Source organism: Sus scrofa, chromosome 13, assembly GCF_054392235.1.
Source record: "Sus scrofa isolate SSC_HxYL_T2T_F1_AM1 chromosome 13, Sscrofa_HxYL_maternal_Yorkshire_Landrace_v2.0, whole genome shotgun sequence".
NCBI lineage: Eukaryota > Metazoa > Chordata > Mammalia > Artiodactyla > Suidae > Sus > Sus scrofa.
The window spans coordinates 28474249-28705376 of NC_139395.1; the positions used below are offsets into that span (position 1 = coordinate 28474249).

The 231128-nt window shown below is 39.8% G+C and overlaps 1 protein-coding gene across 19 annotated transcripts; it reads right to left on the minus strand.

The window, feature by feature from the left end:
* Positions 1–47572: 47572 nt before the first annotated feature.
* On the minus strand, positions 47573–226300 carry NEK10 (NIMA related kinase 10). Of its 19 annotated transcripts, none has more exons than XM_021071456.2 (37): positions 226095–226300; positions 207438–207561; positions 207124–207184; positions 190742–190872; positions 188608–188706; positions 177990–178074; positions 166178–166219; positions 158733–158811; positions 156818–156885; positions 156474–156553; positions 154429–154515; positions 151697–151921; positions 148281–148420; positions 147094–147155; positions 142259–142336; positions 140154–140218; positions 137487–137589; positions 137264–137392; positions 136629–136766; positions 134084–134129; positions 131055–131176; positions 130411–130513; positions 122218–122293; positions 114818–114947; positions 113647–113717; positions 105989–106202; positions 104119–104302; positions 103933–104019; positions 102192–102246; positions 91432–91469; positions 91192–91332; positions 77079–77179; positions 70408–70518; positions 56963–57071; positions 53555–53607; positions 53419–53474; positions 47573–49331 (listed from the first exon to the last, which is right to left on the minus strand). In XM_021071456.2, exons 2-37 carry the CDS (start codon positions 207509–207511, stop codon positions 49283–49285), a joined length of 3492 nt encoding a protein of 1163 aa, XP_020927115.1. In that variant the 5' UTR covers positions 207512–207561; positions 226095–226300; the 3' UTR covers positions 47573–49282. The 19 variants fall into 19 exon arrangements, with proteins under 19 accessions (XP_020927115.1, XP_020927116.1, XP_020927117.1 ...); XM_021071457.2 differs by having other exon boundaries at positions 225913–226198; XM_021071458.2 differs by lacking the exon at positions 166178–166219.
* Between the last annotated feature and the right edge of the window lie 4828 nt (positions 226301–231128).

Here is a 231128-nt window from a genome sequence, read left to right on the forward strand (position 1 = left end):
CATCAGCCAGTACGGTCAGATGGCTGAGGGGGCCACAGCAGAGGGGACAGTGCCCAGCAGTGGGTGGGTGCAATGGACATCTCCTCTCTAGGATCTCATTCTGGGAAACTGGCTTTGCCACCACAGACCAGTGGGTGATGAGGCAAGCCTAGGTCATGGATCTTCACTATGGTAGGTGGAAATCTTTCAGCTCCAAAGCTGTTTGAGTGATAGGATTGCCTAATTTTCTTGATGAAGCCCTAAAACATGCCCCTTCTCCTGTGCCTCACTTATCAAGTACGAGAGCAGTTATGTTTACATTAAACCAGAAAAACTGGTGTCTGGAGCCCTGAAAATACCTAAACCTATAAATATTATACAATAAAGGAAAATGTTCTCCTCAAGTTGAAATATTGTTTTGTTCCTACTGTATAGCACAGAGAACTATATCCAGTCTCTTATGATGGAATATGATGGAAGATAATATGAGAAAAAGAATGTGTGTATATATACATACATATACTGGCTCACTTTGCTGTATGGTAGAAATGGACACACAATCAAGTACACTTTAATAAAATTTTTTAAATTATTGTTTTTTTTAAACTTGAACATAATTATACAAATATTACACAAATATTTTGCTTTAATGTGATTAAATGCATGTAAATATGATCCCACTTATCTTGTAATTAGAGCTTCTTAAAAGCACAGGAACGTAGTAATGAACTGTCACTAAATTAAATAAATTAAAAAATTAATTAATTTTCACCATTCAATCCACAATTCAAGTATCAAATTTGCCATACTTGATAATGTTTCGCTGCCATCCCATAATCAACCTAGTATCCCCAGTGGGTTCTCTATTATTATTACTAATTCAAAGACAGTTTTTCAAAAAGCAATGATACTAAAAAAAGATGAGGAAAAGAACAGTATAATAATCTGAAAATATCACATTAAAAATACAGAAGATATGGTCTAGGTCAACAGTTTGTGAACACCATTTTGTTTCAAGACTGCATATAAAAAAGAAAAATAAATGAATGTGTTGAATGTTACATTCAATGACGGATTCCACTGAGCGAAGCCAGAGATCGAACTTGCATCCTCATGGATACTAGTACGGCCGGTTTCTGCTGAGCCACAGCAGTAACTCCAGAACCACTCTTACCATTCCATTTTTAATGCAAAATTACCTAAAGTCGAGGTCTTGTTAAACTGCACACTTAGTACATGACATCTAAATATCTAATTGTTGGAGTTCCTGTCGTGGCACAGTGGTTAACGAATCCGACTAGGAACCATGAGGTTGCGGGTTCGATCCCTGGCCTCGCTCAGTGGGTTAACGATCCCCGGCGTTGCCCTGAGCTGTGGTGTAGGTTGCAGACGCGGCTCGGATCCCACGTTGCTGTGGCTCAGGCGTAGGCCGGTGGCTACAGCTCCGATTGGACCCCTAGCCTGGGAACCTCCATATGCCACAGAAGCGGCCCAAAGAAATAGCAAAAAGAAAAAAAAAAAAAAAAAAAAACTGTCAGTAAAGAAATAATTTAAAATTAAGGAATAAATTTTACAACTACTGACCTTTGCCTGGTCCTCTGCAATCCTCTCTTAAGAAATTGCATTTACTTCTGCTCTTGGCTCTCAGCAGTATGTTGCTAAACAGCAGCCAGATATACCATTTTAAAACATCGTGTCACCCCTTTTCTCTAAACTCGCAACCTTTGCCTATACCATGAACCAGAGCCTCCTCACTTCCTGATGTCTCTCCCTGCTTCTCCACTCAGCACCCACAGAGGCCTCTCTGCCCATTCCTGAGCCTGGCAGATGTGCTCCCATCCCAGGATCTTTCGATTTGCTGCTCCCTCTGCCAATAATGTTGAGCGTCCATATATTTCCACGACTCTCCCCTTTAATGTGTTTAGGTTTCCACTCAAATATCACATAATCACAGGGGCTCTTTCATTCCATTTTGACATTTCTATGTAAAAAACCTGTCTTTCCACATCTACCAATTACTTTCTACAACTTTGTCCTTTTATATTTTGTCCATAGCACTTAAATATGTTTTTATTTATCTATTATTTGTCTTCCCCCACTATGAGGTAGGGATCTTCAACTGTGTTATGTATTATTATAGCATTTATTGAATAGTCCCCAGAAGAGAATGAATACTCAATAAATTGTGCTGAATAAATGAAATAAGAGACTGATTTTTCAAAGTGTTGTAAAGATATTCTCCATGTTAAAACAAAGGGTAGGAATCAAAAGTGCAGCATGATTTTTCAAAGAAATTGTCAAATTGATTCTAAAATTGATAAGGAAATACAATAGACCTCGAAGAGCAAAATCAAACTGGACAAAAAAAAAAAAAAAAAAAACTAGATGACTTACACAATCTGATTGCAAGACTAAGATAATCAAGACAGTGTGGATTTGGCCTAAGAAGAGACATAAAGATCTAGGGCACAGAATAGTGTTCAGAAATAGAACCACATATATAGTCAAATGATTTTCAACAAAGATGCCTAGTAAAATTAATGTAGCTAGATTAGACACTTTAAGAAATGATGCTGGAAAAGCTTGATACACACATAGTACCCTCTTTACTATTCTACGCATAAAATTAAATCAAAATGGATCACAGATGTAAAAATAAGAGCTATAACCATAGAGAATTTTTTTAAAGAGTATATTTTTGCAACTGTGGGATGGGCAACAATTTCTTTAACATGATGTAATAGACACTAACAACAACAAAAACTAAATAAATTGGACTTTAACAAAATTAAAAATCTCTGTCCATCAAAAATACTATTAATAAAATAAACAATTAAGTCATACACTACGAAAAATACTTTCAGTGCATATGTTTGACAACAGATTCATATCTAGGACATATAAAGAACCCCTACATATCAACAAAAAGCAGAAGAATAATCCAATAAAATAATGGGAAAAAGATTTGGATTCTTCACTCACCCACAAATATATATACAAATGGCCAATGAGGTTCTTAACATCCATGGTTATCAGGAAAATGCAAACAAAATCATGAAGAAATATCCTTTTATACCCACTGCAAAGGTTAAAATCAAAAAAGACTTGCAGTATCAAATGCTGGCAAGAACGTGGAACAAATGTAACTCTCATACATTGCTCCTGAAGGTTGCAAACAATATAATGTTGGAGAGCTGTTTAATAGTTTCTTTTCTTTTTTTTTCTTTTCTTTTCTTTGGCCACACCTGTGGCATGCAGAAGTTCCTGGGATTGAACTTGTGCCACAGCAGTAACAACACCAGATCCTTAACCCCACTGCACCACCAGGTTGTTTCTTTTAAAGTTAAACCTACAATACCTTATGACCCTGAAATTCTATTCCTAGTATGTATCTAAGAGAAACTAAAAATATACCCACAAGAAATTATAGAAGAAAATTCATAGCAAACCGGCTTATTATAAAATCCCAAATCTGGAAAAAATGTAAGTGTTCATCAATAAGAGAATAAACAAATTGTGACATGGCCATACAATGTAATAATACCAAACAATATAAACAAATTACTGATAGTCACAACAACATAAATGAATTTCACAGACATTATGTCATGTGAAAGAAGCCAGGTGCTGAAGAGTATATGTCATTGGATTTACATGACATCAAACCTTAAGCAAATGTATTCTATAGTGTCAGAAATCTTAACAGTCTGTCCTTGGGCAGGGAATTATATGGGAATGGGTGGGGAATTTTCTGAAGCTATGTAAACATTCTGAATCTTGTTTGGGGTAGAATTTATTAATATGTCAAAGTTATTAAACTAAAATTTAAGATTTCTACATTTTACTGTATATAAATTATATTTCAATAAAAGGGAGGGGTTGTAGCATGGATGTAAGAATCATGTATATATCTGTGTGGGAGCCTATAAAGCATCACTTTATTTTCTTAAAACATAGCAAGTATAGAACATGTCCTAAACAAGTCAATTTTTTCTGATACTTCTTTCACTGCATCATTACTTGTTGCATTTTCATAGCCTTGGGGGAAATTCAGCCAACAACTAACCAGACAATAAAAGCAAAATGTTCACAAAATATTGTCCTTTTAAAATATTATTTTCTACATGGCTTAATTTAATCTCTTAGGAAAGAATTGCAGACACAAGCCTTTAGTGGCATGCTCATCAATTGTAAATAACATATAGCATAATAAAAATAAAGCAACTCAGATAAATAAATAGTATAATATTTTCAAAAATCTGCACTACGAAAATGAGAATCAGGTGCTTACGTAATTGTTCAATTCCTAAGTGGTCAACTTTAAAGATATTTGACAACTTAAGAAAAATATCAAAACCTGTGAATAAAGTTTGCTAAGAACATATATAACTTGTATTTTAAAAACTACAATAGAAATTCCAAAATAGAGAAATTATGAAATTATTACGAAGTGTTCGTGAATTTAGAAAATGATCTTTGCTGATAAGTACTCTACCAGCTCCCTTGGCCCCCAAATAGATGGAATTTAAGATGATAATTATTTGTGCCACATTGCAATAGTGCGACAATGTCAGACTATCATAGAACTATTTCTTACTTAATTCAACAAAAGCTTAGACTAAGTTTCTACAGCTCACGATATGAACAGTTCATTCATCGAGATCAGATGTAATTTTTTGAAAGATGATATTGGTAGGCACATAGAGAGGGAGGAAGATAATTCTGGATAACAGTGTGAAATGGATTCAATCATTTGGAAGGCCCTCAAAATAGCGCTGATGCTTCTCTGAGGTGAAGAAGAATTTTCATCTGTGGACAGCAGCCCAGAGTCACCATTTCTGCAGCAGAAAGAGGAGTTCAAAGCAAAATGATACATAATTATAGAAAATAAAGTTCCCATTTTACACAATTGAATTTTACTCAATTTCATTAGAAATTAAAAAAAAACAAACAAAACAAGCAAACAAACACTGGGCTGGTTGAAGCTTGCTCCAGGGAAAAACAAGAAGGGAAACAAAGCATCTGATTTTTTTTTTTAGCAAACAATGAAAAATTTTTAATAAACAACAGTGACAAAAGCCACATCTGTACCTGGAGAGGAAGTATCATTTCACAAGTTTCTTTTCAAAGAATTAAAAAAGGTCTCAAGCCAACCAGGCAAGGTGGAGAGAAGACTGTGTTACCGCTGAATGGTTCATGGAGAAAGCATCATATTTGGAATTGTCACCACTGTCTGCATTTCCTCTCAAAACACTTCAGATGAGTTTCCTTTATTTGAATTTCTAAGCAGTAATTGTCAATACTTCCGTAATGGCAGCTTTGCATTCCATCCGAGCTGCCTTTTATTTCCTTCAATTGCTTTCCAGCTCCTTCATCAGAGATGGTTTCTTCAAGGGCAGCCTTCTTGTAGAAGGGCTGGGTGCCCAGCAGGATTACAAAACATCTAAGTTTGTCAAAAGACAAATACCATATAATATCACTTATATCTGGAGTCTAATATATGGCGCAAACGAACCTTTCCACAGAAAAGAAAATCATGGACTTGGAGCATAGATTTGTGGCTGCCAAGGGGGAGGGGGAGGGAGTGGGATGTACTGGGAGCTTGGGGTTGATAGATTGCCTTTGGAATGGATTAGCAATGAGACCCTGCCGTGTAGCACTGGGAACTATGTCTAGTCACTTATGACGGAGCATGATAATGTGAGAAAAAAGAATGCATACATGTATATGTAACTGGGTCACCATGCTGTACAGTAGAAAAAAAAATTGTAATGGGGAAATAGTAATTTAAAAAAAAATCTAAATTTAAGAAGCCAGAGTTGAAAGAAAAAAGGAGTATTCAGAAAGGTAAGATGGAAACCAGGACAGAGGATTATAGAAACCATACATCAAAAAGAAAAAAAAAGTCAAGAAGGGGATATGAACAGTTAAGGATGAATTAGCCTTCAGTATGATAATGCAGTCAGTAGGTATTTTGGAGATTCAAGGTTTAAAAGGTTTTAGTCCACACTACCCAGAACTGACCTTAACTTGGCATTCATAAGTTCCTGCCATCTAGCACAAGCCTGCTCTTGCTCTCTCCAACTTTTCAAAATACGTATAAAAAATAATACATTGTAAGTCAGGAGCCTCTATTTTTTTTTTTTTCTTTTGGTTTTTAGGCCACAACTGTGGCAGTGGAAGTTCCCAGGCTAGGGGTCAAACTGGAGCTACAGCTGCTGGCCTACACCACAGCTCATGGCAACACCAGATCCTTAACTCACTGAACAAAACCAGGAATCAAACCTGCATCCTCATGGATCCTAGTTGGGTTTGTTAACCACAGAGGCACAAAGGGATCTCCAAGGAACCCCTACTTTCTGTCCTAGATCTGTCACCAACTAGCTCAGGGACCTTGACCAAGTCTCTTAACATCATTGGAAAAGAAGAGGTAAACCCCGGCACATCTTGTACAGGGAGATTGTGCTTCTCTCAGAATTACTCTTCAGTCTCCCTGGAACATTTGATTCTGCTTCATTTGGACACACATAAATATGCTTTATTCACCCACATTAATATTCATCTAAAGTTGGATCCACAAAATTCCAATAATCTTAGTGAAACTGAAGTTTTCCTTTGATTATACAGATGTTTCCCAGCTGGATAATTTTTTTAACAATCGATCCTGTATTTGTTGGTGAAGATCTTTAGAAATGTCTGGAATCGGAGTTCCCGTCGTGGCGCAGTGGTTAACGAATCCGACTAGGAACCATGAGGTTGCGGGTTCGGTCCCTGCCCTTGCTCAGTGGGTTAACGATCCGGTGTTGCCGTGAGCTGTGGTGTAGGTTGCAGACGCGGCTCGGATCCTGCGTTGCTGTGGCTCTGGCGTAGGCCGGTGGCTACAGCTCCGATTCAACCCCTAGCTTGGGAACCTCCATATGCCGTGGGAGCGGCCCAAGAAATAGCAACAACAGCAACAACAAAAGACAAAAAGACAAAAGACAAAAAAAAAAAAAAAAAAAGTCTGGAATCAATTTTCCTGACTGGGATATAAGATAATGCCCCCACATAATTATGCTGTGTTTAACATATTGTGTACAGCACTAAAACACCAATTACAATTTTGATTATTATACCACCCTCTGTATTACAATTGCTTTTTTATTATTACACATTTAAGTAAAAATTGTACATCATTTTTCTCTGCCTTACTTTTCCATGTTTGGTTCTTCTCTCTCTTTATTATCTCTTATTCTGAAGGATAAAAATTAGCAAGCTTAATATTCTTCAACATCAAAGTCTTATTTCAATTTCATAGGTGGTAAACCACATTACAGAGGTATGAACTTAGTTAAGATTTCTCTGTACTTATGAAATATTATTAATTTTATTTCTTTACTAGCCTGTTATGAAAATTGCCATTATTAAGAACAAGCTAACATTAAATAACATACATTCTATGAGACAGGAGACTTTAATGTTTCTTATCAATTGTTCGCTTACCCACTAATTTGCAAATTTTCAGTAATTCACAATGAATCTCCTTATCAGTGCTGGAAATTTATAAAGTTCTACTGACTCCACTAGCTTCTCTTTGCTTTGACATTATTTATCATTGAGCTATCTAATTGTATTATTGATGATAACTGCTCTGGGAGAACATTCCACTATGTTTGAAATGAAACGATCATAATACCATAACACTGCTTAAGAAAAAAAGGAAAGTAAAATTTTATACCTATATTGTTCTGCCAGCAAGGATACAGAAGTAAATTTTTGAAAATAATAAGTTCTACTCACTGAAGATAATGCCGATTAACCACATGCTGTCTTTGATGAGCTATAATGATATTTCCTTCTCAGTTCTTTAATAAAGCTGCATTTTTTCTTTTTAGAAAACACTTATTAATATGGAAATGAAAAATAATCAGTATACCTAAAATATAAAATAATCCAAGAGAAGAGGGTGTTTTGTGGCTCCTGAAAATAGCAATATAAACATTGCTTTGAAGCAAAAGTATTTCTATAGGGTTTCTGTATGAGGAGAGACTCTATGAGGCATCAAAACTCAACATTAGGAGATGCTCAAGGAATATTTTAAACTGCATAGAATAACAAACACAGATTTAGTACTATGTTTAGTTAATCAGTTAGTACTAGATTAACAAGTTGCATGAACAAATTATTCTTCTAACATAGGCATTGCTCATTCGATGATATCTCCTCTTTTATTTTTTTTATTTTTATTTTTTGGCTGCACCCACAGCATACAAAAGTTCCCAGACCAGGGGCTCAACCCACGCTGCAGCAGTGACCCAAGCCACAGCAGTGACAATGTCAATCCTTAACCCACTGAGCCACCAGGGAACTCCAATGCTATCTTATAATTCATGTTACTTTAAAATTTTCACAGTATATTTACACATATTAACTAATTTTAGTGCCTTCTGAAGTAGGTAGTATTTTCCCCTTAATTTATAGATGAATACAAAACCTCTAGTACCTCAAAAATCCCTCCAATACTATAGATCTTGCCCTCATGGCCTAGGAGTTAAAATGTCCCTGAAATACATACTGAAAAATTGATGAAGGAAATGGTATGGAATCTCATATTTGTTTCAAAATGATCTTGGGATAGCAATGACCAACGATTGGTCCAGAGTAGTAAGATGCTGGAGCTGGCGCCTGGATCCACAAAGCATTCTCCTTACTTTTGTAAACGTATGAAATTTTCCACAAGAAAGAGGTTTAAAAAAAAATTGAGAAGAATAAATAAACAAACAAATAAATAAATAAGGTCCTTCTCAAGGTGTTTTGCTAAAGATAAGAGGATATCTGCCATTAGATTTTAGACTAACTCTACCCACTCCCCCTTCAGCAACACAAATCTCATAGAAATCACCTCTTTTATATCCAACTGGAAATTGACTAAGCAGCTTTGCAGTACAGAACGTAATGAAAGGCCCCAAATGCTTAAAATATAGAAATAGCTAAGTGTCTTCCATCTGAGTTTGTGGGAACACTCTACTCTGAATGCAACATGACTTCCGGAGGATGATGCGTTTCTCATCATTGCCTAGATATTACAAAGTCTGGTAGTGAAATAACGAGCAAGGTGCACTCTGCCTCCCCCTGTATAACCTTTAACTGAGCTCTGCAGGAGTTATAATTCCAGGTTACAGGCTCCTAAACCATAAGCCTGGGCTTCAGATAATCATCATGGATTGTTCCGTGAAATTGCTGCAGGGCTCAGCATGGAAGGCAATAAAGGTAAAAGAATTTTCCCCCAAATAAAATTATATTGAAGTTTTAATTTCTGCATTCCATGTCAAGACAATCCCACCAAACAGCAGTGGTTTCCTTCTAAAAAAGAAAAAAACAGATCAGTTCACTATTCAAGATATCCGTCTTGGCTCTCCTTTGAGACCAAATTCTTACAGAATTTTCCCAGTGAAGACAGAGCAGGTCCTTAGACTCTGGGAAAGGGATTTAATCACCAGGCACCCTGATCAAGACTGAGCATTATAATTCTATGGCCTTGGGCCCCACCTCCAGGAGGGAACAAAAGAATGTTCACAGGTTAAAGGGCCTCTCACTACATCCCTGCTTTGGGGACATGAGTGAAGGGTGGGTGTGGGTCATGATACAACTAGGGCACAGAAGAAGGAAGTTAAGGGATAGCAACAAGGGTGTCACAGGCACTGTCGTTTGCACATGTGGAAATGTGTAGCTCTGGCATCTTTTTTCAAGCTATGTTCAAACATAATATTACATACCAAAATTATTTAAAGGTTACTGGCAAAAAAAAAAAAAAAAAAAAAATTCATGTCCTCAAATGCAGAGCATTAAGCCCCAAGCACAGGACCATTCTGAGCGCAGGGCTCTGTGCACTAGTCATAGCACGTGAAGCTACCTTGTGTGGTAATGACACACCTGTATCAATGTTTCTTACTTATGCTCGCAATCACAAAAGAAGCTAAGTTCTGAATTTTATTTTCTAATTAAACCCAATTCTTCATCTACCTTTTTAATTAGCAAAATGGATTAAAGATGATAAAAATGCTTGGCTGTCCAAGTGTTGGTTAAAACTACTGTGTGAGCAAAAAACTCTAGCACATCAGCCTTTCGTTAGCACAGATATTCTAAACTCTTTAGAAGTTATTTAAACTGCAGATATTTAAACTGATTTAAGGTAATTTCAGTTGTATTATCAGCTGAACTCTTTTTTTAGTCAAAAAAGCAATGTAAGTTAGGATTTCCTGTTGTGGCTCAGCAGAAACGAGCCCGACTTGTATCCATAAGGATGCAGGTTCAATCCCTGGCCTTGCTCAGTGGGTTAACAATCCTGCATTGCTTGGCTAGGGTTGAATCCCAGTTCACCCTTAATTAACTGTGATCATAGGCAAGATTTAGCTTCTGGCTCAGATAGCCCATCTATAAAATGGGATGAACCTAGAATCTACCCCATCAAGCTGGTTTGGTGATTAAATGAAGCCATGCCTATAAAGTGCTGGCACATTGTAAAAGTTTAATCAATTAAAAAGAAAAATCCACAATTTTATTTCTCTTCCACTCTCTCCCTCATTCAACCAACATCGAGTTCTGTGGCTTCTACCTCCTAAATATTTCTTGAATCCACATCCTTCCATTCTAATCCCACAACCATTCATCTACTTCATTGTCACTTTCTTGGACCACTGAAATACTGTCCTACATGACATACATGTCTTTTGCCTGCCTCTGATCCATACAGCAAACTGTTACCAGAAAAATATTCCAAAATTGACAACACCATTTCCTTGCTCAGAAGACCTCAATAGCTCCCCATGACCCAAGAGGACAAAATGAAAACTCCTGATGTGCCATGTAAGCCCCTCCTGAACTGGCCCTAACCTGCCTCCACAGCCTCGCCTCTTGTCTCCTCTCCAGCTATGCACCAGATGCTCCTACCTATTCTTTCCCAAGCAGCCCATGGCTCTTCTGTGCCCCCATTTCTGGGTGATTTTATTCCCTTTGCTTGAATTTGGCTTGTGCTGATTGTATCCATCCTTTCCCAAACTATATCCCTTATCTGCTTACCACTCTTTCATGTTGCCACTAGGAAGACTTCCTGGACCACCCCCAGATAGACTTATTGTCCCTCTTTTATATCCTCTCATTGCACTGTCTATATTAAAGTACTTAAAACTACTATAAGTTTTGTATTGCAATGATCTCTCTCACCACTGGTACCTGGAAACATCTAAAGAGAAGGGAGATGTGTCTCCCCAGCATGTAAGACGGAATCTGAGTCCTGATGGGTACTCAGTGAATGGATAAATGAATGAACAAATGAATGAATGAATGCCTAGCATCTAAGAATGAACCCTAAAATATTTGGTTCCAGACTTTTGGAGTCCCAGGAGCAGAAGTCCCAATTTACCTCATTGCTTGGAAATGCTTCCCCGCTGAGAAATTTCAGAGAAATTCTTAAGAGCAATTGAATACTTTAATGATTCTCTAATCAAATGAGCAAAAAATCACGTTCTAGAAAAAAAATCGTGAATGTTGCATTCACTCTACCCACTTCATTCCCATTCTTCTCTGAGAGACTAGATGGAAACAGAGGAATACAATGTCCAACTGTATTCATTTCATGCTTTACGAGGAAAAGAGTGGAAGGTAGAGTGAAAAATGTAAAGATCCACTTGTCCTTAGAACTAGCTGGAAGCATTAACTTGGTTAGTCATGATTGCCTCTGAAACAATGTGCCAGACAGCTTATGCAACCTGGCACAGATAGAAAAAGTTAGGCAATTGGAATATTTTGTGCATAAAAGGAACTGTCGTTCCTCTTTGAAAAGTAAATAGACAATACCCTCTTAACAGGATACAGGAAGGTAAAAATAGGAATGTTGGTATGGGGCAGAGCAGCAAAATCTGTTTATTTTTCTGCCCCAACTCTTCAGGGTTACCAGGTTATTCTCTCAATTTAAAAGCCTGCGAGGAGAGAAAAGTTCCAATCTCAAAATGTACTGTACACCACATGAACAAACAGGAAAAAGGAAAAGTGCTACACATTAGAAATACCAACTGTGTGAGTTCCACTTGACAAGGGTATAGAAAGTAAAAATGTAATATAATAAGGCAGAAGAAGAAAAAAGAGATCTGTTTCAGGAAACAACAGCTAGCTCACAATTAAGAATGAATGTGGTGAATCTCTTTATCATTGGTTGTCTCATATTTCAAAAAGCTCTATAGCATTACTAGTGATTGGCTCTGAGCCTGATTTGCTGAGTCATACATGATTAGTAAGAACACTTTTTTCTGACTCTTGATCAGCAATGGTTTCAGAGAAAGATATTGATCAAATGAGAGAAACGTAAAAACTGATAAATAGAAACGTCAATTAAATGGAGTTGGGAGACCAGAAGGGGGAGCTCTCACACCCTGAGACAATAGCAAGCCCAGCAGAAAGAAGAAAGACTGCTCTTCTTCCCTGTCAAGGACTCAGCCCATGAAAAGCCACAGACCTTGTTTACTAGATCGCTCTCGACTTTTTATTCCCACCACCCATGTTATAAAAGGATTCTTCTTCTCTTGCTGTGTGGGGGGACTTTCATGTAGCTCAAAATGGTGACAGACCCTGAATTGCAATCCTCTGCTGATCCAGAGTAAACCTATCTTTGCTGGAGAAATATCTGCCAGTCTCTTTGCTTCAGATCAACAGAATATACTGCTTCGGTGATAAAGAAACAATAGAAGAATCTTTAATCAATATGTTTTGAAATTTTCTGGGATATAAAGTTTTGTTTATTTCTATTTCTTATCCTTTAATTTCTAATTAACTTTTAGCTCTTGAAGGCTCCAGAAATATTTTCAGATAATTCTGCCTTAAATAGGATCTATAGATGATAGACAGATAGATCTGTGTGTGTGTGTGTGTGTGTGTGTGTGTGTGTGTGTGTGTGTGTGTGTGTGTGTGTTTATATACATATTACTGGTAAGCTATATTTTCACTTAATAACATATTCCAGATATGTTTCTAGGTCAATACACACATTACCATACTACCACTAACCATTATTTACCTAACCAATCTAACCATCAACCCTCCCCATCCATTTCACTGTACAACAGCCACAGTAGCAGAAAATGAACTAAATAAAATATCAAATACAAGTGGAACCAAAGAAAACATAAAATTAAGTAAAAAATGTCCAAAAATAATATAAAAATCCCTGAAGAATACCAATAAAGTTTAGAAATCAGTGGGGGGAAAATTCATTTAAAGTAATTGCTTTATTTTGATTACATTATCACCACAACCAATTTCCTTTCAACCAAATTTTTTCCCAATTGCCTGAAGCTAAACTGATTTAGGGAAGCTCTAGGATTTGTAGTGGAAGGACACAAGCTAAATGGTCCTTTTCAGGTTTCTCTAATCCTACTGCTTTATAGTCTCTGTTAAAGAGGCCTATAATGGGAACCAATTAACTGTAAATACAGTGAGGAGTCTGAGCAATTAAACAAATGGATTACATTTACCTAGTGATTACACTCTAGCCATCAAATGATTATCAGGCACTGCCTACTTTGAGTCAAAAATACAAATTAAATTCAGATCCAAGAGCCTTGAAATTTCTCATTGTACATCAACTGTCATTTGCTTATTTCTAATGATGTATAAAAAATAGTTGGCATATAGGTTGATAACACATTTTGTATTTGTATTCAAGCCAAACAACACCAGCTCTTAAAATTCAAGCACATAAGTAATTATAGTGATTTCACAAAGAAGAATAACACAATATTTCAATTACAGTATATCATTAAACAACTCTCTTTCTCTAAATATAAAGTCATATAAAAATGTGTATTCTGGCCTCTTAACAAAACACTAATTTTCTAAAAAGAAGTCAAACAACTTCCAAGTAAACAATGGAGAGTCTTTATACATGAAAGCAGAGAGAGACGATTATTATCTGTTCGTGATTTACTATCTTGTCTATTTTTAAATGTCCATCAGCTTTATATTGCCATCTTATTTCCAAAGTCAGTGCCAACAGTGGCAGCCCAGAGGAGGCAGGAAGTTTCTCTGGATGAGATTGTGAAAAACACAAAAGCAAAAGTCAACACTATGAATAAAATCTACAAACAACTTTTAGGGATTTCTTTGATGACTTCTATCAACATAGAAGAATGCTTCCAGAAGAAGATCTGTTTAGAGAACAGAGGTAGATCTGACAAACAGTTCTGTCTGGCTCACAGAGAGGCAGTGAGGCCACATTGTATGTCTATCATGCACCTCTTCAGAGCTTTTTACTGTATCATTGGAAGCAGATGCTATTGGCATCCTGCCCACATCCCTTACCCTTACTTCTTTAGAGCGCACTGGCCTGAATGCCAGCATTTGCAGTTTTATCCAAGGATATTCTTTAACTTCCTGGACCATCTCTGCCTACAGAGAGACAGGTCTGAGATGTCACTGAATTCATGTACCCCAGGAATAGCCTTTAACCAGTAAGGGGTATGGACTTATGTACAATCACCCTACTCTCCTTTTTTAAGTGGGTCACTGAGTTATGCATTTAAGGTGGCTGTAGCCAGTCTGGGCTCCAGTGGCCCACAAGTGGCATCTTGCTCTGAGACATTCTTTATTGTTTACCTTCCCTACTCTTGTTTGCTATGATCCCTTCCAGAATAAACCACTTGTGCTTGAGTCTTGTGTATGTGTGTGTGTGATTTCTGTTTGTTTTTTGTTTGTTTGTTTTTTCTCTTTATGGCTGCGCTTGCAACATAGGGAAGTTCCCAGGGTAGGAGTCAAATTGGAGTTGTAGCTGCTGACCTATGACACAGTTGCAGCAACTTGGGATTCATGCCACATCTGTGACCTACACCACAGCTCAAAGTAACACCAGATCCTTAACCCACTGAGTGAGGCCAGGGATCGAACCCATGTCCTCATGGATCCTAGTCCTATTTGTTACCACTGAGCCATGACGGGAACTCCACACTTGAGTCTTTATCTCAGAGTGTGTTTTGGGGGACAACTCAAACAACGGGCAACTGAAAGGAAGCCAGCAATTTCAGACAAGTAGAGGAATTGAATGAGAGGCTTCTGTCAGTGTGGGAAGAGGAAAGCTGCAACTGGGTCTTGGGGAGAGCGGAATCTAGGGCAGCCCATGGCCAGATTCCTCCTCCTCTTCTCTCTGAGCGCTGGCATCATTCTTTCACACTGACCTCCTCCATGGCTATAAATAGAGCCACCAAATGGCCCTGGGCCTTACAACCTCCTGGCTTTATCTTTTTACTCAGTTCCTACTAAACACATTCTCAGGAAAGAGTTCTAATTAGATCAGCCTGAATGAAGGATACACCCCTATCATTTCTGCCAACAGGGGCAGGAATGCTAGAACAGGCCAGCCTGGGGACAATTGCCAAGTCTGGGCAGAGAAAATACAGCCCAGGAAGCAGGGCTCCAAAGCCTGGGATTCGCTTGGAGTGAGGAGGTGAAGAGATGTTTTCCTAAAGAACAAGGCTGGGAGTTCCCATCATGGCTCAGTGGTTAATGAACCATGAGGTTATGGGTTCAATCCCTAGCCTCACTCAGTGGGTTGGGGATCCGGCATTTCCATGAGCTGTGGTGTAGGTCACAGACGCAGCTTGGATCTGACGTTGACTACAGCTCAGGCCAATGGCTACAGCTCCGATTCCACCCCTGGCCTGGGAACCTCCATATACTGGATGCGTGGCCCTAAAAAGACAAAAGAGAGAAAAAAAGAAGAAGAAGAAAGGCTGTTGCTCCCAGTATAACAGCAGCTAATCTTATTGAATCCTGCTACACTACAGATATTATTGCTATCTACAGCTGTCTATCTATCTTTCTATTATCTATCTTTTTAATCCTCATAACAACCCTATGAGGTAGAAACTATCATTATCACCACCAGCATCCCCATTTCAAATAAGGTAATTGGAGCTCATAAAAAATAAGTTGCTCCAGTTCAAACAGGAAGGTGTAGAGCCAGGATGAAAGGCAGGCTGTCCTGTTCTAGAGTCTGTACTATGTCCTACTGGCCCCTAAGGGGGAGGGCCAGCTGTGCAGGCGAACTCACAGACATCTCACTACTTCTCTCACTGCTTCTGTTTGGGGCACTGTTTACTAAGTTTATGGGTGAAGCAGGCTTTGTCTTAAAACTTGGAAATGAATTCAGAGGAAAGAAGATGAGGGGAGCTGTGCAGACTGAGAGGCCGATGACTTATGGGGAATAAACGAGGCCCTCTTGAAACCCTTGAGCACTAATATGAGATGAGGTAATAGACATAAGATCTTCAAAATTTCACCACCAAACACGTGGATCCTGGAAGCATCCCTTTCTATGAAACTGAAGATTTTGAAATGGTTGAGTGTTGCCAATGTGTATAAAAGTTACATACTGGTCACATTTTCAAATCATTCTTTTGACATTTTATTATAGACCATAATATTGTCACAGTTTTATTTTAAGTTTGATTTTTATGTGTATTTTTTTTTTGAAAGCTTGAATTTCAAAGTATAGGACTTATAACTATTATCCTACTGTTTTAGAGGAAGCAATATCTGGCACTTCAGAAAAGGATTTCTTTTCATTTGCCTTTTTTTTTTTTTTTTTTTTTTGCTTTTTTTAGGACAGAACCTGTGGCATATGGAGGTTCCAAGGCTAGGAGTTGAATGGCACCAGAGCCACCAGTCTACACCACAGCCATAGCAACATCAGATCTGAGCTGCATCTTCAACCTACACCACAGCTCACAGCAACGCCAGATCCTTAACCCACTGAGCGAAGCCAGGGATCGAACCTGCAATCTCATGGTTCCTAGTCAGATTCATTTCCGCTGCACCACAACAGGAACACCGAAAAAGATTTTCTTTTATTCATTGTGCTATTGCCACAACTAGGATGGTTACACACAATCCAAAATGCCAAGATTAAAAGTTAATCATTAAAATTAAGTTGAAAATTAATAACAGTATGGAGTATTAATATTAATTAAAGTTATTAAATACATTGGTGTAAAGGGATCTATGGTTGGTAAGGTCATTGGGTAACATTAAGAGAAAGGTAAGTTGAATATAGTACTACAAAGTAAGTAAAACATTTCTTTAATTCCTTTATATCCAATATGGTCATTCGGCCTCCATAGCCCCAGTTGTTTAAATCCTCTGACTTTCCTCACTCTTTCTTTGTTTACCCTCATCATTGTTATCTTTTCTCTTCTTCATTTCTGACCATTTTATAGTCAGCCAGACGTATTTCAAAGCAAGTACTGTGATAACATCTGAATGGGAGAAATAAATGTCACTTTGTATAATCCTTACATAGTATATAGAACATGGCATAATCATTATACAGAGAAATGCAGTGCTGCTCTACCCACTCCCCACCCCACCCACGGCCCTTTCCCTCATGTCCTGCAGCACTGGCAGACCCCTGTATTATCCACGGCTTTTTCTAGCATCCTGAAGATTTTCTGTAATGCACCTGACAGGGGCTCTCATGAGCATCATATGGCTTACCAATCCTTGATTTTTCTACTTTTTTTTTTTTTTTTTGGCTTTTTAGGGCCATACCTGCAGCATATGGAGGTTCCCAGGCCAGGGATCGAATCGAAGCTATTTCTGCTAGCCTACACCTCAGCCGCAGAAATGAAGGATCCGAGGCGAGCCATGTCTGTGACACATACCACAGCTCACAACAACCCCCAATCCTTAACCCACTGAGCAGAGATCAAATCTACATCCTCATGGATAGTGGTCAGGTTTGTAATCCGCTGAGCCACAACGGGAACTCCCTTGATCCTTCTACTCTTGACTGGTGTGTGTGTGTGTGTGTGCGTATGTGTGTCCCAGATTCAACTGAATTCTCCTCATGGAAAAGGATCAAGTCATCTTTTCCTGACAAGTAAGTGCTGGCAGATCCACATAAGGGACCAATAAAGTGATGAGAACCAACATCTCTCTTCCCTTCCCTTTCCCCATTTCCATTCTGTAGAATTTCTGAAAAGCAGTCCTTCCATTAAGTGACTGTCAGGCTGAGAGATACCCAGGGCTCTATAAAGCCAAGGGGAAAATTCCAGATCTCCCTTTATCCCAACATAAATCCCAACCCCACCAAATTATAGCTCCTGCTCTCCCCTAAATAGGCTGAACCTATTCAGAATTGAGCTGAAGATTTTCTTTTTTTTTTTAAGGGCCACACCCATGGCATATGGAGGTTCCCAGGCTAGGGGTCGAATGGGAGCTATAGCCACTGGCCTTCGCCACAGCCACAGCAACACAGGATCTGGGCCGTGTCTGAAAACTACAACACAGCTCATGGCAATGCCAGATCTTTAACCCACTGATCGAGTCCAGGGATCGAACCTGCATCCCCATGGATGCTAGTCAGATTCATTTCCACTGAGCCATGATGGGAACTCCCTGAGGAAGATTTTGTTTTTACAATTCAAAAGAACACTCTGGAGATGTACCAATGCTGTAGGCACAGAGAAATAAAACACTCTATGGAGCAAATAAATGCATTGTCCACACTCTGGCAGTGGTGTGGTCCTGTTTTACAAATGCCCTGTCCTCGAGTTGCTGGACCAAACCCTGTCACTTATCAATTTAATACCTCCTTGCTCCTAAGGCACCTTTCAATACACAATGTAATTCCTTTAAGTATTTCTCCTTTAAAGTGAATACAATGTGAACAGTTTTTCTACAGATGGTGCTAGGGGTACATTGCAGAAAGAAGCTTCCTGCAATTTCTCGCCTGGGCCAAGGGTAGGCAGTATAGGTGTGAGACCAGCTCATGGAGCCTATCCCAGCCACAGGCCCAGAATGCTGTCCCTGAGCAACCCCACAGCTCCTTCTCCCCAGAAACCAGAGCCTCTGCACAGCCTGCACCTCTGAAGGCCTCCAGCTTATGCAGAAGCCAGCTTCACCTCCACTTCTCTCTCCATGGCCCTCAGATTCTAGGTGCTTTTCTTCCTTTCTTACTCCTCAGCTTGGGGCTGGCAGCTAGAAAAATCCTAGTTCCTACTAGCAACCAAAGCAGCCACTCCAGGAGTAAATATGGAGAGAGTGAGGGAGAGAGAGCTATAATTAAATGCAGAATAAAAAACCCTTCCTTATTGTGACTTTTAAGAAATGAATTTGATTTTTAGGCATAATCTATATATTCAAATAAGCACTATCCTTTCAAATTTGAGACTAACCGCAAATGATTGTCTAGTGAGTGCTTACCATATGTGAGCCAGGCACTGCTCCAAGCGGTTGACAGGCATCACCACTTTTAATCTCACAACAATCCTAGAACGTAGGCACCATTAAGACACCCAGATTGGGGAGTTCCCGTTGTGGGTCAGCAGAAATGAACCAGACTAATATCCACGAGGATGCAGGTTCCATCCCTGGCCTCGCTCAGCAGGTTAAGCATCTGGCATTGCCATGAGCTGTGGTGTGGGTCGCAGAAGTGGTTCAGATCCTGCATGGCTGTGGTGTAGGCCAGCAGCTGTAGCTCCAATTCAACCCACAGCCTGGGAACCTCCATTAAAAAAAAAAAAGACCCTCCCAGTTGCAAATGAAGAAACTGAGGCTCAGAGAATTTCAGTCATTTCTAACCCTTAACAGCAGTACTAGGACTTAAATCTGGTATTATTCCAGAGCCTGTTCTTTTAATAATGACCCTACCAACCTGCCTGACAATATTAACATTCTTTTTTCCAGTTATGCTCTTATTTTTGAAAATTTCTCTTTAGCAATTTACCTCAGAGTCGATTTATGTTTCAGAAGAATAGTTGTCTCAATAATTTATAATCATTTCACATCTCATTTTTTTAAAAAAATTAAAATTGATCTGCTATTAATTCACTATTCCAGTAACCATTAAAGATATAAAGATAAATAAATGAAAAAAAAATAGTCCTGGTACCAAGTATATACTTACTGTTTCAAACTAAAAATTTTCATTCCAGATTTCATTGAGGCAAAAGTCATGGGGAAAAAGGCAATGGGTCAGGGAGTTCCTTCTGTGGCTCAGGTCCCTGCAGAAGTGCAGGTTCAATTCCCAGCTCGACACAGTGGGTTAAAGATCCAGCATTGCCACAGCTGCAGGATAGTTCACAGCTATAGCTCAATTCCAATCCCTGGGCCAGGAACTTCCACTTTAATTCAACACAGTTTTGTAAGTCCTAGCCACAGCAGTCAGAGAAGAAGAAGAAGTAAAAGGAATCCAAATTGGGAAAGAAAAAGTAAAACTGTCACTGGTGATGACATGGTACTATACATTAAAAATCCTAAAGATGCTACCAGAAAATTTCTAGAGTTCATCAATGAATTTGGTGGTCTCAGGATATAAAATTATATATAAAGAGGAAGAGGACTGGAGAAAACCATAATTCAAAAATATACATGCACCCCATTGTTCACTGCAGCACTATTTGCAGTAGTCAAGACCTGGAAGCAATCCGAGTGCCCATCAACAGATGATGAGCAAAGAGGTGAAGGGTTAGAAAGAGTTAACCAGAGAACTAGTGGGGAAAGGAGTATTCCAGGCAGAGGGAATAGCATGTGCAAAAGCCCTGTGGTCAGAGGGAATACGGAGGAAATAGCTGAGAGGTAAGGACTAAGTTAAGGTGGAACAGGATGACATGGCAGAGGCAGAGAACACAGGGCTGGATGTTTGTAGCCCTTCTGAGGGCTTGGTCTGGAAACTATGAGCAGCTGGAAGAGATCCAAGTGTTTCAAATCAATTAAGAGTCTCAGAGCTCTGAGATGCCTCAACTTGAGAAGTACAGTCAGTAGTTGGATCTGTTTCACTGTGTCTCTATCTACACAGCTTTACCTACATTCATCCAATGAAAACTTCACCACATTTTCTTTTAATTATCTAGGGTTATAATATGAATGGGATTACACTCAGCAATAAAAATCTCAAGGAATTCCAAATTTTTTATTTTTATTAGCTCATACTTGTTTTCCATACTTGTCCACATATATTCGTTATGTGTATGTTATGCATACTTGTTACATGTCCATTCATACTTGTTATACATATACTTATACTTGTTATATATACTTGTTATACATACTTATTATACATACTTATTATATGTCCATACATACTTGTCCAGAAATTCCAAATACGTGTTCTTTGATGTTATACATACTTGTTATATGGTCTGTATTATGGTCTTTTATATGTTATATGTTCTGTTGTACTTGTTATATGTTCTATTATACATACTTGTTATACATACTTCTTATATGTCCATACATACTTGTCCATAAATTCCAAATATGTGTTCTGTGATGAATTAGCCTAAAGTGTTTTTTAGAGCTGCAAGTTCTAAAACCTACTCTGAAAAGAACATTGAAGATAGTGTGCAGTTTTGGATACTGGAATTGAAGTAAGACATAGAGATTTTAAAAAGATGGAGCCGAGGACTGTATTTGGAGATTATTTTCCTTGAGAAGTATAATAAAGACCCACCAGATAATGGATCCAACCAGATAAAGAAAAGAAGATTTTATTGACCTTCTGTTCCAGCACAATCAGTCCGGTGCCTACAAACCAGTTTTCTAACAGCTGAGATACAGAATAAAGAATGGTCTCAGGCGCTTCCTGCAAGAGTTGATAAAGAACTTTCTTCTATTAAATAAGTCAGTATCTAAGGAAGCAAAGGCAAAAGGAAAGAGCAAAATAACATGGGAACCTCAAATTCAGCAAGCTCTGGGGACACTGGACGGCAGGGACAGGCATTCCAGGTCCACATTAAATGGCTCAGAGAAGCACAAAAAGATTACACAAAGATTATACAATGTGGAGATAAGTACACTGGAAATGGCTAAAGGCACAACCAAAGAAAAGGCCTGAAGGTGTAAGACTGAGAGCGGAGACTGTACAAGATATTGGTTTTACTTTTGTCCAGTTCACAAACTCAGAAAAAACCCCAAAATACGGATATAAAAAACATTCAAATGGAATGGGACACGTCCTATGTATTAGGAGATGTCTTTAATTTGGAACAATTAGAATTTGAGAGAGACTAAAGCTGACAATGTCAGGACCCTGGGCAGGTAACCCCCTCCCGACACTTCCAGTGCACACTCTTGACACCACACAGTGGACAAGGCCACATCATTCTCTGCATGTGGGTTTCCTCCCAGCCATCACAGGTAGGCCAGGAGTGCCCGGAGGTCATGCCCAGAGAGGCCCTGAGTTGTTTGTAATTGGGGAAAAAAAAAACCTCCTACTTTAATTTGACGTATAGGACAACTCTGAAACATCCCAGACACGACATTCCAGATTATCTATGAATCTGATTTTTTTGTTGTTGTTGTTCTTTTTATGACCCCACCTGCAGCCTATGGAAGCTCCCAGGCTAAGGGTCGAATCAGAGCTGCAACTGCCAGTCTACACCACAGCCATAGCAATGCCTGATGCAAGCCTCCTTTGTGACCTACACTGCAGCTTGCAGCAACATGGGATCCTTAACACACTGAGCAAGCAGGGATCGAACCTGCCTCCTCATGGACACTGTGTTGGGTTCTTAAGCCACTGAGCAACAATGGGAACTCTTATAACTCTGATTATTAATGTTTCCCGTACTGGCTGCTCTCTCTTCTCTGTCTTATTTCCCCACTCCCCTACCAGGTTTCCCAGGACCACTTCCCAAATAAACTCACTTGACTCCATGTCTTCTGGAAAATCCCAAAGTAAGAAAGTAATGGAATATAATTTAGAACTGGGATCTTTTAACTCCAGTGTCACCCAAAGACATCAAAAACTAGGAAGAAAAATGGCTTGTTAGCCTAAGTTCATAGTAAATCCTGTCACACAAGGGATATTTCTACAAACTAGGGTGGGTGTATATGTAGTACATGGAAGGACTGGCCAACGAGGCCCTGCTGTATAGCACAGAGAACATTACCCAATAATCTGTAATAATCTATATGGGAAAAGAATCTGGAAAAGAATGTATATATAAAAGAATATATATATGTATAACTGAATCATTTTGCTGCACATAAGAAATTATCACAATGTTATAAATCAACTATACTTCAATAAAACTTTTAAAAATGAAAAAAAAACCAGGATAGAAAGGAGGTGGGAGAAGGTAGAAATAAAATTATTAAAGCAATTTAGGTCTAACAGTTGTGGCTCGGTGGTAAGGAACCTGACTAGTATCCATGAGGTTGCAGGTTCAATCCCTGGCCTCTCTCAGTGGGTTAAGGCTCTGGTGTCACCATGAGCTGTGGTGTAGGGTCACAGATGAGGCTCAGATCTGGCTGTTGCTGTGGCTATGGTGTAGGCTGGCAGCTGCAGCTCTGATTAGATCTCAAGCCTAGGACCTTCCAAATGCCTCAGATGCGGCCTTAAGAAAGAAAGAAAGAAAGAAAGAAAGAAAGAAAGAAAGAAAGAAATTACTAAAGCAGTTTAAGAAAACAAAGAGCTTTATAGAAAGATGGTTAAGCTCTACTGTACCTGCTATTAAAACTATTGTGATATTCCTAAATTAAATAATAACTATATTAAGAGTTTCTACTTTTCTAACTCTTCAGTTAATGTAAAAATCTTAAGAAAATGTGAACCTGGGGAGTTTCTGTCATGGCACAGTAGAAATGAACCCTACTAGTATACATGAGGATGCAGGTTTGATCCCTGGCCTCGATCAGTGGGTCAGGGATGCTGCATTGCCGTGAGCTGCGGTGTAGGTGGCAGACGCTGCTCGAATCCCACGTTGCTGTGGCTGTGGTGTAAGCCAGCGGCTTCAGCTCCAGTTCAGTCCCTAGCCTGGGAACCTCCATATGCTGCAGGTGCAGCCCTAAAAAGACAAGGAAAAGAAAAAAGAAAATGTGAATCTGTATTTGGGCTAATGATATAAAATAGATGCCAGGTTTTAAAATTTTTCTGCATATTCTATATATTTACTGCTCCTCCCAACACAAAGTTAACATACTAGAAATTCTAAACTTAATTAATGAACTCAATAATAAACATGGTTATACCAAGTATGACTGATTGAAATTTGTGTTTACAGTTTATTCAATTTATAAATCTTAATTAACAATTAAATCTGTTCAGGAATATAGGGTTACTTAACACTTCTGCAATTAAATTTTCATTATTTTTGAAAAAGGGTACAAAGTGAAACAAAAGAAAATTATTCTTCCAGAAGCAAGTAATGGGCAGGTCAGCTTTCTTGCTAAGAGAGTAATTGTACAGATAAATTTGTAGTTTTTGAGGCACAAGAAGAGCCTGGCCACCAATCTCCGCATCCTCTCAAGATGCAAAAACAAAGATTTAAGAAATTTCTAGTAAAATAATTGAAAATTCACCCTTCCAAGCGCTATTCCAAATATTCTTGTATGAAAGGACTTTGTAAAATAGCACTTTTATTTGCAGACAATTTCCACTCAACCTGGAGAAGTTTCCTTCTGAATCCTACCCACTGGATCCTGTTCCACAACAGACTAGATTTAAAAAGAAGTTGGAAGTATTTTGATTGCTCGACCTGCTGAATTTGATTTCAGAATATTTCCCTGAAATCTGACTACTGACTACCATATCTGTCTGCTAATTTTAACAGATTCAGACAAATGATATGTAATCAGCAAAAGAAGATTCTCACTTCATAATTCATGAACTGCAAAGGAACCTTCGAAGCATATGAAAGAAACTTAAAGTGTCTCAGTTCATCAAAATAAAAACACTCAAAAGTCTACAAATAACAAATGTTGATGAGGATGTGGAGAAAAGGGAACATTGGTTGTTGAGATTGTAAACTGTTACAGCCACTATGGAAAAGAGTATAAAAGTTCCTCAAAAAACTAAAACTAGAATCACCATATAATTCACCAATTCTATTCCTGGGTATATATCTCAAGAAAATGAAAACACTAACTCAAAAAGGCACTTGTAATGCAATATTTATTGCAGTATTATTTACAACAGATAAGATATGGAAAAAAAAACTGAATGTCCATAAACAGATGAATGAAGAAAGAATACGTGGTACCTATACATACAATGGAATATTACTCAGCCATAAAAAAAACAGTGAAGCTTTGCAACAACATGGATGGACCTAGGAGCAATTATGCTTAATGAACTAAGTCAGAGAGAGAAAGACAAGTACTGTATGTTATCACTTCTATGTGGAACCTAAAAATTAAAAGAAAAGAATTAATGTAACAAAACAGAAACAGATTCAGAGATATAGAGAACAAAGTAATGGTTGCCAGTAGGAAGAGGGAAAGGGGAGAGGCATGAGCTATTTGTACATTTTGGAGATTAAATGCTTTGGTGGTTGCAGTATTTGCAAATAATTTCTTCCATTCTTAGGTTATCTTTTCATTTTGTTTATGGTTTCCTTTCCTGTATAAAAGCTTTTAAGTTTAATCAGGTCCCATTTGTTTATTTTTATTTTTAGTTCCATTATTTTAGGAAATGGGTTCAAAAAGGTTTTGCTGTCAAAGAATGTCCTGCCTCTTTTCCTCTGGCAGTTTTAGATTATCCAGTCTTATATTTAATCATTTTGAGTTTATTTTTGTGTGTGGTGTTAGAGAATGTTCTAATTTCATTATTTTACATGTAGCTGTCCAGTTTTCTCAGTACCACTTATTGAAGAGACTGTCTTTTCTCCATTGTATATTCTTGCTTCCGTTGTCATAGATCAATTGACTATAGGTGCATGGGTTTATCTCTGGGCTTTCTATCCTATTCCATTTATGTATATTTCTGTTTTTCTGCCAGCACCAAACTGTTGTGATGACTATAGCTTTGTAGTAGACTCTGAAGGCAGGAAGCCTGATTCCTCTGGCTCTCTTTTTCTTTCTCAAGATTGCTTTGGCTGTTTGAGTTCTTTTATGTTTCCATATAAATTTTAATTTTTTTGGTTTTAGTTTGATTAAAAATGCCATTGGTAATTTGATAGGGATTGCACTGAATCTGTAATTACCTTGGGTAAAATAGTCATTTTAACAATAATGATTATTCTAATCCAAGAACATGGTAGCGTATATCTTTCCATTTATTTGTGTCATCTTTGATTTGTTTCTTCAGTGTTCTAGAGTTTTTAGAGTGCAAATATTTTGCCTCCTTAGGTAGGTTTATTCCTAGGTATTTTTTTTTTTTTGATACAATGGTAAATGGGATTGTTTCCTTAATTTCTCTTTTCTGATTTTTATGCTAGTATATGGAAATGCAAGAGATTTGTGTGTATTAATTTTATATCTTGAGACTTTACCAAATTCATTGATGAACTCTAGTAATTTTCTGGCAATATCTTTAAGATTTTTAATGTATAGTATTTTGTCATCTGAAAACAGTGACAATTTTACTTCTTTTCCAATTTTGATTCCTTTTACTTCTTTTTCTTCTCTGACTGCTGTGGCTAGGACTTCCAAAACTATGTTGAATAAAACTGGTGAGAGTGGGCATCCTTGTCTTATTCCTGATTTTAGAGAAAATGCTTTCAGCTTTTCACTGTTGCATATGATATTAGCTGTGGGTTTATCATATATGGCCTTTACTATGTTGAGGTGGCTTTCCTTTATGCCTGCCTTCTGAAGAGTTTTTATCATAAGTGAGTGTTGAAATTTGTCAAAGGCTTTTTATGCATCTGTTGAGATTATCATATGCTTCAATTTGTTAATGTTGTGTATCATACAGATTGATTTGTAGATATTGAAAAATCTTTGCATTCCTTAGATAAATCACACTTGATCATGGTGTATGATCTTTTCAATGTATTGCTGGATTCAGTTTGCTAGTATTTTGTTGAGAAACTTTGCATCTATGTTTATCAATGATATTCTCCTATAATTTTTCTTTTTTGTGGTATCATAATCTGTTTTTGGTATCCCGGTGATGGTGGCCTCATAAAATGAGTTTAGGAGTATTCCTTACTCTGTGATTTTTTAGAAGAGTTTCAGAAAGATAGATGTTAACTCTTCATGTTTGTTAGAAATTGCCTGTGAAGCAATCTGATCCTGATTTTTTTTGTTTGTTGGAATACGACTATTGCTCTCATCTTTTCCTTGGAGCAAGTGCTATTCAAATCTCAGAATTGCAGAATGACCCTATAATAGTGTGAGGATCTTATGCAAATTTTTAGAAGCTGGATTTGACTGACTTTGCTTCAATATTTCTTCCTTTGGCAATATAAGGAAATCTGTTTTTTAGTAACATGAAGGCAATATGAGAAAAATTCTAGAAATTCTGTGGCCCCCCTTCCAACAACAGATGCTATGAGGGTATGAAATACAAGCAACTTGATGTTCTGTTGGTCTGTGTCAGACCAAACTCCAACACTATCTGGTTCATAGAAAGAAAACCACACAACAGGTTCAAAGCAATATGGGTCAAGAGACATATAAAGGCTGTAAATAGAGCCATTATATTCATATTTACCAGGTTATTTTACAGGTATACGAGATAATATGCATATAAAGGCTTTGAGTTCTCTATCAAAAGAGCAAAACTAATCCAATTTCTCCTGTGAGGACACACATTTCTCAGCAGGAGTTGAGCCAAGCAACAACAATTAAAATTCTCTAATCCTCTAGAAACGATTAAAATGCCAAGGATTCTGGCAATACAAGACAGGTTTAATTTGATTTCTCAAACTTTTGTGGTACTCAGGAAAGTGAAATCTTTCATTTCAACACCTTTATGTTACACTGTTTGATAAGGTGACAGTGGCAATTACTTGTATCTTTTCCCACTTGTGGACCTGATTTCCACCTTTATCTTCAATTCCTCTTTCATTAAAGAACTATTTTCAGATCTTGGCTATCCTATTATGCCCTCAAAACCTATTCATTCACTTATTCATTCTTCTTTCTATTTTTTTCAATAAACTTATTAAATAATTTCAGAGGAACAAAATCAAGGAAGTTGGTTTCTGTTACCTCAAGGAGGGCAAGGCTATAATCCAATATCTTATATGATCTGAGAGAGGCAAGCCCGGTCTACTAAGGGAGCCCAGACTTGGAACATATTGGCTGTGGACCTCAAAGATGCCACCTAGAGGGGTGGCATTAGAATTGGGTAGCAGAAGGGCATGCTACACAGATAGCAACATGTTGAAAGCCACAGAGCAATTCAGCCTCAGCATGCTCTATTCAGGAAGCAGTCATCTGTCCCACGAAACCAGAGCAAAAGGCAAGGGGGAGATGAGGAAGGAAGGGCTTTAGTGCCCTGAGGAATCTAAACTCTTCCCTCCTCCCCGCCCCACTTTTTAGTGGAAGTTCCCAGGCTAGGAGTTGAAATGGAGCTGCAGCTGCTGGCCTACACCACAGTCACAGCAACATGGGATCTGAGTTGCATCTGTGACCTACACCACAGCTCACAGCAACACCGGAGCCTTAACCCACTGAGCAAGGCCAGAGATCAAACCAGCATCCTCATGGATACTAGTCGGGTTCATTACTGCTGAGCCATGACGGGAACTCCAAAACTCTGTCTCAAAAGTCACAGGGAGGAGTTCCCGTTGTGGTTCAGTGGGTTAACAACCTGACATAGTGTCTGTGAGGATGTGGGCTCATACCCAGGCCTCACTCAGTGTGTCAAGGATATAACGTTGCCACAAGCTGTGGTATAGGTCACAGATGAGGCTCAGATCCCACATTGCTGTGGCTGTGACATAGGCCTGCAGCTGCAGCTCTGATTCAAGCTCTAACCCAGGAACTTCCATATGCCGCAGGGTGGCTGTATAAAGAGAAAAAAAAAAAAAAAAGTCATAAGGAGCTACTTGAAAGATTTTAACTAGGCATGGAGATAATCAGATTTCTAAATGAGTATATCTAAAATCTCATGCCTTGAATTTCCTCACCCAATTCTCTGTCAGTGATGTCACAGTCTAACAAACTCAGACTCTTTCTCAGCTGTTCTTACACTTCATTAACTGGCCAACAAGTCTTTTTAATTCTGGGTCCCAAATAACTGCTGAATCTAATCTTTCTGCCATATTCCCTTCTCCTACTGCCATAGGTAAAACCAGCATCATGAATTTACGGACAATTGCAAGTGCCTTTAGTGGCAAACACTACGAGCTAGCTCTCCAAAAGCCACTGGCCAACCCCACCTCCCTTTCTCATCTCTGGTTCCTGAGGCTGGGAACTCACTTAGACAGTCTCCCTTGCAGCTGGATGATCACATGACTTGGCTTTGGCCAATGAGATGTAAGAAGTCTAACATGGAGCGTGGGAAAGATTTTCTCTTGTGATAAAAGGAGTATTTTTATACATTTATATACAAATAAAACCCTTCTTAATTCAAAGGACATACAAAAACAAGCTGAAGTTGGATCTGTCCCATAGATTGTGGTTTGCCACTGTTTTAAGGCTTTAGAGTTGCTTGTCACTGCAGCATAATGGGGCCTCTCCTGACAATTATAATAGTATATTGCATGGATGGCACTCTAGCCTTTATCACCTGTAATATAAATATAAGTTCCATAAAGACAGTGACTATGTCTGGCATGCTTTTCTTATTTACCACGGGATGTGGCAGCTCAGAAAATAATTGCTAAGTGAAGAGCTAAAAGACTTTCTCATAAGACTGGGAGGTCAGGGGACAAAGACCATGGCTTTTATCCTATATCCACTCCCACATGCCTGGCATATGATGGCATCTGATGAACATTTGAGCCTTTAATAAATGTTCCACTGACTCAAGTATGCCCTTGTTGTTATTACCGGTGGTAACAACCACATGCCATTTGAGAAACATCTGGCAATATACACAGCTTATTTGGTTGTAGGATAATGTAGCTGAATGAGTTTTGTTCTGACCTTTTTCTTTTTTATTTGGGAGCAGGGGACAAAAGGGGGCATGTAGGTTTTACATTAAAATATGTATTTGAAAAGGTCAAGGAATGAAAACTGGTGGGTTCAGAGGCAAGTTCCTTTTCAGCAGACGCCCTCCTTCAGAGTTGCTTTGCAAAGGAATGGCGGAGTTTGCATCCTACTGGGCAGGTGGCAGCATTTAGAGCCAGTGTAGTGCTTTACCTGGTGTGCCCCTGGATCAGGGTCTGTTCCCTGCATGGCCTCCAAGGCTGCAGATAAATTCAGAGGCAAGACCTGGGCATGTTCCATACAAGTCATTTTAAGATACAGTCTTTTAAGTGGAATTATATTTATTATAAAACCATGCATACCCATATATTACATTCTACTCTGGTGCCTGAAGTCAAACTCTAGCCAGCACACTTACTACATAAACAATTACAAACCAACCTCAATCTTAAAACATCTAATTTACCTACACCAAGAAAAAGCAAAGAATTTTAGTTCTTCCAAAACATTTTTTTTCTGGTCATATTTTTAATACATTTTGTCTCATGCAACTTAAACATCACTTGGCAATTCTATGCTTCTTTTCTAGAATAAGAAAAGAGAAAAATAAAAATACGACAAGGCTGCCCTCTTGTGGTGATATGCTTTTATGCCCACATGCATACGTACACTGCAGCCTATTTTTACAGGCTATATGAATTGCAGCTTTATTTAAACCTTCCCCTAAACATGATAATCTTAAACATTTGATTTCAAGTGCTATAAGATTTTAATTTAATCATAATACTTATTAAAATTGATTCTATAATGTCTGTATCTGTATCAATACTGATTTATAGCAGAAATTGGTACATTGTAAATCAACTACACCTTAATAAAAAATTGTGACAATATTTCAGCAATGTTTTCTTTAAAATATTTAAAAAATAATGATGTCATATTTCCATGGATTATCTTCTTAGCCATAAAATTATAACTCATTGAAAGTAATGGCAGCCCATCCATGTCCTGTCCACACAATTGCTATACTGGAAAGAAACTGGGCCAGAATAAGATTCTCTTCTGAAGAGTTCACGTCGTGGCTCAGCAGTAACGAATCTGACTAGTATCCACGAGGATTTAGGTTTGATCCCTGACCTCACTCAGTGAGTTAAAGATCCAGTGCTGCTGTGGCTGTGGTGTAGGCCGACAGAAGCAGCTCCTATTCGACCCCTCAGGTGCAGCCTTAAAAAAAAACAAAACAAAACAAAGATTCTGTTCTGAGATTTATCACTGTTTGAAACTAGATAAATACTGCCTCATTTAAAGCATAGAAATCTAACTAAAAATAGAGTTACCATTTGATCCAGCAATCCCACTCCTGGGTATCTATCCAGAGAAAACTATGACTTGAAAATACACATGTACTCCAATGTTCACTGCAGCACTATATACAATAGCCAAGACATGGAAACAACCTAAACGTCCATTGACAGAGGAGTGGGTACAGAAGATATGGTAGATATACACAATGGTATATTACTCAGCCATTAAAAGGAAAGAAATAATGGCATTTGCAGCAACATGGATGGACCTAGAAATTATCATGCTAAGTGAAGTTCGTCAGACAGTGAGATACCAACGTCGTGTGCTATCACTTACATGTGGAATCTAAAAAAAGGATACAATGAACTTTTCAGAACAGAAACTGACTCACAGACTTTGAAAAACTTATGGTTTCCAAAGGAGACAGGTTGGAGGGTGGGGGGAAGAGCTGGGGATTTGGGATGTAAATGCTATAAAATTGGGTTGTGATGATCGTTGTACAACTATAAATGTAATAAAATTCATTGGGTTAAAAACAAACAAACAAAGCTTAAAACTCTTGAAAATTGAAAATAATCTTTTTTTTTTTTTTTGGTCTTTTTGCCATTTCTAGGGCCACTCCCACGGCATATGGAGGTTCCCAGGCTAGGGATCCAGTCGGAGCTGCAGCCGCCAGCCTACACCAGAGCCACGGCAACGCAGGCTCTGAGCCGCATCTGCAACCTACACCACAGCTCACGGCAACAATGGATCCTTAACCCACTGAGCAAGGCCAGGGATCGAACCTGCAACCTCATGGTTCCTAGTCAGATTCGTTAACCACTGTGCCACAAGAAGAACTCCGAACATAATTTTTAAATTAATTACCCCAAGTATAAGTTAATAAGTAGTAATAGAAATTAAAATAGGAATGGCAATGAGGGGCAAGACAGAAAAAAAAAAAAACCTTGCTTATTCATGTATAACAAAATAACTTTTTCTAGAGAGATTTTACAATTTGAATGCAAATAAAAAAACATGTGGAGTTCCCGTCGTGGCGCAGTGGTTAACGAATCCGACTAGGAACCATGAGGTCGCGGGTTCGGTCCCTGCCCTTGCTCAGTGGGTTAACGATCCGGCGTTGCCGTGAGCTGTGGTGTAGGTTGCAGACGCGGCTCGGATCCTGCGTTGCTGTGGCTCTGGCGTAGGCCGGTGGCTACAGCTCCAATTGGACCCCTAGCCTAGGAACCTCCATATGCCACAGGAGCAGCCCAAGAAATAGCAACAACAACAACAACAACAACAAAAACATGTTTTATTAAAATTTGAGAGTAAACATCAAAGTGGGATATCTTGTTAAGTTTAATGTGTGGACTTAATAATGTAACTAGCTTGCCCATGTGGGGTTAAAGGGTGGCTTGACTATATGCATGTATCTCAAAATCTTGCTGAGAGTTCTCTTCGTGGCTCAGAGGTTAATGAACTTGACTAGGATCCGTGAAGATGCAGGTTCAATCCCTAGCTTTGCTCGGTGGGTTGGCGATCCAGCTTTGCCAGGAGCTGTGGTATAGGTGGCAGACACGGCTCGGATCCCCCACTGCTGCGGTGTAGGCCGGCAACTACAGCTCCAATTCCACCCTAGCCTAGGAGCCTCCATATGCCACAGGTATGGCCCTAAAAGGTACAAAAAAAAAAAAAAAACCTTCCTAAAATGAAGGAAAACAATTTCCTTTGAAAAGTTACTCTGAGGGACAATGAGCATATGCTTGGTTGACAACAGAGGAGGGGATATTCACATGAAGTTTTGGAAGACGGAAAGTAGATGAAGAGCAGGATTCCCAACCCATGTGTCTCAGAACAGGAAGACCTCCCAGCGAGCCCATTTAGAGCCCAGGGCATTTCCCAAAGAAGTAAAGGAAAAAGCTAAAAACATGGAATGAAGAACAAGTGCGCAAGGCCCTTTCCATACCCACACATGGCACTACCAGTAAACTGAGTTCCCTTTGCCAGAGAAAAACAAGAGATTTATTTTCCAAAGAAACTCAACCAGAAAGACACCAAGCAGAGTGAGGCTGAACTCAGGGGAATTCAGGAAAAAATCCATCAACTGAATGTTGCTCCCTGAGACCCCTTCACCCACACTGCTCTCAGATGAACAGCAGACAGACAGACACGGGCCTCAGGGAAGATAATGGGAGTGCATTACCTGGAAAAAGTTGAAGAAATGACGTTGGGGTTCTCCAAAGGAAGATTTCCACTGTGTTCTAGCAAGTCCACCAGATGAGCAGCTTCACTGGAACCCAAAGAGCTTCCAACAGCTTTTTAGTGTCTTTCTCGTAAGTATTAAGGGCTAGCTTAATCAACAGACATTTGAGGAAGACATCCAACAGAAAATAGAGAACAAATGAAACAGGAAAAAAAAAAAAGTGGACCCAGAAACAATGCAGGGTGTGGAAAAGAAAAGTCTATGTTAACTTGGGAGAGAATAAAAGCAAGATTTCATGAAAATGGGATGAAGAACAAGATGAAATTTTAGAGAATTAAAATATGGTAATCAAAATTAAATAGTCAATCACTAGAAAATAAAGTTGCAAAAAGTAACTCTAACATACAAAGAGCTGAAAACTAAGAGAAGAATTATTTTAAAATGAGATTATTTAGAATATATAACATCTAAGAATAATAGGAATTCTAGAAAGGGAAACAGAAAGCAGAGGGAAGAAAAGGAGTGAAGAAACAATTGAGGAAAATTTCCCAGGACTAAAGTTTTAAGTCTCCAGATTGAAGAACACACTTAGTTCCAGCCACATTGAATGAGAATAGACCCACCCAAAGCAGTGGATAAAGGGAGCAGCCTGAAAGTTTCTGGAGAAAGAAACAACACGTGTATCAAACAATGAAAATAGGATGCACTGACTTTCTTAAGAGCAAAACTAGATGCTGAAAGACTGAAGTAAAGCCTTAAAAATTTGGAAAGATAATGATGTTCACCTGAGTATATGTTCACCTATAACGATGTTCACCTAGAAAAACTACCAACCAAAATGAGGGTTTCAGAAAATATTCTGTGACATGCATGTATCTAAAAACTTCAAACAGTGTTGGAAAAACTGGACAGCCTCAAGGCAAAGAATGAAACAAAATTCTAACACCATACCCCAAAATTAACTCAAAATGCATTAGACTCCGAATGTAAGACCTGAAACCGTAAAACTCCTAGAGGAAAACAAGCTCTTTGACACACGTCTTGGGAATGATTTTTTGAATTGACACCAAAAGGAAAGCAACAAAAGCAAAGTGGGACGTCTTCAAACTAAAAAGTTTCTGCATTGGAAAGAAAACCATGAGCAAAGTAAAAAGGCAGCCTACTGAATGGGAGAAAATATTTGTAAATCATATATCTGATAAGGGGTAATGTCAAAATATACCAAGAACTCAAAGAACTCAATTACAAAAAGCAATTCAATTTTTAAAATGGGAAGAAAATCTGAATAGACCCTTTTGCTGGTCACATTTTCACACATTTTGTCTCATGCAGCTTAAAGATCACTTGGCAATTCTGTGTTTCTTTTCTGGAATAAATAAACCTAGAGCAAGGAAAGAGAAAAATCAAATATGGCAATGCTGCCCCCTTGTGCTTATATGCTTTCATATCGTGTGTGTTTGCATGCATGTGCGCACACACACGCACACACCACAGCCAATTTTTTATAGGCTCTGTGAATTGCAGCTTTATTTAAACCTTCATAGATAAGTCCATGAGAGTAACTCAGGCATTAATGAGTGAAGAAGAGCAGGAAAAGCTAATATTTCATTCTAAACTTAAAAATTAACTTTAAATTATGATTGAGAATTAGACATCTGTGGGGAAAAATCTTAATTTTTTCTTTTGTTAAATTTTATGTAAATTAGGACTACCTGCTACAATTTCAAATGTTGTGATAAAAACTAAATACTAAAAGAATCTGAAAAAGAATGGGTGTATTTGTATAACTGAATCACTTTCTTATATAGCAGAAATTATCACAACCTTGTAAATCGACTGTACTTCAATAAAACTTTAAAAAATGAAAAAAAAAAACCCTGCATGTTAATGTATATAAATGGTTTGATTTTTTACAGCTGTTGATATGTGCATTTGTCATCCATATGTCACAAACTATATTAAATTAGTTCAAAACTGTGTGTTTTATGGTAGTCATAAAAGTCTTGGCTCAGGGGAGTTCCCGTCGTGGCGCAGTGGTTAACGAATCTGACTAGGAACCATGAGGTCGAGGGTTCGGTCCCTGCCCTTGCTCAGTGGGTTAACGATCCGGCGTTGCCGTGAGCTGTGGTGTAGGTTGTAGACGCGGCTCGGATCCCATGTTGCTGTAGCTCTGGTGTAGGCCGGTGGCTACAGCTCCTGTTCCATATGAAAAACCTAGAAACCATTGATTTGGGAATGAAATGCTTATGCATCCTAAGAGCACTTTATTCTCTCATCTGGGCAAAACATAACTCAATCATTAAGAACTACACTAGTTACTGTCCAATACAATAGCCACTAGACATAGAAGGAAGTTGAGTAATTAAAATTTGATAAAATTCATATCCTTAGTCACACTAGCCACAGTTCACATGCCCAGTAGTCACATGTAGCTGGTGGCTGCCATTCTGAACAGTACAGATATGGAACATGGCCCTCAGTGCTGATGTGGTGATAAATAAGTCTGGATATTTAACATGCAGCGTGGTGACTACAGGAAATAACAGCGCATTACAAGATGACGGCGGAGGAGGACGTGGAGCTCACTTTCGCCAACAAATACAGCCAAAATACAGCTACATGTGGAACGATTCTCACAAAACATCTACTGCACACTGTCAGATCTCAGGCTTCCAAAGGGTCATGAAAATCTCCACATAGCTAGGTAGGACAAAAGAAGAGAGAGAGAGAAAGGAATCAGGATGGGACCAGAGCCCCTGAGAGGGAGCTGTGAAAAAAGAAAGGCTTCTGCACGCTAGGAAACCCTCCCTGGCAGAGAGACCAGCCGGTACAGACAGGGAGCTTCAGAGTCTTAGGGAAGACTGCAGCACCCAGTGTGTCTGCTGCAGCTGTGATCTTTGCCAAGCTGCAGCAATGCCAGATCCTAACCTACTGCCCTGGGCCAGGAATCCAGCCTGTGCCTCAGCAGCGACCCAAGCAGCTAAAGAGACAATGCCAGATCCTTAACCCACTGTGACACATCAAGAACTCCCTCCATAGCACTTTAAATATAAACTAGTGGAAAAGCACGTTAAAAATTAATTAGCAAAGTCATGCTCAATCATCTTTACTTCTTGTTCCATGTGCAAATAATTTTAGCCTTTAAGTGACTTGTTTCTTGATTCTTGAATGATTCACATATGCATGCTTATATACTCACTATGAAAACTGCAACTAATTTTCTGGGTTATAGAAACAATTTTTCTGCACATACCAAAGATGGTTAAAATGTCTACTACGGCAATTCTTCATGGCTCAAGAGACAAAACCAGTGCTTGCACAGAATTAATTCACAACATTTAGGTCTTTGTAGTATGACAGCAAATTAAATCTGCCTTGTATGGGCTTTTTTTTTTTTTTTTTTTTGCTTTTTAGGGCCGCACCTGTGGCATATGGAGTTTCCCAGGCTAGAAATCCAATCAGAGCTACAGCTGCCGGCCTACACCACAGCCACAGCAACATCAGATCCAAGCCACGTCTGTGACCTATACCACAGCTCACAACAATGCTGATCCTTAACCCACCGAGCAAGGTCATAGATCGAACTCACAACCTCATGGTTCCTAGTTGTATTTGTTTCTGCTGCGCCACGACAGGAACTCCATGTGGGCATTTTATATAAAGAGTAAAATGAGACCTAGATATAAGACCAGATGCTATAAAACTCTTAGAGGAAAACACAGGCCAAACACTATCTGATATAAATGATAACAACATCTTCTCAGATCCACCTCTTAGAGTATTGACAATAAAAACAAAAATAAACAAATGGGACCTAATCAAACTTCAAAGTTTCTGCACAGCAAAGGAAACCCTAAACAAAACAAAAAGACAACCCACAGAATGGGGGAAAATCTTCGCAAGTGATTCAACTGACAAGGGATTAATCTCCAAAATTTATAAACAACTTCTGCAGCTAAATACCAAAAAAAAAAAAAAAACAAAAAATGGGCAGAAGATCTAAACAGATAGTTCTCCAAAGAAGACATACAGATGGCCAAAAAACACATGAAAAGATGTTCAACATCACTCATTATTAGAGAAATGCAAATCAAAACCACTATGAGGTACCACCTTACACTAGTCAGAATGGCCATCATCAAAAACTCTACAAACAATAAGTGCTGGAGAGGGTGTGGAGAAAAAGGAACCCTAGTACATTGTTTGTGGGATCATAAATTGGTGCAACTACTGTAGAAAACAGTATGGAGATGCCTCAGAAAGCTAAAAATAGAACTACCATTTGATCCAGCAATCCCACTCCTGGGCATCTATACAGAGAAAACCACGACTCGCAAAGACACATGTACTCAGATGTTCATTGCAGCACTCTTTTCAACAGCCAAGACATGGAAACAACCTAAATATCCATCGACAGAGGAGTGGATCAAGAAGAAGTGGTACATATACACAATGGAATATTACTCAGCCATTAAAAGGAACAAAATACCATCTTTTTTAGCAACATGGATGGACCTAGAAATTATCATGCTAAGTGAAGCCAGCCATACAATGAGACACCAACATCAAATGCTTTCACTGACATGTGGAATCTGAAAAAAGGACAGACAGAACTTCTTTGCAGAACAGATGCTGACTCACAGACATTGAAAAACTTATGGTCTCCAGAGGAGACAGTTGGGGGGGTGGGGGGATGTGCTTGGGTTATGGGATGGAAATCCTGTGAAATTGGATTGTTATGATCATTATAAAAAAAATAAAAAGATTAGTACTCTAAAAATAAATAAAGAATAAAATGAATATAAAATTATACACACTGAATCTTGAGAATGGGTGAAGAATCTTTGACATTTCCCTCCATCATTGCTTATCAAGTGTTTGTTTGGGCTGCACCTGCAGCATGTAGAAGTTTCTGGGCCAGGTACAAAAACAAAATGCACTCAAAATTCAAAAGATTTTTCTTTAAAGTGATTTTTTTCCTCATCTTATTGTGGCATCTGCAACATATGGAAGTTCCTAAGTTAGGGGTCAAATTGGAGCTGCATCTGCAACCTATCCCCCAGCTTGTGGCAACACTGGATCCTTACCCCACTGAGCAAGGTCAGGAACCAAACCCACATCTTCAAGGAGACTATGTTGGGTTCTTAACCCAGTGAAACACAGTGGGAACTCCCTTTTTTTCCCCCATTTTGGAAGTGTAAAATGATGGATTATTTCCACAACCTGATTATAAACGGTTTACTTGCAGACAACTGAAGTACCTTGAAATGTTCCTTTTCTAATTTAAGTACAACCACATGAAAAACTGCTTGCATTTATCTATTTAGGTTCCACATAGATTTCTTGTTAAATGTGCATGACCTAATGAGATGGCCTGAGGCCATGGATGAAAGATGTGGAATTTTTGGACGCTTCAACTTCTTTGGAATGCTTCATTGCGACCCTATCCTAAGGACTACCTACTGGGGACATTAGGAGGTCATCTGCTCCTATTCTAGGTGGTCAGTTTACCAGTGATAGTGCCGGGGTAACAGTCCAATGACTGACCTGCATACTGCAGGAGGTGGGATTAGCTGCCCCCAGGAGACCCGGTATCAGAAAGCATTGAAGGTATTACTGAGTGAAGAAGGGCAGGAAAAGCTAATATTTCATTCTAAACTTAAAAGTTAACTTTAAATGATGACTGAGAATTAGACATCTGTGGGGGGAAAAAAACCTAATTTTTTCATTGCCAACCCTCACCACCCAGTGATCAGCCTGCTGGGCAACGCTGGACACTGGGGAACCACTGGTCTTCTACTTGTCCTCTGATGCCTCAAAGCAATTTTTGAGGCTCATCCTGTCTCCCTGAAAGGTTCATCTTTCATCTCGGCAGGCTGGGATCTCACTTCTGAGGCCTTGCATCGAGTCAGTTCCCTCACTGAGGATGCTGGGATCCTACAAATGGTTCATGTTTTCCTTCTAGATGTGAGGTATCCCTGAATCTGCTCCATTTCCTTCAAAATTCATGAGGTAGGAGTTCCCTTCGTGGCTCAGTGGTTAACGAACCCGACTAGGAACCATGAGGTTGCGGGTTCCATCCCTGGCCTTGCTCAGTGGGTTAAGAATCCGTTGTTGCCGTGAGCTGTGGTGTAGGTTGCAGACGCGGCTCGGATCCTGCGTTGCTGGCTCTGGTGTAGGCCAGTGGCTATAGCTCTGATTCGACCCCTAGCCTGGGAACCTCCACATGCCGCAGGAGCGGCCCAAGAAATGGCAAAAAGACAAAAAAAAAAAAAAAAAAAAAAAAAAATTCATGAGGAAACACAGAGGACATGGAGGGCAAGCAAAGCTAAACGGTAATGCCATTCATAAGCCTGATTCTTCTTTTTCAAAACCCTGGCTCAATTGGTGCTTAAAATGTAGAACTACATAATGGGATAAGAGATTATATAAGAGATCATCTCAGACTGGCTTAAAGGTATTTGTTCCTCTTGGTTGGTTATTTCTAGTCTAGAACTTTCTCTACCTTTTTTTTTTTTTTTTTTTTTTTTTTGGAAACAGTACATCACATGCTTGCAAAACTTCAGCTGATTTTTCATTTGTGAGTTCACCAGATGAATTTCAAGCATCTATTCAGACTCACTGATTAGCTGTCAAAGTAATGGTGATTTTCTGTAAAGACACAACTTCCATCCCATTTAGAAAAAACAAAAGAAAGGCTACTTCCAAATTCTAACATTTAAACATATTTGGAGTTCCCGTTGTGGCTCAGTGGGTTATGAACCTGACTGGTATCCATGAGGATGTGGGTTCAATCCTGGGCCTCACTCAGTAAGCTAAGAAGCCAGTGTTGCTGTGTGCTGTGGGGTAGGTCGCAGACGTGGCTTGGATCCGGTGTTGTTACGGCTGTGGTGTAGGTTGGCAACTGTAGCTCTGATTTGGCCCCTAGCCTGGGAACTTTCATATGCAGTGGGTGTGGTCCTAAAAAGAAAAAAAAAAAAAAAAAAAAAAGTCACGCATTTGCTATAACACACTTTTGCTACCTCTACTGGGAACAGGGCAAAGTTTCATACTTCAAAATGAAAAAAAGGAAGCTTGTCACAATTAGAGGAATAATATTCAGTTTTCAGTTGAGAGTAGAGTTCACTTACTTTTAGTGTAAAGCAATAAACCAAATTTTAAAATTTTACAGTATTAGTTAATATATATATTATATATATTATACATATATATAGTATAAAAATTCCAGCATACCTCACATAATAAAATGCTGCTATGATTTTAGGACATGTGATCTTCATTTTTAAAAACTACTATTGTCCATAGTCCCAGAGTGCATGTAAACTTGCAATATCTATCAAAGTATTATAATATTTCCTGTCCCTCTTGCAAACTTCAAAACATCACAACAGGACTGTAATCAGTTATATTTACATTAGGCAATTTAACTGTAAGGACACACATAAGGATTTATCACAAAGTTGTTTCCCTGAGATATTTGTGTCTTCCTACCAATATGAAAAAAGCATTCAAGGGTGAGCACACTGTTAGCAGCACATTTAACTGAAAAAATAACCTATCCAAAACTATGTAAATTTCCATCAAAGGATACAATCCAAAGATATCATAAAGGTATATGTAAAACACACTTCTCCCATTTAGTTGTTGAACATGAAGCCTTTCATCCAAAGAGCCCACACAAACACACAGAAGCTTCCCTTGCTCAGAGGCCCTTCGCAGCTGCATCTCTAGGGCTGTGAGAGGTTGGGTCAGTCCGGTACCTGGGCATTGCCTCTCCAGTTGATTTCTGTGCTCAAGACTACACGCCATAAACAAAGTAAAAAGCAAACAATAAAAGTACCTTAGGGAGTTCCCTTGTGGCTCAGCTGGTTAAGGACCTGGCATTGTCACTGTTGCTTGGGTCACAGCTATGGTGCAGATTCAACCCCTGATCAGGAGACTTCCACATCTGACAGCCAAAAAAAAAAAAAAAAAGTAGTTAAAAAAGTCTTTTCTGCCTTTAGACAGAAGCTGACGCCATTTCTAGAGGAATCTAGAATATTTCGTGTGCATGGCTTCTCACCATCCAAACAAAAAAGAGAAGTAGCAATAAGTATACTTCTCAGTTTAGCAGATCAAAAAGAAGGATGTGGATTCTATGCATATAAATACTGATAGAATTGACTAAGCAATATAGTTGCCTTTATATATCTTAAATATGAGTGGTGATTAATTGATGACACTGCTGGAATTGCACATAATAAAGTCCTATGTTTGCTTCTGAATATCAAAATTCATAGTATTTAGGCATTCCCTTGTGGTATACTAGGTTAAGGATCTGGCATTCTCACTGCTGTGGCACAGGTTCAATCCCTGGCTCAGGAACTTCCATATGCCGTGGGTGTGGCCACAAAAAATTCAAAATATTTAATAAGTCATAGATGGTACCTCTGGGGAGATCTTTACTCCGATTCAGTCCCATCATTTGGGTAAACTTCGTCACGGTGTTTCTTAATCAAGTTCTGCTTTAGAATGCCAAAACAGATGTGCACACACCACCTAGATCCACACAGATGTCCACACTAAACAGGAGCGTGTCCCCAGGAGGCTCCTGAAATGTGTCCATGAGTCTAATGTCCACATCACTACTCCCTGAAGAGCTCTAGTTAAATATTACATGTCCAGAAGACAGGGTTAACAAACGGTAAGCACCATTCCTGCTGCAGTCAGTTCCCTGGGAATGAAATATTCTGCATTAAAAAGGAAATTATGATTTTAAGTACACCTATTCAGGTAGAGCTGGAGGATCAAAAGATAATTAAATGAAGTATTTGTGTGACAAAAATGAACTGCCATGGCTCAGCAGTAATGCACCTGGCTAGTATCCATGAGAACACATGTTGGCTCCCTGGCCTCATTCAATGGGTTAAGGATCCAGTGTTGCCGTGAACTGTGGTGTAGGTTGCAGATGCAGCTCAAATCCAGCACTGCTGTGGCTGTGGTGCAGGCCAGCAGCTGCAGGTCTGATTCAACCCCTACCTAGGACCTTTCATATGTCGCAGGTGTGGCCCTAGAAAGACAAAAAGAAAAGAAAAAATTGATCTGAGAAGACGGATTCACATTCTTTTCCACACAAATACTCAGTGACTGGGAATCAGATCAACGCATGGGAATTTCATTGCACAACAAAAAATTTAAAAATATATGAAAGAAAGAGACAAAATTTAAATACAATCAAGATTATGAGGCTTATGAAATTCAAGTAACAACTTCTTTGCTTGCACCAGAAGTCAGTTCAGATAGTATGAACAAAAATGGTCAGCCCTACACAATTATAGGAAGGGGTTAGCATACTTAAAAAACAGGGCAACCATAAACCAAAACCAAACATTGCATTCACAAAAAATGAAAAAAAAAAAAAAACTCAAACAGATAATAACCGGAGACAATCCAACCAAAAAAAAGAAAGGAAGAATGGAGAACCATAGAATCAACTGGAACACGAGGTTCAAAATGGCAATAAATAATCATCTATCGGGAGTTCCCGTCGTGGCGCAGTGGTTAACGAATCCTACTAGGAACCATGAGGTTGCGGGCTCGGTCCTTGCCCTTGCTCAGTGGGTTAACGATCCAGCGTTGCCGTGAGCTGTGGTGTAGGTTGCAGACGCGGCTCGGATCCCGCGTTGCTGTGGCTCTGGTGTAGGCCGGTGGCTATAGCTCCGATTGGACCCCTAGCCTGGGAACCTCCATATGCCACAGGAGCGGCCCAAGAAATAGCAAAAAAAGACAAAAAAAAGAAAGAAATGTGTTAAAAAAAATCATCTATCAATTATCACTTTAAATGTCAATGGACTGAATGCTCCAATCAAAAGACACAGAGTAGCTGAGTGGATAAAAAGGCAAAAATTGTCAATATGCTGCCTACAAGAAACTCACCTTTGGACAAATGATACATATAGATTGAAAGTGAAGGAGTGGGAAAGAATATTTCATGCCAATAGACATGACAGGAAAGCAGGAGTTGCAATACTCATATCAGACAAAATAGACTTTAAAACAAAAGACATAAAGAAAGACAAAGAAGGACACTATTTAATGATTAAGGGATCCATCCAAGGAGAGGATATTACTATCATCAACATAAATGCCCCAAATACAGGAGCACCCAGATACATAAAACAAATATTAACAGACATAAAGGGAGAAATCGATGGGAATACAATCACAGTAGGAGACTTTAATACCCCACTCACACCAATAAAGAACAGAGATCTCGAAGGAAACAATAGAAAAGTTAGACTTAATTGATATCTTCAGGACACTACATCCAAAAAAATCAGAATACACATTCTTCTCAAATGCTCATGGAACATTCTTAAGAATCGACCACATATTGGGACACAAAGCTCAACAAATGTAGGAGCATAGAAAATTATCTCAAGTATCTTCTCTGACCACAATGCCATGAAATTAGAAATCAACCATGGGAAAAGAAATGAGAAAACACCTACTACATGGAGACTAAACAACATGCTACTAAAAAACCAATGGGTCAATGAGGAAATCAAGAAGGAAATTAAAAAATACCTTGAGACAAACGATAATGAAGACACAACCTCTCAAAATCTATGGGATGCTGCGAAAGCAGTGCTCAGAGGGAAATTTATAGCAATCCAGGCCTTTCTCAAAAAAGAAGAAAGATCCCAAATTGACAACTTAACCCTCCACCTAAACAAATTAGAAAAAGAAGAACAAAAAAGACCTAAAGTCAGCAGAAGGAAGGAAATTATAAAGATCAAAGAAGAAATCAATAAAATAGAGATTCAAAAAAACAATAGAGAAAATTAATAAAACCAAGAGCTGGTTCTTTGAAAAGGTAAACAAAATTGACAAACCCCTGGCCAGACTCACTAAAAATAGGAGAGAAAGAACTCAAACAACCAAAATTATAAATGAAAAAGGAGAAATCACAATGGATACTGCAGAAATACAAAAAAAAAAAACCCACAAGATAATACTATGAACAACTATATGCCAACAAATTTGACAATCTGGAAGAAATGGACAATTTTCTAGAATCTTACAGCCTGCCAAAACTGAATCAAGAAGAAACAGACCAACTGAACAGACTGATCACTAGAAATGAAATTGAAGATGTCATAAAAACACTCCCTACAAATAAAAGTCCAGGACCAGATGGCTTCACAGGCAAATTCTATCAAACATTTAAAGAGGAACTGGTGCCCACCCTCCTTAAACTCTTTCAAAAGGTTGAAGAAGGAATGCTCCCAAAGACATTCTATGATGCCAACATCACCCTCATTCCAAAACCAAAGATATCACCAAAAAAGAAAACTATTGGCCAATATCCTTGATGAATATAGATGCAAAAAGTCTCAACAAAATCTTAGCCAACCGAATCCAACAACATATCAAAAAAATCATACACCATGACCAGGTTGGGTTCATCCCAGGTTCACAAGGATGGTTCAACATACACAAATCAATCAATGTCACACACCACATTAACAAAAAAAAAGTCAAAAATCATATGATCATCTCAATAGATGCAGAAAAAAGCATTTGACAAAGTCCAACATCCATTCATGATCAAGACCTTTGCCAAAGTGGGTATAGAGGGAACATTCCTGAACATAATCAAAGCCATTTATGAGAAACCCACAGCAAATATAATACTCAATGGGGAAAAACTGAAAGCCTTCTCACTCAAATCTGGAACAAGACAGGGATGCCCACTCTCACCACTGCTCTTCAACATAGTTTTGGAAGTCCTAGCCACAGCAATTAGACAAACAAAAGAAATAAAAGGCATCCATATAGGAAGAGAAGAGATAAAACTGTCACTGTATGCAGATGACATGATACTATACACAGAAAACCCTAAGGATTCAACCCCAAAACTACTTGAACTGATTAATTAATTCAGCAAAGTAGCAGGATATAAGATTAGCATTCAGAAGTCAGTTGCATTTCTGCATACCAGCAATGAAATATTAGAAAAGGAATACAAAAATACAATCCCTTTTAAAATTGCACCTCACAAAATCAAATACCTCAGAATACACCTGACCAAAGAGGTAAAGGACTTATATGCTGACAACTATAAAACTTTAATCAAAGAAATCAAAGAAGATGTAAAGAAATGGAAAGATATTCCATGTTCCTGGATTGGGAAAATCAGTATTATAAAAATGGCCATACTACCCAAAACAATCTACAGATTCAATGCAATTCCTATCAAATTACCCATGACTTTTTTCACAGAACTAGAACAAAAAATCCAAACATTTATATGGAACAACAAAAGACCCAGAATTGCCAAAGCAATCCTGAGAAACAAAAACCAAGCAGGAGGCTTCAAAAAATATTACAAAGCCACAGTCATCAAAACAGTGTGGTACTGGTATCAAAACAGACAGACAGACCAATGGAACAGAATAGAGAATCCGGAAAGAAACCCTGACACCTATGGTCAATTAATCTTTGACAAGGGAGGCAAGAACATAAAATGGGAAAAAGAAGTCTATTCAGCAAGCATTGCTGGGAAACCTGGACAGCTGCATGCAAATCAATGAAACTAGAACACACCCTCACACCATGCACAAAAATAAAGTCAAAACGGCTGAAAGACTTCAATATAAGACAGGATACCATCAAATTCCTAGAAGAAAACATAGGCAAAACACTCTCCGACATCAACACCATGAATGTTTTCTCAGGTCAGTCTCCCAAAGCCATAGAAATTAGAGCAAAAATAAACCCATGGGACCTCATCAAACTGAAAAGCTTTTGCACAGCAAAGGAAACCCAAAAGAAAACAAAAAGACAACTTTCAGAATGGGAGAAAATAGTTTCAAACGATGCAATGGACAAGGGCTTAATCTCTAGAATATATAAGCAACTTATACAACCCAACAGCAAAAAAGCTAATCAACCAATGGAAAAATGGGCAAAAGACCTGAATAGACATTTCTCCAAGGAAGATATACAGATGGCCAGAAAATACATGAAAAAATGCTCAACATCGCTGATTATAAGAGAAATGCAAATCAAAACTACCATGAGATACCACCTCACACCAGTCAGAATGGCCATCATTAATAAGTCCACAAATAACAAGTGCTGGAGGGGCTGTGGAAAAAAGGGAACCCTCCTGCACTGTTGGTGGGAATGGAAACCAGTATAGCCACTATGGAGAACAGTTTGGAGATACCTTAGAAATCTATACATAGAACTTCCATATGACCCCGCAATCCCACTCTTGGGCATATATCTGGACAAAACTCTACTTGAAAGAGACACATGCACCCGCATGTTCATTGCAGCCCTATTCACAATAGCCAGGACATGGAAACAACCCAAATGTCCATCGACAGATGATTGGATTCGGAAGAGGTGGTATATATACACAATGGAATACTACTCAGCCATAAAAAAGAATGACATAATGCCATTTACAGCAACATGGATGGAACTAGAGAATCTCATCCTGAGTGAAATGAGCCAGAAAGACAAAGACAAATACCATATGATATCACTTATAACTGGAATCTAATATCCAGCACAAGAAAAGAAAATCATGGACTTGGAAAATAGACTTGTGGCTGCCTGATGGGAGAGGGAGGGAGTAGGAGGGATCGGGAGCTGGGGGTTATCAGACACAACTTGGAATAGATTTACAAGGTGATCCTGCTGAGTAGCATTGAGAACTGTGTCTAGATACTCATATTGCAACATAACAAAGGGTGGGGGAAAAATGTATACATGTAAGGTTAACTTGATCCCCTTGCTGTACAGTGGGGAAAAAAAAAAAAAAAAAAAAGGTCAGCCTTGTTTATTGTGAAGAGAGGTGGCTCCTTGTTCAAAAGCTAGAAAGTGGGGACTCTTGAAAGGTTAACTTCATTGCTGGGAGGGCTCTCCACACACCTGTGCTTCCCTTCCCTGGGCCTAACCTTCTCTTAAAGGCTTGGTCTTGTCCTGGGAGAATGCTGATTCAGTGACCGTGGTAGTTTAAGAAAATACTATTTTAGCAAAAGAACACATCTATCAGCTGAGAGTTGCGTGGGCCTAAATTTGCTCTTGAAAGAAACCATCCAGTTGCTCATTTTTGCTAATTCTTACTCTCTTCTTGCATAATAAGTGCCATTTGTAAGGTCTAAAAGAGTCAGGTAGAAACATTTCGCTCCCTTTCTGGTAAGTCAACTGTATGCATTTCAAAATGCCTTCAAATAAATAATCTCTTCTTACCAAGATGTGACCTCTGAATACCATTCTTTTCTACACCATTTGAGAAAGAACTTTACGGTTCAAACATTCACCCTGTGGCTTGGTTTATTTCTTCATAGTGGCTTCCACCACAATGAAAAGTTGTGCCCCCAAGGCATGTGCCTTCTGTACAATTAAAACACATGTTCATTCCACAGTGAAAAGAGATTTAGGGAAAAAAAATATCATGCAGGCTCAAATTAAGCTGAAATAGAAATAAAAAGTTTCCCAGTTTAAACAAACATGATCATAACCTTTGGATTTCACTTGTAAATTTCACATTTGGATATATTTGGTCGAAAGCTAAAACTGAAATTTTTCATTACTGTATTTGCATCTATTATTTTAAATTACAGTATATTTATAATTATTAATTTGGCCTAAAGACAATGATTCGTTGGCAATTTTCAAAGGCATTAGTTAAAGGGAATCTGGATTTAATTTAAGTATTAAACATATTGAAATAATAGGATGGGTTCACATTAAGAGATTTTTCCATATTATAGAAAAGGTGATTGTTTCAACTACTATAAGTATGTTGAACTAAATTCAATTTGATCATACTCAAAGTATTTCAATGTAAATAAAGATAGAAGTAAATAAAAAGCATAATCTCAGCTTTCAGATTATTAATTCTGAAATAGAATGAAAATGCTCTCTAAGTAGCTGGAAGCACAGATCTGATATGGCAATAATTTCTTGACATGACACCAGTTAAAAGAAGCCAGTTGAAGAGATTTCAGCCCAGTAAGAATCTAGAGAATTTTCATCATAAATCATCCCTGTACAGGAATGGGGCACTGTTTTGGCATTCCACATTCTCCTTTCTAGAGACGTCTCAATGAATAAAGAAGAAATTTATATTTTATTATATAACTTATTTTCATTTCAAATTCTCAAACAATAAAAATTTAAAAGCAATGAAGGTAATTTAGGTCGGAGGGACTAGAATATGGAATATTGCATCTTTTTCATAGATTCTATGACTCTTCAAAGTGCTCTATAAACACTATTAATTTGATTAGCAGCAAAGCATGTCTAATCAAAACCTCCCTCCTCCCCCTATACATATATACATATACACATACATGGGTACATTCTATTGGTCTAACTTAAATAGGACAATTTGACAGTTATTCCCAGAGGCTGTGCAAGGTTAAAAATACTGTCTACACTGTGTCACAGTTCAAAACCACTAGCACCCAAAGTGGTTAAGAGAAAACCAATCCTTTCATTAAGACAAAAAAAAAACTATAAAAAATTCAATTACATATTCTGAATTTCTTTAAGATTAAAACAACTGAGGGACACAGTCAATCACCCAATATATTACTGTTCTGAGTCTTATAATTTTCTTTATCTAAAACTATTGTTTATACATGGAAGGCTAGATGCCTTTAAACACAGTTTCAGCGATCCTAAGTATAAAATATTCCCTTGAAAAATATGTTTTGTTCTGTTTCGAACTTGGAGGAAAGTTCTGGGAGGAGTCGGTTTTCTCCTCACAGATGAATTTTGCAGCATTTTCTCCCAGGAGCACACCAAGATCCCTGTCATCCCTTATATAAAGCATCTCGAGGTTGGGGCTTTATAGCACCAGACCCCCAGAAGCAGGTCCTGCAGAAACTGTGGCACATTGGTCTTTTCTCTTCGACATGCTTTCAGCAGCCCCCCATCCATGGGCATCTTGCAGGGGCGGCTGAAGTCCAGACCTTGAACTTCACTGGGAAAATCAAGTCCATTCAAAATCCAGCTCTTTCATCTTTTGGTTGGGTGATTCTTGGTCCCCCATGGATAGGAGTGATACCTAGAAGATGCAGAAGTGGAAAGAGTCCTCTGTAGTCTCAAATATTTTAGTTCACCCGTCCCATTCAATTTCAAAAGCAGTAGCTTGGGTATATAAGCAAAATCACAAGGAATAAAAAGGTGATTCTAAACATAATGGAATGGTGAGATTTTTAGAAAGCTGCCTTGTGCTAAAGTTCAGTGCTAACATTTTCTCAAATTATAAACAAAGGAACTAATAACCCTATATGGTGGAAAAATTAATAGCCATCCAAAGTAGCTTATATATTAAATGCCTCTTTTACATGTTCATGAGTTAACTGGAAGAGAAAGCAATGCGAGTGGATTCAATATAGATTTCATATTTCATTGCTACAAAATAAAGTATTAATGTGTACCCCTAAGTCTATAAGGATGACATGCTTGTCATCTATTCACTCACAAAACTCAACAATTTTACTCTCACAAACAACAGTGATAAAATTAAGTCATGCTAGGCTGTATCCTTTTGGTAAGGAAGCTAAATTTAATTAAGCTTGTAAAATTTAATTAATCATACAGCCCTGCAAATGACCACAAATAGAGCCCACTTGGGGCTGGCCCAGTGTGTTTTGACCTTGTTTCATTTTTTTCCACACTCTCGACTCAGTTCTACTCCCCGTCCCAAATCCCTCATTTGGGTTAGGGCTCCTTGTTGCTATTTCTGTTGCCACTTTCTTTAACTAATGCGGCATTTTGTGCCTGAGATACTCTTCCTACCAACTGTCCAAGCAGTGTCATCATTGTTTAAACAGTTCTAGGTATCTTCCCCAAAGATAGCTAATGTCTAGATAATGGCCTTATCCTGATACTTATTAGTTTGAGAGCAGCTTTCTCTATCCCTAACTAAACTCTATGATCTGAGCTGAAAATGTTTCATGTCTGGGCTGAAAGCTTTAGTTTCTGTCTGGATGCTTTGTAGATGTGTGTCTAAGTTTGAACTGGCAGTCAGAAATTATAAACTTGAATAAAATAGGATTTATGTAATTCTCTCTGCATGGCGATTAATCAAGATCATTTAATAATATTTTGCAATGATGGCAATTAAGATGATGTTGATGATAAGAATAAGAGCAGATCTGGTAGACACTGGTGGAGGAGCTAAAACAATGTTTACTATTTCTAACCATACTGCTAGGGCAGATTTTCTCAACTTGTGTTCCAAGTAAAAAGATGAATCACCAGAATAAATAAGGTCAACAGACTTCTTTCCTACAGTACATCTCAAAGTCTTCAATATAGCAATGTACACCAACATGGAAAAATGCACATTCAGAGTCTCCCAAACATATTTGGTCATGGAAGTTTATTTTTCAGGAAACATCTATTAACACCTTTGATAATATTGATTATTTATAAAACCTATTTGGGAAAATATGCTCTACTGATTCCATGTACTGAATCTAAATACCCCTACATGTGCTGTAATTTTTAGCACCTTCCATCCTTTGTGGAAAAATCATGACTCTCACAGCTGATCTGATTTATATTTGGAATTATGTGTATTTCCTGCTTGGGAAATATTAGGTAGTTCTGTGTGGAGTCTGACTTATTTCTTGCAAATTAATTGGGAACATGGGTAAACAAGAAATGGCGTTAAGCACAACCAAGAGTTATTTTTACTAGTAAACTGTGAAAACTCTCTCTCCCAATGATATATAGTCTATCATTTCCATTCAAAATTTAAAAAGGAGGCGCACGTTATACAGATTTTTAAATGGACAATTCATTTTAATTGGGAGTATTTTAAGAAAATCTGATGTCATTTCCATTACATACTGCTTTAATTTGATCATTTAAATCATATCTTCATATTCTAGTCACAATTCTGGATATAATGATAAATAATTTCCCCCTTTATTAGTCATCTTATTGTCTATTTAAGAAAATCTGTGATGTCTTTTAATATAGAAATACTGAAATATAGGTCTTTGAAAGTAGATGTAACATTTGATTTTTTAAAAAATTTAATAATAGTAAAATTGAAAAGAACAACCATAAATTTCAAAATAACACTAAAACTATTATTTCCAAAAAAGGAAAAATAAGAGCTCTTGTAAAAGCTTCCCTAAGTTCCTTACACATGTTTTTTTAATGATATTTAGCTGGTTTTCTGCAAATATATGAAGATATTCATTGTTCATGATCCTGCATCTCTGAGAAAATGCAGATTGAAAAAATGGTAAGCATGACTTTTTTCCCATTATGAGCCAAGGGCAATTGAAAAATAAGATGCTGAGAGTCAATAACAGAGACATTCATACTGTCCACGGGAGGTTGGTTGTACTCCATTCAAGAGAAGAAAAATCCCCCCAAGAGATGGTGGGAGAAGAGTGATTATTGGGGTGATAATTTCTATTAACAATATACCTTAATTTCCTTGGAGTTATAAATCACAGTAGTATTTTAGAAATACATTATCAAGCCAAAAGAGCAAGTAGTTGAATAATCTTATGTGTGATTCATAAGAATAACACATTGAAACACAAGGGGAAAAAAAGGCTAGAGACTGAACTAACCTCCAAAAAGCAGCTAATTTCCATAATGACCTTAACAGAATGTTCTTGAGCCCTCTTTCTCTTGCCAGGGCTAACAATTATCTTTGAGGAAGACTTCTAGAAAAATTTAAATAGTGGTCACCAGGTAGTTTCATCAGCTAGACAGGAAGGCTGTTGCTTCAGGCAGAGAAGTCCACTTTGGGAGAACAAACTCTAGGGGACCGTGCCTCCTAAAGCAAATGTAGCCATATAGGATGTGTAAGTGATTGCTTGTGGACAATCTGATGATTCTATCATGAGTGGGCTCCTTGAAAGAGCCAAGAGGTAACTCATGGACAGCAGACACTCTCAGCACTCACATCCCCTCATTCAAACCACCTGAAGCATGCTGCCCTGATTCCCAGTCGTCAGCACCTGCATTCCTTTTCCTGAGGGTTTCTCTGACCTCTAGAATCTTCTTTGTCCACCCTTCCAGAAGGCCAGAAATGCCAGGGAATTAACATCCCCTGATGAAAAAAAAAGGCCCCAAACAATGACCAATGGAAATTGGAGACAAATATCCCAGCCTCTCAGCCCCTGAATGGGAGAACCGAGGTACCTGTTTTCCACTGGCTCTCAGATCCCACAGTGGGATCAGCACCAGCCACCACAGTGGTAACTTGCTTGAAAAGGAAAACCTTTATTGCATTATTTCTTCAACCCCCTACCAGAATTTCCTGGGATTGCCTCTCAAATAAACTGTCTTTGTGCCTCAAACTATGTCCACCAGTAAAATCGCAGGAATCCAGAATGGAATGAAATCGACAAAATAAAGCATATTTTTAGAGCACCAGGGATGATTACTTTAGAAGATAACTGGCAGGAGTTCCTGCTGTGGCTTGGTGGTAACGAACCCAACCAGTATTCCTGAGGAGGAGGGTTTGATCCCTGGCCTTGCTCAGTGGGTTAAGGATCTGGCATTGCTGTGGCTGTGGTGTAGGTCGAAGATGAGGCTTGGATTTGGTGTTGATGTGGCTGTGGTGTAGGCCAGTGGCTACTGCTCCAATTTGACCCCTTGCCTGGGAACCTCCATATGCCACAGCTGCAGCCCTAAAAAGCAAAAAAATAAATTAAAAATCAAAAAAAAAAAAAAAGAAGATAACACACAGCCCCATAAACTGAAGTTTCTTATGTAGGGCAAGCAAATGGCAACACCTAAGAAGAAGTCCTTTCCCCACAAACATATCTTAAATTCACCGGAGGTGATTCTTTATTTAGCTGCATCTTCCCTGTTGCTTTATGAATAGTGGGTAGATTTGAGTCATGGGAATCTGAGTTTACAGCTCTTCCAAAATGGGACAAATGATTAATTTAAAAACATGTAAAAATACTTTTCCACTTCATTATGTTCATTTATTTGAGTAAATAACTACTAAGCGATAACCTTTCTTTTACAACCAAGAATACAGCAGCTGCATGCATACAAAACATGGGCGGCAAAACCAAAGGTGAGGAGAAAACCTCTAGAATCAAGGCTAGAGAAATCAGATCTAAGGTCCACATAAATTGAATTTTCACATTTCTAGATCTCACCTGTTAGAAGTAAAATTGTAATAACCACTTTCCTCTAGGACTTCTTCAATCACAGTCTAAAGGTGAAAAATATTAGGTTAGTATTGAATTAAAAGCAACAAAATAAAACCATTCGGAACCACTGAAGACACCTTACCTGCATCTGTTCATATGTTATCCCCTCCTCCAAATCAAAGCTGGAGGGTAGACCTGAAACAGATAAAGGATGGAAAGTCTGGTTCACATTTTCTTAGAGGTTTTTGGCAATTAGGAGTCACGTGTAGTGAAAACATGCCAGTCTCTTAGTGAGGGAGATGAGTACTTGCAAACACATTCCAACTTGTCTTGGCTTTAAACACTCAGACAACTCTGTTTCTCTTCCTTTAATAGCTGGTTGCTTTGGGGGCAGCCATCAAAAAATAATACATAAGATTTAAGGGCATTGTTCTTAGTATAGACTGGCCAATTAAGTCAGGGGTGTGTGTGTATGTCTGTTAAGGACGGGTGAAAAGTGATTCTAAACACAAACTGACAGGCAAAGGAAAGGTTAAGAAACTTTCCCTAATCCACAAGGCAAGCAGGACAGAAAGAAAATCAATTCTTAGAGGGAGGCAGAAATAGCCAGTGAAAGACAACATAGATCTGACCCTTTCCTATGGCTGCCAGGAGGGAAATAAAATGCATTTAAAGTCAGAAGACAAGGAGCTCCCACTGTGGCTCAGCAGAAATGAAGCTAACTAATAACCCTGAGGATATGGGTTCGATCTCTGGCCTCGCTCTGGGCGTTAAGGATCCAGCGTTGCCATGAGCTGTGGTGTAGGTCACAGAAGCGGCTTGGATCCCACGTGGATGTGGCTGTAGCTGTAGCTGTGGTGCAGGCCAGCAGCTACAGCTCTGATTTGACCCCTAGCCTAGGAACTACCATATGCCACCAGTGCGGCCCTGAAAATACCAAAAAAAAAAAAAAAAAAAAAAAGAAGCAGATGACCAGACTTGTTTCACTGTTTGGTCTACCCCAGCACCACCCAAAGCAATGCTGACCAGGTTCCACTCAAGTCCGTCAAGGCTGAGGAGTTCCCTGCCATGTAGGAGAGAGAAAAGTATAGGCTGAAGCTTGAGGATGTCAGTCCTGATGGTTTGTTTTTAATCTCAGCTTAAAGGTATTGCCCTAAGTGCTCCCTGGCTCTGCTGTCTTTGCTTTTGCCCAGCCTGCTCAGACAAGGAACATGCCTAGTCTGCTCTGGGGTGGGGTATCCATCTACCTGAAGAACCTGTCACCCCCACCTCAGGCCTCTGAGAACTTCTCCCAGAGCACTTCACTCAGCAGAGCTGCTGTAGGAAGAAGTCTGGCCTGTGGGATGCTTGTAAAGGCAAATGACATACTTCGCTTAGTATGATCATCTTCTGACCCATCCATGCAATGAAATGGCATCATTTCATTCTTTTTTATGGCTGAGTAATATTACCCCATCATACTAAGTGAAGAAAATGAGAAAGACAAATATATGATATCACTTAACATATGAATCTAAAAATTATACAAATGAACTGATTTACAAAACAGAAGCAGACTCACAGACATAGAAAACAAATTTATGGTTACCAAAGGGGAGGGATAAATTAGGAGTTTGGGGTTAACATATCAACATTACTATATATAAAACAGATAAACAATAAGGATTTACTGTATAGCACAGGGAACTAACTCAATATCTTATAAGGTATAACGGAAAAGAATCTGAAAAAGAGTATGTGTGTGTGTGTGTATACGTATCTGAATCACTGTGCTGCACACCTGAAACTAACATAATATTGAAAATCAACCACAGTTCAACTAAAAATAGATAAAAACAAATGACTTTAGATAGCAGTTTATCTTGATTTTACAGATTTCTCAGGGACTATTTTAAGTGAAACTCTGCTTCCCCAGGTTAGCCTTATCCCAGGAGTCCAAGACTTAGGCAAGGTTTGCTAATTAATACATGAATTGATTTGCCTAAATTAGGTGACAACAGGAGCACAACAGAGCCGAGTACTTTTTTTGGCTGAGGAGACGGCAAGTCTTCATTTAGCCATAAATGCTTCACGTCTATCCGCCCCACTGAGGGTTATACATATAATTTACAGGGACTCAAAAAATTATTTAGGAATTCTGTAATCTCAGAGTAGCCCGGAGATCTATGCTGACAGTAAAATGGCATAAGAAGAGTTGCATTATGCTGAGTCCCTACTATTGGCTATGTATTATTACTATTATTATTATTATTATTATTATTATTATTATTTGTCTTTTTGCCTTTTCTTGGGCCGCTCCTGCGGCATGTGGAGGTTCCCAGGCTAGGGGTCCAATCGGAGCTGTAGCTGCCGGCTTACACTAGAGCCACAGCAATGCAGGATCCGAGCCGCTTCTGCAACCTACACCACAGCTCATGGCAACGCCGGGTCCTTAACCCACTGAGCAAGGCCAGGGATGGAACCCGCAACCTCATGGTTCCTAGTTGGATTCGTTAACCACTGCACCACGATGGGAACTCCTATGCATTATTTTTCTATGGCCGCTCCTTCGGCATATGGAAGTTCCTGGACCAGGGGCTGAATCCTAGCTGGAGACTGCACTGGGTTGGGGATCCAACCTGCACCTCCACAGTGGCCTGAGCTGCTGTGGTTAGGTTCTTAATCCATTGTGCCACAGCAGGAACTCCTAAACCTTTTTCATATATTACACATATTTTCATATATTACACTGATCCTTGCTGTAATCCTAAAATGCAGGTACCATTTTTATTCCCATTTCACAGGCAAGAAAACTAGAGTTCAGTGAGTCCAAATAAGTTACTCAAGGTCAGCTACTAAGTAGCTGAGCAGAGATTTGAATCTAGGCATCCAGGTTTACGGAATATGCACCTTTAATTCCTATGTTACATTGCCTCCCTATGTAAAATGTTTGCAAAGAAAGAAACAAACTAAAATATGTCTGATGTGGATTCTTCAGGTAAGTTTCAAATTTTCTATTTTATTCAAACTCCTCATTTCTGCCTTTCATCTTCCTGGGTTCTTCTGGGCTTTGGATTTCCCATCATCAGATAAGAAGAAATAAAAGGAAGTGCAATTTACCCACACAGATTCTGTTTGCTTATGGTATTAATAAATGCCCAAGGAAGCTGTTACAAGTGGGTAAAATAAATCTCAGGGAATTCCTAGATTCCTACTCTATGTTCCTTCCAACTATCACCAGAGATAATCAAAATAAGCTCTACTTTCATTTTTTCTTGTTTTTTTTAGAGCCACACCCATGGCATATAGAGGTTCCCAGGCTAGGGGTCCAATCAGAGCTATAGCCGCCAGCCTACACCACAGCCACAGCAACGCCGGATCCTTAACCCAGTGAGCAAGGCCAGTGATTGAACCCTCATCCTCATGGATCCTAGTCGGATTAATTTCTGCGAAGCCACGACGGGTACTCCTCTATTTTCATTTTATATTGAAGATAACCTTCCCAGGATAGCCGCTGATCCAAACAATCTCTTTCTTTGTGAGCCAGATTGCCTGTGTTGAAGACCGTTACCTGTTGGGTCACTGGGGGACAGGCTGTGGTCCCCTGATGCACGATGTAATAAATGGTAATCTGCTGTGAAAAAGTTGGGCTCGATTGGTTCTGGAGATCCCTGAGATAACTGAAACAGAGAAAGCAAAACTGTGTCTTATTTTACATTCAGAGTCAAATGACACGCGACGTCTGTGTGTATCTCTGCACAGAAAAGTTAATGCTCCTCAGTCATCAAGGCCTCAAATCCAGGTAAAGACTCATCCTCTCCCTTTCAGAAGAACTAAATTGGAGTCAGGCAAATTACAGTGAAATCACGTAGACAATTCCCTGGTCATATGAGAAAAATACTCTATAACTTTATAGCTTTATGAGAGCAAAATGTAAAATGGATAGAAAAATAATGGCAGGGGCTGGAGTATCCAAATGTTATTTTTATCAGGTATAGGGGGAATAAACTCCCATTATTCAATAGAATGTTATTTTTTAGCCCATACCATCATCCTTTTTCATGTATCTGCTTTGAACAAAGCCTTCTTGTTTGACCAAGACAAACACATTTCTTGATAACATTTTTCTAAATTACTATGAATTAATTTTTATCACTAAACATTAATTCCCAACCTGGTAAAGGAAAGGGAAATTCACTAAATATCAGAATTTTTTTTTTTAATTTTGGTGTTGAAAGCCTTTTTTTTTTTTTCCTTCCTGCTGTACAGCATGGGGATCAAGTTACTCTTACATGTATACATTTTTTTCCCCACCCTTTGTTCTGGTGCAATATGAGTATCTAGACATAGTTCTCAATGCTACTCAGCAGGATCTCCTTGTAAATCTATTCTAAGTTGTATCTGATAACCCCCAGCTCCCGATCCATCCCACTCCCTCCCTCTCCCTAAATACCAGAATTTATTCAAGTTCTGACTGTTCAGGCCCTTCTATAAAGTTGAATTTTTTTAAATGGGATTTTCAAAATCCTTATATCTTTCATTCCAACCAGCACTTGGGCTGCCCAAGTTTTTGTGCCTGTGAAATACAATATAGTTTTATTTTTATTTTTACTTTTCATTTATTTTTTTTAATCATTTATTTATATATATTTTTTTTCTACTGTACAGCATGGTGACCCAGTTACACATACATGTATACATTCTTTTTTCTCACATTACGTGTTTCATCATAAGTGACTAGTCAGTGTTCCCAGTGCTACACAGCAGGATCCCATTGCTAATCCATCCCGAAGACTACATTCTGCATCTATTTACCCCAAGCTCCCAGTCCCTCCCACTCCCTCCCCTTCCCCCTTGGTAACCACAAGTCTATTCTCAAAGTCTGTGATTTTCTTTTCTTTGGAAAGGTTCCTTTGTGCCATATATTAGATTCCAGATATAAGTGATATCATATGGTATTTGTCTTTCTTTTCTGACTTACTTCACTCAGGATGAGAGTCTCTAGTTCCATCCATGTTGCTGCAAAAGGCATTATTTTGTTCTTTTTATGGCCAAGTAGTATTCCATTGTGTATATATACCACATTTTCCTAATCCAATCATCTATCAGTGGACATTTGGGTTGATTCCATGTCTTGGCTATTGTGAATAGTGCTGCAATGAACATGCAGGTGCATGTGTCTTTTTTAAGTAGAGTTTTGTCTGGATATATGCCCAAGAGTGGGATTACTGGGTCATATGGTAGGTCTATATATAGTTTTCTAAGATACCTCCATACTGTTCATTTATTTTTTTTATGGCCGCATCCACAGCACACAGAAGTTCCCAGGCCAGGAACCAAATCCAAGCTGCAACTGCAACTCGAACCTCAACTGTAGCAATGCCAGATCCTTTAACCTTCTGCACCGAGCTGGGCATCAAACCCATGCCTCCACAGTGACCTGAGCCACCGTAGTCAAATTCTTAACCCACGGTGCCGCAGCGGGAACTCCAACAATATACTTTTAAAATGTCAATTCATATTAATAAATCAGAAACAAAAGGCACAATTTAGACTATGCAACAGCAGTTGCCTTGGATTCACATATTCGGTTCAAGAATTAAAATATATCACCATTCAATTACTTGAAGGAACTGTCAGTTCACAAATATGTCCACACTTTGAGCCAACAATCCCACCCTTGGGTATCCACATACCAGAGAAAAGAATACTTCTGTTCACCACAAGGCATATACAAGTATGTTCATAGCACCTTTATTCACAATAATCAAAAACTGGAAAAACCCAAATGTCCGCAGACAGGGGCCAGATAGATATACTGTGGTGTGTTTATCCAACAGGATTCTGCCAAACATGACACAGAACACACTCTGGATATGCACAGCAAGATAGGGAAATGCTGAACAAAAGAAGCCAGACACAACAGGACACACATTGCACAACTTCATTTATACATATTTTCACAACCAGGAAAAAACTAACCAATGGTGACAGAGATCAGGACAAGGATTACTACATTGTAGCAAGAGTAGGGTTTGACCAGAAAAAGGCAGGCAAGAGCCTTCATCTGGACGGGAAATGTTCTATGTATCCATGTAGGTGGAGGTCCCATGGGTGAATACATATGAAAAAGCTCATGGACCTGTATATGCACTTCACTGTATGCAGTATGCATTGTATACCTTAATACAAACACTTTGGTATTAGAAATCAATAATTATTCCATCATTGTGCTTTGGATACTATAAATACAAATCATTTCTGAGTTTTCCAGTCTCCGTGTTGCCAACAAATGCTAGTAGAAAAACACATGAATCCATCCGTTTTTTATTCTTGAAAATTTATTTTCCTTACTTTAGTGACAGGTGATAAAATTAATAATCCATCTGTAAAATGACAAGACAGTAAGATTGTAAACAAAGTATAATACAGATAGATTTAATGGTCACTCATTTAATAACTTTCTCATCAGTGCTGTTATTAGGGAACAGAGGCAGCCTTAAACACTCTGAATTTCTCATATCTAAGCTAGTAGATTGTTCCAGTTAGCTTCTTAATATATCTTGTAATTCAGAAAATGATTCCCTGGTGTTACCTTCTAAATGACTTCAGATGGATTGTTCTTCATATGGTTGAGCATGGAGTATTCGGCTGCCTAAAATGCTCATGCCAAATATTTCTTAGAAAGCTAAAGTCAACTTAATTATAAGGTTAATGTCCTAAAATCCTAATGATTTCACAGACGGGAAGATATTTAAAGTTTCAAAGTAAAATATGTGAATTGTGACCTGGAGAGATCAGGAGAGTCATTTTAAGATGATAAGGACAAGTCAGACAAGTCCTATTCATTGATTCAAACCTTGAAGAGGAGTGTTTGCGTTTCCAGTGCCTGTGTCATACTAGCAGTCCCCCTTAGCCTAAGAACTGTGAACCCTCAGAGGAATGGGGCCATGGAAGAAGCCAAGGACTAAAATTCCTTAGTTTTGTGTTGGAGCCCGAGATACATTTGTTTTTATTCTAGGAAATTTCCAGAACTTCTTTTTGCAGCTCAGTTTTTTGACATGTATATTCTTTTGGCAAATCTTTTTTGCCCCATACTATCCATTGTGACCGAGCAGGTTTTGTAAATCAGAGACCTTTTGATCTTCATACACTGATGATCTATCCAGATTATTAGCACCATGCTGGGCACCATGGAGGACAGAGAAATGATCTGGCCTCTGTGAGACTTGCAACTCGGCTGGGAAAACAGGCTAAGTGTACTCTGAAACAATGGGCAATGCATGGAATAATGAAGTGTGAAATGAGATGGTAAGATCTGAACTTAGACAAAGAAAGATGCTTCATGAAAAGCAGCTTGATTTTCAGAAGCTCTGTAGAAGAAATAATGGAGCTGAACCTCAAACGCTGGTTTGGGGTTGGATGCAAGGGGGCCAAGTGGACATTCTGGGTGAGAGGAACTTGAGGGCAAAGGCTAGGCATTGCATATTAATTGCAAAGTACTACAGTGCTATGATATCAGTCCATGTTATGGAGGTATGAGAACATAGGTTGAAGAGAGGAGGTAAGTGCTATTCATTAATTCAGGCGGTATTTTTTAAAATCAACTATTGTGTTCTATGCGCAGATCCAACAATGAAAACAACTAACAGTGGCCAAATACTGTATGCTTGGAGCTTAACGCCTAATTAGAGAGAACTATGTCTGTGAAATATCCACCTATATACATATAAAATTGCAACTTGGCCAAATGCATCGAAGGCCAAGCCTATGGTTCTAGGAGGTCACAGACAGATTTAAGTAAGGAAAGGCTTTCCTGGAAAAAAAAAAAATGATGCCTATGCTGAGAGCTGAAACCATGAGAACTAGTGAGTAAAGGAAGGAAAGTGAAGACCATCAAAATCAGAGGAAAGAGCATGTGCAGACTTAGGAGAAGTTGCATGGTAGATGGGCCCTGTTGCCAGTGTGGAGACAGCAAAGGGCAGGGTGGTATAAGGGAAGGGTTGAGAGAGGGGCAGGGGTTGCAGCAGACAGGGCTACAAACACCACGATGAGGAACTTGGGATTTTGTCCTAAGAGCCCCTGGAACGATGTTCTGTTTGTGTGTTTGTGACACATGATTGGATTTCTGTTTTGAAAAGATCACCCTGGATGCAATATACTTAATAGTTTGAGTGGGGCTGGGACCTCATGTGAGTGCAGGCAGTGGCTGGACCCGGAGTTGGATGGTGAGGCGGGAAACTGGAAGAAAGTTTCAGGAACTCTAACAAGTCTGGCAAAATGGACTGGAGAATAAGGAGATCAGCAAAGAGGCGTGACATTAATGCAAGAGAGGGGTGCTGAGAGCTTGGACCAGCTGGTCACCAAAAGGAAAGAATGGCTTTGGAAACCAAATATTCTTACTTAACAGCAGCAGCACCCATGGCTATTGATGGAGCGAGTACTTAAGACATTCTACACTCGATCTTAGCCAAAAGGCCAAGAAGCAATTTTACTACATTCCAGATACATCTGATGTTCTATCTGGTTCATACAACTACCCTCTAAGGTAGGCATCTTCCCCATTTTACAGAAGAAGAAACTGAGAAGTAAAGTAATTTGCTCAAGGAGCATGGCTAGAACCAGGGCTGGAACCCAGGGCTACAACATCAAAGGCCAAACAAAACCACCTCCACTATGAAGACTCCCCAGGAGTTAATGACTTAGGAGAGGCAAGAGATAAAGTATAACAGCTGAAAGTGACTGGACTGCAAGGTTTGAACACTGAGCAGAAGGAAAACTCATGCTTCCAGTGATATTTGGTGGAGACAAAGGAAGGAAAAAGTGAGTCCCATTCTGGACATACCACATGGCAAGGTAAATGTTGGACATACGAGTGGTACAACAGAGCCTTTCAAAGCAGTGGCCTCTCAGGCTGGCTGAGACTGTGAGGTGGTCCACCAGTCCCAGTCCAGCACTATGGGGCCCACTCTTGGCTCATGAACATTCAGCTGAGAGGCATGACCTCCCATATTTGGCACAGATGTTCTGTTTGGAGGAATGGGTAAGACCCTTCTTCTGAACTGACATGGAAGTGCTCCCCTGGGGGCACCAATCAAAACGGCGGAGTAGCAGGACATGGAGTTCACCTCTCCCACAAATACATCGAAAATACCTTTATATGTGGAACTGCTTTCACAGAATACCTATTGAATGCTGGCAGAAGATCTCAGATAGCCAATATTGCAAGAAAGATCTCCACATAACCAGGTAGGATGAAAAAAGGAATTACTTTAAAAAAAAAAAAAAGGAGCCTCTGAAACTCCCTTTCTGTCTGAGTTGATCTTCTCCCCAGTGAAGGGATTTCCATGGTAGGGGAACTTTTGCTCTTTTACAGCTCCCTCCCAGGGATGCGGGGTGCACAACAGGTGACAGGTGACACCACAGAGTGGACTCCTCAGTGGACAGCTCCTGGGGAGGACTACACAGTGGTTCCTCTCCCAGCAGGAGTGCTATAGTCCCATTGATCTCACATTGCAGTTCAGCAAAGGCTCTTGGGGCTTCTATTCCAACAACTGGGAAGCAGACCCTGCCTATGACAGGGCTCTAACAACCACAGAGCAAAGAGGCCACAATCAACATCCAGTGCCAGCTCTGGTCACCACAACACCAGTTATACCTTCTATCATGGGGATAATGGCCAACACACACTGAAGAAAGAAGCAGCAGGCATCTATACTAAAAACAGTCTTTGTACCAAAAAAATTAGACTCATGCAGGCTATACACAAACACTCCTACATAAAAACAGCTTTCTAAGACCATAGTAGATAGCTGATCCTCCTACACTCATTGAATCAGAGGAATGTAAGTAAAATGAAGAATCAGAGGAAACCTTCCCAATTAAAATATCAAGAGAATTATTGAAAGAATGAACACTCAAACAGAAATCTCCAGTCTAATAGACTCTGAGTCCAAAAAGGAGGTAATAAAAATACTGAGGGAATTAAGAAACACTATCAAAACAAATGCAGATTACTGTGAAAAGAAACTAGAAAGAGGAACCAAGAAAAATTAGAAAACATTTACTGAGATAAAAGCTGAGCTAAGGGCAATAAATGGCAAATTGAGTAATGCAGAAAGAGGAATACATAATCTGAAAGATAGAATAATGGAAATCATCCAATCAGAACATCAGACTGAAAGACAAATGAAAAAAAATGAAAGCAATATAGGAGAACTATGAGATAATATAAAGTATGCCAATCCATGCAAAATAGGGATCCCAGAAGGAGAAGAAAGAGAAAAGGGGATTGAAAAGGTATTTGAAGAAATTATGGCTGAAAACCTCCCAAACCTAAAGAAGAAAACAGATATATAGGTACAGGAAGCACAGAAGGTCTCAAAGAAGATGAACCCAAACAGACCTGTACCAAGACATATTATAATTAAAATGGCAAAAGTTAAAGAGAGGAATCTAAAGCCAGCAAGAGAAACAAGTAGCTAATTACAAGGGGACCCCCTATAAGGTTATCAACTGGCTTCTCTACAGAAACACTGCAGAGCAGAAGGGAGTGGCAAGATATATTAAAAGTCCTAAAAGGGAAAAACCTCAATCTAGGATACTCTATCTAGCAAGCTTATCATTTAGAATAGACAGAAAGATAGAAAATTTCTCAGGCAAGTAAAAACTGAAAGAATACAGCAATACTAAAACTATCCTAAAAGATATATTCAAAGGTTTTCTGTAAATAGAAAAGAAGCAAGAATCTATAGGAAAGATAAAATGAAAAATGGAAAGTAAATTACTTAAACAAGCCAGTATATAGATTTTTTTAAATATCAAAATATTTTTGTGAAAGCACTGATAACTACAATGAACTGCAAAGGACAAAGATGAAGATGTGAAAGAGGACACCAAAATCATAAACTGTGAGGGACTGTTTCAGTCTATATGACTACCAGTAAGTAGATGTAGGAATGGGTTAGCATACCTGAAAACTGGGCAACCACAAATCAAAACGTACAAAAAAGATTCACAAAAACCAAAAGGAGAGAAAACAAGCATACTATAAAAGAAAACCATCAAGCCACAAAAGGAAAAATGAAAAGACCAAAGAAGAAATGCAAAACCAACTGGAAAGCAAGGTTTATTTATTTATTTGATAACAAGGTTTAAAATGGCAATAAATACATATCCATCAATAATTGCCTTAAATATCAATGGACTAAATGCTCCAATCAAAAGACAGAATGGCAGACTGGATAAAAAAACAAGAACCCATAATATGCTACTTACAAGAGACCCACTTTAGGGCAGAGTATACATGTAGATTGAAAGGGGATGGAAAAAGATATTTCATGGAAACAGAAATGACAAGAAAGCAAAGATCACAATGCTCATATCAGACAAAATAGATTTTAGAACAAAGGCCATAAAGAAAGATAAAGAAGGATGCTATATAATGTTAAAGGATCAACACACAAAGAGGATATTACAGTCATTAACTTAAACGTGCCCAATATAGGAACACCCAAATACATAAAACAAATACTAACAGACATAAAGGGAGAAACTGACAGGAATACAATAATAATAGGAGACTTTAACACCCTACTCACATCAACAGATGATCTTCCAGACAGAAAATCAATAAGGCAACAGAAATCCTAAGTGAATCAATACAACAGTTAGACTTAATTGAAATTTTCGGAATATTACATCTAAAAAAACCAGACTACACATTCTTTTCAACTGTACATGGAATATTTTCTGGCACTGATGACTACTAGGACACAAAACAAGCCTCAACAAATTAAAGATAGAAATTATTTCAAGTATATTTTCTGACCACAGTGGTATCAACCACAGAGAGAAATGAAGGGAAAAAAAGGCTCTCATGGGTATTAACCAACATGCTGCTAAAAAAACAAAACAAAACAAAACAAAACAATTGGGTCAACAATAAAATCCAGAAAGAATTTTAAAAATAACCTTGAGACAAATGACAATGGAAATACAACCATACAAATGACATGGAAGACAGCAAAAGCAATTCTCAGAGGGAAGTTCATACCTATACAGGATTTCCTCAGAAAATAGAAGAAATCTCAAACAAACAACATAATCTACCACTTAAAATAATTAAGAGAAAGAAGAACAAACCATGGAAGGAAGGAAATAATAACTATCAGGAAATAAATAAAATATTTAAAAAACAGAAAAAATATCAGTAAAACAAAGAGCTGGTTCTTCTAAAGGGTAAACGAAACCAACACACCTCTGGTCAGGCTCACCAGGAGAAAAAAGAGGCCTCAAATAAACAAAATAAGAAACGAAAGAGAAAAAATAACAACTGATACCATAGAAATACAAAAAACCATGAGTGACTACTCTGAACAATTATATGCCAACACACTGGACAACCTAGAAGAAATGGACATATTTCCAGAAACACACAGCCAACCAAAACTGAATCAAGAGGAAATAGATAAACAGACTCATCACTAGAAATGAAATAGAATCTTTAATTAAAAAAAAAAAAAACCTCCCTGCAAATAAAGTCCAGGAGCAGACTACTTCACTGGGGAAATCTGTCAAACACACAAAGAAGAACTGAGCCTTCTCAAATTCTTACAAAAGACTGGATATGCCCACAAAGTCATTCTATGGCAATACCATCATCCTGATACCAAAACCAGACAAAGACACTACCAAAAAAGAAAATCACAGGCCAATATCTTTGATGAATACAGATACAAAAATTCTCAACAAAATATTAGAAAACCAAATCAAACAACACATTTAAAAGATCATATGGAGTTCCCATCATGGCTCAGCAGAAACAAATACGACTAGCATCCATGAGGACACAGGTTCGATCCCTGGCTTTGCTCAGTGGGTTAAGGATCTGGTGTTGCCATGAGCTGTGGTGTAGGCTGCAGATGTGGCTTGGATCTGGTGTTGCTGTGGCTATGGTGCAGGCCAGTGGCTACAGCTCTGATTTGACCCCTAGCCTGGGAACCTCCATATGCTGTGGGTCCAGCCCTAAAAAGACACACACACAAAAAGATCATATACCACAACCAAGTTGGATTCATCTCAATGTCACGAGGATGGTTCAACATATGCAAATTGATCAATATAAAAGACAATATAAGAGACAAACACCACATGGTCATCTCAACAGATGCAAAAAAAGCATTTGACAAAATCCAACATCCATTCATGATAAAAACTCTCACCAAAGTGTGTATAGAAGGAACATATCTCAACATAATAAAAGCTATTTATGATAAACACACAGCCAACATAATACTCAACATTGAAAAGCTCAAAGCCTTCCTGATAAAAACTGGATAAGAAAATTATGCTTACTGCCACCACTTTTATTCAACATAGCACTGGAAGTCTGTGCCACAGTGATCAGACAAGAAAAAGAAATAAAAGGTACACAAATTGGAAGGAGGTAAATTTTTCATTATATGCAGATATCATGATATACAGAAAAACCTAAAGACTCCACATCAAAACCACTAGAACTAATAAATGATTTCAGCAAGGTTGCAGGATACAAGATTAACATACAGAAATTGGTTGCATTTATTTACCCTAACAATGAAATAGCAGAAAGGGAAAGTACAACAAAAATCTATTAAAATCACATCCCAAAGACCCCCCAAAAAACCCTAGAAACAAACTGACCAATGAGATAAAAGATTTCTACCCTGAGAACTATAAAACATTAATAAAGGAAACTGAAGATGATTCAAAGAAATGGAAAGATATCCCATGTTCTTGGACTGGATGAATTAAAAATGGCCATATTACCCAAAGCAATCTACAGATTTAATGCAATCCCTATCAAATTACCCATGAAATTTTTCACAGAACTAGAACAAATAATCCTACAAATTTATACGGAACCATAAAAGACCCAGAACTGCCAAAGCAATCCTGGTGGGGGGGAGGGCATAACCTTTCCAGATTTCAGATAATACTATAAAGTTACAGTAGTCAAAACACCGTGGTATTGACACAAAAACAGATACAGGATTCATGGAATAGAACAGAAAGCCCAGAAATAAACCCACACAACTATGGTCAATGAATCTTCGACAAAGGAGGCAAGAATATACAGTGAAGAAAAGACAGTCTCTTGAGCAAGTGACGATGGGAAAGCTGGACAGCTGCATGTAAATTAATGATGTTAGAACACAACCTTACACCATATACAAAAATAAACTCCAAATGGCTTAAAGACTTAAATATAAGACATGACATCATAAAATTCCTAGAAGAAAACAGGCAAAACATTCTCTGACTAAATTATAGCAATGTTTCTCAGGTCAGGTTCCCAAAGCAATAGAAATATAAACAAAAATAAATAACTGGGACCTAATCAAACTTACAAGCTTTTGCACAGCAAAGGAAACCATAAACAAAATGAAAAGACCACCTATGGAATGGGAGAATATAGTTGCAAATGATGCAATGAACAAAGGCTTAATTTCCAAAGTATACAAACAGCTTATAAAACTCAATAACCCAAAAAACAAAGCAAAAAAAAACTCAAAAAAACCTATAATCCAAAAAATGGGCAGAAGATCTAAATAGACATTTCTTAAAAGAAGACATACAGATGGCCAACAGGCACCTGAAAAGATGTTCAACATCACTAATTATTAGAGAAATAAAAAACAGAACTAAACAAAGTACTACCTCATGCTGGTCAGAATGGCCATCATTAAAAAGTCTACAAATAAAGGCTGGAGCAGGTGTGAAGAAAAGGTAGCCCTCTTACACTGTTTGTGGGAATATAAGTTGGTACAGCTGCTATGGAAAACAGTATGTAGGTTCTTCAAAAAATTAAAAACGGAGCTTCCATATGATCCAAAAATCCCATTCCTGGGCATATATCTGGAGAAAACTCTAATTTGAAAAGATACATGCACCCCCATGTTCACAGCAGTGCTATTTACAATAGCCATGACATGGAGACAACTTAAATGTACATTGACAGATGAATGGATATACAATGGAATACTACTCAGCCATTAAAAAGAATGAAATAATGCCATTTGCAGCAACCTGGATGGACCTAGAGATTATCATACTACAAGAAGTAAGTCTGAAAGAGAAAGACAAATACTATATGATATCACTTAAATATCTATTTAAGTCTAACTTAATTTTAAAATATTTAAATTTAAATTACGACACAACTGAAACTATCTACAAAACAGAAATAGACTTGCAAAGAGAACAGACTATGGTTTCAAGGGGGAGGGGGCTGGGAGAGAACACCTCTTATCCTCAGCTAACCCTACCCAGGACTGTACTGAGTAAATCACTTCTCTGCCATCAGTGTCTCTGCAGTTAAGAGATATTATATCAAATTATTAGGACCAGGTGGCTTCCACGCTCTCTTAGTCTCTAAACAATGATGAAGACCTTCGCTGACATATTCCCAGCACCCACAAGACTAGTACCTGTTCATAAAACTCGACTCGGGAATACATATCCTGTTTCTGAGCACCCACCTCCACACCCTAGGTTAGCTATGAAGCTACCCCAATGGCCCTTGGAGGAGCAGGTGCAGCTGTGAGTGCTTCCAGGTCACTGTCTGCCTGATCCTGATCCTGTGAGTCAGCTACTCTGTGAACTGGTCTATTGATTGAGAGCTGCCTGCCTCCTTTATTAGTTTCACAAGACCCCAGTTCAATGGGCCCTTCTGGTTCCCTCCATCCTCCAGACTGAACACAGTAAAGGAAAAAGGAACCTTAGTGAAAAAGTTCATTGGCAGTACGCTAGTGCCAAAGTTTAGGTCTATTATGAAACTTTTAACAAATATATACAATTAGACTGGGATCAAGCATTTTTACACAAGGGGGCCCAAGTTGCCTGGGCCTCAGGTCTTTCTGGTACAGGAAGATGGGAGCTTGTGACCACCTCAAAGGCCTGTATCAAAAAGGCCACTGGCCAGGTCAAAGAGATTCCCTGTTATGGTAACCAGAGATAAGTAATTTTCTTTCTATCTGGTTGATTTAACTTGTTCATGATTGTTTCCTTATGTAAAAATAAAAACATTTACCGGCACCCAAGGGCTAGGAGACTGTAGAATGTCGAAGACAGTAAGAACCTTGGAAATGATTCATTCCACCCTCACAGGTGATAAGAATCATGGCCTCAGGTGGTTACATGACTTGTTCAGAGTTGCAAAGTCCAATTTAGGGGCTTGTTGAAGAACATTCTAATAAAGATTAGAATAGAATTCTCTAAAAAAGGCATATATATTTATTTAAACTAAATAAATGTATGTGTTTATTTAAATTAAAGATATTTAAAATTTCATCTTAGAATTACATGCCATAATACCAAAAGAACTTTCTAGCAATCTTCTGAGAATGACGGCTTTGGAAATAAAGATAAGAACATTAGAGGCAAAAACATATCTTTGATTTGGTATTTTAAGCAGTGCTATGGTCTCAATGTTTGTGTCCCCCAAACTTGCTTTTTTTTTTAGGGCCACACCTGTGGCATATGGAAGTTCCCAGGCTAGGAGTCAATAGGAGTTGCAGCTGCTGGCTTATACCACAGCCACAGCAACATGGGCCGAGCCACATCTGAGACCTACACCTCAGCGCACACAGCTGGATTCTTAGCCTACTGAGCGAGGCCAGGAATCCAACCCACAGCCTCATGGATACTAGTTGAAATTTTAACCCTCTGAACCACAACGAGAATTCCTCTCCCCAAATTTATATACTGAAACTTAACCCCCAAGGTGGGAGGATAACGCCTTTATATATGTTTTTATAAAAAGTACCCTTATAAAAGAGGCCTGGAGTATCCCTCACTCCTGTTCTGCCATGTAAGGATAGAGTAAGTTGGCAGATCAAATGGACTAAGACAAACATTGATAATATCCTTTAATGGAGGATAGAGCATAAACACAGGATACAAGCACAGGAGGCATAACATTTTCTTATGATGTGTTTTTGTTAGAGAAGAATTCCTAAATGTAGAATACCGTACCTTTTTAATTTCAGATTTCAAATTGCAAGGGTTACTCTGCTGGCTGAAGAGGGATTTCTTGAATCTCTCTACAACCCTTCTTTTCAAATTGTGGTGCAAAGCTGGAGGAAGCTGCATAAAATGAGAAAAATCATTAGAAGCAAATTATTAACAATGCAGAGATGACTCTCAGGAAGCATTGCTGAGTGTCACTAACAATATTCACTCAGCAGGACTAAATAAGAATTTAAATTCTACTCCAAATAGCATGACTTGATGTTACAATTTTCATTCTACAATCCAAAAGAAATACTTACTCTGCTCTTTTTCAAAAGGCTACTTCTAATTATGTTCTTTCATTTTATAGGTATTATTTTTCATAGAACAACTAAATGATATATTATTTGGCACATATAAATTGAATTTTTTTTTTTTTTTTTTTACTTTTTAGGACTGTACATGCGGCACATGGAGGTTCCCAGGCTAGGGGTCTAATCGGAGCTACAGCTACCGGCCCACACCAGAGGCCACAGGCCACAGCAACGCTGGATCCAAGCCATGTCTGCAACTTATACCACAGCTCACGGCAACATCGGATCTTTAACTCGCTGAGTGAGGGCAGGGATTGAACCTGCATCCTCATGGATCCTAGTCAGGTTTGTTAACCACTGAGCCGTGAAGGGAATTCCAAATTGAATTATTTAAAGAACAAGCTTGCCAAGGAAGGATGTACTCTATCGGATGTTTAGATGTTTGTGTCACACCCAGAACCCTGTTAAACCCTCTAATCACAGCACTTGTCCTGAAGGATCTGGTGCTTTGGACCAGGAAGCACATGGCTGCATCAATACAGAGTCAGAGGCCTGTCTGTGAGTGCTCTGAATATACAGCTGAAGAGAGATGAGATGGGAGGAATCAATCTGATGAAGAAGAGAGAAATGAAATCATTTACATCAGGACCCAGCCAGGATGAGTTAGACTGAACAAGTTAGTAGGAGGAAGCCACAGGTTGGAGTGGAGCAGGTGAGGGAAAATACTTGGAGACATCATTTTGGCCTTGATAATTCCCTCCTATCACCAATAGACGTCGCCACTTCCCTAAATCAGACACCAAAGGGCAGTGTTGGCCCAGGACCTTCTAGCTGCTGCCCAGGGTGATTCTACCTGTCAAAGGGAAAGGCAGCTGCCCTCTCTGACATACCTCCCTGTCTGCTACAGCACCAGTAGGTCCTTCAAAAGCGACTTACCCCAGAACTTGCAGTGATCAGTATCGGCTTATTAATTCAGATAATCTTAAATCCTTTGCTATTCATTTAACTTGATAGGCTGCTTAGTAATTGATTTTACTACTCCTTTTTTTTTTTTTTTTTTGTCTTTATAGGACTGCACCCATGGCATATGGAGGTTCCCAGGCTAGAGGTCAAATCAGAGCTGGAGCCAACGGCCTAAGAAACAGCCACTGTAATGTCGGATCCTTAATCCACTGAGCAAGACCATACAGGGACCAAACGCGCATCCTCATGGAGACTATGTTGGGTTCTCAGCCCACTAAGCCACAATGGGAACTCCAACTTTTACTACTCCTGAGAGCTCAAATTAATCCTCATGAAACTTTCTTGTATAATTTAATATTTAATCAACTTAAGATTCATATATATAAGGTCAGTATTGGAAAACTACTGTATCTTATTAGAATAACTATCACTATAAACAGCACCTTATCTTTAAAGTTTTCATGGAAGAACTTAAAACTCTGCATAGAATGATGACTCATGCATAGTTTAAATGTAGATGATATAAGTATAATAATATATATAAGAACTATAATACTAAGAATAGGATACTAATACCTATGATTTGAATGTGTCAGGCACTATGATTATTCTTTTATGTGCATTAATTTAGTTTTTTCCTTAAAATAAACTTTAAAACAGGTGCTATTTTTTAAGTGAGGAAATCAGATCGTATATGACACACAGGATATTTTCTGAGGTAGTGAGTCTCCAGCATAACTACTGTTGTGGAGCAAACACCAGTACCACTAGCATTACCATGGTCTAGCACTTTAAGGTTTATAAATAATTCACATACTTTCCTTTATCACAATAAAGGAAAGCTACCTGAATTTTACTGAAAAAGAAAATGATTATGAGGAAAGATAATGATTCCTTACATGTTACATGTCTAAAAGTATGGTTTGGAGAGTTCCCTGGTGTCTCAATGGGTTAAGGACCCAGTGTTGTCCACTGCTGTGGCATAGGTTTGATCCTTGGCTTGGGAACTTCCACATGCCATGGGCTTGGCCAAAATAAATAAATAAAATTAAATTAAAAATGAAAGTGTAATTTTTGTTTTTTATCATATCAAACAAAATAACAGAAGAAAAGATGAAATCTTAAACATTTATACTCTAGGTTTTTTCAAACATAATATACATGTTCTTTCTCAAGAATAGGTTGTCAGGCCACCAGTAGCCCACAGGGCATTCTTCGATAGTGACTCAAACAATACCTTTTCTACTGAAAAAAAGTTACTTTAACATATCACTGTTTAAGAAGAGATTTACCTAAATGTTGAAGTGAAATGTTCAAAGATATCATCAAAATAAATACACAAAATGTAAAACTCTCTTAGAATTTACAAATCCTGAAAACACGAGTCCACTCAAGCAACACAGCTTTGCCCTCAATTCTATTTAACCTGTCATCCCTGCCATTAGGAACCAGGCGATCCAGATAAGAGGATGCAGATGGTTCTCTGTCCATCCATCACCACTGCTGGAAACAACAGTATGTCTCCCTGAGGACAGCCAGTCGTGTACTTTTCACCTGAGGACAACTCACTGCTATTCCCAATTGCATCTTTGTGTTTTGCTGGCAACAAGTGCAGTTGCTAAGATGGCCATGTGAAGGAGCCCCAACCAAACTCTATTTTCTAGCGGTCAGTGTTTAACTTTTTTCTTTTTTCTTTTTTCTTTTTTTTTTGCTTTTTTTTTTGCTTTTCAGGGCCACATCCAGGACATATGGAAGTTCCCAGTTAGGGGTCGAACCGGAGCTATAGCTGCCGGCCACAGCCACAGCCACAGCCACAGCCACACCAGATCCAAGGTACATCTGCAACCTACACTGAAGCTCATGGCATCACTGGATCCCCTGACCCACTGAGTGAGGCCAGTAATCAAACCCACATCCTCATGGATACTAGTCAGATTCATTTTTCCTGTGCCAAAATGGGAATACTGATAGTGCTTAACTTTTAAAAGTTGCTATCTGCTGATTTTCCAAGCACTTTTTAAATACAACAATCAAATCTTAAGTATAGAGTTAAATCCAAAGCTTAACCTACTGCACAGGTTCTACCTAAGCAATACACGGAAAGACTTGAACTAAAAATAACATATGTACTTCAGTCACTTTGTATGCCCAAAGTTTGATTTTGGTTTCCAGCAATGGAAACGAACCTCCTTCTCAGCTTATTGGCTTTAAGATTACCAACCATTTTTTATAAGAACAGATGTTAAATCAGTGAATGCAGGGTAAGGATTTTAAATCCTGCTGTTTAATATAGTTGCTTTTGGATGGTTTCCACAGCCTTGTCACCATGGAAACTGGATAGGAAAGGTCACCAGCAGCCAGAAGTAAAGCAGTTTCCCATTTAAGGTCATCTGATGGTTGTCAGAAGGGATCCGGCCCTGCAGCTCAGGGTGGCTACCACAGCATAAGCCTGCAAGTTTGTCTAGTAGTAAAGATGTGAACAAGAAGGCGTTTTTGTTTATTTGTTTTGTCGATGTAGTTTTACTTTCAGGTGTTTTGTTTTGAAATTAGCAGAAAGAGAAAACTGATCTTGGTCTTGAACGTTTGGCAAATACTCCAGTGTAATGTTCCAACTTGTATTTAGTTCCTTTATTTGAAAGGCAATGACTTTGGTTAGCACTGTGATTTAGAGTTCCCCAAAGGGGACTCATTGCTTACTATGTGCAATGTCATAAACTTTAAAGTCTTTAGAAAACATGTTTTTACAACCACCGTGGTTATAGCTGAACTCGTAGCAAGGAATGTCATCTTGCCAAAAATATGAAATCATTTATTATGCTAGTAGTGTAAGAACATAATGATGATATTTATAATATTTTCACTCTGGCTTTAAAATACTTTGAAATCCAATAAAGAAACAAAATATATCCATTAGAAGTTTTCTTATTATATAACAATTAGCATGGCATATTGAAATTATATTTAAATTTCAAAGGATATTTCCTCTCAATTTTGTAGTGAGTCATTAAAGTAACCAATTAACACTAAAGTTAAGAATGTATCTCCATATATCTATATCACTCTTTAAATGGAAATGTATTTTTGAATATCTTTATTCAGTAGAGATATGACATTATATTTTATTAACCAATTTTGTCCGCCATCATATGTCCTTCTGCTCCTTCACCTGCTTCCATTTAATCAGGTAGACAGATCTGATAGCATTGCCTAAGGGAAAGGCTGACAGCAGAAAATGGAGAAAAGGGTATTCAACTGTATCTCAAAAGGCTGGCCTTCAGCATAACTGGAAAGAATACTAGATGTGGTTAAAACAACAATCACAACAAAACCCCCCCAAAAAACCCACAACCCCCTGTCCCAAGTATGATAGTTAGGAGTTCCCGTCATGGCTTAGTGGTTAGCAAACCCAACTAGTATCCATGAGGATGCAAGTTCGATCCCTGGCCTCACTCAGTAGGTTAAGGATCTGGCATTGCCATGAGCTATGGTGTAGGCCGCAGATGCAGCTTGGATCCCGCATTGCTGTGGCTGTGGTGTAGGCCACAGTTCCAACTGGACCCCTAGCCTGGGAAACTGTAGCCATAAAAAACAAAGAGACCAAAAAAAAAAAACAAAACAAAACAAACAAACAAAAAAACCCAATCATGATAGATAAGAGCCAAGCTACTCTCCATGCTGAGCAGAAATCAAAGGGGAGCAGTGAAATGTCAGAGGTAGGCAGGTCCCAAAGAAGGGAGTCTCTTGTCTGGCCCCCTAGGCTAATTGTGCCAGTTGTTCATTTATTTCCTTCACTGTCACCCTTCATTGCCTGCTTGTGATAATGGAACTTATCTCCCTGCCAGCTGGTAAGATTCTCAGTTCCACAGCAGAGGACACTAGAAAATACCCTCTTATTAATAATTCTTAAATAATTCTTTATATGAAACCTTCCCTATAGAATCACTGTCTCCTGACTGGACCCTTACTATAGATTTGGTTCTAGGAATGTCCAGAAGAAGGGGACACACAGACAGCATTTGGAAATTGGTCTGACTGTAGCCTTGGAACTAAGCCCAGAGCTGGGTAGTTTGTCAACAGGACACAGGATGCTAGTGATGCACCCATAATCTATATAACAGAAAAGAAATTCTAGGTCGGGTAGACAAAAACATGACTTGAGTCGCTGCTGCCTCACTGGAGAGTCACAGCCTCTGACACAGTTTCCAGACCTTGGTCAATTCAAAGACCCAAAGCCCCTCAATCAGTGAGAAAGCTGAGATTCCCTTGAGGAAGAGCCCTGAACAACTGTAATAAGTACACACTACAAATTTTCCTCCAAGCCTTCCCCAAGACATCCACAGCCATTTGTTAGAGTGACTGCTCACTGAAAAGAAGGAAATACACAATCTTTCAGGGAATACTGGACACCAGTTGTGAACTGACTCTAATTCCTAGAGTACTACTGTGGTACACTAAACAAAATCATTTTTGTTTGTTTTGTTTGTTTGATTTGGGGGGGTAGGTGGGTAAAGGGTCGGCATATTAGCCTAAGTTAGACTTATAATGGGCCCAACTGTTCCAAAGACCTGGTGATATTTTTCTCTAGTACCTGAATATTTAATTGGAATTGCCACAATTGGCAACTGACAGAATCACCAGACTGGTTCTCTGAATCTTAGGGTGAGGGAATGTTTACATGTTTTGCTCACTGATAAGTCTCGAGTGCCTAGAATAGTGGCTGGTACATAGTAGGCACCTAATAATTATCTGTAAAATGAATAAATGAACAAGTGAATGAACTCCATCTTAAGACATACAATCTTAAACTTACTAAAATCTTAAAATAATCTTAATAATTTCTTGTCCAAATATCTACACTTTTTATCCAAAAAAAATTATTTTCTTATTAACAGTAACTACCTTTGGTAAATGACCATTCAAGTTTCTTATCATTAGACAGATAACCAGTGATTGCTTCCCCAACACCTAAGGGCCACTGATGTTTAGAAAAAGTTTCAACAATCCTGAATTATGTTTTTTCATTTTTCTTAGAGGTTCTGGTTTTAACCTAGCATCTTCGGCATTAGTGAGAGGGCACTATTTTCCTTTCTTTCCTGGAGCGAAGCTACTAGAATCTCAGCTCTATTCCTGCTTTCACCCCCACACTGAAGGCTCATTTGTGTTGAAGTTTGTTTTTGGTTGGCACTAACAGTGAATGAGCAGGTTAGGAGTCATAGCGAAAACCTAAAAAATCTGCTTCTTTTACCCTAGGATCTTCCCAGCTCTGCTGCTAAGCCAAAGTGTTCTCAAATATATGCAGTTGGAGAGAGTAAGAGCAAGCATTGCTCAGACTGAAAGTTTTGCAAAATAGTTCCTTAGCAATATTAGCACCAAACTTGTACTTAAGAAGAAAAGGAAATAAAAGGCTAGCACACTGACCTGAGTGATGTAGATGACTTTATGCAGCTGGATTAAGATCTGCTGAATAGGATCACTGATCTGACGTACTTTCCTCTGAGACACAGCAATTCCTGCAGATGCTATGGATGACAAGTTCTGCAGTTAATCAAGACCTTGGTGTTCCTCTTCAAAAGTGGTATTAGTGGAAAATGGAGTGAAATTATGAAAAAATTTAAAGTAAAAACCCTCGTACTACCAATAATACAATTTGTAGGGACCTTGAAACACTTCAATATTTTATGATATGGGAGGCACAATTCCTTCCCTCTACTTCTCTGACTTCTAAGTAACATGACAATGTCATCATTTATAACATCTGACTGTTATCACTTGGAAATTTTCCCTGCAATTACAGCAGATTGCCACCGGGAGTCACTGTTGTCTGGGAATCCTGTGGCTACTGAAAAACTGGACTTCAGATTTGTGCAGTTAAGAAACTATCACACTTAAAATTGTTAAATTAATTATGCCATCAATATGAAATAAAACAAATTTTAATTAAAGCCAGTAAAATGCAAATATTAAATAGGTAATCTTAAAGAGCAAACAAAAAACCAATGAACTATAAATTGCAATAATCAAGGTTTGAAAATTATGTTACTTTCAAACCCTTGATTATTACAAATTATGATTTTTACCTAAATTTGTCTTCATGTCTAAAATAAGACGCATTTATAATTTATCCTGTATTCTCATCATAAATCCACACCACTTTCACAGTTCTAGGCTAGCTTGATGACAAACTGCTTTCCCAGATTCACATGTCATAGCCCATTCTCAATTTTGTGGAATGTAAAACTCTTTAAAAGAGTGGAGTCACCCCTATATTAATTACAAAGGTCCCTCTGCCTCCTTTCACCCTCAGACCCACACTTTCATTTCACTGGAGAAAAAGGAAGAGAGACTTCAGATATGTGAGTGTATATTATCCTCTCTCCCACCTTCCTGATCTTCCCCTTCCTCCCCATAACCTGTAGCATGCTTTGTGAAATAATGCTTTTCTTGCCAATTTCTCTTTTTTAATGAAAAGCTCCAAAGTCCTTCTTTTCCAAACCTTGAGCCTGTATGAAATTAAATGTGAATACAATCATTGCTTTAGCAACAGTTAAGATTTTGAAAAATGATTCTTATATAAATATTTTCTCAGAAAGCTTGCATATTTTACCATAAAATTTTTATTTTCAAATATTTAAAGAGAAAATTTAATGTGGTCATTAAAAGAACCAACTTGTTTTGTTATTAGCATATGAAAATTTGTACTTAGAACACAAACCACAAAAAAAGAAAATAAATATAACAATTAATGAAATATTATTTTCCTTATGGGTATTTTTACTGAGTTGGTTGAGAAATTCACACAAGAAATAATCTAGTTCTAGTTCATCTACGTTTAATACCTTCTTTATTTTTTATTATTTTAGGTCTTTTTGCCATTTCTTGGGCTGCTCCCGTGGCATATGGAGGTTCCCAGGCGAGGGGTCTGATCAGAGCTGTTGCTTCCGGCCTATGTCAGAGTCACAGCAACGCAGGACCCAAGCCGCTTCTGCGACCTACACCACAGCTCATGGCAATGCCGAACCCTTAACCCACTGAGCAAGGCCAGGGATCGAATCCTCAACCTCATGGTTCCTAGTCAGATTTGTTAACCACTGAGCCACGACGAGAACACCTACCTTCTTTAAATGTTTAAAATGTAAAGAAACTGTCTCCTCTGGAAACTGTGTCTAACTTCTTTTAAGCATCATTTACTTGACCATTGAAATGCGGTCTAATAAATTACCCTTGGGGGTAAAAATGTGAAGGTAAATCAGAAAGAATAAAGATAGCTCTGAAATGCAAAACAAAAGCTGGAGGTAGCTATCTGCTCCAGCCTGTAGAGATGGCCAAGTGTACGTACATGTTTTCTACAGTGGTGCTTGCAGAAATGATCATTAAAACCTAACTCTTTGTTTGCCTAGACTGATATCCCAAATTAATGCAACCAAGTTGATGCTGCTACAGGAATACTAACTTTGCATTTTCTGAAATTAGAGAGCCTGTTTTTTTTATCACATTTATGTTGACTACTTTATGTTTCTGGCATGTGGACTTAACATTCATAGGTAACAAGTTAAAATCTCACAGCGTGGAAGAGAGTTCTTAGACTTGTGTTGACATTTTTGAGTGGGTGTCACATGGCTTTGACTCTACTTGCCACAAGAACGTGCTAATCCATGGCAGGGATAATTATCTAGAATGCCTGTCTTCTAAACCACTCAGTTAGGCGTGTAACTTAAAATTGTTTTTCTTGGAGTTCCCATCGTGGCTCAGCAGTTAAGGAATCTGACTAGCATCCATGAGCCATGAGCACACAGGTTTGATCTCCCCGGCCTTGCTCAGTGGGTTAAGGATCTGGTATTGCCATGAGCTGTGGTGTAGGTTGCAGAAACGGCTCAGATCCTGCATTGCTGTGGCTGTGGCGTATGCCAGTGGCTACAGCTCCGATTTGACCCCTAGCCTGGGAATCTCCATGTGCCACAGATATAGCCCTAGAAAGACCAAAAAAAAAAAAAAAAATTATTTTCCTTAAGACCTTTGACCATTACTCTCTCAATCCCAATAAGTCCTTGCCTTTTGAAAATAGTTTTGACTGCTTACTCTCTAGAAAAGAAATGTAAAATGTATATTTACCCATGCCCATTGCAAATCAAGCAAAACCATGTAAAACAACCTAAGTATCACAGAAGAGACTCAAGGATCCATGGAACTACCACCCATCCGTCAGCCACCCCCCCAGAAGTAACCTCTGATATCAGCCTGGTGTACTGCCTTCCAGTTACTTTTCTATCCATTTACATAACTCAATGTTTATCTTCAGAACAATATTTTTCAAACTGTGAGTCCTAAAGCAGTTTAATGAGTCATGACCAGCATTCTGAGAAGTGGAATGCAATCCCATGAAATGAAATACAACAGGATAGAAAAATCTCAGTGTGCACTGCATGTGCTAAGAGTCCACTCAGTCGAGATGTAAAATGTGTGTCTTACTGAGGGGCATTTCCAAAAAGACTTTGAAAGCTACTATTGTAGAAAATCTATAGTATTACCTCATGCTGTCTTCCCCTCTTTTAAAATAAGTAGTGACACATAAGACTATTTTACAATTTTTCTTCTCGGTCTGTCATGGAGATTTCTTTTTGCCAGCACACTCAATTATAGCTCATCTTTATAATCACTATTGACTAGCACTACATGTTCTGCATGCATCCTAGTCTCTCAGACACTACTGTCTTGATGGGAACTTAGTCTGCTTTCAATTTCTCATGACTGTAAATGATGCTGCAGTGAGTACACGTGTGCATACCTCACTGTGCATAAGCACAGGAGTTGTCTTAGGGTAAATAAGGAGAAATTATATAGCTGGATTTTGAATACATATATTTCCTATGTTAACAAATTTATTTTATCTTATTTTACTTTTGGCCATACCTACAGAAGTTCTCAGGCCAGTGATCGAAACCTATAGCACAACAGCAACCTGCACCACAGCAGTGACACCAGATCCCTAACCCACTGAGCCACCAGGGAACGCCACCAAATACATTTTAAAGTGGCTGAATTAATTTGTATTTTGACAAGAAGAGAATCTATTTTTCTATACTGTGATCAACACTACATATTATCAGTCATTTGGATTTTGCAAATCTGATTTTGTTTTATTTTGTTTATCTGAGTGCTGATGAGGTTAGTGCACTCCTTTGGTGAGTTTTCTGTTTGTGTGTGTGGTGTCCCAAACTTTTTTTTAATTGATTTGTAAATGCTTTTTACATTGTCTGAATACTAATCCTTGTACTGCATTTTACATGTTAAAAGTATTTTCACCTAATCTGTTACTTCTTTTCCATTTAAAGGGCAATTCCCAACCCCATCACCTAGACCAAAGTGAGATTAAAGGTAATTTTTAGTCTTGCCACCCAAACAGTCTCTCAGGCACCTGCTTCTCTATCGTAACAAGTCAGGATTTCATGACCAGTTCAGCAGTCTGGGGTATTCTGGCAGGATTACTGAGATGTGAGTAATCCAGGGGTTAGGACTGGGGAGAAAAAGAAAATTTGAGACTGGTAATGTTGGGAATCTGACTGTAACATTTGCAAACCTTCTTGATTTCCTGAACAACTTTAGCTAATCCTGGGTAGGAGAATTATTATCCCTCTTTTTCTACTTTATCAAATCACTATTTTTTATATTCACCATCACAAAATGGATATTTAGCCCTTTGTAATTTCAGGAAAGCAAATATGATAAAAATCTAAATAGGTATTTTAAAAAATTTTTATTCTTTATTTAAATATTAATAACCAATTTCATGGCAAATATTGGCCATATCATTTTGAGTTTTAAAGCATCTCTCAATCTTTCAGATTAGCACACTGAAAATGCCATGCTTCTCAACTATTCCCAAAAATAGAACACACATTTACATTGACAATTTTACTCTATTTTATTAAAACCAATTTGTCTTTTAAAAAAATAGAAGCTGGTCATATCTCAGTGTCAATCATATACAATATACCCTTGATAAATATCTATATGATTCCTACTACAAATGAGTATTTGGTCCCATTAAAATTCAAATAAAACTAGTTTAAAATTGGAACATTCCATATTCCTTTCAAGGTTTTATTAAAATAGTGAAATTAATTAATGTTTTAAAAGTTAGAAGGAAATTACAAAATTCATTACAAGATGCAATTAACTTAAAAGTGTCAAAAAGTTATATTTGCTAGATTACTGTGTGGTGAGGATGACACCAAAAAGCTACTGTTTCCCTTTGGGGCAGCAGGGAGGAGGCCCTGGGAAGGGTTTTACAAGCTTAGTCTCATGTTCTCCTCACACCCATTCTGAAGAGTGTTGTTTCATCATTTTATAGATGACTGAGATAAGGAAACTGTAGAACCAAGATTGCAGAGCCGGGACATGAACGAGGCGGGCCCTAAGGTCTACACTGACTCAGCCTCCTACTCGTCATTGGGAGATGTGAAATCATGGACAATTCCACTGCTTACCTCAAATGTAACATAATATGTATGTTCTTCCCCAGGCCTGAAACACTACTTCTCTTCTTAAAAGGAGGTGCTGCTTTTAACACATTTTTTTTTTTTGTCTTTTTGCCATTTCTTGGGCCGCTTCCACGGCATATGGAGGTTCCCAGGCTAGGGGTCCAATTGGAGCTGTAGCTGACAGCCTACGCCAGAGCCACAGCAACACAGGATCCAAGCCACATTTGCAACCTACACCACAGCTCACGGCAACGCCGGATCCTTAACCCACTGAGCAAGGCCAGGGATCGAACCAGCAACCTCATGGTTCTTAGTCGGATTCGTTAACCACTGAGCCACGATGGGAACTCCTGCTTTTAACACATTTTAACTGTACCTTTGAGCAAATATTTTTGGAAAGCATGTGCATGTAATAAACTGGAGTTACTAGGTCTCTGCAGCCTGTGCACTGATCTATATTCTGCTCTACCATCTCATGATGCATTACAATAGCCTTGTGAGCTCCCATTCCTGGTGCTTCAATAGTTACTTTACACTATATGCCCAGTCTACTGAAACTATAATTCACAACCCCATCACGGAAGCTCTTAATTACTACAAATTGAACAAAAGATAGAGTACACATATTCCTCCAGCTGACCAAGTATTGTATCAACTTACTATTTTTCTGAACTCCCTTTGTTAAGAATCAGTAATTTCCGAACAAAGAGGGAAGAGAACATTTGCAGCAAGAAGAGCTCCCTATAAAAGGAAAACTTATTCTCCCTTTATGAAGGGGTCAAAATATACATTTCCTTTGTAAAATGAAATAAAATGACTGAATTATAGTTTTAATCTTCAAATGCTCAGCAATCGTCCTGTGTGCCCAGCAGTGCAGAAGGCACCAGAGGTCAGACACAGATCGTTGCGTGGGCGGTCCACCCAGAGAACCACAGGAGGGGGGTTGGAGGAGATGCAAATGTTTCACTTGAGAAGATCATGGAGAATGATGGCTTTCTGTGGGCACAGGACATGGATTTGGTGTGAGGGAAGGTATATTTGAGTGGCAGCTTCTAAAGAGAAGAAATAGTTCCAGCAAATGACAGGAGTCAGCTCAGTGAGGGCCACACCTGGAGAACAGCCCAGTGTCCAGTTCACCCTGCGTGCAGCGATATGAGAAGGTTCAGTACTGGGCACAGCTGAAGAGGTAGGCAGGGGCATCTATGATAGTGATTTCAGCATAGGTGACCTTGTGAGACGAGGCCTAGGGCCTAGGTGACTGTCTGTGGACAGTGGGAGCCGAGGAGGGGCCAAAGCTTGGAACCAAGTTATTGGGAGAATGACTCCCATGGGAGGAGATGGAAGTGAGAGAGAAGATGATGACCAGGGGAGTGGGTGTGGGATTTCTCCCCACACAGACCAGCAGAGGGCTCCACAATCAGACAGAAATTATTAGGAAGAGACTCAACAGATGGACCGAGTCCGCTACAGCCTTCCCCTGGGCAGAATTTCCAGGGACTGGCAGGATGCTGCATCGAAGTCCCAGCACCCTTCACTCTGCAGTGATCAGGCTCCTTCCACCTGATTTCTTCCCAGACTCAGAAATAGATTGTTTCAAGGCCAAAGAAGCAAGGTTGAAGGTTTTGAGGCCCTTCTTTCTTGAATTCTGGCTGCATCACCTTTACATAATACATCTCACCTCCTGCTCAGGCTTAATTCATGTGTGTGAGGATCAGGGTTTCGTCTAATTCCAAACTCTTTATGTCTTTAGTTAACGTTGCGAAGTCCCTTAAAAATGGCAAGATGCTATGTGGGGAAATTGCTGCTGCACTATTTTCCACAATTTACTTTGGACCTCACAAGCCTCCCATCATCAAAAAGCAGTGTGTGAGGCGAACACTGCCCCACAGTGACAAGGGAGAGAGGGTACATTCTTGGGTTTTAAAAAGCAATAGTCTAAGCAGAAGACAGAGAGTCACAAGAGCTGTGACTGAACAAACTCTTCCTGTCCCTCCTGGATAAGATAAAAGCTTCTCTAAGGAAGCAGGACAGACACAAGGAGCAGAAAATCTTGGAAGAGATTCAAATTCCAATTCACTTGGGTGAAGTCTGGGGTGGGGGCAAAGAAAGGGGCACGGTGACTGATGGAACCCTGTTTGGGGGTTCAAGAGTGGTAAGGCTGGGGGCTCGTTTCCCACAGGGAACTCTGGGAGGTCCTAGCCATGTAGAGGCCCCCTGCGCCATGTGACTGGGGATGGCAGGAAGAGAGTCAGCTCTCGAAGGTGTCAGGGAACAAGGAGGCTCTGCTCAGCCTCAGTGTCTCCAGCCCAGAGAGCAGGAGAGCAGGCCAGGCTTCCCAGCCCTGAGAGGGTGAGCTGACAGAAGGAGTGCTTCCCCAACAGAGGTTCCACCTTCACGTCAAGGGGCCACAGCTACGAAGAAGAAAGTGGACAGGAAACTGGAAATCAGGCAGGGCTGTGCCCACTTCTAAGGAGGGCAACGTGGAAGGGTGACCACACTCAGAGCAGATACCAGTTCAGGCAGTCTCAGAGTCCCAGTACCTGATGCCAAATGAATCTTTGGAACCAAATACCACCCATGGAAGAAGAAGAAAGAGAAGGGTAATCCTGTTTGTCTGACTTTAACCCTGACATAACAAAGAAATCACTAACACATCAAAATTTGCCTTTAGGTTAATTGATTATGTTTTCTGATATGTGGAGCAGGGGATCAATATAAAAATCAAGTTCAGTTTTGGGAGAATAAAAAGAGTTAGATTTTTTGTTTTCTCTTAAATTTGTGACCTAAAAATAACAAGCATTTGGCCTAGTCTATTCAGCCTGGCTTTTCTCCACTGACTTAGTTGCTCCTAGGCTATGAGCTGATCACTAATCAAGTCATGCTGGCTCTCTAATTCCTATTAGAGAGAACTATTTTTTCTCTCAAAGTCAACTCTCTCTCTCTCTCTCCTTTATTTATTTATTTATTTTGCCTCTGCCTGCAGCATATGGAAATTCCGAGGCCAGGGATGGAACATGTGCCACAGCAAGGACCAGAGCCACTGCAGTGACAACAATGGAACCTTAACCTGCTGAGCCACATAAGAATATCTAAAAGTCAACTCTCTCTCTGTTGTTGTTGTTGTTGTTGTTGTTGTTGTTTTGCTTTTAGGGGTCATACTTGAGCCATATAGAGGTTCCCAGGCTGGGGTCAAATTGGACCTGCAGCTGCCAGCCTACTCCACAGCCGTAGTAACTCGGATCCAAGCCACATGTACAACCTACACCACAGCTCATGGCAATGCCAGATCATTAACTCACTGAGTGAGACCAGAGATCAAAACCAGGTCCTCATGGATACTAGTCAGGTTCATTATCACTGAGCCACAACAGGAACTCCTACATTAGCAGTTTAAATTTGGGTTTGACTGACACTTGCAAAAATTTACATTTGACCTATACAAATAGCAGCCACAACATTAAAATGTACCCTACTAACTTAACAAAGAATAAATTTCTCATAATTTGTTTTGATATGATGTAATTGTCACAAATATACAATATCATTTTCCCTACCTCCACAGTAAAGGACTGTTGCTTTTTTATATATAAAAGACTCTAGACATTTTTTCCCAGTTTAAAATATCCAGTTGTTTAATTCATTGCCACTACAGAAAATGGAACTAATAAATTATATTTTAAAAACTAACAAAAAATTAATATACAGAAATCTGTTGATTTTCTACAGACTAATCATGAACTATCATAAAGAGAAATTAAGGAAATAATCTCATGTACACTCATATCAAAAAGAACTAAATACCTATGAATAAATTTAACCAAGAAACTGAAAGACCTGTAACCAAAAAACTCTAAGACACTGAAGAAAGAAACTGAAGATGACAAAAAGAAATGGAAAGGTATCCTGCACTCATGGATTGGAAGAAATAATATTGTTAAAGTGTCCATACCACCCAATGCATCCACATATTTAATGCAAAGCCTATGTTTACCAATAACATTTTTCACAGAACTAGGACAAATAGTTTTAAAATGTGTATAGAGCCACAAAATATCCCAAAATTATAACACTTCTGGATTTCAGACTATATTACAAAGCTAAAATAGTCAAAACAGTATGGTACTGGCACAATACAGGCACACAGATCAATGCAAGAGTCTAGAGAATCCTGAAATAAACCCACATACATTAACCTATGACAAATGTCACTTAACCTATGATGAATGAGGCAAAACTATACAATGGAGGAAAAAAAGTCTTTTCAACAATTGGTGCCGGGAAAACTGAACAACTCCATGTAAAAGAATGGGATTAGAATATTTCCTCATACTACATATAAATATAAACTCAAAATGGAGATTAGAGATTTAAACATAAGGAGTTTCCATTGTGGCTTAGTGGTAACAAAACCTACTAGAATCCTTGAGGATGGGGGTTCAATCTCTGGCCTCACTCAGTGGGTTAAGGATCCAGCATTGCCGTGAGCTGTGGTGTAGGCTGCAGATGCAGCTAGGATCTGGCATTGCTGTGGCTGTGGCATAGGCTGGCAGCTACAGCTCCAATTTAACCCCTAGCCTGGGAACTTCCACGTACCATGGGTGCAGCCCTAAAAAGACAAAGAAAAAAACACTTAGATGTAAGACCAGAAACCATAAAACTAGAAGAAAACATAGGCAGTATACTCTTTGACATAGGCCTTAGCAATGGTTTTTGGATGTGTCTCCTCAGGCAAGGAAAACAAAGGCAAAAATAAACCAATAGGACCTAATCAGAACTAAAACCTTTTGCACAGTGAATCAATTGACAAAATGAAAAGATAACCTACTGAATAGAAGATATTTGCAAATGATATGTTTGAAAAGGAATGAATATTAAAAATACTTAAAGAACTCATACAACTCAATATTAAAAAAAAAACAATTAAAATATGGGCAGAGTACCTGAATACATACTTTTCCAAAGAAGAAATATGGATGGCCAACAGGCACATGAAAAAATGTTCAACATCATTAATCATCAAGGAAATTCAAATCAAAAACCATCTTGAGATATCACCTCACACCTGTCAGAATGGCCATTATCAAAAAGAACAACAATTAAATGCTGGCAAGGATGTGGAGAAATGGAACCCTCCTACACTGGTGGGAGCATAAACTGGTTCAGCAACTATGGGAAACAATATGGAGTTTCCACAAAAAATTTAAAATAGAACTACCACATGATCCAGCAATTCCACTTCTGGGGATCATCTGAAGAAAACAACTAATTCAAAAAGATATATGCGCCCCAATGTTCAGAGCAGTGCTATTTACAGTAGCTAAGATGTGGAAACAACCTACATCAACAAATGAATGGATAAAGAAGATGTGGTATATATAGTCAATGGAATATTAATAACCCATTAAAAAGAATGGAATTCTGCCATTTGCAGCAACTTGGAAGGACCTAAAGAACATTATGCCTAGTGAAATATCAGACAGAGAAAGATGAATACTGTGTTTTCATATATACATGGAAATCTGAAAAATAAAGCACACAAGAAAATAACAAAACAGAAACAGACTCTCAGGTACAGAGAACAAACTAGTGGTTAGCGGGGGAAATGGAAGAGGTGCAATTAGGGGAAGGGATTAAAAGATACAAACTACTAGACATAAAATAAATAAAATACAAGGATGTAATGTACAGCACTGGAAATAGAGCCAATATTTTATAACTCTAAGTGGAATATAATCTATCAAAATAACAAATCACTATGTTTTACACCTGAAGCTACTGTAATATTGTAAAATCAACTATACCTCAATTTAAAAAAAATTATCCACCCAGAGAACTTTTGGATGATTTAACTGAGGTTCCTGAGGCTAGAGGCACTTAAAACAGCATAATGTTACATAGTAAGTAGATCAAGTACCAAAGGTACTCCTTTTCTAGTTTTCTTTTCTACTGATTATATCAAGGATTAAGTTTCAGTATGGAGTATGCATGTCACCACCATTTCTCACCTATTAGCTAACATTCCTTCATAACAAAGAAAATGGATCTTAGGATAAGCAGAAAATAGTAACTACTTGAATTTAATAATGTTGTCCTGCTTAGATTTGCATTTATTTTTCATAATCGTCACCTCTTTATGACAAGTGTCACCTGATTTCCCATTTCCCTTTAAATAACTTTAAGTTGAGAAGATAAGTCAAGTTAAGGTAATACAGATGGTACTCAGATATGGCCAAATTTGTGCAGTGGTAATCCACAAGTGACAAAGGTTAGGGAAATGGAGCTAAAATAATTAACTTGTGTAAAGTGTTTATTTGTTCACTGATTCCATGTTAATTACTGTTAAAATTTTCATCTATTCAATATAAAAATTCCTAAATTTACATATCTGTTGGCAGAGAACTAGTCTTTTATTTAACCTAGAGAAAATGCATAAAATAAATGATTAACACAATCTAGTTATTAAAAGACAGAACAAGAGGATTTTAATAGCATTAACCTGAAGCAGGTTCATGGTTATTTGTTCTATAGGATTTTGGAGATGCATTAAATTCTGCTGTATGACCACAATATGAACCTAGAAGTCCACATCTTAGGAATACAACATAGGCAAGAACACATATGTTCTGGCCACACCCGCAGCACGGGGAAGTTCCCAGGCCAGGGATCAAATCCATGCCATAGCAGCAACCCAAGCTGCTGCAGTGACAATGCCAAATCCTTAACCTGAGAGCCACCAAGGAACTCCCAAGATCACATTCTAGTACAGCTACCTGGCACTCTAAAATAATCTCACCCTTTGTTCTGCCATAGCACATGGAAAATGATGTTCACATACTATAGTCCTGAGAGAATACCCAGGTTTTGACAAAATTCTCTCCTCTCTGACAATTTTTCCTAGAACACTTAGGCAATGTAGGACTATAGCTATTGGTTATATATAGCGGAATGAATACCAATTTGCAGACAAGATGACCTAAGTGGATGGGGCTGCTATCAGTTGTTTGTGATTTGATAAAGTAACAAACAGCCCAAGTTTACCTGAAACATTTTTAAAAGTATGACCTTTATAACACACAGGAAAACCATTTTTCCTTAAGATGAAGGAAAGAGAGATTTGTTTTTTTTACTGGAAAGTGGAATAACTCATGGGTAGTAACCCCAATTTTCTCCTATACATTGGTGTGTTCTACAATATTAGTAGAAACTAATGGCTCCTTTATAGATAAACTTTGGCATTCACTGACAACACTTAAAATGCCACAGCATAGTGTGTTTTAAATTTAAAATATATGGAATTCCCATCATGGCTCAGTGGTTAATGAACCTGACTAGTACCCATGAGGATGTGGGTTCAATCCATGGCCTTCCTCAGTGGGTTAAGGATCCAGAGTTGCCATGAGCTGTGGTGTAGGTTGCAGATGCAGCTCGGATCCTGCGTTGCTGGGGCTGTGGCTATGCCTGTACCTGTGGCTAGCAGCTATGGCTCTGATTCAACCCCTAGCCTGGGAACCTCCATGTGCTGTGGGTACAGCCCTAAAAAGACTAAATAAATAAATAAATAAATAAATAAATTTAAAATATAAGAATCAGTAAATTTTTAAAACGTAGATGGTACAACAAACTGCAGTCTAAAAAATATGTTAACTATGCTAAATAGTTCATTTAAATATCCAAATATCTGGTCAATTTCGCTGACATAAAGTCAAGTCTTAAACTAGCTAACTCAACATGCCCTTTAGGAAAAGGAATTCCTATTATGAATCAAAACAAGATTGCAAATTGCTTACATATGCATGTGTTCTGCTCTCATTATTAAAAAATTATTTTATTTTATTTTATTTTTTTTGCTTCTTAGGGCTGCACTTGTGGTATGTGGAGGTTCCCAAGCGAGGGGCTGAATTGGAGCTATAGCTGCAGGCCTACGCCACAACCACAGCAATGCCAGACCCGAGTTGTGCCTGCAACTTACACCATAGCTCATGGCAACACCCAATCCTTAAACCACTGAGCAGAACCAAGGATCGAACCTGTGGTCCTCATGGATACTAGTCAGATTTGTTTCTGCTGAGCCATGACAGGAACTCCTTAAACAATTATTTTAGCCTCATGATTGTGTTATGAGCTTACCTTATGCCAAAATAGCAGGAATAGAGCATGGTCAACGTGACAGCCTTGGACATCTCAATAAAAAAGCTATCTCTTTTTTGCATCTATGCTGATCAGGTAAATGGCCCAAAACTCTTAAATTCTTCCAAAGTGAATTTAATAAATGTGGAGACATGGACCAATATAGCAAATCAATTCACATCTATGTTCACTATACATATTAACTCTACAAAAGAATGTAAATTAAGGAGAATATTAAGCAATAATTCCAAATTAACCAAAGTAGTAAAAAAGAATTTTATACTCAAGAGTCATACACCTATGTTAAAAGCACAATCACTAAATTTTTTTCCTGATTTGTCCAGGTTTAGTTAAAAACTTTACTATTACTGTTGAACTCTGATCCTCTTTAACAGAAATTAGAAATATTAATACATTCTTTTTTCTCAAACAATTACTATAAACTTTTATGTTTTAAGAATCCATAATTTTTACATTAGAGAGAAACAATGTGATTGATATAACATTGCTTTAATCAAATACAAATAACTAAAAAGAATTATCTGTGTTAAAGAAGATAGAAAAAAATATGCTTTACTTTCTTCTATAGGCATAGAGCTTATAGAAATATGTATGTAAAACCCGGTAACTATTTTTTGTTAGTAGGTATGCACTGTAAGCATCAAAATCCAGCTGGCTAACATTCCTACAAAAGCAAAAATACAAATTTTAGAAAAACAGCCTAAATAGTTCATCAAATATGTGAACACAGAAAGCATTTTGATACTTTTAAATTGCCAACTAATAATGATGGACAAACAAAACAAAATTTTCCTGCTCTTTGTACTAAAGTTACCTCCCAAGCATCATTCGGACATTCAGGCCCAACCACAATTTTGTGTTCGCCCACTGCACGCTTGAAATCAACTTGATCTAATAAGTACTACCATGGTCTTTGAGGTTGCGAAGGATCACAGCGGGTAGGCTATGGGACTGCCACCCCGTCACTAACTTGGCCTCTAGCTCCTTAACGTCGGCCCTAAGCATGAGGGGTGGCACTTTCAGAAGCAGGTCAAGAGGCAGCAAAGCTGAAGAAATAAAAGGGGGAAAGAAATGAAACTGTGACATGAATCACCCTGAATATCAGGGAGGTGTGTATGATGTTACTGCTGCCAACACTAAATTACCTGGTCTCGGTCTTGATCCTATTCCACCAGCGAAGTCTCTGAAAACAGAATTAGAAGGATTTATTCAACTTGGATTTGAATAACATATACCGAAAGCTATGGTTTACATATGAAAATAAAGGTATATTTTTTTCTCAAGATGCTTTCAAGGGTTTAATAAAAAGAGAAAACAGACATATTTGAATCCAGGGCAGAAAAAACATTCTATGACCAATGGAGAACACTTGTCCCATCACAGTTGTTTATAAGAATGATTATGAGTCTAAATCTTAGTGCCTAGAATGTTTTTTTTTGGTTACATTTAAAATCAAAACACTTATTTTGTTTTGAAAACATTTAAAACTTTATATGTTGTATTTTCCATGCCTTATTCCTGCTGTCCTAAAGAAGAAACTGCAATGCTTCCTATGACATCAGATGATTTTTGCATCTAAGAGGACTATATTTTTCCTTAAGTTCCCAGTGTTATAAACATCCTTTGTTTGCCCTACGCTAAAATGCTAGATTTCCTGATCATTTTGCAAGTTGGTCTCAGTGCCTTCCACTTAGACCATACTAAGGACAGCCATAAGTAATCTTCAATCTTGTTTTTTTTCTACTGTAATCTAGAGCCAATTTCTTCATAGTTTTTTTTTTTAATGAAATAAGAAACATCTATGCCCTGACAAATCATAAGAACCACACTTCAATTTAATGGCAATGCAACAAAAGTACCTCAAATTTTCTCCATATGTAAGGCATACAATAGGCATTTACTGAGTAGGAATGAATACAGGGACTCAAATAAGAGTTCTCTCACTCCAACCCTTCCATTTGACACAGTAGTTTTGGCACATAAATGCAACACATACCTAAGTCACAAAGCATAACAAGTTTGGCACTCATTTACCAACTACCCAACTTAAGAACTAGAATAATACTGAAATCTGTGCATCCAACTATGAGTTCCTTCCCATCCTTTTCCATCCTTCTAATCCCCCACCAAACCTGTCTTCTCTTGATCCTCTTTTTCTGTCCCCTCCCCAGCTCACATTTTCAGGGCCGTGAAAATTAAATGAAACTTGCCAGCTTTGAAATTAATACATTTTTCCTACCCCTGAAATAAGGGGGTATGTTTAAAGAAAGAAAATAGATGGCCCCTGTCCTCAAGTTTTCAAAGAGGGGCATAATCTTAACATTATGGGCAGTAGCCTCAGAGCTGAGCTGAGGAGCGGAGCGTCTGTTCCAGCAACTCTTAACTATGTGCACACACTATGCCCAGCAAGGGCAAGGGCATGACCCTGCCCCTTAGCCTTCTAGACAAGTCCAGCACTGTCCAACAGAAATATCATGCAAACTAAAAATGTAAGTTCAAATTTTCTCATAGCCACAGTTTTAAAAAGTAGGAAGAAAAATAGTGACGTTGCCTTTAATAATATATTTAACCAAAATAATCAAAATATTAGCATTTCAACATGTAGTAAATATAAATATTAATGAGCTTTAAATATTCAAATTAATGTTCAAATTAAATTTAAAATTCAATTCCTCAGTCAAACTAGCTACACTCAACTGCCCAAGTCACATGTAGCCAGTGGCCTCCATACGTGACAGTGCATTCTAGACGCTTCTATAGAAGATGTTAGTCGTTGTCTTCATCAGCATTATGACCAAGGCTAACAGTCATGCCACACAGCTGCACAATACCTCATGGACCCCACTATCTTAAAAGTTGAGAAGAAACTCCTTTGGAAAAGGAAATCCTTCCTTTTCATCATCTTTGTATTGGTTGTGTCTTTCAGCTTGACATCCAGCAAGAGGCAAACCCAACTTTACAGGTAACAAATTTGCTGGAATTTGCTTTTGAAATCTTGTGTCACTTTGGTTAAATGAACAAATATTGTTTCATAGTGACCTACGATCAAGTCTTTTGAAACTTTTTGATATTTTTTACAAAATTCCCAAATATCAAATTCTTTTTTTTGGTCTTTTTTTTTTTAGGGCCACACCCATGACGTAGGGAGGTTCCCAGGCTAGGGGTCTAATCAGAGCTGTAGCCGCCAGCCTACACCACAGCCAGATCTGAGCTGAGTCTTCAACCTACACCACAACTCATGGCAACGCCAGATCCTTAACCCACTGAGCGAAGCCAGGGATTGAACCCGCAACCTCATGGTTCCTAGTTGGATTTGTTCCTACTGAGCCACGATGGGAACTCCCCAAATATCAAATTCTAATTAAAGTTGTTTTGACCTCCAGCTAAATTTAAGATCCTTCAGAGGGCCCCAAGGCATATCAGAGAAAAATATTAAACTAATTTGGATTATTTGGCGTATGCTAAATTACATGGAAAGAAATTATTATATGAGTGATAAGCCTTCTGAGGTTATACTCTATGGGTAAATGTCATTAATATAAATACCCTAAGAATTATAAAGTTCCTAAAATTTGAATATGACCTGGAATAATGCTTTCAGCCATAATTCTAATTATTATAACCAAGTTCCTCTGTCAACTGCATTGTGGTCAGTATTTAACCAGGCCTTTTAAGTTCTTTGTCATTCATAGACGGTTATTGTTTTACCACAGTGTTTTTACAGAAATATTTTATCTTTAAGAAGATTCATAGAAAAGATTTTGACAAGTATAGGTTTATGATAACTTTCAGATCATACTGCTGAACTGTGTAAATAAAGAATCCTAATGGAAACCCTGATAGCTTTTAAAACTGTTAACAAAAGGGATTAATTACACCTGACTGAGTGAACTGGTAAATATGGTTCTAACTTTTATGGATTTTAATCTGTGTTTTCCAGACATAAGGAAACTTTGTCCTCTCAAGCTAATTATGATTTAAGCAGTTTGGTAAGTTACACCTCTCTAAGTGGAACTGAAACGTTTATCTTCTCTCTCTACCTGATCCCTCCAGAAATTGCAAACTCACAAGTTCCAGTAAATAAGGAAGGTCACCTCCTGACTGGTGACATTTTGAGAACTTTGAATAGGGAGGAATTCACCCAAATCTGTAAGGCAAAATATGTGACAAGCCCTTGGTGTGGCCTTTTTAAAAAGTTCAGTCTGAGACTCCTTACATGAGTAATCAGGCCAAGTTTATCGAAATAAGATTTAAATCTGCAAACAAGTCAATGTTAATTTGGCTAAATTTGGTCAAAATGAGGGTAATTTTAGAGGGAAAAAGGTTACGTCTTAGTGGATATTAACTTCTAGTTTTGTTAACAGAGGTCTGTATTTACTAAGACACCTCCCAGATGGTTCCTTGCCATTATATTACATAATTACAAAGCTTGACTGAATTATTACAAAGACATTCTAAGTTTGCTTCTGAAACTCATCACAGCAATCTATCCTTAGATGAAGATCAGATGCCCCATGACCTGTGACCAGGTCCTATCAAAACTCAAAGTTACTGTATCAGCCATACTTTTTGCCCTGATCTTCAGAAAGAAAAAATCATCTGATGAAGTTGTCAGAATTTAACTATGCCTGGCATGTATCACTGCTTGATTTAAGTCTACTGCTAAAAGCACATGTACAAGATTAGTATTATAATCTGGTACACTTGGTAAAGGTATAGCCTACAATATGTTTCCCCTGAGCTTGTTCATGATATCTGATTAGTTTCCTCCCAATGTGAATAAGTAGGCAAATATCTACTTTTTTTTTTTTTTTAAAGATACCCAGCGCTAAGGGACATGATGGACCCAAGGCAGGCTGCGACCACCCTACCACCAAGGGACAGATATTTTGGTTTACTGAGAGATTTGCAATTGAAAGAGGAAATGATGGAAAAACTTCATATTGAGGTATGGGGAAGTCGTCCTGGCTTATACATGGTAATTCTATGGAATATATGGTTATTATATATGGAAGGTTTTCTGGCTTAAACTTTACTGACTAGAGCAGCCTGTTTTGCACCTGTTGAACATGCATTATACATCTGCTTTGGCTATTGAGGAGGGGAATGCATTTAGAAATCAAAAATAGAGGACCTCATCATTCACAAAGAGGCCTTAATGAAATTTACCCAGCGAGTCTTAAAATGATAGTAATCAGGCTGTCAATCTGCTAACGCAGAAGTTTCTGTGATGAGAAAAAAGTAGCCTCACAAAACTGCATGGCCCTTGATAAAACAGCCTAGCAAGGAGGAATGTATGCTTTAATATATACTGAATGCTGTTTCTTTATACCTGATGAGCCTTCTAGTGTGACTCACCCTATGACACATATGAAAAATCAAACCTCTCTGAATGATCCTCTTCCCAGTTTAGGGAAATTATTAGAAAAATGGTTTGGTTTAGGGGGCTCCTAGTTCAAGTCTCTTATAATGATGGTGCAAGGTCATTAACTCTCTCTCCTGCTGTGCCTCTCCTACACCTGTTAGAATAATGCTCCTCAAGTGAGGTTCAGACACTACTTAGATAGATTACAAAGCTTATCTAGCTCTAGCATCAAGAGAGAGTTTCACTCCTCTAACTAGACTACAATTCCCATTCTCTATAGGAAGCAATTAAAGAAGGCAGACCTCTAGCCCCGTACCCGTCAAGACTGAAGAAGGATGTTATCTCAAAGGGAGATTTTGTAAGTCTAAAGAATAGGGGGTCTTCAAAGAAAGAGAACCAATAATGGCTTTCTTAACATAAGAAAATCCATTTTTCATCTAAGCCATTCTGTGATTTAAGCCTGGCCACAATGCTTGTCCTTGAATGGGTCCTAGTAATTAATGACCTTAAGGGAACAAAAGAATGTAAAAACAAATCATTGTTATCAGACAAGTAACAGTAACAAAGAGATATCACTTATGTGGGAGCTAATACATAATACAAATGAACACTTGTGCAAAACAAACTCACAAATATAGAATACAAACTAACGATTACCAAAGGGGAGAAGGAATGATGGAGGGGCAAATTAAGTATATGAGATTAACAGATATAAACTACTAGGTATAAAATAGATAAGTAACAAGGTCATATTGCATAGCATAAAGAGTTATAGCCATCACCTTATAATAACTTACAACATATTACAACCTACAAAAATACTGAATCACATGCCGCACACTTGAAACTAACACAATGTTGAAAATCAACTCTACTTCAATAAAAAAATATATTTTAAGAAAAAAATGTGTTACTGGGTATGTGTGAAATAGACCTCCCCAGCAATGCTGACTTACTCTAAACTTTGTTCCCCCTTCAAATAATTCTAAATTCCTCTTTTAAAAACTTTACAAATCTTTAAAAATAACCATCACACATTTCATTTATTCAAAAATACTTGTGTCCACTATGTGTAGGCAGTTGCTAGACACTAGAGATGGAATGGTGAGAAGAAACTGTCCCCACAGTCTTGAAAGTTACAAGATGGCAGAGATATAGCAGAAAAATTGTTGATTTCTCTGGGATTTCCATCACAGATCACAAGAAAATACAGTCACCTGAAATTTCAAAATACAATAAATCCTTAACTAGAAATGATCATTTTTAGCTATAAAACCTTTGGATTCATAAACATGGACAATGAATAAAATATGGAAATTACACAGAGAGCAAGGGACGTCTGCCTCTAGACTGAACCAGATTGGCGGTATATGTCCAACAGAACATGATGGCTGCAGAGGGTGGTTCCCAATGACAGCGCAAGCTGCGAAATAGACGGAAGTGGCTTAACACGAATAAAACATTCCAGAAACGTGTTATGGTGAAAAGGCTTATCATGAAGAGCTTGTGTCCTCTAAGAGTTTTGAAATGGGCATTGACCAGCAGCACCTAAGGCTGATAAAACAGAATTTCAGAGAAATGAAAAGCTTTTAAAAATTCTGTCAGGTCATCACTTCCACCTCTCTTCAGATCTGGTGGGATTTCATCTGGTAGATTACATGAGCTAAAACTGAAGCACTGAGTATGAGTGTTCGCCTACAACTTACACTTCACCCGACCACTACAGGTAAAGCATCAATAGGAGGTATTAACTTTGTAATTTTATAAATCAAGTTTTCACTGATTGACTCAAGTTTGAGATAAATTACTTGAATAATTTATTTTTTCAGAGGAGTCTTGATCATGAAGGAGATGGAGTCTAGAATTTTATATTGATGCAATTCTTTTAAATATATTTCTGAATTAAGGAAATGTAGTCACTTGCCTTGTAAGGGCATCACATCATTTAATTCAATTGTGAAAAGAAGTCAATACTATTTGACGCTGACAGAAAGAAGAAATTTTAAGCCTATGAAATGAGAGGTGTGGCTTGCAGCATTAAGATGATGCAACCACACCATCTGAGCTCACTAGCATTTTACAGCTTGAATGTCTCTTTCAGGTGCTGATGCTCATAAATATGTCCCATGTGAATAAGTAACACTAGGTAGGGTTGCCTTCTGCTGACTAAGGGCTTTTTGTCTACCTATCATGTTAATGGAATGGGTATCAATGCAGGAAAGCGGTAGAGGGCTCCTGTGGCTCTGCACTCACACTCCAAAAATAGCTAGAAACTAATAAGCAATTAGTCAGGAAATTTTAGGATTGTCACAGAAAAGGAAGATAGTGATCTTACAGACAATAATTTTTGTAAGACTGCTTGATTATGACATCGGCTACCAGGCCAGGTTACTTCTGGCAAGCAGTGATCAAGAGTATTTATTCAATTAAGTGAAACTAGATCTGGATTACTAGAAACTGGATTATGAAAAGGAATGGAGGTCTCTATTCTCTATAGTTAAAATAAGCAAGACTTCTGCTAAAATGAGACAAGACCCCTAGGTCCCAAGATCACAGAAGGTCTTTCCCATCACATGTATGATACTGAATGCTCACAAACATGCAAAATCATCTTTATAAATAAAGACTAGAGTCTAGCACGCATCCTTGAGTATAATTATGCATACACTGATTCATCAAAGAAGCTGTGAACTACAGGCATCTCTGATACCACAAACATCCAATGTCTCAAACCAGCCTGCCAAGTGCACCTGTTGCCTTGGCAACAGGACACAAGCATGCATGGAAAAGTCTTACTGTCTGAGCAACAGGATCTTTAAAAAGGGCTTAAGCTATGACTATGGCAAAGGCTGCAAGTTCAAGCCAGTAGGTGAAGTTTTAGGCCTATTAGAGAGAGAATTTAAGGTAACAGTCACTGATCTATTAACCGATAATTAGTTGTGGTCTGATGAATATTAATTGATGACTCAATGGATGTTCTTAAGAAGGTCATAATATAATGACCAAAGCTTACTAGGACTTGAGTGTATGTGATAAAGAGGCTGAAGCTGTTATATTAGCAAATTCCACTATAAAGGACAACTTATTTGTAAACTGAAATAAAACACTATGACTTATTGACTTAGAACTATCAACATATATATCAACTGAGTGAGAGCATAAAACCCAGACAGGAACTGGAAAAGGCCAAGCCCATTTGTAATCTTCTCCCAGGACGCTGTGATGGAGGCAGGAGACTTTTACATCACTTAGATCATTAAAAATGATTAAAGCTGGACATTTTAAAGAAAGACCTAATTACTGCATTTTTAATTGCCTTTTTCTTGACACAGACATTACCTCAGCTTTTGGCTAAATCTGTCAATGTGCATAAAACATCAAACAAATACTAACAACAAGGGTATTTATTTCATATGACTTTTTCAAAGTAGATAATACTTTGTGAGAGTTTGACCATGAAAAGCCAATTACCTTTTCCCTCTGTTCCTTATGATTTCAGAGATGCACACATCAAACTAAAAGATGATTTCCACAAATACTATAATTAACTTCAGCATGTCAATTCAAATCTCTCCAACTGGGAATGCAAAAATGGTACAGCTGCTCTAGAAAACAGTTTGGAAGTTTCTTAAAAAGGTAAGCATATATCTATTCATGACCCAGCCATTTCACTTACAGGCATTTACCTCAAAGGAAAGAAGTATATATCTATATAGGCACAAATGTTCATCACAGCTTTGTTTGTAACAGCCAAACACTGAAACTCAAATGTCCATGAACAGTGAATAGATAAACAACGCATGGCCTATCCATACAATGGAATACTACTGAACAACAAAAAAGGGATGAGCTCCTGATACACAAAACAATGTAGACGGATGTAGAAATAATTATGCTGACTGAAAGAAGTCCACAAACAAATGTACTATATAGCAAATTCACATTAAATTCTAAAATGCACACTAGTCTACCATGACTGCCTGGGGCAGGGAGTAAGGACCAACAGTGCTGGGCACAGATGGGCACAAGGACACTATGGGTGGATATGTCCACTACCTTTTGATTTCACAGAGATATGTGTGCTCAAGACATCCAATTTCACACCAGTTATTTGTTTGTTAGGGCCGCACTCGCGGCGTATGGAAGTTCCCAGGCTAGGAGTCAGATTCATTAAAAACAATATATAAAAATACACCATTAAGTTATTTTTCTCCTGCCTTTTGTTACTTATTACATGGAACTTATATGTAAGTCAGATTTAGTTATCTCATGGTTCTGTATCTTTAGAAAAGCTAACTGTCAGCCCTTGAGCAACTATGAGTGAAGGACATGAAACAGGAAACCAACTAAGGGGCTCAGCCCTCCCACAGCAGTGAATGGGGCCTGACCCGAGCCAGGCTAGCACTGGCTCTTACAGGACACTGGGTCCTAAGAGAGGTGACACAAAGACAGAACACACAGACTGGGAGCTTGTTCAGCCCAGCCTCAGAGCTTTTAAAAGTCTTCCAGAAGCCTCCTCCACAGACTTCAGGAGCTAGCCTGGCTCCCACCCCTTAGCAGATTGCTTCACAGGTAGGTTCCCAATTATGCGAGTCCCCCAAAGCCTTCCTTTTTTTTCTTTGTTTTGTCATTTCTTGGGCCTCTCCCGCGGCATATGAAGGTTCCCAGGCTAGGGGTCGTATCGGAGCTGTAGCCACCAGTCTACACCAGAGCCACAGCAACACAGGATCCAAGCCACATCTGCGACCTACACCACAGCTCACGGCAACGCCGGATCCTTAACCCACTGAGCAAGGCCAGGGATCGAATCCGCAACTTCATGGTTCCTAGTCGGATTCATTAACCACTAAGCCAGAACGGGAACTCCCCCCAAAGCCTTCTAATGGACTCCCTGTTGCCTAAGTTATACCAAGTCAGGTCCTTCTGCCTGCATCCACAAAGCCTAACTAGTCAAGCTTCAGCCTCAGCTTCTTGTCACATGCGCTCAGCCACTTCCCCAGCCAGCATCAGCCATGGCTCCAAACCCTGCTGCCTGTCAGCACCACTGACATGTGGCCCCACCCACACTGGGCCATGGACCCACAACTGTGGGCAGCCCCGCTGCCATCCCGGCTCTGTTCCCTGACGTCTCTATACTGGCTCTGCCTAGTTGATCACACTCCTCAGACCAGACCATCCTCTCAGCAGTGAGCTGACCATCATCGAATAAACAGAAACCACCAGGATAAATCTGCCTCCATATCCCTCTCCTCTTACCCCCCCCCCGCGCCCCCCCCCCCCCCAGTTAATGTTATCTGTGCCTCCCTTTCCTCAGACACAGACAAAGGGCTGTCCCTCCCCCTTTCCCAGGCTGGCTCTCTGGCCCCACAGTTGCTCTGAGCCTGGGCACTGCTGTCCCCTCCTCCTCTTCAGTCTCTCCTCTCCATCAGCTGCTTCTCCTCAGTCCATTCACTCCGCAGTCATCCTGATTCTAGAAGGTCCTTTTTCATCAAACATTCCCAACAGCTCACTGTCCAGCTTACTCCTTAGTTTCTTCAATTGTTCACATCTCTGCCTCTGTAACTTCTCGAACCACCAAGATCAGGCTTCTGTTCCCAGCAGCCTCACTCAAGGCCACTGAACTGTGCTCGTGGAGGTCAGGGACTTGCAAAAGGCCAGATCAGAGAGTTTTATTTCAGTCCCCTTAACCCAAGAGACAATTGCTGCATAAACTGCTGGTTGTTTCAAAATAATAGTTTCTTCCTTTAAAATAGAACCCCCCCCCCCAAGTATATCCATTGTCTGTTGTAGCTAGGTATGGTCATATGACTAAATTCTGGCCGCCAGTCTATGAGCAGAAGGGAAGAGCCAAAAGGAAGGGCTTGTCTTCACTTCCCCATCTCACTCCCTGCTGGGAGATGGCTGTGACGTGGCACATGTTTGCCACATGTGCCATGAGCATGAGACCTATATCCTGGGGATGGAACAACAAAGTATAAGGGACCACGGGAGTTCCTGTTGTGGCTCAGCAGTAACAAACCCAACTGGTATCCATGAGGATGTGGGTTCAGTCCCTGGCCTCACTCAGTGGGTTAAGGATCCAGTGTTGCTGTGAGCCATGGGATAGGTTGCAGACACAGCCTGGATCCTGCATGGCTGTAGCTGTGGTGCAGGCCAGCAGCTGTTCTCCAATTCAACCCCTAGCCTGGAAACTTTCATATGCACAGATGCAGCCCTAAAAAGAGACACACACAAAAAAAGATAGAAGGGACCAGAGTCCCAGACGATCTCATCAAACCCCACCTCCCTGGGACACCCTTGAGCTCAGAGAAACCGTCACATGGCTGAGGATCACAAAGCCAGACTAACTCCCAGGCCCATCTGAGTCCTCTTCCCAGTATGCTCCTTGGTAAAGTATAGTCAGCTCTGGGAGGGTGAGCTCCAAATGCCTCTGGAACCACATCGCCAAGGTAACTTCTGCTAGCAGGTAGCCGTGTAGCCACCAGAAACACAGCTCTGCAGAGTCTAAAAAATATTCTTAGGAGCTCGATAGGTCCATACCTTATTTGGGATTGTCTTTCTCCTCCGGAAGCACTAAAACTTCTCTTTAAAGTGCCTGGAACAAGAAAATTAAAAAAAAAAAAAAAGCCTCACATTTTCCTGCTGCAACTCTTTAATTTACTCACTCATTTGTACAATCTCAGCAATCATTCCTACAATAAGACCGTCTTCGTTTATGACAGCATCAGCTAAAATATAATGTTGCAAATTACTATTTACTTGACCGGTTTGTTCAAGAAAAGGTGCTAAACAGAGAAACCCCATTATTAACAGCTAACCAAGTACAATAAAGTATCTATGTCATAATGAGCCTAAGTCCCTTTCCAAGATAGCTAGAAGTAACCTCATACAAGCATAAGGGTCCAAATTTTCCTCTCTGCCCTTGTTACTAGGGATACACAACCCTGAATTCATTGCAAAAGAGTTACTAATTAACTGCTTCTAGAATCTGCTACATAGATGCACACATATTTTTACTGCATAATATTCATGTTTTCTCAATGGCAAATCAAGTCCTTTTATTTAGCAGGCAGGGATTTACAGGGAAAAGAGAACAGACTATTGGAATTTGGGACTTGCCAGAAAACCTGGAACATCTATTCTCCATTTTGATGGGCCAATTAATTTTGGAAAGGGACAAAGAATGAAGCTAAATCCTTAGGGTCCTACTCCGATCCTTAGAGAAACTATTTTAAACCTTCTTTTATGATATGCTCACAGTACAGTCATTGATGAGGGAGGATTATTTACACAATTTATTTCAGAGTATTTCTATCCTATCTCATTAAATGTTCCATTAACTTACTCTTTTATAAGTTATTCTTTTCTCTCCATTTTCTGTTCTAACTGATCATTTAAGTCAGTTTCAGATTTGTTGAGTAAATTGAACCCTAACTTTCTATAAGGAAAATTCTTTAAATTTTTTCAAAACATATCTTTACTTCCCCATACACCAGTCTATTTTTTTGTTTGTTTGCTTTGGCTTTTTTTTAGGGCAGCACCCACAGCATATGGAGGTTCCCAGGCTAGGGGTCAAATCAGAGCTACAGCTGCTGGCCTACACCACAGCCACAGTAACGCCAGATCAGAGCCATGTATGCAATCTACACCACAGCTCAGGGCACTGGTGAATCCTTAACCCACTGAGCAAGGCCAAGGGTTGAACCCACGTCTTCATGGATACTAGTCAGATTTGTTGCCACTGAGCCACAATGGGAACTCCCCTATTTCCTTTACTGTTTCAAAATAGGAGTAAAGATCAATGTATGTACTGAATTTACATAGCCTTTTTCATAATTCTAAGCAATTAAAACATTTATTTTTACCTCAGAATTTAAGTATAATACATCCCTTTGCATTAACGTAAATAAAATTGTACAAAACTTGGTTGACACCAAGACTAATTTCTTTATGTTTCTAACCTCTAATCAACAGACTCATAAAAGGTCATTTCCATTTTTCCTGTGGTTATTTAGTCGGTCTCCAAAGAAGTTGTCTCAACTGCCCAGTTAGAACATACATTTGCTCAAGAAATAATGAAACTGACAGGAAGGCAATGGAAAACCACAGAGCTGACTGGCTGTCGGGCTCATGCGGAGGGATAGACAGGCCTGTCCTAATTAGCACAGCACCTGGGAAACAAACCACTGGGTCACGTATGTGCTGACATCTAATTGACTCCCAAGTATGATTCCCAAACTGCCACCGGCTGGAATCCCACAAACTGGGAAAGAAAGCTTACTGAACGTAGATTCCTTCAAAGGGCTTGAACTGGAGCTGCTGGAGTTATCCGAAATATCCAATTCATCATCCAGCTCTGAATATATATCTGCACATTAACAAAAAAATAAAAACCAAAAGCAAATGAACCTTGAAACAGAAAGGAGTCAAGAACGCGTTTATGTTGTGACCCTTTCACTGGAAATACCTTTCTCAACACTTTCCAGGTTGAAGTTATCATCTGACAAGATTCCATCACAGGCCTGGTCTTCATCTTTAACACAGGGGGCCTGGAAGGCCTCAGGGGGCAGTTCCACACTTTCTGAAAGCTCACTTTTCAGGCTGCCTGCTCCACTGCTGCTGCTACTCAAGCTTGCCTTTTCAAAGGTTTCCTGAAAGAGAAGTTTTGTTTGTAACACCCACTTCTTTCCTTCTCTCTGCAGGACCTAAGGCTCATTAGAACATACGTTAAAATGATGAAAATGTCGTTAAAAATATTTGCGCTGAAGTAGTATCAGTAGCTCCACCTGTACAAGTGCTATGGAAGCTATTCAATCCACAACTACAAAAAAAAGTGGGTCTGCATATTTTCTGACCACAAACTATGAGACTAGAATCAAGTACCAAAAAAAAAAAAAAGATGAATATATTATAACAGAAAAAACTCACAGATATAGAGAACAAACTAGTGGTTTCCAGTGGGGAGACGGAAAAAGGAGGGGTAAGAAAAGGGTAGGGAACTAGAAGGTACAATTAGAAGGTATAAAATAAAATACAAGAATGCTAAGTACAGCACTGGGGATAAAATCAATATCTTATAATAACTTTAAATGGAATATAATTCAAAAAATTTTGAACCACTATGCTGTATACCTGAAAAGTAATATAATATTGTAAATTAATAAATGATATAGTACCTCAATTAAAAAAGCATGAAAAGTGAAATCAAAGATATGACTGCACTAAAAAGTTAAAATTAAAGTCAAATCCATAAAAAAGAAAACAATGTTGAATCTTTAACTTCTGGATTCCAAGTTTGGCAAGATAAATCCACCAAGCCATACTGGAAATGCTGTCATTCAAGAAATCAAAACCAGCTCTTCTTGGAGACCAACTTATTATATAATTTTTCCAGCTGAGGCAGAGCTAGTCTTTAGGATCCTGGAAAGGAAGCTAATGACCAGCCAAGGATAGGCTTTATGACCCCACTGCACGGGGCCAATCCCCAGGAGGGTTAAAACAAAAGAATGTTTATCAGTTGAAGGGCCCCTTACTCAGTCCCTGCTTTCAGGAAACCCAGAGTGTGAGTGAAGGGTAAGTTATGGGTCATGACACAACAAAGGCACAGAGAAAGGAAGATAAGGGACAACAACAAGGGCGTCACTGGCACCATCACAAGCACTTGTGGAAACTGGTGACTCTGGCATCCCTTTTTCAACTACACTCAGAAATAAACTTAAATAGCAAAGTAATGTAAAGGTTACTGTCAAGAAAGATAAAAACACGTATTCTGATTTGTGGCAAAATTAATTATTACCACCGCAAACAGTAATGAGATCAATTATCTGGCCTAATTAAAAAAAAAAAACATTCTAAGGCCAAGACTATTTTCTTCTGTAAACTGACATACAATATTTTCATTCATATTTCCCGGCGGCTGCAGAAATTAAATATAAGCAGTCACTGCTGTTTATACAAAGATCGTTTTATAACTTAAAAAATCTCTAAGGGGTCTTTTCAATACCTCTGGTTTTGCAATATACAACAAATTATGGGTTAGTTCTTTGGAATGTCTAGTATATTGACTTAAAAGATAACAAAATAGATACAAATATGCAACTATATAATAGTAAAATAGCACATGCAACAATATTGTTCTAACTTAAGATAAATTTCCAGAGTTCCCTGGGAGTGCCGTGGGTTAAGGACCCAACATTGTCACTGCAGCGACTTGGGTCACTGATGTGGTGCGGATTTGAAAAAAAAAAAAAAAAATGAATTTTCTTTAAGAGAAGCAAGAGCAGCTTCAGACAGCCTGTCAGAATGTATCCTGAAGAGATGGAAGGATTCCCACTTACATGAGGGAGCATAGCCAGCTCGCGGTGACACGTGACTGCGTTCCGGTTGGCTTCCATGAAATACCTCTGTGTGCGCCTCCGTTCCCGGTCCAGCTTCCTCTCCAAGGCCAGCTGGGATGTGGACAAGTTGTCTAAATACTTCATCATGACATCCGATATCATGGAGCTGACTTCTACAATGTCCGGGCGGGCTTCTGCATCAGGAGTGAGACATCTAAGGAAAGACAAGCTAATTACAGCATTTGGGTCAAAGTCGGGACCCAGCCATGGGATGTGAAGGGTCAAGGTTAAGTTCTGCGGTGTGTCCACCATGGGATCTGCACCCAAGAAAACCTGGGTAAGGTGGACATTAAGCACAGTTCGGAACCCCAGACTTTCTAAAAGGGAAGTGTGGGAGGGAGAGGCAGGCAGCACGGTTCTCTTTGCAGCTGGGCTGGTGGGCAAGGGTTACAGGCTGCTCAGGAAGCTGCTCCTGGTCTCAGGAGCGAGGCACAGTCTGCTTCTCCTGTTTAAGTGGTTCTTTTCTAAAACCACTCCGACTCCCTGCCCAGTGAATCAAAGAGGGATCCCAGTGACCTAGGCCCTAATGATCACACCTGATGTACCAAGAGGAATGATTCTAGAGGTCACCATTCAATGGCCTTTTCCAGCTGTGTGGGGACAATATCAACAGCTGGATTAGTGAGAGTCTTACAAGACATGAGGTCATAAAAAAATAAAACTCAATTCAGTTACTTGGAGATTTAAAATGTGTGTAGTAATTTTAAACAGCTAATCTGACACATTACATGTGATAATTTTCTGAGATTTGGGAGGCGGGAGATATCCATCAGCCTATTAAAGGGAATACTGTTCCTGTCACAGCTAAACACTAGTAGAAGTTGATTCTAGGCATCTGTGGAGCCAATTATCAAGATCTCTGGTCAGCATAATTTAAATGGTTCTAGCACTCACTATAGTTTTTCTAGTTTTTTAAACTTTTTAATTTAAAACTTTTTTATTTTTAGATTTTTTTGACTGAACCCCATGGCATATGAAAGTTCCTGAGCCAAAGCCTAGTCTTTAACCCACTATGTGAGGCCAGGGATCAAATCCGCATCCTGACAGAGACAACACTGGGTCCTTAACCCTCTGAGCCACAATGGAAACTCCTGACTGGATATTTTTAAAGACTGTATTTCATTTAAAGTTATTACAGGAGTTCCTTCTGTGGCGCAGCAGAGTTAAGGATCTGGCATTGACTCTGTGATGGCACAGGTTTGATTCTCGGCCCCCAGGGCAATGGGTGAAGGATCTGGTATTGCCGCACCTGTGGCGAGGTCACAGCTGCAGCTCAGATTTGATCCCTGGCCCAGGAACTTCTATATGCCTTAGATGCAGCCAAAAAAAAAAGTTATTATGAAATATTGGCTATAGTCACTTGCTGTACAATATGTCTTTGTATCTATTTCATACCCAGTAGTGTACCTCTTAAAGCCTCTTCCCCTGTCTTGCCTCTCCCTCCACCCCTATATCCACTGGTAATCACTAGTTTGCTGTACCTGTGAGTCTGTCCTATTTTTTTACATTCATTTGTTTGTTTGACTTTTTAGATCATATATAAGTGATAACACACAGCATTTTTCTATGTCTGACTTTTTTCAATTAGTGTAATACCCTCCAAGGCCATCCATGTTGTTGCAAATGGAAAAATTTCATTCTTTTTTTATGGATGAGATAATTCCTAGATAGTTTATTCTTTTTGATTCAATTGTAAATGGCACTGCTTTCTTGTATTCTCTTCCTTTATTTTTGTCTTTTTTTTTAAGGGCCACACATGCGGCATATGGAAGTTCCCAGGCTAGGGGTTGAATCAGAGCTGCAGCCTCTGGCCTACACAAAGACACAGCAGTGTGGGATCTGAACCACGTCTGCGACCTACACCACAGCTCATGGCAACACTGGGTCCCTAACCCACTGAGCGAGGCCAGGGATCAAACCCATGTCCTCATGGATACTAGTTGGGTTCATTACCACTGAGCCATGAAGGAAACTCCTTCTCGTATCCTTTTTTCTGATAGCTTATTATTATATGTTATGTATGAAAAAGTGACAGATTTCTGCATAATAATCTTATAGGCTGCAATTTGAATAAAAACTATTATCTCTAATAGTTTTTTGGTGGAGACTTTAGGGTTTCCTTTATACAGTATGATGTCATCTGCAAATAGTTACAATTTTACTTCTTCCCTTCCAATTTGGATGCCTTTTGTTTGTTTTTCTTGTCTGATTGCTCTTCTAGGACTTCCAATAGAAATAGTGAAAATATGCATCCTTGTCTTGCACCTCATTTAAGAGGAAATCTAATGATAGCCTTGCTGGGTAGAGGATCCTAGGTGGTAGGGTTCTTTTGCTTTTCGGTACTTTAAAATACATCATGCCACTCTCTTCTGGCCTGCAATATTTCTGCAGAAAACAGAAACATGCTGTTCTTCTGTATCAACTAATCTGCTATTAATTTGCTCTAGTGTATTTTTCATTTGTTATTATATTCTTCAGCTCTGTTTGGTTCTTTTTTAATATTTTGTAGTCCTTTGTTAAAATTCTCATTGTGCTCATTCTTTTCCCAAGCTCAGTTAGCATTCTCATTACTATTGCTTTGAACTCTTCATCAGGTAAATTATTTATCTGTTTTGTTAGGGTTTTTTATTTTTCGTTTTTTTTTTTCTAGCTATTTCTTTTGAAACCTGTTCCCGTCTTCTGTCTCCATAAAATTAGGTGGAATAGCTATGACTCTGACCTTGAAGGTGTGTGGGAGTGTCCCTATGCCGTCCTTGTGTGCCCACTGGCTTTGGTGGGACTGAAGCTAGATCTGATATTAGCACGGGCCACATTTTCTCCCAGTGTGGGCTGGCAGCTACCACCTGATGGAAGGTAAAGGTGGAGCTGGAGGGGCTAGAGCAAGAGCCAGGTACTAGCTGGGGCATCCTCAGCTCTGTGGCTGTCACTGCCCTGTCAAGGGGGAGTCAGGGCCACAGGAGCTAGAGTAGGAGCTCTGAGGGAGGTGGGTTTCCCCCAGGTGTGCTGGCAAGTCTCCACCTTGGTTTGGGGTATAGAGTCAGAGCCTGTGGGCTGGGGGCTGGACTTCTTTGCTCACTTCACTTTATGCCGGTATGCTTGTGTGACTAGAGGTTGGGTGGTGGCTGGAGGGGTTGGTACCACACCACTGAGCTGAGTTTGCTCCCTCCTGAGGGTGTGTGCAGGGCTGCCCACACCCTGGTCAGAGGCGGGACTGGGGTCCAGGGGGCTCTGTTCCCCCCAAGGGTGCACACTCTCGTAGGCAATGGCAGTCTCTGCCTTCATGGGGAGCAGTGTTGGGGCAAGAGGGGCTAGAGCGGGAGCCTGGTCAGGGCCAGGTGTGGGGTGGGGGTGGACACAGCAGTCCTGGCCAGCTGACTAGAGCCCCTGGCAGTTTTCAATGTGCTGCCCCCACACTGACTAGGAGTAAGCAAGTCTGCGTGCTCTCCAAGAGCAGAGTCTCAATTTCCTACAGCCCCTGGGTAACCCCACTGAGACTTACATTTCCTACCAGTTCTACTTTAGCATCATCGCTTTGAAATGCCTCCCTACTTCGATACATCAGAGAAATTCTTAAGAGCGATGGAATGTTTTGATGATTCTCTGATCAAATAAGCATAAAGTCACCATGTAGAAAAAAAATCTGGGATGTTCTACTTATGCTACCTATGGTGTCCCCACTCTGCTCTGGAAAGAAGTAGAGGGGTACAGTGTTCAGATGTATTCATTTCATGTTCTAAGAAAGGAAGAGCTGAAGGTAGGGTGACAAATGTAAAGATCCACTCGTCCCTAAACTAGCTGAAAGCGTCAACTTCTTTAGTCGTTATGACTGCCTCTGAAACAAAGCGCCAGGCTGTTTCATACAAACAGGCACAGACGGAGAAGCCTTAGGCAATCGGGATATTTTGTGCATAAAAGGAAATGTTTTTCCTTTTTAAAAAGTAAAAATAGGAATACTGGTATGGGGCAGAGCAACCCATGTATTTAGTTTCTGCTCCAAACTCTTCAGGGTTTCTAAGTTATTCTCCCAATTTAAAAGTCTGCTAAGGAAAGAAACTAAAAAAAAAAAAAAAAAAAAAAAAAGAAAAGAAAAGAAAAAACGGAAAAAAAAAACCATGAAACTGAATTTGTTCCCTAGTTCTTTTGAAACAATTTTTAAAGACTAAAACTTCAAAGCAAATCAAATACTTAATTTCATGCAACTCACAACTGATTCTGGTTTTATGTCAAATTTTCCAAAGATAAAATTTTGTAATGTGAATCCAGACACTGAGTTTTATATAAATTCAAGTCAAAGTTATACATTAACTACATCTGTTATAGGCTGCATGCTGCAATCTTAACTTGCAGTCAATTATGAAATTAAATTGTCAGTTCCTACCAATTACAGCACCTCAGTATTTTGAATTAAAAGTATACTCAAAACATTGACTCTGGAGTGCTCTAACAGTGCTCACTTCTGCTCTTAAACACCCTAGTGACAGGGACTTCACCACCGATTCCGCAGCCTGCTCCACTGAGGACATCCCTAATTCTGACACACACTTCCTAAAGATGAGCTGGCCTTGCTCCCCCATCCGCCACTAACTTCCACTCCATGGTCTTCACTCCATCTGCTGAGGTTCCACATAATAAATCCAATTGTTTTCATATTCTCCATGTCATTCCATTTTCCCAGTTAACTGAAGTATTTTTTAATCCGCTTATGTTTGTGTTCCAAAGCTTGTGGACTCAACTTCTAACCCACAGTGGAAACAACCTTCCTTCTCTCTGCCACCACCAACACTCCAGTCAAAGCCACCGTCACCTCTCAGGGAACAGCCGGACCTGCTTCTCCCTCCCCGGCTCAGTCCCTCCAGTCTATTCACCAGAGATCAACCAGCATGATCTTTGCTAAAGAAATGTTCACTATGGCTCAACCTATTAATAACCCTTCAATCTTCTCCTCAGTACTAGAGATAAAAATTAAAAACCATCCATGAAGCCTATAGAAGCTGTCAACCTGGATCCTGGCCACCTCCCAAGCTCACTTACTGGCTCTTCTCTCCTTTCCTTGACGCATTTACTTACATGACAAGCTCTTCAGCTCAGCAAAGCCTTCAGAGATGCGGGTCTATGAAATGCTTTCTCCACTCTGTTTGCTAATTAAGAATTAGTGAGTGTTCAGGTCTCAGATTACATGTCCTTTCCTCATAGAGAAATGTTCCCAAATCCCCAGGCTAGACCAAGTTCTTTGGTAACCTCTCAATGCCCCCTATTTATCATCCTTCATCGCATTTATCATAATTTTATATACTTATTTCCATAAATAAGTATAATATTAGTATTACTAGAAATATCTAATTGTATTGAGGGCTCGCTACATGCTGGGTACTGGGTACTGTGCTAAGAGCATCAGAAGCATTATCTTACTTAGGCCACGAATAGTTACTATTGCTACCCATGCCTCGCAAATAAGAAAAGGGGGGCTGGGAAGGTTAAGGTGAGTGGAAAACAGAGGTTAGAATCCACTTGATTCTAGAACCTATTGATGTTAACCTTTTCATGATAACGTTGACATCTGACTCTTCCACTAACCCCACAGCCCTGAGAGGCTTGGACGCCAAAAGCCAGGGAAAGTGTCAGAAGCAAATCATGGTCCTGTTTGCACAATACCACAAAAATCACGATAATGTCTCTGTACTTTTTATCTGCACTACCCTTACCTATTCTTTGTGACACTGAAATACCTTAAAAAAGGAGAAATTAAATGAGTCAATATGGTACTCTCTTCTTGACATCTCTAGAGACTTCTTGAATTTTTAAGGCACTTTCCAGAAAACAAATAGCGAGGAACAGGAAGTGAGCAGTTTAAATACATTCATCTGGCTTCATCAGCAATAGGGTGGATCTAGTGTACAGGGAATTCAGATGATTTCAAAAGCGGTTTAAGCTCATCTCCCACAGTATAACTGATAACTGCCAACACTGCTTAAGACCCACCATCTGCCCGGCCCTATGCTACGTGATTTGCATATTTTACTCTGCATCATCATCACACCAGCCTGATGAGGTTGATACTATTACAATTTCCATTTTCCTCCCGGCTCAGTGGGTTAAGGATCCAGCATTGTCACTGCTGTGGCTCTGGTTCCAGCTGTGGGGCAGGTTCAATTCCTGGCCCGGGAACTTCTGCATGCCATAAGGGCAAAAGAAAAAAGAAAAAGAAATTCCAGATATAAGTGATATCATATGGTATTTGTCTTTCTCTTTCTGACTTACTTCACTCAGGATGAGAGTTTCTAGCTCCATCCATGTTGCTGCAAATGGCATTATTTCATTCTTTTTATGGCTGAATAGTATTACATTGTATATAATAAAAGCAGAATGTTGCCTTCAGGATGGATTAGCAATGGGATCCTGCTGTGTAGCACTGGGAACTCTGTCTAGTCACTTATGACGGAGCATGATAATGTGAGAAAAAAGAATGTATACATATAAGTGTAACTGGGTCACCATGCTGTACAGTAGAAATATATATATATATATATATATATATATAATTAAATGATAAAAAGAAAAAGAAATGCATGTGTATAATGTGTTAGGGATAGTGGGTGGTATGAGCTTTGTAAAGCAAGCAAGGGGACAAGAGAATTCAGAAGGCTGTGTGGGGCATCAGAGCAGGTGCCCTGACAATGCAGAGATCCAATCTCAGCAGAGACCAGAGGAAGCGAGGGCCTGTGCCCCTGTGGGTATCAGAGGGAAGTGAGTGCCAGAGCAGGAGAGAGGAGCTCCCTGTGGTGGGAGCAGAGGGAGCAGAGGGAAGGTGGGAGGGGCTGGGTGAGGTCCCCTGAGACAAGCCCTGTCGGGGCAGAACCTGGAGACTCTATAAGGAGTTTCATTAAACTCCTACTATATGGAGGGCAGGAGCACTTCTTTGAAAAAATTATTCTCCGACATCACCAACTTAAAAATAATAAAAAGGAGTTCCCGTCATAGCGCAGCGGAATGAATCCCATGAGGTTTCGGATTCAATCCTTGGCCTCGCTCAGTGGGTCGAGGATCTGGCGTTGTCATGAACTGTGGTGTAGGTTGAAGACTCAGCTTGGATCTGGTGTTGCTGTGGCTGTGGTGTAGGCCAGCAGCTGCTGCTCTGATTAGACCCCTAGCCCGGAAACCTCCACATGCTGTAGGTGCAGCCCTAAAAAGCAAACAAACAAACAAACAAAAAAAGGTAATTAAACGAATGCTTGCAATTTTATCATCTGACATGGCCTTTCTCAGTTTCATATAGCCTTTTTCCAGATTCATGCACAACTACGTTTTCTTCATAGTTATAAAGAGTTGTATTTTGTTGGTTTTAGCGTCAGATGAAACATTTTACAGGTTGATAAAAGCCTTCTGAGTAGTCAATTTAATTGTTGCTTAATATTTCAAGTGAATGTGCTACTTCCTCTTGGACACTTGGGTGGCTTCCAAATGGTCCTCATGACAAACATTTTTCTGGGTTTGCATTATTTAGGAGCCCCTCCTCTCTGCAAATATTCCATAGTAAATTTGCACAGATATGAAGTACTTCTTGATGATCCCTATAGGTTTGAAGTTGTGAGACTAATTACCTGCTGATAGTAGTGGTCACCTTTTCAGAGTAGATGCCCTCAGGCACTGGGTCATACGCTGCCTCCACTATCTGCAAAACAAACAAACTAGAGTGACCGAAGTAAAGTGTCTCTGAGGGGTGATACTTGGCTGAGACAGGAGATACAAGAGTTACTCAATGAGCATCATAACAGCATGCATGGACTTTCATCAGAAACAAAAACCTCCCGTCAAATTAAAAATTAGCATCGGAATTCTCACTGTGGCTCAGCAGTAACAAACCCGACTAGTATCCCTGAGGATGCAGGTTTGATCCCTGGCCTTACTCAGTGGGTTAAGGGTCCAGCATTGCTGCAAGCTGCAGCATAGGTCACAGAAGAGGCTGGGATCCTGTGTTGCTGTGGCTGTGGTGTAGGCTGGCAGCTATAGCTCAGATTAGACCCCTAGCCTGGGAACTTCCATGTGTCACAGGTGTGGCCCTAAAAAGCAAAAAAAAAAAAAAAAAAAATCATCAATTAAGCAGTTCTTGAGCACAGAATTATATTCTTCCAACTAAGTTAAAGTTAACCTCAGAGTCATCATTAACGATGTGCAGCATATTATAATATGCTGGATTGACGGCAGTCAAACCACAATAAACAATAAAGGACCAAAAGCAATTTGATAGATTTATGGTTATAATTTTCTATGATAAATTGAAGACAATTATAGGGAGAAATGTACTGTAGCACATTATATAGATTTAGAATAAAGGGGAAAAAATAAATTGGATCATGTGGCTATAAAACAATGCCTGCTTTTATTTTATTTTTTTATCTTTATTTTTTTTGCCCACACTTGGAGCATGAGGAAGTTGCCAGGTCAGGGATCAAACCTGTGCCCCAGCAGTGACAATGCCAGCTCCTTAACCCACTGCACCACCAGGGAACTCCAATGCCTGCTTTTAATTGACAATTTTATTAAAATCACAAAGGTTCAGAGTTCCCTGGTGGCACAGCAGGTTAAGGATCCAGTGCTGTCACTGTTGTGTGGCTCAGGTCACTGCTGTGGCTCAGGTTTCATCCCTATCCTGGGAACCTCTGCTGCCAAAAAAAAAAAAAAAAAAAAAAAAATCACGGACGATCTATTTAAGAAGAAAAGCAATGGTGTTTTTGGTGACAAGAGCCCCTTTTATCTCCTGAGGCTGCTTACTTTTGTGGCCAGGGAGAGCATGTTGGTGCTGTAGAAAGGAGGATTCAGAGTCGCCATCTGATAAAGGATGCAGCCTGCAGCCCAGACATCAGCCTTCTCCCCATACGGCTCACTCTTCAGCACCTCGGGGCTGAATTAAAATAAGGACATTAATGGATAATGAAAAAAAGGGAGAAGTCAGCAGAGAAAAAAAGTCCAATTTTCAAGCTATTGTTGGAGATGCAAAAACAAGATAGAAACTCAATCACTACTTCAAGTAAACGTATTCAAAAGGATCTATGAATTCTTTCAGATTCAGGTGAATCAAGAAGCACACCAAGCAATTCTAGTTTAAGCAATAAATATCGATAAATCACGTATTCAACTCCTATTGAATGTCCTTTTGTTTCCAGAAACAACCACCCTCCATGGTAGAATCATTGGCCCCAGTTCTTCATTGGTTCTGGAGATTTCGAACTTCCCACTCTTGTGTCTTGGTGGGCAGTGTTTGTTCCCACTCCTGCCTTTGGTTTTAGTTGTGTTGTCTTGTTCTGGCCGAGGAGTTTGGAAGTGGCAGGACCTCAGTCTTAACAAATACTGAATGTCTGCATCTGTCCCTCTAGGAGCTTCTGTCCAAGAAATGAACATACCCCAGGTAGCATCTACCTCTCCAGCTGGGCCAAGCATAAGACACATGGAATAGATCTGCACACATAAACCTGCTGCCTGATGGAGACCCAGCCCAGGAGACCCACAGACCTGTGGGTCTGGTAATAAATGCTTACTGATGAATGCCACTGAGATTTGAAGATTTGTTATGCAGCATTATTATAAGCAAAACAGAATTACACACATCATCCCCTTGCTATTCAATGCTACCTTGTAACGTAGGGGGGAGACCACATCTAAATTATGTTGCTAGAAATGACAACATCCATCATGTTCAATCTCTTCTGAAATGGCATTTCTAATCTGAACAAGGATGCTGTCAGTCTTTTTTAAAGAAATTACTTTGGGGAGTTCCTGTTGTGGCTCCTATGACTAGGAACCATGATGTTGTGGGTTTGATCCCTGGCCTCAATCAGTGGGTTAAGGATCCAGCATTGCCATGAGCTGTGGTATAGGTCACAGATGCATTGCTCTGGCTGTGGCCGGCAGCTACAGCTCTGATGAGACCCCCAGCCTGGGAACCTCCATATGCCGCAGGTGCAGCCCTGGAAAAGGCAAAAAGACAAAAATAAATAAATAAATAAACAAACAAAAAATAAATTTAAAAATTACTTTGGGGCTACAGCGTGCAGTGGCTTGATGTGGGATTGAACCCAGGCTGCAGTGCTGAAAGCACTAAATCTTAACCATTAGACCACCAGGGAACTCTCTTTTAATTTTTTTTTTTTTTTTTTTTTGGAGAATGCTGTTAGTGTTTAAAAAGTTAATCTGTAGGGGTTTATGAATTGGACTTTTTTTTTCATGTGGAGGAGAGTATAGTTCCCTTGGATATTTCAAGCTAATAGAAGTTGCCTCTCTCATATTAGTAGGCTGAAACCCAGCAACATGTTAAAAGTGCTCAACATCCACATACCCTAAATTAAGTAGTTTGATGATTCAGTTCTATAGTATGTGCTTAGGACTGTCCTCAGTCCTCTAAATTAATGGAGTAGGGAGTAGGGATTAATGGTTAACTTGGACAGTGGATTAAGGCATATCTTGTAATAAGATATAAAGAAACTCCTAAACTGGTATCAGAATAGAGTAGGTATCAATCAGTATTGGCTGTTAAGAATAACAAAGCAGTTGTTATTCTCGTGAGATTATGGAGAATGATTCCTGTTTAAGTGGCACTGGGAACTATATCTAGTCACTTATGAGGGAGCATGATAATGTGTGACAATAGAATGTGTACATATATGTGTAACTGGGTCACCATACTGTACAGTAGAAAAAAAAATTGTATTGGGGAAATAACTATTAAAAAAATAATTATAATAAAAAATTTTTAAAAAATGATTACGTTTCCAGAGGAAGCATGGTTTCCAGATCTCTCAGTTAAGCATTTTCATATGCAGTGTCTTAGAGTTCAGTAAAGTAGCAATGGGAGGATTCAGGGTGAAATTTCCAGGGCTCTACTGGTCCAAAGTGTTCCCTGCTGTCACGTCATCAACAGTTCACATTAAAAAAAGGCATAACAAGAGAAAAAAGTCTTCAACGAAAAAGTGTCCTTGGCTCTCCACAGACAAATGTCTCCTGTTCGAAGCTCCTGAGAACTCAGAAAATGTGTTTCCTGCTTCCTCAAGCTCATGAGGCTGATGCTTAGGTGCTTCCCCCACTCCCCTGAGATCGCTTCCCGTTTCCTGTGCCTGGTGTGTTTTCACTCTCAACATCCACTTCTCTGGAGGACAGTCTTCACTTTTTCTCAAACGGTAATTACTCAGTGTGGGGAAAAATACTTGTAAGGCTACAGTTTACTTAGTTTATTTTTCTCATCTCCTCCTTTATCACACTACAGACCACACGCTCTTTTCATCCCTGCAGGCATGCCCCTTTGGAATATGTCTGTGAGGCTCCTCTCAGCAAAAGATGGTGTCTAGTTTGCACCCTTGAATCTACACTCGACCATAGACCTGGACAACATCAGGAAAAGTGATGCAAGGAGAGAACTGAAGTGCACTTACTCATCATGGCTTACTCTTTCTTCCACGACCACAAACTAGTGGCTGAGCCCAGGCTCACCTGCTGAATGACAAGCACCATGTGGCCCAGTTCCCCCACCCCACCAACACCCAATGCACAGCCAGCCCACCACCACATCTGTCTGCAAAGCCTTTGAAAACCAGGTGTCCACAACGTACAGGTGAGCCAAGCTGACATGGATCAGCAAATCCTAGCTCAAACCAGCCCAATTTCCCAGCACACAGTATGCTGAGAAGACAAGAGGTTATTCTAACAATCTATTAATTTTGAGGTCGTTTGTCAAAGTTAACTGACATAAAGCTTTCATCAGATCCTCAAAGCTGTCCGTGGGCCCATGAAAAAGACACAGAATCACTTTTCCAGAAGAGAACAAGAAAGGACAATAAAAGGCCACAGAGTTGCCAACTTTGCTTCTGGGATTAAACTTCACATATCCTCTAAGATAAAAGAGTTTCATAATTACAACTCAAAGCAATGACAAACAGAAAACAGAGTGTGATTTCTAAAAGCCACACAGAATTCTGTTTCAGTCTGAACTGTGTGTCTCCCACCCCAAATTCACGTGTTGAGTCCCAGTCTCTAGTACCTCAGAATGTACCCACAATAAAGATAAGGCCTGCATGAGCTGATGAAGAGCTGCCATTGGGCAGACCCTTAACCCAGGATGACCAGAGTCCTTGTCAGAAGAGGAGGAGACAAAGGAGTGTGCACACACCCAAAAGAAGGACCACAGGCAAAAGGCAGCGAGATGGTGGGGCCAACATCTGCAAGCCAAGGAGAGGCCTCAGAGGAAGCCAAACCTGCCCTCATCTTGCTCTTGGACTGAAGCATTCAAAGACATTTCTGTGGAGTTCCCTTTGTGGCTCACTGGAAATGAATCTGACTAGTATCCATGAGGATGCAGGTTGGATCCCTGGCCTCGATCAGTGGGTTAAGGATCTGGTGTTGCCATGAGCTGTGGTGTAGGTCACAGACACAGCTCGGATCCCACACTGTTGTGACTGCGGGGTAGGCTGGTGACTACAGTTCTGATTCGACCCCTAGCCTGGGAACTTCCATATGCCATGGGTGCAGCCCTAAAAAGACAAAACAAAACAAAACAAACATCTGTTGTTGAGGCCACCCAGGCAGTGGTATTTTTTTATGGCAGCCCTGGCAAGCTGATGCAGGTTCTATGTGCCTTATCCTACAGAACCCAGCCTTTGGGAAATAGAGCTAAAGCCACTGATTCGATCACTTACTTCCCAAAGGTGACAGTCTCCAAATACCATCACACTGGGGTTTAGGGCTTGAATGTATGGATTTGGGAGGGGGACACAATTCAGCCCATAGGAGGTCTTAGGAGATTATAACCCAAAGTATAAAATAATTATCCACGAATCCATACTGATATAAATTAAAAACTGAATAAGTAAATGGAAGGCAACAGACAAATCTCTTGGAAAATGACAAATAATTTATGTGGGCTCCGCCTTAAGGAGATGAAGCATAACTTCCCACTCTTTAAGCCTGGGGTGCATAGAGGAACTTCCTTTCACAAATTACCTTATAGAAAGAGGGGAAAAAAGAATAACTTTACAGCAGACAGACCCAACACACACTGTCGCCAGCTAGGTGATCAAGATGAACATCAGCAGTGACAAGCCATGTGGATAGTTAGTACCCATAAGAGAATGGCAGTTTATACCTGTGACCTTCCTCCGCAAACACATTCCAGTCTAATCATTAGAAAAACAGCAGACAAATCCCCAATGAGGAAATTCTATAAAATACCTAACCACTAAGTCTCACAACTTCCAAGGTCATCAAAAACAAGAAAAACCTGAGAAACTGCCACAACCAAAAGGAGACTAATGAGAAATCGTAAAAGATTACCTGGTCAACAAGTATGTATAATATTAAGACGATAGGTTTTTTTTTTATTATTAAAGAAAGAATATGATAAATGAAAATGAAAATATTTGAAGAAAACACTTCATTTCTATCAAGTATATCCATCCAGTGCATCACCAATTCATCTTATCAAACATAGAATCCAAAATTATGGGCTATTTCCTCTCCTATGTTACACATACAGTTGACCCTTGAACAGTGCAGGGTTTAGGGATGAGACCTTCCCCACAGTTGAAAATCTGCATGTAATTTATAGTTGGTTCTTAGTACCCGGAGGTCCATGCATTAGGGTTCAACCCATCAGGTCGTGTAGCACCAGAGTACGTATTTAGTGAAATACGACCCGAGGCACAACAGTAACAATGCCAGATCCTAAATCATTAGTTCTATGAATTTACAGTGTTGCCTGCTAGAGTTCCCTTCGTGGCTCAGCAGTTAACAAACCTGACTAGGATCCACAAAGATGTGGGGTCGATCTCTGGCCTTGCTCATTGGGTTAAGGACCAGGCATTGTCGTGAGCTATGATGTAGGTCGCAGACGCAGCTCGGATCCCACATTGCTGTGACTGTGGGGCAAGGCGGCAGCTGTAGCTCTGATTTGAGCCCTAGCCTGAGAACTTCCATATGTCGCAGGTGAGGCCCTAAAAAGCAAAAAAAAAATTAAAATAATACAAAAATAAAATGTTGCCTGCCATACCAGTAAATAAAGGATGCTGAGGCCGTCAAGCCATCAGCCACTGCATCCAACCTGACCTTGAACCCTGAGGGATACTGGCCCTAGACAGTTAAGGGGTCTATAAGAGGAACGATTTCAATGAGCCCAAATTCTTGCATCTTCCCATATCAAGAAAAGTGCTAAATTCATTAATTCGAAATGTCTGGCTTTCCTTAATTAATAGTAATCTTTCGATATTCTGACTACCAGGTCATTGTTGCAAAAACTCTTGTATGTCCTGACTCCTCGCTTACCTCTTTGGAGCTGTCCCTCAGAGTGATCTGAGAGGCTGCCTCTCAGGCTTAAGTCCTCAGTTTTACCCACCAAATAAAACATCATTCTCAATTTAATTTTTCAGTCAACAGTACAAAACTTGTAAGAGGGAGTTTCCGTTGTAGCTCATGGGCTACAAATCTGACTGGTATCCATGAGGACACAGGTTTGATCCCTTGCCTCGATCAGTGGGTTAAGGATCTGGCATTACCATGAGCTGTGGTGTAGGTCTCAGATGCGGCTTGGATCCCGAGTTGCTGTGGCTGTGGTGTAGGCTGGCCTCTGTAGTGCAGATTTGACCCCCACCTTGGGAACCTCCATGTGCCACAGGTGTGACCTTTAAAAAAAAAAGTGAAAAAAAGGAAACCAGAGAAACTTGTACGAGATTAAGTACACAGATAAACTTTCAGTTTTCAAGGTATGATTTTATCCTGGCTACCAATTTCTGCATCTTCTCATGAAGCTACTTTCAAAAACATAGATGTAAAGCATTTCTACCAAAATAAATGAAAATCCACCCCTCAAAACACTATTTTGAACATTTTTGTATGAAAGCACTTTGCAAAATAGGGGTGATGTTTCCAATTTCCACTTCCTTGGAGAAGAATCCTTCGCAATCCTATTCCCGGAATTCCATTGCACAACAGACTAGATTAAAAAAAAAAAAAAAAAAAAGATCAAGTGTCTCAATTGCTTGGCCTGATGAATGATGTCGTGGACCTAACACAGGTGGAAAGGAATTTCACACACAGAGCCAAGTGAGCCAAGTGAGAAGAGAGTTGAGTTTATTGAGATGAGAAACGCTACTAACACAGCAGGATAGCTTCCTGGTGGTCAGGGAGAGCTGACCCCAATGGAAGTTAGCTGCTTCTTTTTACAGCCAGAGTAGGAGAAAGGGCAGTGTGGTTTAACTGATTAGCCAGGGATCTGAAACTCTCCTCCTTCCTCATAAGGGTCTGCTTGAGTAAGCCATCCCTTTACCAGGAAAAGGAGAGCTTGTTGGGGCAGGCTACTTTTTTATCGGAAGAGAGCTAGCCTGTCATGAATGTCAGCTCCAGGCTTTGTCCATGGGCTTCAGGTTTTGTGTTTGAGCTAATATGCTGTGGCTTGAGTTCCACAAATGAGATTTCAGAATATTTCCCTGAAATTGGCTATGTCTACTGACTACCTTATCTGTATGCTGATTTCGACAGATTCAGACAAATGATATGTAATCAGCAAAGGAAGATTCGTACTTCCTAATAATTAGTGAATTGCAAAGGAACCTCAAAGCATGCTAAAAAAAGCCTTCATTCATCAAAAATTTTTTAACTATGTAAGGTAGCACTCATTAACCCAAGAACCAACCAACTTTGTACACATACGTCTAAGTATATATTCATCACTTTTGCATTCACATAATAAAATTTATTCAACTCCTGTTATTTGACAGATGCTGGGACAGGTATTAGTACATAAAAGTCCTTTCCTCAATCTTGAATGAATATGGAAAGAAAGTAAAAGAGTTATACACCCAAGAGATGCAATAAAATGTTCCATGTATCACATCCTGTAGCAAGCCTACTGGTTTACACACAGATTCATTCAACAACTTTTGCGCACCTACTATGTGCAGAAGATCATTTCAATTACAAGTAATAAAATTACTCCCAACGAGGGGCAGAGTTACCTTAAAAGAAAGATAATTTGTTATTTTAAACACATAATGATGTACCATTCTATACATGTGTATTACATGGGTAATTGAAAACATATTAAATATGTAAATGTTTTTCCTTTGCAAACCAACAAAGGAAATAAGAGCCCAGTTACGCAGGATGTTTGAGAATAATAAAATAATTATCCTTACCAGGAATACAGAATTGTTCCCACAACAGATGTGAGTTTACTGCTTTCTTGTTTTTGCTTTGCCAGGCCAAAGTCAGCTACAATTCAAAACACAAAGCAATGTTATATTTTCCCAGAAGTAGCATTGTTCCTTAGCTTTTAACATTCTTAAAAAAAAAAGTCCAAGTGAAAAATAGGCAAAAGATCTGAATAGACATTTTCGCAAAGAAGACATATGATGGCCAATAGGTACATGAAAATATATTCAATATTACTAATCATCAAGGAAGTGCAAATGGAAGTGCAAATCAAAACCACAGTGAGATATAACACCTCACACCTGTTAGAATGGCCATCATCAAAAAAAGCATAAAAAAAAAAAAAATGGGAGCTCCTGTTGTGGTGCAACAGGAACGAATCTGACTAGTAACCATGAGATTTCCACTTCTATCCCTGGCCTTGCTCAGTGGGTTCGGGATCCAGCATTGCCTTGTGCTAGGCTGTAGGTCACAGACACAGCTCAGATCCTGTGTTGCTATTGCTGTGGTGTAGGCTGATGGCTACAGCTCCAATTTGACTCCTAGCCTGAGAACTTCCATGTGCCTGGATGTGGCCCTAAAAACAAACAAACAAACAGGAGAGAGGATTAAGACAGCAGAATAGAAGGACTGGAGCTCAACTTCTCTCCCAAAAACAACAAAATTCACAACTAAAAGCTGAGCAATCTCCACCCAAACGGGCTGGAAACCTTAAAAAAGACATCCTGCTCCAGAAGAAAAAGAGGAGGCCACATCAAGAGAGAGGAGGGGCGATTTCACGATATAAACAACCCCATACCTCCCAGGTGGGAAGCTCCACAGACTGGAAACTAACTGGTTCACAGAGAGAGACTCACCTACAGGAGTGAGAGTTCTGAGCCCCACATCAAACCCTCACCTGTGGGGATCTGGCACCAGGAGAAAGAACCCCTGGAGTATCTGGCTTTGAAGGCCAGTGGGGCTTGTGCACAGGAGCTCCACAGGACTGGGGAAAACAGAGACCTCATTCTTAAAAGGCCCACCTGGACTTTCATGTGCACTGGGTCCCAGGGCAGAGCGAGGTCTCCACAGGAACCTAGGTCAAACCTGACTGCAGTGCTTGGAGGACATCCTGGGAAAACAGGGGTGAATGTGGCTTGTTGTGAGGGAGGGAACATTGAAGGCAAAGCTCTTGGGAATATTCAGCAGCCATGTCTTTCTCTGGAGGTGGCCATTTGGGGAAAATCTGGCCCCACCCATCAGTCAGCCTGAGAAGCCCCAGGGCAAACAACAACCCAGGTGGGACAACAGCACTGCTGCCCCTCTGTAAACAGGCTACCTAAAGACCCCTCAGGCACACAGCTGCCTCTAATCCCATCCAGAGACTAAGCCCCACCCAACAGAGGGATTAGAATTGGTTCCTCCTACCAGAGGGCAGGCATCAGCACCTCCCATCAGGAAGCCTACAGCAAGACCCCCATACTGACCTCAGCCACAAGGGAGGCAGACACCAGAAGTAAGAGAGGCCACAACCCTTTTATCTGTAAAAAGGTCACCACACCAAAAACTGTACAAATGAAAAGACAGGGAACTCTAACTCAGATGAGAGGGAAAGGAAAAACCCCAGAAAAACAGCTAAGCCATGAGGAGATTCTCAGCCTCCAGGAAAAAGACTTCAGACTGTTGATGCTGAAGATGATGCAAGACATTGGAAATAAACTGGAGGCAAAGATGGATAATTTACAGGAAACACTGAGCAAAGAGATACAAGATATAAAACTTAAACAAGAAGAGATGCAAACTACAATAACTGAAATACAAAATTCGCTAGAAGCAGCGAACAGCAGAATACAGGAGGCAGAAGAACAAATAAGCGAGGTGGAGGACAGACTAGTGGAAATGACGGATGCAGAACAGAAAAGAGAAAAAAGACTGAAAACAAATGAAGAGAGTTTCAGGGAATTCTGGGACAACGTGAAACACACCAACATCTGTATTATAGGGGTGCCAGAAGGAGAAGAGAGAGAGAAGGGGGCAGAAAAAATATTCCAAGAGATAATAGCCAAAAACTTCCCTCACATGGGAAAGGAACCACTCACTCAAATCCAGGAAGCACAATGAGTACCATACAAAATAAACCCAAAGAGGAATACACCGAGACACATATTAATCAAGCTGACCAAAATTCAAGCCAAAGAGAAAATCTTGAAAGCACCTAGAGAAAAGAACCAAATAACATACAAGGGAACCCCGATAAGGTTATCGGCAGATTTGTCAGCAGAAACTCAGCAGGCTAGAAGGGAGTGGCATGATATACTCAACGTGATGAAAGGAAAAAACCTCCAACCAAGATGACTCTACCCAGCAAGGCTCTCGTTCAGATTTGGACGAGAAAGCAAAACCTTCACACATAAGCAAAAGCTGAGAGAATTCAGCAACACGAAACCAGCCTTACAACAAATACTAAAGGATCTTCTCGAGGCAGAAAAGAAAAGACAGCAACAGGAAACAAAAATCCCACAGACGACAAGGCTCACCAGTAAAGGTATATATACAGTAAAGATAAGAAATCATCCATGCACAATTATACCACCAAAGTCAGAAATCATGAGAAGAGGTGGGTACAAACTCAGGACACTGGAGATGAACTTGCAATTAAGAGAACAACAACTTAAAACAATCTCATATACATATAGGCTCTTACATCAAAACTTCAGAATGACTGCAAACCAAAAATCTACAATTGATACACTAACAAGAAATCTCTGGAGAAGAAATATATCTCATAGTAAATAACTGCATAATCCACCATGAAGGGGGTCATTTGACATCATTCTTGGAATGCTGAAGTCTCCTTAGATCCTATTCTGATTTCCTCTCCATCAAAGAATTTGTGATAATTATAATTAAATAATGCAATTGTACAATTAAATAATGCAGTTCTACAATTGTATTATTAATAACCATTTCTCTCCAAGGTACAATGTGAGGTGTATACTGTCTTGTTTATCACATCACCTAGAATGGTGTAATGCCTTTATTGAAGAACCAATAAGATGTAACAAATTGTGAGGACATATTTATATAGTTACACAGTTTTTTAACCAATTTATGCATTTTATATTTTACTTATTTTCAGAGGGTGTATTATTTTTGTTATTCTTACCAGTTAAATTATTCTTTTTATGATGCTACATAAAATATTTAATGGTATATAAGGCTTCCTTCTTTATAAATTTTAGTTGCACAATATACACAATTTTAATATAATGCTAATTTTTAAAGAAAAATTGAAATGTAATAGATAATACTAAAGTAAAGATGAAAGCCATACAAAATGGGATAAAGTATAGAATAAGTTTCCTATTTGTCTCAGCATATTTTCCATTCCACTTTTCCAGAGGGAGTCACTTAATCTGTTTCTTAAGACCCATGATATAATAATCTGTGTGAATGTAACTGTGTTTAAATATACATATTTTATTTTGTAAAAATAAATAAATAAATAAATTTTTTAAAAAAGTATTGGTGAGGGAACCCTTGTGCACTATTGGCAGGAATGTAAATTGGTACAGCCACTGTGGAAAATGATACGGATGTTCCTCAAAATATTAAAAAATAGAACTACCATATGGTCTAGCAATTCGACTTTTGGGTATTTATTTGAAGAAAAAAAAAACCACCAATTTGAAAAGATATATATACCCCTATATCAGTGCAGCATTACTTAAAGTAGTCAAGATATGGAAGCAGCCTGAGAGCCCATCTTAGATGAATGAATAAAGACAATGTGAGATATATACACATACATACATACATATATGAATCAGCCATAACAAAGAATAAGATATTGTCACTTGCAATAACATGAATGGACCTTGGGGTCATTATACTGAGTGAAATAAGGCAGACAGAGAAAGACATGCCACATAATCTAACTTATATGTGGACTGCAAAAAACAAATAGACAAAACAAAAATCAAGCTCATAGAAATAGAGAACAGATTGGTGGTTGCCAGGGCAAAGGGTAGCGGGTAGGAGAAACAGGTGACGAAGGTCAAAAGGTACAAACTTTTAGTTATAAAATAAATAAGTCATGGAGATGTAATGCACAGTATGGTGACTTAAGTTAATAATACTGTACTGCATAATCTGTAAGTTCCTAAGAGAGTAGATCTTAAAAGTTTTCAACACAAAAGAAGAAATTTTTTTAACTATATAAGGTGATGAATGTTAACTAGACATTGTGATAATCATTTCATGATGTATACAAATGGCAAATCATTATGTTGTATGCCCAAAACTGATATAATGCTATATGTCACTTATACCTCCAAATAAATTTTTTTTTGAAGTAAAAATGATCATTTCTAAGGTGCTATTTCTTAGGAAAGTTACCAGAAGATACACTTTGGCAAAATAGAGGAGTTGAAAAAGAAAGAAAAAGAGAAAGGAAGTAAGAAATAGAGACTCCGGTCAGAAAAGGAGCATGAAAGTTCCAGGACAATAGCTGTGCATCAGACCTAAAGTCAAACTTTGTCTACATTACAGCAAACAGCTATAATGAGCATCCAGGAAAACCAAACTGAGAGTAACTGTCATGTTGGACCACGTGGAGTTAGCACAGAGAGGCACTGGGAACTATATCTAGTCACTTATGATGGAGCATGATGAAGGATAATGTGAGAAAAAGAATGTATACCATGTGTGTGTGACTGGGTCACCTTGCTGTACAGTAGAAAATTGACAGAACACTGTAAACCAGCTATAATGGAAAAAAACAAAAATCATTAAAAAAAATTGTACAGAGGAGTTCCCACCGTGGCGCAGTGGTTAACGAATCCGACTTGGAACCATGAGGTTGCAGGTTCGATCCCTGGCCTTGCTCAGTGGGTTAAGGATCCTGCATTGCTGTGAGCTGTGGTGTAGATTGCAGACACGGCTAGGATCCGGTGTTGCTGTGGCTCTGGCGTAGGTTGGTGGCTACAGCTCGGATTGGACCCCTAGCCTGGGAACCTCCATATGCTGTGGAAGCGGTCCTAGAAAAGGCAAAAAGACCAAAAAAAAAAAAAAAAAAATAGCACAGAGAGGGCTTTTGGAAGATTTGGGAAGAAATAAAAGGTACACAGAAAATGAGGAAAATAAGCAAAAGAAAGGCAATTTAATAACTGAACTCTAAGAAAAACAAAAAGGTCTATTAGGAAGGAAAGGTAATCAACATTGAACAATAATTACACAGTAGTAATAATATAAATACTGAATATTGACAACACCAAATTGTGCTAAAAGTATTGCAGGATTTTTTTGGGGTGGCCACACCCACAGCATATGGAAGTTCCCAGGCTAGAGGTCGAATTGGAGCTACAGCTGCCAGCCTACACCAGAGCCACAGCAATGCCATATCCGAGCTGCTTCTGTGCCCTATACCAGAGTTTGTGACAATGCCAGGTCCTTAACCCACTGAGTGAGGCCAGGGATTGAACCCACAACCTCATGGTTCCTAATCAGATTCATTAACCACTGAGCCACCACGGGAACTCCCATTGCAGGATGGTAGGGGGGAAGAAGAGAAAATAAGAAAACTGAATCCTCCACTATCACAGTAGAAAACCAAATACCAGACAAAAAAGCTAAAAAGAAGTGAAAGTGGTTGTTTTCAGGAAATGGAACTGGGGGTTGCAAAGGGGTAGATTTTTCTTTATAAGCTTTTTAGCATTACTTTATTTTGCAAACCATTTTGATGTGTAGTACCATAAGTTAAAGAAAATATATCTAAAAATTACTTAAAATAGTTTAGAAATAAAATAAATCAGGCTACTACAATAAAAGGTTAATCTCAATGTATTTAAATATAACCAAAAGAAATGACTGCAGCTAATCTAAGAAAATGGAATGAGGGGTTGGCTAATACTCAGAAAATATGGCCTGAATAATCATATAAGAAGGATAAAACAGATATTAAACTAGTAAACAGATCTGTTTAATAGTATTTAAAAGCATATACACTGTTTGCTATGAAATTCAAACACAATTTAAAATAATCCTTATTAACTTATAAGTTGAGATATCTAGATTATATAAATAATAAAAATTCTTAGAAAGACACAAGTACAATTTATTTTAAAAAAGCAAAAAGCTTATAATAAACAAAATTATAATTAACTTCAAATGACTAAGCAATGTGTATCAAGATGAACAGTCACAATTATTTGTTCTTATTTTATTCAAAGCACTGGCTTAAAATATTTTGAAGTAGTTTTGCATTGAAGCTTGTCTATAGAGTTTCTGTTTCAGGATTTTTTTTTATTTTTCAAGCTAATATATAGTATGTTCTACTAACAAAAATCTGGACAGGAAATCTAATCCTTGTTACTGAGGATGTGGTTATGGTAAATATGCACATTTGGAATTGCCTTCAGGAGGAATCAGATTCTTCTAAAATTAAGAGACTGAGCTTTAAAATGCTGTCAAATGTCTTCACATCAATAAAATTTACGGCAGCGGTCCCCCAAGCAGGGTACCAAAAGCAATCCACTGGGGGGCAGAAAAAATATCAAAAACTCTTTTATTTTAGTTTATTTTTTGCTTCTTTTTTTTTTGGGGGGGTACACCTGCAGCATATGGAAGTTCCCAGGCTAGGGGTCAAATCAGAGCTGCAACTGCCAGTCTACACCACAGCCACAGCAACATGGGATCCAAGATGTGTCTGCAACCTACATCACAGCTGGCAGAAACAGCTGGTCCTTAATCCACTGAAGGAGACTAGGAATCGAACTCGAGTCCTAATGGATACTATCAGGTTCATAACGTTGAGCCATGATGGGAACTCCAAAGCCTCTATTTTTATTTTTAATGCACCCCTTTACATATTATTTCTGTAGATTTTATGTAATATAGAATAATTGTACAGTGAGAGGTGTATAGAATTTACAAATAAACATACATATTTTGGCAGTGTGTTATCAAAAAAATTTCCTGGTGGAATGCTGTGATCACATATACTTGCAGACCACTGGTTTAGACATCTCGCTACTTGTAGTTGGTGAACCATTAATAGTCCATGAGAGTAACTTAAGTGGTCATGAGTGAAGGAGGCAGGAGAAAGCTGCCTTTGCACTGAAGGTTCTCTATAGAGTTTCTGTTTCAGGATTTTTTTTTTACTTTTCAACTAATATAGTATGTTCTACTAACAAAAATCCGGACAGGAAATCTAATCGTTGTCACTGAGGATGTGGTTATGGTGAATATGCACATTTGGAATTGCCTTCGGGAGGAATCAGATTCCCAGGAATCTGGGATTAATAGATGCAGACTATTGCATTTAGAATGGATAAGCAATGAGATCCTGCTGTATAGCACTGGGAACTATATCTAGTCACTTGTGACTGAGCATGATGCAGGATAATGTGAGAAAAAGAATGTATGTGTGTGTGTGTGTGTGTTACTGAGTCACTTTGCTATATTGTAGAAAATTGACAGAACACTGTAAACCAACTCTAAGAGAAAAAATAAAAATCATTACAAAAAAATAAAAATAAAAATAATGTAAAAAGAACATAAAGCTAAGCCAAAATGTTACTTTTAAGTTATGACGGAGAATTAGACAACTCTGGGGAAAAAGAAATAACTTTTGTATTTGTAAAACTGTATATAACATTAGGCCTACCTGCTATGGTTGAAAATACTGTAGTAAAAAGTGAAAATGTAGTATACAACCTAGTATACAAATGGCTAGATTTTTTTTGTAGCCCTTGACATGTACCTTTGTCACCCATATGTCACAGATTATATTTGTAACACAAAAACGTGCTTAGGTAGTCATAAAGGCCTTTGTGGATGAAGCAGTGTTCTACAGAAAGGAAAAACCCAGAAACCACTGACTTGGGAATTAAATGCTCAAGCAACCTAAGAGTACTTTATTCTTATTAAAGAACAAATTAACAAGCAAAATATAACTCAGTCAGCAAGAGCTACACTAGACACTGTCCAATACAGCAGTCACGAGTCACAGAGGGATATTTAAGTTAACTAAAATTTAACAGAATTAAAAATTCATATCCTCAGTAACATGCGGCTAGCGGCTGCCATGCTGGACAAATGCCCATCGGTGTGGAATGGGAACATGCCCAGCAGTGCAGAAAGTTCTATGGGATAACTCTGCCCTAGAATATTGAAAATTTTCAGATTCTTCTACTTACTAACTGTCACTCTGTCCTTATCCCCCAGCATAATGTTGTTTGGCGTCAGGTCTCTGTGGACAATCCTCTTCTCCTTGTGTAAGTATCGAAGAGCCAGGCACAGCTTCAAACAGCAAATAACAAAACAACGTTATTTCCCCAATATACCCAGATACATAGTTACTCACGTCCACTACACATGGCTCTAGGACATCAGCTCAGAACTTTCCCGTGTCATAGAAAAGGTTAACACTAAGAGAGGTTAGTCGGACAGTGAAAGACAAACATCATACAATACCACCTATACATGGAGTCTTTACAAAAGGATACAAATGAACTTATTTGCAAAACAGAAACAGATTCACAGACTTTGAAAAACTTACGGTTACCAAAGGAGAAAAGTGGAGGGGGTGGGAGGGATGGACTAGGGGTTTGGGATTAACATATGCACACTGAGGTAAATGGAATGACTGGCTAAAAGGGCCTGCTGTGCAGCACAGGGAACTCGGCCCAGTATTCTGTGATCATCTATGTGGGAAAAGAATCTGAGAGAATGGATGTGTGTATATGAATGACTGGGTCACTTTGTTGTACAGCAGAAATTGTCACAACCTTGTAAATTACCTATACTTCAATAAAACGTTTTTTAAAAAGATAAAAGATACCTGTATAAATATTTTCCATAGTCTCTCTTCAGCGAAATGATGTTGTTTTTCCTTCAAAGAACTGAAATGCTCTCCAAGAGGGGCCCCTTCTATAAGCTCCATAACTATATACAACCTATCATCTACATAAATAAAAAGCAAAAAGTAAATTTAAATTCAATAAATAGAAATAAATACATAAATAAATAAATTCAATATAGACATTGTGAAAAGAACTTACGACTTAGAACCCAAGCTTTCCAATGGGTGTTGTTTAGGGCACAGCACTAAAGAGTTAGAGCTGTGAATCCTGTCAGCTCTGGAGCAGGTGAGTGAGGGCATCTTGGCAACAACTGGAGCCCAGCAAAAATCTTTCAGCTATAGGCAACCTCCCAGCATAAGTTTATACTGGCAAGTAATAGCATTTTGTAGGAATTCCTGTCGTGGCGCAGTGGTTAACGAATCCGACTAGGAACCATGAGTTTACGGGTTCGGTCCCCGCCCTTGCTCAGTGGGTTAACGATCCGGCGTTGCTGTGAGCTGTGATGTAGGTTGCAGACGCGGCTCGGATCCGGCGTTGCTGTGGCTCTGGGGTAGGCAGGCAGCTACAGCTCCGATCAGACCCCTAGCCTGGGAACCTCCATATGCTGCAGGAGCAGCCCAAGAAATAGCAAAAAGACCCAAAAAAAAAAAAAAAAGCATTTTGTATGTATACCAGGATATAGAAGTGTTGAAAGGCGCCAAAGAGAGCCAGTAAATGATCCCAAGTCATGGAGGTGTCCCTGAGGAACAGGTACAGCCACCTTTCCTCTAAGGGGTCTAAAACGTACCCTTGAATCCAGCCAGACATTCAGAAAGTTGGATTTTAAACACTGTTCTTTAGTCACCTAGATTTACCTTACAGTATTTTACAATGAAATCACACCATGGCTTAGCACTGACACTGTTAGAAACACCACTCATGATGGAAATTTCTGTGTTGCCCCCTCAAGAGCTGAGAAAGCTGTCCTCCAGATTCCAGCTTATGGATTCTGGGAACCTCATAACTGACTGGGTCTGTCTCTGCTTTGGATGCCAACAAACAGAAGTAAATTCTACTTTCTCCTCCAAAATCAATATGAAACAATGGTACATGAGAAGTTCCTATTGTGGCTCAGCGGGTTAAGGTCCTGATGTTGTCTCTGTGAAGATGTGGGTTTGATCCCTGCCCTCACTCAGTGGGTTAAGGATCTGCTGTTGCCATAAGCTGTGGCGTAGGTCACAGATGTGGTTCATATGAGGTGTTGCTGTGACTATGGTGTAGACTGCAGTTGCAGCTCCAACTCAACCACTGGCCCAGGAACTTACATAGTCTGCAGGTACGGCTGTAAAAAGGAAAAAAAAAAATGTTAGGTGATACGTATCTTTTATAATGTTCTAGATGTATATAAAATTATGTATACAATATTTACAAAAGTGAAGCCATACTATACATATTCTACAACATACCCTTTTTTCAGTCAACATTCTCATAGGTCAGTTAGTACACACAATCCATGCCATTTTTTCTGCTGGTTACAGAGTATTCCACAAAACAGATGTGTCATAATTTATCTAATCATTCTCCTAAAGACTGACATTCATATTTTTTACAATTTTTAATAATCCTAAGAAATATTTACTGTATTACTAACCTTACCTCCAGCTTGAATTTTCTCACCTTTTATTTCCTTTTATCATGATTTCCTAGTCTATTTTATCATAGTTTATGTATTTTTGAGCCACTTCTAATTCTTTTTGGAAGAAGTCAGGTTGGTTATTAAAAGGGTTATTTTGTTTTTAAATTAGGACAAGCTATGTCACTCCAGTCCAAGTCAGAGGCCAATCTGATCTCTTTATGATAGGATATGCACAAGGAAATTATTCTAATATCAAGTACAAATGGCCAAGGGGGCAGGATTTACTGGATAGTTTCAGCACTGAGGTCCTCTGAGTCAACCAGGGTAAGGCAGATGGGTAGAATCATAACAGGGCAAAGCACACAACAGGTCTGCATAACAATAACACAGAAGTGGATACAACACTGTACGTCAACTGTACTTTAATTAAAAAATTAAGATTAAAAAAAGAAATTGACACAACATTGTAAATCAACTATAATTTTTAAAAATTAAAAAATTTTAGGAGTTCCTGTCGTGGCACAGCAGAAACGAATCCAACAAGTATCCATGAGGGTGCAGGTGTGGTCCCTGGCCTCACTCAGTGGGTTAAGGATCTGGTATTGCCATGAGCTGTGGTGTAGGTCGCAGACATGGCTCAGATCTGATGTTGCCATGCTGTGGTGTAGGCCGGCAGCTGTAGCTCTGATTGGACCCCTAGCCTGGGAACCTCCATATGCCATGGATGCGGGCCTAAAAAGCAAAGTAAAATTTTAAAAAACAATGGCATTAACAAAGAGGCAAGTAAGGAAGCACCTTCAAATGGAAATTTATTTTGAAATTTCACAGTGAAGCACATCGGGTATAATACATATGTGTATTACTTCAGTCCAAAGTCTGATTTTTTTTAAACAAGTGACCGAGTTTGATTTTTATCTCAACATTTTGATTCCATTTTTCCATCACTCTATCAGAAAGAGCCTGCCCACGGATTCAGTCAGGGTTCCACTGCCACCTGGTGGCAATTACCTGAACTTTAAGAAAAAGAAATCTCATAAACCTAGCTCTTATGTGGGGGATAGAAAGTGTCATCTGATTCAGTAAAAACAACTTTTAATTTTTTCTTGAAGAAGCCGTCATCCTTTAGTTTTCTTTTCTCCTGATCCCATTAAGGGCTTTTTGTATAAGAAAACAGCAATAATTATTACTTTGGCTTTACCTTTTGACCATTGATTATTAGTGTTTCACTGATTGAGCAAATGATGCACAATGTCATCCGTTGTCATATAAATGACAAAAAAAAAGTAAATAAAATAGTTGATTAAGCTTATTTTGTAACATTCTAAAATAGAAATATGTAAGTAACATAGATGCATTTCCTTTATTACAAATATCATGAAAACTTATACTTACTTTCCAGAAATGTTTTGTAATAGCGTACAATATTGGGATGATAAAGCTAAAAGAAAATAAATCACAAACAATATATTACTTCAAAATACAAACTTGACTTCACAGACAATTTAGTTGAACATCATATGTGAAAACAACAAAGAAATTATCACATTTATGTTTACTTATTAAACTAAGCATTTCAAGATAAAACCTAATTTTTTTATGATTCTTTTTATTTGCTACTTACAAAACTAGTCTGAAAATAGCAATTTCCCATATAGCTTTACCAAACAGAATTAAAAATTTATCTGCTTTATCACCTAATTTAATTAAAAGAGAGGATGATTCCAACACCACACATATGGCATAGACGAGAAAAGTGAATGAAGCAATTAATTTTGAACATATATATGTAGGCTCTTAATCTCTCCCTGAACTTCAATTTTTATATACACTGCGTCTATTTACACAACTGGTGTCTTGCTGTGCTCACCAACATGATTAGCATGAAACTGAAACCATCTAAGAGTTAGTGACTCCAATAAAATTATTCTTGTAACAATAGTTGACAAGGACTTCCTCCTGGAACAAACTTAGGTCGGGCTCCTGTGAGCCCTCCTCCAGACTAGGCCTGCCTGATTTTAGCAAGAATCCTAGGGTTGATCATACTAAATGGAGTAAATCAGACAGAGAAAGACAAACATCACATGCTATCACTAATATGTGGAATTTAAAAAAAAGGATACAAATGAACTTATTTACAAAACAGAAACAGACGCACAGATATAGAAAACAAACTTATGGTTACCGAAAGGGCAAGGGTTGGGGGAATGGACTGTGGGTTGGGGATTGACACATGTGCACTCTTGCATATAGAATGGACGGTCAACAGGGACCCGCTGTATAGCACAGGGAACTCTACCCAATATTCTGTGGGAATTTATAAGGGAGAACAATCAGAAAAAGAATGGACGTGAGTATGCACACAACTGAATCACTTTGCTGTACATCAGAAATCAACATAACATTGCAAAACAACTATACTTCAATAAAATTTTTAAAAATTTTTAAAAAACTAAAAATTTTTAAAAAGAATACTACTAAGCCAGTTTAGTGAGAATTGCTGCACTATTGATATCCTATCAAGTTCCTCACCCCCCATCTTAGTTATCGAATCAAGCATTTCTTCTCCCCAATCTGAGAATTTCCTTAGTAATTTCCTACCCTTTGACCCCCATGTCCCTGACTTTAGTAAATCCCCAGCAATCTCTGCTGTGTTCAAAGGTGAGTTTAATTTCTCTCCCCTGTTGCAGTGGTTTGACTTCTACTGCAGTGGTCCTGAATAAAAGCCTTCCTTGCCATTTATAAGTTCTTATCACAGGGGAAAAAAGTGTCAAGTACGTGTGGTGGGGGGTGTCAACTGGACTTAATGTGGGGATCATGTCACAACATATACAAATACTCAATCATCATGTTGCACACCTGAAACTAGCATACTGTCATGTATCAATTACACCTCAAAAGAATGTATGTGGGAGTTCCTGTCATGGCTCAGCGGTTAATGAACCGAACTAGCATCCATGAGGACGCAGGTTCGATCCCTGGCCTCGCTCAGTGGGTTAAGGATCTGGCATTGCTGTGAGCTGTGGTATAGGTCACAGATGTGGCTCAGATCCAGCATTGCTGTGGCTGTGGTGTAGGCCGGCAGCTGCAGCTCTGATTCGACCCCTCGCCGGGAACTTCCATATGCTGTGGGTGGGGCCCTAAAATAAAAAATCTATTTGTATATAAAAGCTGACTATAAAACAATCTGTTAACAATATTTACTGTAAATTATAAATTGGAGTGGAACTGCAGATTTCTCTGAATAAAGATCATCATATTTATGGCTCTTTATGTCCCAGCAGAGATGCAAATTTAACCAATGGAAAGCAAACAGCCATAAACTGATAGGTCTCCCCAGGAGTTAGAGACAAAGAGTATTCATAATGAATGTATAAACAAAGAAGGCTGAAAAAGAAAGCAATCTTTTCTTTGATCACAGAAAGAAACCCCCTTTCTCTTCCTATGCACTTGTTCTTTCTCCCCAAACAAACCTTCACCATGAGCCTTAATTGAGCTGTTAACATGAGGTTAGAATATTTTGCTTGTGCCAATAAATAATAACTCGTCTTGAAAAAATCCACATTTTTGATGAAAGAAGCCGTATGTGAGGAACGTTAACAACTAGGTTCCACTTGACAAAAGTCAGGAAGCCTGAGTCATACTCTTATGCATGTAAAGAGGTAATACTCTACAATATAATAAGAAGGGAACAGACATGCTTGCTCATAAGTGATACTCTCTGTTATGCATCCTTGGCCCTGATACACTTATAACTCCAGCAACCGTCCAAGGTTCAATGTCAAGCCGTAGGAGAAAAGCTGACATCGCCTCAATGTCAGTTATTTCAAACAGAACCAGTTCTTACACAGCATGGACAAGAACACCACGAGAATCCTACTTTTCTTGATGACATTTATTTAAGGGAACTATCTTCATAAACCATCACCAGAACATTTACCTGTTCTTTAATTATGGTTAATTCAGAAACAATATTCCTCACACTGCTGTCTCGATCTTTTTTATCCTTTCCAAAGGCCGGGTTATGTAAATTGACCTCTTTCATTGCTAAAAGATTTTGACCACTAAGCTTTCTAACCTAAAATAAGAAGGAAAAAAAAAAAAAAAAAGAATGAGTTGTGGCTATAGAGGGAAAGAAAAATTAGATTAATTAGGTCACATGATTAATCCCAAGTCATCTAAATAGGTCACATACCTATAAAAATTCAATTTGCATTTACACTAAGCTCATATCAAAAAAATTGGTATCTCCTGGATCAGTCTGCAATATTTCATAGGATTTTGCTCGGTAAATATAGAAACACTGGTATAAATTTGGAAAATGTGTCATGCATTCTCCAAATTTTGACTATTTGTATGAGAGATTAATGACAGCTTTGGTCAGTGACCAATTTCTGGAGCTGAGAGCTAAGATTAAGACAACATCAGTGCAGCTATCTGTTGGACAAAAACAATCATTCTAATTTTTACATCTATTTGTCCATGACGAGAGCTCCCATTCACTTGTGCGCGGATGTGCAAGTGGACACTGGGTTTTCTGGAAATGTCAGAAATGTTGCTCAAGGGCAAAGTCACCTTGTAAACACAGCCAAAAGCTCCACTTCCAAGGTGATCCAAAATTGCATAGTTGCCTATGTATTTCGAAGGAGCTTTATTCTGATTAATGCTTTCAATATTTTCAGCGATTTGCTTCAGTTCATCCTCCTAACCAAAAAATGAAAAGGAAACAGGTGGCTGTGATAAATCTGTCAGGACCACATAGCATCCTGCCACCAAATATTTACAACTCAAGACTTACCACTAACACGTTCAACTTTGATACCAACTCTTCATAAGCACTGATGTCACGCACATAATGTCCTATATCAATGAAGATCTCAAATAAGTCGGTGGGGAAAAGCCTACAGAGAAAAACACATACACAAGCTTCATGTAGGAGTTGGAAACTGTGGCTTATTCCTTCCCTTTGGGAACTGGCTCACTTGCAGGTTAATTACATTAAATATACTCTTCAACAAATTGGGAAAGTAATACTCATCAACTTATCTCACAAAAATAAGCTAGAGGTATAGTCTATAAGGGGTAAGGAAAAGAAACTGGAAAGTTTGAGAGATCTGCCGTACAAGGTCGTGATTATAGCTAAGAACACTGTTCCACACATTCAAAAAAAGGAGGGTAGAGCTCATGTTATGTGCTTTTTGTCACAATTTAAAAAAAAAAAAAAAAAGGATGATAGAGACCTTACGAAAGCCTTATTAAGACATTTCAGGGTGTCGCACCAAATATAGGAATGAATGTTCACTGGGTGTTTATTGAGCACAGAGCGTTTCCACAAATGCCTTTTGGTTCAGTCCTCATATTAGCCCTAGAAGCAAACATGAACCTAATTTTTGAAGGTTTTGTGAAAATAAAATTAATTAAATACAGATGCTTTTAAAATGCAGAGATTTGTGCACCGTGTCCAAGGTACTGGCTTCAAGGGTTTATGAAATCCTTTAAGGTCATTGAAATGATGATTCTGGGCCTTGAAATGAAAAGTTATGGTGAATAGCTAATTTTAATTATTTTTCTTCCCCTAAATTCAAGAAACAAAGTGAAAACATAAAATTTGCCATGCTTCTGAACTCAAAGCTTTGTTTCTGTTGTACCTTATTAATAAAATTCTAGTAAGAACTTGCACCTAAGACTTTGGCTAACCTGCCCACACCTCTATGGTGTGCAGACCACACCTGTAGGTAACCAATGTCTGCTTCCCGAGGTAGTGGTTTTCCTTTTCTCTCTCTCTCTCTCTTTTTTTTTTTTTTTTTTTTTTGGCCACACCCATGGCATGCATAAGTTCCTGGGCCAGGGATCAACCCTGCCACAGCTGCGATCCAAGCTGCTGCTGGATCCTTAACCCACAGTGCCACCAGAGAACTCTTAAGTCAGTGGTTTTTCTGTCATGCTCACCACACAGTCAGAAAGATCCAGCCTCCTCCCCTTCAAATTAATTCCTATCCTGTGAAGGCTATCCAGACAATTTATTTTCTATTGATTAAAAGGAAATGACACAAAGAAAAACAGCATATGATATCACTTACATACAGAATCTTTTAAAAAATCATACAAATGAACTTGTTTACAAAACAGAAACAGACTTACAGACTTCAAACACAAACTTATGGTGGAGTTCCTGCTGTGGCACAATGGGTTAGGGATCCAACTGCAGTGGCTCCGGTCTTTGCAGAGGCATGGGTTTGATCTCCAGCCCAGCATAGCTATGGCATAGGCTGCAGCTCAGACTCAATCCCTGGCCCAGGAACTTCCATATGCCATAGGTACAGCCAATAAATCCCCCCCAAAAAACAAACTTAATCAATGGGGAAAGGGGTGGGGGAATGACTGGGAGTTTGGAATTGGCCTATGCACACTATTGTATATGAAGCGGACGGTCAAGACAGGGACCGGCTGTATAGCACAGGGGACTCTGCCCAATATTCTGTGATAACCTATATGGGAAAAGAATCTGAAAAAAGAATAGATATGCTTGTGTGTATAACTGAATCACTTTGTTGTACAGCAGAAATTAACAAACATTGTAAATCAACTGTACGTCAGTAAAAATTTTTTTAAATGGAGAAAAAAGGAAATGACGAGATCAACTTTGGACATTTTTGAATACGCAACAACAAGCACATATTTTTACTTCATCCATTTAAAATGTTAACAGCTTTGGCACAGAGGGCAGGGAATGTCCCCCAGGTGGCATGTAGGGCTTTCTTGTTGTTTGATGAGAGGGTTTGGCAATGCATCTGGTTTCAGCATGTCACTGTTTATATTTCCCAACACAAACATTTTGGAGTTACCAGAAAAAACTACATTGTCCTTCCTCATTTGGAGAATAGAATCTACATCCTTGTCTAAAAGCAACATTTTCATTTTAACTTAAAAGTTGCGTCACCTGTTAATTTGGTAAATTGTGATGCAACGGAGAAGACATGTTTGCTGGCTATGAGTGTGTGAAAGAGGGATCTGATGAGCAGGTAGTGGGTTCTGCTAAGCCAGAAATTAAGTTTGTAATTTAAAAATTTGTAATTTAAATTTGTAATTTAAAATTTAAATTTAAAATTTAATTTAAAATTTAAAATTTGTAATTTAAAAAATACGAATGACAAATACTAAAGGAAACTCAATTTATTATGGAAAGTAAAATGATAATGTCTAAAACAAAAAAGGAAAAACTAAAAACTCTAGCAGTCACATGTTAAGAGCTATGTTGTTAAAGTCGGCCATGTGCTTTTCTCATCATTTTGTGAATTTTCAGAGTTAAGATATCACTAGGGCAGCTCAGTTTTATCTGTGGATTTTAAGAAATCTGAAGACATGGGTTTTGCATACTGACTCTTAATGTTTGCCTCTAAAGCAGGTATTTGAAAACTGCTGAATCTAATGGCCACGGGTCACTTCCATTTCTCTAAGTTCATACCTTTTAAAGAGTGGTCTGTTTCTTTCCATACTGAAGAGAAACCTCAAGGCTCTGAAAGCATAACACTGGAAAATAAGAGGACATGTGATTTTCAAATGGTAGCTCCACAAAGTAAAACACTTTCAGGACAGAATTATCATGACATGAACATTAATGTAGCTTTATCACCGGCATGGCTGGTCCATGTGGGAGCCAAAGCTTGTAACCAAAAACCAAAAACATCGATCCCCGGGCCAGGTCTCAGGTTTAAAAAACATCTGTGGAGTGGCAAGCTAGGGATCTGGGCCATGTCTCATCCAGTGCCTGTCATTAGTCCCTTTCTAGAAAGTACAAAAGGAGCACAAAGACAAGAAATAAAACTCCTATGCTGAGAAAACCAAATGTCCCGAGATTTCCAGGAGCTCAAGGCTGACTTTGTTTCTGGCCTGCTATGTATGCCTCAATATTTATATAGCTTCTGAGAAAATAAACACTAGAAATGATGGCATATAAAAATAGCCACAGGCACGCTGGACTCAGACTTGACAAATTGGTCTCTTGAGGAAAGCCTTAAGCATTCCCCAAACAGAGCAATCTAGAGTAACTCCCAAGGACTCTAAGGGGCCTGTGAGACTTTTACAAAGAAGAACAAACACAGGACATTTTGCAGTGCTGAGAAAAGAGCCCAGCCTGCAGCTGGCCTGTACGACAGGCCACCACCAAGCGAACAGGCTCTGCTGAGTGCAAATCTGGAATCACGTCATAAAATCAGTGGTCTCCGTGGGGAAGGGTCCCAAACAAAATGGAGCAGGGAAGGGAGGCAGGTAACAAATGACACAAAAGAAGAAGGCTGGTGAGAAAGCAGTGGGGAACATGTGTGTGCCTCAGAAGAATGTCAAGATAAATACTCTAAAAACCCTCTGCTTAACCAGAGGCACCTGCCGGGTACCTTATCTGTGCTGCCTAGAGAATGTAAGTCCTACACCCATATGCCCTCCAAACCCCCTGCCTACCAGCCCAAAGATACCACCAAAAATTTCTCCGCTACATCTGACCATCATTCTCAGTGAAAGTTCTTAAGTCAGATTGAAGGCAAAGGTAGTTTCTTACCTCCTTTCTAATGACTTAAAAAAAAAAAAAATGAGCTCCTGCAAAGACATGATAAATCTGATTTGATCATTCCAGCATCTTTGGTTCTTTTTTCATTTTTGTTTGTCTGTTTGTTTGTTTATTTGTTTTGCCATTTCTTGGGCTGCTCCCGTGGCGTATGGAGGTTCCCAGGCTAGGGGTCTAATCGGAGCTGTAGCCACCGGCCTACGCCAGAGCCACAGCAACACGGGATCCGAGCCACATCTGCAACCTACACCACAGCTCACAGCAACGCCAGCTCCTTAACCTACTGAGCAAGGCCAGGGATCGAACCCACAACCTCATGGTTCCCAGTCGGATTCATTAACCACTGTGCCACCAGGGGAACTCCATTCCAGTGTCTTTGGGAGCACTGGCCCCCTGTTCCCTCCAATCAAAAAAGCACACAAGACTCTGCATAAGGGGCCCCTTCTTACCTTTCAGGCCTCAGCTCTTAATTAAGTCACTCCCCACCCCACCCCACCCCCAGCCCCACTCATCCACCTAAGCACACTCTAAGTTGCCAGGATCCCGTGCTTCGCACATGCAGTTCCTTCTGGGTGGATGCCCCGCCACCCTGCGGCAGGTATCACTGGTGCCCACTTCCATCCCTTTATTCACCTTCGCATCCAGCAAGCTCCATTTCACAGGTGTGCCTTTGTGAAGGTGAAATGCTAGTGACTGTGGTCCATGCTTAAAGAGGGCACATAATTCTCCTCTTATTATTTTCTGATAAACAAGCAATGTGTTTGAAAAATAGAACTTACTGATGAGGAAAGAAATACCTAAGTAAAGTTACCTGACGTCCTTCAGAGAAACCACTGCTAAGCCTTTAATATTGTTTTAACAGCATTTGTCCCCATGCTAGGCTTAGATATTTGCCCTTCTGGTCAGCACAGGAACCAGTGCTAACCTAAATCGTCTAAAATTCATAGATTATCAAAATTTCCCCACATTTCATTAACTTGATATTAAAGAACAATGGACATGCTTCTTACCTGTAACAGATGAGTGTTTGCTGCATTCTTTTGTTTGTTTGGTAAAATTAATTTTGCTATTGTATAGACACCATTTTCCTGGAAGAATAAAGGTGCCACGTTATTAGGACCAGTAACAATGCCACAGAGATACACAGAATACTAAAGAAAAAATATTAGTATAATTTTGGAATTATGGGTAAATATCACAGGACAATACTAAACATGTCAGTGTAATACTTTGAAACACTGAAGACTACAACCACAATCTTAAATTTTCACCTGTCGTTAAAGATTATAAATAACAAAGTATATCAATTAAAAGTGATTTAAATACTTTAAAGGCAAGGGATGAGGGCGAAAAAGGGACAGAATAAAGGAATCTAAATATCTTTATATTTTGCATTTTAAATATCTAATTATGAAATACAATTTTCCCTTTATGGTTTTATTAATTAAATAATGCATATAGATAAATTACTATAGAAAAGAAAAAAATTAAAAATAACAGAAACAAACATAATGGAATAAAAAAGAAAATGAAAGTTATTTTGTAAATAGTTAATGTCTTTCTAGAATTATTTATAATACAAATACAGCCGTGGAAGAGTGAACAAAAAGTATCACCTTAATGCTACCTTTTATTATCTTAAATTATAATTTATTGAGTTCTACACTATGTGGACATTTACAACTGGGAAGAGCTTTCCCTGCCTTACTGCACTAGTTCTTTATAGCTATTCTGTGAATTAGTATATAGTTTCCATTTTATACATGACAAAGTCAAAACTTAAGCTAAGTCTTTTTTTCCAGGGGCCGAGATAGCAAATAATGATAACAGGACTAGCCTCCTGCCCCACCAGCCACGCCGATCTCAGCAGAGCTTCCCCAGAGACTCTGATCATTGGCAGCCTGATCCCTTACTAACTTTATGAACTGATGTATTTGGAAGTTGATGTATTGACCAAAAAAAAAGTTTCCTCTGTAAAGTTCAACAAGCAAAACTAACTTTTATAATAGAAACACAAGAGTTGTCCACTTATATATGTATTTACATATGCAAACATGTGTGTATATACACACACATATAACTCTACATATAGTGGTTGATTAATGAAATATGCTTTGTGAAATCAGTTTCCTGGCAATAAATATTTTGTTTGCTGTGTTTCAATCACCTCTAGCTGAATATTTTGATGTACTCTTTTAAAGTGACTGCTGTCCTTAACTCCTGGTATCCCATATGTCCAGAATTAAAGCAATTCAGAATAGCTTTTATTTAAAAAAAAAAGATAAAGATGGAGTTCCCTCATGGCTCAGCTGGTTAAGGATTCAGAGTTGTCACTGCTATGGCATAAGTTGGATCCCTGGTCTGAGAACTTTTGCATGCTACGGGTGCAGCCTAAATAAATGAATAAATAAATAATTTCTAAAAGATAAAGAAAATAAAAAAGACAGCACATAATATGGGAAAGAAGGAGTTCCTGTCATGGCTCAGTGGTTAACAAACCTGACTACTATCCATGAGGATGAGGATTTGATCCCTGGCCTTGCTCAGTGGGTTAAGGATACGGCATTGCCATGAGCTGTGGTGTAGGTCGCATTCACGGCTCGCATCCTGCGTTGCTGTGGCTGTGGTGTAGACTGGCAGCTGCAGCTCCGATTTGACCCCTAGCCTGGGAACCTCCATGTGCCATGGGTGTGGCCCTTAAAAAGAAAAAAGGCAAATAAATAAATAAATAAATAAGGGAAAGAAATATCATCAACCATGACAAGGGGGTTCTTTTTAAGCAAGTGAGTTAAAAGGGGAAGGAAAAAATATCAAGTGGAATTTAACACATATTAAGATGGCAGAATAGAAGGACTGGAGCTCAACTTCTCTCCTAAAAACAACAAAATTCACAACTAAAAGCTGAGCAATCTCCACCCAAATGGACCAGAAACCTTAAAAAAGACATCCTACTCCAGAAGAACAAGAAGAGGCCACATCAAGAGGGAGGAGGGGTGATTTCATGATACAAACAACCCCATACCTCCCAGGTGGGAAGCTCCACAGACTGAAAACTAACTGGTTCACAGAGAGAGACTCACCTACAGGAGTGAGAGTTCTGAGCCCCACATCAAACCCTCACCTGTGGGGATCTGGCACCAGGAGAAAGAGCCCCTGGAGCATCTGGCTTTGAAGGCCAGTGGGGCTTGTGCACAGGAGCTCCACAGGACTGGGGAAAACAGAGACCCCATTCTTAAAAGGCACACACAGACTTTCATGTGCACTGGGTCCCAGGGCAGAGTGAGGTCTCCACAGGAACCTAGGTCAAACCTGACTGCAGTTCTTGGAGGACATCCTGGGAAAACAGGGGTGAATGTGGCTTGTTGTGAGGGAGGGACATTGAAGGCAAAGCTCTTGGGAATATTCAGCAGCTGCCTTTCTCTGGAGGTGGCCATTTGGGGAAAATCTGGCCCCACCCATCAGCCAGCCTGAGAAGCCCCAGGGCAAACAACAACCCAGGTGGGACAACAGCACTGCTGCCCCTCAGTAAACAGGCTACCTAAAGACCCCTCAGGCACACAGCTGCCTCTAATCCCATCCAGAGACTAAGCCCCACCCAACAGAGGGGTTAGAATCCCTCCTCCTACCAAGGGCAGGCATCAGCCCCTCCCATCAGGAAGCCTACAGCAAGCCCCCCATACTGACCTCAGCCACAAGGGGGGCAGACACCACAAGTAAGAGAGGCTACAACCCTTTTATCTGTAAAAAGGTCACCACACCAAAAACCAGTACAAATGAAAAGACAGGGAACTCTAACTCAGATGAGAGGGAAAGGAAAAACCCCAGAAAAACAGCTAAGCCATGAGGAGATTCTCAGCCTCCAGGAAAAAGACTTCAGACTGTTGATGCTGAAGATGATGCAAGACATCAAAAATAAACTGGAGGCAAAGATGGATAACTTACAGGAAACACTGACCAAAGAGATACAAGATACAAAACTTAAAACAAGAAGAGATGCAAACTACAATAACTGAAATACAAAATTCGCTAGAAGCAGCGAACAGCAGAATACAGGAGGCAGAAGAACAAATAAGCAAGGTGGAGGACAGACGAGTGGAAATGACGGATGCAGAACAGAAAAGAGAAAAAAGATTGAAAACAAATGAAGAGAGTTTCAGAGAACTCTGGGACAACGTGAAACGCACCAACATCCATATTATAGGGGTGCCAGAAGGAGAAGAGAGAGAGAAGGGGACAGAAAAAATATTCCAAGAGATAATAGCCAAAAACTTCCCTCACATGGGAAAGGAACCACTCACTCAAACCCAGGAAGCACAATGAGTACCATACAAAATAAACCCAAGGAGGAATACACCAAGACACATGTTAATCAAGCTGACCAAAATTCAAGCCAAAGAGAAAATCTTGAAAGCACCTAGGGAAAAGAACCAAGTAACATACAAGGGAACCCCGATAAGGTTATCAGCAGATTTGTCAGCAGAAACTCTGCAGGCCAGAAGGGAGTGGCATGATATACTCAAGGTGATGAAAGGAAAAAACCTCCAACCAAGATGACTCTACCCAGCAAGGCTCTCGTTCAGATTTGGAGGAGAAAGCAAAACCTTCACACATAAGCAAAAGCTGAGAGAATTCAGCAACACTAAACCAGCCTTACAACAAATACTAAAGGAACTTCCCTAGGCAGAAAAGGAAAGACAGCAACAGGAAACAAAAATTCCACAAATGACAAGGCTCACCAGTAAAGGTATATATACAGTAAAGATACGAAATCATCCATGCACAATTATACCACCAAAGTCAGAAATCATGAGAAGAGGTGGGTACAAACGCAGGACACTGGAGATGAACTTGCAATTAAGAGAACAACAACTCAAAACAATCTCATATACATATAGGCTCTTACATCAAAACTTCAGAATGACTGCAAACCAAAAATCTACAATTCATACACTAACAAGGAATCTCTGGAGAAGAAATATATCTCATAGTAAATAAGTGCATAATCCACCATGAAGGGGGTCATTTGACATCATTCTTGGAATGCTGAAGTCTCCTTAGATCTTATTCTGATTTCCTCTCCATCAAAGAATTTGTGATAATTATAATTAAATAATGCAATTGTACAATTAAATAATGCAGTTCTACAATTGTATTAATAACCATTTCTCTCCAAGGTACAATGTGAGGTGTATACTGTCTTGTTTATCACATCACCTAGAATGGTGTAATGCCTTTATTGAAGAACCAATAAGATGTAACAAATTGTGAGGACATATTTATATAGTTACACAGTTTTTTAACCAATTTATGCATTTTATATTTTACTTATTTTCAGAGGGTGTATTATTTTTGTTATTCTTACCAGTTAAATTATTCTTTTTATGATGCTATATAAAATATTTAATGGTATATAAGGCTTCCTTCTTTATAAATTTTAGTTGCACAATATACACAATTTTAATATAATGGTAATTTTTAAAGAGAAATTGAAAATGTAATAGATAATACTAAGGTAAAGATGAAAGCCATACAAAATGGGATAAAGTATAGAATAAATTTCCTATTTGTCTCAGCATATTTTCCATTCCACTTTTCCAGAGGGAGTCACTTATTCTGTTTAAGACCCATGATATAATAATCTGTATGAATGTAATTGTGTTTAAATATATGTATTTTATTCTATAAAAAAACAATTAAAATATATATATATTTTTTTTAAAAATAAGACATATTAAACTATTTTAAAACCATGTTGCTAGGACCCCAGAAGCTGTGTTCAGGGACACAGGTGCCAGCTGAGGTGAGCTCCCACCATCGTGACATGGTCTTGGCACCGCCTTCTCACCTGAACCACCTGCTGGGCATTGGTGTCATTGAGCACAAGTTCAGTGAGGGCTGCACAGCAGGCTGGAAAGAAAACCACCAACACGGAGTCAGTCATCAGCAACATTCTAAGTCCTGTCAGAGAAGTGTTGGCAGTCACTCCTCAGAAAAAACTGATTCTCCTTTTGTCATGGCTCTGGGAGAGGGAAATGCTTCTAACTCTCCTCTTCATGTAATTCATAGGCACCCCTACCCCAGCAGCCTTTTATCGAGCACCTATTGTGTACCCAGAGGGAGGTACTGTTTCTACCTCATTCACTATAACCCCTGGTGCCCAACACATGCCTGGAACTTAGCAGATGCTCAATACACATCCATGATGGTTGAGTAAATGACCATTTTAAATATATTATCCGGAATTCCCATCATGGCGCAGTGGAAGCAAATCCGACTAGGAACCATGAGGTTGTGGGTTTGATCCCTGGCCTCACTCAGTGGGTTAAGGATCCAGCATTGCCGTGAGTTGTGGTGTAGATTGCAGACGTGGCTTGGATCCCGAATTGCTGTGGCTATGCTGTAGGCCAGCAGCTGTAGCTCCAATTAGACCCCTAGCCTGGGAACCTCCATAAGCTGTGGGTACGGCCCTAAAAAAAGACAAAAAAAAAAAAACAGAACAAAAGAAAAAAATTAAATGTATTACCCAAATTAACCCTTATAGTCAGAGTATGAACTCTGATTGCTAATTTTACCAATGTGAAGACTGAGGTTCAGAGAGGCTAACAGACGAGGCTGCTGAACTAGTAAGTGGAAGGGGCCGAGAGTTCACCCTCCATCATCCAGATGTCCAGAACATGGAAGGGAAAGGACAGCTTAGGCTATGGCTAACCAGCAAGTCCAACACTAGTACCACGAAGTTTCAGGCATCCACATGGATTTAACTTCACATTTTTTTTTTTTTTTGGCCATGCCTGAGGCATATGTAAGTTCTGGGCCAGGGATCGAACCCATGCCAGAGCAGTGACCCAAAGCTACTGAAGTGACAACACTGGATCTTTAACCCACTGTGCACAAGGGGACTCCTTAGCCTCATATTTTTTTAAAGTGATAAATTGGGCCTGATTAATGTTATCACTATAATTTTATAACAGAATGATAATATAAGGGTTAAACAGTACTAAATAATAAAACATAATAATATGATATAAATACCTGCTTGAAGAGAGAAAGTATTTTCCTGTATTTCCCGAGGGCTTAGATCTTCTGACAAATGAAGCTGCTGGATCCGGCCAGCTGCATTGGCGCTTGACAGGCTGCCAATGGAGGAACGATCAGAAACGAAATTTCGGTCTCTGAAAAAGAAAAGTTAATGCAAAGACCAAGTTATCAATGTTCCTTCATGGTCAGTGCTTTCTAGCTCCTGGATGAGAAATGTCTGCCTCCCCCAGGTCATATGGTTTTATTCTGTGTAATCTTTATTGTCTGGCCTTCCAATCCATCCAGGTGTGATTTTTGTACATGGTGTGAGGCAGGGGTCGTTCCTCTCTTTTCCTGCATCTGCCTTTGTTTTGAATTCTGTTCTGCCATTTCCTTGAACACAGCTCAGACTTCATCATTCTGAGTTTTGTCTTTTTCTCTTTAATTTCAATCTTCCTTTATCTTAGGCAAATTCGCTCCTAGCAGGTCACTGGGGTTTTCCAAAAATTCCTTTTGTTTTATCCTCTACCTTAGGGATATCAATTATCCATGTATTGAAAACCCATCTTCTGCAGGCCAGGTCCTTCATTTTCCAGTTGCTCTTATTCCTTTGTCTTTTTCCTCTGTGTATGTGCAATGTTTTCAGGCATGCCCTTCCTTTTACTAACTCCACATCCTTCCTGGTACTCAGTTCTATGGCAGTGTTCAGTTTTCATTTTCTTTCCAAGCACCACAATCATTCTGCTCTACCTTTTTATTGTCCTATCATCTCGTTTTTAATCTCTATTCATAAATGTCATGTTCTATTTAATGTCTTTGATAAAATAAAGCATTTGTTTTTCTGTTTACTTAGTGCAACATCTTCCATAATAGATGACTCATCTATCTTTATCTGCTTTGTTCCCTTTTGTTGTACATGGTCACCATGTTTTTTCGTTTATTTACTTTGGTGGCAGTAGCTGTCTAGATTTTTATGTGTGCACATATAATGTGAAGAGTCTCCTTGGCCTCTCTCCTGTGTCATCTGGGCCCAAGGCCCACCTTCAGTGAGCACAGGGAAGGCAATGGAGCTGGATCTAAGAATAGTCACAGTCAATGACCTTTAATTGCATTCAAACTTGAATCTTAGGGATCACTCTGCCTGATCAAGAGTAGGCAGTCCTTTAGGAACGGCCTTTGAGTTTGGGATTGCAGGCGAATGGGCATGAACAGATTTCCTGGAAACCACACTGACAACAGAGCCTGCGTATACTCAAGCCAATAGACAACCCAGCCATCTCACCCCTGTTCCAGCTCCAGGCAGCCCAAGCTCTGAAAGGATATTGTTTACCCAGCTGGGGTAATAAATTCTCCCAGAGCACTGAGCCATATTTAACATAGAAGAAGTGTTGACACATATCATCTTCCCAGGGAAGAGATTTCCAACATTGCACCATAGAAGTGGACATGGAAAATTACTCTTTAGACGTGAAAGAATTCTTTTCTATAATGGGCAGTTATGATTTGAGCAAAAGAGGAAAACTTGAGCCTATAGTAAACTCAATTCTATGTGATCAAAATGCAGGTCTTGTCCCTGAAGTACTGTTTAACTGTTATATAATTTAATTTTATCATCAAGAGAATAGCTGCTCTCCAAGAGGGCTACCCACAGGCACTGTCACAGGTATGATGGACCAATAATAAAACAACCACCACCAGCAGAAGCATCCTACAAACTCAAGAGAAAAAATACCTTTGAAATCATAATTATTATGACTCTGGAGCTACCTTATTATGCCACCATACTAACGAAAGATTTACAACTTACATTTTAAAATAGTTGAGATTTTTATGGGATATTCATAAAAGCAAGTAGATTGTCATGAGGCCACACATTTTTTCTCTTGGTTTTGGTAATGACAGAAATTGTTAACAAAACCATTGCTCTCATCTCTACAGTCTGTCCTTATGCTTTGGAATGCTTTGGTATGCTTGGAGTTGATGACTCTTACTTTCACAATAGCAAGTCACCAGGCATAAACAGCACAAAGTCTGAATATTGATTTGATAACATATCACATTTAAAATTGATGTGTTACTCTGCTTTTATTAGAATAAGCTTTATTTTCATATTACAGATAAATGCGATCTTCTTCAGGCAGACATAATCTTTTCCAACTTTGATTCAGCACCTAGGGGGATGACTTATGCTTTACAATAATTATAGGTAAAAGAACCTTCCCACTGATGGTATCCATAGATGTTGTTATTAAATACTTCTCAATATATATAATACATACAAATATCTACCATTTTTGTTATTGTTCTAGTTTTTGCAACATAAATCAAGAGAATTTCGGTTCGAAACTATTTTAACAAACCATTCCTTCCCCAGATCCATGGCTTTGAATGTCACTGGAGTCTACTCTTAAAAGAGAAATAACAAAGACAGGCACTGCAGCAGAGATTAGAGAGAAAGGGGGAGAACTCGATGGAGATGTGTAACATGGCAATCATTTGATTAACCATATTATCACAAGGATTATATACCGGTTTCTTTGTCTTCTCTTTATAGATGAATGACATATAAACACAGAGACATTTTAGTAAAATAGTAGTAATTACTGTAATTATTGGGATTACAATATGCTTATACTGACTCAAGAAAAATGTGGCAAAGAAGTTCCCATTGTGGCTCAGCGGTAACGAGCCCAGCTAGTATCCATGAGGATGCAGGTTCAATCCCTGGCCTCATTCAGTGGGTTAAGGATCCGGTGTTGCCATGAGTTGTGGTGTAGGTCGCAGATGCAGCTCAGATCCCGCGTTGCTGTGGTTGTGGTGTAGGCCAGCAGCAGTAGCTCTGATTCAACCCCTAGCTTGGGAACTTCCATATGCTGCAGGTTCAGCCCTAAAAAGCTGAAAAAAAAAAAAAAAAAAGAAAGAAAAAAGAAAAACGTGTCAAGACTAATGTTTTGTTTGGGTTACTGGGTTTCCATTCAACCCACATTTTCAGACTGATGGCCTTCTACCTCCTGGCACTGTCCTGGAGGCTGAGGATGCGAAGATGAATATGTCAAGGCTTCCTGATAAATACGTCAAGGAACTTAAAGGTTGAACGCTCTCAACAGTGCTTTAGAGCCTGTTGACAACAATTAAAAATGACTTGGGGAGTTACATGGTGGTCTAGTGGTTAAGATTCTGTACTTTCACTGCTGTGGCCTGGGTGCAAGCCCTGGCCTTGAAACTGAGACTCCCACATCAAATATGCTGTGTGTCATAGCCAAAAAACAAAATAAATAAAAATAACTTTTTTTTCTAAAAAAGACTGCAGAACATGAATGACCAAAGGGCAGAAGGAGCCAGCTGAGCGAGTGACCACTCCACCTTCCCCTGCCAGGACCCCAGCCTTCCTCAACCAGGGAGACGTCAGCCAAAGCCCCACCCTGACTCACCCTCGCAAAATATGAAGAAGCTGCTTGATGCCTCCCCAGATGCGAATTTCCACACTGGTCTCGGGGTCCTCACAAACCTGTACCAGAATCCAGACAACACTCCAGAGCAGCTTCAGGTGGTCCGAGTGGAGCAGGCTGAGGAGAACGGGCACCCCCTCGTACAGCTTCACCTGCTCCTTCACCTGGCGCTCGGCACACAACAAGCGCAGCAGCTCTGCCGTCAGCCTGCAGGGGGCGACATTCAAGCTGAGAGGCAGCACTCCCCAGACTGTCAGGCAAACATATCACATTCAAGTTTCAGTCCCCGGGCGTTTTCTGTAAAGGGCTGGACCACAGCCAGATGTTTTCAGCATTGGGGGCCACACGACCACCAGCCACACCAATAGGTGCAAAAGCAGCCACAGACAACACACAGACATTGGGGGCTCAGCTGTGCTCCAATAAATCTTTATTCACAAAAACAGGCAGGAGGCTAAATACAGCCTGTGGGTCCTAGCTTTCCCCACCATTTTCTAAGTCATATCTGCCTGGTCCGGCTAAATACCTATTAATCAGCAAGTTGCACCAAGTACATACAAGGGGACCTGCATTTTGCACAAGACAAAAGAAATAGAAAAGCTTACTCCTAGTATTCAGAAACTTAATGTATGACTGCAAAAATCAGACATCAATACATGATAATAAAACCACTATGATGCAGGGAAATTAAATGCAAAGTGCTCAGTGAATATCTGCAGAGTAAAATAAAAATAAGGATGGCTGAGACAAGGTTTAGCTGAGCTGTGAAATATTATGATGGTAGACAGTGCATAGAATCATCCTTAATCCTCCAGTCTCTCTCTCTCCTCTCCATGGACAATGTCATTTACTCCCATGGCCTCAAATACTCCTCCTAACCTGGTCTTGTGACCTTAGAGACAGCATCACCCTTAACTCTAGAAGTTCTGTCCACATACCTGTTCCATAGGTACTTACCCCACTGTCTCTAAACTCATCATTATCCTCCTCCCCAAATCAGCCCTTCCTTTTATATTCCCAGTGTAGACCCAGGGCACCACAATCTTCAATTTTCCAAGCTGAAGACTGGGAAACATCCAAGACACTTCCCTCTCCTTTTCCAACTTGCCACTGCCAATCGAGAGCTTTCAGTTCCCCTATTTCCTGATCAACCACTGGGATTAATTCTCTTCTAAGTCCTGCTGCTAGCTGGCCCCACTGCCCTCCACCGTGTGATAATCGGTTATACTCAAGATATAAGACCCTCTTATCACCCACCTCTCCAGCATTCTCATTCTTATCCTGCTCCACAAGTCCTTTCCGGAGGTAATTTTCCATGGCTTCTCCCCTCCCCAGACTTTCATGCTCTGATACTCAGAACCTATATTCTTTGATAGATGGTATTCTTCACCTTCACCAAACTGTCCCTCTTTGTTCTAAGTGGATCTCATTCTGTGGTTATATTCCACACCCCCTATAACACTGCTATCGGAGTAACTGTTCCCCAAAATAACTCTGATAACTCTGATTCCCCAGTCTTTCTGAGAATCCCCATAATGTTCCTGATAAAACCCACACTCTTTGTGACCTGGCTAAAGGTGTCTCATTTATAAAATAAGAGGCTGACAGTGCAGATCAAATGAGTTAACTCACAAAAGTGCCTAGAGCAGAGCCTCATGTGTAGAAGGCCTGACCGGAGTGAGCTCTGTTCTAACTTATCGGCCACTGTCTAACTAGGTTCCTGGTGCCTGCAGGTGCCCGCCCATGCACGTTCCTCCCTCACACCATTGCATGCCTCCATGTGGCAGCAACAAATTCTGCCTAGACAGTTCCTCCTTCTTCTAGGAAACTCAGCATGACCCCTCGCTCTGGTTGGAGGGTTGCTCTGTGCCCCCAGAGTGTCCATCCTGTGCATCCACTGACCACAGCACCCACAGGGTTGTGATCCAACTGGTGATCTGTGTGTCGGACTCATCTCCCACACCAGGCAATCATGTCTTGTTCATCTTTGGTTTTCCAACACCTGTGCAGAGGCTACGGGCAGTGAATGAATTCAGATAAGCAAGCAGACTATAAGTTTGTTAAAGAGCGTTAAATTGTTTTAGAAGAGGAATCCAAGGAATTTACTATGAGTTACATCAGTGCTTCACTACTTGGGATTTCTGCTCTATTTGCCTCTTTAGAAGATTGTGACTTACTCGACGACATATCAAATGATGTCAGTTGCAACTCTATAACCTAATGAATATTTGAATATAGTAAGTTTTTAGGGCAAGATGTTCAAGTGAATAGATTCTCTTGAGTTATAATAACAAGTGATTATGAAATAAATCAGTAGCTAGCTTAACATATTTTCCTTTCCTTAAGACATATTGGTTTTAGCAATCTAAAATTACACACACAATCTGAAATTACTAAAAGTGGAGCCACCTCAGAGTTTCTTTCTTAAGGAGGCCGGATATAAAAAAAAATTCAATAAACAGAAATATTAAAGATGTGATCATAAGATTTATATATTTTGCATCTATGACCAGTTCTAGAAGTAAAGCAGGACCAAAGATAAATGTATACACCTCTTTGCTATTGGCTTCTTTACATCACTTAAAAAGGAAATAAATGCCAAGCTCACACATGATACTCAGTTAACAATGTAAACAACATGACATAATAAAAACCATCATCATCATTTTCATCAAATAGAAGACACTGTGTTTTCCCCCCGTGAGCAAACCTACCTTTTGGAAAGCAAGTCATATTCATGTAAAATCATCAGCAGATTTTCTACAATGTTGAGTTCACTTATCTTCTCCCTACATTCTGGACTACAAAGTGATAACTATTAGTAACATCGAAAAATGTCTTTTACCATAGTAACCTATTTAATATCCTAGACTTCATATTATCCCAAGAGGACTAACAAAATGCAATCCAGCTCTATGGGACAGGGCTCCATCAAATTCCAACATTCAATCAGGACTGTATATCATAAATTTAAATTTCTTTAATAATAGTATATGATGATAACCTGATTCCCTTTGGAGAAAAGGAAGCACATACTATTTACAAAAAAGCATTGATTAGCATTATTCACAACAGCCAAGATACAGAAATGACTTATATGTCTTTTGACAGACAAAATGGATAAAGAAAACGATATATATAGATCACATAAATGATATATATAGTGATATATGAATATTATTCAGCCATAAAAAAGAAGGAAATTCTGTCAATTATGACAACATGGATGAACCTAGAGGACATTATGTTAAATGAAATAAGCTAGACAGAGAAGGGTATGGTATCCCTTACACGTAGAATCTAAAACAAACACAACTGAGTACATAGAAGCTGAGAAGAGAACAGTGGGTGCTTAGTGGGGGAAGCAGGGAGATGTAGGTTAAAGGTACAAATGTTGGAGTTCCTGTCGTGGCTCAGTGGTTAACGAACCCCAACTACTATCTATGAGGACTCAGGTCCGATCTCTGGCCCCACTCAGTGGGTTAAGGATCTAGTGTTGCCGTGAGCTATGGTGTAGGTCACAGACATGGCTCGGATCTCACATTGCTATAGCTGTGCTGTAGGCCGGCAGCTACAGCTCCGATTTAACCCCAAGCCTGGGAACCTCCATATGCCACAGGTGTGGCCTTAAAAAGACAAAAGCCAAAAGACCAAAAAAAAAAAAAAAAAAAAAAAAAGAGAAGAAGGTACAAATGTTCAATTATAAAAAGAATTGCTAAGGACCAGATGTTCAGCATGGTCGCTGCAGTTAGCAATGTGGTGTTGTGCCCTTGAAAGCTGCTGGGAGATCTTACATATTCTCACCACACACAAAAAAGTGGACTGACAGGTGATGGATGTATCAATATATAATGGAATATTACCCAGACATAAAAAATGAAGTTTTGCCATGTACAACAGCGAAGAAGGACTAGAGAATATTATGCTTAGTGAAATTAGTCAGAGAAAGACAAATCCTCTATGTTATCACTTATACGTGGAAACGAAAAAATAATCGAATATATATAACAAAACAGAAACAGACTCACAGGTAGAAAGAACAAAGTGGTGATCATCAATGGGGAGAAGGAAGAAAAGAAGGGCAAAATAGGCAAATAGGATGGAGATACAAAGTACTACACATAAAATAGATCAGCAACAAGGATATAGTGCATAGAACAGGGAAATATAACAATTGTTTTATAATAACTTTAAATAGGGTATAAACTATGAAAATATTGAATCACGATGTTGTATATCTGAGACAAATGTAATATTGTAAATTAACTACAATTACAAAATACAATAACATAAATTTATTAAAATTATTTTGATCCTGGCAATCATTCCACAAAGTTTCCAGGCTAGGGGTCAAATCGGAGGTGCAGCTTCCAGCCTACACCACAGCCACAGCAACTCCAGATCAGAACCGCATCTTCAACCTTCACCACAGCTCAGGGCAACACTGGATTCTTAACCCACTGAGAGAGACCAGGGGTCAAACACGTGTCATCACGGATCTAGTCCCGTTAGTTACCGCTGAGCCACAATGGAAACTCCAAAAAAAGAAAATTTAAATTGCTTTGCCATTCCAACTTAAATTCTCCAATGCTGCTTTTCTAATTCTATTCAGGGTCTTCTTCAATATATGAATGCTACTTCATGATTATTTCTCACAAATTTTAAATAATAGGTGACGAAATAACTAGAGAAACTGATCTATTTCGCATCTCTGCCACCTAAAACGAGGCAGCAGCAGAAGTTATTTAAACACACTTACCTTTCAGCTAAACTAGCCAGAGCCAGAAGGGCACCCAACAGAACACTAGTATCTCGGGCACTGAGCAGATTTACTAACGTCTGTAAAATGAAGGAAAGTAAGGTTTAATTGTGTAAGTACGACAAGCTGCTTGAACAATACAGTCTCTTTCTCAAGACCACGGAGGCTGACCCTCCAAAGACTTAAACAGGCACGACTCCCAGCTCTCACCGGGGTTGGCAGAGATTGACAATTTGGGGCTAGGGTGGCAGGTGTGTGAATTACAATGACCGCAGGGGCTCTGAACCCAGGCACGTGAACTATCGCCCTGGGAAGACTTGGCGTTGACTCCTGGGACCACTCACCTTGTGGGCTCCGCTTGTGGTGACCCATTCTCTTTGGTCTTTCACAGCAGCAAGTTTTTGAAAAATATCTATAAAGGAAGGAAATGTCTCAATGAGGGAATTTAAGCTTAATGGGGGCAGTGCCCCTAGAACCTTGGGTCTCAAGTATTGGTGGGCAGGAGAAGGACAAGTGGAAACACAGGCAGCACGAAGGGACAGTGGAGGGGGTGGGGCAGGGTTGTTTTTTCACTCCTGGAATCACCTTTCAAGTTCAACTAGCATTTGTTACATATAATAAGTAGTGCATATATACTGTTATATACACTACTTATACATTCATAATAATGAACTACAGAGAGCAAAAAAATCAAATGTTTCCCTCTACTTAAAGTTGAATGAGTTCCCAGAGTTTCCTCATGGCTCAGCAGGTTAAGGATGCAGTGTTGTCACTGCTGTGGGTTGGGTTACTGCTGTGGCACAGGTTCAGTCTCTGGCCCAGGAACTTCAGCATGCCATGGGCATGGCCCAAAAAAAAAAAAAAAAATTGAAATGAGTTCAAAATGAAACCTATTCTTCAGAGATCCTCCCCATAAAAATTTCATGGCATGGACTTAGCAAGGTTCCTCAGCTGAGGGGGATGGTTGGCCTCAAATAACCTTCCCAGTGCCAAGGCCTTACCACAGACTCCTCCCTGTAACCAAGATTCAAGGGCCTATCGTGCAAACAAATATGGGAAACCAGCCTGTGCACATAAAGAAAGTGGGCTGCCCCCGCCAAGAACAGGAGTCCACACTCATCAAATGTGGATGGATGATGAATCCTGGAAGGTGTGCTGGGAGGAACTTTCAAAAAGAGAAGACTGGGTGTTGAGGGAGCAGCTCCTACTCACACAGACCAGTGCTTCTCATTATCATCATATTTAGGGTTTTGGTTTCTTTTGTTTGTTGGTTTTTGTTTGCTTTTGGTTTTTTTGTTTGTTTGTTTGTTTTTGGCCATGCCCATGGCACGTGGAAGTTCCCCGGCCAGGGGTTGAACCTGCACCACAGCAGTGACCTACGCCACTGCAGTAACAACATCAGTGTCCTTAACCTGTTAACCAGTCGAGCCACCGGGAAATTCCTTGGCTTCTTTTTTATGTTCTGAATGTTCCAGATTTTTTGAAGTAGGTATTAGCTCAACCGAATACCTCCGATATACTCGATACTGACTCCTCTCCAACATTTTAATAGAAATCAAGAGACGAAAAAAAAATTTCTACCAAAATTTGCTTTTGTGAAGGAAGCCTCTCTTGCACTAAAAATAAGCTTGTGCTCAATGAAAATCTTTTGAAACACGTAACAGCTTTTTAAGATAAGAGCTATGATTTAAAAGTCTCCCCACCCTGCTGTATAACACGGGGAACTCCATTCAATAATCTTTTTTTTTTTTTTTTTTTTTTTGTCTTTTAGGCCTGCACCTGGAGGTTCCCAGGTCTAATCGGAGCTATAGCCTCGGCCTATGCCAGAGCCACAGCAACTCGGGATCCAAGCCATGTCTTTGACCCACACCACAACTTATGGCAAGGCCGGATCCTTAACCCACTGAGTGAGGCCAGGGATTGAACCCACAACCTCATGGTTCCTAGTCGGATTCATTAATCACTGAGCCACAACAGGAACTCCCATCACTCAATATTCTATGATAACCTAAATGGAAAAAGAATCTGAAGAAAATGGATATGTGTGTATATACAATTGATTCACTTGGTGTACACCTGAAACTAACACATTTTAAGTCAACTATACTCCAACAAAACTTTAAATAATAAAAATAAGTAAATATCCTCACTGAATCCATTTATTCCCTGAGTATAACATCTGGTGTGGCCTCTCAGTCCCATGGCTGCCGGTAAGCTTACCACCCTCCCTGCTGCAAACACCCTGCCAAGGGCTCTTACACGTCATGTTGACCAGCTTGTCCACGCTGTGCTGGGCCTCCCCGTAGCCAAGGTACCCATGGGCCACGATCTCCATGTACTGCAGGGGTGGACCAGACAACAGGGAGTCAGAGGGGAGGACACCCCAAGCGCAAAGCAGGTGGAGGACAAGGTCATGTACTTCTGAAAATGAGCTGCAGGTGGCGCCAAGGGTACACCAAACAACACACAGTGCCCTTGGGTCAGCTTCGCACAAGGGCAGAAGGGTTTCTGGGTTCTTTGCTTTCTCTTGCTTGCCCCAAAGTGGAGGGAAGGACAAGGAAAGATTGTTTAAACTCTCAAAAGTCCCAAGAGTCATTTACTGAATAAATTTGTGTCACAATTTAGCCCCCAAACATAAGATGCAAATAAGATGCATATATATAAATAACACAAAGAATTTTTATTCTTTAATGCACCTTTTGAGTAGAATGTTTATAATACACTGCATATATTTTATTGACCTTATGTTTTCTAATATCCTAAATTATATCTAACTAGCATACAAACAGCTAATAATAACCAGGATAAAATGTGGGGTTACTCTGACAATCCCTCACTGTGTATAACTGATTATAGTAAGAAATAGGCTCAAACACACATACATTTCTGATATTTTAGTGGAAGTAAAATGGATGAAAAGATCCTTTACAAAATAATTTTATAAAAGACTATTTCATTAAATGAGCTAGGCTTTAGCCAATTAAAAATTACTCAAAAATAAAAACTGGATAGGTTTTATCAGTTTCCCAAAAATAAAAAATAATACAATTGATTTCACATTAAATCATCATTAATCTTCCACTAATCATTCAGAATGAGTTTGAAGGGTCATGGGTTGATTATTAAAATTATTATTTCCAGATTATTTGAGGGGGAGACGGGATTAAGATGGCGGAATAGAAGGACTGGAGCTCAACTTCTCTCCTAAAAACAACAAAATTCACAACTAAAGACTGAGCACACTTCACCAAAATGGACCGGAATACTTAAAAAAGACATCCTACTCCAGAAGAAAAAGAGGAGGCCACATCAAGAGGGAGGAGGGGCAATTTCACGATATAAACAACCCCATACCTCCCAGGTGGGAAGCTCCACAGACTGAAAACTAACTGGTTCACAGAGAGAGACTCACCTACAGGAGTGAGAGTTCTGAGCCCTACATCAAACTCTCAAGTGCGGGGGTCTGGCACAGGGAGAAAGAGACCCTGGAGCATCTGGCTTTGAAGGCCAGTGGGGCTTGTGCACAGGAGCTCCACAGGACTGGGGAAAACAGAGACCCCATTCTTAAAAGGCGCACATGGACTTTCACGTGCACTGGGTCCCAGGGCAGAGTGAGGTCTCCATAGAAATCTGGGTCAAACCTGACTGCAGTGCTTGGAGGACATCCTGGGAAAACAGGGGTGAATGTGGCTTGTTGTGAGGGAAGGACATTGAAGACAAAGCTCTCGGGAATACTCAGCAGCTGCCTTTCTCTGGAGGTGGCCATTTGGGGAAAATCTGGCCCCACCCATCACTCAGTGCTGAGAAGCCCCAGGGCAAACAACAACCCAGGTGGGACAACAGCACTGCTGCCCCTCAGTAAACGGGCTGCCTAAAGACCCCTCAGGCACACAGCTGCCTCTAATCCCATCCAGAGACTAAGCCCCACCCAACAGAGGGGTTAGAATCCCTCCTCCTACCAGGGGGCAGGCATCAGCCCCTCCCATCAGGAAGCCTACAGCAAGCCTCCCATACTGACTTCAGCCACAAGGGGGGCAGACACCAGAAGTAAGAGAGGCCACAACCCTTTTATCTGTAAAAAGGTCACCACACCAAAAACCTGTACAAATGAAAAGACAGGGAACTCTAACTCAGATGAGGGGGAAAGGAAAAACCCCAGAAAAACAGCTAAGCCATGAGGAGATTCTCAGCCTCCAGGAAAAAGACTTCAGACTGTTGATGCTGAAGATGATGCAAGACATTGGAAATAAACTGGAGGCAAAGATGGATAACTTACAGGAAACAATGACCAAAGAGATACAAGATACAAAACTTAAACAAGAAGAGATGCAAACTACAATAACTGAAATACGAAATTCACCAGAAGCAGCGAACAGCAGAATACAGGAGGCAGAAGAACAAATAAGCAAGGTGGAGGACAGACTAGTGGAAATGACGGATGCAGAACAGAAAAGAGAAAAAAGATTGAAAACAAATGAAGAGAGTCTCAGAGAACTCTGGGACAACGTGAAACACACCAACATCCATATTATAGGGGTGCCAGAAGGAGAAGAGAGAGAGAAGGGGGCAGAAAAAATATTCCAAGAGATAATAGCCAAAAACTTCCCTCACATAGGGAAGGAACCACTCACTCAAATCCAGGAAGCTCAACAAGTACCATATAAAATAAACCCAAGGAGGAATACACCGAGACACATATTAATCAAGCTGACCAAAATTCAAGCCAAAGAGAAAATCTTGAAAGCAGCTAGGGAAAGAAACAAATAACATACAAGGGAACCCCTATAAGGCTATCGGCAGATTTTTCAACAGAAACTCTACAGGCCAGAAGGGAGTGGCATGATATACTCAACGTGATGAAAGGGAAAAACCTCCAACCAAGATGACTCTACCCAGCAAGGCTCTCATTCAGATTTGGAGGAGAAAGCAAAACCTTCACACATAAGCAAAAGCTGAGAGAATACAGCAACCCTAAACCAGCCTTACAACAAATACTAAAGGAACTTCTATAGGCAGAAAAGAACAAGAGAAGAAGGAAAGGAAAAAGAGCAGCAAAAACAAATCCGAAGTAATTAATAAAATGGCAATAAGGGCATACATATCAATAATTACCTTAAATGTGAATGGACTAAACGCCCCAACCAAAAGACATAGACTGGCTGAATGGATACAAAAACAAGACCCATATATATGCTGTCTTCAAGGGACCCACTTCACTTCTAGGGACACATACAAATTGAAAGTGAGAGGATGGAAGAAAATATTTCATGCAAACAGGGATCAAAAGAAAGCTGGAGTAGCAATACTCATATGAGACAAAATAGATTTTAAAATGAAGAATATTTTCAGGGACAAAGAAGGACATTACGTAATGATCAAAGGATCAATCCAAGAAGATGTTATAACAATTTTAAATATCTACGCACCCAACACAGGTTCACAACAATATATAAGGCAACTGCTAACAACCTTAAAAGGACAAATCGACAATAACACAATAATAGAAGAGGACATTAACACACCACTTACAGCAATGGATAGATCAACCAGACAGAAAATCAGTAAGGAAACACAGGCCCTGAATGAAGCATTAAACCAGATGGACTTCATAGATATTTATAGGACATTTCATCCAAAAGCAACAGAAAACACATTCTTCTTAAGTGCACATGGAACATTCTCTAAGATTGACCATATCCTGGGCTATAAATCCAACCTCAGTAACTTTAAGAAAATTGAAATCATATCAAGCATCTTTTCCGACCACAATGCTATACAACTGGAAATCAACAACAAGAAAAAAACTGCAAAAAACACAAACATGTGGAGACTCAACAACATGCTACTAAACAACCAATGGATCACTGAAGAAATCAAAGAGGAAATTAAAAAATACCTAGCAGCAAATAACAACGAAGATATGACACTCCAAAACCTATGGGATGCAGCAAAAGCCGTTCTAAGAGAAAAGTTTATAGCAATACAAGCCCACCTCAGGAAACAAGAAAAAGCCCAAATAAACAAGCTAACTTGACATCTAAAGCAGCTTGAGAGAGAAGAACAGACAAGACCTAAAGTTAGTAGAAGGAAAGAAATCATAAAGATCAGAGCAGAAATCAAGGAAATAGAAACAAAGAAAACCATAAGAAAAGATCAATGAAACGAAAAGCTGGTTCTTTGAAAAGATCAACAAAATTGATAAACCCCAAGCAAAAAAGAGAGAGGACTCAAATCAATAAAATTAGAAATGAAAAAGGAGAAGTAACAAAGGACACCACAGAAATACAAAGGATCATAAGAGACTACTATATGCAACTATATGTCAATGAAATGGAAAACCTAGAAGAAATGGACAAATTCTTAGAAAAGTACAATCTTCCAAGACTAAACCAAGATGAATGGACCATTCACAAGAACTGAAATTGAAACTGTGATTAAAAAACTTCCAACAAACAAAAGTCCAGGACCAGATGGCTTCACAGGTGAATCCTATCAAACATTTAGAGAAGAGCTAACACCTCTCCTTCTGAAACTATTTCAAAAAATTGCATAAGAAGGGATACTCCCAAACTCATTCTATGAGGCCACCATCACCCTGGTACCAAAACCAAAGACTCCACAAAAAAAGAAAACTACAGCCCAATATCACTGATGAAAATCGATGCAAAAATCCTCAACAAAGTACTAGCAAACCATATCCAACAATACATTAAAAGGATTGTATATCATGATCAAGTGGGATTTATCACAGGGATGCAAGGGCTCTTCAATATCTGCAAACCCATCAGTGTGATACACCACATTCACAAACTGAAGAATAAAAACCATATGATCCTCTCAATAGATGCGGAAAAAGCCTTTGACAAAATCCAACACTCATTTCTGATAAAAACCTTTCAGAAAGTGGGCATAATGGGAACCTACCTCAACGTGATAAAGGCCATATGTGACAAATCCACAGTGAACATCATTCTCAATGGTGAAAAGCTGAAAGAATTCTCACTGAGATCAGGAACAAGACAAGGATGTCTGCTCTCGCCACTACTCTTCAACATAGTTCTGAAAGTCCTAGCCACAGCAATCAGAGAAGTAAAAGAAATAAAAGGAATCCAAATTGGAAAGGAAGAAGTAAAACTATCGCCATTTGGAGATGGCATGATACTATACCTAGAGAATCCTAAAGACTCTACCAGAAAACTGTCAGAGCTTATCCACGAATTTGGCAAAGTTGCAGGATACAAAATCAATACACAGAAATCGATAGCGTTTCTACACACTAACAATGAAAAAGCAGAAAAGGAAATTAGGGAAGCAATCCCGTTTACCATCGCCTCCAAAAGAATAAAATACCTAGGAGTAAACCTACCTAAAGAAACAAAAGACCTGTACTCTGAAAACTAGAAGACACTGATGAAAGAAATCAAAGATGACACCAATAGATGGAAAGATATACCATGCTCGTGGATTGGAAGAGTTAATATTATCAAAATGACTATACTACCCAAGGCAATCTACAGATTCAATGCAATCCCTATCAAATTACCAAGGACATTTTTCACAGAACTTGAACAAAATATTTTAAAGTTTGTTTAGAAGTACAAAAGACCCAGAATAGTCAAAGACATCCTGAAAAAGAAAAATGGAGCTGGAGGAATCAGGCTCCCGGACTTCAGACTATATCACAAAGCAACAGTCATCAAAACCATGTCAAAACCATGTGTACTGGCACAAAGACAGACATATAGATCAGTGGAACAGGATAGAAAGCCCACAATTAAACCCATGCACCTACAGCCAACTAATTCATGACAAAGGAGGCAAGAATAGACAATGGAGAAAGGACCACTTGTTCAATAAGTGGTGCTGGGAAAACGGGACAGCCACATGGAAAAGAATGAAATTAGAACACTCCCTAACACCATACACAAAAATAAACTCCAAATGGATTAAAGACCTAGATATAAGACCAGACACTATCAAACTCCTAGAGGAAAACCTAGGCCAAACACTCTCTGACATAAATGACAGCAACAACTTCTTAGATCCACCTATCAGAGTATTGACAATAAAAAGAAAAATAAACAAATGGGACCTAATCAAACTTCAAAGTTTCTGCACAGCAAAGGAAACCCTAAACAACACAAAAAGACAACCCACAGAATGGGAGAAAATCTTTGCAAATGAATCAACTGACAAGGGATCAATCAATCTCCAAAATTTATAAACAACTTCTGCAGCTCCATACCAAAAAAACAAACAACCCCATCCAAAAATGGGCAGAAGATCTAAACAGACAATTCTCCAAAGAAGACATACAGATAGGCGAGAAACACATGAAAAGATGTTCAGCATCACTCATTATTAGAGAAATGCAAATCAAAACCACGATGAGGTACCACCTTACACCAGCCAGAATGGCCATCATCCAAAAGTCTACAAACAATAAGTGCTGGAGAGGGTGTGGAGAAAAAGGAACCCTAGTACACTGTTGGTGGGATCGTAAATTGGTGCAACCACTGTGGAAAGCAGTATGGAGATTCCTCAGAAAACTAAAAATTGAACTACCATTTGATCCAGCAATCCCACTCCTGGGCATCTATCCAGAGAAAACCAGGACTCGCAAAGACACATGTACTCCAGTGTTCATTGCAGCACTCTTTTCAACAGCCAAGACATGGAAACAACCTAAATGTCCATCGACAGAGGAGTAGATCAAGAAGATGTGGTACATATACACAATGGAATATTATCAGCCATCAAAAAGAACAAAATACCAGCATTTTTAGCAACATGGATGGACCTAGAAACTATCATGCTAAGTGAAGTCAGCCATACAGTGAGACACCAACATCAAATGCTTTCACTGACATGTGGAATCTGAAAAAAGGACAGACGGAACTTCTTTGCAGAGCAGATGCTGACTCACAGACATTGAAAAACTTATGGTCTCTGGAGGAGACAGTTTGGGGGTGGGGGGATGTGCTTGGGTTGTGGGATGGAAATCCTGTGAAATCAGATTGTTATGATCATCATACAACTACAGATGTGATAAATTCATTTGAGTAATAAAAAAAATGAAAAAAAAAGAAAAGAAAATTATTATTTCCATACATAGTATAGATTTCAGGAGAATGGGCCGTTTCGGTTCAATGCCATGCCTGAAAATTTTGTTTTATTATATTAATAAAACCAAGCACTGGACTAGCTGAGCATATACATTTATCTCATTACCTTCCCTCAGTAGTTACCAAAAGAGAAAAGTAAATGCAGTCAAGTTCATGCCTCACATTGTCATTTATTTTTTAATATCTTAGTGAACACAGTAATTCTTTTTTGTGTGAAAAAGTCGTGAACATCTTTATAACAATCACTTGGTGTATGCAATGCTGAAGCCTTGGGACTGCCAGCAACACCCATTTTTCTTTCCTAACTGACTAAAGGCAGGTGAGTTCAACAGAATTTCTCATTTCAACGGGCTGAGTAAAGTGAACCCAATTAGCCAGGAGTCCCTCCCTGGCCTATGAGTGTCCTGCCTCACACTCTCTTACCAATCCCACCTACTCCTCTCCTTGGAGGGCAGCTAAGGTTAGAAAATTGTCCACTGTCACACATCAGTGTAATCTCTGCCCAGAAGCATGGCCCCACATGGAAAAGACCAGCACAAAATGGAAAGGCAAGACCAATCACCACAAAAGAACACTTACCTGAGCTAGGTTTTCAATCCCACCCAAGCTATGGAGTATTTCCTAATAAAAACAACAGAACATACGTGAAAGATGAGGGGGAGGAATGTGTTTTATATGCAATTTTTTAATGAAGTCATGAGTTTACAATTATTTTTTGAAGGGCTACATTCTAATATGAATAAGGAAAACTCCCCTATTGGTCATTCATACCACATTTAAGGTAAAAGACTAATAAATATTAAAGTTGGATTGAGATTAAGACAACTGCAGCCTGCCTCATTCTTTTTACTTCCTACCATATCATCATAAAATGTTAGAGCTATGGGACAGCCACTATGGAGAACAGTGTGGAGGTTCCTCAAAAATTAAATATAGAGTTTCCATATGATTCAGCAATCCTGCTCCTGGGCGTATATCCAGAGACAACCATAATTCAAAAAGATATATGCACCTCAATGTTCATTGCAGCACTATTTACAATAGCCAAGACATGGAAGCAACCTAAATGTCCACCAACAGAGGAATGAATAAAGAGGATATGGTATATACATACAATGGAATACTACTCAGCCATAAAAAAGAATGAAATAATGCCATTTGCAGCAACATGACTGGACCTAGAGATTATCATAGTAAGTGAAGCAAGTCAGAGAAAGACAAATACCATAGGAGATTACTTATATGTGGAATCTAACTAAAAATGATACAAAAGAACTAATTTACAAAACAGAAACAGAACACAGATTTCAAAATCAAACTTATGGTTACCAAAAGGGAAACACAGGGTAGAGGGATAAAATGGGAGGTAGGGATTGACACATACACACCACTACATATGGAAGAAATGGATAACCAACAAGGACCTGCTGTATAGCACAAGGAAATCTACTCAATACTCTGTAATAACCTATATGGGAAAAGAATCTGAAGAAGAATGAATATACGTATATGTACTTTGCTGTATACCTGAAATGAACACAATATTTTAAGTCAACTATACTCCAGTAAAATTATTTTTAAAAAGTTAGAGCTGAAAAGAGCTGTTAGGTATCACTCCCTTCAACCCCCTAATATTACCGAACCCGAAAACCAAGACCTACTTTTCTCCAAGGACAGAGCCTATTAGAATCCAGCATCACTGAATCCCAGGATTTTACTCGAGGCCTCAGCTTACTGCGGGCCATGGACCAGCAACAACAGAATCATCTTGAGCTGATTACAAACACAGAATCTCCAACTTGCCCCAGATCTGCTGAATGACACACTGAATTTCAACATGATCCCCAGGTAATCTGCACACCCAATAAAACTCGAGAAGCATTGCTCTAGACTAGACCACAGGGTTTCTCCTTGAAATGATTTGGCTAATGGTCTTTATTAAACCCACACCCTAAACAAGTGTAAGGATAATCACTGGAAAATGCCCTCTGATATAGGTCTTTAAAATCAATTCCCAACAAGAAGGCATTGCATGAAACTTCTGAAACTGCCCCAAAGTGCTAATTAAGAAAGAGGAGTTCGAAATTATCGCAACCTTGTAAATCAACTATACTTCAATAAAACTTTTTAAAAAAGAGAGACATCAATAAAAAGAAAAAAGAAAAGAAAGAAAGGAGTTCCCTGGTGGCCTAGTGGGTTAAGGATCTGGCATTGTCACTACAGCAGCTCAGACCACTGCTGTGGCACAGGTTTGGTGCCTGGCCTGGGAATTTCTGCATGCCACAGGCACAGCCAAAGATTAAAAAAATAAATAATAATAATAATTAACAAAAGAGAGAGGGCTGGGAGTGTGGAGTTGTGGAAGGAGCTAGTTTGGAACTCTACTACGTACAGGAAACACTCTCAGGTTACTCACACTGACACTGATCTTAGGGTAAACATGTTTCAAGTGGCCTTGACCTGTTTAAAGCTGTACTGACACCTCTCTCCTTACTGGACAGGCACTCGAGAATGTTATTGGAAGTACAGACATTGGCCATCATTGCAATTCTGGGACGTGCAGGAGGTTGAGGATGCAGCTCCTAAGGCCAAGGGTCAGCTAGGGAGAGGCTCGGTCGGGGGCTCAAGGCTTCCTGGGTCAAAGTCTCCTTATTCTGTGCAAAGGGGATTTGGAAACAACATAACCCTTTTTTATACTAAGAATGAAGGTACATTTATAACTCAATTAAAAATAGTTCTGAGGAGTTCCTGTCGTGGCACAGTGGTTAACGAATCCGACTAGGAACCATGAGGTTGCGGGTTCAGTCCCTGCCCTTGCTCAGTGGGTTAACGATCCGGCGTTGCCGTGAGCTGTGGTGTAGGTTGCAGACGCGGCTCGGATCCCGCGTTGCTGTGGCTCTGGCGTAGGCCGGTGGCTGCAGCTCCGATTCGACCCCTAGCCTGGGAACCTCCATATGCCGCGGGAGCGGCCCAAGAAATAGCAACAATAACAACAACAACAACAACAAAAAGACAAAAGACAAAAAAAAAAAAATAGTTCTGTGACTACCTACTAATTTGAATTCCCATTATTGCAATTTCACTTTAGAAGAACTATTAATTAAAGAACCTATGAATACTGTATACATTATGCTAATTGCAGCAGGACAGTTTATACATACAAAAATAAAAACAACATTTTACAATCACTTATATCTTTTCAACAATTTTTTTCCCCATTCCTGTTTAGTAAAATCCCCGGGTTAGGCTCTGAAGGGGACACACATACGTATAAGTCAGAGGTTGACTTCACTGAGCTATGAGCAAGCATATGTAGACATACAAATAAGTGGAATTGAGGACAGAATTTAGGGAATTTAGGGAGTTCCTGCTGTAGCCCAACAGCGTCTCTGGAGTGCTGGGATGACGCAAGTATGATCCAAAGCCTGGCACAGTGGGTTAAGGATCTGGCATTGTGGCAGTTGTGGCATAGGTCGCAACTGTGGCTCAGTCTGATCCCTGGCCCAGGAACTCCATATGCCACAAGGCAGCCAGAAAAAAAAAAAAAAAGAAGCAGAATTTGGTCAGCATTATAAGAAAATTATACATGAGGTGCTATGACACCCAAGAGGACAGACATGCAATCATCTTCTGAGAGGGCTAAGGAAAACTTCCTAAGGACGGTAGCCTCTGCACGGGCTCAGAAGGATGGATAGATCTGCCGAGAAAACACGGGGGAAGAGGGGGAAACAAAGGGGATTCCAAGCAAAGACAACAGCAGGCTCCAAGGAACACAGAACTTGCGTAAAAAGAACATCAAGATGTTCCACAACTGTGAAAAGCACTTCCCTAACTCCATGAGGGGAAGTGTTGGGAGTTATGTTAGAAAAACAGAGTGTGAGCCAACCGTGGGAGGACTTGGACATGAGCCTGACTTTGAACTTGGCCAGGCAGGCCTGAGGATAGCGTGTGAACAAGGGCTGATCCGAATCAGCCGTGAGGACTTTCCTCTGGTCTTGGGGTGACCTGGAGTGGGAAGCTGGTTTGGGGGCAGGTGGGAAGAGGTGTGGGGAAGCCGGCCGTCTTAGAAGTGGTGTGAGCACCTACCCCTGCAGACCCACGGGGAGAAAGGGAACAGAGAGGGCATCAGGTGCTGGCAAATCCAGGTCACGAATGAGACAAGGGCACAAAACTGAAATCTGCCATCACTGACATGAAGGAGATTTAAATCGGAAGCTTGGAAGGGTGAAGACACCAGAGAAGGAATAATGGGTCAGTGATTGGTCAGAGTCAATTTTTAATGTTTCCCTTGACATTACCTATCCAATAAGCAATGTGGATGATATGAAACTAAGTCCCTGTTTCCCAAACTATGTCCTGGAAATATTCATTTTATTCCATGCAATGGGTGGTACTAGGCATTCTATTTCAAAAAAAAAAAAAATTTCAGGATCAAACAATAGGTTAAACTGAGTGTAACACATGATTTTATCATAGACTGAAACTCCTCAGAGCTTTAATGTACTGCTATGCCCTTAGGTCCCCAGCAGGAGAACCAGTGGGCAGCTTTCCTAAATGTCACTGACTGCAGCGCCCTTCTTTTCACAGGATACTGACCTCACCTGGGGACCAGAGTTTGAGAAGTGCTGTTATAAAGTATAGAAAGGGGCCTGTGCTCACTATTGCATACGGAATGGATGGTCCATGCGGCCCTGCTGTACAGCACAGGGAACGCTACTCAATACTCTGTGATAACCTATATGGGAAAAGAATCTGAAAAAGAATGGATGTGTGTAAGTGTATAATGGAGTCACTTTGCTGTACATGTGAAACTAACACAAGATTGTACATCGACTATATTTAAATAAAATGCTACAAAATTATAAAGTATAGGACGGGAAAGGGGGTTTGTATGTACTCAAGCACTTAGCCTTCATCTATTAAACAAACATCTTCCCCAATGCCCCTGTGGAGGCAGAAGACACTTGGAAGTTCTGGTTCCTGATGATCTGAACTGCAAACAGACCGGTGTGCTCAGACTCCAGCAGTGCCTCCCAAGCCCCTTCCTAACATCAGTCTCTCCCCCTACAGAGGTCCGAGGGTCATGGGCCTGGGCTCTGCACTTAAGAGCCTAATGACCCAGAGAAAGTCCCCCTCAACCCGAACTTCAGTTCAATGAGCAAAATGTGAGCAAACATCCTTACTCTGCCTATTCCCAGAGCCTCCCTCTTAAAAAAAAAAAAAGATGCAATAATATAATACTGATAAAAACTATGTATAAAAAAGTGGAGCACCCTGCAAGGCCAACGTGGGTGTTGTGAGGATAGTGCTGTTTCCATCACAGCACAAAACCTCCGTGCCCGTAGGTATGCTCGCCTGGGATGTGCACAATGGGAAGAGCAGGGCACTGCACCCTGACCTCCCCGTTCTTCGGCTCATCCTCAGTCCCACATTGCTTATCGTTCCATCTCCATTTGAAGGCCCCCCACACCCTGGCCTTTACTTGTCTTTCTAAGTGTGATAGTAACTACTCTTCTTGGTATATAGTATTTGTAGGGGCTGAGGAAAAGCTTCCTGCCTTGGAGTCTGGAGGTGAGGTGGTGCCGTCAGGAGCTGATTCTGCAGGTGGGAGGGGAGGGAGGACCAAGAGGCCCCTGTGAAGTTACTGAGCATCAGGCACACAGCGGGATCTCCCAACTCTTTGGCCTTTGCACTCTTTTATGTAGAACTCAAGCCGCAGCATATCAGCTCAAACACAAAAGCTGAAGCCAATGAACAAAACCTGGAGCTGACGGTTACAACAGGCCTGGCTCTCTTCCAATAAGGAAGAAGCCTGCCCCAGCAAGCTCTCTTTCTCTCAATAAAGAGATGGCTTACCCAAGCAGGCTCTTACCAGGGATGAGGAAAGTTTCAGACCCTCAACAAAGCCCTACCACCCTTTCCCTTACCCTCTGGCTATAAAAAGAAGCAGTCAACTTCCATTGGAGGCTGGCTCTCCCTGATCACCAGGAAGTTGGCCACTGTGCCAGCAGCATTTCTTATCTCAATAAACTCCTTTCTCTGCACCTTGCTATGAGTCTGGAAATTCTTTTTCCAACCTGTGCTCACACCAAAACACTTGGAAATTAAAAAAAAAAATTAAAAATTTTTGAGAGGAGTTCCCTGGTGGCTCAGCAGGTTAAGGAGCTGGCATTGTCACTGCAGCAGCTCAGGTCACTGCTGTGGCACAGGTTTGATCCCTGGCCCAGGAACTTCCACATGCCAAGGGCACAGCCAAAAAGAAAAAATTACTGAGAGTCCCAAAGAGCTTCCTTTTCTGTGGGTTATATCTTTTTATTTTTACCATATTAGAAATTAAAGGTAAGAACATTTTAAAACACTAGAGCACACAAGCATTTGTCCCATCAGTCACGAGGATGCCATCACTACATATCCTGAAGCCTCTGAAGAGCCCCACTGCACACTCCTAAAAGAGTGGGAGTGAAAAGGCAAATAACATCATAGCATTATTATTAGGATGGTTTCGACCTTGTGGAACCCCTCGAAGGGTTTCGGAGACCCATAATGGTTGCCTGATCACACTTTATGAACCATTATGCTACTGTGTCATCAGGATGGATGCCCAACCTGGAAAGCTGGGACTTAAATAAAGGGCAAAGTCTGAGGCTAGAGATATGTGCTTGTGAGAAACAACAACAGCAGCAACCTGAGAGTTGAAGCCAAGAGCTTGGGGAAGAAGACGACAAAGAAAAGAACTTCAGGTGGGGTTAACACTGAGGAAAGCAGGGTTAAGAAAAGCAGCAAGTAAATAATACAGAAAAACAAAACCTGATGAGGAAGAGCAGGTGGTAAAGGGTATGGCTGCTAAAGAGGCTGGCAGTGTGAGGGAGGGATAACACCACTCACCTCTGCTGTCTTTTCCTAACAAGGAAAAGACATCATAAACACAATTCAGTGGCTTTGAAGATTTTTCTCTTTATCCTTGATAAGTATGAAGGATAAGGGGTTCACTGTAAGGAGTCCATGTGGCCTTTTATCTTTATCCTGCTTAGGCTCCAACTACACTTGAAACCTCCAAACATGTCTCTTCCTTTAATTATGGAAAACTAAGCAATTTTAACTTCAAAAATGACTTCTCGAAAAGGGAAGCCTCCTGTACTGTTGGTGAGAATGTAAATTGGTGCAACCACAAAGGAAAACAGTATGGCAGTTCCTTAAAACACTAAAAATAGAGTTGCCATATGAGCCAACAATCCCACTCCTGGGCATATATCCAGAGAAAATTCTAATTAAAAAAAATGCATGCCATGCACCCCAATGCTCATGGCAGCACTATTTACAATATCCAAGACATGGAAGCAACCTAGATGCCCATTGACAGAGGAATGGATGAAGAAGATGTGGTACATATATACAATGGAATATTACTAAGCCATAAAAAAGAATGAAATAATATCATTTTTAGCAACATGGATGGACATAGAGATGATCATACCAAGTGAAGTAAGACAAAGAAAAGCAAATATCATATGATATCACTTAAACGTGAAATCTAAAAAAAAATACAAATGAACTTAATATTTACAAAGCAGAAACAGACTCATAAGCTTAGGAAACAAACTTATGGTTATTAAAGGGGAAAGGTGGGGGAAAGGGATAAATTAGGAGTTTGGGGTTAACAGATACATACTACTGCATGTAAAATAGATAAAAAACAAGGAACTGCTGTATAGCACAGGGACCTCTATTCAATATTCTGTAATAACCGATAGGGTAAAAGAATCTGAAAAATAAAGGATACATGTGTATGTATAACTGAATCACTTTGCTGTACACCTGAAACTAACACAACATTGTAAGTCAACTATATCCCAATAAAAAATAAAAATTAAATTTAAAAAATGACTTCTCTTTCATTCCTTCCACTCTTTTCTTGCTGGAACCCCCATGAAGCACTACCAGAGCTTCTGTACAGTGGCAGGCAGGATCCAATCTACAAGTCACCAGCTTGCAACCAGTCAAGAAATGACAGCCGACTCAGCACACTATAGTTGATATAAGTGAATTCCAGAGAAAACCTTGTACATAGAATTCAGTTAAAAGTTATACAACACATCAGTTCTAAAAAAAAAAAAAAAAAAAAAAAAAAAAAAGGTGGGGGCAGGGGGTGTTCCAGAGATATAGCCTGACTTTTCCATAGAAGTAGAAATGAAGGTGAGATGAAGGCTTGAAGCTACAGCTGGGTCAAGAAAAGGGCATTTAATGGTAAGAGAAAATAGTAAGGGAGTCACTGATGCCATTAACAAGGAGAACAGATGGAAGACTGAGCCTTAGCCAGAAGGAGAAGGATTTATTTGGACACAAGAAGGGAAGTAAAGCTGCCCAATAATTGAAATATTTCATGCAGCAAAGAAAATCAGTGAGGTCCTATGGGATGACTTCAGTTTTGCCTGTAAAACAGATGAGGCTGTGATCTGATGAGAGTGCCAGGGCTAGGAGGGGTCTCGGGGGGAGAGGCAGAGATAGTTTAGAACAGCTGCCATGGCTCCTGCAATAGAAGGATTCGACCAGAGTGGAGGGCAGCCTGGTGAGGCGAGGGTGGCTGACACCCACTGGCACCGGTCATAGCAAGCCTCAGCTTTGCTACAAGACCCTGGCCAAAAATTCTTGGCAACCCAGATACTCAACAACTGCTCTTCTTTGTGGACAGAGTGCCAGCAGGAGAGACTCAGGAAGCATCCCCTTAATAGAAAAACTCAAAATCTAGGGGAGACTTGGTTTAATACATGTTTGGGACTTAAAACCCCATAAACAAAGAGGTCAATGAATTCTTCAGAGAGCAATTCAGGCAACCCTATTCCAGCCCATCAAGAACTAGATGAAGAAAGGCCAACACTTTCGATGAGGATTAGCAGAGTATGACACAAGAGCCTTCAGTTCTCTGAGCAAACAGAACGTCTCTAAGGCAAATATTTTGCTAACTTCTCCTAGTCAGAAACCTAGATTTCCTGCTAAAACTCCATCCACCTGCCTCCATGAATACTTTTACTAATAGTATATATACAATGGATGTGACTAGAGATTATCATACTAAGTGAAATAAGCCAGAAAGAGAAAGACAAATACCATATGATATCACTTATATGTGGAATCTAAAACATGGCACAAATGAACCTATCTACAGAACAGAAACAAACTCACAGACATAGAGAACAGACTTGTGCTTGTCAAGGGGAAGGGAGGAAGAGAGGGATGGACTGGGAGATTGGGGTTAGTTGATACAAACTAGTACATTTAGAACGGATAAGCAATGAGACCCTACTGTATAGCACAGGGAACTATATCCAGTCTCTTGTGACAGAACATGATGGAAGGTAATATGAAAAAAAGAATGTCTAGGGAGTTCCGTTGTGGCTCAGCGGAGACGAATCCAACGAGTATCCATGAGGATGCGGGTTCGATCCCTGGCCTTGCTCAGTGGGTTAAAAGATTCCGGGTTGCCACAAGCTGTGGTGTAGGTTGCAGACGTGGCTCCGATCCCATGTTGCTGTGGCTGTGGCATAGGCTGGCAACTGTAGCTCCGATTTGACCCCTAGCCTGGGAACTTCCAGATGCTGCGAGTGCGGCCCCCAAAACAAAATAAATAAATAAATAAACAAAATATTAAAAAATAATGTATATATATATGTATATGTATGACTGGGTCATTTTGTTGTATAGCAGAAATTGATAAAACACTAAATCGACTACACTTTAATTAAAAAAAAAAATTTAAATAGCATATACACAGTGTTCTTATCCAAACTGGGGCCTTTTGGGAGAGAACAAGGAGGGTTGTTAACAGTGAAGTGGGAACAGCAAGCCAATACAGATCTGATCCAGGCGGTGGAACGCAGGGCCCACCTTCACCATTCCTGCCCCCCACCCACAGCTCTGTGTGGGTGGTCTAGGAGAAAAGGAAAACTCCTGGAAAATTGTGAGCACCCAGGACAGAAGGCCACTGGGAGTATGTCCCAAGTCACATATTTAGATGATTGTGGTTGGCTAAACTCTAAGAGCACAAAGCCAGCTTAGGATGCAGAATGGGGAAAGGCTAAAGCCACCATGAATGCCAGGCAACTCAAAAATCAGAGCAGCTGTGTAGCTGCTCTTACCAAAACGCTTATTTTTATAAGTGCCATGTTTGGAAAAGACGGCTATAGGGGTAATGAAAGGAAATAGCTTCTGACTCAAATAATAACTCCTCCATAAAGTTGAATCCAAAATAAAACATCTTCGGAGTAGTCTAAACATCCCAGCAAACTTATCAGGACAGGGTATAAAAGGAGACACCTCTTAGGAAAAAAAAATCATTTGTGAAAATTACTGAAGTATGTATGAATAAGTAGAACACTTTGTAAATATTTAACATTGGCAAGCAGAAACAATAATGGTTAATTAGCAATTTGGAGGCTTTGGGGCAGTGGTTCTCAAACTGTGGTCCCCTGACCAGCATCAGCATCACCTGGGAACTTGGTAGAGATGCAGATTTTCAGGCCCTCCTCAGAAACTGTGGAGGTGGCCCCCAACCCTCTTTAAGTCTTCCAGCGTTTCTGATGTACTAGAAGTTTAAGAATTTCTGCATTATAGAAACAGCCATCTAGCAGCTGGGACTGGAAGGAATGACTTTCAAGGTCCTGGTAAAGTGTTCAGTAAGCCTTTCTTTAGAGCTTCCCGGCTAAAGTGCTACGTTCTTTATTCCTTTTTTTTTTTTTTTTTTTTTTTCCTTTTCCAAGTCTTGATTTTTCTGATTTTATTGGAGTATAGTTGAATTACAAAGTTGTGTTAGTTAACAATCCCATCTATCATCTCATCAAGAGAATAAAATACCTAAGAATAAACCTACCTAAAGAGGCAAAAGACCTATACTCTGAAAACTCTAGGACTCTGATGAAGGAAACTGAAGATGACACAAACAGATGGAAAGATATACCATGTTCTTGGATTGAAAGAATTAATATCATCAAAATGACTATACTATGCAAGGTAATCTATAGATTCGGTGCAATCCCTATCAAATTACCAATGGCATTTTTCACAGAACTAGAACAAAATTTTTTTAATCTGTACAGAAATACAGAAGACCTAGAATAGCCAAAGCAATCTTGAGAAAGAAAAATGGAGCTGGAAGAATTGGGCTCCCTGACTTCAGATTATACTACCAAGCTACAGCAATCAAAACAGTATAGTAATGGCACAAAACCAAAAATATAGATAAGTGGAATAGGATAGAAAGCCCAGAAATAAACCCATGCATATATCTAATCTTTGACAAAGGAGGCAAGAACATACAATAAAAGAAAGAAAGGATCTTTAATAAGTGATGCTGGGAAAACTGGACAGCTACACGTCAAAGAATGAAATTCGAACTCTAACAGCATAAAGGACTACATTCTTGCTACTCAGAATGTAGATCATGAACCAGGGGCCTCAGCATCCTCTGGAAGTTTGACAGAAATGCAGAATCCTGGGCCTCAGTGTATCCCTAATGAATTCACGGCTGCATTTACAAGATTTCCTGGTAATGCCTCTGTACTTTAAAACCTGAGCAGCACTAAACTGGAGGCAGCACATTTAACTAGTGAGGGAAGGGGGATTCCTGACTTCACCTGCTCACCTCTCACTCAAGGTCTGAGGCTGGACTTCAGGAAACACCTGGTCCTGGGGCGGCTGCTGAAGCTGCTGGCCTTGCCTTCCACCCTTCCCCCACCCGGCTGCCTCTGGAGACCCCGAGGAAGCTGCCACTTGTCACGGCCAACTCTGACCTAGTAAGCTGCTTGGCATCAACATGCTCAAAGGTTCGGCCAAGTGTATACCTCTCCGAACTGGCTATGGTTTAAAATCCAGGAGATAATGAAAACACAGACAAGAAGGTCAGCTCCCTTAATCCCATAGATAATGCAGTAGAAATATACAGATGCTTTTGTCCCCATTAAACAGATCACTTCTCTCCTGGCATTTTAAACAGCAGATGAGATAATTCCCAAATTTGGAAGCTACTGAGTTGTATGAGAGAGGAAAAAAAAAAAAAGTTACCATGCTCTGCTTCAAAGAAAAGCCCACCAGTTCGGGGTATTTTTGCCTTTTTTTTTTTTTTTTTTTTTTTTTTGTAGGGCTGTACCCAAGGCACATGGAGGTTCCCAGGCTAGGGGTCGAATCAAAGTTATTGCTGCCAGCCTACACCACAGCCACAGCAATGCTGGATCTTTAACCCACTGAGCGAGGCCAGGGATCGAACCTGCAACTTCTTGGATGCTAGTCTGATTTCTTTCCCCTGTGCCACAACAGTAACTCTCCCCGCCAGTTTTCTTTTCTTTTTTGTTTTATTTCATCTTCAAACAAGTAAAAAAAAAATGTATTTTTTACAACCAACCTGGTAACATGGATCCCTCATTAGCAGCCTCAGACAAATTAAAACTCTCAGAAAATGAAGAGATGGGGCTCGGTCAACCCATTCTCTGAAAGAAGAAAACAAGAGAGAACAAGTTTATTCATGTTTAAAGACCAGTATCATCAACTATACTTTAATTTTTAAAAATGTGCATCGAAAATGAAAAAAAAAAAAAAAAAAGACCAATGTGATGGTTCATGAACAATGCAGGAGTATGAAGGAGAATAAAAAACATCTAAAGGAAGAGCATTAGTTTCTCTCAAACAATCCGCCAGGGGACTGTTACTTGGTACTTGAGCACCTGACCCATTTTAATGCAAAATACATAGAAATTGTCATTATCACTATGAAGTAAGACCCCCCCCCCCAAATGAGTTGGTTCCCAGGACCCTTACTGACTCTGGGCATCCCCTGACCAAAAGAAACAGCTAAAGGGCTCAATTTCATAAGACTTGATATCCTGATAACTTAGTATCCATCTGAAAAAATGACACATACACAAAAAGAAAATTAGTTTTATTTTACTTCTAACCACATTTACTTTTTTTTTTTTTTGGTCTTTTTGCCATTTTCTTGGGCCACCCCCGCAGCATATGAAGGTTCCCAGGCTAGGGGTCAAATCGGAGCTGTAGCCACTGGCCTACGCCAGAGCCACAGCAACGCAGGATCCGAGCCGCGTCTGCAACCTACAACACAGCTCACGGCAATGCCAGATCCTTAACCCACTGAGCGAGGCCAGGGATCAAACCTGCAACCTCATGGTTCCTAGTTGGATTCGTTAACCACTGAGCCACGACAGGAATTCCTAACCACATTTACTTATGAATGGGGTGTGTGCACGCATAGACACTAAGTAGCTTCCCCAGCCACGGATTCAGATTCAATGCCATCATCTCCATTTCCTCTGCTGCCTGATTTCTCCACCATACTTGCTTTTTAAATGCAGAAACCACTGAAAACCCAGCTGGAGAAAAATAATCCATCATCTAAAGGAAGGTCATACGATCTAACATGGAAACCATAAACTACCTTACGGCGTTTACACCATGTCTAACACAAAGTCAAGCATGTAGGTAACCAACAATAGTGGGCCTGTTCCGAGAATAACACCTGCATTGTTTGCTGCAAACACTGAACACATCTAATATCTAAAATGCCATCAGTAGATTTCAGAAGAAAGATTTCACTTCAGGGATCACTTTGCTGCCATTAAATGATGTGCACATCTGCTTGAGTAAACTTTTTCCCCCTTTTTAAAACTGAAGTATAGTTGATTTACAATGTTGTGTTGATTTCTGCTGTACAGCAAAGTGATTCAGATATTTACATGTATGTACCCATTCTTTTTCACATTCTTTTCCATTATGGTTTATCACAAGATATTGAATGCAGTTCCCTGTGCTATACAGTAGAACCTTGTTGTTAATCCATCCTATATATGTTAGTTTGCATCTGCTAACCCCAAACTCCCAATCCTTCCTGCCCTCACCTCCGTCCTCCTTGGCAACCACAAGTCTGTTCTCTGTCTCTGTGTCTATGAGTCTGTTTTGTAGACAGGTTCATTTGTGTCATATTTTATATTCCACATATAATTGATATCATATGGTATTTGCCTTTCTCTGTTTGACTTAATTCACTTAGTATGATCATCTCTAGGTCCATCCATGTTGCTGCAAATGACATTATTTCATTCTTTTTATGGCTGAGTAATATTCCATTGTATGTAAGTACCACATCTTCATTATCCATTCAGTTTCTGACTCCTCCACAATCCTCAGAAATTCAACTTTGTCCCAGACCTGCAACTCAAACCCCTGGAGGCAGGTGGAACATTTGTAATTATTGCCCCTGGAGGTGTCCTGTCCACCTCTCCCACTTACACTCCTCCCTGAGCCGCTGGCCATTCCTTCCATCTACTGACTTGGCTCATGTGAAGCAAGTTGGAAATATGCTTTTCCCATAGCCTTATATTTCCAAGGATGTTTGAGTGCTCCTTATAAATCAGAGTCCCCAGCAGAGGCCTGGCTCTGCAGACAGAGGTCAAGGAAGATGTCCCAAGAACATCACTGCCTGAAAATTATGCCTCCTGCCATCACCAGAGCTCCTGATGGGAGCCACCCAGTAGCTGCCAGCAGCGTAACAGCCTCTTCCAGCCTAGGGACCATGACCATGAAACCTTTTATATGAAGGCAAAGCTCAGTTTCTTCTGAAAATAAAGGCAAGACTCAACCTGTCTGAGGGCTGCCCGTCAGGCAGAATTCCCCAAGGCCACACTGAGTTGCTGCATGACAGTTCACCCTGCCTTCCTCACACTGGGAAAAATAATACAGATTTGAAGTACATTTTGAATTTAAAACAATTGTCTATGAAGTTCCCTGGTAGACTAGTGGTTAAGAACCAAGCACTGTCACTGCTGTGGCACATGTTCGATACCTGGCCTGGGAACTTCCACATGTCATGGGCAGGGCCACAAAAATCACCTGTGGAACACTTGTAAGGATGTGGTTATTCTGAGTCTCCCATGAGAAAGAGAGTCCCTTTAATCTTATAAGCAGCGAGATGGCTCAGGACGAGTTTCCCTTTCAGGTGCTGGGGTTAGCTAAAGACAGCATGCAGCCTATGGTGCAGGGCGGACAGCACATCCCAAAAATCTAACAGGAACAGTGATCTGCTGCAACAGTGGCTGGTCACCTACCAAGGTTTAATGCTGTCAGCTCTTCATTATCCAAGAGGAGAAACCAGGAGCCATATTAAGAAACAACACGTGGGAGTTCCCGTCGTGGCGCAGTGGTTAACGAATCCGACTAGGAACCATGAGGTTGCCGGTTCGGTCCCTGCCCTTGCTCAGTGGGTTAACGATCCGGCGTTGCCGTGAGCTGTGGTATAGGTCACAGACGCAGCTTGGATCCTGTGTTGCTGTGGCTCTGGCGTAGGCCGGTGGCTACAGCTCCGATTCAACCCCTAGCCTGGGAACCTCCATATGCCGCGGGAGCGGCCAAGAAATAGCAACAATAACAACAAAAACAAAAACAAAAAAAAAAGAGAGAGAGAGAGAAGAAACAACACGTGGCGTTCCTGCTGTGGCTCAGTGGGTTAAGGACCCAGTGTAGTGTCTGTGAGGATGCAGGTTGGATCTTTGGCCTCCCTCAGTGGGCTAAGGATCTGGCGTTGCCGCAAGGTATGGTGTAGGTCGCAGATGCAGCTCGGATCTGGTGTTGCTGTGGCTGTGGTGTAGACCGGCAGCTGCAGCTGATTTAACCCCTCGCCTGGGGAACTTCCATATGAAGACAGGTGGGGCCCTAAAAAGAAAAAAAGAAAAGAGAGGGGGAGAGATGACTCATGCTGCAGATGTGTGTGCACTTGGTATTTTTCCCATTAAGTATGTACAATCTTCATGAGGAAAGCCCATGACCTTTCCAATGCTTTTTCACATTAAAATAAATGATAAGACAACAAGGTCCTACAGTACATAGCACAGGCAACTACATCCAAAATCCTGGGATAAACCATGATGGAAAAGAGTATAAAAAAGTATGTATGTGTATAACTAAGTCACCTTGCTGTACAGCTGAAATTAGCATAAAACTGTAAATCAGCTATATTTTAATTTTTAAAAAATTTAAAAGTAAATATAAAAAATATATTTTCTGTTTCTTCTCACCTCTAAAAAAAGAAAAATAATTCCAGAACAATTTTTTGTTTTGTTGTGTTTACTACTAAAGGAGTGTAAATAAAGGAAGAGTTTCAGAAAAGTCTCAGAGTTGAAAGTTCTGTTCCATGCAAACGGCATTTTTTTGCTCTGCAGTTTGGGGACTATAGCCCAAAGCTCTTATTATTTTGACATGACTCTGGCCTCTGCTGTTGTAAATGTAAATAAAATTCCTGGTGGCCAAGTCCTCTGGGTCTTCCTTGGCTCCCAGCCCTTCACCCTCAAGAGGACTGAGCACTGGTGGAGCCCTGGGACTCAAGGGGAATGGCGTGTTCTGTAAGATGATACAGAGCTCTGTTTGCCAAGAGCTGGGGGAACGAGGAAACACACTGCATTTGGTGCAAGCAGAGAACTTCAGAGAATTATAGAGATGGATTGCAGAGATGGGTGCTTTTGTTTTAAGGCGTCGGTAACTGTGGCTGGAGGTGGAAGAAGAGGAGGAAGGGGAGGAGCGGGAGGAGAGGGAGAAGAAGGAGAAGGAGGGGGTGGGAGGGGATGAGGGAGAGAGAGGGTAATGATGAGCGGGGGGGGGGAGGAGAAGGAGGGGGAGGAGGGGGAGAAGAAAGAGGAAGGGGGGAGGAGGGGGAGTGGGAGGGGAGGAGAGGAAGGAGGGAGCGGGAGGGGAGGAGGGAGAGAGAGAGGGTAATGGGGGGAGGAAGACAAGGGGGAGGATAAGGGGGAGAAGGAGGGGGAGGGGGAGAGAGAGGAGGGCCAGGAGGGGGAGGAGGGGGAGTGGGAGGGGAGGAGGGAGGGGAGGGTAAGGAGTGTGGAGGAAGAGGGGGGAAAGGGGGAGGAGGGGGAGGAGAGAAACAAGTGGAGGAGAGGGAGGAAGGAGGAGCAGGGAAGTGACCGGCCCCACCCCACCCAGGTAGCAGAGCTAAGCCCTGACTCCCAAGCCGGTGCTCCCACCCGCTCCTCGGGAGTGGATGGCGGCACGGAAAGGGACACTCTTAAATACATCCTGCAGGGGCAGAGTGTTCTCACGGTGGCAGGGGTCCTTTGAGGTAGCTCTGAAAACCTCGTCTGTCGGCAAAGATAGTGTTTCCCTGGAGGCTGTGTCCCAATATAGCAGCGGCACAGCAGCAGACTTGTGAGGAGGCAAATATTTATCCCCTCTTGTGACTGAACTCCTGCCACTGCTTTCACAGGACTAGTGACACACGGCAGCATGACCGGCCCTCACGGCCTTTGTCCATAACCACCTGCCATATCACTTTCAGCACCAAATGTCATTTTCTGCTAGCAATGGAAAAAGAGAAGGGAAAATGGTACCACCAGAGACACAGCATTTGTAAAGAGAAAGGGTAGCCAAAGTTTCCCCTTCCTGCAGAGCAGCAGAAACTAATAGGTGATCTGAGAGCTGCACGTAAATACCAGTCACGAAGCTGAAGGGCTGAAGACTGAGCGTCAAATGCTCTGGGCTTAATTCCATCCAGGGGCTGATGCAAATGCCAGAGGTTACAACCTGGCCTTTCCCTCACCCAGAAAAAGCAACACCCTCGGGGTAGGTGTTATTTCGATTGCCCTTCTCATTAACACACAGAACAACAACAAAAATCTACTACATTTGACTCAGAATATAAAAGTGAAGGGATTCAAGCCTGTTTCAAAGTAAGTATTACCTCAAATCGTAAGACAGAGTCCTGTTTTCTTGGACATTTGTAAAAGTAAACTTCACATCAAAATAGACATGTAAAACTGAGATAAGAGCACATGCGAAAAAAATGAATTAGAAATGAATATTCAAGGGATCTTTAGTGACTTGTTCCACTCTTCCTAATGGGCTGGTGTCATCCACCAACCCTAGCCCAGAATAGACTCCCAATTGGAAGTCCATCTCAATAGAAGCTGGTCCTGGAAGTCAGACAGATAGTGAGGAGAAAGGATTGTTCAAGGTGTTTCTTCTATATAGCTGGTCCAAGTTTCAGGCAGAGAGTGCTTTCAAACCTTTATTCATTACCTACTGGGAGCCAAGCATTGTTACATGCCCAGGACTCCAGGCTGGACAAAAAAAAAAAAAAAAAACATGCCCTTGTGTGCCCAGAGGTTATCTTCTAGAAAAAGAAGAATACACACACACAAACAAAAACGTGCATCAGGTGGTGACCAGTGACAAACAGCAAAAGGTTAAAGGTGTTGGGGTTGCTATTTTAGGACAGGCAGAGCAGGGTTCTCCAATAAGGTTAGCATTTGAGTGACCTGAGGAATGAGCCAAGGTCAGAAGAGCAGAAGAGGTAAGTATCCAGTCCCTGAGTGGGAGTGCACTGCTTTGTGCAAGGAAGCCCGTGTGGGCTGGAGCAAAATGTGCAAAGACAGAGTAACATGAGTTGAAGTTCGAGAGATGGCAGGAGCCAGTTCTATAGGGCTCTGTAGACTAAGAAGAGAGATTTTGGACTTTTTATTCTAGACAGTCATGGGAAGGCTTTAAGCAGAGGACAGACAAATGCGACAGAGCTTTTGAAAAGATCCTTTTGATGCACTGTTAGGAACGGTAGAGGGAGTCAAGGGTCAAAGCCAAGAACCCTAGTTAGCCCACTGCAATTGTCCAAGCAAGAGACGATGGCAGCTAAGACTAGGTTAATAGATGGGAAAGACAAAAGCTGAGAGGAAGGCAAGTTGAGTAAGAAAAATAAAAAGTCCTGTTTTAGCCATGTTAACATTGAGATGCCCAAAGAAGTCCACCAATCAAACTGGGAAACAAAGGATTAGGAGTTGCCATCAAGGCGCAGCAGAAATAAATCTGACTAGTATTCATGAGGATGCAGGTGGATCCCTGGCCTCTCTGAGTGGGTTAAGTTTGTGGCATTGCTGTGAGCTGTGGTGTAGGTAGCAGACATGGCTCAGATCTGGCATTGCTGTGTGGGGTAGGCCAGAGACTACAGCTCCAATTCAACCCCTAGCCTGGGAACCTCCATATGCTGCAGGTGCAACCCTAAAAAGACAAAAGACGACAAAAAACAAGGCAGGGAGTTCCTGTTGTGGCTCAGTGGGTTAAGAACCTGACCAGTATCCATGAGGATGCAGGTTCAATCCCTGGCCTCACTCATTGGATTAAGGATCTGGCATTGCTCTGGCTGTGGTGTAGGTCACAGACACAGCTCAGATCTGGCGCTGCTGTGGCTGTGGCGTAGGTCAGCAGTTGCAGCCCTGATTCAACCCCTAGCCCGGGAACTTCCTTATGCTGTGGGTGCAGCCCTAAAGAGAGCGGGGAAGAAAAGCATACAATTTTTTTAAAAGATTACAAGGAAATATAGCAAGTGCTCCTGGAGTTATTCCTAAGCATGGTATGAATAGTAAATGTTCGTTTTAAAGTAACTCTCTGTGCTTCTCAAATTTCTTACAGTGATTAAAGAAATATAATGCAAAGAAATTCTACTTCATGGAGACCCTCAGCCTCCTAGGTCCCGGCATGGGCACAGACAGCAAAGGTCTGATAGGCAAAGAAATAACTATGTACGTCTTTCTGGTTACAGGTTTCTGTGAAGTTCCCAAAACACTTTTTCTTCTTTTTTTTTCTTTTCGGCTGCACCTGTGCCATGTGGAAGTTCCTGAGCCAGGAATGGAACCTGCACCACTGCTGTAACCAGAGCCACAGCAGTGACAATGTGGGATCCTCAACTTGTGGAGCCACCAGGGAACTCCTCCCAGAACACTTTTAATAGCATGTTTAACAGGACTGGGATGGTTTGGGCCAGATATTTTCCCCTAGCTCAAGCAGTTCTTGAACTCTTAGAGATCTGTAAATAACTTCCCCATCTAGACTTCCTCCCTACTTCTTTCCAAGCAGCAGATACTTCAGCAAACATAATATAAAATAATAAGGATGCCAACTTCATCTTATCAGAAAAGTGACTGCATTTTCGGATCAAAAAAAGGTCCTGTTTAATTAGATCACATGGTTCTCTTTTAACTGAGCATGGAAAACCAGGAACATGCTCACCTCTACAAAATTTGGAGAGTGGGAGGGGACATATCCCAACCATTTTAGGATATTCAGATCAGGAAGAGGCCAGTTAAGTGAACCCAACTTTAAAGTAACTTCAAATTTCATATTAGATAGCAGAGGACAAGATTTAATTAGTGTGTTATTTTAAATTACAAAACTAAGATAAATTTTATCTTACATTTAACGAGATTTAAGTTATAATTTCAACTCTGCCCTAATAACGAGGGGTATCCCGAAGTACGGGTTAGGGGATGATTGCAGCTGGGAAAGTGAAATCGATGAGGACCAACAAGAACAACATCCATCAGGTGTAAACAGATGAGACTAAATTCCCAATCAGCTGTATTCTCAGGGCAATCTTGAATGGCAGGACATCTTGAGTATGCCCAAATTCGTCTATAACCAGAATCGGACCAAAGTCCACACCCCCAAGCTCATCCATCCTTAGGCTGTCTTCATGTAATTTATATTTACCATATTTACTTTGTATTGAGATGGTAGGTAATTGTTTGCCTGCCCAAAGTGAGCCCCTAGGAAAAAAGGGACCACATGTCCCACCCAGTTTTGTATTTTCTCCTCTCCTCCTTCTCCACCATGTGCTCCCTTCCTTCAGTGCACAGGGTGATGCTCAATAATTTGTTTACTGAATTGAATCCAAGACTTTCAGTCAACATTAAATCTGATGTTCACAAAGAAAGGGGGATATAGATAGGACACCAGACTGGAAAAGGCCCTGAGATATAATTCTTCTATTAGCCTAAAGTTAGAAGGAAAAGAAACCCCCAAACAAGCAGTTCTGGCCAAACAATTGAGGTTATATGAGGTGAGAAACAATCCACCTATTACCCAACCCAGCTTTTAGAATAGAACTGAACATAACAATCTGTCAGCAGTGAGAGGATGACATAAAAGGATGCTCTTGATGTTCAACATTCCGAAATTCCTTCTCCTACTATGAAAGCAAAGAGATCTAGAATCATCTCTTCCTGGTTTAAAGATTTCCAGGGACTGATCATGTTCCAAGCCAGTAACTCCATCCCATCTCAGAAGCCTCATTAATCACTAAGAATTTGAAAAGGTCCTGGCAAGAGATCTCTTGACATCAGAATTGTTAAGATCTTTTTCAGCTGGTGGATGCCAACTCTTACCCAATTATCTTCCCTAACAATTCCTGCACCCTCAGTATAGAGACACGGTAAGGTCTCCACATGTTTAATGCAGGAAATCTGCCTTCCCCAAAGTACCAACCCAACAAATGGCCTACCAGACAAACCCTGAGGAGTCTATGACAGCTGTCTTCAACATAAATTAAGAACTTCAATTTCCAGTACATTTCAGGCATAATTACTCCACTACTAACCATTGTTCTACTCTGTTCAAGCTCAAGAAGAAGCAGTTCAGAACGATGACTTCAGGTCCTTTGGAATGTTCATTAACCATTCAATAATCTTTGAGTATACCTCCAAACACTGAGCAGCGACCCAATTTTATAACCTTGGTAAAAATTCTAGGCTTCCTGTATCATCTGACCAGGCTAATAATCTTCTGCTTAAACCAAAGTACAAAGGAATGACAGATGCAGTCCAAACCCTGGATTGTTTCTAAACTAAACCAATGTGTTGGGCAGTCGCTGTCCAATACTTAAATATACAATACTGAATAACCCATCCAAAAGGTCAAATCATTGGACCACCGCTTGGACTGTATTTAGAAATTGATTCATCATGGAGGGCCCATCAGGATGCTGTACTATTTACAGTCACTTATTGCACTGGACCAAGTCAGAGTTTCATTTTGGTCAAGGCATTAAATTATTACTATTTCTCCTATTTTCCAGAATAGGAGTAATTTTCTTCCCATCTCACTGGGGCAGAATTCAGAGATCTCATTCAAGTCCCAAAGTGACAGAGAAGATTCAAGGTTGTGCAAGGGCTTTTCAGCCAGTGCCTGTGGGGAGAGAGTCTGGGTCTCCTGCGAGAGTAGAAGGCCAGGTCCTACCATGAAGGGATGTTGGGAGCCTCCTTCAAATCCAGCAGCAGCATAGCCCTTGATGCAAGCATCCCAGAAAGGATAGAAAATTCATTCTTTGGGAGTTCCCACTGTGGCTCAGCAGGTTAGGAACCCTATGAGTATCCATGAGGACATGGGTTTGATCCCCGGCCTTGCTCAGTGGGTTAAGGATCTGGCATTGCTATGAACTGTGGCATAGGTCGCAGATGAGGCTGGGATCTACCATTTCTGTGGCTGTGGTGTAGGCCAGCAGTACAGCTCTAATTCAACCCCCAGCCTGGGAACTTCCATATGCCATGGATGTGGCCCTAAAAAGACAAAAAAGAAAGGAAGGAAGGAAGAAAATTCATTCCTGTCTGCAATCCAGCACTGGTCAGTGGCTCATGGAAAAGCCCTGGTTTTCAACAAAAATCTAGAGGACCCTAATATATACTAGCCCCACCTTCACCCATGTTAAGATAAAAGAGAGCAAAGGAAAGAACATTTGACTTGGTCCCAGGAAGAAAGGTTGTCCTGGGCTGTGACTAGATGCCACACACCCATCCTCCCTGGTCCAGGCTGCGCCGGTCCATTTAATCAGAGCTTGTATTGACTATAAACCTGTACTGTAGGATGTTGGTCATGGTGTCACCTAACGTCTCTGCAATGACTGTCTCCTGGGTCTACAAACTCAAAATAGGGAAACAGTGCAACTTGGGTGTTCTCTCATTTTTGCCTTGTCCATCATAAAATTCAGCTAAATTCAGTCCTAACCAGAGTGAGTTTAATGAGACCATCTACAATACCTATTCATTCACCTCCTTAGAAATGGTCTCTATTTTATCCTTTAAGCACGTCCAACTTTGTAAACCACTTCAAACCACATGCTAGAAATAAGATATATAAAATATGCCATTCTTGGGTAAGTACCTTTGACCTTCCTGGGACAATCTTACCTGCATATGAGTCTATTCTTCACCAAGGCTATAAAAATCTCCTCAAACAGTTTATGCTGGGGATGTTTGCTGAAATTTCTCTCATTCTTGTAGTTTATACTGAGATAAAAATAAACAGAGAAGCATTTTGTAATAAAAATTATTCAGGGTGCTTCAAATCTACTGATGCAGAGAAAGACCACCTATATGCAGGTAAATACTGAAGGATTCTTGCAATCTAATATATTGCTAAAGGCAAGTTAGCCTTGTTAAAACAGGAAGCAGAAACTTAATTATAAATTTAATAATAAAGGTTATAGTCAAGCTTATATTTCATTTTACCATATTAACTAAATTATTCTCTATAAACACTTACCAGCTACAATTGGTGAGGGGGAAGAAAAGAGCATATGGAGAGAAAGGATGGCTAAACACATTATCTAGACATTCGTGCAACAGGCAGAGAAGAACCCCTCCCCCCTTCACTTTACCACCCACCGTGGCCCATGGGCTGCCGGAGCCATTCACACCATGCATAGCTCCTTGCAGATAACAGGGAGTTATTAAACACAGTCTATATGCTTTCAACCACGAGAGTTTTGTGGCTGCTGATGGTGTATGTGACAAAGTGAGATAGTCTAGCTTCAGCTTTTTTCCCCTGAGATTTCAGTCATCAGAGTAGTTAAAAATACCTCAAAGAATTCCACTTTAAAAGTGGGAAAGGATAAGAGATAATGCACAAAAAGATCATATTGCTATAAAATATATAATACAATATCTTTATGCACATTAAAATAGACTAATTTTGGTAGTTCCTTGGTGGCGCAGTGGGTTAAGGATCCAGGGTTGGCCCTGCTATGGCTCAGGTGGCTGCTTTGGCATGGGTTCAATCCCTGGCCCTGGGAACTTCCAAATGCCATGGGCATGGCCTAATTAATTAATTAATTAGACAAATTTTAAGATCTAGTCTAAGTATACAAGAATTACAGGAACACAGCACCTCAGAGGTGAATTCTGTAGCCTGATATTGCTTTTTGTACCTTTCTGCCCTCGTAGTCTTTCAGGTGTCATTGGACTGTGTGTCCCTATCCTAGTGAAGTGAAGGCCATCACAGTTTTTAGTACATGGACATAGGCAGACTGAACATGTAAGAATTTTTAAAGAATTTTAAAGAATTCACTAAGCACGTATTTTAAAAATATGATCTCAGAGTTCCTTCGTGGCTCAGCCAGTTAGGGATTCACTGCTGTCATTGCTGTGGCATGGGTTTGATCCCTGGTCCTGGAACTTCCACATGCCGTGGACACAGCCAAAAAAAAGTAAGTAAATAAATTTTTTTAAAAATATGAACTCATGTAGCATCATGTGATGTTGGTGGATTATTAAATTCACTGCCATAAAATGACAGGGAGACAAAACAAAATAAACAAATGATTATTCTAGAATATTTATACTGCTATTTCATGTCATCACTATTTAATGGCACCTAAAGCCACATGAGCTTAACACAAAGTAAAACTGAGAGAACCAGCTTCTGGAAGGGCGGTGGCCCACAAGACTGTGCAAATTCTAAAAGGTTGATGTGGCAACAGGAGAGAGAAACCTGGGCCGACACTTATCCCTCCAACTGAAAGCCTTGTCTCTTGGACAACCACAGTCTTCCGCCACTGCATCTTTTCACAGCAGGGGCTGCTCTTATGTTTCTTCATTGCTGGCAAAATATGGACAGACCAAAAGCTAAAGACAAGGCTCAGAATTAGCCCAGCCGGCTCACCTGAGCTACTTCCTCATGGAGCAAACGCCAAAAGTGTGTCATAAGGTGTCCTGAAAGCTGTTTAGCCTGTTATTTACACACTCATTCTGGGAACAGGTGAAACACTTACTAAAATCATCAATTAATAATTCCTGGAAGGTTCCCTAGTGGATCATCAGGTTAAGGACCTGGCATTGTCACTGCTGTGGTTCAGGTCACTGTTGTGGCATGGGTTGGATCCCTGGCCCTATAACTTCTATATGCTGTGGGTGTGGCAAAAAAAAAAAAGAATCCCCATGGTAAATTTTCAAATGGCTCCTGTAGCAAATTCAAATAAGTCCTTAAGTCCTTGGGCTAATTGGGGTAGGCCACTGAAAGCAAGGGACACACTGGATTTCTTACCTAAAATTTTCAAGTTCAACGGCTTCTGTGGACTCGTGCCACTGACCTCGCACTCTGTGCGCACCCCCCCTGATGGTGGGCTCAGACTTCATCATGCTGTTTTGAGTGCTATCGAAGTGAATGGCTGGAAGCTACAGAAATAGAAGGACAGAGAACATGAGGATGGCAGCTCAGCAAAGAAAAAAGAAAGTAACCAAAGGGGGAATGAGGGGAACAAGTTTCTCCCCAAGCCAACCATTAACACAATGTCAAACACAGAGGTTTCCCAAGAGTTACACAGTTTTGACTAAAACATTTACTCTACAGGAGTTCCTGCTGTGGTGCAACAGGATTGGCAGTGTCTCTGCAGTGCCAGGACACAGGTTAGATCCCATGCAGACACGGTGGGTTAAAGGATCTGGCATTGCTGCAGGTGCAATGTAGATCATAGCTGCAGCTTGGATCTCATCCCTGGCCTGGGAATATCCATATGCCATGGGGCAGCCAAAATAGAAAAGAAAAAATATTTGCTCTACCTATGCTGTTTTTTTTTCATAGATTCTGACACCACCTGTTGTATCTTACAGTTACTTATATATTTTTAGTCTCCCTTGTTTATAACATCTGCTCAACTTGGGTAGGAGCTTAACTATTTCTGTTCAGTGCTGGATCCGTAGCACCTCTAACAGAGCTGGGTGAGGCCTGCATACTAGGAGCTTTTGAAGCTGCTGCTGCTTCTTCTTTTTTTTTTTTTTTTTTTTTTTTTGGATTACTTACTATAAATTTTTTAAAATTGAAGTCTAGTTGATTTACAATGTCATGATAACTTCTGCTGTACAGCAAAGTGATTCAGTTGTATATAGAAATACACCCTTCCCATTATGGCTGATCACAGGACACTGAATATCGATCCCTGTGCTATACAGTAGGACCTTGTTGTTTATGCCCTCCATGTGTTATAGTTTTCATCTGCTAACCTCAACCTCCTAACCCATCCCTTGAAGCTTCTTGGAGAGATTCAAAGGTGCAATCAGAAAAGAGAGCTGACAGATCCAGCTGGAAACTCAGAGTGGAGCCCCAAACTGAGAAGGCGTCATCTTTCTTCATTTCTCGTCTTCACCCACTGTGCACACTGCTTGCCAGGGGTTATGGATATAAAGGTAAAGAAGACTCTAACACTTTTAACCAGCCTGAACATCCCGATTCCTCAACCATGTTAGTAAAAGTTGTGAACATGTAGAAGTCACCATAAGAAAAGTAGAAGTATGGAGTTCCTGTCGTGGCGCAGTGGTTAACGAATCCGACTAGGAACCATGAGGTTGCGGGTTCGGTCCCTGCCCTTGCTCAGTGGGTTAACGATCCGGCGTTGCCGTGAGCTGTGGTGTAGGTTGCAGACGCGGCTCGGATCCCACGTTGCTGTGGCTCTGGCTCTGGTGTAGGCCGGTGGCTACAGCTCCGATTAGACCCCCTAGCCTGGGAACCTCCATATGCCACAGAAGCGGCCCAAAGAAATAGCAAAAAGACCAAAAAAAAAAAAAAAAAAAAGTAGAAGTATGCTTAAATTCCCTGAAAGGACTTAAGTACCCCCCCACTTACAATATGCAACTGGTAATTATTTATTTGATAAATTGTGACATCAGTATTCAAGTCATTTCACTTATCATCATTCACCTGCAATTAGGAAAACCCAAGAATTGTTTCTTATACTGCAGTCCAGCTGGACAAAGTGCAAACCAATACCCTATTCTTTCCAAAGTACAAATGAGGAATGTCCTAGAATTAGCTCAAGTATTACAGACAAGGTGAGAAAAGCAGAATATAACAAACAAAAGCATGCTATTCATTTCAGTAAAATCATTCTGTTCCACATCTTAGGATTATAAGATAAAGCTACAAGACACTGTACATGCTGTCCTACTCCCTCTAAGCATTTGCTAGAAATCTGCATAAAGACGTGGTCTCCTCAGCCTAAATGTGCATTGACAGATGAATGGATTAAGAAGATGTGATACACATACACAATGGAATATTACTCAGCCATTAAAAAGGACAAGGATTTCTCGTCATGGCTCAGCAGTAATGAACCCAACTAGGATCCATGAGGATGCAGATTCAATCCCTGGCCTAGCTCAGTGGGTTAAGGATTCAGCATTGCCGTGAGCTGTGCCATAAGTCATAGACACAGCTTGGATCCAGTGTTGCTGTGGGTGTGGTGTGGGCCAGCAGTTGCAGCTTGAATTCAACCCCTAGCCTAGGACTTTCCATATGCTGCAAATGCGGCCCTAAAAAACGAAAAAAAAAAAAAAAAGGACAAAATAATGCCTTTTGCAGTAACATTGATGCAACTAGAGATTCTCATACTAAGTCAGTCAGACAGAGATAGACAAATACCATACGATATCACTTACATGTGGAATCTCAAATATGGCACAAATGATCCTATCTACCAAACAGAAATAGAGTCATAGACCTGGAGAAGAGACTTGCGGTTGCCAAGGGGAAGAGGGGAAGGGAAGGAGTGGGATGGACTGGGAGTTTGGGGTTGGTAGATGTGAGCTATTACCTTTAGAACAGAGAAGCAATAAGGTCCTACTGTACAGCATAGGGAACTGTGTCCAATCTCTTGGGTTAGAACATGATGGAAGATAGTATGAAAAAAAGAATGTATATATATGTATGACTGGGTCACTTTGCTGTACAGCAGAAATTGACAGAAGATTATAAATCAACTATACTTTAAAAAAAAGATGTGGTTTCCTCATGCAAAGAGAGCATGTCATTCTTCCCACATGGCAGTCAGTTTACAGAAAGACACAATATAATATGGACATGGGTTAACAGCTTGCAAAAAAAAAAAAAAAACCCAAACACTTCTTTCTCATATACTACACATAGCTGAATTTTCAAATTATGATAATAAACCTTACATCCTCTATAACTACATTTCTACATTTCTCAGTTCAGTGGACCAGTCCACAAGACAAAAGGCCCTGGGCACTTGAGTCAGTAAGACCCAGTGGCTAAGAGAAGAAACTCTAGGCCAGATACCCTGGGTTGAAATCTACTCTAGCTGCATGATCTTAAAAGATGCTCACTCTCCGTAGGCTTCAGTTTCCACATCATTACAACAGAAACAATAATAATAGTATGTAATTCAGAGTTATTATGAAAAGTAAGTGACTTCGATTTTATTAAGCACCTGCAGTGGGCCAGGTATAGTTCTCAGTGCTTTACACTCTTTTAATACTCAAAATTATCACCATTGCACAGATGAGTTTGTTGAATAAATGAATTCTGTCCTTCCAAACTATATGATGAGGTGTGAAAACCTAAATGATAGCTTGAAGGCTTGAATTCCCAGCACTGCACAAATTGTTCCCAATTCCTTATGTTCTCTGCATATTCTTTATTGTCTAGCATAGCAGGAGGTCCAGTGACATCTCACCACCTAGAACAGCCACAGCCCAGGTATCCAGAGTGGTAAGGCTAGGCGAGCACCGTTGCCAGACTTCTGTCATATTCAGTCACCAGCTCTGTTACTATACACTACATCTGAAAGGTTATTTTGGGCAACTCCAAATCTGAATTGGTAGCATCATAAGTGTAGCATAATGGAGTTCCCATTGGGGCTCAGCAGGTTAACACCCAACATAGTGTCCAAAAGGATGTGGGTTCGATCCCTAGCCTTGCTCGGTGGGTTAGGGATCCAGCATTGCTGTGAGCTGTGGTGTAGGTTGCAGATGCAGCTTGGATCCCACATTGCTGTGGCTGTGGCATAGGCCACAGCTGCAGCTTTGATTCAACCCCTAGCCTGGGAACTTCCATATGCCACAGGTGCAGCCATAAAAATAAAAAAAATAATAAATGTAAAGTAACACAAATTCATAGAGGTAATTTAAAAGTATGTCCCTTTCTACAAATGATAGACTCCTAGACTCTCAGATTGTATAACTTCCTCATGGAGTTCCCTGGTGGCTCAGAGGGTTAAGGATCTGATGTTGCTGCTGTGGCTCTGGTTATAGCTGTTGTGTAGATTTGATCTCTGCTCTGGGAACTTCCACATGCTGTGAGTGTAGCCAAAATATATATATATATATTCCTCAATTCAACCCTCAATCACCATCACCATCATCACAGATTACCTCTATGGTACTTACCATGTGCCAGCCAGTGTTCTAAGTGTTTTGCACGTTTAAATCTATTTAATCCTTTAAACAACAAGGTCCTATGGTACAATACAAAGACCTACATTCAATGTCCTATGATAATCCATTATGGAAAAGAATATAAAAAAGAAGAGAATGTATATTCTGTACAACTGAGTCACTTTGCTGTACAGCAGAAATTAACACATTGTAAATCAACTAGACTTCAGAGTTCCCATCTTGGCTCAGCGGAAATGAATCTGACTAGTATCCATGAGGACACAGGTTAGATCCCTGGCCTCGCTCAGTGGGTTAAGGATGCAGCATTGCCATGAGCTGTGGTATAGGTCACAGATGCATTGCTCTGGCTGTGGTGTAGGCCAGCAGCTACAGCTCCAATTCAACCTCTATCCTGGGAACTTCCATATGCTGCGGGCACAGCCCTAAAAAGCCAAAAACAAACAAACAAATAAAAATCTAGTTAATCCTCCTTAGAAGCCTGTGAGGTAAATTCCACATTATAGATGAGAAAACTGCAGCACAGAAAGCTAAATGACTTAGGTCCCATCGCTCACAAGGACAGAGCTGGGATTCAAACCCAGGCAATCTCCTCCATCTCCAACACTCTTAATAGTCCAATATCTGCTAATGTGTCACCCATGACAAGAAGCACTGTTCTGGGTCCACCTGTTTATGGTGCAGGGTCTGACTCTGGACCAAGGTTTCCTTCATGCTGAGGTGAAGCCTGTCTCCCAGTGCTTTCCCTGGCTTTCAGCCCAGCTCCAGCTCCTTTCACAATGTTTGAAAGGACAAAATTATTTCTTTAAACATATAGGGTGCCTGGTTCTGGGGGAACCCCCAACCCCCATGCTGGAAGGTCAAACAACCCTTGCCAAGAGCTCCACCCACCCCAAGAGAACCACCATGTCAGCGTGTCACATGTCACTCCATCCACCCTGGTAGTAAGTGGACCCTCCAGGCCCAGGTGATCTTAAGAGGACCACAGCCTGGCTGACCCCTGATGACAGCGCCAGCAGGGACCTGAGCTGGGACCATCCGGGTGAGCTACTCTGAATGTTTGACCCACAGAAAGGGAGAGAAACCATCAGAGGCCACTGTTGTTGTAAACCACCAGGGCTTGGGATGATGTGCTAAAAATATTCGCTCATGAAGCCACTCTTAAGTCCTCGTGATACAAACAAACAAACAAAAAACTTAGGGAGACTAAAAGACAGCTCCTCAAGTGCTAGCTGCATTAAACTGGTCACCTGTCCCAGAAGCCACATGCAGGGTGTGACCACTCCTGCCTGAGCATGTGCTGCAGGCTGTGACTGGTGACCACTTTTCAGGGCTCCACATACCAAGCCTCCCCTGGTTATTTTACTCACTTTACCCAGAATGTCTTTCCCACCAGTTCCACTGAGGGACAATCTGCCCATTTCCCAAGAACATCTCCTTCCCTGTTACTGGAGCTAAAAGGAGTCTTCTCATCCTCTCTAAAGTCCACTTCCTCACTGGCCTCACTGTTCACTCAGGATTCATGCTTCCACTGTCATGGGCCACGATCTCCTGTCCTATGCCTGGTCTCTCAGACATAAGAATGGTGCCTTACACTTTTTCTTCCCACAGCTTCTATCAAAACTTTAAGGAGTTCCCTGCTGGTTCAGAAGGTTAAGAATCTGATGTCGTCACTGCTGTGGCATGGGTTTAATCCCCAGCACCAGAACTTCCACATGCCAAAGGCACAGCGAACAGAAACAAAAAACAAACAAAAAACTTCTTTGACTTCAAGGCAATTAATGAGCCTGTCATGAATTATTTCTCATTCTTTCTTTCATCTTTTGTTTCAGACTGCAAACCAATTTCTCAGCTCCTTGTGGCTTTAAATGTAGAAAAAAACTGAATTCTAGCTCAAGGCAAATTACTTAACGATTTGTGTAAAACTCTGGTGAAACTTGCAACCAGCTTTATCATTTCACTTTGCTTTAACCCCCCGGGGGCAATTCTTTTTTTGTGAAGTATATGGTTTTACTGGATTATGATGATTCTTACCCTGCTGTTTATAGAAGGGCCCTCGGCCTCAATGTGTCCCTGTCCCCACTTCGGTCAGGACAGAAAGGACCCACACAGCAGATCCTGGTGGTCAAGCAAGGTACACAGAGACACAGAGCAAACAGGAGGAGAGCCAAAGTAGAACACAGGAACCAGGAAACAATGAGGGAGCTTGGCTCATTAGAGATTCAGATAAAGGACACCCCGTGCTTTGTGATTCTCTGCCTAAACCCACAAAGCACACCCCTCTGCAACCACATACAAAAGACAGGTCAGGTCTTGTTAGAACAGAAAGTGACTACTCAAAACCTCAGAGCCTAAAATGTGGTCAACTTGCACATTTTGTTTTGCGGGGGGTGGGGGGGTTGGCCATGGCCCTGGCATGTGGAAGTTCCCAGGCCAGGGACTGACCCTGTACCACAGCAGCAACCCACAGATTCATAACCCACAGCACCACAAGGGAAATCCTCAACTTGGTTTTTTTTTTTTTTTTTTTTTGGCTTTTTGACTTTTTGCTTTTTAGGGCTGCACCCACTGCATATGGAGGTTCCCAGGCTAGGGGTCCAATCCGAGATGTAGCTGCCAGCCTACACCTCAGCCACAGTAACGTGGGATCTGAGCTGCATCTGTGACCTACACTACAGCTCACAGCAATGCCAGATCTTTAACCCACTGAGCAAGGACAGGGATTGAACCCAAGTCCTCATGGATCTAGTCGGGTTCCGTAACCACTCTTCAAATTGCATATTTCAATAGGCATTTCCTCTGGGCTCTGATTCAACTTTGTTCCCAAACTTTGTTTTTCTTTTATGACAATCTGAATGCTTTACATATCTTTATAAGCCTCCTTACATTCTTGCTGGAGCAATCAAGACATAAATATATTCTTGATTTATTCTCTCCAAAATCTCACGTCTCCTACAAATGTCTCTGCATTATTTGACAGAAAAGAGAATAGGGTACTCAGAATAACATGTATTATTTTAAAGATACAAATGCATGAAAGTTTTATAAACAGAATTAAGAATGAATTTTGTGACCTTCAGGACCTCTATATAATAAGCAGTTATTTTCTTCTTAGAACTCTCTACTTTCTGAATAATTCGAGCACTGAAAACATGCATTTTTGAATGTGTGAAATATTTTACAAAAAGATGTGCCATGTGAACTTGTCAGACAACAGACTGCAAATTCTAAAATGGGTTAAAGGGGGGACGACGCTTCAGTTCACTGTAATTAAGCCTGCCAGGTGTTAACAAGGGAGTGGTGTTGAAAGGAGACTCAACAGATCCAGCAGGTGTGGGCTTCAAAGCTGGACAAGCAGAGCCAAAAACCACCAGTGGCATCTCTTTTACTGTGGCCAAGGGGTTGTAGGTACTCATGAGGTAAACTAGTTTTTTTTTTTAACTGAGGTTTTTTTGGGGGGGGGGGTGGCGCCACTCATGGCACGTGGAAGTTCCCAGGCCAGGGATCAAACCCACACCACGGCAGTGACAATGCTAGATCCTTAACCTGCTGAGCCCCAAGGGAACTCTGAGGCAACCTAATATTTAAGCTATAATTGAATTTGCAAAAACTGTCCAAGAATGCACCAAATAGAGGACACAAAAGTCAAAAGTTGCTAGCACTGGGAAATATATAATCTTGCCAAGAAATAAGACAGGTAGACAAGTGTTTCCAAAGCAAGGAAGAAAATAATGCTAGAAGGTTGAAAGTAGGTACTTTGGGAAGTGAGGAATCCCTTCAGGAATGGGAGACAAAGGAGAGCACCTTTTTTGTAGAGGTGCTGTCACTGGCCCTTGGTCTTGGAAATAGGTAAGATTTTATGACAAGGAAACATGGGATAAGAATAAATTTGAGAAACAGCGAAAAGTAGAAAGATCTAGAGTTGCCTGGTGGCTCAGCAGGTTAAGGATCCAGTGTGGTCACTGCAGTAGCTTGAATTGCTCAGCTCACCTCTGTAAGCTGTTGGTGCAGCCAAAAAAAAAAAAAAATTAAGACATATTTGACATTCTGGTTTCACCTTAGGATGTACAGTGAAAAAGAATGGCAACTACAACCTAAAGTATGTGCTGAGTCCCCTTGCTGCCCTTGCTAAGAGAGAGTGGGCTTGATGTGCAGCACCCATTCCTGATGATCAGAGAGCATTGGGCTGGGAGGACCATGTAGGCCATGTAAAGACAAAGAGTTAGTGATGCTGAAATCGGTGAGAGCAAAAGAGTTCCTGGGGGTGGGGGTGGGGGTGGAGCCTTAATAACAGAGAAGACGGGAGAGGAGGAAAAATATTTTAAGGCCATGTTTTCCTCACATCAGTGCTCATCCACCTATTTTTTGAACTGTAACTTAATTTCCCAAGTCATTTAAAAGGTATCTAAGTGGCTAGAGGCACACACTGCAAAGATGGAGTTTTGGGGTTAGATTTGTCTTCTACCATTAGTTGGCTGTATGATTTTAGGAAAAGTCCTTTAACTTCTCTGTACCTCAGTTTCCTAATCTGAGGGCACTGGGGGTGTGGTTCCGAAACAGGGGGTGCAGGTGAAGCACAAGACACACAGTATGTGTTTCCTCATAGGAACTACTTATTTTGTCCTTTATATGCCAACAAATCCTTAGCCAATCATTCTCTTCTACAAACAAAGAGACCACAAAGCTGTAGGGAAAAATCAAGACAGCAGAGTAGGAGGATGCAGAGCTTGTCTCCCTCCAAGAATGGATCAAAAATACATCTACATGTGGAGAAATTCTCACTGAAAGCAACCTGGAGACAGGCAGAAAGACTCTTCTACAACCAAAGCTGTAAAGAAAGGTCCACACAGAGTCAGGTAGGAAAAGAAAAGCGATCAGGTGGACCTGTGCCCTTGGAAGGGACAAGAAGAGGGGAGGGACATCACTGGCTCGGAGATCTTCCCTGGGGAATAAGGGGTTTGGACCATAGATTGGGCACCCCAGCTCTAGGGTCTGACACCAGGAAGATAAGTCACCTAAGCTGACTTGAAAACTAAGAGGGCTGTAAGAAACAGACTCTGCCCATAGATGGAATTAATGTGCTCACTTACTCCAGGGGAAGCAGACTGAAACTGCCTGGAGATCTGGCTGGTTCTCCATGACCACCCCAGCACACATCATCGAGTACCTGCTCCCACCTCTCTGCTTGCAACACAGCACTACCGCCCCCCAGAGTGAAGGCTGCGGTGGTTGAGGAGGGTGCACACTTGTGGGAATAAGATGGGGATGAAGCCAGCTTGGACCAAACTTAGAGCAGCCTTTACTGGCATTTCTGGAGGCAGTGGATCAAGAGTGAAGGACCACTGCTGTCAGGACCATCCCAGCACACACCCTCCCTGTGCAAGGTACCCACACAGGCCTCACTTGCTCTAGTGAAGCTCTGCTCTGGGGAAGGTGCTGCTGCTGGGAAGGGGAAAGCATACACTTAGAGTGAACAGAACCAGCTGAGACCTGACCCTCAGGGCTTCTGCTCAGCAACTTGGGCCCAACCCAGGCCCCAAAAGAGCAGTAACAGCCACTGAGTATAGGGAAAGCCCCAGCTTGCACCTGACTCTGGCTCTAGCCCCTCAATCTCCAGCCCCACCTTCCACTAAGATTGTGGGAGAAGCCAGCCCACACTGGGAAAAGGTGTGACCCATGTTCACTTCAGCTCCAGTTCTCCCACTAAAGCCACTGGGTACGCACAGCCTGGAGGCTCCCATACAAGGACACACCTTCAAGACCGGATTAGGTAACTGTTTTCACGTAGTTTCATAGAGACAAGGAAAGTTAAACAAACTGAGGAGACAGAGGAATTTGTTCCAAACAAAAGAACAAGGAAAAAAAACTGCCACACAAAAAACTAATGAAAGAGAGATAAATAATTTACCAAATAAAGAGTTCAAAACATTACTAATGAGAATGCTAACTGAACTTGGGAAAAGAATAGATGAATACAGTCAGAATTTCAACAAGGAATTGGGGATATAAAAGAGCCAAAGAGGAGTTCCCGTTGTCACTCAGCAGTAGCGAACCCGACTAGTATCCATGAGGATGTGGTTTTGATCACTGGCCTCGCTCAGTGGGTTAAGGATCTGGTGTTGCTGTGAACTGTGGTGTAGGTTGCAGATGTGGCTCAGATCCTGCCATTGCTGTGGCTGTGGCAGAGGCTGGTGGCTGCAGCTCTGATTTGACCCTAGCCTGGGAACTTCCATATGCCACATGTACAGCTCTAAATAGCAAAAAATAAAAAAAATTTAAAAAACTATAATGGAAAAAATAAAAATTATTTACAAAAAAATAAAAAATAAAATAAAAGCTGAAGAATATAATAATTGAAATGAAAAATACAATACAAGGAATAAAGAGCAGACTAGGCAATATATAAGAACATAAGCGATCTGGAAGATAGAATAATGGAAATCAGAAGAACAAAAAGAAAAACAAATTTAAAAAATGACAACCATATGAGGGACCTCTAGGGCAACATCAAGCACAGTAACATTCACATTAAATGGGTCCCAGAAGGTACTTTGGGAAGCAAGGGATCCTTTCTGGAATGTAAGATAAAGGAAAGCCTTTGTTGTAGAAGAGGTGTCATTGGATCTTTGTCTTGGAAATAGATAAGATTTTATAAGACAAATCTGAGAAAAAGCAAAAATTATAAATATTTGTAGTTCCCTGGTGGCTCAGCAGGTTAAGGACCTGGCCTCGTCACTGCTGTGGTTCAGGTCGTTGCTGTGGCCTGGGTTTGGTCCCTGGCTTGGGAGTTTCTTCCGGCCATGCACATGGTCCCCCCAAGAAAAGAAGTGGAAATATTTGGCATTCTGGTTTCATCTTAAGATATACAGTGAGAAAGAATGGAAACTACAACCAAAATCATATTCTGAGCCTCGGGAAAAAAGAAAAAAATGTCAAAAATATATTTGATGAAAATATGGCTGAAAACTTTCTGAACTCAAAGAAGGAAACAGACATCCGGGTACAGAAAGCACAGAGGGTCCTAAATAAGATGAACCCAAAGAGACCCACACCAAGACCTATCTATCATAATTAAAATGGCAAAGTTCAAGAGAAAGAGAGAATTCTAAAGGTAGCAAGAGAAAAATGTAGTCACATACAACAGATCCCTCATAAGGCTATCAGCTGATTTTTCTGCAGAAAATTTGCAGGCCAGGAGGGAGTAGCATGATATACTTAAAGAGCTGAAAAGGGAAAAATCTAAAACCTAGGATACTCTACCCAGAAAAGTTATCATCCATAACTAAAGGAGATAAGAAGCTTCTGAGTCAATCAAAAACTAAAAGAGTTCAAATACTAAAATGACTCTACAAGAATTAAAAAATCTTTAAGTGGAAAAGAAAAGGCTACAACAAGAAGTAAGAATTTATAGGAAAGAAAAATTCCACTAGTAAAGGCAAATATAAAGTATAGACTGTGGATGAACCACTTAAATAAGTTAGTATTAAGATGAAAAAAATGTAAAATCAACTCTAACCACAGCAGGTAAAACTAAACATGATGATGTAAAATATGACATCCAAAAGACATAATATGGGGAAGGGGAGTAAAAAAATGTAGATTTTGCAGACTGTGTCTGAACCTCAATAATTATCAGTTTGAAACAAGTAGCTATAGTTATAAGTCAACATATATATAAACCTCATTGTAACCACAAATCAAAAATCTACAATAGATACACAAAAATAAGACAGAAAAGGTATACTGAAGAAAGTCATCAAACCATAAGGAAAGAAACAAAAAGAAGATCAGAGAAGAACTAGCAAAACAACTGGAAAACCATCAACAAAATGGCAATAAATATATATCAACAATCACCTTAAAAGTCAAAGGACTAAGTGCCCCAAACAAGACTTATAACAGCTGACAGGATAAAAAAAACAAGACTCGTCTATATGCTATGTACAAGAGATGCACTCCAGAGCTAAAGACACCAACAGACTGAAAGTGAGGTGTTGGAAACAACAATAGAGCTGGGATAGCAATACTCAAATCAGACAAAGTAGACTTTAAAACACAGTCTATAACAAAAGACAAAGAAGAGTATTATATAATGATTAAGGGATCAATACAAGAAGCAGACAAAAATTTGTTAAAATAAATACTCCTACTAATTATATAAAGCAAATACTAACAACATAAAAGGAGAAGTTACCAAAAATACAAAAAGAGTGGGGGACTTTAACACTTCACTCATGGACAGATCATCCAGACAGAAAATCAATAAGGATACAGTGGTCTTAATGTTACATCAGATCAGCTGAACTTAACAGATATCTACAGGATATTCCATCCCCAAAGAGCAGAATATACATTATTGTCAATTGTACATGGAAGAGTCTACAAGACAGGCCACATGCTATGCCACCAAACAAGTCTCAAGAAATTTATGATAGAAATTATATCAAAGCATTTTTTCCAAGCACAACAGCATGAAACTAGAAACCAATTACAGGAAGAAAAATTAAAAAACAAGCACTGGAGACTAAACAACAAAGCAGTGGGCTACTGAAAAATATCAAAGAAGAAATCAGAAAAATACCTCAAAACAAAAGAAAATAAAGCACAATTTTCCAAAATCTTATAGGATGCAGAAAAGGTAGTTTAAATAATACAGACCTACCTCAAGAAACAAGAAAAACTCAAACAACCTAACCAGCCATCTAGAGGAATCAGAAAAAGAAGAAGAAACAAAGACAAAGTCAGCAGAAGGAAGAAAGCAATAATAATTAGTAAGGAAGTAAATAAAATAGAGAAAAAATAGAAAAGATCAACGAAACCAAGGGCTGGTTTGTTTGCTTGTTTGTTTGTTTTGTTTGTTTGAAAAGATAAACAAAATTGATAAGCCTTTAGCCAGGCTCATCAAGAAAAATAGAGTTTCCAAATAAACAAAATAAGAAGTGAAAGAGAAGAAATAACAACCAATATCAGAGATCAAAAAAAAATCCTTAAAGAATACTTCAAACAGTTATATGCCAAACAAACTGGAAAACCTAAAAGAAACGGATAGACTTCCAGAAACATACAATCTTCCAAGGCTGAATTAGGAAGAAAGAGACAATCTGAACAATCTGAGCTAGTAGTGAAACTGAATTATAAAAAAACTCTCAACTGACAAAAGTCCAGGACTAGACAGGTTCATAGAGGAACTCTACCAAACATATGAGGAAGAGCTAATGCCTCAATCCACTCCCAAATATTGAAGAGGAGGGAACATTCCCAAATTCATTTTACAAGGCCACCACTATTCTGATACCAAAACTGAAGGCACTAAAAAAAAAAAAAAAAAAATTACAGGCCAACATCTCTGATGAATATAGATGAAAAAATTCTCAAGAAAATATCAGCAAACTGATTCACCAATATATAAAAGGGTCATACACCATGATCAAGTTGGAATTATTCCAGGGTCACATGGATGATACAATATCCTCAAATCAATCAAAGTGATACACCCCATTAAAAAAAAGAAGGCTAAAAATTACATAATCTTCTCAAGAGACTCAAAAAAAGCATCTAACAAAATTCAACAGTCATTCATGATAAAAAAAAAAAACTCTCAACAAATTTGGTGTAGGGAACATATATCAACCTAATCAAGGCTGCATACGGCAAACCCACACCAAACATCATACTCAGTGGTGAAAAGATGAAAGTGTTCCCTCTAAAATCAGGAACAAGACAAGGATGCCTACTCTCCTCACTTCTATTTAACACAGTAATAGAAGTCCTAGACACAGCAATTAGGGTAAGAAAAAGAAACAAAAGGCATCTAAATTGTAAGAGAAGTAAAACTCACTATTTGCAGATATCATGATACTAAATATATAAAAACCTAAAGTCTCCACCCCAAAACTATTAGAACTAATAAATTAATTCAGTAAATTTGCAAGATAAAGGATTAATATACAAACGTTTCTTACTTTTCCATAAAGTAACAATGAACTATCAGAAAGAGAAAGCAAGAAAACAATCCCAATTACTGTTGCATCGAAAAGAATAAAATATCTAGAAATAAACTTAACTAAGGAGGTGAAAGACCTATACTCTGAAAACTATAAGACACTGATGAAAAAAAACTGGAGTTGACACAAACAAATGAAAAGATATTCTGTGTTCATAGAATGGAAGAATTGGTATTGCTAAAATGTCCATATTTACCCAATCTACAGACTTAATGATATCCCTCTCAAAATATCTCTGATATTTTTCACATAACTAGAACAAATAATCCTAAAATTTGTATGGAACCACAAAAAAAAAAAAAAACCCTACAAAGCAAATCAATCTTAAGAAAAAAAGAACAAAGCTGGAGGTATCACACTCCCTGACTTCAGACTATACCACAAAGCTTCAAGAAATCCAAAGAGTATGGTACTAGCCTTAAAACTGACACATAGATCAAAGGAAGAGAATAGAAAGTCCAGAAAAAACCTCACACAATTATGGTCAATTAATCTATGACAAAGGAGGCAAGAATATACAATGGAGAAAAGACAATCTCTTCAGTATGTGGTGCTAGGAAAACCGAACATGCAAAACAGTGAAATTATCACATTTTTTCCTACCATATATGGAAATAAACTCAAAATGGTTTAAAAATATAAATGTAAGACCAAAAACCATAAAAATCCTAGAAGAAAACATAGGCAGAATAGTCTGACATAAATTGTGGCAATATTTTTTTGGATCTGTCTCCTAACGTAAAGGAAACAAAAGAAAAAATAAACACAAGGGATCTAATTAAACTTAAAGGCTTTTGCACAGCAAAGGAAACCATCAATGTAATGAAAAGACAACCTATTGAATGGAAGAAAATATTTGCCAATGATATGACCAATAAGGAGTTAATAGCCAAAATATGTAAATAACTCACACAACTCAATACCAAAAAAAAATCCTAATTAAAAAATGGGCAGAACTGAATAGACATTTTTTCAAAGGAGGTATTTGGATGACCAACAGGCACATGAAAAGATGTGCCTTGCTAATCATCAGGGAATGCATATCAAAACCACAATAGGATATCAAGTCACTCTTGGAGTAACTATCACCAAAAAGATAACAACAAATGTTGAAAGGGATGTGGAGAAAAGGGAACACTAATAACTCTGTTAGCAGGAATTTAAACTGATATAGCCACTGTGGAAAACAGTATGGAGGTTCCTCAAAAAACTAAAGATAGAACTACCATCCAGATATTCCATTCCCAAGTATACATCCAAAGAAAATGAAAACACTAATTCAAAAAGTTACATCAACCTCAATGTTGATAGCAGATTACTTACAACAGTCATTGATATGGAAGCAACCTACGTGCCCATCAACAGACTAACGCTAGAAGACTGAGAAATACACACTACTATATATAAAGTAAATAATAAGCTACAAGGATATATTATATAGCATGGGGAACATAGGTAAATATAATAACTATAAATTGAGCATAATCTTAAAAAGATTGAATCATTATGTTGTACAGCTGAAACCTATATAATATTGTAAATCAACTATATACCAATGAAAGTTTTTTAAATGCTATAGTTCTCTTGTTTTCCTTATTATTAGCATTTCTCTGTTAGTCCCAAAGCTCCATGGATGGCCTCTGTTCTCAGGACTCACCAAAGTCTTACAGAAACTAAACCAAAAAGAAACATTTAGAGATAAAATTAAAGTGGTGGTAACATTCTTTCTCTGTCTACTAAAAAAATTAAAATGCTATTATGAAAACCACCAACACTTACTCCTTTCCCCTCTTTTTGGTGAGATAACGGTTTGCAGCAACCATCAAGAGTGGTACTATAGCAAGAGGGCAGCATGAGGAATGGGGAAGGAGAGAAGAGAGATGTGGTGAACAGAGTTTTGGAGAAATCAACATCCCAACAGCTCTGCAGAATCAAACATTGGGCATTCAATGTCATGTCTCTACTGAAGAACTTTGCCAGTTAGGACAGAGGGCCTTGAACAACGGATCAAATGAGGCCCAGGCATGAAAGGAAAAGAATGAAAAGGCTGTGGATGCAGGGTCTTGGCAGAAACTGAACCACGTCTGAGAGACACAGCTGGATGAAGAAAGACAAAACAAGTGACAACAAAAGCAAAAGAGACAAATTCTTCATAAGATGGAATCCTTATGGAAATCCTTTGGAAACATGCAATTTCCCTGTCATTAATGCATGCAACATTCTTTGAAAACACTACCTGTTGTTTGCTTGACTGAACGTTCAAAAGGCACCGAAGTCTTTTAAGATCCGAATAGTCCCTAGGAGAAAGAATAACACAATGTCAATCAATAGAACTGATCCTGTCATCCACTGATAGTGTTGCCACTTGGGGGCCTACTTTTATAGACTGAAACAATACATGCTAAACATTTCGTTAGAATTCTAGAAATGATCAAACGTTTCAGCGAACAGTAGTTATCAAAGGTCTACTCTGTTTCTCAAAAGGCCATTGAATCTGGTTGGTGGTCACTGCCTGAGTTAATTATTAGGAAAGACTCAGGATGGAGTTACCTGGTGGTGGTTCCTTGTTGTTTTTTCTCAGTTGATTTTTCTGTGGTCTTCACTTTCTTGTCTTGATCAGGCATTGTAAAACATCAGTGCCCCAGAATTAACATCGTATTTCTTTCAAAGTAAACTGGAAGGAGAAATTTAAGTTGCATTATGTGCTCCAAAATATTCTCAGTTAATGCTGGCAAAATTCACTTATAACATTTATTTAAATAGGCACAAATTAACATTTACTTCTAATACAATAATAAAAATGTTAATATTAATGACATTTGCAATTTATTACTCAAAGTCCTTTGGATACATTTAGAGCATAGTTTATAATTATAATAGTGTATGACCCTACTCAATACTACAATTTTTGAGTCATTCTTTTTAACCTTTGCTCTGTATCTTAATTTTTTAAATTTATTTTATTGAAATATATTTGATTTACAATGTTGTGTTAGTTCCTAGTGTACAGCAAAGTGATTCAGTCTGTTTTCCAACTATTTTGATAGTTTATCTAAGGATTTAAAAATGTTTTTCACAGGGAGTTCCCTGGTAGAAGTTAAGGATCCAGCATTGTCACTGCTGTGGCCCAGGTCACTGTTGTGGCTTGGATTCCATCTCTGGCCCGAGAACTTCTGCATGACATGAGTGAGGCCAAAGAAAAACAAAAGAAAACAAAACAAAACGAAGAAAGATTTTCACAGTATAGTCATCATATTGTGACAAATAGCTGAGCTGGAATTAAGACTTTTGGGGACCAGGGCTCTCATCATAGATGCACACCAAGAAAAGCACCGTATCAATATTTTAGGACTTCTCCAAGGACCTAACACCACGGGTTCATTCTCTCTGCAAATATTTACTCACTGTGTACTATGTCCTCTCTCAGACTGAAAACTGCTAAAGGTAAAGCGGGCTGTTATAGGATGTATGATTCTATAACAAGCAAAGAAAAACACACTTAGGAAAGTTAAACTATTTTTTGTGAGATAGTCAGATAGAGATCTGATTTAGCATCTGTTTAAAAGAAAGAAAGAAGAGGAAGTTCCCTGGAGGGGGGGGAGAAAGAGGAAGAATGATCTGTACATAATTTTTCAAAAGCAAAAGATCCAAGCACTTTTTATATATAAACATTAAAATTCCCCAAAAGTTCTAAAACAAATGGAAATCCAGTCAAAATAAATATAATCTAAGTTTACTTTTCCCTCGAGGGACAATTTCACATAGACACACTGGCCTGTCATCTTCAAATTCCATTCAAACCACAGCTCCAGACTGTTTTATAAATAGCACATGAAAACCACAGTTATTAGCACATGAAAATGTGTGGAAAAGCTCACAGGCTTCTGATGCTGGAAGATCACACCCACCACAATCAAACCCTGCTAAACGCCCTGTCTTATTCCCTTGTTTAAGCTCTGTGATTTTATGGACCCGGTGTGTGAACAGGAAATAATCGCCTAATAGTTTTATCAGTTTAAGATTAGCTTCTACTCTGTGAACTGGAAGAGTGAAAATAGATAACTCTCTGGAAATGTTTCACTTAATTAAGCAGTAAACAAATTCACCAGAATCAGAAGAAGCAGGCAATTGTCCTGAGCATAAAAATCAAAATCATTTCCACAGAATAGCTGTTAAAATGGAAACTATTCCGAAAAAAAACTTCAAGAAGTTGGAAATACCATAAAATATTTAATTTGACTTCATCTTTAATTTACAAAAATGATTACGCTATATATACCAAAGGCTATAATTCAAAATCGGTGTTGAGGGGAGGGGTGAGGGAAGGGTAGTTCATATCTTAAGCCATTTCCGAGACGCAAACAACTTTCTGAGGACATGTTCCCCAGAGGTCAAGCTAGGGCAAGAGCCCTACAGGGTAGAGTTTCCCTCACCGCCAACATCCAAAGCTGAGGGAGGACCCTGAGGGAGGTCTTAGCCCCCACTGAGACCCAGCAGGATTTATGGAGACTCCCGGGGCAGGCAGATCCCTCCCCCATATCCTCAGCTGTGGCGCCTGATACGAAGATAACATAATATGTTGCACATTTCCTGAGTTGTTTCAAAGATACTAAAATCCCCATCAAAAGGAAGAAATTAACTACTTGATGATCAAAGCTCCCAGACCTACTAGCGTCTAAGGATTGATAATGTGAACCCCTTGTGACCCTGTTTTGGTACCTCGTCATCAGCCAATCAGAATTGTGCACGAGTTGATCACATGACCTGTTTCTCCAGCCCCACCCCCCAATCTGGCCTTAAAAAAAAATGCTTGGCTGAAACTCTTTTCAGGAGTTCAGACATTTTCAGCACCAGCTTGCTGGACTCCTAGCTTGTTTCTGCAGTCAACACTGTACTTTCTTTCTCCACAACTCAGTGTCAGAAGATTGGCGGGGCAAGGGACCCCAATTTGGTTTGGTGACACAGGCACCGCTAACTGAAGGCAAAGAGACTCTGAGAGCTTGAAAGGAGTCCTCCCCAAACAGACCCAGGCACTGGCTGTTAGAAGTATGAGAACTTGGAAGCCAATACCCAGGGCACACAAATGGTCCTTAGGGATGGGGGCTCCATGGATGCCTGTGTCACCCAGGGAAGAGCTGTGGGTGATGGGGATGCAGGGGTCCTGGCTGCGGAAGGAGTAAAGTTTCCTCCTGCCCCTGACTGCTCTGAGCTCTTCTGTTGGTTCCCTCTTCACTAACCCATTTTGACCCATGAACAGATAGCTCACGCTACCCAAAAGCTTGTGCCCTTGCCACCTGCATCCCGTCCCTATGCCCTTGCCACCTGCATCCCGTCCCTACAATTAAGCCAGGTCATTCAGTCTCAGCTCAGACTCCCCTCAGTGCTCAGGACTCCTCTGCAACCCATTCACCCCCACACTCTCACCCTGTTTTATCTCCCTGTGCGGCTCATCATCTCAGAATAACTCCTATCCATTCATTGGTTTCCTTGCACTAGATCATAAGCCCCATTTGGGTAGACACTGTGTCTGTCTTCTTCCACAAATAAATCCCCCCACAGAGAACAGCAAATGGCACAGGGTGGCACAGGGTGAACTCATAAAAATTTTTGAGTTTTATATGAACCCAAAAAATTATTTGTGTCACAATCTGAAAGGAGTGGCTCAGGTATTTTTTTTTTACCAAAGTTTATGAATTATTAGCTTTTTAACAATTACTTAGTTTTAGGCTTAGAGCCCCCTTTCAAAATAGGAGAGAAAAGGGCAGGGCACAATCTTTAAAAAAAGAGATACAGCCTCTGAGGACGCAACAAAAACTGGTTAGCACCAGTGAGGTCCAAGACAGCAGAAGATTTAACATCCAGTGGCCTTTGAGTTTCATTATGCACTCACCGTAATACACTAGCATCTAAGTGACACACCCACAGGTGTCAGGACAGTTCCGAGGCTGACCAAAGCAAAAAATGGGTGGTGCCCTAATTCCTGGAAATCCCACCCCTTCCCCAAAATAACTGGAATAATCCTGCCACTCTTTAACCTCTGGAATTACCCAGCCCATAAACATTTACCTCCCCATATTTCAGGGCTGCTCTCTCACCTTCTGAGACAGCCCATACTGTCTCAATAAATCTACTTCTTACCTATCACTTTGCCTCTCACTGAATTCTTTCTGCACTGGGACATAAAAAAACCTAAACCTCAGTAAGTCCTGAGACCAGCTATGTGAGTTTTTCTTTTCTTTTGGTTTTTAGGGCTGCACCTATGGCATCTGGAAGTTCCCAGGCTAGGGGTCCAATCGGAGCTGTAGCTGCCAGCATACGCCACAGTCATGGCAATGCCAGATCTGAGCCACATCTGCAACCTACACCACAGTTCATGGCAAGGTCAAATCATTAACCCACTGAGTGAGGCCAGGGATTGAACCCACATCCTCATGGATACTAGTTGGGTTCTTGACCTGCTGAGCCACAATGGGAACTCCAGCTGTGTGATTTTAATTAGAAGAAATGGGTTTAAATCTCAATGTAGATTTTGGCATGGTTTGAGTCCTAGTCCATGGGTTCAAGTCCCTGGCCTAGATAACTGAGGTCTCTCCTTTCAAATAACACTATTGCTTTCACTGCAACCCTGGATGTTTCTCTGAGAACCACTGCCCTAAGCACAGAGCCTGAAGGACTAAGCCAGTAGGTATCAATTCTGGGGCAACCAAGGGAGGTAAGAGAGAGCCTGGGAGGGGAGGACCTTGGCCAAGCAGTGTTGGCTTGAATGTGGATTGTCCACTTAACTCAAGGATCCTACTTCTCTGGGGTTCTCTGTACAGTCTCATTTGGAAAAAAAAAAAAAAAAAGATACAACCGCTAAAAATAAAAATAGAAAATCACTTATTTTCTAACACTTATTTTATAGATGTGATGAGGCCAAAGAGATTACAATACTTGCTGTACAAACACTTGTATTCTTCTGGGCATTTTTCTTTGATTCTAAATGAAAAAGGTGAAATTTAATTTTGGGGTTTTTTTTTTTTCAATATTTTTTCTTAAAAAAAAAGAAGTGGGCACAGAAGTGAAAGATTAGATATAAAATTCAAATGAATGTTACTTTAAGAACAGAAATTTTCAGTATCTTTCCTTTGTGCATGTCAGTCATGGAATCCAGAACTATCTCAGATGGGAGACGGAAGATCTCTCCAAACCTCACAGGATGACCAAACGGATTGGTATTTACAGTCCTCATCAAGTACAGACATAATCACCATTCTGACTCATTGTTGAATTTTTTAATTCATTTTTAAAAAGAAACTCTTGTAAGTAATTCCTATCTCCTGTTGTCATCTGAAGTTTGGGTTAACACTAAAAGGAAGTCCCCAGAGATACACACCTCATTTACTTGAGATCTCTTGGTAATTGCAGGGTAAGCACATGTGACAGGAAGATATCCATGCCATGGTACAATTAACTAATTGTAATTAATATAAATTGTGTAATATAAATGCACTAAGTAACATGTCAAGTATTTGTGATATGGTTTTCAGATTCTCTGCCCATTAGCTACTCAAGAGATCCTTAAATGGCCTCATCTTTACTAAAGATAAAACAGAAAATCACTTGTGTCATTTGGGGAAAACAGCTTCAAATCCCACAGAAACCTGTTTTTCCTTCTAATCACTTAGGTTGCATCTTTGTAAATATTCCATTTTATTTATTGCATTTACTAATGGTTGAAAAAAAAAAGCACGGAGAATATAATAATGAGAGTTTGGCACAAATAAGGAAAATTATCTTTTTGCCACATCTGGTTTATTATTTTTTAAAAAGACACTAAAATAAATTGTTATGAACCCTGCCATGAAAAGAAACTAGAACCTGTTATACCAGCAACAGGGAGTCCTTAATTCCTTGGCTGAATTATGGCTGATCTCCGTGTTAGATGCCTTAAGTGCAGTTCTATCTATACTCAAGTAGGCATTAAAGAAACTTAGAGAACTTTCAGTCCCACAAAGAGCAGAAAATGCAAAATTAAAAAAATAATTCCTCTAATTCCTTTACTGTAGATATATTTTCTTAAAACACCTTCAAAATTTGAAAAAAAAAAGTGATTAAAATTAAGATATAATTGGGAGTTCCCTGGTGGCTCAGCAGGTTAAGGATCCAGAAGTGTCAATACTGTGGCTCAGGTTCAATCCCTGGCCCAGGAACTTATGCATGCCATGGGCATAACCTCCCCAAAAAAGGATATAATTAACATAGAGCAACTAGAAATAAGAAAAATGTGTTAAAATGTATTGATTAAATGTTGTTTTCTCAGTCTTGAGAACTACCATGGTGATGCAAGTGGCTTACCTTAGGGGAAGCTGACTGGAGAGTATTTGGAAACTCTCTGTACTATTTTTGCAAGCTTTTCTACAACTCTCAAGTTAATTCAAAATAAACACTTAAAAGTGCCTTGGCCACTTGAGCAGTCAAAGTAAAGTGCTCTGAGTACAGAGAAGGAGTTTCTTTTTATAAAGAATAATTGCACTTAATCTCACAGATATAAATGCTTGGTCTTTTCAAGTTGGTTGTGTTTTAGAAAACTATAAATCCTACACAGAAAATGTCAAGTTACATTGGAAATGGCTAAATCATGCAAATACGTGATAAGATCATTAATCCCTCCAAAACCAAGTTGGAGGAGGGTGTTGAGGGGAAGAGGTTGGATTTTTGTTTTGTCTACAGAAGAGGTAATTTTCTTTGGCTTGGGGTTGCCATGCTTTTTGAAAATTACCCATGTTGTAAGAAGGTAAGGGATAAGCAGCTTCTGCTTCTGATTTCACAGCTACTTGAAAATACTATGTATGGTCCCACTATTATTAGAGCTTGTAAATCTCTAAAGGAAAAGGACAAATCACTGGAAAATAAAACACACACACACACACACATTTTAAAAGTAAGTAATCAAAATTCAAGCAACTCCTATAAGAAGCATGACTTTTTATTGCTCAAAAAGGGAGTCTGATTCTCTGAACCATAGGCTTGATTTTATTCCATATATCACATTGCTATTGTTCTTCAATGGGAAATACATGTAGAGCTAACAGAACAGATAGTTAGTTCAAGAAAGAACCTCCCAGAGCATCTAGTATTAGAGGTCTATTGCCTTCCAGGCCCAGGAACACCACTAAAGGAATGATAGGTGCAAAGCAGATGACCGAGCAGTGATGCCTAAGAAGGTACACTCTCCCTAAAGGGGCTCAAAAGCACACATTAAAAATGAAGCAATGGTTGAAGATTGCTCAGTATTTGGTTGTAATTTTGTTGTTTTTAGGACAGAAGTTGAGCTCCAGTCCCTCTATACCGCCATCTTAATCTTGTAAAGCTTAAAGTCTTTGAGACACTAAAACACTTGTGAAAAACCAAGTGGAGCAACAGTTGGAAATTCGAGTTTAATGATGTTATTCTGCAACTTTAGGCAGATCACCATCTCAGATCATCAGTTTTCCTATCAACCCCCTCCCTAAGGAGTCACTGGCAAGGTCACCAGCTGGCTTGTGTATCCGAATTGTCTGGCCTGTTTATTTTCCATTAGGAAACCATGTGTAGTGGTCCTGAGTTTGAACATAACTGGGTAATGAGAATGTCACTAGAATGTAATTATCCTTCAAAAAAAAAATGAAGCAATGGATTGGGGTTTGGGAGTTGGCCTATGGACACTATTGTACATGGACTAGATGGTCAACAGGGACGTACTGTCGAGCACCGGGAACTCTACTCAATATTCTGTGACAGATAACCTATGCGGGAAAAGAATTTGGAAAAGAATGGATGTGTATATGTATAAATGAATTACTTTGCTGTACAGCAGAAATTAACACATTATAAAGCAACTATACTTCAATAAAATTTTTAATTTTTTTAATGTAGTAAAACAAAACAAGATCCCAGCACAGGACAAAAACAAATAGATCTATGGATCCCTGGTTGCAGATCACGATTTAGTGCCCTTCACTGAATACGCAGGGACATTGAGGCTCAGAGAGATGAAATGTGTCCAAGGCCACACAGCACTTTTAGGTGTAGGAGGAAAACAGCCTGTTCACCTTCAGGGTCTAAATCTTAACAGCCAACTGAGAAGGAGATGGGAAAGAGAGAACTTGTTGACACTGGCCTTTAGCCCACGGCAAAGGGTGATACAGTAACAAGTGACGCTTGCATAACTCCACCTCCTGGCCCCTGGCACTTATAAATACCCATCCATTCACCCTGGTTCACTCATGTGAAATAGGTAGGTGGTGTATCTTCATATCATCATATGGTGCAAAACAAAGACACCTGCTACAGAACTGCCAATGGCAGAAGTGTCATCAGCTAAGGACAATTATTATCATGGCCCTGATCTCAAGTCAGCAGACTTGACACCTTCCTTAAACAAACTGTTTATACTTTTTTTGTGTGTCTTTTTTTTTGTCTTATTTTTAGGGCTACACCAACGGCATATGGAGGTTCCCAGGCTAGGGGTTTAATTGGAGCTTCAGCTGCCAGCCTACGCCAGATCCGAGCCACGTCTGTGATCTACACCACAGCTCACAGCAATGCCAGATCCTTAACCCACTGAACAAGGCCAGGGATCAAACCCGCGTGGTGCCTAGTCGGATTTGTTTCCACTGCGCCACGACAGGAACTCCTGTTTATACTTTAAACAATCTTCTATGCTATGTTTAAACAAGCACTGAAGGGGTAAAAGGTTAAAAAATGATAGTAGCATCCTGTCTCCTACTTATTCCAATTTTTAGGGGGCACCTGCTATGTGTTAGACACACCTTTAAGAAGTTGCCTTAGGATTCTTCCAGTGAATACTAACCCAAGTTGGACTAAAAGCCCCGCTCCAAAGTCAACTAAGACATGAGGTAACAGACGCCGTTATAATTTTTTATTTTCAAGCTTTATTCCTACTTCAACTCACATCTTTTGTGATAAAGGGAAATGCCTGCAGATATGAATGTAATTTCTCTGGATCCCCTCAACTGCCACTGTGATATATCTGTGTTTATGCCTGGTGGGGCTGCTAATTCAAGTCTGCTCATGACACAGCTTATAGTACGTCTGTGTTAGAGCAAATTAACCAAAGACCCATGTATTAAGTGGTGATATTTTAAAAGAGAAAAATGTCCAGATGATATGAATAAAGAATTTATATGACTCAGTCAATGGAAATAGCAAAGTAGCACACAAAATTTCTCTTTACTCATTGACCTCCAAACATAGTATGATTACATTTGATTCTCTGCTTCTGTGTGAGAGAGAAAGGTGACAATGATATTCATTCACTCCTACAAGAAATAATCTTTGATCTCCTCATATGTGCCAGGCACTGAGGACACTGCACTGAATAAGACGTGGTAAAAAAATATCTCCACCTTAAACTAGCCATCAGGGAAATAAGTCATGATGATAACTAAGTATGGATTCAGCTCAACTCCCCAGACCGTCAAAGAATGAAGAGAACACTGGGTAAACATATGGATGTTCATAACAACTGGAGGCAATGAATTACTTTCTGAGCCATAAAATAAAATTGTTTTACCTAATAACATTTCATTTCAAGTGCATTTTTGATGTACTGTTCTGACTGTGCATAAGACACTACTGGACATTGTAAGAAAATCCATCCACGACCCATATATGTAGGAAATCCTAAGTATGTAGGTTAAACAACACGAAACTGCTGATATTGCACCTTAAAAAAAAATTTCTATTTTAACATTTTTTTATTGAAGTCTAGTTGATTTACAATATTGTGTTAATATCTGCTATACAGTAAAGTGATTCAGCTATCTATCTATCCATCCATCCATCTATCCATCTATACACACATATACACTCTTCTTTTAAAAAATATTCTTTTCCATTATGGTTTATCATAGGACACTGACCAAAGTTCTCTGCTATACAGTGGGGCCTGGTAGTTTATCCCCTCGGTGTATAATAGCTTACATCTGCCAATCTCAACCTCCCAATCCACCCCTCCCCCAACCACCTTCCCTTTGGCAACCACACATCTATTTTCTATGTCTGTGAGTCTGTCTCTGTTTCATAGATAAGTTCATTTGTGTCATATTTTAGATTCCATATATAAATGATATCATGGTATTTGTCTTTCTCTTTCTGACATACATTACTTAGTATGATAATCTCTAGGTCCATCCATGTTGCTACAAATAGCATTATTTCATTTTTTATGGCTGAGTAGTATTCCATTGTGTATAAGTACCATATCTTCTTTTTTTTTTTTTTTTTTTTTTTGTCTTTTTGCTATTTCTTGGGCCGCTCCCGCGGCATATGGAGGTTCCCAGGCTAGGGGTCGAATCGGAGCTGTAGCCACCGGCCTACGCCAGAGCCACAGCAACGCGGGATCCGAGCCGCATCTGCAACCTACACCACAGCTCACGGCAACGCTGGACCGTTAACCCACCAAGCAAGGGCAGGGACCGAACCCGCAACCTCATGGTTCCTAGTCGGATTCGCTAACCACTGCGCCATGACGGGAACTCCCCATATCTTCTTTATCCATCCTCTGTTGATGGACATTTAGTTTGCATCCCTGTCTTATCTACCATGAATAGTGCTGCTATGACCGTAGAGGTGCATGTATCTTTTCAAATTATGGCTTTTCTCTGGATGTATGCCCAGGAGTGGGATTGCTGATCATATGGTAAGTCTATCCTTAGTTTAAAGAGAATGAATTTCTTACGGGTCAGCCTTATATAAGGGATTAAATAAAATACCAGAAGTGTCAAAAAGCAGAGAAAATTAGTTTCCAAAGGAGACTATAAACTGAATGGATTTAAGGGAAAGGAAGAACAGTGTAGGCTGAAAAAAGAGCTAGGGAAAAGCTCACAAAGTGTGGGCATAAAGAAGGTCCAGAAGAGTGGGTAGGGTGGGAGAAGAAAGGGGTGTGAACAGAGGGATGGAGGCAGACCTGAGACGGGTTTGGGGAGACAGAGAGCAGAGGAGCTGGACTAGAACCAAGGCATCTGGAGAGAGGTGACCGATGGTGGCCTCCAAAAATATAAAGACAACTGGAACCAAAGAGTCTCAAGGGGTCTCCAATCTAGTACCACACTGGGCACAAACCTCAGGAAAATGACCTTTCCTCTTCCCTGTGCCCTTACTCATTTGCTCACTATTTTTCCACTCAGTACGTTTCCTGTCTGTCCATTCCTCTCTGTCCTCACTGCCAGCACCCTCACCCACATCATCGCCCCCCTGAATCACAGTAACCTTTTTTTTTCTTTGCTAAGGCATGCAGCGGCTTGATGTGGGATCTCATTTCCCAGATCAGGGGTTGGACCTGGGCTGCAGAGTTGAAAATGCCAAATCCTAACCACTAGATCACCACCATCTATCAACTATACCAGATCAACTATTTCTAAGTGGACTCCCAACTTCCAGTCTCTGCCTCTTCTCAACAAGTCTGTTCTCCACACAGCAACAAAGGGTACAAATTAGACCACTTGAGACTTCCTGAGCTTGCCATTTCTCTCATCATAAAGACAAAGCATATTGGAGTTCCCACTATGGTGTAACAGGATCAGTGGCATCTTGGGAGCGCTGGGACGCAGGTTCACTCCCTGGCCCAGCACAGTTGATTAAGGATCCTGCGTTACTGCAGCTGTGGCTTAGGTCGCAACTGCAGCTAAGATCTGATCCCTGGCCTGAGAACTCTGTAAGCTTCAGGGCAGCAAAAAAATGGGGGCTGGGGGAAGCATAAGGAGGCCAATGAGGTATCCCATGGGAGGAAGCCTCTGCCCCCCACCCACCATCAGCTCCACTCACACCTGGGCCCTGAGGCCCTGCCCCAAACCTGTTTCTCCTGGACTCCCAGGACTTTTCTTCCTGGACTCCAGGGCCAGATGAGTGCGGAAAGCCCTAGAAGGCTCATCCATCTCAACAAGTCTCCATTCTTTAAGGAAATTTTCACTGACCTCCTTAGAGGCATCACAGCCCAACTAGACACTGTCAATAAAAGGGGCAGATTCAGGCAATAATTCAATACATACACATATCTGTCTCCTTTAGTTTATGATCAGCTTATCAGGGATGGTGATGACAGTCAGTTTGCTCATCCCCAGTCTCCAGCACAGCCTTGCTAGTTTATAACAAAAGACGTATTCAATAGGAGTTCCCTTGTGGCTCAGCAGGCTAAGGATCTGGCATTGTCATTGGAGTGACTTGGGTTGCTGCTGTGGCACAGGTTTGATCCCTGGCCTGGGAACTTCCACATGCCATGGGCATGGATAACAAACAACCTGTTCTATAGCATATAGAACTCTCCCTAGTATTCTGTGATAATCTATGTAGAAAAAAACCTGAAAAAGAATGGATATGTGTACATGTAATTATTATACAGCAGAAATTATCACAGCATTGTAAATCAACTAAATTTCAATCAAACTTTTAATTTCTTTCTTTTTTTTTCTTTTTTTTTCTTTTTCTTTTTGTCTTTTTAGATCACATCCATGGCATATGGAAGTTCCCAGGCTAGGGGTAGAATCACGGCTACAGCTGCTGGCCTATACCACAGCCACAGTAAAGCAGGATCTGAGCCAATCAAATTTTTTAAAATTAAACAGATAATTTTTTTAAAGGAAGTATTCAGGGAGTTCCCGTCATGGCTCAGTGGTTAATGAATCCAACCAGGAACCATGAGATTGCCGGTTCGATCCCTGGCCTCGCTCAGTGGGTTAAGGACCAGCATTGCTGTGAGCTGTGGTGTAGGTTGCAGACACGACTCGGATCCCATGTTGCTGTGGCTCTGGCATAGGCCGGCAGCTACAGCTCTGATTTGAGCCCTAGCCTGGGAACCTCCATATGCCGTGGGTGTGGCCCTAGAAAAAGACAAAAAAAGAAAAGAAAAGAAGTATTCAGTAAATGAATGCTGAATGAATAAATGAATGAATAAACAAATCCCAAGGGAAATGCTCCAGGTATAATGGGAGTGTCACTGTTTATAGATGGAGAATAAAGATCATGAAAAAAGTATCAGCAAATGAAAACTTTACCCTAGCTGACCAGCATTGAGTTATTACAAAAGGCAGATTTGATAAAAATCGGTTTACAAACACAAGGAAGCCACAGAGTAAAGCAGATACTTGGAAGTTCCCTTGTGGTGCAGTGGGTTAAAGATCTGGTGTTGCCACAGTTGTGGCGCTGGCTGCAACTGCAGCACTGGTTCGATCCATGGCCAGGGAATTTCCACATGCCATGGGCACAGTCAAAAAAAAAAAAAAATATATATATATATATATATATATGAAATACAGGCTATTTCAAGTATACAGGAATAAGGAGATAGAATTTCCTACAGGAAAGGTGAGTGTTCACATTCACATACACATGCAGGCATATTAAGGTTGGCGAAGGCTAACAGAGTTGGGAGTGTGAATGCTTCCTGTTACACCACTGGGATGCAGGGAGCAACAGTGGTGAAGAAGACCTGGTTTCCACTTGCCTGCTGAGCAACCTCAGAAAGTCCCTGGGCGTCTCTGATTATTAGTTTCCTCATGTAGCAAAAAACAAAAATAATACTAACTCCCTTATCATATGGTAGTTGGGACTAGGTAGGCGAAACTCCTTTAAAATTGCCCATAGCTATCTATGCTGTGATTGAGACAGCTGTTATAATCATTGGTAATGTTACTCTTACTTCAGCTTGTAGAGCTTGTCATGCTTATTTTAAATCATCTGCCTATAGGAGTTTCCATTGTGGCTCAGCAATAGCAAATTCAACTGGTAACCATAAGGATGCAGGCTCAATCCCTGGCCCCGTTCAGTGGATTAAGGATCTGGCGTCACTGTGAGCTGCAGTGTAGGTCGCAGATGTGACTTAGATTTGAAGTTGCTGTGGCTATGGCATAGACTGGTAGCTGCAGCTCCAATTTGACCTCTAGACTGGGAACTTCCATATGCCACATCCCTAAAAAACAAACAAACAAAAAATCATCTGTCTATATGTACAGACTTTGCTTCTCTGATGACAAATACTAGATGTAAAATGAAAACTTTTTTTTTTTTTTTTTTTGGCCATGCCCTTGGCATGTACAAGTTCCTGGTCCAGGGACCAAACCCGTACCACAGCAGTGACCCAAGCCAGAGCAGTGACAATGTATCCTTAACTCACTGCACCACAAAGGAATACCACAAACGTTTTATTTTAAATGTCACAAATAGTCTTCATTTTGATTTGTTACACCTTATGCTATTTAGGGTTTACTATTATAAGCACTTTGATGTATTCATTTAATCCTCAAACCAATCCTCTGATGTGAATTATGTTGAGTCTCCAACTTACAGATCAAAGAACTGAGGCACCGAGTTCCATAACTTGGCCAAGATCTCATATTTAGTAATAATAACAATGATAATAAAAGCAAATATTCACACAGGGCTTACCCTGTGCCAGCATCATCATAATTGCTTTCTACACACAAACTAATATAATTCTCCCAACAAAATCTGTAAGGCAACTACCTTTACTGTCCCCATTTTACAGATGAAAAAATTAAGGCCCACAGAGGTTAAATCATTTGTCCAAGTCACAGGCTTTAAATCCCTCGTGGCAGTGCAAGAATTTATTTTATTTTATTATAATGATTTTTATTTTTTCCATTATAGCTGATTTACAATGTTCTGTTGATTTCCACAGTGCAGGAATTTAAAACTTGTTCATCAAATACTATACTAACTCTCAATTATCAGTGGCATTTTTCCAGCTCTCTATTTGCCTGAGTGAATTTTCTAAGTAAATGTTTACCATTTTAATCATCAAATACTACATCATACACATTTCTCTCCTATGAATTAACAATTCCTTGTCTTTTATGCAAAATACATTAAATACTGGCTCGTTTTTTCCTGACGGCCCAAGATCAGAGTTATGGTCGCAGTGCTTTATATATTCTACATCTTGTTTTTATTTTTATTTTTATTTTTTTGTCTTTTTATGGAGATTTCCAGGACAGGGGTTGAGTAGGAGCTGTAGACGCTGGCCTACCCCACAGTCACAGCAACACCAGATCTGAGTTGCATCTGCGTGCCACCTATACCACAGCCAGATCCTTAACCCATTGAGCTATTTTGATTTTCACAGGAGGATTATTTTAGTCTCTCTTTTCAATATGTGCCATTTGATGATCATTTTGTCCTTTGACTCTGTGGAGGGCTATGAAGCCAGATCCCAGGCCGACTATAATTATTCCTAATACAGATGGAATAAGCTCTGAGTTAAGCCACCTCCATGGACTTGAGTGAACGTCCTTCATCATGACTGTTGCAGGTTGCAGCTGATGTGAAGAGGAGAAGTCTGATCTCTAGACCTGTATGAGCAATCATTTTACCGAAGGAGAAAACATCTCTTCCACTTGGTGCTCATTTCGTGTTTTTTTTTAAATCACACACATCAGGCATATGTACAAGTATATGCAGAGTTCACTTTGCTGTGGATGACCAGGTCTCACAAATGTGAGACTCATTTCCAAATCCAAGCCACACCACCTGTCCCCAAGGTGACACTTTTTATCCCCCAGCCCCTCTCCACTTTATTTTTATCTCTTTACTTGTCTCTCTCCTCCAAGTAGAACATAATTCATAACCCGCTATAGTCCTAAATTTGTCTATAATGGAGTTCCTGTTGTGGCACAGTAGAAATGAATCTGACTAGGAACGATGAGGTTGCGGGTTCCATCCCTGGCCTTGCTCAGTGGGTTAAGGATCCGGCGTTGCTGTGAGCTGCGGTGTAGGTCTTAGACGTGGCTCGGATCTGGTGTGGCTGTGGCTGTGGTGTAGGCCGGCAGCATTAGCTCCGATTGGACCCCTAGCCTGGAAACCTCCCTGTGCCGTGGGTGCAGCCATAAAAATCAAAAAAAAAAAAAAAAAAGAAAGAAAGAAAAAAAAGAAAGAAATTTGTCTATACTGACTCATGGAATACATTTTACAGGTGAGGAAACTGAAATGCAAACATGAAGGAACCTGCTAGAGGTCCCGTGTCAAGCAGCAAAGGAGCCAGAATTTGAACCTAAGCAGCTGGCGTGAGAGTCTGAGTTCTGTGAACACTGGTCCACTCCCCTTGGGAACCTGAGCCCTAAGGGAACAGGGTCGTGGTTTGCTCGCTGCTAGATGCCCAGTAAACTTCCATTTCTTCCCCACCTCTCCAAGAATGCCACTCAGTTCACTCTGATTCGGTCCTCAAAGTCTTACTGGCCCTGACAGGGAGAGTGACATTCCCTTCTCTCACCTACTTGAAACTTTATTGAGTATACCCTTCTTTTGACCTGCCCTTATCTGCCATAGCACCTTGCATCCATCAGTCAGTCAATAAATTCTCATTGAATGAATCTCCACCTATAAGAGCTGCTGACGTACAAGTTTGTGATCAAGTAGTATAGTGTGAACGGGTAGTAGGATGATGTCCTAGAAACTGAACTTGACTGAATTAGAAGACTGATCTTTAGTTTTGGTGACCTGACCAGGGATATTTCACAGATCCAACCTCAGTGTTCCTTTTGCTTCTTTTTTTAAGACTTTATATTTTTTTTTCAGGCCGTTTTAGGTTTACAACAAGTTTGAGAGGAAAGTACTGACATTTCCCATCTACTCCCTGTCTCTAGACCTACATGGCCTCCCCCATGATCAGGACTGCTCACCAGAATGGAACATTGATTACCAAGGATGGATCTACACTGACACATCATAATAACTCAAAGTCCATAGCTTACCTCAGGGTTCGCTCCTGGTCTTGTGCATTCTATGGATTTCGACAAATGTATAATAACATGTATTCATCATTATAGCACCATACAGGGTATTTTCACTGCCCTAGAAAATCCTTGTGTCCTGACCATACATTGCTTCCTCACCCTCTGTTAATCACTGATTTTTTTTCACTGTCTCTACAGTTTTGCTTTTTCCAGAATGTCATATAGTTGGAATCATACCAAATGTAACCTTTTCAGGCTGGCTTAACTTAGTCACATGCATTTAAGGCTCCTCCATGTCTTTTTATGGCTTGATAGTCAATTCCTTTTATCTCTGAATAATATTTCATTGTTGGATGTGCCACAGTTTATTTATCCATTCACCCACTGAAGGGCATAGTGGTTGTTTGCAGGTATTGGCAATTATGAATAAAGCTGCGACAAACATCCACGTGAATGTTTCTATTTTTCTGACGTGAAAATTTACTAAGTATAAGGCATTGTGCACTTGATATGGGTTGTGTGCATTTTGTCTTTAAAATAATCCTATGAATCAAAAAGATGTGGTACATATATACAGTGGAATATTACTCAGCCACAAAAAGAAAGAAATAATGCCATTTGCAGCAACATGGATGAACACAGAGATTACCATACTAAGTGAAATAAGTCAGACAGAGAAGGGCAGGCATCATGTGGGATTGCAAATATGTGGGATCTAACAAAAAATAGTAAAGGAACTTGTGCACAAAGCAGACTCAAAGATTGCAAAACCAAACTTATGGTTACCAAAGGGGAAAGGCTGGGGGAAGGGATGAGTTGGGAGTTTAGGACTGGAATATATACACTGCTATATATAAAATCAGTAGGTAACAAGGACCCACAGTATAGCACAAGGAAATCTACCCAACACTCTGTGATGGCCCAAATGGGAAAAGAATCTGTAAAAGAATAGATATATGTGCATGTGTATGTATAACTGATTCACTCTGCTGTATACCTGAAGCTAACACAACATTGTAAGTCAACATACTCCAATAAAATTAAAAATTAAATAAAATAATCCTATGATGTGGTTATTATTATCAGCCAACCGTACAGATAAAGAAACTACAGATAAGAGGCCACAGAGCTAAAATGTTGGAGCCAGGACTCAAACCCATGGAAGCCTGATTCAAAGCCTATCTCCTGCAAACTACACTGTACTCTGTTTCTCATGTTAAACTTATGCCATGTAACAACAGCTACCCTTAAAATGCTTTTGCCATGAAATAGAGACTGTGAATTGAAATAGTTTCCAATACTGAGGATCTTGAAATCAAAGTAAAATTGTATATTCAACATTCATCTTTCATAAGCAAAAGCTGTACTCGATGCCGTGAAAAACAGTAATTTCTCATTTTAGAGATTCATTCATTTAACAAGTATTTGTTGAGCCCCTACTATGTGCAGGGTACTAGGAGAGATACAACTACTGGTGAGTAGGATAAACCTGGCCTCTGCCTTCGCAGAGGCAGTCCAGAGGAGGAAGAGGAGAAGTCATTAGGCAACACACAGAGGACTGGGGAGTGAGAGTAGGGTTGAGAAAGGTGCAAAAGTAAGATCCATGACAGGCAGTGTCAGCACCAGGTGAGATAAGTACACACAGGAGAGAAATGTGACACATTCTGGGAACAAAGATGGAACTGCTGATGGAGGAGTGTGGGTGAGAATGATGTGGAATCTTGGCAGGGGGTGAAATGCCCTTACATGTTTTTGAACAAGAACGGTCTAACAACAGATGCAAAAATTGATGCAATAGGGCCCAGTTGCAATCAGGGAAGCTGGATGGGTGTTGAATTTAACCAAGAAACCGATGGAAGCTACAATATAGTGAGAATGGAGATTGTGATGTGGGAACTGATTTAACAAGTATTAGGAAGATACAGCCTGGACTGTATCTGAATAGATGGTGTCCAAGACAGGGAACCCAAGGGCGAGGACTCTGTAAGAACGGAGAGGATGGTGCTTAGGGTTGCAGCATCTGTTATGGTGCCTGAAGGCACAGAATGGAAGAGGCGCACCCACGTGGAAGAGAGAAGCAGAGGGACAGTCAGAGCAGCATCACAGAGGGAAGGGGAAGGCAAAGAAGCGACGCCCATAAAGGGTTGTACAAATTAGCCTCCAGAGGGATAGGAGCAGACTAGTAGAGACCCACTCAGGCTCCACGTAACCTGAATAAGGCTTTCATCGAACTGAAGGAACCATCAAACATCGCTGATGGCACCTTCCCACCATCCATCCGCCCAGCATCGACCCACCTGCTAAGACAGGCTCACAGTGACTCCCACCTCCCGACAGCCTGCACCGTCTGCCCGTCCTCTTGAGGAGTGACGCTCACTTCGTGGCCCCGGGCTGCTCCAGGGGCATCTGCGGGCATCTCCCTGGTGACCCGCCCAAAACCACGCGCCCGCAGAAGAACGCCAGCTCCCGCCTCACTCACCGCGCCCGAGAAGGGCCCCTCCTTCAGGCCAAGCTCGAAGTCGTCTTTCTCATTGTCTCTGCTGCTGTCACGCTGCCCTGGACCGGAGTCCCGTCATTCTCTCCCCCAGCCCACGCCTGGTCCCCTAAACTTTGGGGGCACGGCTGCCAGCAGCACCGTTGGCGATTCAATCAAATCCTCTTTCCGGCCACCAACCGGCGCTACCTGAACCAATGCCAACACCGTTTCTTCCGCCGGCCGACTCCTCAGCCAATCAGGGGCAGCGGTGCTGCAGCGCCATGACGACGGGGACGCTGGCGGAGGTTGCCCTAGCAACCGGAGAAGGCGCAGAGCCGCCGCAGCCAGACCTCAGGCTGCCTGCCTGTGCAAGGGCTTCCTAAACTCTATGGATTCTTCTGAACTTGACCATTTGAAATAAAATGGGTGAGAGAGACAAGCTGCACCATAATATGGCTACAAATGCCCACTGGTGTGTCAGTGTGGTGATTTAATCTCCTGAAACTTGATTTAAAATGAAAATAGTGAGGGATTACTTGATGTCTCTGCTTTGACTAATAATGAAAAGTAGTGCCAAGGGGATAACAAGTTAGGTTTCACTAACTGAAAAATGTATTTTTAATACTGAAAGACTAAGGTACAATTTTGGAAATACAGAAAGGTGAGCTGAACATCACACTCAGGTGAATGTAGCAGAAGGAATTAAACCTCAGAGAACATAAAACCATCAGGAATAATGTTACCAATCAACACACAAAATGTTGATAGGAGGGTCTGATACTCAGGGGAAATAAAGTATTCTTTACACACATTTTAAATATTAAGCAGTGAGACAAAATTGCTCTTCTGTCCTTCATCAGAATATTGTATGTTTCTCATCTTTCTCCTTTGCAACAAAATAACATCATAAATGATGTTTTGGCCTTCACTGAATATAATTAAAAGTTGCATAGGTGATTAAGAGGCACAAGGACACTAGGCTCTGGAGGAGAGCAGCATTATCTCTACCTGATAAGCGTTGGTGCTGTGCTCTGTAACATGGTAATGTACATGACCACAAAGGGGGTCTGCTGTAACAGGGAAGAACAAATCTGACTCCATGTTGATCTGTACCTTTTATAAAAGAACACCTGAAATATACAAGATAACCTATTCTTATGCTCTGAACTTTAAGGGATATAAAGTTGCAAAACATAGTAACATTTGTCTTTTTGGAGGTTTACAAGAACAGGACAGCTGCAAGAACAAAGGATTCCAACACTAAGAAGTTTGCAAAAACTTGCCACACCTTGCCTTTAAGGGCTTTGCTGAAACCCTTCCAATTGAGGGGTTTTGAGCACAAGCCACCATCTCTTTGCATGGCCCTGCAAGAAACCTGTTCCAAACCCCAGCGTTTTGGTTTGTTTGGCCTCACTGTGAGTCAGACACACGAACTTGTGTTGGGTGACAATGCTTGCACAAGCTCATGGCTTCAGTGGTAGGGTCTAAATCTAAAGACCTAGTATGCCATTCATATGAATAACACCCCTTTTACTATCCTGCAGTGAATTCAGATAACATAAATTTTATAGTTCAAAAGTCAAACAGTACAGTCGCTATGGAAAACAGTATGGAGGTACCTGAGGAAGCTAAATGTAGAACTACCATATGACCCAGCAATCCCACCCCACCCCTGGGCATCTATCAGGAGGAACCTTTCACTGAAAAAGATACATGCACCCTTATGTTCACTGCAGCACTAATCGCAATAACCAAGACATGGAAACAACCTAAATGTCCACAGACAGATGAATGGATTAAGAAGATGTGGTATATATACACAATGGAATACTCCTCAACCATAAAAAGGAACAAAATAATGCCATTTGCAGCAACATGGATGGAACTAAGACTCTTCATACTAAGTGAAGTCAGTCAGAAAGAGAAAGACAAATACCATATGACATCACTTATATCTGGAATCTAATACATGGCACAAATTTACAGAAAAGAAACCAACTCGACTTGGAGAACAAACTTGCGGTTGCCAAGTGGGAGGGGAAGGGAGTGGGATAGACTGGAGTCTGGGATTAGTAAATGCAAATTATTGCACTTGAAGTGGATGAGCAATGACATCCTGCTATATAGCAAGGGAACTCTATCTAGTCACTTGTGATGGAACATGATAGAGGATAATGTGAGAAAAAGAATGCATATACACATATGACTGGGTATATATATATATATACATATATATGTATATATATATACAATGTGAGATGATGTGAGAAAATGTTTATATGTATATGTATGTGTGTGTGTGTGTGTGTGTGTGTGTGTATATATATATGTCACTTGGCTGTATAGAAATTGACCAAACATTGTAAATCATCTATAATAGAAAAAATAACAATCTTTTAAAAAAAAACAAGTGTCATAACTATAGCATGAGACAAAAATTATGTAAATGGGTATTGAAATAAATATTCAGAATCAACTTAATAAGAAGACAAAAACAATTACCCAAACTTCTAAAATACCCCTAGACCACTGGTCTAGGACAAAAACAAAAAGAGGGTATTTTAAACACACACTCTTTCAGTGGAGGCATATACAGAAAGAATGCTGAGCACAATGTGAAGAAAAGGCAGACTTAAACTGACAATTTTTTTTCTAAAGTAAATGTAGGCAAAACTCCCAGATGAAATTTTCAAAACCATAAGCAATCTTTCCCCATCTCATTCCTGAAGGTTCTCAAACTCACTGTGGGATATCAGAAGCCTTACTGTGCAGAAAACACAGGAGGGAAGCATTACAAATATGCCTAACAGAAAGTGAAGCAAGGCCTGTCATCTGCCGTTACTAAAGAAATTCCATAATAAAACTGGCCATTAAAAACAAAAAAGAAAAGCCTCGAGTCTGTGAGGACTTAGTATTAACATGCTCATTACATATAATATAACGTGATATGTTTGTTACACATCACATTTGCAAAATTCTAGACAGACGTGTCTAAAAATAGGAAAAATAATGGACCAGCCTATCTCAAAGGGCTTTAATTTCAATATTTTTTAACTATCAAAAAGTCACTGCGGGAGTTCCCGTCGTGGCGCAGTGGTTAACGAATCCGACTAGGAACCATGAGGTTGCGGGTTCGGTCCCTGGCCTTGCTCAGTGGGTTAACCATCCGGCATTGCCATGAGCTGTGGTGTAGGTTGCAGACGCGGCTCGGATCCCGCGTTGCTGTGGCTCTGGCGTAGGCCGGTGGCTACAGCTCCGATTCAACTCCTAGCCTGGGAACCTCCATATGCCGCGGGAGCGGCCCAAGAAATAGCAACAACAACAACAACAAAAAGACAAAAAGACAAAAGACAAAAAAAAAAAAAAAAAAAAAGTCACTGCGAATAAATCAACTATACTCCAATATAAAATAAAGTTAAAAAATAAAGTCATTGTGAAACACATTTTGTTCCATCTGCTTTTCTGTTTCCTCTTTCTGTCTCCTGTTTACTGAATGAAGCTTATGAATATTGGGAGGCAGGAAACAGAAATTACTTATTTTCTTTCATCCCCAATCTGTTCTCTTCAAAAAGACATGCAGCATTTCTCCTATCAAAGTAAAGACAATATTCAACAACTGATTCAGTAGATTTTTATTGCTCTTTCAACTTCAATAACATCTCCAAAAAATAGTTTTCTTCTAGTATTATGAAAGAGATTTGAAAAGAAGGATTATTCACATTATAGACTTGGTAGATACTTGTAGTTCATATAAATGAAAAATATCAGTTCTACATTTTAAATGTTTAATTTACTTTGGATTTTATTACAAAAGAAAATATCATTGTAATTACAAAAGTCATAAAAATTAGAACTGTACTGTTCTTATTATACCAAGCTATCAAATACTATATAAATGAACAATAAAATTCAATTTCTCTTTATTTAAACATAGTAAACACTGGAAGATAACCACCCCCTCACGAAACAAATGACAACAACAAAAAAACACAAAACCTTTAATATGAAAGTAACAAAAGAAAAGCCATAACACAAAAATGAATCAACACACAAAAATCTGATTTTAAAAAAACCATTAACGATTACTACAAGTCAACTTTAAAAGTCAATACATGCTAATTAAAACAAATTTTAAAAATGATCTTTAGATGATTCCATTTCCAACTGTTTTCCTATTGACACTCATATCACTTTTTGAAAAGTTAGAAAAGAACCAACTTTACATTAAAATTGCCAAATTGTGAACACTATTTTAGATTTTGAATGTCCTTAAAGTCTTTAAATTTACATTCTAAAAAATAAATAACTGTTGAACCAAACCAAAAGACATTTCACATAGTTCTACTGCATATAATAACAATGATATGGTCTACATAAATAAATTTAAAACATTAAATTATTTAATTTAAACATTTTGAATTAATTACAATGTTATATCAATGGCTTACACATCCAAAATCTGAGCACTTTAAAAAGGATTCACATGTTACACTGCTGAGCACATTTACAGACCTGATGTACATGATACAATCCTATAAAAACAGCAAGCTCTGGTGTCATATGTCTGACTCAGAAACTATTTTTCTTTTTACAGAATTATGAACCTGCCTTCGTGAAAGAAAAAAGCTATAAAGCTATTTTATATATATATATATATATATATATACACATATATATATATATATATATACACACACACACACATACACATACACTTTCTTCTTTATGTGGAAGAAACAAATATTTTTTGGATGGAGAAAACAAAATAGTAATTTTGAGTCGTAAAGAAACCTGCTTTATAAATACATGTATTAGCACATGAAAAATTTTGTCTTATACATTTTACAGACTTGGCAAATACGAACAATGATATGCCAGTTTTTTTAAACACCTTGAGAGACTGACGCTTGACAACATCATTCACACGAACACACTCATGGATACACACACCCGTTAGAAAAATCGTGTGCCTCACTTTGCACGTCTAGTATCATTAGAGAATATAAAGCATCTTTTTACCATAAGGAAGTTTTTCGT

Excerpts from the sequence above, each read along its gene's own strand:
- NEK10 (XM_021071456.2), bottom strand. The coding sequence starts at position 207,511 with ATGCCTGATCAAGACAAGAAAGTGAAGACCACAGAAAAATCAACTGAG. Across the intron at positions 154,516-156,473 it reads CTGGCTAGTTTAGCTGAAAG|TCCAGAATGTAGGGAGAAGA; the intron begins GTAAGTGTGTTT and ends ATCACTTTGTAG. Across the intron at positions 137,590-140,153 it reads AACAGACCACTCTTTAAAAG|GCTTTTCCCCACCGACTTAT; the intron begins GTATGAACTTAG and ends TTTTCTCTGTAG.